This window comes from Rhinatrema bivittatum, chromosome 2, assembly GCF_901001135.1.
Source record: "Rhinatrema bivittatum chromosome 2, aRhiBiv1.1, whole genome shotgun sequence".
NCBI classification, from domain to species: Eukaryota; Metazoa; Chordata; class Amphibia; order Gymnophiona; family Rhinatrematidae; genus Rhinatrema; species Rhinatrema bivittatum.
The window spans coordinates 296,923,191-297,211,548 of record NC_042616.1 but is presented as its reverse complement, the minus strand read 5'-3'; the positions used below and the strand labels follow the sequence as shown (position 1 = coordinate 297,211,548).

At 43.6% G+C, this 288,358-nt stretch overlaps 1 protein-coding gene across 1 annotated transcript; it reads left to right on the top strand.

The window, feature by feature from the left end:
* The first annotated feature begins 156,634 nt into the window (after positions 1-156,634).
* LOC115086117 (protein pxr1-like) lies at positions 156,635-288,080 on the top strand. Its single transcript, XM_029592638.1, has 4 exons — positions 156,635-156,731; positions 211,798-211,966; positions 218,187-218,234; positions 287,602-288,080. The coding sequence occupies exons 2-4, from the start codon at positions 211,819-211,821 to the stop codon at positions 287,967-287,969; spliced, it is 564 nt and encodes a 187-aa protein (XP_029448498.1). The 5' UTR covers positions 156,635-156,731; positions 211,798-211,818; the 3' UTR covers positions 287,970-288,080.
* The last annotated feature ends 278 nt before the right edge of the window (positions 288,081-288,358 follow it).

Sequence of the window (288,358 nt, the reverse complement as noted above, 5' to 3'; positions counted from 1 at the left end):
GGATCTGCTCTGGAAACAAAGTATGACAGTTGAAAGAGTTAATGAGAAGGTGGTTGGTGTTTGAAAAAGGCAGAAGCACTGTCCATCAGTTCTGCCAGCGCCAATATAAAGCAAAGAAGAAATACCAACCACCTATGGGGAACATTTATGGGAATTTATAATAACTAATTAGTGTGTGAATGTTGATGATTTAATGATGTATGAGTGATTCTAACCCAAAGTTGTTTCTGACTTCCCTCAACAAAGAAAGAGACAGAATAGATAATAGTAAAAGAATAGAGCAGTAATGCGTGAAGTACCCCTGCTCTTATATAGAGGAAACAGTAGAAAACTGTAAGTAAAAGTACATTTTAAAGAACTGTGTGACACAATGTATTTAAAGTCACAAGAGTGGAACTTCTCTTAAAAGAGCTGGTTTTATCGGAGCTAAATATTGCTGCAATGTCACCTGTTAATCAGTAATGCCCCTGAGAACTAAATCACTAAAGATATGTCTGTCCCTGCTGCCCAGGCTTTCTCAGAAAAGGAGGACTAAAGGATAAGGCTATAATTACCATCTAAAATGGGAGAGGCTTGCAAGGTCTGAAAACAGTTCCAAATAAGGCTAACTGTAAGCCAATTGTTTTTTTATTAACAAAAGAGAAAAAATTAAGAGCAGGTTAGCTCCTAGCTCATAAGAACTTAAGAACATAAGCAGTTGCCTTAGTGGGTCAGACCGAGGGTCCATCAAGCCCAACATCCTGTTTACATCAGTGGTGAATCCAAGTTACAAGTACCTTGCAAGTACCCAAACATTAAATAGATCCCATGCAACTGATAACTGGTAATAAGCAATGGCTATTCCCTCTCCCCTCCCAGTGGTCAGGACCTCTCTGGCTCAAAATCTCCAGACTTGCACCTCATCAGGACCAGTAGTAAAGTTATGCAGGTAACATAGCACAACCTTGCAAAATTTAGGGGTTACGTGTGTAAGTCTTGGCCCCACCCTGGAATGCCAATACCTCGCCCCTTTTCTGCCTCCTTTCTTAACGCGTACACAGGTATGTATGTGCGCACTTCTCGGCTTCTTAAAATTTGCAATGATTCTAGACTGTTGAGTGAAAAATAATTTTCTCTGTTTTGTTTTAAATGTGCTACATGCTAACTTCATGGAGTTCTGAAAGAGTAAATGACTCTCATGATTCTCATTTACCCATTCAAGTCCTTTCATGATTTTATAGACCTCTAAAATATCTCCCCTCGGTCATCTCTTCTCCATTCTGAAGAGCCGTAATCTATTTAGACTTTCTTCATAGGGAAACTGTTCATGCCCTTTATCATTTTGGTCACCCTACTCTCACCTCAGAGACTTTTCACTGAGTGCAAGGAAGTCAACTCTTCTCCACTATCAGGAGATTGATGGTTGCCCATAAAAACAAACATTTTGAGTGTAAGAGAAAGAGAATGTTAAGTTGTGAAAATGTTTCTCTAAAGAACAAGAACATAATGATATCCTAAAGAACAAGAAAATAATTATATCAGACTGAGATTATTGATTATCCTTTTCTTTTTTAATTAGCAATACAGTTCCATAAGCCATTGGACACCTCTCACTAGAGAACACTTAGGATGCGGAAGAGACTGATAGGAAAGACAGTTTTTTTTAATGATTTCTTACAGTTAGTATAGTAGGAAAAAGGACAGAAGAACAGTAACAAGGAAGAAACAATGTATACTACAACTAGGACCATCACTCAGAAGCTTCAGGAAGCACAAGAGATATGTGAACTCATCCACACCAAGAAAACAAAACACTAAGGGGTAAATTTTCAAAATGTTATGTATAAAAATTAGTATACACATGCATAAGTAGCATTTACTCATTATTCTGTATTTTATCAAAGGAAAAAATACATTGGTATTTTCACTTTCACATGCTCATACACATGTTAAAAAGGGGCGGTCTAGGGGCATTCCTAGGCAGGGCCAACACTTGCATGCAAAAGTTTCTGTTTTTAAAAGATACACGCTTACATTTTCCAACTTACTTGGTATTTATACACATGCTATCTGGTGCGAGTGATATTAAACATGTTTATTATGTAGTACTAACTGGGTGGGAGATCTAGGTGAATGAATGTGGAGGAGTTCAGGTTGAAGAACCAGGAAGGTATTAATGACCTGGAGAAGGAATGGATGAACTGATAGGCTAATTGGTAAACTGGCTAATTTCATTACGCAAACATATTTTAAAATTGGCCAACTTACTCACATAAATCGGGACTTATGGGAGTAAGCCCTACTTTATGTTTGCCCATAAATTATATGCATTTCTATTTTAAAAACAAGTAGGAAAAGTATGTGCTTTCAATGCATTGCATGTATTCACGCTTAAACCTATATTTGCATGCATATTGCATAGTAAAGATAACACATTTTATAAAACACACATTTATTATACACTATCAAGTAAATTTTCAAAGGTTCATGTGTGCAAATACTGGGGTTTATGCGTGTGGCTGGGCCTTGCGCATGCCGCATGCATTTTATAACAGGCCCGGCCATGCACGTAAACCCCGGTATGCACACAAGTGGCAGGCCTCGTTAAAGGAGCTGGCTGGGGAGCAGGGTCTGGGTGGGGAGTGGTGGGGCAGAAGGTGGGCCAGGACAGTACCATTCAATGCTGACCCAGGGAAGTGGGCGCCGGTAGCCGGCCGGTGCACACAGATTTTTTTCTGCGCCAGAGGAGCAGTAAGTATTGAAATAAAGAATTTGGGGTTAGTTAGGTTAGGTTTAGGGGGCGGGGAGGAGAGGAGGGAGGAAGGTTAGGTAGGGGGGTAGAGAAGTTCCCTCCCAGTCTGCTCTTTAATTGGAGCGGACTGAGAGGGAACTGGGGGAGGCCCGATTGTGTTGCCGAGCATATTTACTGAATATTTCCCACTTTGTGTGCGCTGCCTGCACATGCTCGCACAGATTTTAAAATCCAGCATGCATGTGCGCGTGGCCATCGGATTCTATAACATGCACCCACATGTAATAAAATCGGTGCGACCATGTGCACGTGCCAGGAACCGTGCACACATGGACAGCCGCATGCTGCTTTTAAAATCGACCCTTATGGTTATAAAAATGCTATGGTAAAACTACCTGCTGCCAAATATGATTATATATGCTGCCTTCCGCAATTGTTTGAAAGTTATCCTCTCCTTAAAAGAGGATAAACTGTAAAAAATAAAATAACACAAAGAATCAATTTTTTTTAATACAAACTTGAAAGAAAAACCCAACAATACTAAAGAGAAATGAAAAACACTATATTTATCTGACTTCTAGTTGGATTCAAAAGAAGTTTCTAAAAGGAAAAGAATATAATTGTTAATATTTTAATACATTTTTCCTGATATATATTCCTAACTTTTAAATATTCTTTAAATATCTGAAGAAAGGCCTCCATGAAAAGTGAATTTAATAATACTCACTGAAAGTTTTAAATTATCTGTTAAATTATTTACTGCCTGCTAATTCTAATTTCATTAGTGCAATAAAAATCATTATATCCATTACCTCAGAATCATTCATTGCAGAGGTTCTCTTAACAATCATCCTCATAAAGAATATTTTTAAACTTTTATCCTTGCCTCTGGAAGACTGACTGGATGGGGTATACCCGTTGACCACACAACAGTCAGCAGGAAGTAGGGCTTTTAGGTGTGACTCCTCTGAGGAAAGCGCCATGGGTCCCTACCTACTTTTACCTTAATGGCCTGTAATACTAATGTGGGAGGGACCCAATTCAGTGAACCTGATGACTAAAAAATTGGAAAAATCAAACAGTTTGCAACTGGTTGAAAATCTACCTAGTTTAATTTTATTGGCAAAGATTTCACTCATCTTTGCTTATTTGTAATCACATTCCAAGAGATTGAAATTCAGTGCCACTTAGAAGAATAAGTTCAGATTTAGCCAGCTAAGTAGAGATGCTGTTTGAATATTATGCCATGTTCAGTTGCTGCCACTTAGATAGCTATGGAGCTAAATAGTTTTCCTGCTAAGTGGTGGGCAGAATGGAGGCATTCTGGGATGTGGTTAATTATCCGGTCAACACAGGTCTAGATGCATTAAACCATGATGTTTTTCATGGCAGGGGGGGTCCCACTATCATGGGGGGATTGCTGTGATAGTGGGGCCACTCCCCCAATAATATATTGCGGCTCTATGGCATTCTTTTGTCTCATGGCCAAATACCGCAGGACAAAAGAAAGTGGCAAGCAGCCCTTTAAGTGCAATGGCAGCCCCAAACTCAAGGGACCACCATTACCTTAAAGGCCAGCCATGCAAAAAATTGCCTATTGAAAGAAAAAGTTGAGTGAATGTTAGCCTTGACTCCCAACTCAACCTGGGGCCACCACTCAAAGTGGCCCCCAACTCCTCAAAGTAAAAAAAAAAAAATTACCACTTCACAATCAGTGATGGCCCCCCTCTCATGGTTAAAATAAAAGTAATTGGGGTTCAGGGTTATTCCTTTCCACCCCAATAGAAAAATAACCTAATTTGGGTATAGTGCCTCCTGAGCAAACCCCTCCCCACAAAGGTATCAGTAAAATAATTGGGGTTCAGTGGAGGTACCCCCTTCTCCCTCCCCTCATTGTGGTTCTGGAAGCCCCTACCAACCTGGACCCTCAGGCACTCCCCCATCCACCTCCCACAACCTCCAAATCTTAAAACTTTGAAGAAGGTCCCACACTGGGGCCGAGGACGCCCACTAGCACCCAGCGTGGTCAATACCATTTTTCAAAATGGCACTGACCTGAACCCCAATTACTTTTATTTTAACCATGAGAGGGGGGCCATCACTGATTGTGAAGTGGTAATTTTTTTTTTTTACTTTGAGGAGTTTTGAAAAATGGCATCGACTGGGCAAGGTGCTAGGGGTTGCCCCCACACCCCAGCAAGGGAACTTCTTCAAATTGTAAAAATTTGGAGCTGCAGGAGGGGGTCAGGGTTGGGTGGTTTCCTGGAGGTGCAGGGAATGGGGTGGGGGGGTGGGGTTCATTGAATCCAATGAGGTGTTTTTTACATTTGGGGGGAGTGAAAGAGGGGGTACGCCTCTGCACCCCCAATGATTTTTACTTATACCTTTGGGAGGAGAAAGGATGCCTGGGGGGGGGGGGGCACTATACCTTAACGAGATTCTTGTACTATTATGGTGGGTAACCCTGAACCCCCAATCACTTATTTTAATCTTTGGGGGGTAGTGGGGAGGGCCATTGCTGCAAATGAATGTTACTCACGTGGACCCTTGGGCTGAGATGCTACCTCCAAAGAAGAACCCCGAAGGTCCTCACCATCAGCAGGTGGCACAAGACGTGAGATGGTCTGAGGTCCGGGCTGGCAGCAGGCAAGAAAGGTCCAGGAACAATCCAAGTCAGGGCAGGCAGCAGGCAAGAGAGATCCAAGAACAATCTGAGTCAGGGCAGGCAGCAGGCAAGAGGCAGAGTCAAGGGGCAAGGCGAACCAGGTCAGACCAGATGCGAAACCAGAAGCATGCATCAGGACAGGGCACAAGGAACCTGTTACTGAGGCAATTAGAGAGAGGCAGAGCTGCCCTTAACTAGAGGCAGCTCTGTGACGACATTCAGAGGTGCCGCCGGATTTTCCATCTGCTGGCCCTTTAAAGGCTCGACTGCCATGTGCGTGTGTGTGCCTAAGGAGGCAGTCTCCTGGTGTCCCCGGTGCAGCACGGCAGCATTCTAGGAGGTCAGCCGCATCTTCAAGGAAACGGTGCAGGTCACGCAACATGGAGAGGGCGGTCATCCACGGCTCACAGTTGGCCAGGCGTAATAGTATCCCCTCCTTTAAGACCCCTTTCCCGAGGTCTCGGTTTCTTGGGATGGGATGCATGAAAGGATCTTAGAAGATTTTTATCTAGGATATTCGAGGCAGGTTCCCACATGTTTTCCTCAGGACCAAAACCTTCCCAAGAAAGCAGGAATTCCCATTTCTTGTTTCTTCGTCGTACATCCAACATTTATTTTACTTGGTAAACTTGATCTTCGGTCGAGAGGTCCAGTGGTTTGGGGGTTTTCTGGGAAGGCCATGTAAGAACTAGTGGCTTGAGAAGAGATACATGAAAAACATTAGGAATACCCATGGAAGCAGGTAGGCGTAGTTGATAAGTTAAGGGTCCAACTTGGTGAAGAACTAGAAAGGGACCTACATATCATGGTAAAAGTCACATCGAAGGTAGGTGGAGCCAGAGATGATGGGTGCTTAACCATACTTTATCCCCAGATTTGAATTGAGGAGCTGGATGACGGTGCACGTCCATGGCTTTCTTTGCCTTCTATGCTGCTCTATTCAGCATGTCCACGGTATGTACTCATATTTCCTGAAGCTCTTGGGCAGTGAGTTCGGCTGCAGGAGATGGTATGGATAATGGTATTGGCAGTGGAGGTAAGGACTGTTTCCCATGTACAATCTGAAAAGGTGAGGCCCTGGTTGCTGTGCTAAAATGAGAATTATGTGAGAAGTAAGCCCATGGTAGAAGAGCGGCCCAGTCATTTTTACGTTCATTAGTATAAATCTAGAAAGGTTTTCAGAGTTCTATTGATCCTCTCCACCTCACCATTGGCCTGAGGATGATAAGCTGTGGTATAATCCAGAGCAATATTAAATTTCTTGCAAAGAGAGTGCCAATACTTGGCCGTGAACTGTGTGTCTCTATCAGGAAATTATGTGTTTGGGTAGTCCATATAACTGGAATATATGAGAGACGAACAGGCGGGCTAGCTCAGGTGCAGAGAGAAGACCAGGGAGTGGAACAAAATGTGCCATCCTTGAAAATCTTTCGATGACGACCCAAATTATGGAGTTGCCCTTGGATAGGGGAAGGTCCACCACAAAATCTGTGGATATGTGCTTCCAAGGTTCTTTTGGAGGGGCAAGTGGTTGCAAAAGTCCCCAAGGTTTTCCTGCTAAGGGTTTCTGTTCAGCACAAGTAGGACAAGATTCTACATAGGCTTTCACATCCTTCTGCATATGGGGCCAACAATAATACAGTTGGAGAAGAACAAGGGTTCTCACTTGCCCTGGATGTCCTGCTATGCGAGAGTCATGAGCCCATTTTAGTACCTTAAGCTGAAGATGGCGTAGAACAACCATTTTCTTGGAAGGAACAGTCAACAAGGAGGCCAGGAGATTACGCGCTGGATCGATTAAATGGCATGGTTCCACTGGTACTTCTTTAGTTTCAAAGGATCAAGCTAGGGCATCTGTTCGAATGTTCTTGAAGGCAGGACGATAGCGTATCTCAAAGTTAAAATAAGTGAAAAACAGGGACTACTAAATATCCTGGCTAAGTTATTTGGATATATTCATATAACTAAGCTTCCCAACCAGATAGTGGCTTACCTCTAAATGCATACATTCTGTGGCACAGCTGTGTTCTGCAGCTGGCAAAAGGGATGAGCAAAAAAAAAAAAAAGAAAAAAGGCAAAGAACAGCTTCTGAGCAAAAATGTGATTTTCTTTTTATAGTCCAGTTATTTCCTCCTGTTCCTTTGAGCTTCTAGTTCAGTTGCAGCTAGACTCTGGTTTCATAAGCCTTCATTTGAAACTATCTACTCTCGTGAATTTTCCCTTATTTTAATGCCTCCTCCCCAACTTGATCTAGCAGAAGGCCTGATCTGTGAATCAAATCCATGTTCTCTGTCAGGCAGTGTACCGCACTGCCACTGAGCCACCAGGTTGGCTGCACAGATCGGAATTTTAATAAAATGCAAATTTGGTTTATGGATACCATCTCACTTACTAAGCTCTTTTGTCTCCATAGTCACAGAATAGGAGAAAAGGTTCAGTGAATCAGGCTCTTAGGGAGAAAGAAAAACAGATGTGTTGATACTTTTTATAGAAGTAAGCTCAGAAAACAAATTACTGCCATGGCCCTAACTGGCACTTGAAACCCTCCCTCTGCTCAACAAATTCACCTGAATAGAACTCACTCTGAATTTAATCCTTGCCAGAGTTGCCCTGCATCCAGACAATCACTGAGCCTCCTCCATAGGATCCCGGTGTAGCACCAGGATAGTATCTTCCAGCCTGAAGAATGATGTGTGCCTGACCACTCTTTGATCTCATGCTCGGCCTTACAGCTGCTTTCCCAAGAGGATGCAGCACAACCCTTGCAAGGCACATCTTTATTGTTTTTCCCCCAAGCTTGCTGAGTATGATTTATGAAGAGATTGAAAATGCGGTGATGGCATGGGGAAAGAGGAGGGGGGGGGGGTGAAATCTGTGCTGAATGCTCCACTCGTCAGGAACTGGGAAACAATAAGAGAAATAGAGATGCTCTGTGCTTCAATTATCAAATTCCGTCTGTATTGTGCAGCAGTGCTGCTGCTTTTGTTGATGCTGCTGTAGCTGTTGATGGGCAGTTGTCTGGTGGTGTTCAGCTTTGAGGCATTTTCTCTCAATGCATGTCCGCAGGTAAACAGCTCCTGTCCTTTACAGGCCAGATCCTCCGTGAATATCTGTGGGGGTCATGCCACTACTGAGGGCTCTTCTTCCTCTCTTTTCCTTCAGCCATGACTACTCAAGCACCCTTCCTAGCCCAAATTAGCAAAGAGATGGAGCAGTGGTCTGTGATTTCAGGGGGGGGGGAGGGGGTGAAGGTTGGATGGAGGAGCAGAAAAGGATTGGTAGGAGCAGCTACGTTTACTCTGCTTATGTTTACCCATATAAAATGGGCTTTTGAACATTGCTCAGCCTTACTGTGAATAAAGGTATATTTCACAACGCAAGAGTTTTTACCCACACAAGAAAAATGTGTTTGTGGGGGAGTGGAGGGAGATAAGGGGAGATAAAGTGCAAACATGCAAAGATGTGGGCTTGTCAAATCTCTAAGTATCATTTCCCCCCCCTCAGACCCAACCTGCATAAAATAGCAGGTGGAATATTAGTGAGTACTTTTTTATCCATGGACTTTGTAGATCTGATTTTCAAAGGGTCACTCCACAAGAAGTGTCCCTTTGAAAATGAGCTTGCAGGTCCACAGGTACAAAATTCCTAGGGCCTGCAAGTTTCGTGGGTATTTTGATAATTACCCGCAAGGAAACTTGTACCAGCTCTGAATACGTTTGCTGCTGCATGATGCACCATAATTGTAAACAAGTGTCAGTGACTTTGAAATTCTTATTTTACCAACCCCATGAGTGCACATTCAAATAACTATATCTCACTGGGGAAAATAAAAATTGGGTACATTTCATTATTTTTTATTTATTATTTTTTCACTGCTACTAATTTAATAAACATACATTATATAAATTATTAAAATTATGTTTTGACAAATTTGATGGACAAAGTCATACTGTATCAATTATGTTGATTCATATGATGTAGAAAACCCATGCATCCTTCTCCTTTAAGAAAGAGGAGAACAAAAATGAGCCAAAGAGCTAGAACAAATATGTGTATTTGTGTAATCAAACCTGTGCCAAAGAGTGAATACTCAGATTTTGCTGATGTTTAGGTTTCTCATCTAGAATCACAACTTTCTTATATATATTGTCTTCATCGCTTGGTTTTAGTTGGGTCTGCAGCAGAATTAAATCTATACTCCAGTTCCATAATTTGCATACTTGTCATACCTGGGGGTCCCTATGCAAGATAAAAATCTTCCCATTCATTGACTGGAGACTGAAAGAGATTAAGGCAGCAGATTCCAGTGTTCCTTGGCCATGAGCTAGGAGTCTTCTGTCTCTGTTTGATTCTATCTCTGCTAGGGCATGCATAACTCATCATCTTGGCTATTGGTAAAGCTATATCTGAGAAGATAAACATCTTTTTAAAACAAGGAAGATAGAAAACATAGAACTTTAAATTTGGAAGGCTTTCAGTCCTTCTGAGCTCTTCTATGCTCTTTCCCCTATCTCCCCCTTATTTCCAATAGATGGAAGATTAATTTCAAAATAAAGTATCTAGAAAGGTTTTTTGTTTTTTTTTTTTTATAATTCTGCTAGTTTAATTTAAATCATCTTACTATCACCTTATATTTTATTAGTGTACAAATTTGAAATCCCCTCTTAAGGAACACAGCAGTTGTGCCATTACTTCAGAGCTCATCTATTGTTGAAAAACAAGCAGCAAATGCATGCTTTTACAGGACAATTTTCAGAGTGATTTACTTAGGCAAATACTGTATATATTTACAAGGTAGATTGAACACGTCCCCCCTCAGAATCGCTAAAAGCACACATGGGCTTTCAGAACATGCATTCTTTTAGCTGGATCGAAAAGAGGTGTTCTGTTTAAGTCAGGGGGACTAAACAGCACACATACATCTGTATTTTCAAAAGAGTGCACGCTGTTAAATCCCCAGTTGTTCAACTATATAGGAAGTTTTCACAGGGTATTTGCCCTTTGAAAATTTGTTACAAGGTATAAATGAGCAATAGTACCATACTTGGAAGACTCAATGTGCTGCAGTACAATGGAATTTCTTCTGTCCTTTAGTTTACGCGGTCTTTTCAAGGATTATTTGTTCAAAATCCTCCTGCCCTCCAGGTGATGCCTTATTCTCTCACTCTGAGGATGTATCTCTAGAAGCATATGCTGAAAAAGGAATGATTAGGATGGGTTATTGTAATTGGTGATTTAAGCATTAGGAACGTAGATAGCTGGGTGACAGATAGACATGAAGTTTGCTTGGTAACCTGCCTGCCTGGTACGAAGGCAGTGGACCGCACATTTCACCTAGATAGGATTTGAGAGAGTGCTGAGGAGGAGCCGGCTGTCTTGGTATATGCGGGCATCAACGACACTGGAAGGTGCTGAAGGGAGGTTCTAGATGCAAAATTTGAGCTTTTAAGTAGGACATTAAATTCCAGAACCTCCAGGGTTGCATTCTCAGAAATTCTTCCCATTCTACAGGAAGGAACCCAGAGGCAGGCTGACCTCAACAGTCTCGAAATATGGATAAGACTCTGGAGCAGGGAAGAAGGATTTAGATTTATTAGGAACTGGGAAATATTCTGGGGAAGAGGGAGCCTTTTCCAATGGAACAGACTCCACCTTAAGCAAGGCGGAACCTGGCTGCTGGCACTAACATTTAAAAAGATAGAGCACCTTATAAACTAGATCATAAGAGAAAGGTAAACGTTGCTTAGAAGCACATGGTTTGGAGAGCAAAGGATAATGACAAAACAGTGAAGTTTGTTAAGTATGGCATAGATTCAAGCTGGATAAAAGTCCTGCAGAAAACAAAACTGCAGTCTGGGGTCCTTATAGATACAAATTCCAAGGGCGAATGGGAAGAAGAGAAGTAGTGGGAGCGTTCTATTGCATGCCTGGTCAGGAAGAGGAAACAGATGGTAACATGCTAACAGAGATTAAACAGGCTAATAACACTGGCAACACAATAATAATGGGAGACTTCAATTACCGAAATATTGATTGGATAAATATCATTTTAAGTCATGCTGGGGAGGTAAGAATCCTAGATGCCATAATGACTGCATCATGCAGCAGCTAGGCAAGGGATTGATATGAGAGGGAACCAAGTTAAATGTTGTTCTCAGCGGAACACAGGACATGATGCAAGGAGTAAAGGTGGTAGATCCACCTGGTAATAGTGATCAAAATGCAATTAAATTTGAATAAACACTGCATGGTGATCCATAACGAAACTATTACATTAGCGTTTAACTTTAGAAAGGAAGACGATGATAATATGAAGATATTACTTAGAAAAAAACTAAAATGAGAAGTTACTAAAGCTAAACGTTTGTATGAGGCATGGTCATTGTTTAAAAATGCAATCAATAAAGAAATCCCCACACATAGTAAAAGATGATATTAAATATACAACAACAATACTTCAAAGAGTAATGACCATTCATAAAAAGCAGTGCACTACCAGCTGTCAAAAAGCCTTCATTGCCTTGTTCTTAATCATCAGTCAAGCATGAATTCAATTATGTTTTAGATATTTTTTCGTAAATAAAATGACTTAGTTTAGCACTTGCATCATTATCATCCAGCTAGAATTGCCCCGACACAGTCTAGGCGTCATTTTGAATACTGGCAGCCGATGGCCCGAGTGCAGGAGGTCGCTCCCGGACCCCCGATGGACCACCAGGGGCTTTTGGCAAGTCTTGGGGGACCCTCCTGACCCCCACAAGACTTGCCAAAAGTCCAGCGGGGGTCCGAGAGCAACCTCCTGCACTCGGACCGTCGGCTGCCAGTATTCAAAATGGTGCCGATAGCCTTTGCCCTTACTATGTCACAGGGGCTACTGGTGCCATTGGTCAGCCCCTGTCACATGGTAGGAGCACAAGATGGCGCCGGCTATCCAGTGCTTCTACCATGTGACAGGATCCGGCCAATGGCACAGATACCCTGTCACATGGTAAGGGCAAAGGGCCATCGGCGCCATTTTGATTAGTGGCAGCCGACGGCCCGGGAGCAGGAGGATGGCCCGGAGTGGGAGATCGTTCCCAGGACCCCCACTGGACCACCAGGTACCTGTAAAAAGTTTTTGGGGGGTTGGGAGGGTGGGGGAAGCTAAGGGGTTACTTTTAAAGGGTCGAGGTGGGTTTTTTGTTTATCGGCTGGGGCGCAGCCAATAAACAAAACGCGATCGGGCCCGATGGAAAAAACCCCACAGGTGAATCGGAACTGGAATCCGAACCGATTCCGGTTCCGATTCACATCTCTAATGCAGAATATTATCAGCCTTATACACCCATACATCTAAATAATAATAAAGACCTTTAAATACCTGCAAGGCATTATGCACAGGGCTTCTTTCAATGGAAACGAGGATCTGGAATGATGAGGGTGAACAAGGATAGACTCAGCAGTAAACTAAGAAAATATTTCATTACAGAAAGGGCGGTGGATGCATTGGAAAGCAATTCATTTTTTAGTTCTTTCAGAAACCTGGTTATATACTATATTGTCCAGGTGATTTACTACTCTTCAGTTTGTCATTCTGGCCTACTACATCTTCCATGTTCACCATCATTTGGTTCAGTTCATCTGAATCATCACCCTTGAAAACCATCTCCAGATCCTTTAAACCCTTGATCATCCAATGGTCTAACCAACTCCCTTGCAGGCTTTCTGCTTTGGATATATTTTTAAAAGATTTTATTGTGAGTTTTTGCCTCTATTGCCAACTTCTTTTCAAATTCTCTCTTAGCCTGTCTTATTAATGTCTTACATTTACCTTGCCAATGCTTACGCTTTATCCTATTTTCTTCTGATGGATCCTTCTTCCAATTTTTGAATGAAGATCTTTTGGCTATAATAGCCTCTTTTACCTCAACTTTTAACCATGCCAGTAATCGTTTTGCCTTCTTTCCACCTCTCAAACTGGCCGATACCGAACAGTAAGGGGCGGAAAATGCGCGTCCAACCCGTGGCACCTAATAGCACTCTCAACATGCAAATTAATGTTAATGGCCCTATTAGGTATGCCCGCGCAATACAGAAAGTAAAATCTGCAGCCAAGCTGCAAATTTTACTTTAAGAAATTAGCGCCTACCCAAAGGAAGGCGCTAGTTTCTGCCGGCACCAGGAAAGTGCACAGAAAAGCAGTAAAAACTGCTTTTCTGTGCACCCTCCGACTTAATATCATGACGATATTAAGTCGGAGGTCCCAAAGAGTAAAAAAAGTTAAAAAAAAAGAAAAAAAAATTTAAATGGGCCGGAGGCTGTCGGGCGGAAAACGGGATGCTCAATTTTGCCGGCATCCAGTTTCCGAGCCCATGGCTGCCAGCGGGCTCGAGAACCAATGCCGGCAAAATTGAGCATCGGCTGTCAAACCCACTGACAGACGCTGCTCTGGGTCAAAAGGAGGCGCTAGGGATGCGCTAGTGTCCTTAGCGCCTCCTTTTGCCCGTTTCTACCGCACCACCTAATTGAAATACAGAATTGCGCGCACTGGCGAGTGGCCGGTGCGCACGCCGGGAGAGAGGGCGTTCGCCCGCTCTCCCACGGACTTTACTGTATCGGCCTGTTAATGCATGGAATACATCTGGACTGTGCTTCTAGGATGGTATTTTTTAACAATAGCTATGCCTATGGCACACGTTTTACCTTTGTAGTTGCACCTTTCAGTTTTTTTCTAACTATTTTTCTAATTTTATTAAAGTTTCCCTTTTGAAAGTTTAGCTCTAGAACCGTGGATTTATTTACTGTTCCCCTTCTAGTCATTAATTCAAATTTGATCATAATTTGATCAATATTCCAAGTGGCCCCACCACTGTTACCTCTCTCACCAAATCCCGCACTCCACTGAGAATTATATCTAAAATGTATCCCTCTCTTGTTTATTTCCTCAATCAATTGCTTCATAAAACTATCATTTATTAGGGATGTGAAGAGGGACGCCATACGTTGCATTCGGGATTCGTATTCGTCAGGGGGCAGATACGTTGCATTCGGCAAGAGGGGCCCCCAATACATGTATACATTAATTCTTATTTGTTTCCCAGCTAAAATGAAATTAACTACAACCCCCCCCCCACCCTCCTGACCCCCCAAGACTTACCAAAACTCCCTGGTGGTCCAGCGGGGGGGGGGGGGGTCTGGGATCCATCTCTTGCACTCACACCCTCGGTTGCCGGTATTCAAAATGGCGCCGAAGGCCTTTGAACTACTATGTCACAGGGGCTACCGGTGCCATTGGTCAACCCGTGTCACATGGTAGGAGCAATGGATGACCGGCGCCATCTTGTGACATAGTGAGGGCAAAGGCTATCGGCGCCATTTTGAATACTGGCAGCTGATGGCCCGAGTTCAGGAGGTTGCTCCCTGACCCCCGCTTGACTTTTGACAAATCTTGTGGGGGTCAGGAGGGTCCCCCAATACTTGCCAAAAGTCCCTGGTGGGCCAGTGGGGTTCCAGGAGCGATCTCCTGCACTCAGGCCGTTGGCTGCCAGTAATCAAAATGGCACCGGCCATCCATTGCTCCTACCATGTGACAGGGGCTGACCAATGGCACAGGTAGCCCCTGTGACATAGTAGGTCAAAGGCCTTCGGCGCCATTTTGAATAGTCCTTGAGGAGAGGGTGCTGTTGCGATTCTTCCCATGGCTAGGGCCATGGGCAGCCTCTCACCTTCTGCTAGCCAGTTCTGATGCCGCTGTCCTGCTTCCCTGTGGCCAGGAGGCCGCTGTTGCTGAGTCCCCATGCGGCAGGATGCCATTTCTTCTCCTCCTGCTACTGCGGCCTGGATTCATCGCTGAGCTCCGCAGTGGGCCCGCAGCCGTCGCCTGTCCATCTTGCAGCCAGGAGGCTGCAAACACCAGTTCTATGTGGTCTGGTGGCCACTCTGAAGCCCCTGCCTCCGTGGCATGGAGCTGCCGATGTTCGCTGCTCCTACGCTGTCCAGAGACCATCCGGGGCGTTGCTCTTCGCAGCTGGAGCCGCTGACATCCTCCTCCTCTTCGCGGCCCGGAAGCCACAGACGCTGGTGTTATCTGCTGCGTGGAGCTGCCCTCATTTCGCCTTGTGTGGCAGGGAAGCTGCCTCCCACGTCAGGGCCTAACCTGTGGCCCATTCCTCCTGCTCATTGTCTGCAGCATGGCCGCTGTCCAAGGTCCTGCTCCTTCTTCCTAAGGGGTGAGGCTCCCTCTCTTAAAGGGCCAGTGAGGGAGTGATGTTCCTGATGACATCACCAAGGGAGTTCTCCTTTAGCCCTATAAAAGGGCCCTGTCTTCACTCTACCTTTGCCTTGGTAAGGGGCTAGTCCTCCTTAGGACTCCTCGCTTCCTGCTCCTGCTTGGCATTCCCTTGTCTTCGTGGGATCCCTCGTAGTTTATGTTCCTGGTCTCTGCTGATGTTTCTTTTGTTCCTGATGTGTCCAGTTGTTCCTGTCATCCGCCATGTCTCCAGATATCTCCGAAGTCAGTCGTGTGTCCAGATTTCCTGATCCAATCTTGAGGCTGAATCCTGAGTCTGAATCCTGTTCCGATCTCCTGATGTCCGCCATGCCTCCGAGATCCTGCTGTTCTTCTGAGATGTCCTGATGTCCACCCGTTGCTGTCCTGTCTGTTCCATCGTCCTGTGTTTGCCAAAGCTCTGTGTTGTCCTGTCCTTGTATGGTCCGTGACCAGCCTGGCGGGGTTGTGTAAGGCGCTTGGTGGGATAACTCCTTCCGTCGAGGCCAAGGATCCTCCACATCCTTTGTCTGGCCATGACCATGGTCCGGAGTCCTCTTGATGTCCTTGCCTCACTCTTCCTCGCTGCCCTTCAGTTAGTGTCCTGGGAGTCCGATGTGATGTCCTGAGCTTCGCCGTGGAGGCCTGACATTTTAGCCTACCTCTAGATGTCTGGTCTTGAGATCTCCGATGTGTTAGACTCCGGCTTTGCCTAGGCTCCAGCGGATTGTGCTGTCAGTGGATAGCCTGAGGGCCATTCCGGCCACTGAAGCCTCCTTTCTGGCTGAGTGAGTTAGCGTGCTATCCGGATTCAACTCCATCCTGAGCTTTACTTGCCTGATTTTAGCTTGTCTTGCCAGGCCGTGCCTTCCCTCGCCTAACCTCTAGAACCTTGAATCTTCATTTTCTCCAGAAACCTGAGCCTTCGTCTTCTCCAGAAACCTGAGTCTTTGTATCTTCCAGCATTGCTGTCTTCAGTGTCTACTCTTGCCAGATGGCCTTCGTCCAACTCTGTCTCCTGACCGGCCTGCCGCCTCTGCCGTCACCCAGCGGCAGGTCTGAAAGAGCTTGGAGTGGTTGGAGGACTATTAAGAGACCAACCTTGCATGGTTGTCTCCTCGGAGGCAGTGCAGGTCGGCAGGGGCCTGGGCTTCCGGTCTCCACCCAGACGAGGCTCCGTCTCACCTCCCTCGGTGCTTCCTCGGAGCTCTTCTCTCGGTTCGCCGAGGTCCAAGGGCACACTCCACTCGTCCTAGCGCAACACTGACCACATGGCTGGCAGTCATGTTGTGCCCTTTTTGCCACAGGTCAGGGCATCCTTGGGGTCTAAATACTCCCAAGTGATGAGGATAAAAAAGGACTGTCACCAAAAGACTCAAGCTTAGTATACCTGAAATATTTCACAAAACCACTAAGTAATTTTCCTGTTTTGAGAATAAAACTGAAACATTGTGATGCAGCAGCCGAAGGAATTTTAAGTCTCAATGTTTTTAAAAAAACAATGGATGTCATTGAACCACAGATATGCCTTGGAAAAACCATTTACAAAAATGAATGGGATAAATGACTGAATGGATGCCTCACTTCTTTTCCAATTTACTGACAATCCATCTGTTTGTGCTTTTCACCAGATAATCAGTTTTCCTGAGGGCCAGAGAATGACTATGCTTCCTGTGAAGACTGCTGTGGCCAGTAACTCAGATCTACAAGCTCAACGGCTGGACCAACCAAGCAGGGCCGGTGCTTCCATTAGGCAAACTAGGTGGTTGCCTAGAGCTCCAAAATTTTAGGGGCTGAAAAATCCGGCCAGCGGGAGGCCCCAAAGGGATGTTGTGCCAGAGCCAATTCTGCCACAGAAGAAAGCTCTATGCTGGAGCCACTGCCACTGGTAGGAAGGAGGGCTGTGCTGGAGCAGCCACCAATATTTAAGTTGGGGGAGGGGGCGTGCACGACCAAAGGTTCGCCGAAGGCACCAAATACTCTTGCATAGGCCCTGCAACCAAGATTAGAATAACTACGACCAAGCTAGCCATTAGGAAACCAGACTGTTTGCCATCCACAGCATTCATCTTTGTGTGCTTGTATTGGTTAAACTCAGGAATGTCTGAGTAAGCCTAGCATTAATTTAAGTGATGCTATGGTTGATTCAGCTTTTCACTCATCCTAGGAACTGTTACATACCATGCTGACACTTGAGCAGACATGAGCTGTAATGCCTTGATTTATGTTGACCTGCTAAAGCTAAAAAAAATGTTTTATTATGTAAACTGTTGGAATTGTTAATGTTCTTTTCTCAGGTGATGCATCTTAAAACATTCTTTAGCTTAATAAATAATTCATCCTCTCCCAAATTACTTTTTTTTGCTTTCTCTTAACAATTTTCTTTTTCTGGCCTAAAATAGCACTTTATTTTTCATAGGATTTATTAATCTTCTTTGGTAAAATCTGTTAAAGCATATCACATTAGTTTTGCTAAAGCTAAATATTTAGTGGTGGATTTGCTATTCTATTATGTGCTTAACATGCTAATATACAGGTGAATTAAAAAAGCCCAGGGAGCGCATCAATTAGGGGATCCATGCACCAATCGGGGTCAAGAACACCAACCATATTTTAAAAAGTGCCCAGAAGTGCACATAAAACCCACTGCGTGTACATTTGAAAAGTTTCCAAAAACGGGTGGGGAGTGGCCTGAGCAGGGTATGGGCATTTCAAGAGATGTGCGCATAACTACTTTCATGCCCGGGCGCATGCTGAGGCCCCCTGCTGTATAACTTTACTTCTGTTGTTTGTTACGATTTTGTGGATCCAAGGAAGGAAGTAACAGCCTTACCTTAAGCTGGAGACCGAACAGAGACTGTAGAGTAGGTCTCAACCAGGGTCAGGCAGGAGACCAAGAACAGCAGAAGTCAATCAAAATGAGCGCCAGGGCCCGGCGCACAATCCAGTCCACGGTTCAGCAAGGGGTAGAGGCAGGCGGCAGACAAACCAAATCCAGAGTCCATCAAGGGTTCAAGGCAGGCGGCAGACAAACCAAATCCAGAGTCCAGCAAGGGTTCGAGGCAGGCGGCAGACAAACCAAATCCAGAGCCCAGCAAGGGTTCGTGGCAAGCGGCAGACAAACCAAATCCAGAGTCCAGCAAGGGTTCGAGGCAGGTGGCAGACAAACCAAATCCAGAGTCCAGCAAGGGTTCGAGGCAGGCGGCAGACAAACCAAATCCAGAGTCCAGCAAGGGTTTGATCCACGAAGAAGCTCAAAGACAGCAAAACACACAGAAAAACTCACTAGGCAGGACCAAGGCACAGGAGAAATATAGGGAATAGAATAATCAAGCACAACCAGCAGAACAGCAAGCACATACACAAGCCTGTTGCCGAGGCGAAGAACTGCAGCAGAGATGCCGTTTAAACCAGCTCTCCTCCACGGGAACTTCTGGCAGGGATGCTCAGCGTGGCGGGAAGGAGGAGCCAAGATGGAACAAGCTTCCCGTCGCGCTCCTTTCTGAGGAAGCTGCTACCGCCGATGGTGGCCATTGCTGCACTGCGGGATCACCGAGGGCAGGCAAAGACTGGATCGTTTCTTAACACTGTTGATGACGTGTAAGTTATAAAATAAAATGTTTGAGTCATTTCTGAGGGATGCAAAGGCTCTGGAGTAACGAGGGGGAGTGTAGGCTATCAAACCAGGATGATTGGAGGACCTATCTGTTAAGTGGGCGAACCAGTGGACAAACTGGTTAACTGGCAATGGCCTGGATGCACGGCCCTTTTAAAATCCCCCGATTTACTTGGTAGAAGTGGGATTTACGCGCTCAGGCGCATGCCTACTTAAAATTGGGCACACATATGCGCGCGGTCAGGCTATTTTATAACATGCGTGCAAGTTATTAAATGGCCACATCTCTGGGTGCGGGCTAATGCATACGTGCCAATATGCACATCTGTACAGGTTTAAAAGTTACCGTCATAGGCAAGCACTTTGTTTCTTAGCCTGGAACTGGAATCTCACATAAGTTTTAATTTTCAGGATATTTACGAGAACCATACAAAGAGATACATTTGACCATGCCCCTTTTTAAGGTCTTTTCTTGGGAAAAGTAGATCAAATTCAGACACTGTGTCTAGGCCTAAAAGGATTAGTCTCACTTTCATTCAAATAATTCTCTGCCCACACAGTTGTTGTTCTAATCAATAAGTAAAGCTTACTGAAGCAAAAAAAAATGTGAACTGTAAGAAATAACAAAATTCCTCTTACAGAATTACAGTCTCTCAAAAATACATAGTCCAGCAAAAATATAGAATACGAAACAACAGTGCAAATTTGGCCTCCTTTGCCAGAATCAATCCTGGGGTCCACTCTTCTATTGCAGATACTCCCTTGTACCTGCAAATGCTGGAGCCCCTCAGGAATGGCTCAGCTCTCATCTCCTCGAGATGGACACAGAAGAAACTCTCCAAAGAGCAGACCATCACCTCACTACCTCGCCAAAATTTTCTCCCAAGAATCCCTGCTTTTCTCTTTATAGCTCCTCATATAGACTTAAAAAAACAAAACCCTCCCACGGGGTTGGGACTATGTAAATGACCTTTATACACTCAATACACACTTTAGACATACCATCACTCTTGGTAAGGACCTGGAGGTCCTGACACAAGTACTCATGCATAATTCATTGTGAATATCCTGAATATTAGATTTGCTAGATGAGATTCCGGGACCAAGTTGGATCTGTGAGCCAAATTGTTCAGTAAAATTACCACATATGTCAGTTTATCTTGATAATCTACTTAGGGTCTTCTTCACCAAGCTTTTTGTCCCATAGATATACAGTAGGAGAAAAGACTTAGAGAATTATGCCCTTAGATGCTTCCACTTTCAGGAAACTTGAAAGCTTGTCTTATACAAAAGAGGTTCTTACATTTTTCAGTTTAGGACCCATTCATTGCAATAAAACAAACTTGGGCCTAGATTCATCTAATCGCAATGTTTTTTTTGCAGGAGAGGTCCCACTATCACAGGGGGGTGTTGCTACGATTGTGAGGCCCCTCCCCGAAAATGGATTGTGACTATATGGTGCATTCTTTTGAGTCGTGGTCAAACGCCGCAACACAAAAGAATGCTGCAAGCAGCCTTTAATGCAACGGTGGCCCCAACCTCATGGGACAGCAATCATCTTAAAGGGCCTCTGCCTCCCCCCCCCCAAAAAAACATGGCCAAACAAAAAGGTTGAGTGGGGGGTCAGTGCTGACCCCCGTTTCAACCCAGGGCTGCCAGTCGAGGCATCCCTGATTCCCCAAAAATGAAAAATAAGTGCAAATATGCGTGCGGCACCCCCCCAAAAAATCTCAATCCATCCACTCCCCCAGGCCCCCCAATATCCCTGCCACAGAAGTCCTGCCGGCCACCAGAATCTGTGGTCCCAACTCAAGGTGGAGGTAGCTGGACAGGCAGAAGACCTTTGAGTCCTATACCACTCCTGCTTGGAGATAACCTTGCACCAACCTGCCCAGACCTGATAGGTTGCTAGACTGGAGTTGGAACCACTCTACTATAACTCTGATGGTCTCCTCTGTCTGCCTCAGCTCCTCTGTCTGCCTCAGATCCTTCAGGTCTGCCGTTCTGGCCTCCATAGATCAGACTCATTCTCTGAAAGCCTGGAGCTCTTTGCAGTGGGTGCTCCATACAACCTCTCACCAACAGGTGACACTGGTGCAAAAGACTAGATAGCCCCCATCTCACTGCTGGGCTTCTGTCTGCATTTTATTTTGTTGTGTTGATAAAGTCTTAAAGGCTGATTAAGGAAAAGGTATGTCTCAGTTTAAGATTTGTTAAATGTGTTAAGGTTTTTAAATGTATTTATTAGATGTCTTTTACGATTTATGGTTTTTTAAATTTGATAACTGGGTGATTAATGTTAGTGAATCACAAGCAGCAGGACAAAAAATAGTCAGTCATTAAAATCAGGGTTAATTGAATGTTATTTTAAGTGACTGACTAATTTTGAAGACTTTCCTCCTAATGGAGATGATAATCTCTATATATTATAAAATGAGGCAGGGGTAGGTGGGAGGGTAGGACTCAAACTAGTAACTAATTTCACAGGATCCAGAAATCTTGCCATCTCAAATCAAATAAGGGATCTTTGAAAACTCACAAACCCTGAAAAAGAAATACTGGGCCCAATTTTAAAAAGTTGCTCGCACTAAAAGGCCCATGTACGCGAGTATGTACACTATGCATGAGCCACATGGATTTTTAACAGCTGCTAATTATGAGCGTATATACACATGCACAAGCTTTAGAAAGGGGGCAGAAAAGGGGTGGAGTATGGGCGGGACATGGGTGTTCCAGGGGTAGATAACAATTACATGCATACATTTGTATTTTAAAACCAGAGGCCACAGAATGCAGTGGCTTCCTAGCCAAATATATGCTGCTTCTGATGAAGTGTAAGTTTGTAGAAATCGTGTTTTAAGCCTTACCTGCCAGGGTGAGGTGACTGGGTCAACTGGGGGTGGGGAGAGTGAAGGCTGAAGAACCAGAGGGATCTGAATGACCTCTAGATTGACTGGGTAAACTGGTAGGATAATTGTAAAAACTGGGAACGTCTGTGCGAGCATGTTTTAAAATCTACTTACCTATGCGCATTAAACTGACAAATTCCTTTGGAAGATAAACGAAATATGTTTGTTCCAGCAACCGCTTAAAGTTAGGCACATACATATGTATGGTAGGCATATTTTAAATCATTTGTGCACAAGTGCCCGCAGGATTTTAAATTCCAGTGTATTTCCGCCGGTGTGCCCAGTTGCACATGTATGAGCTCCCACGCTCATTTTAAAATAAGTCTGATTATCTTTTACTAGCTAAGAAAAACCAAAGTTTATTTTCTTATGACAAAATCAATTCTAACACTGGCAAATAAATACTAACCTTAAAACTATCAGACAGTAATAGTTAATCCTACAATAATTTTTTTTTATTTTGTCTCAAGATTTAAATACTTATTCCCAGCAATTCCAAACGATTTAGCAGATGAAGCTTCCACTGTCAGCACTCCCTCTGAACTCTGTGTCTCTCTGTGCTATAACTGTGTTCTGTGCTTGCATGGACAAGCATATACTACTGTTTTATATTGAAGTATATAGGGAGAGGAATGGGGAAGAAAATGGAGAGGTTAAATTGTCCCGTGTAGGGCCCTGTTGAGATTTCCTTTGGAATTAGGGATGTGCGTTCGTTGGGCCACCGGGAAAAGAAGAGCACTCTCTCAAAACAGAAACAACATAAATTTTATTTATTTTATTTATTTAGTGCTTTTTTATACCGACATTCATGATACAGATCATATCATATCAGTTTACAAGGAACAAGGGGTAATAACATTAATATATATATAAAGGAAGGCAAAAAGTTACAATATAACAGGGGTACTAGAACTGGGGAGATGAAGAGCCAGTGGCAAAAGGTAACTCAAAACTAAAACAATAACAAATCATTTATAATATCGGTAATGGAATGCATTGAATAGATGGCATTGGAGTGTGACTATGGCTGAGATGGGCCTGGATTAAGGGAAGGCTTGTTGAAACAGCCAAGTCTTGAGTCTTTTCCTGAACGTCAATAGACAGGGTTCTTGTCTGAGGTCAGGAGGCATGGCATTCCAGATGGTTGGCCCCGCTGTCAAGAAGGCTCGTTCTCTGGTGGCTGAATGAAGAGTGGATTTGGCTGGGGGGGAGTGTAGAGATCCCCTGTAGGCTTCTCTGATAGGTCTTGAAGAGGTGTGGAGTGTGAGTGGGCATATGAGATCGATAGGGATTCGGTTGTGGATAGATTTGTGAATGATGGTGAGTGACTTGTGTAAGATTCTAAAGTTTACAGGAAAACAGTGCAGATTTTTGAGGATGGGTGTGATGTGGTCTCTTCTGTTGGAATTTGTTAAGATTCTGGCAGCTGAGTTTTGAAGCATCTGAAGTGGTTTGGTGGAGGAGGTGGGGAGACCTAGTAGAATAGAATTGCAATAGTCTAACTTGGAAAATATAATGGCCTGGAGTACAGTTCTGAAGTCATGGAAGTGCAGAAGGGGTTTGAGTCTTTTTAGTACCTGTAGTTTGTAGAAGCAATCCTTGGTTGTGTTATTGATTAACTTCTTTAGATTTAGCTGGTTATCAATTATAACTCCGAGATCTCTTGCTTGGCTGACCAGGGTGTTGGTGTAGGTCAATTGAAGGTTATTGCTGTGGTTGGGAGATATAAGGAGTAGTTCCATCTTAGACAAATTCAGAACAAGGTTTAAGCTAGTGAGGAGGAGGTTAATATCTTGGATGCAGTTGTCCCAAAACTTTAGTGTTTTTGTGATGGATTCAGTTATAGAAATCAGGATTTGTACGTCATCGGCGTAGAGATAGTGTTTAAGTTTTAGTTTTGTAAGCAACTGGCAGAGGGGAAGAAGGTAGATATTGAAGAGGATGGGGGACAGGGAGGAGCATTGAGGTACTCCTCGTGTGGAGTTGATGCGTGGGGATTCTTTGTTATTGATTTTGACTTTGTAGCCTCTGTTTCTGAGAAAGGAATCGAACCATCTGAAGGCCGTTCCTGTTATCCCAATGTCTGAAAGTCATTTTAGAAGAATAGAGTGGTTCACCATGTCAAATGCAGCTGAGATGTCAAGAAGTACTAATAGGAAGGAGTGTCCTGTGTCCAGGCCCTTGATGAGGTGGTCTGTGAGGGAAATGAGGAGGGTTTCTGTGCTTAGCGATTTGCGGAATCCATATTGCATTGGGTGGAGTATGTTGTGGTCTTCCAGGTAGTCTGATAGTTGGGTATTGACTAGTTTCTCCATAATCTTAGCAACAAAAGGCAGATTGGAAATGGGACGGAAATTGTTAAGTTCCGTAGGGTCTAGGTTTGGTTTCTTGAGAAGGGGTTTGAGAGTGGTGAGTTTTAGAACATCGGGGAAGATTCCTTGTGTATTCTATGTCTCCCATGGGACCACCAGCCTTGTGAACCTTGGAGCCTTGCACACCCTTCCCCTCCCCACACAATAATTATGCATTTATAATAGATTTTATATGAAAAATAACATTAAAAGTACAGTCTGAGGTTAAAAAAATATCACTTACAACATGTATACTATATTTACATCTCAAAAAAGATAACTATCTCCCCTGATTAATACCAAAAAATCATCAAAAAATGACTCTTAGAAAAATATTATTTATATATAATGACCTTCATATATGGCATCATCGTAAAATGTGCTGTATAGAAAACACAGTGTTTTAACTCTGCCGTGTTGTATAATCATGGGTCATTATGGTTTTTGTAATAATCATGTGCAACCAATGTGCTGAAGGAAAATTAGTTGTGAAACTGAATTCCCAATAAATTATAATTTTTAAATCTCTACAAATGTGTTATTCTTCTAAATTCTGTATTGTTAATTTTTTCTGGATACTTGTTAAATTGTAACACTGAAACATTTGATGGAAAAGCAAATTAACAAAACACTTAGCTGGCAGAACGCTGAGGATTGTATCGGTATTTACGATTTTTGATAGACGAAAGCAATGATGACATCCATATACTCCTAGTGCCCGACATGGTCTGTGTTTCGGAAATTCAGTGTTACGTTTACATATTATGACTTAATGTCTCCAAGCATTCTATCTTGTCCTTTTTATGTAACTTCCATTTCACAAAACATTGCTTATGATTTTAATAAAAATTAATTTAAAAAAAATCTCCACCACCACCCAGAGAGCAATACTGAAAAAAATTTAAAAAAACACAGTACACTAGTGTTAATAAGATCCTGCTGGACTTGTGGGAACATTTTAAGAAATGGGCACAGACCACACTGATAGAACCAAGGGAAAACACTGTACTGACTAATTCTTGTTTTCAGAAAACTGTTTAGTCCTCTGCCACCTCTCTCCATATAACAATTATTAAATCATACACAGAACATACAACTTAACACTGAAAATTACCAATATATTCACAAGATTCTTAACAGATTCTGCAGCATACAACTTATCTAAAAATAATGTTCATCAAGAAACCACAGTAGTCCCTTCTTCAGAAATCATATCAGAGACAATATTCACAACTGAAGAATGGATTTATGTAGTCTCCAAAGCTCATGTATACAATTTTTGGATAATACATTGATCCAATAAAAGCCATCACAGCATACAGAGAATCTAATTTGTCCTAGGAGCCGTACGGCTATTAGATCACTGCATGATATTTTCCAATCATTAGACTAAAAATAATGTGCCTTTTTTATCTTTTTTATATAGTAAAGTTTCTTTAGCATTAGTTTATATCTTTATTTCCTGATGTCCTATCTGTCTTCTCCAAACTTGTTTTCCAGGCTCTCCTTTCCATTTAACCATATTTTTTCTCTCTCATCTGTTTTAATCATTTCCTCTCTTCTTCTATATTTATTTATTTAAAATCATTTATATCCAACTACCCCCAAAGTTTGGGGTGGGTAATCATTCAGAATAAAATAAATTCATAGTAAAACAAATATAATACAAATCAAAGACTATTGGACTAGGTGGTTCAGGTGCCTAGAAATTATGAAGGACTAGATAGAGGATGTTAGGTGCCTGTATTCTGCATTATGTTGTCCTCGAATGCCTTATTAAAAACAAATGAAGGTTGACCAAATGGAGGATGTCAGATGCTTGTATTTGGTATTAGAATGTCCTCAAATGCCTTATTGAAAATAAATATTTTGAGGGCTTTCCTGAATGCTTTGGGATCATCAATATTGCATAACTGTAAAGGTAATGAATTTCAAAGGGTGGGGCCTGCAAGGGAAAAGGCTTGCTCTCTAGTGGATTAAGAGTTGAGGGAATTTCAAAGAGCTGTTTATTAGATGAATGGCAAGATCTACTTCGAGTCTATAGTTTGAGAGTAGTGTTGACCCAGGATGAAGAAACATTACACATAAGATTATGAATAATAGACAGACATGAGTTTATATTGAATTGGCCAAAATACTGGAAGCAGTGCATTTAGAAAAGTACAAGTGTCATACATATTAACGGATATTTGTATCAGTAAGGAGTCTTGCATCAGCATTTTGTGTTATCTGGAGAGCATGAATTGAGTTTTGAGGAACGCGGTGTGTAGAGAATTACAATAGTTAAGGGAAGAGATGATAAAGGATTGGAGAACAGTTCTGAAGTGTGGTTAAGAAAAGGTTTCAGATGTCACAGAAGCTTCAGTTTAGCAAATGAACGCTGTACAGTAGAAGAGATGTAGACATAGATGAAGTGATTCTAGCCTGTTGTGATCTTTCAAACAGGTAAGAGGTGAACCAAGAGAGGACCAAACATGTGTTGCCAGCTTTGGAAAGATGTGAAAGTAAAATGTTATGGTTTATGGTGTCGAGCTAATGTCTAAAAGAGTGAGCATGTAACCAATTCCAGAGTCAAAACCTCTTAAAATTAGTTCGCAGGATTTTAACTATCAAGTTGTGTTTTAATAATGGTCTGACAATGACTTTTTTTAGGTGTGATGGGAGCACACCTGAAGAGAGATTAGTTAATAACAGTGGTAGAGTCTAGAATTTCATCTTGTTGATGACTGAAGATACCTCGAGAAAGGAAATCTCCTCAAACCCTGACCAGAGATTGAGTTTCACACAGACTGGACGAGGCATACATGGGGAAAAGGAATAGGAGATGGTAGAAATTTTATTTTTGAGAAATGTGGCATATATCTTGCAAGCATGTGAAGTGGAATCAAAAAATTGTGATAAAGACGACTATGAGGGAGGCTGGGTCAATTTACGAACAATGTAAAACAATTCTCTGGGCTTTTCAATAGCTGTATTGACACAAGTAGAACAATATGTTTTCTTTGCTGTGTTTGTGGCTGTCCTATATTTGAGAGTGTAATTCATGGTGTGCCATATGATTGGATGGGGTAGAATCATGCTTCCATCTGGCTTCATCTCTATGGAGTGTTTGTTTCTGACTTAGGAGTGATTGAGTGAACCATTTGGCTCTTCTAGATCACCTAGAGGTAAATAGCTTTAGGGGAGTAAGATTGTCAGTAAGTTCTTGAATTGTGTTATGCCAATTAGAAATCATCCGGTTCAAAGATCCATGAGAGATTTTGGTCATTACTAATTGGAGATGGTCTTTAAATATTGTAGATTTAATGTGGGGATGCTTGAGGTAGGGGAATTCTTTTGTCGTGAGTCATGGAGTTGGGTTGGATAGGAAATTCTTGCCTTGATCCAAAAATGGTCTGACCAGGGCACTTTATTGGTGGATAAGTCTGCAGAGTTTAAGATGAATATGATAGGAGCAAATCCAGGGTGTTTCCAGCTCTGTGAGTGGGAGAATTAATTACTTGGTGTCACCCCCATGCTTAGAGTAGCTCAATAAAGGTAGTATAAGCAGAGGATTTTTGATTAGAATTCACATGCAAATTGAAGTCACCTAACAATAGGGTTTTTGCTGGGTCAATAGGTGCATTGGCCATACATTCAAAATACAAAGAGCTAATGTGTTGAAGTGGTGGGCAATATGGTAAACAGATGTTCACATGTTTTGTTGACATAATATTTCAATCAACAGAGGAACAGAGGAGAATACAAGCTAAATTAAGCTCTTTCATAAAGAAGAGAAGGTGTCTACCACCTTTTCTCTGGTGATATGGGGAAAGCACTGATTTAAAAAAGGAATGTCACTATAGGTACACCATGATTCAAGTGATACAGAAACTATCTATATTGGAGTTGTTCAATAAGTCATGCATGATGGGGGGCTTTTTTTTATAATAGTGATTGAGCATTAATTAGTAGGATAGTGAGAGCCATTGTAACAGGAATGAACTTTTGAGTAGAAATTGGAATCTGGATTAGTGCTGATCTCATTTGATGAGCAGGTTGATGTCTAGTAGGGGTGTGCATTCGTTTTGAACTTAAATGTAAAACGCAACTTTTTTTTTTTTTTAACTTAAAAAAGTGATGAGGCGTAAACGATCGGATTTCCAACTTATTCAAAATAGCTATGTTGAATACGTTGGAAATCGCGATTGTTGATCTAAATAAAAATTTAAACCCCTCACCCTCCTTAATCCCCCCCCCCAAGACTTACCAAAACTCCCCAAGCTGGCCAAAAGTTCCGTGAGGGTCCGGGAGCGGACGCGCGGGGAATCACGTGACGTCCGCGTCACTCCGACGTGACGCCGACGTCACGTGGTCCATCGCGGTTCCGCTCCCGGACCCCTCGTTGGGCCCAAACGGTCAGGAGGCCCCCCCAAGCTGGCCAAAAGTGCCGTTTGGGCCCAACGAGGGGTCCGGGAGCGTACCCGCGGGGAATCACGTGACGCCGCGTCACTCCGACGTGACGCCGACCTCACGTGCTCCTTGCAAAGGAGTTCAGAAATGGCGTCCTGACCCCGCTGGACCACCAGAGAGTTTTGGTAAGTCTTGGAGGGGGGGGATTAAGGGGGGTGAGGGGTTTAAATTTTTATTTGCACATATGGACATAGACTCAACTTATGGAATTCTCCATATGTCCATATTGACCGCAAATGACCCCCCCTTTCGACTTATGGACTTAAACTTTTGGTCTGCACATCCCTAATGTCTAGCAGAGAGAGTTCCATAGCGGCTGCAGCAGATCGAACTATATCAATAGCAGCAGGCCCCAAACTCTGGATCACATTACCAGTCCAGATAAGACTACAAGCAGACACCAAGAAATTTAAGACTGAGCTTAAGACATGGCTTTTCGGATGTAATATGCAGATATTAACTAACAAATGATTTCATGCTTACTGTTTTAGGTTTAAGAAACTTTTATTTTCTCAGCTTACTTTTCTTTTAATGTTTGTAATTTATATTGTAGCTGTCCCTTTTTATGATTTTATGATTTTTAGTATTTATACTGGCTCTTAATTATTTATTATTTTATAGTTATCTATTTACCTGAATTTTGATTCTATTAATGATTTATTGTATTTTTCTTACTTTCATTTTATTGTAAACTTTTGTGAAGATTTTACTGATGCAACGGTATATAAAAAACTAATAAACTAGAAACTAGGTGATGACTGATATCTACATAATTGCCGAGAGTGGGATGATGATGATCCTAATATAAAAGAAAATGAATTCCTCAAAGGGTCAAAAGAAGAAAGAATTTCAAATGGCAAGGGCACAGGTGCGCACCAAGGGGTGCACAAAGGGGCAGGCTCCTCTGCTGTGTGAAAATGGCACATGCTCCTCCAGTGCAGGGCACCAATGGTCTGCCATGGCAGTTGTCAAAGTCAGCGGGGCCTTTTGATGATGATGAAGATGCACAGGGGGCTGGATTCCAGCAGCTGAGCGTGAAGCTGAGTCGGGAACCAGAGGGATTGGAGCAGGCAGGCAAGGCATAGAGTCCAGGGGTCCAAACTGGAAAGCGGGCAGTCCAGGTAATACAACAGATTGTGAGATGCTGTCCTCCTCCGGCGTCCTGTGGCCGTTCTTAAAGGCAGTGGCACCCCTGGATGAAGATGCGCAGGGGGGCAGGACTCCAGCAGCTGAGCACGAAGCTGAGCCAGGAACCAGAAGGGTTGGAGCAGGCAGGCAAGATACTGAATCCGGGGGCCTGAGCTAGAAAATGGGCAGTCTTTCCTTTTCATTTAATGGTCCATTTCTCTGTTATCTGCCTCTAAGTCTCTCCATTACATCAGTGTCATTTCATTCTCTCAATCCTCTCACACCTGATTCTCATTCCTCCTTCTTCCTTACGCCTATCCTGAACTTCATGTCTGGTTAGGGCAGACTATAAATAATTTTAAATAAATAAATACCTCACCCTCAAATTCTCCCTGTTGTAACTCTTCATGTCTTCAAATTTCCCTCTCCATTTCTCCTCTTACTCTCAATCTGATACTCACTGGTTTGCTTCCCCATCAACCTCCTGCTATCTGGTTCCCTTCTACCCCAATAGCCACCCCCTTTCATACCACCCCCTACATCTCCATATTGAATTTCTCACCCTCTCTCAACCATTTCATTTTATTCATCTCCTCTCCTTTCTCCCATCCCTCCAGTTTGTCTCCCTCATCTAATCAACCTGATTTCAAGGGAGAATGCTATATTTACCTCCCCTTCTCTTGCGCCCCCCCCCCCCCAGCATATAGCCCATTCCTCATTTCCAACATATATCCTCTCCCTTCACCCCATCTCACACCACCAGCATTCATCACCTCTTCTCCTCGTTCCTTTTCAGCATTTACATTCTCTCCTTATAAATCACAGCTCACTGATCATACTCTAGGGTGCCTCCTTCCTTCCTTCCCACTCTGCCCTCTGCTAAATTCTGAGTCCTGGGATCACAGGCTGTAGCTGTGTTTATTTCTGTTCCAGCCCCTCCCCTCCTCTTGAAACAAAAGGACAGAATGGGAGGGAATAAGACTAGACCATATGAAGCAATGAAATAAAAGCAAGCCGCTCTGCTCTTTTCCACAGTCCTTGCCTGCAGTGACTGCTCAGTTTCACCCCAACCTCTCTATGGGGATGGGGAGTAGTGGAGGAGGTGAGTTTGAACATTGTTACTGTTACAGAGACATGGTTCATGGATTCTCATGATTGGGATTTGCCATACCGGGCTATAAATTATTAAGGAAGGACAGAGAGGACAGAAAAGTTGGAGAAGTAGCTCTTTATGTCAAAAACAATATCCAAGCAACTGAATTGCAAGAAAGGTGGGGTAGAGAAGAAGCATTATGGGCTGTCCTAAATAAAGATGATGGTGAATCCATTTTTACTGTAGTGGTTTACAGGCCTCTGACTCAAACAGAAGAACTAGTCAGAGATCTGGTTGAAGACATCCAAAAGGTGGGAAAAAAGGGAGAAGTGTTGATTGTTGAAGATTTTAATCTGCTGAACATAGACTGGGGAATCCCTTCTGTGGAATCTAACAGAAGTAGAGAGATAGTGGATACCCTGCAAGGGGCTCTGTTCAAACAAATGGTAATGGAACCCATGAGGGAGTTATACTCAACTTAATGCTCACCAATGGAGATAATGTCTCTAATGTCCGGGTGGGTGCCCACCTCAGCACCAGTGATTATCAAACGGTATAGTTTGATATTGCAATTAGGATATGGAGAAGTCACACAAAGACCAGATTCTTGAATTTCAAAAATTCAGACTTTGTTGAAATGGGGAAGTACCTGGAGAGAGGACTAGAAGAAGAAGAGAAAATGAGAGAGGTGGAACAACAGTGAGCCAAACTAAAAAGAGTAATTACAAAGGCAACTAATCTATATGTTATAAAAGTAAACAAAAGCAAGAGAAATAAGAAACCTATCTGGTTCTCAAAGGAGGTGGCTGATAAAATAAAAGCAAAAAGAACAGCGTTCAAGAAATATAAAGGATCCCAAAAAGAGGAACACAAGGAAGAATATCTGGTGAAATTGAGGAAGATGAAGAAAGCAATCAAGAAAACAAAATGTCAGGTGGAAGAAAGGATTGCCAAAGAGGTAAAATGAGGTGACAAAATATTTTTCAGATACATCAGAGAAAGGAGAAAGGTCCGTAGTGGTGCAGTGAAACTGAAAGATGAAAAGAATCAAGTGTAGATAGAGACGAAGAAATAGCGGAAACATTAAACAAATACTTCAGTTCAGTGTTCACTAAAGAAGACCCTGGAGAAGGACAGTCACTAGTTAACAAGATATCGGAGGGGGGTGGAGTAGACAAAACACCATTTACAAAAGAGAATGTATAGGAAGAGCTAGGAAAATTGAAAGTAGACAAAGCCATGGGGCCTGATGAGGTTCATCTCAGGATACTGAAGGAGCTCAGAGATGTGCTGGTGGGTCCACTGCATGACCTGTTCAATAGATCCCTGGAAACGGGAGTGGTGCCGAGTGATTGCAGAAGAGTGGTAGTGGTCCCACTTCACAAGAACAGGAGCAGAGAGGAGGCTGGAAACTATAGGACGGTTAGCCTCACCTCAGTGATGGGAAAAGTAATGGAAACTCTGCTGAAGGAAAAGATAGTGAACTATCTACACTTAGGAGGAGTGCTGTACCCAAGGCAGCATGGATTTACCAGGGGAAGGTCCTGTCAAACAAATATGATTGATTTTTTTGATTGGGTGACTAAAAAATTTGATTGAGGAAGAGCGCTCAATGTGATCTACTTGGATTTCAGCAAAGCTTTTAATACAGTCTTGCATAGGAGGCTTGTGAATAAAATGAGAAGCTTGGGAGCGAGTGCCAAGGTGGTGGCATATATTACAAATTGGTTGATGGATAGAAGACAGCGTGTGATGGTAAATGGAACCTACTCTGAAGAGAGAGCAGTTTTAAGTGGATTGTCACAGGGATCGGTGTTGGGACCGGTCCTGTTCAACATCTTTGTGAGTGACATTGTTGAAGGGATAGAAGCTAAAGTTTGTCTATTTGTGGATGATACTAAGATCTGCAAAAGAGTGGACATGCCAGAAGGAGTAGAGAGAATGAAACGTGATTTAAGGAAGCTTGAATGGTGGTTGAAGATATGGCAGTTGGGATTCAATGCCAAGAAGTGCAGAGTCATGCATCTGGGGTGTGGTAATCCAAAAGAGCTGTATGTGTCTAGCAAGAGCAAGAGAGGGACCTTGAGGTAATAGTGTCTAGCAATTTGAAGATGTTGAAGCAATGTGACAAGGCGATAACTAAAGCCAGAAGAATGCTGGGCTGCATAGAGAGAGAAATAACCAGTAAGAAAAAAGAGATGATAATGCCCTTGTACATGTCCTTGGTGAGGCCTTACCTGGAGTATTGTGTTCACTTCTGGAGACCATATCTCATAAGGGACAGAGACAGGATTGAAGCGGTCCAGAGAATGGCGACAAAAATAGTGGTAGGTCGCTATCAAATGAATTAGGAGGAGAGATTGAAGAAACTAAATATGTATACCATGAAGGAGAGGAGGTGCAGGGGAGATATAATACAGACCTTCAGATACCTGAAAGGCTTTAATGATGCACATTCGACAAACCTTCTCCATTGGAAAGAAATCAGTAGAACTAGGGGTAATGAAATGAAACTCCAGGGATGATGACAGAACCAACATCAGAAAATATTTCTTCATAGAGAGGGTGTTAGATGCCTGGAATGCTCCTCCGGAGGAGGTGATGAAAACAAAAATGATGAAAGATTTCAAAGGGGCATGGGATAAACACTGTGGATTCCTAAAGGCTAGAGGATGGAAATGAGGAAAAGAGCGCATGGGGGTAATTTGCTGGTGTGGCGATTTACTACCCTTAACTCTTAAGCCTTCACACTGTTGATGCAACTCATTATTGCTCTCTGCTTTAATGGCAGGGAGAAAAGAGGAAAAGGGGAGTTCGTTTTGGACAGCACCCAACAAGGACATTGAAGTTTATGGTCTGGGAAAACAAATAAGCAAGGGGGTAACTTGCTGATGCTGCTGTTACTACCCTTAACCAATAAGCCTTAAACTTGTGATGCAACTCCAACATTGCTCTCTGCTTCAACGGCAAGAGATAAGAGATAACAGGGAATTGGACACAGTCAGTAACCAACAAGGGCCCTGACTTTAACGGTTTGAGAAACTAAGTGTGGGAGAACTTGTATGCCACGGCAGAAGCCACCCTCTGATGCATTGCTGCCATTATAGGGGAAACGTGTATGGTGCGGCTGATGCTTCCATAAGCTTTCTAGGCAGACTGGATGGACCGTTTGGTCCTTTGCTGCTGTCATTTCTATGTTTCTATGGAGAAGGCACTGCAGAAAAGGAAACAATTGCTCCTCTCCCTTCCTTGCTCCCTCCCTTCCTGTTCCCTGCAGAAAAGAAAACAGAACAGCCGTTTGAGATTCGGGGCACGAGCTCTGTGTGTCCATGGCTATGAATGCCCCTGAGTGTCAGCATATTTCTTTTGGACAAAAAAGGAATACAAAGCAACGTTTTGTGGGGGTTTTTTCCAAATTCAGTTAGAGATCTTCTCATTTTATATCTGAGGTTAAATCACCCGGAAGCAATATATAATATGAAGTGCCAGATAGTTGTCTTTGTAGCTACTGGGAAGAAGCAATTATGACATCAAGACTCTTGCTCCCACCCTTACCCTGCCTTGTCAGCCAGCTTATTGATACAGTGATAATCCTTCTCTAAGGGGTATGCTGAGTTTAGAAGCTTATAGTAACTTGAAGAAGCAATGGTTGCCATGGGGTATGTGTGTGGATGGTGGGGGGTAAACTAAGCCTGGAGCTGCAGCTGCAGGCAAGAGAAGGAGAAACTCAGATTAGTGGCAGCAGCTGCTAGTATGAGGTAGGGGGAGAGATCTGAAGAGGCTAGAATTTATTTATTTATTTTAAAATTTTTATATATCGCTGTCTACAGTAGCAGATGAAGCGATCCACAAAGTGCACACATAATAAAATAAAACAATAAAATTATCAAATAATATACTAAAACATTAACATACAATGACCACTATCGGTGGGTAGTAGAATCGTAACTGTCGACACCTGAGTAATACAGCTAAACTTGCTAGAGTATTATTTATCTATACTTATTAGAGGAATTTAAGTAGCTATTAGGTGAAGCAGCATTTGATTTAGTTCTCACTTTACCTGTAGGTTACTAAAAGCCTGTTTAAATAAATAAGTCTTAAGGTCCCTCTTAAATGCCTATACACATCAGTGATCATATGTAGTGAATCCAGTAGCGCATTCCATAATTTTGGGCCAGCTATTGAAAATGGACGGTTCCTCGTTACATCCAGTCTGGCCATCTTTGGAGTCAGAATCTGAAGTTTGGGGTGCAAAGGAGGTTGGAGTGGAAGTGGGAGTGAGGAGCTGGGGAGCGTGCAGAGGACCCAGAGAGGAGAGGGTGCAAATGGAGTAGGCAGAAGCGGTAACCACCAAGGATATCAGTTTGGCTGGGGCAGCAAAGCATGATCCTCTGCACCATCATTTTTGCTGCCCTGTATGATCAATTACTGTGCTGTTTCCTCACCCCATTCATTCAGTCTCTGTCCTGGGCCCACCAAAAAAAGTGTGGCTCCCTCCAGATCTTTACTACCTCCCCCAGAGTCCATGGAAAAACTTACAGCCTTGCACTCCCCTGTCCCTTCCCTCCATGCACACAGTTAAGAATAATGTGTGTGTTAGGCTGTACCTCACCCCAGGCAATACTATGGAGGGGCAGGTAATAACTACTTTTAAATAAATAAGATAAAAATAATGCATTTGTAATAGATTTTATATGAAAAAGAACATTTAAAGTACAGTTTTATGAGGTAAAAATATCACTTACACCATATTATATTTATTTGCACTGCTGTGGTGTCAATGATAAAAACCTGCAAAAAACACACTTTAACCCATATGGTATTAGGACTATAATGCATGTTGGGTTTGGGCTTGACCCTAGAAAAGCCATGAATAAACTGAAATAGAATTGCAATATAATAAACCTCTCATTCTATAACAGAACTAATTGTCAGCACTCAAACAGTAACAACCTTACCTATGAAAAGGCAATACCGCACATATTAAACCATATCCTAAAACACCAATACATTTCCTATTAGGAAACTAGAAGACACCAGGCTGCTATAGATCCCTACACAGAAATACCTCACTTCAGTCACACATGCAGACCACAGACAGACCCACACCAAATACATAATAGAGTAGCTATAAAGTATAAGTAGAGACATACAGGCAAAAACTGAACTGGATACTGCAACAAGCCAGACTTTCTAAGCAGTGCAACAATGGAAAAACAGAACCATCAACATTCCTCAAACATCAAACAATAACATCAAGAAATATAATAAATACATTAATCACAATAGTAAAAACATACTAATGAAAAGAATATTTCAAAACACCTAACAAATAGAAGATCCAATAATTATACAATTGTTTTTAATTTTGCAAATACCAATAAAATATTTCAAAACAGCAGACACATCAAAAAACACCCAAATATAAAAACTAAGAATACAAAAAAAATCACACTTTTTTTTAATTTCCAGTCATCCTGAGATTGTTGTGGATTAGTGGGATTGGGGTGCACAAACTTTATCCTTCTTTCTCTCTTATATACACACACACATGCATGTGCTTCTTCTTCTCTCTCTCTCCCTCTCTCTCTCTCTCACACACATACACATATTTACACACACATTCCCTAACACTCCCATGTGCAGCCTATGGCCTCATCCTAGTCCTTGCTGACAGTGGGATGAGTTATGCCGTGCAGCCTGCAGTCTTATCCTCATCCTGGCCACAAGCAAGATAGGGTTGGCCAGGAGGCCTGCAGCCTTGTCTATATCCAGCCAACAGCTGGATTGAGTCTACTGGGCAGCCTCAATCTTGTCCTGTCTGCAGGCAGGATAGGTTCTGTCAGACAGCCCAGTCTGCCAGGCTGGACGCAGTGGGATGGGGGCCACAAGAAGGCCTCATGACCTCCTTTTAAGTAAAGGATCAATGCAAAGAGAAAGGACACCAAAGTTCAGCAATGCCCATAGAATTCAAATACAAGATTTTTATTTAATTTTGTACAAGCAAGCAGAGTTCAATTGTCAGCATCAAGCCACAAATGTTATGTCAATAGATTCACCTGATTTCCCTGCTAAGCCCATCACAAAAGCTTCTTTGAACTGACTTTATCTGCTTCCCTTTAGAACTGCACTTTCTTCTATAAACACTTCTCTTAAAGCATTGTTATGAAATTTCCTTACATCTCTGCCTTGGGGACTCAGCTCACTCAACCTGTTACTCTCTTAGTTTAGATGATTTTTCTACTACTTGTGGGTTCCCTCCCGACGCAGTCTCTTCGAAACACGGTCCGTGTCAGGTGACCATGAATCTATTGACTTAACCTTTTTGGCTTGATGCTGACAACTGAACTCTCTGCTTGCTTGTACACAATTTAATAAAAATCTTGTATTTGAACTCTATGGACATTGCTGAACTTCCGTGTCCTTTCTCTTTGACGGCTGGACTTTTGCCTATTTTGCTCTTTGTTTATTTCCTTTTAACTAAGACCACCGGAAAGTTGGGAACCCCTAGGCAGGCCAGGGCTTTCTCTGCACCAGCCTCCAGTGGGTTGGGTCCACTGAGCAACCCAACAGCCTCCTCTTAACTTTGGCTGCCAGTGGCACCTAAGCTGCAGCTCCCTTCATGAGTGTGCATGATACAATTGGTTATGCCAGCCTTCAGTTTGCTTCTATTAAGAACAAAGGAACATAAGAATCACAATACTGGTTGAGACCAAGGGTCCATCAAGCTCAATATTCTATTTCCAACAGTGGTCAATCCAGGTCACAAGTACCTGGCAGGATCCCAAATAGATTCCATTCTGATTACATCCAGAGATAAACAATGGCTTTCCCCCAAGCCTAACTGGTTAATCACAGTTTATGGACTTTTCCTCCAGGAACTTGTTTAAACCGTTTTTAAAATCAAATACACTAACTGCCTTTACCACATCCTCTGGCAATAAATTCCATAACTTAATTATGCATTAAGGGGTCAATTTTAAAAGCGGTGCACGCGCATCCATGTGCATGCAGTTGCCAGCGTGCACATGGACGTGCTGATTTTATAACATGCACGCATGGCACGCACATGTTATAAAATCTGCTACCCATGCGTACATGCGCACCTGATTTTATAGTGGCGCATGCATGTGCACGCGGGTGCCGACTCACGCGTGCAAGGGAGGAGGATTTTTTAATAAACATGCGCCAACGCAACTCAGCCTTTCCTCAGTTCCCTCTCAGTCCATTCCAATAAAGGAGCAGACTGGGAAGGAACTTCCAAACCCCCTAGCTACCCTTCCTCCCTTTTCTCCTCTCTGTCCCAACCCCTAATTTTTTTTTTTTTAACTTACCTGCTCTCCTGAGCAGAATTAATTTCTGCGCGCCGGCCGGCTGCCAGCATGTGCTTCACTGGGATAGCTCCTAATGGCGCTGTCCAGGCCAGAGACCCCACCCCTCCCCCAGCCAGTCCCTTTTTAGAGACCCGGCTCTTCCGTGCATACTGGGAGATACGCGCGTGGCTGGGCCACTTTGAAAATGTGCTTGGCACTCGCACATCTCAGTCATTCGTGTATCTCCTGGTATTTGTGCGTGCTGGGGTTTAAAAATTGACCCGTAACTGAAAACATATTTTCTACAATTTGTTTTAAATGTGCTACTTAGTAACTTCATGGAGTGTCCCCTAGTCTTTTTATTATTTGAAAGAGTAAGAAAGCAATTCGCATTTACTTGTTTCACTCCACTCATGATTTTAAAGACCTCTATTTTAGCTCCTCTCAGTCGTCTCTTTTCCAAGCTAAATAGCCCTGACTCTATTTTTTCTTCATAGAGGAATTATTTCATCACCTTTATCATTCTGGTTGCCCTTCCAGGTACCTTTTCTAGTTCCGCTATATCTTTTTTGAGATGTGGTGACTAGAACTGCACACTGTACTCTAGGTGCAGTTGCACACTGGTTCAATACAGAGGTACTGCGATATTCTCCATTTTATTCTCCATTCTTTTCCTAATAATTCCTAGCATTCTGCTTGCTTTTTTGACTGCTGCTGCACACTGATGAAATATTTCAATGTGTTATCCACTATGATGCTTAGACACCCCCCCCCTTTGGAAACTAACATTGTGTAACTGCAATTTGGATTATTTTACCTTATGTGCATCACTTCAAACTTGTCCAAATTAAATATCATCTGCTATTTGGATGCCAAGTCTTGCAAGGTCTTCCTGCAATTTCTCAAATCCACTTGTTATTTAACAACTTGGAATAATTTAGCAAATCTGATCACCGCACTCAATGTTCCCTTTTCCAGATCATTTATAAATATGATAAAGAGCACCGGTCCTAGTACAGAGCTCTCTTCTATTTGCCTTCCCCCATTGAGAAAATTGACCATTTAGTCCTACTCTCTGTTCCTATCTTTTAACCAGTTCACAATCCACAGTAGGACATTGCCTCCTATCCCTTGACTGCTGGTCCAACAAAAACATTCCCTGGATATACAGTAAGGGGCGGATTTTCAGAGCCCTGCTCGCGTAAATCCGCCCAAAACCGCGCGGATTTACGCGAGCAGGGCCCTGCGCGCCGGGAAGCCTATTTTACATAGGCCTCCCGGTGCGTGCAGAGCCCCGGGACTCGCGTAAGCCCCGGGGTTCTCCGAGGGGGGCGTGTCGGGGGCGGGCACGGTCGTCGCGGCGTTTCGGGGGCGTGTTGGCAGCGTTTTGGGGGCGGGCACGGGGGCGTGGCTACGGCCTGGGGGCGTGGCCGCGCCCTCCGTACCCGCCCCCAGGTCGCGGCCCGGCGCGCAGGAGGCCCGCTGGCGCGCGGGGATTTACGCCTCCCTCCTGGAGGCGTAAATCCCCCGACAAAGGTAAGGGGGGGGTTAGGTAGGGGAAGGGAGGGGAAGCTGAGGGGAGGGCAAAGGAAAGTTCCCTCCGAGGCCGCTCTGATTTCGGAGCGGCCTTGGAGGGAACGGGGGTAGGCTGCGCGGCTCGGCGCGCGCCGGCTATACAAAATCCATAGCCTTGCGCGCGCCGATCCAGGTTTTTAGCAGATACGCGCGGCTCCGTGCGTATCTACTAAAATCCAGCGTACTTTTGTTTGCGCCTGGAGCGCAAACAAAAGTAGGCTATTTGCGCGCCTTTTAAAATCCGCCCCTAATAGAGTTTGCCATCCTAGGTGATCTGCTGATGTAGGTGGATGTATAACCTTCCTTTACAGTTTTGCTGGCCCTGGTAAGGAGAGACAGATTTGAGGAATAGGCTGCATTGGAAACAAAGATTTGAAAAAAGGCTAGGATGACAGCGATGAAAATACTTTTGGGGAGGAGGAAAAAAGACATGCTGGGCTTGAAATTGGAAAAGAGAGACTGAGAAATGGACAGGAGAGAGGCATTGTGTTGTTCTACTCATTTTCACAAATTCTCACATACTGTAAAGATGGATTCTCAAGTACTGAAACAGCAGAAACAGTAGCAAAATGCAAGAGCATTGGAAGATATATGACAGGGAAGGAGAGACAGATAGAGTAAAAAAGGAGGAGGAGTGGAAGTTAAATGGACATAAAAAGAAAAAAAAAAAAGAAAATGAAGTGCATTGGAGGAAGTAAACCAATAAGAAAGAAAGCAGAGCAAAACAGGAAATGATATAAATGCATGAAACAAACGTTGGAAGACAAATTATTATTGTATGTTTGAAGATGCATTATTAGCTTTGGAGTAAATTGTTCTGTCATGCTCCATTACACAAGCCTGTTCGGTAATTACCATGACCCCTCTTTATAACAAGCTACAGACTTAACAAACGTAAGACTTATGTAGTAAATCCTGTAGAGTCCAATTATGTTTTAACAAACTGTCTTTAGAACAAATTCAATTCAATTGATCCTAGTTCATAGTATACTGCTGGATGCTGTATATTTTTGGATATGTTTGCATGCTGGAAGTGTTTGCTGGGCCAAATTATAAAATCTAGAAAAGCAGGGGTATTTGAATGAAAGTAGAATTGAAACAAAAATATCAGCTGCTTTGTGCACACACACTACTATCAATCTGAAATGCTAGACACTTTTTTTGAGTGAGGATGCAAATAAAAAGCACTGTAAGGATTTGATCTCAAATCTCTCTACCTCTCTCTCCTTCGCCCTCTCTATAAATAGTATCTAGGGTTCAGTTCACCCAGTTTGAAGATGAACAGGAGATTGTAATGAATATGTGAATAGGGGGAAAATAATAATTACCTGGATCCCTGGGGTCCTTTGGTGTTGGGACAGTGGCAGAAAGAGAGGCTAGTAATGGGATGAGTCTTGCGGGAATGGGGCTTGAAGTGGCTGTGAGCCATGATATCGTTGTATGCCATGGGAGCAGTACATAAGCTCTCTGTGGCTTGAGACTGTGGCGGTGCTGCTGAGTGCCACAGGAACATGGGGAGTTCTGCATTTCTGAGGCTGGCATTGTGATCTTGGGGAGGGAAGGGCCAGAGCAATAGTGCAACTACAGTTCCCACTGATAGCAAGGCCGCAATGGTGAGAAATTAAAAAAAATATATATTGTACTGCCACAGGGTTAAAATAGAGGGCCCTGGGAAAGCCCTGGCGTGAAGACAGCATATAGGCAATGATCTCGCTGATGTCACTGATGGCTGGTCCTGATCGATGGACAAAGGTACTTTGGCAGGAGGCCAATGCAATTCACAAATCATGTAGGAAGAGGATGTACATTGAAGCGGCAAAACCAGCACTTCAGTAGGGGTGGATGCAAGGATGAAATGATACAATGTTCACAGCAGGATGGACTCTCTTGGTCAATTTGTAAGGAATTCCATTCAATAGATGATTGATAAAGACTCAGCCAAGTACAAGAGGGCTGAATGCTTTAGATAGAACATAGAACTGAATGTTTTCTTGATGAGACCTAATTTCCATCATGATGGGTAAGGAAGCTGTAGTCACATGACCAGGTAAGGGCTCTCCATAGATGAACAAAATGACACAGGGGGTGGTTAAGCTGGTAGTAGGGTGACCACATTGATGTAGCAGTGATTTTCTTTTAATAAAGTTGTCCCTGACTCCGAAATCTACTAAAGCTTCGCTCTGAACTGAGTGTTTTCTGTAGGTAAGAGACATCAGAACTGTTAGTAATAGAGATGAAGCAGGATGGTGCAAGGCTGTTTTCCTGATGAAACTTCTCTTTATAGAGTTTTCCAGTCTCAGAGGGAACTGATGAACAAAATGATCTTGTGCAGCACAGTAGAGGCAATGATTTTGCAATCTTCACCTTTGTTTCTCTTCAAACAAAAGTCGGGTATTTCCCAGTTGCATGGGTTCTTCAAAGGCAGCCATCTTGGGTGGTTCCAGGATGGATTGCAAGAGATTCAGAGGTCTGGGAACCATGAGCGAGGTCCGCTGAGAGTTCTTCTTTTTACAGGCCTATTCCTGGAATCTCAGGTCAATATGAATAGCCACAGCAAGGAGTGCTTCAAGGGATGGAGGAAGGTCCCAGGCTGTAAGTTCATCTTTTATTCTCTCAGATAATCTCTGCCAAAAAATGACGGTTTTGCTATCTTAACCTCAACTGGGTTTGGAAGCTAAGGTATGGAATTCTACCACATATTCGTCAAAAGAACAATTGCCCTGACGAATACAAAGGAGCTCTCTGGCAGCGGGCATGATACACCCAGGTTGATCAAAGATTGCTGAATGAAATTATCCAAATTCCTGAGAAGCAAATCATCTTGTTCCCACAAGAGAGAGGCCCAAATGAGAGCTAGACTATCTAGCAAGGAGAGTATATGTGTGATCTTGACCTGATCGGAGAAATAACAAGCCGGCTGAATCAAATTGCATCTTGCACATGTTAAGTAATCCTCTGCATGCTTTAGGATCACCCCCATACCTTGGAGGCGGCAGTAGTTGAATCAATGACTCACCAGTCTGGATAGGTGCTGGTGCAGGGTTCACCAGAACTGGAACTGAGACTGAAACAGGACGTTGGACTTGTATTATGACTAAATGCTGTGACAAAGTCCATAGTGAGTCTTTACTTGATCAAGTTGCTGCTGGGCTTGTTGCATGAACTGGTGCAGGAGACAAATCAATTCTGTTTTTTGCTCCTGCATCTGGGTGATCAAGGCAGTGATAGCCCATCACAGGGACACGTTCACTAAGCCCATGGCCTCAGCAAATTACAAGGAACTGTGGATGCATGAGTCCCTCTTGCCATTGCAAAGCCTCGTAGGTAGAGTCCTGAGACTCCCCCAGTGAGTAAGTGAGTTTTGGCATGGGCAAAACTATGACTGAGTGCAAAAGTTTATATAAAGATCAGGCTGCAGCTGAAGCCAGGCAAGGATAAGACTGATGGCATGAGACAAAGCTGATGGCTTGAGGCAAGGCTTATGGCTTGAAATGATGCTGAGGCTGAAGCAGAGCTGAAGACTGCAGCAGAGCCATAGTCAGACTAAAGCAAAGAAGGCTGAGAAGACAGAAGCAGACTGGAGGGCTTGAGCAAGACAGAAGATTAGAACCAGAAGGAGCAGAAACCAGGAAACATTCTTGCTGAGGCAACAAATCCAAGGCCAGGCAGGCTAAGTACTCTTGAGTATGTGACATCATCAATGGGGCAGGTACCCAACTTTCAAGCCAATGTGCACTGAATTGTGTGAACAGATGCACATGCATGCCATAAACATCTCTTCGCTGGGTCCTAGTTTCACAGTTTCAGAGCATCCAATGGCAGCTCCCTGCTGCATGCTGAATATCTGCTGCCAAGGGGTCTCGGATGGCAGCTGGATTCTAACAAGAAGGTGTGGGAGGAAGGTTCTTAAAGCCAAATGTAGGCTTTTAGGTGAAAACTAAAATCCAGAACTTCCAGGGTAAAATTTTCTGAAATGCCCCCTGTTCAATGCACAGGTCCCCAGAGCCAGGCAGAGCTACGGAGTCTCAATGCATGGATGAGGCGATGATGCAGGGAAGAGGGTTTCAGTTTTGTAAGGAACTGGCCAACCTTTTGCGGAAGGGGGAGTCTTTTCTGAAAGAATGGGCTGCACCTTAACTGGGGTGGAACATGGCTGCTGGCACTAACCTTTAAAAAGGAGATAGAGCAGCTTTTAAACTAGAACAAGGGGAAAAGCCAGCAGTCACTCAGCAGTGCATAGTTTGGAGGAAGGTATCTTCAAAAGATACTAATGAAACAGGAGAGTTAGGGCATTGTTCCAATAAATGTAAAAGTAGTTCATGTGCCTATAAGTAAAGAACCATCTGAGGTAAAAGATTCAAAATTATCCCTATCAACTGATAAGCAAGTTGATAATATCAATAAAAAACATACTTTGAAATGTGTATGCCAATGCCAGAAGTCTAAGAGATAAGATGGGAGAGTTAGAGTATATAGTAGTGAATGATGAGGTAGATATAATTGGCATCTCAGAGACCTGGTGGAAGGAGGATAACCAATGGGACAGAGCTGTACCAGCATAAAATTATACCGCAATGATAGGGTGGATCAATTTGGGGGTGTGATGGCGTTTTATGTTTGGGATGGCATAAAGTCCAACAGGATAAAGTTCTTGCAAGAGACTAAATGCACTGTAGAATCTTTATGAATAGAAATGCCATATGTGTTGGGGATGATTATATTGAATGCAGTATACTACTGTCCACCTGGCAACAATGATAAAATGGATGATAAAATGCTAAGAGAAATATGGGAAGTTTACCAAATTGGCATTGCAGTAATAATGGGAGATTTCAATTATCCTAATATTGACTGGATAAATGTAACATCAGGACATGCTAGAGAGGTAAAGTTCCTGGATTGAATAAATAACTGCTTTATGGAGGAATTGGTTCAGGAAATGACGAGAGAGGGAGCTATCTTAGATCTAATTCTTAGTGGAGCACAGGATTTGGTGAGAGAGGTAACGGTGGTGGGGGCCACTTGACAATAGTGCTCATACCATGATCAAATTTGAATTAATGACTAGAAGGGGGACAATAAGTAAATCTACAGCTCTAACACTAAACATTCAAAAGGGAGACTTTGACAAAATGAGGAACTTATTTAGAAAAAACTGAAAGGTGCAGCTACAAAGGTTAAGAGTGCATATCAGGCATGGACACTGTTTAAAATTACCATCATAGAAGCATAGTCCAGATGTATTCTACGCATTAAGAAAGGTGGAAGGAAGGCCAAATGCCTGCCGGCTTGGTTAAAAGATGAAGTGAAAGACACTGTAAGGGAGGTAGACCCTTAATGCTGTGGTGTGGTTGGCGCAGCCTAGGGAAGTGAGCCCCCTAGGCCCACACAACAGCTGACGAATGATGGGACTGGGTCAGGAGCGTCATCTTTATCAACTCCTTTCCACGAAAGCTGAGGTCTTGGTTTCCGGGGACCAACAGGACTTAGGTGAGTGCCCCACAGGGTAAGGAAAGAGAGTCCAGGGCTAAACTGGATCTGGGCAGGCAGAGATCAGAGAGACAGACACCAGAGACAGGCTGAGGGTCAGAGTGGGCGACGGGCAAAGTGATCTAGGTCCAGGCAATGATCAATGGCAGGTGACTGCGAAGAGAAGTCAAAGTCCAGGCAGTGCTCAGAGGCAAGTTGCAAATGAAGAGTAGGTCAAGGTCCAAGCAAGGTTCAGATCCAGGAAGTCAGTCCGAGGAAGGACCAGGAACAAGACAGGGAGGAGTGAACATGGCAAGGCAGGCTTGACGAGATGAGGCAGGGCAGGCTTGATGAGATGAGGCAGGGCAGACTGGAGAGAAAAGGCAAGGCAAGATGAGCAGGAACACAAACAACACACACTGCACAAAGCAGGGAGCCCTGTTGCTGAGGTGTCTGCTTGCTGTGGCATTGTAGCTTCAGTAGTGGTTTTGGTGGTATTCATTGAGTGCCTGTTGAGGAGATTCCCGTTGTGGGGCTTTTAAGAGGTGCCGCACCCACAGTGCGGCACCTCTTAAAAGGTGCCGCACCGCACCCATTGCCTAAGGAGACAGCCTGAAAGCAGCAGCCTGGGAGCAATGGTGGTGTCAGGCAATGGCCGGAGGTATCTAGGGGTGAATGCAGCCAGTCATGGGAGCTCCCACAACCGGCCAAACATAACAAAACTATTTTAGCCAAAAAACTTCCTCCAAAAATTTAAAGAAGGATCTATCTGATGAAAATAGGAAAAAGCATAAGCATTGACAGATTAAATGTAAAACACTGATAAGACAGGCTAAGTGAGAATTTGAAAAGAAATTGGATGCAGAGGCAAAACCTCATAAATATATCCAAAGCATGAAGTCTGCGAGGGAGTCAGCTGGACTGTTAGATGATTGAGGGACTTAAGGGTCACTTAGGAAAGATAAGGTCATCACATAAAGATTAAATTAATTCTTTGCTTCGGTATTTATAATGAAGATGTTGGGGAGATACTTGTTCCGCAGACAGTTTTCAAGGGTGATGATTCAGATGAACTGAACCAAATCATGGTGAACCTGGAAGATGTAGTAGGCCAGACTAACAAACTGAAGAGTAGTAAATCACCCAGATCAGAAGGAATACACCCCAGGGTTCTTAAAGAACACAAAAATGAAATCTCAGATCTTCATGCACCCCGCCCAGTTGACCCAGACGATCTAGGCTTAATAGAGATTTATGAAGACTTACACCTCATTGGGAGCAGAAGTAAACAAAGACAGCTAACAGTGTGCCGTGAGTTACGTTGGCCAGTTTCAAAATACGGAGTTACCTGCGTAACTGTTGGCCCCCTCCCTGGAACACACATTCCCTGCCCCAACTCCACCCCTTTTCTGCCCCTTTCTTATTTTTCCTCGAGCACACGCGTGTATGCGCGTAATTTGTGGCTTTTAAATCACGCTTTGCTCACACGTGGCCCCAAATACTCGCAGATATGGGCCTTTTAGCATGAGCAACGCTTTTAAACTTTGCCCCATTATGTTCTATGCTACAGGGTTTCCCAGCCCTCTCCTGAAGGCACACCTAGCCAGTTGGGTTTTCAGGATATGGATAATGAATATGCATGAGAGAGATTTGCATACATTGGAGGTCCAGTATAGTGGAATGTATTACCTGGAACTGTTAGGGGTGAACAATCTCTCCTATATTCAGAAAGATGGTTAAATCCTACCTGTTCCAAAAGGCATTTGATGCACGAAGGTTGAAGTGCAGTTCTTTTTAGCAGGTGAGAGCATTTGATAATATGCAGGGTGCTAAAGTCTCATGTCCTGTGCTTTCTGTTAATGCTTCTTGGACCTATATTATTGAGTTTTACGTTGTTACGAGTTAGTTCTGTCTAAATGTAAATAATGTCATTTTTATTTCAATGGGTGTGACTGTGCTTTTATGTCATGTTGAGTAAGACTTTTATCTATATGTATACATTGTTTTTATTCAATGAGTTTATGAATGTGCTTACTAAACCGCCTATTAATGTCGATAGGCAGTTTAGCAACTTCTTAAATAAATGTATATTCATTGTGGCAATCCTGAAAACCTAACTGGATAGGTGTGCCTCCAGCAGAGGGTTGGGAATCACTGGTATACTATCCTAAATGTACTGCTATCCATTTTAGCTATATTCAGTGCATTTTTTATAGAAAGAAAGTCACCGGCACTGTGATGCAGGACCATCCTTGAGGAGGAGGTGGGGGGAAATTGGGACAAATGCCCCAGGCTCCGTGCTTTGGAGGGGCTCCATGACATGGTGGTATCCCTGCTCTCCCCTTCCCCAACCCTTCTCCACTGGTGCTTTTCTCTCTTTCTCCCCTAACTCGCTGGTATCTTCCTCCGGGGTAATTTTTTGGAAAAAGGTATCGGGTTGGGAGGTGATGGAGTAGTGAGGGGGAGGGGGGGGGAGGAGAGTGCCTATGCCAAATTTCTCTTCTCCCCCAGCTAAGACTTTGTTTCTCTTCTCACCACTCAACCGCCAAAGCTCCAGCCCATCCAGTCAGGCTTTCTTTTTCTTTCCCATTAGCCCGTCTTCACTTGTCTTCACTTACCCACAAACTCGTTCCAACCACCATCTTCCTCCATTCTAGCTCGCCTTATTGCTGCTGCAACTGCATATTCTCCTCTGCTTTTCTCATCGTCTCCTGGGCAGTGGGGGAGGGGGCAGCTTCCTGGGGCCGCAATTGGGACCACCCGCCCTTCTTTTCCCGTGCTTGCAGCAGGGGTACAAGCTCCAGGGACCATGACAGCCCCATCTTCTTTTCCCCCACATGCAATGGGGATGCAAGCTCCTGAGGTTGCAACCTGCCCAGTTTTCTCTTTGGAGCCTGGGCAGCAGCCACGATCAGCAGCCGGTTCATTCTGTCACCATGTGCTCCGTAGATGGTGTCTGGCAGGCAGCTACCGGGTCTGGTGACATGGCATGTTCCTACACAAAATCACCATTGCCTGCCCACCCCCCTCTCTTCCCCTAACACAAACAAGCATTGACACTTTCCTCTCCACTCCCATGCTTTTTCTCTCTCTTTTTTCTCTTTCATTTCACCCCTATCCTCAACAGTCTCTCTCTCTCTCAAACCCCTCCCCCATCCCTAGCAGTTGCTCTCTCTCTCACTCAAAGTCTCTTCCTACCCTTCAGTCTTTTCTCTCTTTCGTTCTCCATCCTGTCCCCAACCAGCAGACTTGCTCTTACTGTGACTGTTTCTCTCCAGTTGGCAATGTAACTCTCCTCCCTTCCCTTGTTGCCCTAGCAGCTTGATATGGGCTGTTCACTCGGGTGCGCTGCTTCCGTCAACCATTTCAGTCCACATGGCCGTTGCTTACCCTACCAATTGCCTCTTCTTCCTTTACCAATTTTCCTGCATGAGTCAATGCCTCCTCCGCTGCCATCAATGCCATCATAGTTCATGGAGAAAAAGGTGTCCTGACTGTATTGTATCTTGACATTTTAAATAAGGAATTGGGGGGAAAAAGGTCTCTCAAAATACACTCACTTTCCCTGAAACTTTAGGGGAAAATCCAGAAACCTAATACCAGTAGTATGCATCTGTAACCTGTTTGAGCAGTACCTATAGTCTAGTGTCGATATGTGTTGAGTTTAAATTGGCTTTGGTGAGATTATGCATTGCTGAATTTTGCTATCCATGAATTTGAGTCCCAGTAATTAAAATGTGACTTGTCAGTTCTTGCATTCTACAATAAAGTTGCTTACGTTAAGAGCAACACCTGCTTTCTGTCTTCCAGTGTATGTATTTGAACAATGCTCTGAAGCTCATTTCTATGGCTTTGCTATCTTATGATCTCAGTCAGAATGCAGGCAGCTGTTGGCTAGTGCCATGGAAACGGAGGCCTGCAGATGGAACTCAATTTACTAAAGGATTGTCATAAATTTGATGGGGATAAGACTGTGTGCATAATGTGACCTTCTCTCTAGGATTCTGATTATCTGCAATTGTTTAGAATTCTAAAGCACTGGACAATATTTTATTTTTTCCTTTGTGCCTCAGCTATTCAGTAAAGGTAATCTCCAGCTCATTTGCCTATATAGATTCTAGTTCTAGCTTTAAAAAAAAAAATGCAAAAACTAGAATATATGTGTGCCAGTAAAAATAACAACATGAAAGCAGCAGTATCACAAATTAAACAGAGGTACTATCTATCTAATCTACCTGTAATATTGAAAGAGAGAGAAAGGTGATGCATTTTGCATTTCCCTCTTTATAGCAAATATCTTCATAATGAACAGTACTCAAGTAAGGGTTTCACCTTTCGAAGGAAAACATTACCACCAGCAGGAGAAACCTTCCAGAGTCACTGGTGAGGCCTACGTTCGGTCGTGGAGGTCACACCTCTTTATGGGCCCTGAGAGGTCAGAAATGGCTCCGAAGAAAAGCGACCAAAATGGCGCAGGCCCAGCAACACCAGCTCCACGCAGAAAGGCTTAAGGAATTCAACACAGATGCTCTGCAAGAGAGGAAGGAAAGGGGGGATGTGATAACAACATCACAATATCTACCAAGCTGCAATAAAAAAAAACAAGAAAGGTAGCAGTTTGAACATTAAGGATTCTCAAGGACTGGGAGTAAAATAGAGTCGGAAGCAGGCAGGCTCAAGAGAAATGTGAGAAAATACTGCTTTACATGTCTGCAAGCACCTGCTACCAAGCAAGGTGGGAGTGCCCAAAGAGGAATTAAAAAACAAAAAACAAAACAAAAGGGTCACAGATTCGGCCACCAGGGAAATTATTGTGCAAAAATGTAAAATCCCTATGATTCAATCTAAAAAATCCAAAAAAAGTAAATAGCACTCAAACAATCCATAAATATAAATAGCAAAATATGAACCAATTAACAGAGATCAGTTCTGAATGGGGATTGGTTTATTCACTGACAGGCAGATTTTAAAAGCGTTGCTTGTGCAAATACAGCCCCATACACACGTGATCAATGCATTTGAAAGAAGCCACGAAGTACACATGTACATACCCATGCACGCGTCCAGAAGAAAGGAAAGGAAAACAGGTAGGGCATGTGTGTTCCCAAGAATTACACGCATAACTTCGAATTTTAGAAAAGCTGACCATGGCAAGTGTTGGTATGTTATCTGTGTAACTTTGCTATTAGTCCTGATGAGTCTGGAAATCTCAAGTTTTAGGGATTTTCAAGACTGCTGAACTCCCATATATACTCAGTGAGGAAGGGAGACAGAGAGAGAGCAAGCACTGTAGGAGAGACAATATGACACTATATATAATCTACCACTGAAAGAGGGGCACTTTCAGCTCAGGGTGGACTTGAATCATAAGAACATTGTGTAAACCTTTTTTAAACCCAGTTACACTAACTGCCATAATCACATCCTCTGGCAATGAATTCCAGCGTTGAGTGAAAAATAATTTTCTCTAATTTGTTTTAAATGAGCTACTTGATAACTTCATTGAGTACCCTCTAGTCTTTCTGTTCTCTGAGCAAGTAAATATCCAGTTTACATTTACCTGTTCAAGTCCTTCATTCCCTCCCCCATGGCCTGGGGGCAAGGGTTTGTAGCACATCAATGTAACACTGTACCCCCCCCCCCCCCAAACCTACCCTGAGTTGAAAGTGCCCTGCTTACAGTGATAGATACATAAAGTTCTTATGTTCTTAAGTGTCACACTGTCTCTCCTACAGTGCTCTCACGCTCTCCCTCCCTCTCCTCCCCCACCCATAAGGAGATGAAAACACTGGTTTTCCCCTTGTGTGAGTATGCATGTTAAAATCTTAAAGCTCTGGTGACAATATGCATGGGATGGTGGCAGACTGGCTTTTTGGGGATTTGCCCTGGTGATGGTGGGCAGGCATAACTGATCATGTGGTCTCCTGCCTGGCCTAATTTTACAACCGCTGGACTCCAGGTACTATGGAGTTGCCGGCAGAACGTGTCCCCAGCTCCTGCAGCCTGTAATTAAGCAATAGAAGAAGAGGTCTAGATAAGCCATTAGCAGTCGCCTCCAACCCTCCTACCTGTGGCCGAGAAAAATGCCCAGTGAGGCCACCGACACTTTCTCTACTGCAAGAGACCAAAAAAAAAAACAAAACACAACAGGGCCGCCGGCATAAACCTTTCCTACCTGCGGCAGAAGAAAAAAAACAGTGGTTCTGAAGAGGAGTCTTAGTAAGACAGAACCGGAATGCTAACTACAAAGGATCTGCGTGGCCGCCAACACTGTCGCTCCTGCCTGCTGTTAAAGAAGATGCCCACCAGAGCTGGCACACACCTCCCAGCAGTTGCTTAATACAAAGGCCCTGCATGTCTTTGGTGCTTGCAGCAGAAGAGGAGCCCTGGTTTGCAAGAGAGCAAGTGAATGCATATGTGTATGAGGGGGAGAGAGCAAGTGAGATAGTGTGTGATTATATAGGAGAGGAAGAAAGCCAGTGAGGGTGTATGTGTGTGTGCATGTGTGTGTGTGTGTGTGTGTATGAGAGAAAGAAAGCCAGTGAGTATGTGTGTGTGTGTATGAGTGTGTGCATGTATGAGAGGAAGAAAGCCAGTGAGTGTGTGTGTGTATGAGGAAGAAAGCCAGTGTGTGTGTATGTGTGTGTGTATGAGAGGAAGAAAGCCAGTGGGTGTGTATGTGTGTGTGTGTGCGTGTGTGTGCGTGCGTGCGTGTGTATGAGAGGAAGAGAGCCAGTGAGTGTGTTTGTGTGTATGAGAGTAAGAGAGCCAGTGAGTGTGTATGTGTGTGTGTGTATGAGGGGAAGAGAGCCAGTGAGTGTGTAGGTGTGTGTGTGTGTGTGTGTGTATGTGTATGAGAGGAAGAGAGCCAGTGAGTGTGTTTGTGTGTGTGTATGTGTGTATGAGTGGGAGAAAGACAGTGAGTGTTGTTTGTCTATGTTTGAGGGGGAGAAAGCCAGTGAATGTTAGTGTGTCTGAGTATGAGGGAGAGAGAACCTGTGTGAGTGTGTGTGTGTGTGTGTTTGTGTGTGTGCATGAAGGGAAGAATCTTGTGTGTGTGTTTATATGAAAGAGATTGAGTGCGAACATGTACAGTATGATTGGCTTGAGAGAATGAACGTGTTCGCCCTTCTCCTCCACCTACTAATCCATGACAATTTCAGGGTGACAAGAAACCAAAACATTCTCAGGTATGGATGGCAGAGGATTTTTTCATCCCTATTAGTTTTAATTATTCGGTGGTATTTGAGGTCTGCTGACACTGTTTTGAAATATTTTGTTATTTTTGGAAAATGTTTAAACATTTTAATGAGCTTTTTATATTATTGGATGTTCTAAATATCACCTATTTTGATTAGTGGCAGCCGATGGCCCGAGAGGGGGGATATCACTCCTGGGACCCCCACTGGACCACCAGGTATTTTCGGCAACTTTTGGGGAGGTCAGGAGGATGGGGGGATTGTAGGTAATTGAATTTAAAGGGTCGGGGTGGGTTTGGGTTTTTTTTGGCCCAAACCGCAGGAAAATGAAATTTCCCGCGATGGGCCAATAATGAAGGCCGAACCAAAAGTTCGGCTGAAGCACATCTCTAGAATTAACTCCCTTTGGCTTGCTTATTATCTCAGATACACACAAAATTTAAAGAATATATCCCACTATTAAACCTCTCTCCATACTTTTTGAAGTCCTAAGAATTTCCAAAGCTATACTTTCAATCCTTTTCAACCACCATTAAGTTGATCTTCATGCAATGGATTGAGAGGTTTGAGATTCACATGCCTAACAGTGCATGCTTCCAGTCCTCTTCTACTGCAAAACATGCGGGGCCTCTGGAAGCTGGAACTGTGGAGCTTGAAGATCACTCGCCGTGACCTCTGGAGCCCTCTCCTGGGGCATGCTGGGACCAGTATGCAGATGAGCCTTCCGGTCCTATTCTATTGCAAAGGCTGCACTGCATACAGAATCTGGCAGTTTCTAATTCATTTTTTTGCACATTTCCATGTTTAGTTTATGGTAACTTTATTCTGTATTTGATGAGGATCTATTTGTATTCTGCATGTGTGACCAAGGTGAGGTATTCTGCTAATGAAATTTCTGTGTATGGATCTATAGCAGCCTGGCTTGTTCTATTTTCCTAATAGGAGGTGTATTGGTGTTTTAGGGTCTGATGTCATATTTCCAGTTTTGCCTTTTTATAGGTAGGGCTGTTACTGTTTGAGTCTGGCAGTTAGTATGTTATCGTATGGCAGGAGTACTTTTTGCAGAATTTTGTATTATACAATATTCCTGGTAGTGGAAGGAATTGTTGTTAAACTATGACATTGTTAGATACACAACAATGGAACCCAAAATAATATAATTACAAAAATGAGCATGAAAATATGTTGAAAGATCAACACAGTCAAATATGTATGATATATACTAAATTAACAGTTACTCAATACATATGACTTCACAAACACTTGCTGTGCGTGTACATAGATTCACTGCATGTCAGTACAACAGATGTTGCATTCTTAAAAGACAAAATACGTAACCACAAATACATGTACACACATATTAACATTCATGCACACAAAACTGACAACCTGTGATTTGTAATGTCCTGGGATGAAAGGTAAAAAGCCCCTATGTTGGGTTCTATTGCGTATCTAATAGTGACATAGTTTAATAATATACTATTATACTAGACTATTTCATATTGTTTAGGTTTGATTATAGTAGGCATTGCATGCTCATTCATTTTAACATGTATAATTCTTGAATAAAATATTTTTAATATTATCTTCACATTTGTGCTTTTTTCCTTTCAGGAATTTTTTCTATAGATATATATATATATTACTGTATTACTGTATAAATGTTGTGTCTGTGTGTGTGCAATTGTATACCTATGGGCCAGTATGGATAAAAATCCCCCAGGCCAATATTTTCCCATAATCCACCCCTGGCTTGGGAAGTTTACTTGAGCCACGTTTTAAGATCAAGCATGGAAGGGGTATTTTAAATGATGTCAATGCATGATATAAAATCGCAGTGTGCCAATAGGCGCGTTCTTTTTAAATTAGCCAGTGAAAGTGCACTGAATAAATGAGTATTAAGTGGTGGTAGCTGTCAGTTGGTGCCAGGAGGAGATAAAACTGTCCTCCTCATAGCTTGGCTTCAGGAAGTTGGGAGTTTTAATGGGGTGCTGTAGGGAGAACTGGTAATTTGATTGCCACATGCTTGTTACAAAATCTCACAATTTACACGCAGAAAACCCGATTTTGGGAGGGTAAATGCATATAAATGACACAGGTAGAATCTCCACATGTATATTTTTAAAGCTGGATGCAAAAATATGCGAGTATAGCAGTTGAGCACTACTTACATGGATAAAAATCCAATTTATCCAGCTAAATCTTGAATGTGCTACTTATCTGGGCAAGTTCCAATTTATCTAGATAATTGGCAGCAAAGGCAATACTTAGCGAGATGCGTCCTTTAATGCTACTTGTCCAGCTAGTGGCACAAAACAGCCACACTGTTCCTAATGCACCCAATAACTGCACCTCTGAGTGAGAGTGAGAGTGAGAGAGTGAGAGAGAGAGAGAGAGAGAGAGAGAATTGCTATAATGCCACCACCCTAGACAGGTATTTGTATCCCTATGGGAGGCTCACCTAGTAACTCGAGGTGAGGGTTAAGTATTAGTGTAGGGGGTTAGGGGCCACTTTGACATTCTATGTGACACCTACGAACAGAACAGTGGTCTCTTGTGAAGATTTGCTAGCCTTTGGAGTGAGGAAACTCACTCCAAGATGAGATTTGTGCAATGTTCTCTCCACCTAGCTTGTTGTTACCCAGGTAGAGAGTCCATCAAGCTAGGTGGAGAGAACATTGCACAAATCTCATCTTGGAGTGAGTTTCCTCACGCCGAAGGCCAGCAAATCTTCACAAGAGACCACTGTTCTGTTCGTAGGTGTCACATAGAATGTCAAAGTGGCCCCTAACCCCCTACACTAATACTTAACCCTCACCTCGAGTTACTAGGTGGGCCTCCCATAGGGATACAAATACCTGTCTAGGGTGGTGGCATTATAGCAAGTCTCTCTCTCTCTCCCCCTCCCCCTCCCCCTCCAGCTCCAGTATACTAAAACAGTCCTGTCCAGAACCATAATGTAGCCCAAAAATGCAATAACAGCTTTTTGCATAGCTGATATCGCAATATGTGATATTGGAAAATGAGGCCCTTAGCCAGATAAATCTTAAAAAGTGTTAATTAGCCAGGTAAGTAGCGCTTTTTTGAGACTTAGCCCAATAAGCTGAAACTTATCCAACTATATTGAAAATACATTCTGCGTTATCTTTTAGATAAGTGAGAATGCTTTAGGGTAGATTTACACATATTTTATATCACGCACATGATATAAAATACATGAGCATCCCTATACGGTGTAGTTATTCGGTGAGAAAGCAGGCAGCCAGCGCACCGCAGTGGTGCGATGGCTGCCGGCTTTCGCAGACCCCCCCCCCCCCCCCCCCCCCTGTTACCATCAGATTCTCTAAGGTCTGCAACCTTAGAAAATCCAGGCCAGAGTTATCTGCTCTGTTTATACCTAAGAAAATGGAGAGTAAAGTGACTTCCCCCGGATCATAGGAAACAGCAGTGGAATTTGAACCCTCATCTCTATGGCTCTCAGTCCTTTGGTCTAACCAATAGCCTACACCTAAATTTCAGAATATAATACTATAGAAGGCTAAAATTAAAGTTAGATACCCATTTTCATCCCAATATTAAGGTTCTTAAATTCAGATGAAAATAGACTTCCAAAGTCCTTTTTAAACAAGGACGTGTGACTTTTTTTTAAAGTAAGCTAGTTCCTTGGCTTGCTTGTATGCCTCATTGCATCAGTTTACCACTCATCTGTATATTTTATTGCTTAGACCAAAGTTCATAATCCCCCAGTCATGCTTCACAGTCATGGCACACCTAAGATAAGAGGTCAAAGCAAATTTACAAAGACTCCATTCTTTCTCTGCAATGCTCATAACAGTCTGCCCTTGTGTTTTCTCTAACTGCATTTCATTTGTCTCTAAGAGCAGGAAAAAAAAAACCCAGCAAACCAACCCATGGGAATAACTCAGTGAATGAGAAACAAGGGACAGATAAATTAAAATCAAGCCTAAAGTTGGAACCATCTCTGAAAGGGACTATTTTTGGCACATCTGCTTTGTCTTTTTTTCTGTTATATTTTCTTTCATTTCAACTTCAGATTTTTCAGGTTTGCTTCTCAGTTCCCTCACCACTGTTGCAGATCTGCTGTCAAAATGATTTACTATCGATGCAACATTTCGTGATTAGCTCAAAATATTATACAACTGAATGTAATTTTAAAGTGTTTTCTTCTTTCATTCTTATTAAAGGGGTATTTTAAAATTAAAATTTTTTTTTTGTCAAAAATACTGCAGTTTGACAATGTTTCATAAGTTATTACTGAGCAGTCATGTACTACCCGGTTATATCTTACTATTTAGACAAAAATAAGATATTTTAAAATAATTGCATAGCAGCTATATTTTCTGAATGGACTCGCTGGCTGTTTTTAACAGCTGTGCCTGCCCTGGTTTCCAAAGACTCATGGTGAGCTTCCTTTTTCCATCCAGTTCTATCCTATCAACAATGGAGGAAAGATGATAAGTGATGATGGGAAATGGGTTTGAGGAAAAATAAAATGACATGGCATATAGGGCCTGATTCATCAAGGTCTTCTTTCCTATATTTACAGAATGAGGGAAAAACACTTAGTGACTCATACCCATTACAGTTAAATGTTTAATGAAAACAGTGAAAGTACAAACTGAAACTTGTTTTGTCTTTTTCATTAAAAATGTAACCAATATATGCTGATATGTCTATTTTTTCTTGATCTTGTGAAGGTCACACAGTAGCCATAGTGATGGCAGTCCTGGCAAGCAACCTGGGGCAGCTGCATGAGGGTTAGAACACTCTAGAACAGAGCCAGAAGAGTGACATCAGGGGCACCACAGTTTACTCTGGTAAGTTTTCTCACTGTTTCATGAAGAACTGATTGAACCCCACGGTAGGGCAGCTCCAACTATCTCTTCCTCCTAAGCTTGCAAAAGCTTGAGTGGGGCAGCTATGGGTTACCCTCCCAAGGCTTTAATGCAGTGGGGGTGTCTGTGTCCATGTGTCATCCCATTCCCTACCCCACATCAAACGTCCTGTCAATGAGTTCCAGAACCTCAAACCAAAACCAGCTCTTTAGGTGGGTTGTCCCACGTCTGAGGACTACAAATTTACAACCTCAGCTAGGATTTTATCTGGCCTATTCTAGGAAGCTAGGCATGGTCAGGACTGGTTAGTACTTGGATTGGAAACCTCTTGCAAATACCAAGTGCTATAGGTTTCTAGGGGATATTACAGACAGGACAGCTAAATGTTGATTTATAGATTTATAGATCCTACAGGTTCATAGATCCCACAGGGGTCAGAGATTCACCACCTCATTGCCACCCACTAACCCAATGGATGAAGCTTTCATCTCTAGGTCCTTTATATCCCTAAGTTACACAATCATGGAGAGCAGTGTGTTTCATTGTCACACAGGTGATACACCAATGGAGTGGCATACAGCAGCAGATGGTATGTCCGATGCCACCTTGGCACATTGGCGACAAGCCCTGCAGTAACAACTGATGGACCCTGTTGTGCCACTTAGCAAGAGCTGACATCTTCTCCCAGGGTCTCACTTCAGCTGCTCTGACTCAAGGACAGTTCTATCATTAGGCAGGGTGAAGTGGTTGCCTCAGATGGTAACAATTTGGGGAGGCAACCCTCCAAAACCCACCTGTGGAAGCCAGTTCACTTTCTGTCCAGAAAGTGGCCCAGCAGGGCTGCCTATGGAGTCCATCCCACTGGTAGGTGAAGAGAAGAAAATGGCCCAGGGCTGCTGATGGAGCCCATACTGACGAAAGGCTGAAAAGAAGAAACAGGCCCGGTGGGTCCACTCGTGGAGCCCATCCAACCAGCAGCTGAAGAGGAGAAAGAATCCTTGCAGGAAGAAGAAGATCCAAAGGGGAGGAGATAAGTGAGAGGGGAGGGGACAGGCAGAGGAGAGACCGAAAGTAGAAGGGAAAGGTGGGGGTTGAGTGAGAGGGAGTTGAAGGAAAGTGGAAGGGCAAAGTGGGGGATGGAAGTAAAGGGGAAGGGAAGGGAAGGGGGTGTGAATAAAGTGGAAGAGGGGAGTGAGGAAAAGAAGAGAGAGCGAGGGCAGGGAAAGCAGAGGGAAGTAGAAAGGAAGCACAAATGTATGGGGAATGTATGGGGAGTGTGTGGGTAGGAGAGAATGTGCCACACACATGCACCCTCCACCATTCACCCTTCTCCCACTTCCCCAGGGGGCAGATGCTAGGGAAGGATAAAGAGTAGATCATAGGGTTCCTGGGGCTGTGACAAGGTTGCCAGCTTCCAGGAAATATTATCACTGACACTCTATATGCTACATCGCTGGGAATCGTGAGCCCTTCCTCTCTCCTTCCCCAGCATTTCAAATCACTGAAAGAGTTAGACTCTAAGGGATTCTCGCTCAGCAAACTCCCAGGGGTAAAACCCCACCCCCACCCCGCCCTGCCCTGACTGGCCCCCACTTTGACCTGCACCATGCCTTTTGTGGGGGAGGAGCCCCATTTGACCCATCGCCTTAGGCAGCAGATTGCCTTGAGTCACCCAGGCTCTGACTGTGGCACAAGACAGAGCATGCATGGTGCTGATGGTGGGCATGATGGTGGCTGTAGATTCAGGGTTTATACCTCTGGGGAGTCCATACTTTACTGCAACAGGGCAAAGCATATTGCTGTATAAACAGGGCAGTACAACTTGTTGGTATGTGCTAACATATTCATGAACACACTGTTCTCTGGGGCCTTTTAAAGACAGGAAATCTTTATCTTAGAGAATTTATCATGAATTGGGATGTTATTTCTGACCTGCTTTAAAGCTCACATAATGTGATTGCCTTCCTACCCCAGGGGCAATTTGTTGGATTAGTAGCACTAAGGCTCACAGTTCCAGTCCACCTAAATCAGTTTAATTTCCTCCTCCTGGTTCCAAAGGCAGCAGTATGTTTCTGGAAAAAATGATGCCGGTATTCACATGCAGGATGCATGTATGTTTTTGAGGGAGCATGGGGTAAATCAAGCAGGTGGAGGAAAAGGTGCCAGTACTCAGTACCAGCAAGTATTCCCTGGAAAAAAGCTCTGGATGTATGTACTAGCTTCACACTAAAATCTAGTACCAATGGACTGTGATAATGCATCAGTAATGCTCATCTGTGATGTTATCTAAGAGGAATACTCCCATATAGGAGCTCCAGAGATGGATTTCTGTTTGTGCTGAAGCAAATGGGAATAATAAGTCACCGTGAAACTGTATATTGGTTCACACTGAACTACAACAAATTATAACTACAAAATATTGATAAACTAGGCCCCCCCAAAATTATTTTTATCATGATTCTGGGGGATATCCTCCCAAATGCAAAGCAGATTGCCCAGTAATCACTTACTGGGTCTATTAGACAGTTGCTGCAGGAATATTTCATAGATGCTTAGGTTCAGCTAAGAAGTGAATAAATGTTTAAGCATTGCTAAGGATATATCCCAGCTGCCAGCTGAGGGATATTACTTGTATTGGTTATAAATACATTTGAGTAAGACATGTTGGTTCTGTTAAACTCTGCTTCTTCAATTGAGCATTCTTTCATCCTATGCAGTGTTCTGTATAAAACGTAATGGTGCCAGCCACAAGGTTGACCAGTGGCCATTTTGAAAATTTGGCACTGCAGGCAGAAGTAACTGGGATTGTTCCTGCTCTGGAAGAACCGCAATAGGGTAAGGATTGAATTGGAGAGGTGATGAGAGACTGGAGGGGCCCTGTAGGCTGAAAGGAGCCTTTCACTGAAGCAGCTTGGTGAGTGGGAAGAGGGGTCCAGACACAGACCGAGTGGATTTTGTTTTAATGGTGGCAGCTGCTGCTTCTTCAAAATGAAACAAAAGAAAAACAAACAATATTTTATTTATTGTTCTTTTGTTTTGTTTTGAGAATGGCATATCCCTATAAGGAAGAATACCAGACTTTCCTTTCTGTGACTTTCTGTTTGTGGAAAAAGGAATCAGTATACACTGACTATAATGTGTGTGTGTGTGTGGGTAAGACTGATTTTCTAAAACCTGTAACATTTCCTAGTGGAAGTCTGCATAGTCATGGTCAGCAAGCAGTTAGTGTGTGGCACGCTTTGTAACATAAGAGGCTCTGAGAACTATCCGTTCTGCAGTCTGTTTGCTGGTGCTGCTGTACAGTACTACAGCTTAATGCATTTATTGTAACAACTCTCTAGCCATGCCTAGTAACTGAGTAGCTTGCTGCCTCAGCCTCATTTCTGCTTTGGGGGTGTTCATGACATTGTTTCTACTGCTTTAAATCTCTATCAGCTGCTTTGCCCCCTCACACAATACCTTGGGGTCTTCATGCCACTGTTTGTGCTGCTTTCCTCATCTCTTGGTGTCTTGGGGTGTCTATGCCACTGTTTGTGCTGCTTTCCTCATCTCTTGGTATCTTGGGGTGTCTATGCCACTGTTTGTGCTGCTTTCCTCATCTCTTGGTGTCTTGGGGTGTCTATGCCACTGTTTGTGCTGCTTTCCTCATCTCTTGGTATCTTGGGGTGTCTATGCCACTGTTTGTGCTGCTTTCCTCATCTCTTGGTGTCTTGGGGTGTCTATGCCACTGTTTGTGCTGCTTTCCTCATCTTTTGGTGCCTTGGGCTGTTCATTCCACTATTAATGGTGCACTTGGCTCCTCCTTGAGTGCCTTGGGGTACTCTTTCCACTGTAGTTGGTGACCTTCCCTTTCACTGGAGGCTACTGAACCAAAATAATGAACCAAACCAAAATAAATTTTCCACACACATCCTTAATTTATACTCAGGGTCTCAGCCAGCATCTCAGTGCCTAACAACATCAATCATTGCCTATTCAACTTTCACAAGCCAGAGGATCCTTGTAAGAGCAAACACCTCTCACTCTTTCCCATTCCATGGGGTTTTTTTTTTTCAGGTAATGGGCACTCTGTCTTTCATCCTGAACAATAAAATTTACAAAAAAAAAAAAAAAAATAGAATTAGATAGTTTTTGCTTCAACAAAAATTGTAGAAAATCCTTAGTGCATGAATCCAAAACTTTATTACTGAAAAGTTGATTTACCAGACCGACTGCCATATCAGGAATTTGCTTAGATTGCATGTTAGACCATCTAAAACCCATGGAGTTTGTAGGGCCTCAGCTAGCCAAGAATTCTGAATCCAAACTTGAGAAGTCATTTATCAATTTTCTTAGTCAGAGAGACCCTGATTGATTGATATATGTAGTCTCAGAGTACAGGCAAACCTCCATTTAATTTAAAACCTATCAATCCTTTCATTCATTTAAATTGGCAAACATGATTTTTGTCTATACTTTCCTTTTCTGTAATTTATTACAAGGTGATTTATTCAGTGCTCATTTTTGACACATGATATTCATAATACCACTGGCACAAGCAAAAGTCAACCTATGTGTGAATGGTATCATAAATCTGAAATGATAGCGTTTTCCTATTCCCCATTTTCTTTACAAACCAACAGGCCGATTCAGTAAAGTCCGCGGGAGAGCGGACAAACGCCCGCTCTCCCGGCACGTGCACTGGCCACTCACCAGTGCGCGTGATTCAGTATTCAAATTAGGTGGTGCGGTAGAAACAGGCAAAAGGAGGTGCTAGGGACACTAGCGCGTCCCTAGCGCCTCCTTTTAGCCCGGAGCGGCGGCTGTCAGCAGGTTTGACAGCTGACGCTCAATTTTGCCGGTGTCGGTTCTCGAGCCCGCTGACAGCCACGGGCTCGGAAACCAGACTCCGGCAAAATTGAGCGTCCGGTTTTCGGCCCGACAGCCGCCGGCCCATTTTAAATTTTTTCTTTTTTTTAAATTTTTTTTACCCTTCAGGACCTCTGACTTAATATCGCCATGATATTAAGTCGGAGGGTGCACAGAAAAGCAGTTTTTACTGCATTTCTGTGCCCTTTCCCGGTGCCGGCAGAAATTAGCGCCTACCTTTGGGTAGGCGCTAATTTCTGAAAGTAAAATGTGTGGCTTGGCTGCACATTTTACTTACTGAATCGCGCGGGCATACCTAATAGGGCCATCAACATGCATTTGCATGTTGAGGGTGCTATTAGGTGCCGCGGGTTGGACGCGCGTTTTCCGCCCCTTACTGAATAAGGGGTAAGGGAAAACGCGCGTCCAAGAGCTCCGTCGGAGCGCACTGTACTGTATCGGCCTGTAAGTAAAAACAAAATATACTTTCAAGTGGGAAGTGGATAGAGAAAGATCTAAACATAAATGAACCTATATATTTGTTCCATTGGCCAATATACTCTTACTTTTCGGAAGACTGCAGTGGTTCAGACCTTAATATGTGGATGAGGAGGAGAGGATGGCCTGGTCCTGTGGTATTAAAGATAACTTTGGCAGTATAGTCTTGAGTCCATTATTAAAAATGGATTATTTAAATTTATGTATTTATTTATTTAAAAGAATGTATTACCCGCTCCCTCCAATGTTTGGTACAGGTTACAAATACAAATAGTCATATTAAAGTCAAGGTAAAATAATAACAACATAATAAGAACATATAAAACATGAAGACATAAACATAAAACTAAGCAGGGAAGGGGCGGGGGGAGGCCTAAGGGTAAAAACACGACTTAGGGCAGAGGCATGGATTTAGGTAGATTATGCATCTGTGCCAGCCCATCTAGGTTCACCTCTTCAAATTTAGGAGTCAATGTACTAAAAAGCATTGACATCAGCCACTAACACATGTTAATGTGGTGTTTAACATGCACATTAATAGACGACGATAATGAGATTCAAATAAAATAAGCATTTACACAGGCATTAATGTATACATAGTAACATAGTAATGATGGCAGATAAAGAACAAATGGTCCATCCAGTCTGCCAACCGATTTGCTTTTGGAGGTAACTGCCACTCCATGCATTGATGTGAGTATTAACACAAAAAACTACACCTTTGCACATTTGAGCACATTGTTTTTTTCCTACATTAACAGGTAATGAGCTATCTATCTTTCAAAAGGCCCAGCGACGTGCGTAAAGCCCCGGGATGTGTGTAAGTCCCGGGGCTTTACTAAAGGGGTGGGAAGGGGGCGGGTTGTGGGTGGGGCGGGGTCAGAGGCTCCAGGCACAGTGGGCATTTGCCGCTGTGCTTGGAATCACGCGCCGGCTGTTGGCCAGTGCATGATCCCAAGCACAAAAGGCAGGCACAAAAGGTAAATTAAAAATTTGTTGGGGGTTAGAGTAGGGCTAGGGGGAAGAAAGGTTAGGGGAAGGGGTGGGAAGGTCAGGTTAAGGGGAACGGGGGAAGGCAGCGTGACTTGGCGTGCGCAAGGTGCATAATTGTGCACCCACTTGTGCGCGCCGACTCCGAATTTTATAACATGCACGCGCCTACGTGCACATGTTATAAAATCGGGCACACATGTGTGAGCGCCAGGTAGTGCACGCACATGTAGGCCGCGCGTGCTTCTTTTTAAAATCTACCTCATAGATTTTAAGCCTGATATCCTTTAGAAGCAAAAGGGCTCTCACAAGGGGACCAAAGACCTATGAGCCTACTATAAAATCTAGGTAGCCAAGCACCAGTGTTGGATCCTACTGCGAGAGACAGTGAAGGCAGAAGATGTATCCAGTTTAATCTTTAAAGTATGTTTTGAACTTGAGCACACTGGGGAAAGTTTTGAATCCCCCTTCCCCAGTGAGATTTTAGAGCTGAGAACTTGCCTGATCCCACTGACTTTTCTCCCAGAAAAGTCTTCCAGAAATAGCTGTGAATAATGAATGAAAAATCACTAAGGAAGGAAGGAAGAATAAGAGCAGGAGACCCCAAACGGATCTCCATGCACAAACACCAAGGGACCAGGATGGGCTGGGTGTCTGAGGAAGAAGATGAACTAAGAAGAGATTTTTGCAGTAAAGTAGGGGTCCCCTCCACTAGGATTCCCTCTCAGCTGCTGTGTACACTGCACACATTAAAATCTCCATGGAGCTACCCAGATGCCTGAAAAACGGACACCTATCTACCTAGAACCACACATGTACCAACATTTAGATAAAACCTCAATATTACTGATCGATGGACTTTAATTTGTGATTACCTATCAGTAAACTATTATTTTAACACCCAGACTTGGTCCTGTTTGAATTCTTACAGCCTCTCACCTCATGGGAAGCACCCATACAGTATAAACACATTGGCAACCTTTTAACATCATCTGAGCCACAAGCGAGAGCTTACCCCTATAAAAAGAATCCCCCCCCTCCCCCAGGGATTGAGAGTCAAGCATGGGATGAAATTGCTAGCCGGGGAAGCCTCTGAAGAAATAAATTAGTTATGTGCCCTAAGGAGCAACAATCCTCCATAATAGGGGTTACACTGAAAAGACCGAATGTAATAACACTCAACTACTTTTGGGAGTTAATGGCCAAGCTTAGTCAAATTCTTTCTGTTTCTGCTATGAAAATGGATTTTCATGTTTTGAAATTGGAGCCGCAGTTTTCTCAGCACGAGACATTATTACAGGATCATGCTAAGCAGTTGATGGTCCTTAACGATGATTTAGGGAAAATTCAGGGAGTTCAGTCAACTATGATTCAAGAACATGGAGCTTTTTTCTTGAAAGATTGAGAGCTTAAGAGAATTCTACTTGGAGACTGAGGAGAATGCCTGACTAGCAAACCAACAAAGGAGAAGGAAAATACCCAGACGCCTCTGCTGTTCTGTGGCCTGTCAGAGCTGAATGAACTCTGAGTGACTTGAGCATGACTTGCAAAATGTCTCTGAGCAGGTAGACATACTGGCACCAACAAGGAAGGCCTATTCAATGGGTCACACAGAAGAAACCAACGGCGGGAGCTTCAGGCACTATCCTGTTGAAACCTCACTGGACAAGATCATTAACAGGACAAAAGGATTATCTGGAGAGTGGGGGCAAATGAGCTACATCTGGGAAAACTTGTCAGGGCAGTTCAGGGATAGGTTGTCATGACAACAGCATGATGTGTCTCTGTAAATGAGTCTTTGGGCAGTCACGTAATTCTAGAAACTTCGACAATACTATATGTTTAACTATAAAAGAAGGGTCACTTCCTGTATTCAAGGAGATGCTGGTCGTTTTGAAAGACAAAGGGCACCCAGTATCCAGCATCTCCCAAGAACACTTATAATGCCAAATAAAATTTACTTTATACCTTTTACTGAGTCTAAGTGTTCTTGTGTCCCTGGCCCTAAGTACAGAAAATTATGTACAAGACTTAATCTTCTCATATTGAATTTCACCAAGATTATGGGAGAACTTCTTCAGTGACTTTCAAAAAATATCTTATGGAGGTTTTACAAGTTCCCTCTGAGACCATTCCTTCTATAAATAAGGCAATATTTTTATCATCTTCACCTTGTGCTTTTTTGGGTCTTAGGAAAGATACTTCTGCTTTGGGTGCGTCATTTAACCTGCATTACCATATCATAAAGATTCTTTTCTCTTCTTCTCTCCTGAACAACTTTAATCTTTTTAGATGCTAGAAGGGTATTAACATTTTCTCCCACTCCCTTACTAGATTTAAAAAATGCTACATGCTCCAAAGCTGGGAGATAAGCACGTGACTCGGCCCAGCACGCACTGCACAGATTTTAAAACCGCATGAGTACGTGCATATTTCCTGGTATGTGTACAAAATAAAAAGTTCTAAAAAGGGACGGGGAATGGGGGGGGGGGGGGGTCTGTGTGGGCCAAGTCTGAACCATGAAGTCTGCATGTAAGTATTTAAGCACACAAGTGCATGCAAAGGTTCCCTATCATGAATCTTTAGTTCTGCTATTTGTTATAATACCCAGTCTCAAGAAGCCCATTCCTACCTCTCAGCACTGGGCCTGGGCTACGGCCCTTCTCACTCCAGCCATGCCTGCTGGCCATCACCACAGTCCTGACGCTTCCCAGCTCAACCCTGGACTGCTCCTCGCCTCCCCATCCGTGGCGGAGGGGTGCTGCCATCCTGACCCTCACAGGCTGACTCCCAGCCGCAACGAAGGAATAATGCCATGCTACCTTGCTTGGTCCCTGCTCCTAGGCGTGCGCATGTGCGCATGCCACTGGTTAAAATGTAAAGGGGCCATGGCGGGAAAAGTTCCCATGGCCCCTAGTGATGATGTTAACAGCCCTGGATATATAAGGCAAGCTCTGACAGTCAGAGCTTGTCTTGGTAACAGGTCTTCACGCTCTCATTTACGCAAGTTCCTGAGTTGCTGTTCCAGTTCCTGCACGCCTGTTTCTACTAGAGATGTGAATCGTCTCCTCGATCGTCTTAACGATCGATTTCGGCTGGGAGGGGGAGGGAATCGTATTGTTGCCGTTTGGGGGGGTAAAATATCGTGAAAAATCGTGAAAAATCGAAAAAAACGTAAAATCGCAAAAACCGGCACATTAAAACCCCCTAAAACCCACCCCCGACCCTTTAAATTAAATCCCCCACCCTCCCGAACCCCCCCCCAAATGACTTAAATAACCTGCGGGTCCAGCGGCGGTCCGGAATGGCAGCGGTCCGGAACGGGCTCCTGCTACTGAATCTTGTTGTCTTCAGCCGGCGCCATTTTCCAAAATGGCGCCGAAAAATGGCGGCGGCCATAGACGAACACGATTGGACGGCAGGAGGTCCTTCCGGACCCCCGCTGGACTTTTGGCAAGTGTTGTGCGGGTCAGGAGGCCCCTCCCAAGCTGGCCAAAAGTTCCTGGAGGTCCAGCGGGGGTCAGGGAGCGATTTCCCGCCGCGAATCGTTTTCGTATGGAAAATGGCGCCGGCAGGAGATCGACTGCAGGAGGTCGTTCAGTGAGGGTTCCGGCGCCTCGCTGAACGACCTCCTGCAGTCGATCTCCTGCCGGCGCCATTTTCCGTACGAAAACGATTTGCGGCGGGAAATCGCTCCCTGACCCCCGCTGGACCTCCAGGAACTTTTGGCCAGCTTGGGAGGGGCCTCCTGACCCCCACAAGACTTGCCAAAAGTCCAGCGGGGGTCCGGAAGGACCTCCTGCCGTCCAATCGTGTTCGTCTATGGCCGCCGCCATTTTTCGGCGCCATTTTGGAAAATGGCGCCGGCTGAAAACAACAAGATTCAGTAGCAGGAGCCCGTTCCGGACCGCTGCCATTCCGGACCGCCGCTGGACCCGCAGGTTATTTAAGTCATTTGGGGGGGGGGGGTTCGGGAGGGTGGGGGATTTAATTTAAAGGGTCGGGGGTGGGTTTTAGGGGGTTTTAGTGTGCCGGCTCACGATTCTAACGATTTATAACGATAAATCGTTAGAATCTCTATTGTATTGTGTTCCATAACGGTTTAAGACGATATTAAAATTATCGGACGATAATTTTAATCGTCCTAAAACGATTCACATCCCTAGTTTCTACTGCCTGCCTTCTGACCTCTGGACCGGACCTGGCCATGTATCCTGCTGCCTGCCTCTGACCTCTGGACCGGACTTGACTACACTTTCTGCTGCCTGCCTCTATCCTTCTGGACCAGGTCTGGCCACGCTCTCCCTGCCTCTCACCTGGTCCACTGGACTTGATCTGATCTCGCTCAGCCTCCAGCCTCGGACCTCTCTCTCCTGGTTGCCACCGTGCTCCCTTGTCTGCTCCCTGGGATCATCCACACAATAGCCCACCTAAGACCAGCCGGCCCCGGTACCCAAGGGTTCAACCTGTGGAGAACATGGGCTAGTAGTGGTGAAGCTCCAGCTGGCCTCTGCTTTCCATCTGGCCTTGCCACCTGATGGTGGGAACCTCTGGGGGTTTCCCCCACAGGTGGCGCCAACACCATCTGGGGCCAAGGGTCCACGAATGCAGCAGGTTGCCAAGGCCATGGACCTGGCTGAGGTATCCGCCTTACAGTCCATCCCAGGCCGGGCACTCAAGATCCAGCAATAGGGATGTGCATTCATTTGCGACGAAATAGGAAATATAGATGATATTTCCTATTTCGTCACAGTTCGGGAGTCCCTGAAAATGAAAGGAAAACCCCACAAAATGTCATGTGGTTTTCTTAACATTTTCGGGGGGGGGGGGGGGGGGGGAGAAAGGGCATATAAAAAAAAACCAAACACAAACCCCGCCCCAACCCTACAGATGTAATTCATTACAATCTCCTACACTCTTGACCCCCCCAAAACTTGCCTAAAATCCCTGGTGGTCCAGCGGGGTCCCGGGAGCGGCCGAAGCACATCTCTATCCAGCAGTACCTTGAGGCTTTGGCAGCTTCCATTGAGCGGCTCGATGCCCATCTTGATGCCGGTCACTTCCCTGCTGCGCCACTGTCTGCTCCAAGCCCCCTGGTGCAGCCATCTCCTCCAAGGTCCCACCTTTCGCTCCAAGCTCCGCCTCGCTTCAATGGTGACCCTGCGCAGCGCAGAGATTTCATTAACCAATACTACATGTACATCATGCTTCAAGCCGCCGCCTTCCCAGATGCCATGACAAAGACTACCTTTACCCTCTCAGAACACAAGGGCAGGGCCCTGTCTTGGGCTTCCCTGCTCTGGGAGCACTCTGACACCCTCCTCCAGGACCTGCCTCATTTCATTGCCGAATTCCAGAAAACCTTCAACGACTGGGGAAGGACCATGAATGCCAGCTACTATCTTCTGCACCTCCGTCAGGGCCGATGGTCCCTCAGTGACTATGTAATAGAGTTCCGTACCTTGGCCTCCAAGCTGGCTTGGCAAGAGGACTGCCTCCGTCCCATTTTTCTGGATCGGATATCTGCCCCACTAAAGGATGAACTCACTGACTGCGAGTTGCCCGACTCTCTGGAGGGGCTGATCAACCTAGCTGGTTGTATTGATCATCGAGCTTCAAGAGCGTAGCCAGGAGCTGCGGCCCAACGGTCGCTCTCCTTCTGAAGCATCCCAGCCAGGGCTCATTAGAGAGCCCCCAAACCCCGAACATCCGAAGAGCCCATGCAGTTGGGCTGTGGCAAATTATCCCCCGAGGAACACCTTCGCAGGAGACAGCCGGGGCTCTGTCTATATTGCGGAGCCGAGGGACATCATCTGACCAAATGTCCAGTCTGTCCGGGAAACTCCCTGGCCTAGGACCAGCAGGTGCCCTGACCCTAGGCATGACCAATCTGGCCCTTCAGCTGTCACTTCCGGCCAAACTCTCTTGTGATACCCGCTCCTCTCCCACGCTAGCCCTGTTCGACTCTGGAGCTGGCGGGAACTTCCTGTTGGAGGACCTAACGCATCACCTACAAATTCCCATCAAGATGCTTGAAGTACCCCTGTCCATTGCCTCCATACATGGGGATCCTCTGCTAGGGAGGATATCCTGGGTCACTATACCCATCCAATTTCAGGTCGGTGTCCTCCACCAAGAGGAGATTGAATTCTACATTCTGGAGAAGTCCATCCATCCGGTGGTCCTGGGCCTGCCGTGGTTCCAATGCCACCTCCCAGTTCGACTGGGCTGCCTTGCAGCTTTCCAAGTGGGGCCCTCGCTGACAGGAATCCTGTCTTCAGCCTATTGCACCAGTGGAGGCCTCCCAGTCTCTCTCCATGGCCACTGCGACCCCTGGGATACCTGCACCTTACTCCGACTATGCCGACTTCTTCTCCAAGCAGAAGATCAACATTCTACCACCTCTATGAAAATTTGACTATGCCATCAAACTCCTGCCTAGGATCTCTCCCCCTAGGAGTCGGTTCTATCCACTTTCCATTCCCGAGACTCAGGCAATGGCCAATTACATCAAGGAAAACCTGGCGAAAGGCTTTATCAGGCCCCCTTCTTCACCAATAGGGGTGGGCTTCTTTTTTGTAACTAAGAAGGAGGGGTCCCTGCGTCTGACAGTCAGGGCTTGCCTTGGCAATGGGTCTCCTCGCTCTTATTTGCTCAAGTTCCTGAGTTGCTGTTCCAGTTGCTGTGCTCCTGTTTCTGCTGCCTGCCTTCTGACCTCTAGACCAGACCTGACACATATCCTGCTGCCTGCCTCTGACCTCTGGACCGGACCTGACCATGTATCCTGCTGCCTGCCTCTGACCTCTGGACCGGACCAGCCAATGCCTCGTGCCTCTATCCTTCTGGAGCAGGTCTAGCCGCTCTCTGCCTCTCGCCTGGCCCACTGGACTGGATCTGATACCACTCCAGACTCCAGCCTTGGACCTCCCTCTCCCTCTTGCCACCATGTTCCCTCGTCAGCTCCCTGGGATCATCCACGCAGAGTCCTACCTAAGACCAGCCAGCCCCGGTACACAAGGGTTCAACCTGCAGGGAATGTGGGCTGGTAGTGGCAAAGCTCCAACTGGTCTCTGCTTCCCATCCGGCCTCGCCACCCGACGGTGGAGACCTGTAGGGGTTCCCACAGGTGGCGCCAACACCACCTCGGGCCAAGGGTCTACGAATGCAACATTATGGATGGCGTGTAAGTAATAGAATAACAAAAACTAGGCTAGTAGTCAGTGGCTTTTAAGGGTTGGAACTAATGGGCAAGTTAACTAAGGGGTTTAGGAATCCTCTCCTTTACTGGGGCGTATTAGGAATGAACTGGGGAAACAGATAATTGTGTGCGTATCTACTAAAATTCCCTCCACTTATGCGCTTGAATTGGAATTTACTTGCACATGCAATGAATGTAAAGTCGTGTTCACATGCATGCATGCATAGCCGATTTTATAGCACAAGCACATATATGTGATTGTATGTGTGTATGTTATAAAATTGCTGTGTCCATGTGCACAAGCCATCAAATGCGTACACATGTGCACCCGCGCATAGGTCTTACATTTTACCTCTATATCAGTGGTTCTCAACCCTGTCCTGGGGACCCCTCCAGCCAGTCGGGTTTTCAGGATACCCACAATGAATATGCATGAGAGAAAATTTGCATACACTGCCTCTCTAACATGCAAATTTTCTCTCATGCATATTCATTGTGGATATCCTGAAAACCCGACTGGCTTGGAGGGTCCCCAGGACAGGGTTGAGAACCACTGCTCTATATGAATCAGTAATCTTGATTTTGTTAATAATATGTATCTCTTCTCGCTACTGACCTTCTATGTTAATTTTCTTTTATTCTCCTTGTATTCTCTCCTCTCTCTTTTTTGTTTTCTTGGAAGGATGGATTTGATATATTTGTTTGTATAAGATTTCTTCGTCATTCTCTTGTTTCTGTACATTTTTAGTGCTTTTGTTAATTTGAAATTCAATAAAGATAAAGTTAAAAAATAAATGTTATGTGTATTCCGATTCAAGACATCAACTGAACCAAAATAAGCATTAAACAAAACAAATCCCCCCTAAAAATTCTGAAATGAAAAAAAAAAAACCCCAAAATGAAAATTCTCCTCATGCACATACCTAACTGATAACAAACCTTTTGTTTCCCTAGTTTGGAAATCCTTCAGATTGAGACATCCACTCAGATAAGCAAAGGTAAATATAGCCCTTCATTTCCTTGTTGGAGATTCAAGAAAAATCTCAATAAATGTATGCCATGCTTTGTAGTCTGCTTCTGCTTCTCCTTTTTGTTTCCTTGCATTCATTTATGCTAGCAAGCTTCTTTTCAGTCCAATAATTTCAATTTAGAGTCTCGTTGTGCAAGGTCTGGTACTCTTCCCAAGAAGAGGGGAAAGCATTTCTTGTGATTTCAGAAGCCTTCATAGAAGAAGATACCTCCAATTCTTAAGAATTGCCCAGCTGAGTTACATTCCAGAACTTTTCTTTTAGCTACAGATCTTTGCTACCTCCATCATTAAGAAACCAAAAAAGCATTGCTTTTTCACCTGTTTCAGCCAAGTATTCAAAGAAAGCTTTAATTACATTGTGACACAGATTAGAGAATTTATTGCTATTGTCTCCATTACATCCTCCAGTAAGTTCTGTCTCCAGTTGTATTTTAAGACTCATTCCATCTTTGTGTATGAGGCTGGATGGGAGTTTGTATGTGGTATGGACAGAATACACACATGCGGCATTTAACTCCTGAAAACTCATTAGACTCCTGATAGACCAGTGTCTGTATCTGATCTGTAAATTATTGGTCTCCTCATCCCTATTAATTTATTGTATCCCCAATAAGATAAAAAAGCAGTGTCTCTTGATGTATAATAAAATTTGACCAACTAGAACGCAGTTAAGATGGGAACACTATAAATTAGATGAAAATGTTGTGAGATAATCAGCATTGGCCTAACAACTGATAATGACTTGAATTAAACTCAGAGCACCAAATTTGCTAGCAAAAACCCTGCATATCAGTATGCTTGAGCAATTTTGAAATGGCATATCTTTTACCCAAGGATTTAATTTCCTGTAACTTCTATAAGAGATATAATTTCCAAAAAGAAAACCATGCAAGAAAAAACCCAATGCAGCATAAATATATTTTTTGCAGCATGAAGAAAAATATAACATGGCTGATTTGTTCATTTTCACAGCTCTGGAATTTTTGTACAATTGTGGGAATATCAAACTTTCCCAATTTACTACAAATAATCCAGAATATTAGTGATATTAACTTTCCTTTCAATGTTAACATTTTTGACAGCGATAGCAAAGTTTGTTATTTATATTGGTAAATAATTAAACCCAGGGGAAAAGCTTTTTAATGTGTAACTGAATCTTAGCAATGGATTTATATTTGATATACAGTGGAAATAACATTTGATCTGAAGACTGGAACTGAATCGATGAATTCAGCAATTCCACTACTGAATGAAAACTGCACCCTCATATTGAAAATGCAGGATGTGACCAGAATATCTATTGGCTGAAGCATACAGCTGCTTTCTTTATAACATTGCTCTTTGAAATTAGAAGCCCTTTAGCTTAAATATTAAATCATTTGGGAGGGTCATTTTCAGAAGCTATTGACCCATTAAAGGGGAAAATTGTTGAAAGGACTTCTGGGGGTAAAACAGTTTTTTGAGCCTTTTACAAAATTACCCACCACATGTATGTTTTATTTGCATGTAAGTTTACTCAGTCTGAGTGGAGGTGATCTGGGGCTTGCGGTTGGAGATGTGTTTGCACTTATGTGCATACTTTTGTATTTTCAAAAGCCATGTAAATAGGGACGGTGATTTTTAAACCGGCGCACATGTATACACGTTTGTTGGCCTGCACCCAGGAACGCAGCTGTCTTATAACATATGCATGTATATGCACGCATGTTATTAAATAGCCTGGCCATGCCCATGTGTCCTGAATTTTAAGTGGGCACATGCCTGTATTCACAAATCCTGCTTCTACTGCGTATATGGGATTTTCAAAGGGACAAGTGCCAACGTATTTGCCAGTTTTACCAGTTCATTCCCATTCACCCAGTTAACAGATAGGTCCTCCTTCCCCCCCCCCTGTTTTGATAGCCTATATACCCCCCCCAGTTACCCCAGACCTTTTAAACCCCTCCAAAATATAGTAACATAGTGATGACGGCAGAAAAAGACCAAATGGTCCATCCAGTCTGCCCAGCAAGCTTCCCACGGCAGTAACTGCCGCTCCGTGCATGTCACCCCCATGATTCTGTTAAGGGCAGTAACTGCCGCTCCGTGCAGGTCACCCCCATGATTCTGTTAAGGGCAGTAACTGCCGCTCCGTGCAGGTCACCCCCATGATTCTGTTAAGGGCAGTAACTGCCGCTCCGTGCAGGTTACTCTCAGGCTCACTACCCCCATGTTTTTTTTCATTCTTTCCCATCCTCTAGCCTTTAGTGTTTAGATGTTATTTATTTTTTTTACTTACACGCCATCCATAGCAGAATTAAAGTTACGAGACAGGGAGCTTCAGTGCACGCTCAATTGCATAAGCATTTATGCTCAAATTTCTGGTTCAAATTTGAAATGCCCATATACTGCCCATGCCCCGCCCAGACCATGCCCACACCCCGCCCCTTTTGAGAAGTTCTGAAATGTGCGCACAGCGACATTTATGCGCATATCAGGGCGGCTTTTAAAATCCACTCAGCACTCGCGAGCCCAACAATTTCGCACATCGCCTAATTTCGGCAAAACTTTGGGCTTTTAAAATTCACCTTTACATTTCCAAAACAAAATCTGCACAGTTTAGAAGATGCAAATGTGTGTGGATAGTTTCAATGGGATAATTTTCAAAAGGGAAAGTGTTGTCTAATATATGCAGGTTATTACAGAATCAATTCCTGAATGGTTATTTACCCAGGTAAAAGGGTCTGTCGGAAATTTGCTTATCCTGTATACAGTTAAAAATACATGCAGGGATCAGCAATCATTGGTGCAAAGTCCGAGGGTACCGCATCTTCCCACGTAGTTTTGAAAATTGTCCTCTAAATGAGGAAGTTGATTTTGTTTGGAAAGGTAAGGAAACGACATGACTTTCTACCTCAAACACCCAATTTTACAGGCATACAAGTGGCAATAGCATTACTGTGCGGTGTTACCAGCAGTGCCATTAAATTACCAAGTCTACTGTCTTGGTTGGATACATACAGGCCGATTGAATAAAGCATCGTGGAAAATGGGCGTTCAGTGTCGAGCACCTGCTTTCCTAACTCGTGCCCAGCCGAGGGCACGCGATAGAATATTTAAATGAAGAGTCGCACTTCCAAGGAGGCGCTAGAGACAAATGCGTGCTCCTAGGGCATCCCCGGCAACGGGCACCCAGGAGAGGGCGGCTGTCTGCGGGTTAGGAAAACGGACGCTCAATTTTACGAGTGTCTGTTTCCCTAACCTGTGCGCAGCCACGGGTTAAGAAAACGGACGCTCGTTAATTGAGCGTCCCTTTTCCTAACCCGACTGTGGCACACTTTTTTTTTTTTTTGAACTTTCTGTTCCTCCAACTTAATATCGCCATGATATTAAGTCGGAGTAAGCACAGAAAGGCAGTATTTTCTGCTTTTTTGGGCTGCTCAGAAATTAACATCTACTCTGGACAGTCGTTAATTTCTGAGGGTAAAATTGTGCGGGTCGGGTGCACAATTTTTTTATTTGGATTGAGGGGGAATAGCTAATAGACTCATCAGCATGCATTTGCACGTGATGAGTGCTATTACGTTTGCGGAAGTTGGACACGCGTTTTGGACGCGCTAATCCCCTTCTGGGATAAGGGGTTGTGGAAGCGCTTCCAAAACCCGCATCCAACCGCGGGTTAAACAGTGCGCTCAGCTGAGCGCACTGTACTGGATCGGCGTGCTTGCATGGGCTAAGCTCTGGCACTCAGTTGCTCAATCTCTGCCATCCTCCACACCTGAAAATACAGAGGGAGAAGCCAGAATTTCTGTATGATTTTTGAATGGAATAGAGAAATAGGCATACTTGATTTGTTTCCCTTTTTAAACCAAAAAAAAAATCTCTTTCTTTCTGTATGAATATGACTCCTAAACGTTTGTTGAAGAGAGACATTTTTCTCAGTTCTCAGAAAAATAAAGTGGCCTGCCAGTGTTAGGCTGACAGTTTTTTGACCAAGTACACTTTTTCTGTTGCCAAAGTGTTCTGCTTGCCATTTCGGTGACATACCTCCCTGATTAATCTGTTTCTCTCTGTCTCACTTGCTCAAGTTTTATCTTTTTCTCTATCTTCTTTTAGCCTGCTTTTCAAAGAAAAGAAGGCTTATGAGATTCATTAGAGAATAGTAATGAAGGCACTGGGCAGACTTCACTGAGCAATAGTTGCAGCCCCAGGCAGCAGTGATAGAGCTGCACGGTGCTTCCTGGATGACATGAGGAAGCCTGCACAGAGCAGCAGCTGCAACAGATTTGGGGGTTGGGTTCCATGTGAGAATTTGATCTAATTTGGGTAAAAGCACATAAAATCACTGCTGGGCAGACCAGAAAGGCCCTTTGGTCTTTATCTGCTGTCATTTACTATGAGATTGCTATGTCTATGTGTCAGTGGCGTAGCCACGGGTGGGCCTGGGTGGGCAGCTGCCCACCCAATTTAAACCCAGGCCCACCCAACTGGCACCGGAACTGCAAGGCTGTTGCAGGATCCTATCCCCACGACAGCGAACAGGCGGACCCATGCTTGGCGCACCATCACGGCACACATGGGGATGCAGTGCTGCGGCCATATGGCCAACCGATCTTCCTGTTTGGGGCGGGGAGCAGAAGCGCCGTGCACAGCTTCTGCTTCCTCCCCCCAAAGCAGGAAGATCAGCTGGCCTCTCCTGCTGCCACCGGCCTCCTGCTATCTTCGGGCCATACGGCCCACCAATCTTCCTGTTTGGAATGGGGGGAGCTGAAGCGCAACGCACAATTTGCACTTCCTCCCCCTCGACCCCCCCAAGCAGGAAGATCGGTGGGCCGTACCGCCCGAAGATAGCAGGAGGCCGGTGGCAGCAGGAGAGGCCAGCCGATCTTCTTGCTTTGGGGGGAGGAAGAGGAAGCTGTGCACGTGCTTGAATGTGCATGTGTGGGTGAGAATGGGAGCTTGAGTGTGTGTGGGTGTGGGTGAAAATTGGAGCCAGGGTGTGTGTGGGATTGAAATTGGAATCTTGAATGTGTGTGTGTGTGGGTGAGAATGGAAACTTGAATATGTGGGTGAGAATGGGAGCTTGAATGTGTGTGTATATATGGGTGAGAATGGGAGCCTGGGTTTGTGTGAGGGTGAGAATGGAAACTTGAATATGTGGGTGAGAATGGGAGCCTGGGTTTGTGTGTGGGTGAGAATGGGAGCTTGAATGTGTATGTATATATGGGTGAGAATGGGAGCCTGGGATTGTGTGAGGGTGAGAATGGGAGCTTGAATATGTGGGTGAGAATGGGAGCTTGAATGTGTGTATATATGGGTGAGAATGGGAGTCTGGGTTTGCGTGTGGGTGAGAATGGAAGCTTAAATATGTGGGTAAGAATGGGTGCTTGAATATGTGTATGTGTGGGTGAGAATGGGACCTTAAATGTGTGTATGTATGGGTGAGAATGGGAACTTGAATATGTGTATGTGTGGGTGAGACTGGGAGCATGGGTATGTGTATGTGTGGGTGAGACTGGGAGCATGGGTTTGTGGGTGAGAATGAGAGTCTGGGTTTATGTGTGTGGGTGAGAATGGGTGCCTGCATGTGCGTCTATGTGCGCATAAGCATATAAGCCTGGGGAGAGGTGAGAAAGTGAGGGCTTTTATGTGTGTCTGCAGAGAATGTGAGCTCGTGTGTGTGGAGGGGGGGGGAGAGCATATGAGAGTGAGAGCGTGAGTGTGTGAGGGGGAGTCTGTGAGAGAAAGCATGTATGTATGTGTGTGTGTGTGTGTGTGTGTGGAAGGGAAGAAGACAGTAATAGAAGAAAGACACTGAAAAGGAATTAGGAAATGAGCAACAAGGGAAAAAATGGGAAAAAGAGACCAGGACCAACTGATTAGAAAAATACAAAGATCAGACAACAAAGGTAAAAAAAAAAAAATATTTTGAGATGTTAGCAATCAACCTAATAAACGAAGGTTGACCGACGTGCCGCAAATGCGCAGTAGAGAGCAGCTCTACCGCGCATGCGAGGACGTCGGTCACAGTGTGCCTCTTAAAAATAAAAATGGTGCTGTAGGAGCAGCGGCAGCGGCGGCCCAAAGACCCGGAGCGGCGGGAGCGGCGGCGGCGGCACCGGCCCAAAGACCCGGAGCGGCAGGAGCGGCGGCCCGAAGACCCAGAGCGGTGGCCCGAAGACCCGGAGTGGCGGCGGCGGCCCGAAGATCCGGAGCGGCGGCAGCGGCGGCCCGAAGAGCGGCGGCGGCGGCACCGGCCCGAAGACTCGGGCAGGAGCAGCGGCAGCGGCGGCCCGGAGTGGCAGGAGCGGCGGCCCGAAGACGCGGAGCGGTGGCGGCATGCGCGCGAGGGAGGGACAGACGGACGGAAGGAAGTCTGTCCCTCCCTCGCGCGCATGCCGCCGCCGCTCCGCGTCTTCGGGCCGCCGCTCTGGGTCTTCGGCGGAGATCGACTGAGGGGAGGAGGGAGGAGGGAGAGAGGAGTGACTGAGGGGAGGAGTGACTGAGGGGAGGAGGGAGGGGGGAGAGAGGAGTGACTGAGGGGAGGAGAGAGGAGTGACTGAGGGGAGGGGGGAGAGAGGAGTGACTCAAGGGAGGAGGGAGGGAGGGAGGAGGGGGGAGTGACTGAGGGGAGGGGGGAGTGACTGAGGGGAGGGGGGGAGAGAGGAGTGACTGACTGAGGGGAGGGGGGAGGGAGGAGTGACTGAGGGGAGGGGGGAGAGAGGAGTGACTCAGGGGAGGAGGGAGTGACTGAGGGGAGTGACTGGGGGAGGGGGAGATAGGAGTGACTGAGGGAGGGAGGAGGGGGGAGTGACTGAGGGGGGGAGGGAGAGGAGTGACTGAGGGGAGAGAGTGGGAGAGGTGGGAGGGAGAATGAGGGGGAAGGAAATGATCCAAAAAAAATGTTAATGTAGCCCGTTTTAACGGGCTTAACGGCTTGTTTAAATATAAGCAACACAACCGCTCTCTCAAAATTTATGGACAGGTAGTAGTGTATAAAATCGTAATAATAAGAAGGCTAAAGTACCACAAATCACCGTGAATTACGTTTTTTTGTATCATTAAGTAGATCTCATACATAGGCGTAGATGTGAATGCTATTCTGCATAACGTTCTACACCAGTAGTATAATCATGGGTCAGAAATGAATTTTATATGCTTAGCGAGTCCAAAGTGAAAAGAATTCAAAGTTGATGTAGCATGACATTTCCCATTGTATTAATTGTTGCAGAATTTCTTAACGCATCATAGTATTGACAACATTCAGTTTCTTAAGATAATGTAGCTGCTTGGCTTTTTTTGCATGTGAAGAAATGCCTGAGAGTTAAAGATGTTACAAGGCTCGAGGTGTACTAGCCCAACATTGACCGTGTTTCGGCATCTGCCTTCATCAAGGAGCCGAATGTATGTGAGATGATTTTCATGGCATTTTCACCAACATGGAAGTAATGCATTTCCTCACATTCCTACATTATATTAAGAAATTGAATGTTGTCAATACTATGATGCGTTAAGAAATTCTGCAACAATGAATACAATGAGAAATGTCATGCTGTATCAACTTTGAATTCTTTTCACTTTGGATTCATTAAGCACATAAAATTCATTTCTGATCCATGATTATACTACTGGTGTAAAAAGTTATGCTAAATAGCATTCACATCTATGCCTATGTATGAGATCTACTTAATGATACAAAAAAACGTAATTCACGGTGATTTGTTTTGTTGATAATCTGTGGTACTTTAGGCTTAATATTATGAGCAATTTAAATATGTCATCTTTGGGAATGTGCATTTCTTATATTTTTGTATTTTGCTCTTTCTTAAGAATTCCACTGTTCAGAAATGTTAGTTTCTCAGGCTTTCTATTTTGGTTTTATCTGCATGTTTCTGTTTCTAATTTATAGTCTCTTATTTCTATATTAGGTAAGGGTCGGTCTCAGTTTTGCCTGTTTGTGCCAGAAATGCAGTATTTCTAGCATATAGTTTCTCTGTAGTAGTAGTCCAGCTTGTTCTGTTATTCCCGTAGGTGATGTATTAATGTTCTAGGGCCTGGTGTAGTATTTGCATTGCTGCTTTTTCATAAGGTTGCTGTTATTTGAATCCTGAGAGTCAGTGCTGTGACTGTATAGCAATGTTTTAGATGCCTCTTTCTTTGCAAGAGTTTGTGTTAATTCACAAAATAGCAGTGAAGGGTTATTTTTTGCTGAGGTGACACCAGAATTTGAAATTTTCTTTTCATATTAGTTGTAATGTGAATTGCCCTAGCTCTGTGCTGCACCTGTTCTGATGATTAATTATATTTTATTGTATTTATGAAGATTTCTGGTTTTCTGCAAAGATGGTTCATGAAAGAATACATTAATTTTTGTTTTATTACATGATTGGATCTGATTGTTTTCTATACTTGTGCATTTATAAACTGCAATAAATATAAAATAAATTCTGATTAATAAGAAATTTTTAATGCTTGAAATAATTGAAGTAAATTACTTTAAAGTTTCATACATGATGCATAATGGCTGTTGCAAATTACTTAGAAAGCCATTCTAGGGTGCAGTATATGGCATTATTTATCAGTAAGAAAACAATTAGTAGTCCTGCATGCCTACAGCCCACCCATGTTAACCTTGGGCCCACCCAAAAAATCAATTCTGGCTACGCCATTGCTATGTGTGTTGGTCCCTAATCACTTTTGTGTTTGATGTCCTAGTCACCCCGCAATTTTCAGGCTAGGTCAGGGGTTAAAAGAGGACTCTGACAGGACTGGTTCCCCCCCCCCAAGATCGATGCATATTTGCAGACTACGGATGTGCACGTGTCTCAGAGCGTAGAATCCTTCAGATCTGGAAATAACTTCATTTTTTTTTCTCATAAACTAATCCAAATTTTCTAGTCCCACTCATCTCCTCCAGACAACCAATGAAAATACCCTGCCATTCAGTATAGTGATGTTAAGAACTGCCAAGTGAGGACATTCTAGTGCAACTATGAGATATACAGTTCATCTTTAATAGTCTTTATTTAATTTAAAAACTATATTGCTTTCAAAAAATGGTGATAATGTGTACACCTAGGAAAAGTAGAAGAGACAATGCTTGACAGTTTTTTTTAATTTTGAGTTTATTTTGTACTTCCTGAAATCATTGTTATTTTAATGATCCCTACTTGTAAAAGAACTATTTTCTATTTGCACCTTGCAAACGGGGAGGAAAATGTGCTGGAAAATGGCCAACCTAGAGGAAACATGGAAATTATACTTCTACCAAGAATCTATGTTATTAGCAAATTATTATTATTAATAAATGTTTATTTGCTCCACAAACGAGGTACTCAAAGTGAAGAACAGCAAGAAACTCCATATACAGATCTCGCATAAGGTAGGTTGGAGAACATAGTGCAGCATAAGATAACGTTTAGCACAGTGATTGCATAGACCAATCACAAAAGTGCTCGGGCACACAGATTCAAAGCTCAAATAAAACAAACTGATTCAAATAAACAATAGGCAGGAGCCTCACCAAGCTCAGTTAACATATACCAAGTGCCCCCAGGGAAATTAGCCACAAGGCTTAGCAATCACAGGCAAAAGGCTGCTGAAAGAGACAATTCTTTTCCAGGCAACAAAAGACCAGGAGGTTAGAAAATATCTTGTCCCAGAGGCTGTGAGTGAAAGAAGAGAAGGCACACTTGTAAATTTTGGCAAAGCCTAGATCCTCCAGGAGCAAGCACATCTCCTATTCAAACCTCAGAGAGCAAATAGGCTTACACAAACAAAGGCAAGCTAACAGATATTGATAGCCAAGGTTATGCAGTGGCTTGAAGGCAATTCAAAGAGTTTTAAATTGAGCTTGCACTGCCTGGAAGGCGATGCAGATTGCATAGAATTAAGTTCATATGGTCATGATGACCAGACCCAAAGAGCAACTGGGCAACAGTATTCTGCACCACTTGGAGACACTTAATAAAAGGACCACGTTCAGAGCACTGCAATAGTCAGTACATGACAATAAGGGTAGTCAAATGGGAAGCATCAGTTAAAAGGCTTTATCTGTCTCAAGTGTTAAATTTGAAAAAAGCAAACTTTTCCACTGCCGCTCTGGCAGCCCATATTAAATTTGGTTTCCAATGAATATCCATATTGTGCACCTCAGATTTACATGATAGTGGGAATCCATTTAATTTTATAGTACCCTCCTCAACAGAAACCTGAGAATCACCCATTTCTTGCAAAAATTGTTAAAAACATAGACTTGAAACAAGATGATAAATTCATGGAAGAACATGCTGTCCTTCACCAATTTCAGTTTGGTTTCTGTTAGTCCCTAAGCACTGAGATTCTGTTGCTTTCTAGCTTTGATACTTTTAGGCTCTGTTTTATTTATTTATTTATTTATTTTAAAATCTTTTCTATACTGTCGTTAAGTGGGTGCCATTACAACGGTTCACAATAGGGCACAAAAACTATGTTGTATAAAGTGTCTAGAATTCTAACTCTTAAACAGGTGCCATCAAAAATACTGTAACATAATATCATAATAAATACTATTTGATGAGTGTTATAAGTCATGTCTGTTTTTTCTAACTCTGTTATAAGATTGGTGTTGCTTAACTCTAGTTCTTTGTTGTTTAAAATAAAAGAAGGATTTAGAATATAGAAGAGAAGACACACTTTAAGAAGAAAGGTGTGTGTGTGTGTGTGTGTGTGTGTGTGGGAGTTTGCCTGACCACAACTAACATTTCCCTGGGTTCTACTCTCAATTCTCTTTGTGGTATGCTTGCTTAAATAGCCATGTTTTTAGATTTTTTCTGAATGTTTTGATGTCTCTTTCCAATCTGATTTCTACCGGCATGGTGTTCCATATTATAGGTCCTGCTAGGGAAAGGGCCCTGTCCCTTACTTGTGTTAATCTGGCCATCTTGACTGACGGAATAGTTAGCAGTGCTTTGTTTGCTGATCTTAGATTTCTGTGGGGGGTATGTACGCGGAGGGCTGTGTTCAGCCACTCTGCTTTTTCATCGTGTATTAATTTATGAATGGTGCATAAAGTTTTGTATTGTATTCTTTGTTCAATGGGTAACCAGTGTAATTCTATTAAGGTTTCAGTGATATGGTCTCTTTTACTTTTCCCAGTAAAAATTCTTGACACTGTGTTTGGTAGAATCTGTAATGGTCTTATTGTGGTGTATGGCAGGCCCAGTAGGAGAGCATTACAATAGTCAGTACTGGAAAAGATTAAGGCTTGTAAGACTGATCAGAAGTTGGTGGGCGTTAGTAGTGATTTTAATCTTCTGTGAGTCATAAGTTTGGCGTATCCTTCTCTTACTTTTTGAGATATATGTTGTTTCATACTTAGTTCTGAGTCGATTATCACTCCCAGGTTTCTTACTTTCTCAGCTAGATGTATTTTTTGGTTGTTGTTGAGTATGATTGGGTTCTGAATGATCGTTATGTTTTTTCGTTCTAGGTGTAAGAATTCAGTTTTCTCTATATTGATCACTAGTTCCATTTGGTTTAGAAGTTGTTTTATTATATCTAGGTACATGTTGGCTAAGTTTACTGTTTTCTCAATTGTGTCGTCAATTGGGAGTATTAACTGAATATCGTCGGCGTAGATATAGTGCGAAATTCCTAAACCTGCTAGTAGGTGACATAAAGGTAGCATGTATATGTTGAACAGTGTGGCGGATAGGGCAGATCCCTGTGGAACTCCTGTTTGAAGGTCTATTTTCTCTGACATTACTTCTTTGATTTGCACTTGGAAGTATCTGTTATTTAGGTATGATTTAAACCACTTGATTGTCAAGTTGCTTAATCCTATTTCTTCTAATCTATTTATCAATATGTCATGGTTAACTGTGACGAATGCCGCTGAAAGGTCAAGCATTACTAAAATGTACTGTATACTGCTGACTGTGGTCAGAGATATGTGCTAGTTTTGTTAGATATTTACACAGCTTTCAAAGCCAGTCATCAAATACTAATTTATTGCTTATACGAGTGCGGTATCTTCGTTGTCGCTTTAAAATGGCTGACCTCTTATTTGGCAGATCAACACCAAATATACATAAAGGTGAATTGTAGAAGCTCAGTGATCACATCAATTAGAAGATATGCGAATATGCCAGGCTGGAGCATGTCGAGTGTATTTTAAAAGCCTCCCGGATATGAGTGTATCTCCCACTGTGCGGACAAAAATGGGCATTGGCGTGGTCTGGGCGAGGATTGGGTTGAATGTCAGAAACAGACTGCGGATGACATGCTGTTTTTCATTCCTATTAAAGGAACATGGAACAATACTTTCAAGATGGTGGCTATCTGTCTTTCAGTTATAAATCAATGGCTCTTTCATAGTAAATTGTTATTAAATATAGAAAAAAAAACAAGGTGATGATCTTTAAAAGATTTCCATCAAGAGACAGACCTACTGAGTTCAGCTTTGAAGGACACCAATAGTTGGTCAAATTAAAAGTATTGATGTGATGTTAGACCCTGGATTAACAATATGTAATCAAATTAGAATGTGACCAAAACAGGTTTTTTTTAAATTATAGGTCTAGCATTGCTTGAAACCTTAATTGGAAGGTTCTGAGTTTCACACAGTATTGCAAACTTATGGCCTTGATTATTCTAACTCGTTGTATTTTGGTTCTCCTATTAGTATTTTAGGATTGCTGGAAGTGGTGCAGAATAGAGATGTGAATCGTGTCCTCGATCGTCTTAACGATCAATTTCGGCTGGGAGGGGGAGGGAATCGTATTGTTGCCGTTTGGGTGTTTAAAGTATCGTGAAAATCGTGAAAATCGTGAGCCGGCACACTAAAACCCCCTAAAACCCACCCCCGACCCTTTAAATTAAATCCCCCACCCTCCCGAACCCCCCCTCCCAAATGCCTTAAATTACCTGGGGGTCCAGCGGAGGTCGTTCAGCGGGGGTCCAACCCCCGCTGAACGACCTCCTGCAGTCGATCTCCTGCCGGCGCCATTTTCCGTACGGAAAACGATTCGCGGCAGGAGATCATTTTCCGGATCCCCGCTGGACCCCCAGGGACTTTTGGCCAGCTTGGGGGGGCCTCCTGACCCCCACAAGACTTGCCAAAAGTCCATCAGGGATCCAGAACGACCTCCTGCAGTCGAATCGTGTTGATCTATGGCCGCCGCCATTTTGCGCCGCCATTTTGCAAAATGGCGCCGGCTGAAGACAACACGATTCAATTGCAGGAGGCCGTTCCGGACCGCTGCCGTTCTGGACCGCCGCTGGACCCCCAGGTAATTTAAGGCATTTGGGGGGGGGTTCGGGAGGGTGGGAGATTTAATTTAAAGGGTCGGGGGTGGGTTTTAGGGGGTTTTAGTGTGCCGGTTTTCCTGCCCTCCCCCTTCCCCCGATTTACGATTTTTTGATGATAAATCGGGGGAATTGGTATTGTATCGTGGCCCTAACGATTTTTGACGATTTAAAATATATCGGACAATATTTTAAATCGTAAAAAAACGATTCACATCCCTAGTGCAGAATGCAACTGCAAGGGTTGTGTTGGGCATTGGCCTCCATGATCATATTACATCTGTCTTGTACAATCTACCTTGCTTGCCAGTAGAATCACATCTTTAGTACAAAGTAGCAATGATTATCCATAAATTGTTGAATCTGAATCTCTCTTCTTGGGTCAGCTCAATGTTCTGCATTTATATTCCATTGTAGACATTTAGATCATCGCAGTCCAGCCTTTTGGATATTCCTTTTATCCAAGTAGCAGATCTCGCTGAAACAAGGGAGAGGGACTATTCAGTCCCTGGTCCTAGATTTTGGAAAGGCTTACTTGACTAGTTACAAGTAGTATCACGTGTTAAATCATTTAGGAAACAGCTACATACGTATCTGTTCCAGTAGGCTTTTTCATCAAGCATATGAGTTAGCAGATTATTCATGTCATGAATAGTTCCATCTGAGAGGAGGCAGTCTAGTTTGTATTGTTTTTTCAGTCATGTATGATGTTTGTATCCTGCCTCGAAACTTTGGTGTAGTAGGGGTTATACTTTTTTTTCAAAAAATATGACCTCAGTCTTTGTGGGATTGAGTTTGAATTTATTGATAGAAATCCACATCCAGATTTTCAGCAAACAAGCATTACACTGATCAAAGGTAATCCCTATATCCACTCCCATAGATACAAAAACCTGGACTTCATCATCATACATGCAAAACTACAAGCCACAAATGCTGATGAAATCAGTGAGTGACCTAAAGTAAATTTTGAATAGTACTAATGAGGGGGTTGAAATCTGTGGAACCCCACATGACAAAGGCTTAACAAACGAGGAAAAATTCAGGACTATTTGTTGGGATCGCCCTTTTAGGATGAATCTGAACCAATTTAAAATACCACCCTTCTCACCAATGTCAGAATGTATATTTAATAGAATATAGTGGTCGACGGTGTTGAAGGCTTTGGAGAAATCTAGAAGCATCAATAATGAGGACCTTTCTTTCTCAAAGATCTTCAAAATGTTATTTACCAATGGTACAAGAACCTTCTCAGTGTGGTGACCCTTATGAAACCCTGATTGGCAACTGTACAGGATTCTAATATATTCCAGCCAAGACTGGAGCTGAAGCAGGACTGCTTTTCAATTATTTTAGCCAGCAGTGGGAAATTAGAGATAGGACTGAAATTATCAGGCACCTTAAGATCTAATGATGATTGGCTCAGTAGTGGACAAATTGTGCATTTTTAAGGATGTTGGCATCACGTTTTCCTTCAAGGAAGCACTTACAAGTCATGAGAGTCACCCAGACAAACTCTTTCTGGCAAACTTGACCAATTTAATAGGATAAGATTTAAAGAGGCTGGAAGATGAATTCAAGCCTAACAGAATATCTTCAATCTGAGCACTAAAGACCTTTTCAATTGAACAAAATAATTGTCTGGGGGAAACCGAGACAGAGACAGAAAGGGCCCTCGACAATCAAATTATCCAACTCAGAACCAATATTTGAGATCCAGGAAATGACATGCACATTTTTCACATTCCTCATTAGAAAAATTTAGTTAGGCCTGATGGAAGGCATGGTAGAACAGATCTGTCTGAATTTTAAACAATTCTGTAGTGATATTATGGGCACTGGCATTTAGATTAAAAATAATGTCTTTATTTGTAGAAACAATGGCTCTGTTACAGTCAGATTTGTGTAGATTACAAAATAATTTCTCCTGCTAATAATGAGTCTAAAACCAGAGTCTTTCTAGATGACTCCTTTGCTGTCTTGAGGTGTGTAATTTGATGGTGAACCAGGGTGAGGAATTATGGTGTTTAGAAACCAAGGGGCTGATGTAATAAGTTGCGATAGACGTGCCAAGGGTCTTTGTGCATGGTATTACACATGTTTTTCTGCACTAATCTTATACATATAGGGGCGGATTTTAAAACGAGCGCGAATAGCCTACTTTTGTTTGCGCTCCAGGCGCAAACAAAAGTACGCTGGATTTTAGTAGATACGCGCGGAGCCGCGCGTATCCGCTAAAATCCTGGATCGGCGCGCGCAAGGCTATCGATTTCGTATAGCCGGCGCGCGCCGAGCCGCGCAGCCTACCCCCGTTCCCTCCAAGGCCGCTCCGAAATCGGAGCGGCCTCGGAGGGAACTTTCCTTTGCCCTCCCCTCACCTTCCCCTCCCTTCCCCTACCTAACCCACCCGCCCGGCCCTGTCTAAACCCCCCCCTTACCTTTGTCGGGGATTTACGCCTCCCAGAGGGAGGCGTAAATCCCCGCGCGTCAGCGGGCCTCCTGCGCGCCGGGAGGCGACCTGGGGGTGGGTCCGGAGGGCGTGGCCACGCCCCCGGGCCGCCCCGGGCCGTAGCCACGCCCCCGGAACGCTCCCGACACGCCCCGAAAACGCCGCGCGGTTCGGGCCCGCCCCCCCGACACGCCCCCTCCGAAAACCCCGGGACTTACGCGAGTCCCGGGGCTCTGCGCGCGCCGGTAGGCCTATGTAAAATAGGCTTCCCGGCGCGCAGGGCCCTGCTCGCGTAAATCCGCCCGGTTTTGGGCGGATTTACGCGAGCAGGGCTCTGAAAATCCGCCCCATATGTAATAACGTGGTTAGCGCAGAAAAACACGCATACAAACCTTGTCAAAAAGCCATAGCTGGTTTAGCATGAGTCCAATGTTAATTCCATGCAAAGGAGGCAATTAACTATTCATGGGCAATGCAGAGATCCACACAGGTGTTAATGTGGGTTTTTTTATGCACCTGGGTCAGGGCAGGAGTTAAGTGTAAGCACGTGTCTGGAGGTCAAAAAATTAAGCAGCAGAAGCCAGAAGAAGGTTGGAGAGGGAACAAGCACATTAGAATTGCTGAATCCTTTTGGAGTCCTTTCCAAATCTCTGCTGCATTTCCCCCGCTCACCAGCATCCACCTTTATAATTCCCACAAGGTCAATGTCAGATCTTGAAGGGGTTAGACATTGCTCTAACCACCTTCAGTCCCACTCCGGGACACTAATTTAGTACTGTCTTACAGGCTTTCAACCGAGAATCAATCACGGGTCACCACATTAATGTGGTTTTATGCATGGTTTATTTCCTAGGGCCTTCAGTGCGCATTTTAGCATGCATATCTGTGCAGATATTTGTGTTGCATGGATTTTCTGTGTGTATCACATTTACATGCCATCCCCTTATTACATCTCGCAAAGGTGTTTGCTTTTGCCGAACTAAAACAAAATCTTTCCAAATACGATCCTCACCAAATAGATACAATATATTTAACACAAACAATCCCACCCGGTGTTTTTTATTTTTTATTTTTGTATGGATAATTTTCTGTATGCCCACTCAATATTTCCTCTTATTAACATCTATCGTTATCTTTTATTTATTGAAAATTTGTTAGGAGAGCAGGGGATGGTTTCATATATTAATAGGCTACCATCCAGGTGCCAAAATTGTTTTGTTTGTAATCATTAACGCACCCTCCCGCCTCCAATTTTTTATTCAAACTACTAATATTAAAAATCTATTGAGCTGGATTACAAAAAATAACCCCCTTTTTTTATATTTTTATTTTTCACATATCTTATTCAATAAAATCCTCTTTTTTGTGACTAGCACTTTTCTATTTTTTATTTTTAAAGCCGTCAAAGGACAAGTTGCTTGTACTTAAATTAAAGAATGTCTCTAATGATCCCGACTTGTGCAAGTTTCGACAGTTGCTGTCTTCTTCAGGGTCTGTTAATTCTTTAGTTGATCCTTTGTTGTTGTAATGTTATTTAAATTCTCCGGTGCTCCATCGAACCTCTGAATCAGTTCAATTCCTGACGCCGTCAGGAATTGAACTGATACGGAGGTTCGATGGAGCCGTCAGGAATTGAACTGATACGGAGTTGCTGTCTTCCTCAGGGTCTGTTCATTCTTTAGTTGATCCTTTGTTGTTGTAATTTTATTTAAATTGTTGTAATGTTATTTAAATTCTCTGGTGCTCCATCGAACCTCCGAATCAGGACTCCGTATCAGTTCAATTCCTGACGGCGTCAGGAACTGAACTGATACGGAGGTTCGATGGAGCCGTCAGGAATTGAACTGATACGGAGGTTCAATGGAGCACCGGAGAATTTAAATAACATTACAACAACAAAGGATCAACTAAAGAATGAACAGACCCTGAGGAAGACAGCAACTGTCGAAACTTGCACAAGTCGGGATCATTAGAGACATTCTTTAAAGTTAAGTACAAGCAACTTGTCCTTTGACGGCTTTAAAAATAAAAAATAGAAAAGTGCTAGTCACAAAAAAGAGGATTTTATTGAATAAGATATGTGAAAAATAAAAATATAAAAAAAGGGGGTTATTTTTTGTAATCCAGCTCAATAGATTTTTAATATTAGTAGTTTGAATAAAAAATTGGAGGCGGGAGGGTGCGTTAATGATTACAAACAAAACAATTTTGGCACCTGGATGGTAGCCTATTAATATATGAAACCATCTCCTGCTCTCCTAACAAATTTTCAATAAATAAAAGATAACGATAGATGTTAATAAGAGGAAATATTGAGCGGGCATACAGAAAATTATCCATACAAAAATAAAAAATAAAAAACACCGGGTGGGATTGTTTGCACTAAAAAAAATACATACAGACAACTAGCGCCAGTTACACCGGGGTAAGCTTATCCAAAATGTGCAGCATTCCTGAGTTCCAGCTCTCTACCATATCAACAGAGAATGACATGAGGTGCTTGCAAGAAACTCCAAATTATCTTAATGCACCTCAGGAGTGAGCTTATTAAATTTGACTGTAAAATTTCTACCTCACACTTGAGTGTAAGATTGATTTAAAAAATGGTCAATTCAAGGCAAAGGAGTAATATTCAGATTCCATGCAATAAAACCCCTATCAAGGAATGCAAAATACAATGTAAATCCAGAGAATGCTCTACCTCTTGCAGAGGACCCTGGACACCCTGACTAACCCCAGAGAAGTCATCCAAGCTTTAAAAACTCCAGTGGACTTGGAAGACAAATCCTTTACGTAAAAGTTAAAATTCCCTTAAATAATGAAGCATTTGTAGTCCAGTGAGGCACTAGAAATAAGCTCCAGATGGTCTGATATACCAAAAGAAAAGTGCACATTTTTCTCCCTGCCAACAACCAGCAGACATTCACAATCATCTACCTGATGGATGGAAGTCATAATTAAATGATAAATACCCTGGAACAAAATGTCCCCCCCCCCTCCCCCTCCGCTGAATCCCAGCCCTACTTTGGAATAAGAAGAAAAAAGCCAGGGGTGACAAAGTGAACCCAAAATGGCTTCTCCATCTCCAGGAAGCCAAGTTTCAGTTAACAATAGAAAATCAGCTACATTGTCTGAAAGCAAATCAATGAGTGAGGAATGAGTGGGAATTTTATTACTGACAGACTTTACATTCACAAAGAACAACTTAAAATCAAAATCAGGACTAGAGGAGGCATAAAAGAGTTCTCTAAGGGATCCAGATACTGTTCCCTATATTGGTGTTTGACATCTTTCCTAGAACTTTATTTATTTATTTAATTTGTTTTTTTGTTAAGATTTTAAAGATTTATTAATCTTATTATTATTTTACATTTATGTCCACAGGGGCAGGGGAATGCCTTTTTTTTTTATTGGAAGGAGGGGACAACCAAGCTCTTCCTCGAGCTCTGATCACATTCCCACTCCCAGTATTTAGTGTTAATGTCTTTCCATCTTACATACATTTTTTGCATAAATCATAGAGTAAAACTATTAATTCCCAGACCAATTAAATGCTTGATGCTCGAAAATTTGAAATAGTGGTGTAACCCCCATCATTGGGTATGGATTGCTACCTGATGAGGCCATAAAATTATTTGCATAACTCTTCGGGGCTGGTACCTTCCCAGGTTACTTGAATAATGACTTATTTCCAGGGCCTAGATCCTTGGTCCAGTGGGGAGGGGGCGGGGGGAGAGAGGGGAATTACTCCCAAGGCCCCAAGTGCTAAGGGTGATCTCTCATGTCCTTTGTTATTGTCCTTGGGCGAGCGGGTGTATATCCCAGTGGATGCTGGAGGTGCAATAAATGTCAATGGAGTCACAGTGCTAGTGTCCCAATAAATCTTTACTGTTACAAATGAGTGAAAATGGCACAACACTGATCCACAGCACCATAGAATCTTTCCTTTTACAGTATCTTCCTCAATCTGTGCAGGAATATTGGCTGTCAGAGCCCCTCCAGGGCTTAGGGAAAATAAAGTCCCCAGGTGGGTAGGTGGTCCTTTAGATGGGCAGATCACGCCTTCAACCGGCAAGGATTCACAGTTACAGTCTCTGCACAGAGAGAAAATACTCTCTCTCTCCCCAGGGGTTGAAAGCACCAATGGGTGTCTTCAAAGATGTTGGGCTTTGCCTTTACTCATAGTTAAATGATTTCTTTCTTTGTTTCTGATGCAATCTTTTTTTCCTTCTGATGTGATCCCTGATGGGAGGGATCCCCCGAAGCAGGACTCTCTGTGCTCCAGTCAAGAAGGAAGGGCAATCTGAACTTCTTCCTGGATCTTAAAGACCCAAATCTTCAAAAAAAGTGAAGATAACACTGGCTTGTATCTTTACAGCAGGTCACTGGCACCTCCTTCCTCGTGGAGGGTATGGAGGGCACAGGGCAGGTCTTCTCTAACCTGCAAAGCCCCAGACTCAGGGTTCCCCATTCTCTGGGCCCAGGAGATGCACAGGCTCCAGTAAGGCTCCTACCACTCAAAAGGTTAAATCCAAACCAGCCAGTGAGTAGACTGGAAAGGAAAAAACCTCTCCCGATCCTGGTCAGGACCACCAAGCAGGGTTTGCCTGGCTCCTATGACTGGGCCTGCAAATCAACAAAAGGTAAGCTCCTGTCTGCCTCTGAACTATTGGTCAACCTAAAAGGACTGCTTCCTGAGATGTAGCAAGGGAGTGGTGATATATCCTACCCAGGGGGGCGGCCATTCCAGACTCTGTAGGAGGAGGAGCTGCATTGAGTGGAGCCTCCCCACCTAACCAAAGATTCAGTCATTTGGAGATTCAGGAACCAAAAAAAGGTCTGTAGGAGTCAGGGAGCCCAGCATGCATCCAAAGGATCCTTAGACTCAAGGAAAAGGAGAGAGAGGATTCCAGCAGGATGTATCAGCAAGAGCTAGAACCCCTTGTAAAATCTCAGTATCAGTTGGAGGAATTTTCCTGCTAAAAGACTTATATAAATTGCTACTTGCTCATTTGAACTGTTTTATAGTAAAGACGTTTTATTTTGGAACACCAAACAATGAAGCCGATGCAATAAGGCCATGTGGAAAAAAACGTGCATCCAAACTGGGTGCCCGTTTATTTTAATGCACGCACAGCCAGGACGCCTGGGTGCCCGATGCAGTAATGGTAATGAGGGGCCTCACTAAAAAGGACGTGCTAGGGATCCATTGTGCGTCCCTAGCATGTCCTTCGCATCGGGCGCCCAGGAAATGTGGCTGTGTGCACAGCCAAGGGTTAGGAAAACCGATGCTGGCAAACTGAGCATCCGCTTTTCTAAGCTGGCTGCCGTCAAAATTTTTTTTTTTTCAGGTAGCTTTCTGTGGTTCTTCCTGCTTAGTAATGCAACAATACTAAAAGTAGGAGGAATCACAGAAAACAGGATTTGTTTTGTTTTTTTAGTGAGCCTTTGATGCGTGGCAAGACTTAACACCAGTTCTGGGGCTGGTGTTGTTTTCCATGTTAAAAAGTGCATGTCAGGCGCACGGCAATTTTCTGCATCGGGGTAACAGCTAATAGCCTCATCTACATGGCATTTATATATGATGAGCGCTGTTGGCTATGCACGGGTTTGGAGGAGCATTTTGGAGGTGCTAATCCCCTTATTGCATCCAGTGTTAGCCTAGCACGTGCAAAACATGCATCCAATCGCTGGTTAAGCGAGTGCACAATACTGCATCGGCCCCAATGTCTCCTTGATGCTAGACCATCTATACACCTTGACACCTGAAGGTAATTCTTCCCTCCCCCACCCCTCCCCCCCCCCATTGGAGAATCCATGCCAAGGTTTGTAGGACTGAGTCAGGACTAAGACCTGACATTGAGTGTGCCCTCCATGCTTAGAAATGTACTAGGAAGGGGGGCTATATACATAATTGCGCTGGCATTTCAGAAGAAGTATATTAAGAACCACCAATATGTAAATATGAGGGGTACCTTAATAATATCTGTTGATATTTGTCTGACTATTGAAAGAATAATATTGGTGTTTGTGAATGAGTTCCTGTCAGGGATTCGTTTATACTTTTTTTTTTTTTTTAACATGCTATGTGTTATGCTAGAGTATTTTATTGTAATGTTTTATTATGCATTTGTAAATTGAAATAAATGTATTGCTGAGCTTGCTTGGAATTGCAAGGCAGGTTTTTTTTTTTCTTTTGTGTGCAGGCGAGTGGGTTTGTAAACAATCTCTGCTATCCTCCTTGATCATGGGTCTCCTTGGAGAGACGAGCTCTAAATGATTTAAATTTAAATTAAATTGAATGAAATGACAACCTGTAGTTGTGAGGTTCCCTCAGCCCTATATCTTAATGAATAAGTTGAAAATTGCCCTTTTTATTAGCCTGTTTTCCAAAAGGAAAGAAGGCTTCTGAGATGGCTATGCCTCTGTGTGTGTGTGAGCGGGTGTCCCTAATAACATTTATATTCGGTGTCCTAATCACCAGATTTTCAGGACTCTGTCAGATGATTTTTTTTTTTCAGATCAGCACATGTTCACCGACTGTGGATGTGTGCAGGTACGCTTCCTGGAAAGTAGGCTCCTTTCCTAGTTTTAGAGGGAACTTTAAAAAAAAAGTTTTTCTTTACTGCATCTTAGGTTTTTGCCGGATTTCATGCGCTGTTTATCTCAGTTTGTTGAATACGCCCCCATTGTGCTCTGAGTGATGACAGGGGTATTGATTTCTCCGAAGGTGAACTTGTAGGTGGACTTATTTGTGACAAAGCTGGCTCTCTCGTCCTCCAGTTTGTGGGCCCTAAAATCTCTGGCAGTCCTCTGTCTCCGTCACTAGACCTGATGACGATTTAAAAAAAAAAAAAATGCTCACATACACATGCGATTGCTGTCATTTTGTAACTGGTATTTGAATAATTGCTTCTGCTTTCATGTGCCCTGAAATAAAGGATTTTCACTTACGTTTTTCATGCAGTTATGCCATATATCGAGGCCAGTATTCAGCAGCGTGGCAAGTGAATAATTTATCCGGCTAAAGTTTGCTGGATAAATTGTCACGAATATCCAGCGGAGAAGTGCGGATTAGGCAGGCTGCTGAATATTGCCGGATAAAGACTCAGTTAACTGGATAAAGGTATCCGGCTAACTTTATGACTTTTCTCCAGCACGACCTCACTGGAACACTCCTGGAATGCCTCCAACTTATCCCTCCAGCCCTTTTCCCCAGCTAAACAGTTGGCCAGCTAAGTTGGAGGAGTTTAGAGAGGCAGGCTATTTGAAGCCCACGGTTCCTCCGGCTAAGATCTGAATGTAGCTAGACAAAGCATCTGAATAGTGACCCCCATTGCATTTGGCTTGCAGGCACCCTGTAGATAATATAGTCGCTGGTTACAGACTTCCATTGCCAATGGTGTAAGTTCCATGTTTTTTCTTTATTTGAGTAAAATAGTAACAATAAGTCATTTTACAATTGTTTTTAGAACATTTTTCTCATAAAGTACTTCTTGAACAGCATCTTTTAGATCAGTAGAGACATCTTGTAATAACAAAACCTCTTTTACATCAGATACTGATAGCTTCACTGCCTCCCCCCCACCCCCCCCCCCCCAGCCTGTGTGAGCACTCTAACCAAAAATAAGCTGTCAGGCTGCATGCCAGAAAAATAATTAAAGATGAGTATCCAATATTGGAATTCCAGATTTTATACTTCAATTTATCTGCGAGCTTCCCCACAGATGAGTAGTGCTAAAATGTAGCACGCTGAAGACACAGCTGATCAATCATCCAATTTCTTAAAGAAGGCTTTTGGCATCCAGCACCACCCACCAATGGATATGTTAGGGGTACATGTTTCCAGACCATCAGGGACAGGCTGAGTCAGTTTGCTAGGCACTTCTAATTCCAGAATGGCTCAACCTGACCCTGGTGATGACGCAATGCCATTTGGTAATCCTATTTCTAGGCTTCTTTAGCTACGTAGTTTGTTTTTTTTTCAGGATGAGACAGATTTTATGTATTACCAAAGACGGAACAGGAGTGAGATAGGAAACTTGGTTGCTTTCCAACTGGAATGAGTTCTCAGGTTACTGATCTTATCTCTCTTGCTGCAGAGTCCAGAGATGGCGCTGATGTGCTGCACAAGCTGATCTTGGAGGTACTGGAAAGCAGCATGCTTTGGAAGCTGTTCATGTAAGAAGGGACTCAGAAGCTGAGGGTAATAGCGCTGCAGCTATGTTAAACTGATTGATGGGATTTGGGTGTGAAATGTGGCATGATATGGAAAATAAGCATTATGAGGGAAGATTTTTGAAAAAGGTACCAAGAAGAGGCTAGGTGCCCAAGGAAGCAATGGGATTTTCTGGTCAAAACCTGCTTTAGACTTTTTCTTATGTTTATAGTATTTATTGCAGTAATTTTCAGAAGGTTATCTGAAAATCGTGCTCCCCAATATGTAGGGAAAAATGCATTCTCAGGCCGCAGCTCAAGTAATTTTCGCCACAGGGAAAAGGGACAGCACCAGGGGTGAGGATAAGGTAGGCCTCCTAAAGAACATGCAGGGATTTCATTTTGAATTTTCCACAGGTACTTTACTGGCACGCTTTGTGTCCTATGAGCCCCCTCTGAATTTTCAGAAGGAAACCACATGGGGAGTTTCCCTTTGAAAATTGTTTGGAAGTCTATGAGGACTGAAAGTGCCCCTCCTCAAGTACCAGCCGTAAATATTGGAACCTCTGAGTATAGGAGTACTCCATGGAGCATTTTCTCTCTAAAAGAAGTGCCTTCATGTGCAAAAGAAACGGAAGTGTGGAAACCTACTTACTTTACTTAGGGAATAGCCACTGCTATTAATTGCATCAGTAGCATGGGTTCTTCTTAGTGTTTGGGTAATTGCCAGGTTCTTGTGGCCTGGTTTTGCCTCTGTTGGAAACAGGATGCTGGGCTTGATGGACCCTTGGTCTGACCCAGCATGGCAATTTCTTATGTTCTTATGTTCTTAACCTAGAAAATAATAATTTGGGAGGCACTTTTCCTTTAGTTGTTTTTTTTGTTCGCTTTATTTTCCACTAAAAGTTTTGGTGCAGGTTTTTGGCAGCCCTGCCGATTAAACCAGTGCACAATATTTTTAAAATGTCTGCCTTAGGCTTCTCCTCCAACCCTCCCAGCCCTCGATCCCTCCCTCCTTAACCTTACCCCGTCCCTGGGATCTAAATGGGGCAGAAGCGATCCCCAGTTGCTTCTGCCATGCTGGTGCTGCTCTTCAATATGGCTGTGGTTAATGCACATGTTTAATCAGCCTGGGGAAGGAGGATGGGGGGAGGGGGGAGGGGAGGGGCAGCACAGAGCAAACAGTAAATGAACTGAAAGAAAAATGAATGACGTGACATTTTTTTTAACAATTTTTAAGTATTATGCAGAACCAGACAAAAATACAAGAAATAGAGAACGTATAAAATAATCTCTGCATCGATAACACCCCACATTAATACTGTAGAAAATACCCTCCAAACCCCCACCCCTTATTTGAACCCCCTGCGATTCAACGGATCCACCCCTGTGGTCCAGGCGGTCCATTTCTATGTCCAGCACTCTGCACAATAAAGCAAACAATGCAATAATCTCCAGTTCAGATTAAGGCCATTCATTTAGTATCAAGCTGCGGGATCGATGTACAAGAGATTGCAGGTACAGATCCCAGACACTCAGGAACATTTTCTTAAGCCACGGAGATTGTCGCATCATCGCCGCATCCATTTGCATCATCTTGTGCAGACAATTGCGCCATGACCAATATGAATTGGAGCTAGTTCTCTCCAGTATAGTAAGATGACCTTCTTGGCTACGAAACAAGCCTTATGAATTAGTAAATGAGATCCCAAACCTCTCACTTTTAAGGGAGAAATACACCCATAAAGCAACCAATAGGGAGAAAGTGGTATAGGAATCCCCAAAAGAGTAACCAGGTATCGCACCATCCTGCCCCAGTAACTCTTGATAGGTGGACACTCCCAAAAGGCATGGGACAGAGTGCCACATGCATGTCGATACCGCCCACACTCAGTAGTGGGCGATAATTTTAAATGAAAGGTGCTTTGGGCAGAAATATAACCTCGGAGAAGAAACTTATATTGCATTTCCCTATAGTTCATATTCGCGGAGATTTGGAATACTCGCCTAAAACATGCTCGTATCATAACCCCAGTAATCATGAAAACCCCATCACTGTTCCATCGTTCTACAAGAATGGAGCAGGTGTCAATGGCAGTTAGAGTTTTCAAGCGCTTATAGTAAAATGAGAGAGAAGGCACTATATTTTGCTCAAACAAAAATATATTATCCAGTGAATGGAAGGCCGAAGCTTGACATGAACCTATGGACAATGACCCCACATAATGCTGAATTTGTAAATACAAGAACACCCCCTGAGCCGGTAGACCATACAGCTCCCGGAGTTCCAGCCAGGGTAAAATTGATCCCGCCAGGGTGAGCACATTACTCAAGTGTGAGATTTTCTTGTCTACCCAGTCATGACAGGCAAGCCTCTGGGAGCCTGGGGTAAAATCAGGGTTCCTGTGGACCGGTGAAAAATACGTACAGATGCGATCAGCCTTGAACACTCTCAACAGATGGAGCCAGGCAGATTGAATAATGGGCTTAACGAGAACATTTTGTACAGGAAGGTTGAAAGCTTATTAGCCCGTGATTGAAGAACAAATTTTAACTCCAGGGGGCTGGCCAAGGCTTTGTCCACTAGAACGTTAATGAATGTGACATTCTTTTTTACTTTTATTTCATTTACAGAATGAAACAAAACAAACTAGGGAAATAACATTGGCATTTCCTACTTTGTTTTAAACAAGCATGCATCCCTAATAACTTATCTTTGAAAATTCACTTAGCACGGAATTGGGTACAAAAGTAAGATTAGCTCCCCCTGTAGAATGTCTCTGGGATTTCTGCCTTTATCCATAAGATGAACAGGAATGAACTACACTGAGCTTGCTCCATCCTGACTTTGGTGACTGAGATTTTGTTCTTCTAGCAGATGTTTAGGATTTATTGTGGGTCATGCATGCGGGAGCTCTTGATAGAGCGCCCATGTCTCGCTGTCAAAGAGGAGAGCAGTAACAACACAGGTACTGTAGATGCTGATTTCGGTGTGATCCTTTCTGATTAGGCTGAGTCCTGGCCATGCCTCACACTATATATAGTGTGGTCCTTGTCACTATCAGCACCTTGGTAACGGTGAGTAAGGAAAGTACAATAAAGGGTTCACTAAGACAGAGTTTAAAGCCTGCCTGTGTAGAGAGTAATACCCAGTTTATTAAAGGCAAGTGTCCAGCCGTATTCTAAAATCATGAATTCAGGATACTTTCTGCTGGAATCTCCAAGGAACACAGAGAGCTTTTGTGGATTAGAAGCAAAGAACTGCTGTAGATTTGTATAGATCTAGTCTTAATGAATGCATTACTCTGAGTAACTATTAGTTTTCTGTCAAAAAGGATTTTAATTGTCCACTTGAAGAAAGTCACTTCTGACACTGTACTGTATATATTATTTACATCTACTCGACAAAGTGCTCACAAAAGGAAAAAAAATGAAAATCTTTAAAATTAATGCAAGTGCTTTAGATTGCATCCATCCATATTTTCTGTTAAATGCATGACTTTCTTATTGGTTAATCCTTTCAGTCCATGACCTTTTGTTTTTAGATTACACCAGAGATTAATAGCAGGCATCTATTCTTTTTCCCTTGTGGTTCTCCTGTAATTTCATTTAGAAGATTTTAGTCTTCAGTTCTCAAAAGTTCTTTCCAGTGTATTCAATGAGCCAAGACTAATTCTTCTTTCTATCTCACAGCCTCCAATGATGGAACCCCCATTGACTTGAGTCACCCAAGTGCACAATTAAATATGATTTGCTGATTTTGCAAATAAATAATAATCACATCCTATATTTTTTAAAACTTGCTCAGAGGCCCTTTGTATCTTTGGAAAATTGAGCAAAATAGCCATTATGTGCAGTAGCAGCAGGATGAAAAGAAGAATTCCAACCTCCACTTGCATCAAGTCTGGCAAGGGACAAGTAACCAATCATATTCCCATTAAGGGTGTGCATAGGAATAATAATATTTATTTCATTTTGTTTTTCCTGCATTGTTTTTGTTTGTTTTTGTTCTGCTTTTTAAATTTTGTTTTGTTTCATTTAATTACATGCATAAATACAGTTTTACATGTATCATCAATTTTATGTGTGTAGATACAGTTTTCTGTGAATAAAAAAAATGTACGCCTATAAAGTAACAGAACTAAATAAAATGATTGCAAATCCCTGATTCCCATCATCATTATCACTTTGACTTCAGCTTTAAAGGAAGTAAATGATGGTTTTTGACTCTTTGTTCTCTTGGTTCAGAGAGAGGTATCTTCAAAGGATACTAATGATGCATTAGAATTAGGGTATCCTGACAGTGAGGTTCTAATAATAAGAAAAGGAGTCCAAGTGCCTGTAACTGAAAAATCACCTGAGCTAAAAAATTCTAACTTATCCCTATCAATTTAAAAGCAGAATGAAAATACAAACAAAAAACAAACTTTGAAATGTTTGTATGCTAATGCCAGAAGTCTAAGAAATAAGATGGGAGAATTAGAATGTATAGTAGTAAATGATAATCAAATATATAAATAACCCCCCAGTGAATTTAAATTTTAACAAATTATTAATAACAATTCTCCGCTCGCAGTCAAGTCTCTGCTTGAATAAACGTCAATTTTTTTTGTATAAAAGGGAGGCTGCAAAGTGTGGTGAAACACTTGCAAGCTACCTGATATTGATTAAGCAGCAAATTTTTAGAAAAGTGGAGGAAGGGTTTCATATAAGAGTTTTCAGCCCAACCAAAGGTCTGCTCGGTTTACTTGTATAATCATCAACCAATCCTCCTCCACCTGTATTTTGTTTTTGATACCGTGCAACCCTAGTGTAAACTGCAACACATTTTTATGTAAAACCAATTTTTTAAAAATTTTTCTTTGTGTGTCAATTGAAATTCTTGAATATGAAAATAGTGTTTAAAATCCCGACTTATCTGGTGATGTTAATCCACCCGACGTAGCTACGTTTCTGGTCCGCAACGGAACCTTTCTTCAGGGGATGTATTCGTTCTTCAGAAACAGTCGGTGTACCGCAATGGCTAGAGAATAAAGACAAAGTGAATTTTCAGACGCCATAACGCGCTCTTTTTTACTCTCTGCAAACCTCTTACTAACGATCCAAGCTTTTTAAGCTAGAGGCACAGATGGTTTCACAACCAATCACAACACACATTGCTGTGACGTCATCGCGTACTCATTCAAACTAAAGAGCCCCAATCAAGAGCTTCATTCATTCCCTGAGGGGCTTGCGTGTTCAAAGTAAAAATCCAAAACGCTTCACGTTTGTTCAGCAGACCTTCTCGATCCCCTCCTCTGAGCATTATAGGTATATGATCTATGACTGTCCATTTCAAAGTACTATACGAATGTCCATGCTGTACACAATGTGCAACAATTGGAGCAGTTAATGTAGATGTATTTAATTTTGATTTGTGTTCATTTAACCTCACTCTAATCTTGCGGGTTGTCCTGCCAATATATAACCCAGGGCACGGGCAGATAATTGCATAAACAACGTAATCAGAGTTGCATGTCGTATTGTGTTTACGGTGTACAAGATACCCTGTCACCGGTTCTTGCCAACTCAAACCTTCTATGCAATTCATACAATGAGAACATTGACCACACTTATGATGTCCTGTAATTGGGATCTGTGCATTTGTAAAAACTTGAGCATGTACCAGTTTGTCTTTAATGTTCGCACCACGCGTGGTGACGATGAGTGGTATTTCTTTAAAGATCTCGTGTAATGCTAATACATGCCAATGACGTCGTATCGATGATGCAATTATGTTTGTAGCCACTGATTGTTTTAAAACACAAACTAGTTGTGAACTTTCTTTTGAGGGTTTATACTGTAATAAGCTTTGTCTGTCCGAGTATTTCGCCCTTTTATAGGCTTTCCTTATTGCTGATTTCGGATACCCCCGTTCCAAAAATCGATCACGCAAAATCGCTGCTTGGATTTCAAAATCACTCATGGTGGAACAAATGTGCTTAGCGCGAAAGAACTGGCTAGCAGGCAGCCCGCATTTAAAAGGGTGAGGATGATGACTGTGGAATTTTAATAAGTTGTTTTTATCCGTAGGCTTACGGTACATGGTGGTTCTGAATGTATGTTCTTCTAGATAAATTGAAACATCTAAAAAAGGTATCTGTGACGTAGAATGTTGTATGGTAAATTTCAGATAGGGATCCTGACCATTAATCCAATCATAGAAGCTAAGCAATTGTTGTTGAGTGCCACTCCATACTAGCAGAATGTCGTCTATGTAACGAACCCATAAGGTGATATATTGCCACCATTCAGCTTTGTACACAGCATCCTCTTCAAACTTCATAACATAAATATTGGCAGTTGTTGGAGCCAGAGGTGATCCCATAGGGATTCCATGGATTTGCCAAAAAATTTTTGTATTGAACATGAAATAATTATGATACAGAACTGTCTCTAATAGCTGTAAAATTACAACAGTAGATATGCGTTGATGATCCAATCGGTGCGTGAGACATTGATTGATCATTTCGAAATCTTGTATCTGCGGTATGTTGGTATAAAGCGCAACAATATCCAAAGTTACCAAAATGTTATTTTGAGATGTGTCTAATTGGACTGATTGAAGTTTTTGCAACAAATGTATAGTGTCTTTCACATAAGATTTCGCTTGTATAACATAGGGTTGCAATATTTTATCCAGAAATATGGCAGGAGCTTCCAACACAGAATCATTCAACGACACAATGGGATGTATGGGTGGCTTAGTAAGATGTTTGTGGATTTTTGGTAGCGAATATATAACCGGTATGCGCGGATGATCCACTAACAGAAATTTTTTTTCTTTTTCTGTTAATCCCAAAGAGGATTCAACTATACCACGTAAAGAAGATAATAATGTCTGTGTAGGATCTGATGTTAACTTATAATAATATCTTTCATCATTCAAATGTTGCAGCATGGTTTCTTCATATGTACTTCTGTCTTGCAAAACCACTCCTCCACCCTTATCGGCTGGTTTTATAATGAGTTGGTCATTGACTTCTAAGGATTTTAAAGCAACTCTGAGAGGAGAAGTTAGGTTATTTTTCCACTGTCTCTGAATCTGATAGCAATGAAGGTTGTGCCTTCACGTCTGCCACTTGGGCATCGGAGAAACTAAAGATTTGTTTCCACGTATCCATGGTTAAAGGTGCAACTAAGCAATGTAAGATACCAAAACCTCAAAACAGCACCAATGTCTTCTGGGGAAGTAACAATATGATAATCAAATATATAAATAACCCCCCAGTGAATTTAAATTTTAACAAATTATTAATAACAATTCTCCGCTCGCAGTCAAGTCTCTGCTTGAATAAACATCAATTGTTTTTTATAAAAGGGAGGCTGCAAAGTGTGGTGAAACACTTGCAAGCTACCTGATATTGATTAAGCAGCAATTTTTTAGATGCTCACATTAAAACCTTTGAACAATTGGTGTTACAAGATATAAAGGCTTTTGAATCTCAGACTCATCAGTGGAAAAATAACCTAACTTCTCCTCTCAGAGTTGCTTTAAAATCCTTAGAAGTCAATGACCAACTCATTATAAAACCAGCCGATAAGGGTGGAGGAGTGGTTTTGCAAGACAGAAGTACATATGAAGAAACCATGCTGCAACATTTGAATGATGAAAGATATTATCATAAGTTAACATCAGATCCTACACAGACATTATTATCTTCTTTACGTGGTATAGTTGAATCCTCTTTGGGATTAACAGAAAAAGAAAAAAAATTTCTGTTAGTGGATCATCCGCGCATACCGGTTATATATTCGCTACCAAAAATCCACAAACATCTTACTAAGCCACCCATACATCCCATTGTGTCGTTGAATGATTCTGTGTTGGAAGCTCCTGCCATATTTCTGGATAAAATATTGCAACCCTATGTTATACAAGCGAAATCTTATGTGAAAGACACTATACATTTGTTGCAAAAACTTCAATCAGTCCAATTAGACACATCTCAAAATTACATTTTGGTAACTTTGGATATTGTTGCGCTTTATACCAACATACCGCAGATACAAGCTTTCGAAATGATCAATCAATGTCTCACGCACCGATTGGATCATCAACGCATATCTACTGGTGTAATTTTACAGCTATTAGAGACAGTTCTGTATCATAATTATTTCATGTTCAATACAAAAATTTTTTGGCAAATCCATGGAATCCCTATGGGATCACCTCTGGCTCCAACAACTGCCAATATTTATGTTATGAAGTTTGAAGAGGATGTTGTGTACAAAGCTGAATGGTGGCAATATATCACCTTATGGGTTCGTTACATAGACGATATTCTGCTAGTATGGAGTGGCACTCAACAACAATTGCTTAGCTTCTATGATTGGATTAATGGTCAGGATCCCTATCTGAAATTTACCATACAACATTCTACGTCACAGATACCTTTTTTAGATGTTTCAATTTATCTAGAAGAACATACATTCAGAACCACCATGTACCGTAAGCCTACGGATAAAAACAACTTATTAAAATTCCACAGTCATCATCCTCACCCTTTTAAATGTGGGCTGCCTGCTAGCCAGTTCTTTCGCGCTAAGCGCATTTGTTCCACCATGAGTGATTTTGAAATCCAAGCAGCGATTTTGCGTGATCGATTTTTGGAACGGGGGTATCCGAAATCAGCAATAAGGAAAGCCTATAAAAGGGCGAAATACTCGGACAGACAAAGCTTATTACAGTATAAACCCTCAAAAGAAAGTTCACAACTAGTTTGTGTTTTAAAACAATCAGTGGCTACAAACATAATTGCATCATCGATACGACATCATTGGCATGTATTAGCATTACACGAGATCTTTAAAGAAATACCACTCATCGTCACCACTCGTGGCGCGAACATTAAAGACAAACTGGTACATGCTCAAGTTTTTACAAATGCACAGATCCCAATTACAGGACATCATAAGTGTGGTCAATGTTCTCATTGTATGAATTGCATAGAAGGTTTGAGTTGGCAAGAACCGGTGACAGGGTATCTTGTACACCGTAAACACAATACGACATGCAACTCTGATTACGTTGTTTATGCAATTATCTGCCCGTGCCCTGGGTTATATATTGGCAGGACAACCCGCAAGATTAGAGTGAGGTTAAATGAACACAAATCAAAATTAAATACATCTACATTAACTGCTCCAATTGTTGCACATTGTGTACAGCATGGACATTCGTATAGTACTTTGAAATGGACAGTCATAGATCATATACCTATAATGCTCAGAGGAGGGGATCGAGAAGGTCTGCTGAACAAACGTGAAGCGTTTTGGATTTTTACTTTGAACACGCAAGCCCCTCAGGGAATGAATGAAGCTCTTGATTGGGGCTCTTTAGTTTGAATGAGTACGCGATGACGTCACAGCAATGTGTGTTGTGATTGGTTGTGAAACCATCTGTGCCTCTAGCTTAAAAAGCTTGGATCGTTAGTAAGAGGTTTGCAGAGAGTAAAAAAGAGCGTGTTATGGCGTCTGAAAATTCACTTTGACTTTATTCTCTAGCCATTGCGGTACACCGACTGTTTCTGAAGAACGAATACATCCCCTGAAGAAAGGTTCCGTTGCGGACCAGAAACGTAGCTACGTCGGGTGGATTAACATCACCAGATAAGTCGGGATTTTAAACACTATTTTCATATTCAAGAATTTCAATTGACACACAAAGAAAAATTTTTAAAAAATTGGTTTTACATAAAAATGTGTTGCAGTTTACACTAGGGTTGCACGGTATCAAAAACAAAATACAGGTGGAGGAGGATTGGTTGATGATTATACAAGTAAACCGAGCAGACCTTTGGTTGGGCTGAAAACTCTTATATGAAACCCTTCCTCCACTTTTCTAAAAATTTGCTGCTTAATCAATATCAGGTAGCTTGCAAGTGTTTCACCACACTTTGCAGCCTCCCTTTTATACAAAAAAAATTGACGTTTATTCAAGCAGAGACTTGACTGCGAGCGGAGAATTGTTATTAATAATTTGTTAAAATTTAAATTCACTGGGGGGTTATTTATATATTTGATTATCATATTGTTACTTCCCCAGAAGACATTGGTGCTGTTTTGAGGTTTTAGCAGTAAATGATGACATAGACTTAATTGGCATCTCAGAGATATGGTGGAAAGAGGATAACCAATGGTACAGTGCTATACCGGGGTACAAATTATATCGCAATGACAGAGAGGAGCACCCGGGAGGAGGTGTGGTGGTTTATGTCCGGGATGGCATAGAGTCCAACAGGATAAACATCCTGCATGAGACTAAATACAAAATTGAATCTTTATGGGTAGAAATCCCTTGTGTGTTGGGGAAGACAATAGTGATAGGAGTATACTACCGTCCACCTGGTCAAGAAGGTGAGACGGACAGTGAAATGCTAAGGGAAATTAGGGAAGCTAACCAAATTGATAGTGCGGTAATAATGGGAGACTTTAATTAATGGGAGACTTCAATGGGAGACAACACTGGCATCTAACTGAAGAACAATACTAAAGACCTCGGTATCTGGATCGACAACAAACTAAACCACAAAAGAACATCACAACAAAAACTAAAGAAGGATTTTACAAATTACACATACTGAAACACCTAAAACCGCTACTACACCAACAAGAATTCAGAACAGTCCTACAATCCCTTATTTTCAACAGTGTCGATTACTGTAACTCACTCCTGATTGGTCTTCCCAAATCGGCCTTAAAACCTCTTCAACTCTTGCAGAATGCTGCAGCCAGGGTCCTAACCGGCAAGAAAAAAATGGACCACATCTCCCCGGTTCTGAGAAGTCTACACTGGCTTCCAGTCGAATAAAGAATCAAGTTCAAGACATTAACTATCCTACACAATGCCATCTACAGAACAGAGAACAACGCTCTTGATAACATGATCCAGATACACAAACCTTAACGAACAACAAGAACAACCAGCAAGCTACACCTAGCAATACCCCCTCTCCCTTCAGCTAAGCTCTCCAACACTAGGAACAGAGCCTTCTCCATTGCGGGACCGACTACCAGACTACCTAAACACAATCAGTGACTCCAAATCATTCAAAAAGGAGCTCAAGACCTGGCTTTTCAGGCAATCATTCACAGCTGCTGTTGGCTAAGCTGTCCGCCCACACTCCGAGACCTGAAGTCGCATTCAAGTTTATATGCAACTCGTGCTCCCGTACTCGCTGATTCCATGTCTGTATACCGTATCATCCAATTAGTCCCTGATGGTATAATTCCTGTTATCAGTTGATGTTTTTTTAATATAATATATTCCCTTTTCACTTTGACTGTACATAGAAGAATGTTGTGCGTTAATGTTCTCAGCTATAATTTTCTCCTGTAATAAGTTGTTTAAAATGTAACCTGGAGTGAAGGCAGCTTGCTCTACCTCGGTATATAAACTCTTCTAAATAAATAAAATAAGTAAATAAAAATTACCCCAATATTGACTGGGTAAATGAATCATCGGGACACGCTAGAGAGATAACGTTCCTGGATGGAATAAATGATAGCTTTATGGAGCAATTGGTTCAGGAACCAACAAGAGAGGGAACACATTTAGATCTAATTCTCAGTGGAGCAAAGGACTTGGTGAGAGAGGTAATGGTGGTGGGGCCGCGTGGCAATAGTGATCATAATATGATCAAATTTGATTTAATGACTGGAAGAGGAACAGTGTGCAAATCCACGGCTCTCATGCTAAACTTTCAAAAGGGAAACTTTGATAAAATGAGAAAAATTGTTAGAAAAAACTGAAAGGAGCAGCTACAAAAGTAAAAAATGTCCAAGAGGCGTGGTCATTGTTCAAAAAAATACCATTCTAGAAGCACAGTCCAGATGTATTCCACACATTAAGAAAGGTGGAAAGAAGACAAAACGATTACCGGCATGGTTAAAAGGGGAGGTGAAAGAAGCTATTTTAGCCAAAAGATCTTCATTCAAAAATTGGAAGAAAGATCCAACAGAAGAAAATAGGATAAAGCATAAACGTTGGCAAGTTAAATGTAAGACATTGATAAGACAGGCTAAGAGAGAATTTGAAAAGAAGTTGGCCAGAGGCAAAAACTCACAGTAAAAACTTTTAAAATATATCCGAAGCAGAAAGCCTGTGAGGGAGTCAGTTGGACTGTTAGATGATCGAGGGGTTAAAGGGGCACTTAGAGAAGATAAGGCCATTGTGGAAAAATTAAATGATTGCTTCGGTGTTTACTGAAGAGGATGTTGGGGAGGTACCCGTAATGGAGAAGGTTTTCATGGGTAATGATTCAGATGGACTGAATCAAATCACGGTGAACCTAGAAGATGTGGTAGACCTGATTGACAAACTGAAGAGTAGTAAATCACCTGGATCGGATTGTATACATCCCAGAGTTCTGAAGGAACTAAAAAAATGAAATTTCAGACCTATTAGTAAAAATTTGTAACCTATCATTAAAATCATCCATTGTACCTGAAGACTGGAGGATAGCAAATGTAACCCCAATATTTAAAAAGGGCTCCAGGGGCGATCCGGGAAACTACAGACTGGTTAGCCTGACTTCAGTGCCAGGAAAAATAATGGAAAGTGTTCTAAATATCAAAATCACAGAACATATAGAAAGACATGGTTTAATGGAACAAAGTCAGCAAGGCTTTACCCAAGGAAAGTCTTGCCTCACAAATCTTCTTCACTTTTTTGAAGGAGTTAATAAACATGTGGATAAAGGTGAACTGGTAGATGTAGTATACTTGGATTTTCAGAAGGCATTTGACAAAGTTCCTCATGAGAGGCTTCTAGGAAAAGTAAAAAGTCATGGGATAAGTGGCGATGTCCTTTCGTGGATTGCAAACTGGCTAAAAGACAGGAAACAGAGAGTAGGATTAAATGGACAATTTTCTCAGTGGAAGGGAGTGGTCAGTGGAGTGCCTCAGGGATCTGTATTGGGACCCTTACTTTTTAATATATTTATAAATGATCTGGAAAGAAATACGACAAGTGAGATAATCAAATTTGCAGATGACACAAAATTGTTCAGAGTAGTTTAAATCACAAGCAGATTGTGATAAATTGCAGGAAGACCTTGTGAGACTGGAAAATTGGGCATCCAAATGGCAGATGAAATTTAATGTGGATAAGTGCAAGGTGATTTATATAGGGAAAAATAACCCATGCTATAATTACACAATGTTGGGTTCCATATTAGGTGCTACAACCCAAGAAAGAGGTCTAGGCATCATAGTGGATAACACATTGAAATCGTCGGTTCAGTGTGCTGCGGCAGTCAAAAAAGCAAACAGAATGTTGGGATTTATTAGAAAGGGAATGGTGAACAAACCGAAAATGTCATAATGCCTCTGTATCGCTCCATGGTGAGACCGCAACTTGAATACTGTGTACAATTCTGGTCGCCACATCTCAAAAAAGATATAATTGTGATGGAGAAGGTACAGAGAAGGGCTACCAAAATGATAAGGGGAATGGAACAGCTCCCCTATGAGGAAAGACTAAAGAGGTTAGGACTTTTCAGCTTGGAGAAGAGACGGCTGAGGGGGGATATGATAGAGGTGTTTAAAATCAAGAGAGGTCTAGAACAGGTTAATGTGCATCAGTTATTTACTCTTTCAGATAATAGAAAGACTAGGGGGCACTCGATGAAGTTAGCATGTAGCACATTTAAAACTAATTGGAGAAAGTTCTTTTTCACTCAACGCACAAGTAAACTCTGGAATTTGTTGCCAGAGGATGTGGTTAGTGCAGTTAGTGTAGCTGTGTTTAAAAAAGGATTGGATAAGCTCATGGAGGAGAAGTCCATTACCAGCTATTAATTAAGTTGACTTAAAAATTAGCCACTGCTATTACTAGCAACAGTAACATGGAATAGACTTAGTTTTTGGGTACTTGCCAGGTTCTTCTAACGCCTGGATTGGCCACTGTTGGAAATAGGATGCTGCGCTTGTTGGACCCTTGGTCTGACCCAGTATGGCACGTTCTTATGCTCTTATGTTCTTATGATGATCTTAAGGTGGATAAAGTGATGGTAAAAGCCAGAAAGATGCTTGGCTGCATAGGGAGAGGAATGGTCACCTGAAAAAGGGAGGTGATATTGTCCCTGTATAGGTCCCCTGTGAGTCCTCATTTGAAATGCTGTGTACAATTCTGGAGACTGCACCTTCAAAAGGATATATACAGGATGGAGTCAATCCAGAGGGTGGCTACTAAAATGGTCAGTGGTCTTCACTCTAAAGCATATGGGGATAGACTAAAGACCTAAACATGTATATGCTAGAGGAAAGGCAAGACAGGGGAGATGTGATAGAGACATTAAAATATCTCAAAGGTTTCCATGCATAGGAGGTGAGCTATTTTCAATGGAAAGGAGGCGCAATAATGAAGGGGTCATGAGATGATGGTGAAAGAGGATTAGACTCAGGAGTAATCTTAGGACATATTTCTTTACAGGTTATGGCACTCATAGGCAGATGATTATTGAGGGGGGGGGGGGCGGATTTCCCTCTTGGACATCAAAGAGCAGCATGGGGCTCTTCAGTTTTTGGGTGCCTGCAGAATTGGCACCCTAGGCAAATACTGAAGACACCCAATGTTGCCTGTGCCTAAATTCAGTCATGCCTTTGAGCCATGGTATATATAAAACTGTGTGTGATCTTGATAGTAGATTATGTGTGCAAAAGCTGGCATGAAGTTGTCCAGTATGTGGCTGTGTGTTTTCAGTTTTATGTATGAATGAAGATGTAAAATGATGTAAGTCAGGAAGGGAGCAGATGATGGAGTAGGTGATAGTGATTATATAGACTGAGTAGGATGAAGAATCTTGTTAAGTCATTTTTAAAAGGCAAATGCCATGGATTTCCTGTGGAAAAAGCAGAATTGTTTCTTTAAAAGCACTTTTGACAATAAGAAAAGTACAGCCAGTGTTGATTTTTTTTTTCTTAACAAAGCAGAAGGTTTTGCATTTTTTTTCTCTCATGGCACATTCCAGTGTAAAATGTCACAGCTTGTTGTTGATAAGTTTTCTATTTATGCCAGGAAAAGTAAAATGAATGTCAAAATCTCTTTCAAGGACTATAAAGGGAGCTACACAGCTGCAGCAAGAGAGCTTCCAGAGATATTCCAGCCCTAGGCAGGTGTAAATATATTTAGGTTTGAAGGCTCTAGGGGATGAATAAATAAATGGTGCATACTGCATATATTTGAATGTGGGCTGGCTCATAGGCAGAGTGGAGGGATGTGCATGGGAACAATTTTATTGGTATCATTTTTCTTGGGGGGGGGGGGGGTTATTGCTTACAATGGTTGCGCAACAAAATGGTGCCAGCCTCAGGGATAGCTGGCACTATTTTCTAACCAAAACCCAGCTGGGCAGGAACAACTGGGGATTGGGAATAGGTGGATTCATTTTCATTCATTGGTGGCTCTTGAGATTTTTTTTTTTTGTCCACTTTCCAAAATGAAAGTCAATAGAAAAAAAATTCCTGGATTTTTTTTTGGGGGGGGGGGGGTGATTACTTTGTTTTTAAACCAAAGAAAATGAAACGTGTTTTGTTAAATCTTTCATTTTGTTTAAAACAAATGAACATCCCTGAGTGTTCCAGACCTCCCCATACTGGGATTACATTTATAAATGACATTAGAATACAAATGTTTGGATAGATGCTAAATAAAGTAAGAATCCTTGCTTTAGAACAGTAGATTAGAGAAATCGGGCATACCAGTATGTTCCAGTTTTCGATTTAATGTCCCACCCTTTCATTTGTAAATCATGGGGCACCCTGATAATGTATCTTGCCTCTTCTGAGACCCAGGAAAAAATAGCAGCAGGAAACAGTCATTGCTTTACAAGTGGTGATCTATATCTCTTATGACAGAGATCAGCAATACTGAACGTCCTCATGACTTCCTTACATTGAACCTGATTAATCATTATTAAGTTGAACTGATGAGCTGCATAGCTAATGGGATCACAGTTCCATTGCCGCATTGATTCTCAAAAGCTGCAGACCGACAAGGAAGTTGACTCTTCTTTGGCAATGTTAGGTTGAGATCTGTAGTGATGAGGGAAAGGTTGATGGTACAGTTGAATTTGCCATATTCATACAGACTTTGATTTTCAGTGTTTATTTAGTTTTCCTGGGAATTTCAACATTATAATAAACAAAAATCAGCGGAATAAATTACTTTATTACTACAAACAGGAGGAAAATCAGTGGAAAAAGTATTTTTGTTAGAATTGAAATATTCAGAAAAACAAATAAAAACTGAAAACGAAGGTCCCTACATAAGCAACATTAATACAGAATTTTCAAACTGAATAGGTAGCTGGATAAGCAGACAAAAGCATATAATGGAGTAAAGTGAATTGTGATTTTTTATCTTTGTTTGCCGCCTCAGGCAGGCTTGTTTAGCTGGGAAGGTGGCATAAAAAAAATAAAAATAAACAAAAGGAAAGCAAAATGCTCCTGGCTCAAGTCTACATTTAATTTTAGCAACATAGAAAACGTAGAGAAAAGTGACCTTTCAGGGACTTCACAAGGGAATCTTTATTCCAGCTGAATTCATACTGTAGTGTAGCGCGCTCCTTAAGCAAAGCTTAAGGCTTACAGCAGAAAGCCTTTATTTGAAGCGGTTTAGCTAGCTATAATGAGCATTGGGTATTCAGTTGTGGCCTATAAAATCCAAACATAAAGCAGGCTTTTAATAAGCAGCCCTCAGGAGTCATAAAATCCTGTCTCCATTTGTTTGAAAATGCGGGTTGGTCGGTGCACCGTATTAAAAGGAGGGAGGGATAGATACTGGGAGCAAGAAAAGGCGCCTTCCGTCTGACTTTTTACAGTAGTTAAATGGGATGCGGTGAGGTTTCGGCTGAACTGGATTACGTTTACAGTATCTACAGTGTTTAATGCCTGAGATTAGAAGGGCTCCAAAGTGAACAGAAGCGTTTGCTTGCCCAAGACTTGCTAGCAAAACTCGAATGTGACTTCACAATTCCTAAGTATCCTAATTACCCTAATTATGAACACGGCATCAAGTACTAATTTTAGAATCTGCTACTGGACAATTACCGTTAAGCTCAAAAATTTACTATATTTTATATATATATTTGGCATTGCTTATATTTATATTTATTGATACGTTAAACAGTTAAACTGTCTTTATAAAATATTATATTGCTTTATTTATTTCCAGTTAAACTATTATTACTTTATTTAGCACTATGTTAAATTGTCAATCAGTTATACTGTTCCTCGGTTCCATGTAAAGCTCCGCTCTCTGTTGAGCAGTTCTTAGTTTTATGTAAACCGGATTGATTTGTAGTCCCTACAAGAACTTCGGTATATAAAAATTAAAAATAAATAAATAAATAAATAAATAAATCTACAGTGTTTAATGCCTGAGATTAGAAGGGCTCCAAAGTGAACAGAAGCGTTTGCTTGCCCAAGACTTGCTAGCAAAACTCGAATGTGCAGTGCATTTTATTAAACTGGAAGCAGGTGGCTTCAAGAAGTGTCCTGCAGCAAATCACCACAATTGGTCTGTTTTTTTGAGTAATGTTGAGATAAACTTCAGCCATCCTATTCTCTATGGAATCGATTTCCAAAACTGCGGAGGCAGGTGAACATCTCTGCGGCTACAGGTACCCAAAGGATTTTGCACCAGTTCTCAAAGGGAACGTATAAGTGTGCTTTCCCTATGAATGTTGCCCAAGGAAAAAAGCCCCTGCAGAGACCTGCACTAGCTTTTATTTTCCTGCAGGTACTCTTTCTGGCGAAAACTATGCATGTGTTGCCGCCCTCGGCCTAACCCACCACCTCCTCAAAATGGTGGGTAAAAACAGGGGGGCTGTTCCAAAATGTGACTCCTTCTAACTGTATGCAGAGTGGGCAATGCTCACACAGCCTTTTTACCTGGGTGAGGCATTGGGAATTAGAAGCTGAATGTCATCAGCGTAGAGGAAATGTGAGAATGCATGCATTCACAATACTCACCTTTTTGCATGAGCTGACAATCTCTTCTGAAGCTGAAAAAAATACAATTTAGAAAGATGAGAGCAGGGGAAAAGAGGAGGAGCTAGGTAATCGTCGTAAAATGTCAACAATGCAAGTGATGCATCTTGCTATGCTCAGGAAATACAATATTTGGCTTCTTAGGATATCCCAAAGAGAGCAATTTTTCAAAACCATTTAGCTGCATAAATACAGTGATTGAAAATTCCCCTCAGTTGGGCTAAAAGCGCATGCAGGTTTCCAAGACGCACATGTTTTTAATCAGCTTGAAGGGGGGCATCCTCCAGGGGCATATTTTGGGCAGACTAGGGGATCGCTGCACGTAGATTATGCCGTCGATCTGTCTACATTACTTTCCAGAGAATATTTTGCCACACAAAAAGCAGGTACAGAAGTCTGTGGCTACCTTTGTACCCATGGGGAATTTTCAAAGGGAAAGCAGGCGCACACTTCCCTCTTGAAAATTAGGTAGAAGGTATAGGGGGGAAAAAACCTTTTCAAAGTCCCCTAACAGAGGTGCACAGGCAGAAAGTAAGTACCTCCAGTTTTTCAAACCAGGTGGGGAGATTGAACCTTACCCCTCTCTCAAGCCGTCCATGGTAACAAAAGCAGAGTTCTTAAGATGTGGTCCAAAAAGAAACTTGATCAGTGGTCACTCACTACTACCCTTACTTTCAGAGCATGAAGGAGGTGGAAATATACAACAAATGGCTAGCATGATTCCCTTCTTATTGCTGGCCCTGGATCACTGACAAAATACTGTGAGAATGAATATTCCCATTTCATACTGCTTCCCAATTGTTTGCATCTGCTCTTCCCAGTCCCCAGTGCCATTTCAGAGCAGTTCTCTGTGGGTAATGTCGGGGCAGCCCAGGGACAGGTAACTCGGGTCTTTGAGAGCTAACAACAGGTCTCGTTTTCATGAAAACTGTTATGGTGGCACTTTTCTAATTGACTTCCTTGGTGCATTTTATCTGTAGACTTAGTACCAAATTTCAAAGGGCAAAACGATCCCCTTTGAAATTGTCCATGCCTTCTTTGTACCCATGGGACCTTTGCATCTGTTTTCCTTGGGAGCAACTTTTGCATGATAGTAATGCACACTAATTTGAAAATTCAGTCTACATGTGCTATTTTCAGAGCCAACTCAAAATAAACCTGAACAGATATTTAGCCAGATTGAAGACGGGCAATTTTCAGAAGGTCAATTTACCCAGGAAAATGGGAGAAATTTTCAAATAGCCCACATAGAGGTCGAAGTGATAACCTGTGCATCCAAACTGTGTGCAGAAATTCAGTGTCCTGTTTCTTAATGCATAGGTTAACATTTTTTCTAACTCCCGATGCAGCAAGCTAATGGTGTGCTAATGCATCGAGAGTTTAAAAAAAAAGTGCACTGACTGGATAATGTGCGCTCAGCACAGACAGAACACACCGTTCAAATATTTAAATTTATCTATTCAAACAAATGCACATGAACACAGTCGGAATTCAGTCAAGTCTTGGAACCTAACACCAAAGCTACAGATTGAAATAAAACTGATGACTAACCACCGCTACTCCCCCATGGCTCCAGCAATGCAAGCAAGGTCTCAGGCCAAAAAACCCCCAATAGATCAATTTCCAAATGTTTCTTTTTTTCTCCCGTCACCCCATTCACCACCCCATTGTTATAAAACTTTATAATATTACCATAATTAGCAGTATTACCTTTGGCTGCCTTCCTTTTACTCCAAACCACCTCATTCCCAGTCCTTTTCTATCTCCAATATTGTCCACAAAATTTAATGAATTAATGACTAGTATAGAAATAGCTGAATCTAGGTCATATCTTCCCAACTAGTAAACCAAATCTGGGGATTCCACCAAATGTGTGGCAGCCCCTCACAACCAAGCTAAGGCTACTTGTTCAGCAGACAAGTGTAGCATCAGAGCTGCTACACTTGTCTTAGCAGAAAAACATCAACCTCAATGTGCAAGTCCCTGGTCTCAATGTGCAGGTCCCTGGTTACTCTGCAGTATATCCTCCAAAGATACAAATTTCTCAGCCCTGACACAGAGAATATGCTAAGTCCCAAAATGCAGAAGCCGCTGCATCTGGTTTACCCATGTGATGGGCAAGACAACCTATGCCTGACATCTTGGCTGACCCATCACTAACAGCTTACACCTGATCTGTGAGTACCAGCAGTGTGTACTCTTAAAGGTTGTCATTAACCAGTGAGATTTCAACTTCTCCAAATAGGAGGAATGGAAATGGCCACTGTTTAAAGTAAACTCGTAGAAAGTGTGTAGTGCCTGCTCGCACACCAAGCTTTATGGCATATGCATTGTTTGACCTCACAAGCAGGCCAATACAGAATGGTGCGCTTGGCCGAGCACACCGTTTAGCCCCCGGTTGGCCGCGCATTTTACACACACTATTATTACCCCTTATACTGTAAGGGATAATAGTGCATGGAAAACGCACGGCTAACCCCCCCCTGAAACTAATAGCGCTCATCACTTGCAAATTTTGCCGGCATCCGTTTTCCGAACCCGTGGCTGTCAGCGTGTTCGATAACCGACGCTGGTAAAATGAAGCATCAGTTGTCAGACCCGCTGACAGCCGCCGCTTCTGCTAATAAGGAGGCGCAAGGGACCTAGCACCTTTTTATTAGCGTCAGCCCTAATTTAAATACAGAATCATTTATTTAATTTATTTAAGTTTTTTTATATACCAACATTCAAGACGATAGTCCCATCATGCTGGTTCACAAGAAACAGGAGTGCAAAATAAACTTAAACTTGAACAATAGTGCAAAAAGCAGTTACATGTAACAAGGAAAGATAGAACTTGGAGTAAGAAGGAAAAGGAAGATCAGATAAATACATATAATTACATTGTAAGAGGTAGCTAATAATGATATTGCTGGTGATGTGTGTTAATTGTTAGGAGTTAAATAATATTGTGCCCAGGAGAGGTGCCTGGGCATGCGTTGGGAGAGCGGACACTCAAAATGGAGCACCGGCTCTCCCATAGGTTTATTTTAATCGGCCTGAAGATTAGCAGGCCTCTGGAGCAAGGGGCGAGAAAGCCAGGCCCTGGTGCAATGGCATGCAGACCTAACTATACAAACCATTTGTCATGTCAGCTATGCTGATTCATCCCCCACAGCTTCCACCCCCATGTCTGTACCATTTGCTGCAAACACATAGCCAGAGGTGGAATAAAGAAAGAAGCATCGCTTTTACCTATAAGCCAACCATCATCATAGAGGCTGTCCCTAAAATTTTCATACAGGCCCGACTGGCTAAGTATAAAGGAATCGTGCATGGTTCCCAGATACCTGTCCACCATATCAAGGATGCGCATTCCAGCGTCATAGACCACTTGCACATTGAGGGAGTGGAAGAGCTTTCTGTTGTGGAAGATCTCCTCCTTGTCACAGGGTGGGTTGATGGCTAAGTGAGTGCAGCTGATAGCTCCCAGAACTTTGGGAAAGTTGGTGGTGGCATAAAAGCCTCTCTTCAATTCAATCAAGTCTTGCCTGCCCCAAGGAAATGCTATGTAATGATACATGTGGTCATATACAGGAGGGCCTGATATGTATGTCTGATAGAAGACCTCATTTTATCACATGCGATAATAGCACAATAAAAACATTTTTTCCCTTGTACTGCAAAAATAAAAATGTAGATATTTCTGATGTTAAATCCCACATTAGTGTGCATTAAGCTATCACGAAATGTGGTAGGACACCTTAATTTGCATTAACGCCTTCCAGATGCATACTAAATATAAGCTTTGCTAGCTTGCGTTGCGCTATTTATTGTGCACACAATGCACGTTGGACCCCCATTTAACATTCATTCAGGCCCTAACACACTTTGTTGAATGATCCTATTAATTTGCAAAATATTTCTCTTTTGGAAATTGACAGCATTTTACATTGTCAGTTACTGTTTGCTATTACTGCTGTGAAGTAGTTGTGTGCAGTGCTTTGTACGAATGTAAAAATGGTTTGTGTGAAGAAGAAATGGGTGTGGAAGTTGGTCTGAATGCATGAGGGATAGCACGTATAGGATAAGTAGATTGGTGTAAATGGTGAGCTGTAGGGTAGGGATTTTATTGCAGTTGGGGGTGGATACCGAATGCATTGTGTGTTTATGTATGGAGTAGGCTCAGTGTGTGTGATCTTAGCTCTGACATGGAGTCAGAAATGGGAGGAGAATTGGGGGGAGGGGGGTAAGGGAGGGTGCGATGGGGAGGGAGGAAGGGAAGGACAAGGAAGGTAAATCTTGTTTTATGGTAAGCTCTTTCTATTATTATGGTTGTTGGATACCCAAATGGAGATATAAGGTTTGGCATTTAGGCTGGGGAATGCTGGACCTGTTTTATTATGCTGGTTGGTTTCTTTCTATTTCATTATTGATAATGGCTAAGCATGTTATTTCTTGAAATATAGCAGGTTTAGGATCTATAATAAAAATTCAGAAAATTCTAGATGATCTGAAATGTCAAGGGGCACTGATAGCTTTGGTGCAGGCAACATATCTTTGCCAGTCAGAACACGCCAAGCTTAATGTTGAGGCACCCATTGCTACAGGAGCATGTTGGACATCACCTCTGGAGTGGTGCAGGATGGCATGACGAGATTAAGGCTAGACTTGGGTGGGCCAGTGAGGCAGAAGCAAGGCAGGCTGTGCAGACTAGCCTGGAGCTCAAGAAAGGAGTGCAGGCTGGACTGCATGAAGGGAAGGGTCAACTAGAACATAGGGACAGACTGGAGTTGCATGGAGGTGAGAGTGAACTGGAATAAAGGCTAGGGAATAGACAGACTAAAACAAGACAAATGCAATAGTACCCTCCTTAAGACCTCTTCCTCCTGGGTCCCACTTTACTTAGGAGTTCACACTGCAAGGGTGAGGCAAAGCATCCTGTTGGGGCACTGTTGCTGCAGGAGTGTGGTGGACATCACCTCTGGAGTGGTGCAGGATGGCATGACGAGACTAAGGCTAGACTTGGGTTGTCTGGTGAGGCTAAAGCAAGGCAGGCTGTGCAGACTAGACTGGAGCTCCGGAATGCAGTGCAGGCTAGACTAGAACTCAGGAATGGAGTATAGTCTGGGCTGGAATTCAGGAATGGACTGGAACTCAGGAACGGAGTGCAGGCTGGACTGAAGCTCAGGAATGAAGTGAAGACTGGGCGGGAACTCAGGAACAAGGTGCAGACTGGACAGCGTGGAAGTAAGGGTAAACTGGAACTCAAAAACAGACTGGAGCTGCATGGAGGGAAGAGTGAACTGGAACACAGGAACAGACTAGAGCTGCGAGGAGGTAAGCGTGAACTGGAACAAAGGCTAAGGCATGTACAGACTAAAACAAAACAAGTTAGAACAAAACAAGACAGAACATGGAACATAAAGCCTGAAGGCTTTATGTTCCATGTTCTGTCTTGTTTTGTTCTGTCTTTAGGGTAGGGAAATAGGCTTTTAAGGCTCATGCTAAGCTAGAGGTTAGCTTCTACTGTCTTATTGCATGCTGTGATTTGGCAGCTAGATCTCAAAGTGACTGTGGTTTGGATGATGTCCCCATTCTGTCTTTATTACAGGAGATTAGGGATACGGTTGCAGGACTTAGCTTCTCACTCCCATTGCTATTCTCAACACATCAGTGGAGGCGAGGTACAATGAGGCTACATATTCTAGCCACTGTGTTATAGAATCCACTTTTGAAGTTCTTAAAACAAGATTTTGCTATTTGGACAAAACAGGTGGGGCTTTAATGTATGTCCCACCAAAAGTAAGAGATATAGTGCTGCTCTGCTGTGTATTCCAAAGTCTCTCTCTACGCCATGGCATAAGAATGGAGATACTTCCGGATCTAACTCTGGATCCCCCATTTGTACTCATACAAGCTGAGGCTACCACACTGAGTGGCGACCAGCTTCGGCAAAGCCTCATAGAATGCTACTTTGCCGGTTAGGCCTCAACTACCCTTTCCCCTTCCATAGTAGAGACGCCAGTAGAGTGTTAGCAGCTGCTCTCCTCTCTATCATCTTTCTTTCACTCACTGCTCCTCTGTCTAGCTCATTGTGTAATAGAAACCACGTATGCCTACTTAGACTTCATCATGACAAGGGAGCAGTAGAATTGAGGTTTGGACTCGGGACAAGGGCCCCGTGTGCCTGATGATAAAAACGCCTTCTGTGGGACAATTCCCGCCTTATCACTGGTCTTCCCTGAATGGGTTTTTGGTGGAAGGGGTCTATGTGCATCCATGTGTTTCCTACAGCGTTCTGCAAAAGAGGCCCCGTTAATTGGAGATATTTTTTTCTCCAGAATTGGGAAGGTGGTGACAACCATTTTCCTGTGGTTCTCCCCAATGAACAGTTATTATAGTCAATGGTTTTGAGGTAATAAGGTGATTGTTCAGGTTATTCTTCCTCCAGAGGAGCAAGCTTGTAATAATAATGTCTTTGACTTATATATACTGTATTCATCCATGTATGTGAATAAAATGCTTAGAGTTTAAAAAAAATATATACTGGTCATAGTCACATTTGAGCATGAGCTCTCTCAAGTGATTAACTTCTAATATTACAACTGCATTTTCTCAAATGTCAAATGTGCTATGTATTGTTGTCATTATGCTATCAGAGGGTAGTCTTTAAATGCATGAATCAACTGGCCACAAAATCTTTCCCAAATTGGATCCTCCTAGAAAGGCCCATTTATCCTTCCCTTCACAGGCTTCAGCTAGATTAATATGCTGCTCTGTCACTCTAATGCAACAACTGGAAACTTGTTACCTCTTATTCTAGAAAAAAAAGTCAACGTTTGGCTGTTTAGTCAGGCCTACCCTTAGATTCTATAGCAGAGATTTATTCCTCTATCTTTATTCCTCTACCTTTAAACTCTAGATTCTATAGCAGAGATTTATTCCTCTACCTTTAAACTCTTTCTCATCACAAGTCCCTTAAGCTTCACCCACTTCTGGGGTCATTTCTACCCAGCTATTTCTTAATATCTTTCATATCTCCAATAATTAACTTACTTATTAACTACATATATGTAGTTTGTATTCCCTATTCATCTGCATCTTTATTACTTCCCGGTGTGTTCCACTTGTACCTATATTTATGCCTCATTTATAACTAAGGGCCTTCGTTTTCAGTTTTTATTTTATTTTTCCTTGGAATTTCAATGCTATAACAAAAAAAAAAAAAGACTTTGTTATAACAAACATGCAAAAAATCAGTGGATAAGTCATTTTTCCACTGATTGTTATAACACTGAAATTCTCAGGTAAAATAAAAGAATAAAAGCTGACAGCTAATTGTACCAAATGTACCTTACTTGCAATCTACCCCATATCTGTATATTATACCTGTATATACCCTCTTATAAGCTCAATGTTCCTTCATTTTTTTGTAATCCGTCTTGTGCCTACCTTTAGGGATAGGCTGAATATCAAATACCTATAAATAAATGAAGGCACTTCTATGGGTAAAAATGTGTTTCACATGCAGAAATGGCCTTTTACAAAGCCACCCACCTGATATGCTGGCAAATGTATGTGTGTATGTCATGTATGCTCGCAATTTTACCTGGACTGGATGGAGGCATTCCCAGCGGTGGGGGCTAGGGAGGGAGTTAGACCCTCAAAAGTACTTTGGAATTTTAAAAAAATTGTGAGGACATTTTAGCAGGCGTAACTTGTGTGGATAGATTTTTGTGAGATAATTTTCAAAGCTGATTTATGCCCACAAGTCTGCTATGAAAATTGATGTTACTTATGCATGTATTTGTTGACTTTCTAATATGTTGTGTTGTAAAATTACCAAGAGGCAAAGGGTTTTGCCAACTATTTTAAAGGCTGTCCTTCCAAAATCTAAAAATGTAGGTATTAATGAACTACATCAACATTTTAAATGCAAATTTCAAAACATCAATCATTGGTCTCCCTGACACAGACCCGTGTTTCGCCTTGTCAAGGCTGCATCAAGAGGGACAAAATCATCCAAAAATAAAAATAAAAAATATAATATAATATAATAGAGCAGATCCTATAAAGACTGCACAATGCTAACCAGAGCATAATAGACAACAATACATACCAAAAGGCACATCATTTCAAGCTGTAATAATGTTATGCTTTCAAGAGTTTTTGCATGTAAAGTGAACAAGACTCCTAGAGATAAGCTAAATATCCTAAAAGTGTGACAAATTAATCATGTTATAGGAGTGATCAATCAAAACTAAGGAGGAAAAAGCAGAAGATAAACATGAATGAAAAAAAGAACACATGACAGGAGAAAGCCAATCAGAGACCAGCATCGGGTTTTAAACACATCCCTACTGAGCTGTACAGTCGAGAGTGTGAAAGAATCAATGTTTGGGATAACTAGAAGGTGACAGAGAGAAAACCTTGACAGCAATGTGAACAAATTATCGGTAAAATTAGAAATAAACAGACTACTCAGTTTCTTGATTGAGTCCAAATGAGGCCAAAGAATAAATATGCATAAATAATCATCGATGTTAAAATTATTCAGACCATTCAGTTTTCTGGATTAATCCATCTGAGACCAGAGAATGAAGGGTGCATATCCACCATTGTTCATAACAAACCAGTAAAGTAGGAAAATCCCCACCGTGTGCGCCGCATGGCAGAGCCCCAACCACAAAAAATCTCGTCAGATTTGCAAGCTCAGATTCCAGCCAGTGTGCAACCAGGGAAGCATTGACTCTAGACTGGGGAATGCAGCTACAATGCTTGAAAATGCAAGTCTTCAGCATATGTGTAGTTTTCCCCACAGATAGGAAGGGACAGGGACACATGAGGTAATAACACCGCTCCCATGGAAGCACAATAAGCGGTACCAACTAAAATATAGGTTTCGCCACTGGTGGGGGGTGTATGAATGTGGAAAAGGCACATGACAGTTGACAAGCAATGCAATTACACCCTTAGGTCTCAAAAATGTACTCACGTAGTGGGCATGCTGCTAAGGGATGCCATCGTGCAACATCTCTTACAGGTACGCTCATACTTTTATCCACATAAGACGTCCATCTTCAAACACAATATACACTGGTCCCTTATGTTTGAAAATTGACCGAGTTTGTGCAGGCTGAAAAAATACACACTGTACCTTTTCTGTTAGGCACCCTATTGAAAATGTATCATTGTATGTATTCAGTTGGAAGGCTGTTATGGTTTTGCTGTCTTTCCAAGCAGTAGCTTGAATATCAAATTATTTCCTTTAAAGTTCCTATGCATATTTTATGAAGTCTTAAAAACTGGTGTACAGAATGTATTAAATATTCATTGATAGGTAATTTGATCAATAGAACATTAAAGTGATACTACATAACTTATTACTGTACCTAATTAAATCTTACTCATTCATTTGAATTTCACCTGCAGCCCTCACACGTGGCTTCCTGCAGAAGGCCATGTACTGATAGTCACATTCTCCTGACCTATTGATTCACACTCCAGTCTGCACATGTAAACTGTGTCCCGTTTTGCAAGATCTTCTGTAATAAGACAAAAGCAGATGAAGGTTAGCAGAATTCAAGGGGTCATTATTCAAAAGGATCTATCCAGCTATCTTTGGCATTTAACTGGACAAGCCCAGGGTTTTTGATTTCCTGCACCGCTTAATGGCTAATTTTTAGCTGGCTAGCACGGATATTTAGTGCTAGCCAGGTGAATTTATCCAGCTAACATTGGTTGCAACAATTTCAGGCCTAAAGTTAATTAGATAATAAATGAAAAAAAGTAGTAGCCCAGCTTTGTCAATCTTTCTCCCTTTCAAGCATACCTAAGCTAAAATGAAAATTGTGCAGGGCTGAGCAGGTGACTCCTTACCCGTGTTAAAAAAAAAATCTCTACAGCCAAGTGGGCCTAAGGTTAGCCAGATAATAAATGAAAAACCAAGCAGCCCAGCTTGGTTGATTTCTTTTCCTCCAACCTGCTACCCCAGGTAAAAAATAAAATAGCTGGACCGAGCAGCTATTTATGTCCCCAAAGTGACAAATAGTGGGATCCGAATACCCCCTCCTACCAGCCCTAAATCAACCCTGCTCTAACCCCTAAAAGTGCCAGGAAAGTCTGTTGGAGGCGGAGAAGCTTTCACCTCCTTCTACTGGGCTGCTGTTTAAATGCCAATACCGCTCTTACTCATTTATTCTCTACACTCAGATTGTTTGTATGTTTTTAACCTGACATGTTTGTAGTAGTTTCTGTCTCATTCTGATGTTTTGTTCTTGATTCTTGTTTTTATCTCTCTGTGTGCAGCTCAGTGGTTTGTTTTTGGCTGTAATTCACCAAGAACAAAGGAAGGCGACACGGGCTGGTCCTGGGTCGCCGCCGGTAACCCAGGATCGAGCTCGGGAGGCGGAGCAGGGGGTGGGGTAGGTAGGAAAGGGGGAGGCGAATTTAGAGTGGGCTCCAATGGGGAGGCAGCAAATTCAAATGCTGCCTTCCCATTGGCTAGGCAATAGGGAGACTACGGGGGTTGAGTAGCGGAGGGGGCAGTTGGGAACAAGGCAGCGAAGCTAGCAGGGGTTCTTGCTTGCAGCTCGCCTTGTTCTCAACTGCGCGGCTCATTTCGCCTGGGGTGCGCGGCCCTTATTTCCCTCCCTGCCTTTCTCTGGCAGTCAGCTCGGCGGGCGGATTTAAAAAAAAAAAAAAAAAAAAAAAATTTTTCCTGTATCTTTACCTTTTCGGCGGGTTTACTGCAGCGCCATGCGGCGCTCCCGGAGTCAGCAGTTGGCGAAGCCACGCACCAGGCCGGTGCGGGCGGCGAGAGGAGTCAGTCGACAGCCGGTGAGCGTGCCTGAGGGGCAGGGCCTTGTTCCGGGGGTGAGTCTTGGCGTCCCGCCTGTGTTATTGCCTCCGCTGCCTCGGCCTCCGGCGGTTACTGCTCCTTTCGTGTGTCCTTCAGCCCCTGCTGCGGCGGATTCGGGCGAGAGCGGCCCCGAGCCGGAGGGCCCCCACCCTCCCGGCAGCCCCTGGCTCTCATTTCGGGATTTCCTTGGCCCGCGGGTCCCAGCGGGCCCCGGCGATTGACTCGCTGCAGGAGGTTTTGGCACCCTCCTTGGGGCCGCGGCCAGGCGGGGTGGTGATGGCTGCTCATGGCCTCTCCCCCCTCCGCGGGGTATTTGGGCTGGAGGTGTGTGACGGCGCCGCGATGGGTAATGTTTCGCCGCCCTCGTTAGGGCCGCAGGCTGGCGGGGGGGAGTTGGCTTCACATGGCCTTCCCTCTTCCCACGGGGCAGCGGGGTTAATGCTGCCGGCGCCGGCTAGTTCGGATCCCCGTCCGACCGTTGGGGTGGGGGTGCGTTCTCGTTCCTGGGTTGGTGCAGGCCAGATGGTGGAGCCCCTTCCGGTGGCCTTCCCTGCAGGCGTCCAGCGCAGTTCCGCCCGGTCCAGGGCACGTTCAGGCCCGGCTTGCCGGCGGCGTAGTGCAGCGCGAGGGGGCCCGGCTGTAGCACCGAGGGTATCCCAGGCGAGGGGTGTAGCTACTGCCTCTTTGGGTCGCCGAGCTGTTGGGACTGCGGGTGCCTCCCCTTCTTTCCTTTTCCCTTCATCTCAGACACCCCTACCTCCGGCCTCGTTGGGCAGCATTTCTCAGCATGATATGGCGGCGGTCGTTGCCGATGTCATTGGTCATTTGGCCAGAGCGGGTTATAGCCTCAGCCAGGTGCCCAGTGGTTCCAGTGCGCAAACGGGTCATGGCTCATTGCCAGGGGTGCAGTGGGGTACCAGTGCTATCACTGGGGGAATTGGCTCTGTGGTGGAGGGTACTTTGAGCGGGATGCACAGCGGTGTGTTCCCGTTGCCTGGTACCCTCGGTGCACAGGGTTCAGTGGCCGGTGGAAGGTCCGAGGGTGTGGGGATTTTTTCCACAGCGATGGCAGAGGATGACATGCCGGGCCCGTCGAGCCGTGAGGCATGGAGGGCCCACGAGGGATTAGCTTCGGGAGCAGCGATGAGCGAGTGCAGGATGACCGGTGGTGACAGGCGGCAGGAACCAGTGATGGCGGTCCCGGGATCCGACGCAGCCGGTGCTCGGTGCGAGCCTGTGGATGCTGGTAAGGATGGTTCGCTGCGGGGGGGCAGGGACCGAGAGGGCAGGAGACGTAGGTCTCGGGGGGAGTCCAGTACGAGTTCGTCTGTGGGATCGAGTTCTAGTGGGTCACGGCTGAGTAGGAGGGCAGTCTTGGGTGAGGGTCCAAAATTTGACGTAGGTCACCCAGCGGCGGCTGCTCTGTCGGAGCTGTGGGAGGAGGTGCCGACCCGATTGGTAAAACGGATTCGTAGGAGAAAGTTTGTCAATATATTTAAGTTACTGGAGGGCCGCCGGGGGGGAAAAAAGTTATCCAAGAAGGCGAAGAAGCGCCTTAGGAGGAGTGGGTCGGTTCCGCGCGTTGCTAAGAACGTAGTCAACTGGATGAGGGGTTTCCTAAGGCTAGCGAGTGTAGTTAGCCATTTTGACCCGTCCCAGTATGGGGCGTTGCTGTCCTACGCGGACAGCATATTGGGGGCGTTCCGGGATTATGAAGGTTGGGCATGGCTCAATTATGATGAAAAATTCCGGGATAAGATGGCGGGGAACCAGTTTATGTCTTGGGGCTCGCAGGACATTCATCTGTGGCTGACTCAGATGACAAATAAGAGTGCGGGGTTGGTTAAGAAGAGCCACATAGGGGGAGGGGCGATCGCGGCAGGGGGGGCTTCGTCGGGGGTGGGTGGTAAGGGTGCAGTCCTTTCGTGCAGGGGGGGCGTGCAGCGGTGAGCCAGGCTCAAAAGGGGTGGCGGGGGCGGCCGACATCTGCTGGCGCTACAACAAACTCACGTGTTTGTTCCCAGAATGCAAGTTTCGGCATGCTTGTGCCACCTGTGGAGGGGCGCACTCTGCCGTTAAGTGTCCGCAAGGGGCGGGGGGAGGGGTTAGCAAGGGAGCCAAATAGGTCCGTATTAGGGTGCAAGGCAGACTCCCCTATTCTGGTGGCCGAGTTGGTTGCGGGTCTGCGCGGGTATCCGGATAGGGTAGCTGCTGTGCTATTACGGGCAGGGTTTTCCGAAGGTTTTCGCATCCCATATCAGGGTCCGGGGCAAGGGGGACGGGTGGGGAATTCGCGGTCGGCTTCTCAGCTGGGGCAGGTAGTCAGGAAAAAGCTACAGGAGGAACTGGAGCGGGGTAGGGTGGTTGGGCCGTTTCCGGGGAAGCCTTTTGGGCAGATGCACTTATCGCCCCTGGCGGTCATACCGAAGAAGGCAGCAGGCAAGTACAGGCTGATATTGAATTTGTCTTGTCCGAAAGGGGGGTCAGTGAATGATTTCATCCCGCGGGAAGCGTGCGTAGTGAAGTACGCATCCTTTGATCAGGCCGTGGAGTTGGTGCGCAGCGCGGGGCAGGGAGCCTTGTTAGCAAAAGCGGGCATCGAGTCGGCGTTTAGGTTGCTTCCGATACACCCGTCTTGTTTCCCTTTGTTTGGTTTCTCCTTTGAGGGCAGTTACTACATAGATCGTTGCCTTCCTATGGGTTGTGCGATTTCGTGCGCCTTTTTTGAAGCATTCAGCACGTTTATCCATTGGGCTACAAAGGTTCATACCGAGTGTGAGGAGTCCCTGCATTACCTGGATGATTTTTTATTTGTCGGGCCGGGTGGCTCGGATACGTGTCAGCGGCAGTTGCGGGGTTTTCTGTACACGGCGGAGCGTTTTGGTGTGCCCATTGCAGCTGACAAAACGGAGGGTCCGGTTACTAAGTTGACCTTCTTGGGCATTGAGCTCGACTCCGTTGCAATGGTTTGCCGTCTGCCGGTAGACAAGGTGGAAAAATTGCGGGCGTTGGTGGGTGAGATGAAAACAGCGGTTAAGGTGACCCTCCGGCAGCTTCAATCACTTATCGGGTCCTTGACTTTTGCGTGTCGAGTAATCCCGATGGGGCGGGCGTTCATTCGGCGCTTATCAGCGCGGACAGCCGGTATTAGGGCTGGACATCACTTCATTAGGGTGTCAAGTCCGATAAGGGAGGAACTCGCGGTATGGGAGGAATTTTTGCAATCGTTCAACGGGATATGCCTGATGATGGAGCCGGAAGTGTCCACCGCGGAGTTGGAGTTGTATTCGGACGCGGCGGGAGCGTCGGGTTTGGGACTGTACTTTCGGGGCAAATGGTGCGCGGAGCCATGGCCGGATGCTTGGGTAGCTGAGGGGCTGGTGAAGAATATTACCTTCCTTGAACTGTTCCCGATTGTGGTGGCCCTGACCGTTTGGGGGCGCGACCTTGCGAACAAACGTGTGGTCTGGTGGTGCGATAACCTCGGGGTGGTCCAGGTGGTTAACCGACAGTCAGCGAAGTGCAGCCTGGTATCAGTTCTCTTGCGGGTCATGGTTCTGTTATGCCTGCAGTTGAATGTTAATTTGAGGGCGCGGCATGTCCCTGGGTCTGCGAATCTCATTGCCGATGCTCTCTCTCGTTTTAAGTGGGACACCTTCCGAGTGGCGGCTCCCCAGGCGGATCAGCAGGGAACGAGAGTCCCCGACCATCTGTGGACCTTGGGCTTGCGGCGGCGTGGGACCTGATTCGACGATCTGTGGCCCCGGCGACTTGGAGAGCTTACGTGGCAGGGAATGCAGCAGTGACGCGTTTCCTGGGGGCGTTGGGGTGGGAGGGGGGCCGGGCGTCTGAGTCTGGGGTGGTTCAGTTCATACTGTGGGCAAAAGGGGCGGGCTTTTCTTTGGCGTCGGTGAGGAGCCAACTGGCTGGCTTTGCGTTCTTCGGCAAGTTGGTGGGTCGAGAGAACCCCCTGCGCAGTTTCTTAGTTAAGAAAGTGTTGGAGGGCTGGAGTAGGGGGGAGGGCATACGGGAGGATAGGCGGCTGCCGATTCGGTACGAGAATTTGATTGAGTTGGCCACGGGACTGGGGGGGGTGTGCTGTTCTGAGTTTGAGGTAGCTTTGTTTCGTTTAGCGTTTTCTTGGGCGTTCTTTGGTGCGCTTCGGATTGGTGAGCTGGTAGCTCGGTCCAAGGGGGGCAAGGGGTGTCATGAAGGGTTGCAGGTCGGGGATGTGCGGGTGTTCACTGAACAGGTGACTCTGCGGATTCGCCAATCGAAAACAGACCAGAAGGGAAGGGGTGCGTGGATTTCCCTGATCCGGGCGGAGTGCGACATGGTTTGTCCGGTGCGCTTAGCGCTGGCTTACGTATTGGTGCGCCCGCCGGTGGGGGGTCCTTTCTTAGTGCATGCTGACGGCTCCCCACTCACCCGGTTTCAGTTTGGAGCGGTGTTGCGTAGGGTGGTGGAGGGACTAGGGTGGGAGGCAAACCGATTCTCGTCACATTCCTTTCGTATTGGGGCGGCTACATCAGCAGCCGAACTGGGTTGGTCAGCGGCCAGGATTAAGGCGTTGGGGCGGTGGAAATCGGAGGTGTTTAGGGCCTACGTACGACAGTAGCATCTGGCCCGGGGAGGGAATGCGTGTGGTTGCCTCTTGGTAATGTGCTTGTTTGTCTTGCAGATCGGGCTGGGGTGGAGCTGCGCAGGAACTGTGCCTGGATCGTGGGTCATTCCTTTATTCATCGTGCCTACCGTCGGGCCAAGAAGAGGCCTGATGGCGAAAATTTGAATTTGACTCCTGAAGGCGTTCGGGTGCGATGGATTGGAAAAGGGGGTTTGCGATGGGGGGAGCTATGTGCTATGTTGCAAGGCAATATTGACAGGTGGGGTGCCCCGGAATGGCTTATCATCCATTTAGGCGGAAACGATGTGGGCAGGGTGACATGTCGGGAGCTCATCAAAATGATGAGGAAGGATATGGCTTCCATCATGAACCGCTTGCCTCACACGAAGTTGGGATGGTCCGATGTGATTATTCGCCTCAAGCACCAGGGCGAGCCCTTATGGCGCAATGGGGTTAAGAAATTGAACCGTCAAGTGGGCAAATGGCTCGTGCGGGAGGGAGGTTTCTGGATTCGGCATCAGTGGTCCTGGGAGCTTCTGAGTGGGTATTTTCTGGGGGATGGGGTACACCTGTCAGATGTGGGCATCGATCTGTTCAATAATGCCTTGGAGGATGGGTTTAGGCAGCAGGTTATAGTTAGAGGGCCGCAGTGGGGGTACAAAGACCGATAAAGTTAGGTCTTTGTTTGTGGCGGTAAACCCGAGCCATATGTTGTATTGTTTATGGTGCAATTGTTATTGACTGTTCGGAGGGGGGGGAGGAATGCCCGTGTAGCTTGGGGCTGCTACACGGGAAGGCCAAAGAGCAAGGGGGGGGCCGATGCTCAGGCCGCAAGCTTACCCTCGCTGGTGACGCGGCGGGGTAAGTGGGGAAAAGGGGGGCAAGACCTAGCTTATCACCGGGCCGCGGTGTAAGCGAAGAGGGGAACCGGCGGAGGAAGTCAAAGGGGGGGGATTTGGATTGTTGTTAAAATTCTGGCTCGGGTTCAGTTTAATAAACTGCGGCCTTTTTTGTTTATCACCATACAGATGTGTGTTGTATTATTTGTGGAAGGGGGGTGGGGAAAAGTGAGGAGTCGGACGAAAGTCTCGAGTCCTGGGTTAAGGAAGGCGACACGGGCTGGTCCTGGGTCGCCGCCGGTAACCCAGGATCGAGCTCGGGAGGCGGAGCAGGGGGTGGGGTAGGTAGGAAAGGGGGAGGCGAATTTAGAGTGGGCTCCAATGGGGAGGCAGCAAATTCAAATGCTGCCTTCCCATTGGCTAGGCAATAGGGAGACTACGGGGGTTGAGTAGCGGAGGGGGCAGTTGGGAACAAGGCAGCGAAGCTAGCAGGGGTTCTTGCTTCCCACCCTCCCTTCCCTGGATGCAATGTTGGCATGTTCGGACTTTGTTTCTTGTCGCAGTGGTGGCGGTAAACCCGAGCCATATGTTGTATTGTTTATGGTGCAATTGTTATTGACTGTTCGGAGGGGGGGGAGGAATGCCCGTGTAGCTTGGGGCTGCTACACGGGAAGGCCAAAGAGCAAGGGGGGGGCCGATGCTCAGGCCGCAAGCTTACCCTCGCTGGTGACGCGGCGGGGTAAGTGGGGAAAAGGGGGGCAAGACCTAGCTTATCACCGGGCCGCGGTGTAAGCGAAGAGGGGAACCGGCGGAGGAAGTCAAAGGGGGGGGATTTGGATTGTTGTTAAAATTCTGGCTCGGGTTCAGTTTAATAAACTGCGGCCTTTTTGTTTATCACCATACAGATGTGTGTTGTATTATTTGTGGAAGGGGGGTGGGGAAAAGTGAGGAGTCGGACGAAAGTCTCGAGTCCTGGGTTACTTTGTTTGCATTTGGCAGCTTTGCACAGTTGTAAACTAAATAAATAAATGCTAGGAGGTCCATATTGAAAAGTATCTAGCCGGCTAACTCAGAAGTTAGCCTGCTAAATGAATATTTGGGCACATATCCAGCTAAATTCTAGCCGGCTAATAAGTTAGGCAAATATAATTTATCTGGATAAGTTAGGGACATTCTGGGGGCATAACTGGGAGGAGTTGAGTTACCTTGCTAAGATAACTAATGCCAATATTCAGAGTTAGACGGATGACTTAGCAGGCTAACTGGGTTATTTATCAAATTGCTTTAGGGCCTTGTGGTGCAATAATAGGCTCTAACTTGCATTATATCATGTATATCACACAATATACATGATATTTTCCATGTCCCCACCCAAATACCTTCCCCATTATAATGATCTTCTTTGCAATCAATTTGCATGCATGTATAATGGAAATGTATGCAAAGAAGGTCATTACCAGTTAGTTCTATGCTAATTCTTTATCACAGCCAACTGAGAAGGTGGTCAGATGCGATAAAATAATAACACCTCCCTGCCATGCGTTAGATGTGCGGTAGGAAACCTAAGACCCTAACATGGGTCCTGAGGCTCCCGCCGCACATTTTTCATAGCAGGAAAACAAAAGGAAAAAATGTGGCCAAACAGGGAGGTTGAGCGGGAATAATTGCTGACCCCTCTTTTAACCTGGGGCCACTGGTCAAGGTGGCCCTGACACCCCAAAAAGATAAAGTTGACAGTAAGTGCGTGGTGGCGGTGCCCCCCCCCCCCGATAGCCATATACAAAGCCCCCCTCCCCCTGACCTCTTAATAGCCTCAGCCCCCTTCTCCTGATAGCCATAGACCCCTCTCCTCTACTCCCCTGATCCCACCTTACTTTATCCTTGATTCTGCGGCAGGGAAGGTGCCATTTTCCAATCCCAGGACTGGAGGAAGGTCCAGGGATCGGACTTAGGCCACCTGGCCTTAGTCTGACCCCTGGACCTTATCCCACTCACATGGCTGGGGCAAAGTGAGGTCCGAGCCATTTTGGAAAATGGCACCGACTGGGAATGGTGCGAGGGTGCACCTTTCCACTCTGTGGTATCAAGGATAAGGTAAGGGGGTCTCTGGAAGAGGTTAGGTTGGTGACAGAAAGAGTCTATCGCTATTGAGGTTGTCAGGGGAAGGAAGGATTTGGATATGTTAATCAGGGTCAGGGAGGAGGGGGCTTTGGATATGTCATTCGTGGGGGGCAGGGGGGAGGGGGAGGGGATATGTCAATCATAGGGTTCATGGAGGAGGAGGGCTTTGGATATATCAGTTGGGGGGTCAGGGGGGAGTGGGGCCACTGCCACCAAGCACTTACTGTCAATTTCGTTTTTCTTTTCAGGGAATCGGGGCTGCCTCGACCAACCAACTTGGGTTGAAATGGGGGTAAGCAATGACCCATGCTCAACCTCCCCATTTGGCTGTGGGGGTTTTTTCAGCAGCCAGTAGCCCTTTAAGATGATGGTGGTCCCATGAGGTTGGACCGCCATCGTTATTAAAGGGACATTCGCCACAGTCTTTTATGTCACGATGTTTGGTCACAACACAAAAGATCGTGCCATGAGCCATGATGTGTTTTGGGGGGAGGGGCATTGTGACCCCCCCCCCCCCACAATAGTGGGCCCCTCCTGTGAGAACACATCGCATTTTGATGAAATTAGGCCTAAGTCTGGTCGGCCAAAGAGCTGTCCTAAAGTTAGTCAGCTATAGTTAGCTGGCTGAATTTAAGATAGCTAATATATACCATAGTGTGGCTGCACTATGGAATATACTCTAAAGTTAGCCAGATAACTTTATCGGGCTAACTTTGTTATCTGGACTGTGTCTGAACATGGACCTCTAGACAATTTGACTAGGTTTTTGCTCCATACCCAGGGCCAGCAACTATTTTGCATGTCACAATCACTACGGATCTACTCCAGAGTTTCCTCTGGCTCTCCACCCTGCTCAATGATATTACATTCACCGTCTTTCCGCTACTAGATGGTTCGGTTAGTCTTTTGTGCTTTACCCAGAATCAACAACAGATTTCTATGTTGGGATAGCTAAGGAGTTTCTCCAGAGTTTCCTGTGGCTTCCAGTCACCATTTCTGATGCATTGCCCCTCTCACGGTGCTTTGGGGGTTTCCTGCCACTATGGTTGGTGCCCTTTGCTCCTCTCAGAGTGCCTTGGGCTGTTCATGCCTCTCTTGTTGCCAGCATTTGATTCTCTTTTAGTAATAGTAAATAGAATATCGTCAGCATATAGAGACAACGTGGTCGAAAACGGACCCAAATCAATCCCTTTGATAGTATTGGCACCCCGTATCTTAATAGCCAACGGTTCAAGAAAAATGGCAAATAATAAAGGGGACAACGGACATCCCTGTCTCGTCCCTCTCCTTACCAGGAACGAGTCCGTATATCCACCATTAATTTTTATGCAGGCACTAGGCTGTGAATATAATTGCTCTATCCACCGTAGAAACGGCTCCCCAAAATTCATTTTCCGCAATACAGAAAGGAGATAGGGCCAATGGACCCTATCGAAAGCCTTCTCTGCGTCTACAGATAGCGCTAATGCTGCAGAACCCTTCTTTTTCACCCACCATAGAACATCCATGATCTTTTGAATATTATCACTGGGTTGCCTTCCTGGGATAAATCCCGCCTGATCGGGATGAATCAAATCAGCAATAAACCCATTCAGTCGAATGGCCAGGATTTTGGCCAAAATTTTGAGGTCCAAATTAATTAAAGAAATTGGGCGATAGGAGCTACACAGTGTGGGATCCCGCCCAGGCTTAAGTAACACCGTAATCCCTGCAGTGTTAGCTGCTGAGGAAAGAACCCCCTCGTGCCTCAACCCCTTGTAATACTTGGCCAAGATTGGCGCCAGCTGTCGCGCAAAAACCTTATAGAAACGCCCTGTATATCCGTCCAGTCCCGGTGATTTCCCTAATTTTAGGGCTTTAATGGCGGCTAGGATTTCGAGCTCGGAGACCTCTTTATCTAATATAAATTGTTGGGCCGCCGTTAATTCCGGTAAAGGAACCGAGGCCAAATACCCTAGCATACCCTCTGAATTGACAGTATCATCCTGTGCATATAAGTCAGCATAGAATTGTAAAAACCTTTGTCTAATTGCTTTGTTATCCCCTACCAGGGATCCATTCGCCAACTTGACCTTAGTTATGATTGATTGGGCCTGCCTCTTCTTGAGAGCATGAGCTAACAGCCTCCCCGCTTTATTGCCCCCTTCAAAGTATTTTTGTTGCAGGAGTTCCAATTGATGCGCCAAATTCGCGTTATCGATGGCTGCTATTTGACTCTTAAGGGTGGCAAGCTGCGAATAAGGCACCCGTCTGGGACCCGATCCTTTATGAAGTTTTTCCATCGCTTTTAGTTGGCGGAGGAGTGTAGCACGAGTTTGTTCCCTTTTTTTCTTGAGGAAAGCTGACCTTGCTATAAAACGCCCCCTCAGGTCCACCTTCAAACATTCCCATACAGTAATCTCACTCACCTCCTCAGTATCATTCAGGGTTAAATACTCCTCTATCTCATCTTGTATTTGGGAGATAAATTGCTCATCATGAAGTATGGAATCATTCAACCTCCAGAATCTGTGACCCTTATCCTCGTCGGAGAGGCGTAGGGATACCCAGATGGGGGCATGGTCCGACCATACTATAGGTTCTATGTCTGCCCCCTCCACCCTATTATAGGTGGCTCTAGAACTCAGGATCATATCTAATCTAGAGTAGCTCTCATGTGGTGCTGAATAAAAGGTATAATTTCGATCAGTTGGATTTCTATGCCTCCATATATCAACCAGCCCCTGGTCCTTTATGAAGGTTTTCAGCGCCAACCTGGCCGCTTTGGGGTCTGCACTCTGTCCTTTAGACGTGTCCAACCTGGGGTTTACTGTGATATTAAAATCCCCTCCTATTACCGTCTGACCTTCCAAGACAACAGATAGGGTTTCATTCAGGTCGGTATAAAATGTGTCTTTATGGGCTGTGGGTCCATAAACTGATACTAAGGAAAATATCTCCCCTCCCAACCGTATCTTAACCACAACGTATCGCCCCTCCGGGTCTGCCCGAGATAGGAGCAATTCGAAAGGTACGTCCTTATGGATCAGGATTCCCACCCCTGTGTATTTTAGGGTGGGGGTAGCCGCCGCCCAATATTGATGAGGATATTTGTTAGACTGTAATAAGCGCTGATGGTGTTTTCTCAGATGTGTCTCTTGTAGGAAAATCACATCTGTGTGAAGGCGCCCTAATTCCTTAAATAGAAGCTGTCGCTTGCGATGTGTGTTAAGTCCCTTGACATTCAGGGATGTAAACTTAAGCGCCGCCATCGATATAGCCAACTCTCCGTCCCAACCCCAAACTGCACAGACCAAGGTGATCTAATTGCCTGCTCCTACCTCCCGGCCCTGCAGTGAAAGTAGTGTGCCCCATTGGAAACCCAAAAATCCAGCCTCTTATGATGCGCACCCTGCGCCAGTATGCTGAGGTTGCCAACACAAGCTTCTGTACGCCCCCCAGTCCCCCACAGCAGAGAAACAGTGTGTGCCAAAGCAATTCCCCCCCTCCCCCCTCCCCCCCTCCATCTCCAGTTTCCAGGGATAAAACCCTCATCCCAAGAATTAAATCAGGAGGAAGCATAGTCACCCCCATCTCCACCCCCGCGATCGATTATCCAAATGTCACAGTAAACTGTCAGCCAGCAATTTAAACCTTAACTTGAAACCTGAACCGGGAACCTGTCTAGCAGGAAAATTTCACTGCCTAGATTCGATGAAAGTTCATAACGAAACCAATCTTGAAGTGTCCAACTGCGATCTTTCAGCTCTCCATCGAAGCATCAGGTTGGCTCTGTCCGCTCTCGTCCCACGGAGCTGCGCTGCAACCGCCTCTTCCCGTTTTGGACCCTCTGCCACCGGCTAGGCAGATAGGTAGCTGTTTTCACAGGACGCGCTGCACTGGCCTCCGGAGCAGGCACTTCCACCTGAATGCCGTTATCTCGCAGGATCCCTGCCGCTTCAGAGACCGAAAGAGCTCTATGGGTCACTCCCTGGATTTGAAAGGAGATGCCCCCCGGAAAAAGCCAGCGGTATCTCACATGCGCTGCTATAAGCTTAGTAGTGACGCAGCGGAACTCCTGCCTCTTCTTCAGCGTCAGTGCCGCCAAATCCGCAAAGACCCCGATCTCGTGACCCTCCCATTGCCACGAGCGCTGTTTCCTGGCGTTCATGAGGATTTGATCCTTCTGCGCAAAATGGTGATAACAGACCACTATATCACGAGGTCTGTTAGCCAGCTTAGGCCCCAGGGACCTATGTGCTCTGTCTATCAGTACCTTGGATCAGTCTTCCTCGCTGGTTGTGGCACCCTGATCCAGAAAGAAATTAGAAATCCGCTCCACGACCGCTATGCAATCACTGTAATCCTCCGTCTCCGGCACGCCCCGTATGCGGAGGTTCGAGCGCCAACTTCGATTTTCTATGTCCTCCATTTTATCCACCAGGGCTTGGGATTGCAACTGCAAAGTTTCCTGGTCCTTCTTGAGTTGCAGCCTGCTCTCCCCCTGTGTGTCTAAACGCACATCCAGCTCCTCCAGGCGCCTCCCCTGTTCTGCAGTCTCCTCCCTAAGATCTGCAATCATCTCAGTGACCTCCATTTTATAATTCTTTAAATCCTGCCGCAGTTCCACGAACCACCCGCGCATCTCAGCCCTAGAAGGGCAGTCACAGTCCCGCTCCCGCGCCATGTGAGCCGCCCCCTCCGTGTCCTCTACCTCCTCTGCGGGCGCCATTTTGGTGCCGTCCTCCTCCGTCTCCTGCAGATAGGAAAATCGCCGCAGGTCCGGAATTTTTTTCTTCGCTGTCATTATGGCCAGCGGCAGCACAGCGTCCGATTGCCGGATTAAGGGGTGGTTCGCTATTTTTCAGGCTCCCGCCGTTTTTCGCCGGCTTTGCAGGGACCGCGGGGCACGGAGCCTAAGGTTTAGGCTGCGTGCATGAGGCGTGATGTCACTTCCTCCGCATTTGATTCTCTTTTGGTGCCTTGGGCTTTTCATGACTCGGTTCGTTCTGCTTTGCCCCTTACACAGTGCCTTGGATTGTCCTGCCACTTTTTTTTTATTTATTGCATTTAGCAAATGTTGCTATTATCAAACTATAAATGATTTACAGAGATTTAAAAACAATCCACTCAAAATGCCATACCATAAAAATATTTTTAAAAATTAGTTACAATCCCATCCTCACCTAATACAAATAGCATACAAACATGATTAGACATAATTCATAGGACATAGCTGATATCAAACATAGAAATAAAATGTCATATATTGGGTGATCCCTTGGAGGGTTCAGGCCACTATTGTTGGTGCCTTTTGCCTCTCTTTTGGTGATGATGTTCCTCTTTATTCTGTATTGTCCCTCTCTCAGTACCTTGGGATGTTCATATTACTGTTGATGCTGCTTTGCCCCCCTCCAAAATAAGTATTTATTTATTTGTCCAACTTTTCTATACCGTTATACAGAAACGAGTTTCTATCACTACGGTGTACATATTAATGCTAAAAAAAATAAAAAAAATAAAAAATATAATAATTAGAATAAAATTACATAAACCATCTAATAAAAATAAATAACACTAAAAGATATCTACGTTCATTACTTAAAAGAAACAGTAAAAATTAAACAGTAAAATAACACTCATATAAAATAGAACTCATATAACTCTCGACCAGTAATTGTCAAGTTCAACCTCTATTGGAGTGCCACAAAACTATCTGTTGTGTCCTCCAAACACCACTTCTACAATAGCTCAGAAGCAAGATTGCCTTTTTGTGAAAAATGTGTTTACTGACAGTCTACCAGAATGTTACTGGCAATTCATCTTTCATGATTTTGTGCACAACTGGACTTACTTTGCCATGATTCACCTCTTTATGTGTTGTGGGGTTGCCACTGAAAAGACCAGGCATCTTTGAGACTGTTTCAGTCAGGTGACTACAGCAACAGATTTATTCTGCCTATGCATAAACTCCTGTAATTTTGGGTAGGCCTCCTTCTCTTTACCACATGTCAACTTTAGTCTCTGGCCCGGTCGATGACCAGCTCAGCCAGCAATTACGAATTCAATTGCAGAGGCACAATGGATTTATACAATTCTTCAGTACCCTTACACTCAGAGAGTGTTGCTGTAGGAGGCACTCTTGCTTCCCACGGTGCTACAGCTGCTGGCAATTAAGCACAGGCTTTGCAGAAAACCTGGGAGGTTCAGATAAGTGGATACAAGCATAGTGCCAGAATCATGCATGCAGCACTCAATATGAAGCCCCCAATTTTGAGTGCTATGGGCTCAAAGAGTCTGAGCCCATAGCACTGAAGACACAGGCCCAAGCTCAGCTTTTGTCCCCTGTTGTTCATAGTTATTAATACTGATATGTAATTATTTTTACAGACTTTATGGACATGTAATTTTATGTGTGTTTTTTCTCGACTCTCAATCAATTTACTGACAGTTGACAACCCTGCTTGGAAGCTATTGTTTGTGACTAAATATATCCTACAGGAACATTTATGATACCATTATGGAGAGCTTTTGCAGTATTTTGCTTGTTTTCTTGTAAGAGAAATGGAGAGCACATAGGATAGGTTCACAAAGTAAAATCAGCTTTCTTCTTCTTTTTCTAGGATTTTAAATGTCCTTCATGCTGACACTTTAAGATGCCATCTGTCGTTGAGCGAGTTGTCTCATGAACACTAGCAGCTGTTTCTATCTACCATATAATTTCCAGGCATTGTTTTGTTCTAGTAATAGATTACAAACAGAATGAGGATGATGCACGAATTTCTAAAAGAAAAACTTTGGGTTTACGTTCCAGTCATCTCGGAATAGGATACAATGGTTGTCGTTAATGAATCCATTTCATGGAAAATATGGGCAGCCAAGCATAATGGCTCCATGATGAGAGTTATTTGGGAAGACAGAGGAAGAAAGCTGATGCTAAAACAACTTTGCAATATGAAAACTCAACCATCATGGGGCTGCCATGTTTGGCCTCCACCTTCACACAGAGGACAGCTTTCAAATACTGGGTAAATAGCTATTTACTTGGCGAAATGGCTTGACTGCTCTCCTTAAATAAGTCTAGGACAGCGGATAGTAGGGATGTGAATCGTTTTTCAACGATTAAAATTATCGTCCGATAATGTTTATATCGTCTTAAATCATTATAGAACACGATACAATAGAAATTCTAACGATTTATCGTTAAAAATCGTTAAATCGTGTTAGTGCGCACTAACTCGAGTTAGTGCGCACTAACTCCCCGTTAGTGCGCACTAACTCGATTTAGTGCGCACTAACTGAAAATGATACAAATAAACACTTTCCAGGTCACTGAAGGTCAGTTAGGAATGAATATGTGTTCCTATTGGCTGGCTGCCCACTTATCTATTGATGTTACCAAGGTTACCACTGAGGTGATGGTTGGGGGGATGGGAAATGGAACTGGAAACTAACGAACACCAACAGAAAATGAAACAAAGTGTTCACACTTCCCAGGTCAGTAAAGGTCACTTAGGAATGAATATGTATGTATGTATTCCTATTGGCTGGCTGTGCTCTTATCTATTGATGTTACCAAGGTTACCACTGAGGTAATGGTTGGGGGGATGTGAAATGGAAACAGTTGGAAGCTTGACAAAAAAAGTAATGTAATGATCAGCACTCACGTGACTAGAACTTGTTTGTTTATTATTTTTGTTAGCAGGCACCTGAAATGCTAGTGCATGTTGAATTTGCCAATCACTGTGCATTTTAGAAAGGTGGTCCTGGCTGGAACTGTACACAGTTCAAATATATGTAATTGATTGTTGGTAAGTGTATTTTTTAAGTAGCCACACTGGCACAAGTATGTTTACTTTTCCTCCTACTTAACTCACTAGCTCAGCTTTGTAAGAAGGGCTTCTCTGCTTGTGTGTTGTTTTTGTTTGGTGTGAGGAGAGCAGAAACATCAGATCTTTATTCAATCTACTACAGTCATCTCTTACAGTGCCCTATCCCTATTAATACCAGGAGTGTTGTGATCTTCCTGCACACAGTGCCCTAACCCTGATACCAGTCTGAGACAGCTCCCTCCCTGCATTACTAGTGAGAGGCTGGCTTCACAGACAGGGGGGAGCTGCCTGACCCTCACTCCTGACTTCCCCCATGTCCCAGCTAGTGAATGGTGTGTGGGTGAGGGGGGGGGGGGAGGATGGTGAAGTCTGAGACAGCTCCCTCCCTGCATTACTAGTGAGAGGCTGGCTTCACAGACAGGGGGGAGCTGCCTGACCCTCACTCCTGACTTCCCCCATGTCCCAGCTAGTGAATGGTGTGTGGGTGAGGGGGGGGGGGAGGATGGTGAAGTCTGAGACAGCTCCCTCCCTGCATTACTAGTGAGAGGCTGGCTTCACAGACAGGGGGGAGCTGCCTGACCCTCACTCCTGACTTCCCCCATGTCCCAGCTAGTGAATGGTGTGTGGGTGAGGGGGGGGGGAGGATGGTGAAGTCTGAGACAGCTCCCTCCCTGCATTACTAGTGAGAGGCTGGCTTCACAGACAGGGGGGAGCTGCCTGACCCTCACTCCTGACTTCCCCCATGTCCCAGCTAGTGAATGGTGTGTGGGTGAGGGGGGGGGGGAGGATGGTGAAGTCTGAGACAGCTCCCTCCCTGCATTACTAGTGAGAGGCTGGCTTCACAGACAGGGGGGAGCTGCCTGACCCTCACTCCTGACTTCCCCCATGTCCCAGCTAGTGAATGGTGTGTGGGTGAGGGGGGGGGGGAGGATGGTGAAGTCTGAGACAGCTCCCTCCCTGCATTACTAGTGAGAGGCTGGCTTCACAGACAGGGGGGAGCTGCCTGACCCTCACTCCTGACTTCCCCCATGTCCCAGCTAGTGAATGGTGTGTGGGTGAGGGGGGGGGGAGGATGGTGAAGTCTGAGACAGCTCCCTCCCTGCATTACTAGTGAGAGGCTGGCTTCACAGACAGGGGGGAGCTGCCTGACCCTCACTCCTGACTTCCCCCATGTCCCAGCTAGTGAATGGTGTGTGGGTGAGGGGGGGGGGAGGATGGTGAAGTCTGAGACAGCTCCCTCCCTGCATTACTAGTGAGAGGCTGGCTTCACAGACAGGGGGGAGCTGCCTGACCCTCACTCCTGACTTCCCCCATGTCCCAGCTAGTGAATGGTGTGTGGGTGAGGGGGGGGGGGGGAGGATGGTGAAGTCTGAGACAGCTCCCTCCCTGCATTACTAGTGAGAGGCTGGCTTCACAGACAGGGGGGAGCTGCCTGACCCTCACTCCTGACTTCCCCCATGTCCCAGCTAGTGAATGGTGTGTGGGTGAGGGGGGGGGGAGGATGGTGAAGTCTGAGACAGCTCCCTCCCTGCATTACTAGTGAGAGGCTGGCTTCACAGACAGGGGGGAGCTGCCTGACCCTCACTCCTGACTTCCCCCATGTCCCAGCTAGTGAATGGTGTGTGGGTGAGGGGGGGGGAGGATGGTGAAGTCTGAGACAGCTCCCTCCCTGCATTACTAGTGAGAGGCTGGCTTCACAGACAGGGGGGAGCTGCCTGACCCTCACTCCTCCGGGGTATTGTGATCTTCCTGCACACAGTGCCCTATCCCTGATACCAGGGGTGTTGTGATCTTCCTGCATGCAGTGCCCTATCCCTATTAATACCAGGAGTGTTGTGATCTTCCTGCATGCAGTGCCCTATCCCTGATACCGGGATATGTGCAAGAAGATCACAACACCCCCGGTATCAGGAATAGGGCACTGTGTGCAGGAAGATCACAACACCCCCAGTATCAGGAATAGGGCACTGTGTGCAGGAAGATCACAACACCCCTGGTATTAGGGATAGGGCACTGTGTGCAGGAAGATCACAACACTCCTGGTATTAATAGGGATAGGGCACTGTGTGCAGGAAGATCACAATACCCCTGGTATCAGGGTTAGGGCACAAGTTCTAGTCACATTGACTGATCACATTACTTGTTTTGTCAAGCTACCAACTGTTTCCATTTCCCATCCCCCATATACTGTCAGTAGGAAACTTGGTAACATGAATAAATAAGAGGGCAGCCAATAGGAATACATATTCATTCCTAAACTGACCTTAACTGACCTGAAAAGTGTCAAATTGTATCATTTTCAGTTAGTGCGCACTAACTCCCAGTTAGTGCGCACTAACTCCCGTTAGTGCGCACTAACTCGAGTTAGTGCGCACTAATCGGAAAAAACGATTTTTAACGATTTTTTAACTAAAAAATCGTGCCTAAGACGATTTTCTTGTCCTGCCACACGATTTCTATCGTTAAGACGATATGGAAAACGATTCACATCCCTAGCGGATAGTGTGAGTTATCAATCTTATAAATAAAAATATACAAGCCAGCGTGTGCAGATTCCTTAGAGGGCAACTGATCATGCCAGTAGCTGTGTTACAAAGAGACACTCCTGAGGCCATGATTAGGACAAGGAGACAAAGAGCAGGCATGCTCAATTTTCAAATGCCTGAAACCCTGTAACCCTGTTATGCCATTTTGTCTCTTCTCCCCCACCCCCACCCTCACCTACACCCATCCCAATAACAGGGTGTGAACTACACTCACACCGTTAATACGCCTACTTTCATATGCTAATTTTCATACAGCAATGTGGGTGGTTTCCCTTGGAGGAATTGCAGAAAGTGTGTACAATAAAAGCACTTGCATCGTTTGCGCCTGCACAGGCTGTTTTTGAGAGTTACCACCAGAGAGACTGATCCCCTCGTTTTGTCAGAAGCGGGTTTATTTGGGGGATGCCTGCAGCAGATGGATGCCCATTGGTCATGATTTGTTAACAAAAAAGGAATTTGGGATGTGCAGGAAACAGAGTTACTATAGACACTCCAGCTCAGACCAGGATTGATTTTCTGGAATTCCCTTTTTACCACATAGTTCCAAATTAATTTATTTTCCTCCGGTGAAACGCGTGCCATAGCACGTTCTTTCCTTTTACTGTGTTGTATTCCATTCACACTGATAATGAAAATAGAAGCAGGGCAGAGAGTTGAAAGAGTCCCATTACCGTAGCTTTTCTTGCTGCTTTAAAGAGATGGTACCACAGTCTCTGCCACAATGTATGACAATTGTGCTTTTATAAACATGTTTGCCTGTGTATGACCTACACAGGCATCTGTTCACTGACTACATATACTCCTCCCTATTAATCATACATCATCCTCATATTTTTTTTTCATATACATATGCTAATGGTATTTACGCTATAAGCATGTGCTCATATTTTGCTGTCTCACCTATAATTACTGCTCAGACATACCTGTATGTATCAAAAAGACACAGAACATCAACGTTAAGTCAAATATACAATTTTTTACTGAAACGTAAAATAAAAAAATAATTTACTTTTCAGTTTTGAACCTCTTCTTGGGGGCTGCTGCCTCCTTACTTCTGGTGGATCCCTGATGGCATTTGCTGGAGGGAAAGGTTCTCTTTCTGCAGTCCTGGTTTAAATTTGGAGATTGAATGTATGCTTTTAATTGCGAGACATATACCAAAGAGACCTGAGAGGGTGAAAGGGTAAAAATGAAAAGATCTGTTAAAAACTCACAGATTGCTTATGGTGAACATTTAAAGGCCCAATAAATGATTCCACTCTGGCCCAGTCCAGCCTATGCTATATGTGGTAGAGCAGGGTCCAGTCCTGTTTCCCTTGGGATATAAAGGATCTCCTGAAGTTCCATCAGGAGAGCCTAGCTTACTGAGTTACTATCCCATGCATATACTGCAGTCTGAAGGGGGGAGTGCAGCCACCAGTGGTTCCCACTTACCTGCAGGGTCAGTGCAAGAGTATCTAGCACTCTAGGCGAATCTTCAGACATGCACTCCTTACCCCCAACTTATCTATTAATGGTGCCTCTAGCACAGTGCTCCCTTCTTTGGCAGTATTGGTTCTCCCGCTCTGGGCCTCGTGGTGATGGGATTTTGCCGCCCCCAAAACTTTGGCACTCTAAGCAACCACCTAGTTTGCCTAATTGAAGCTCCGGCCCTGCTTACCTGTGAGAATTCTTCTTGATTTTTCTACTGGGAAGAGTAAAGGAGGGTTGAGTGCAAGTAGACCCTATGAAGAGGATTCTTACAGTGGGGATGACCACTGTGATGAAGGAGGGTGATCGTGAACTATAAGATCTATTCTGCAAAGAATCTATTTAGTGACATTTAGGACAAATTCCCCTGGATCAGCCAGGTCAGCTTCTAAGGGACAAACATCACCAAGATTAGCAAGGCTGAGAAAACTGTGCAAAGCAGTCAGGAATTTGTAGGAAGAATAGTACCCATATGTGCCTGCATGGCTCATGGAAATTGTGGTGTAGGATTGTGATGACTTGGTGAAAGAAGAAGTCTTAAAATGTTAAGAGAGGATTCCTGGTACTACAGGATGGCCCCAGAAGATTCTTTACTGCATAGTCCCATTCAGGATATGTTAAACAAGTGGATCTTAACTGAGAAACTCTGAATACACTATATTAAATATAATCACCCATATAGAAGAAAGACAATCTACTCTGTAAACAGTCATCATCCAGCATCTGGAAAACTTGGTCAAAAGCCAAACCAGAGCATTAACTTTGAGGAACCACAAATGTATTTTTGGTGCTGAACTTAGTATTTGCAGCCTGTGTTTGCTACTGTCTTTTGAAAGTCTAAGTGGTCTAATATTTTTCTCAATAGAAACCCTGAGGACTATGTGCTTCAAAAGACCTGATGGATTAAATCTTGAGAGTTGCCAGACACCCCAGCTGGGCTCATACTTTAAAAAGCTATGGCATGTGTTTCCCTTTCAGGATGGTGTTCCCAATTTTGAGAGAGTATTCTTGGCAGAGGTATCTTCAGAACTGGATCAGTAAGGTCCTGGGATGTGAACAGTGAGCCAAGGTCTAGTTCCAGTTAAAATATTTGCCTATTATTGGAGTGGATCCAGAGACAATGCATCATCAGTTTCCTTACTTTCTATTCTAGATGAAGGACTTTATGTAACCTTCCTAATGTGGAAGTGTATTTGTTACATTTTGAGCTGGATTTTCTAAATTCGCAGAACTTAGAAAATCCGATGGTCACAGGGGGCGGGGGGCTAAACGGGGGCGCGGTGCTGTGCTAGCCGGCAGTGATCGCACCGCCGCGGTGCGATCGCTGCCGGCGTCGTGTCGAATAACTACACCATAATGGGCGCGAAATAGGCAGCGAAAAGGCTCCTTACCTTTTCTCTGTCTGCGCCATCCTCGCAGAGTCAGCCCTGGTGATGCCCCGACTCCTCTGTTAGCGCAAGCCTGCGATAGCCTTAGAAAATAAGGCCCTTTGTGTGTTTTATATGCCATATATATATGTAATAAATACTAAGAGATGTTTCCAACTGGTTTAAGTTTTGCACCACAGTACATTGCGTTTCAGATAGAGCACTATGTTGTGATTTGTTGCAGCCACCAGAAAGAAGCCAAGGACTGGCAGCCTGGTTCCTTTAAACATTTTGCTGTGTTTCTGAGTCTCCTCAGCAGGAGAATGGGGATCATATGTAATGGGCTAAATTGTCATTCTACCTAGGAATGAACTAGTGGGGAATTAAGTCTGGAAAATTACTAACTTCGGTCATTTATTTTGTAGCTCCAGCCAGGAATGCACTTGTGAGGAGAGTGAAGATATTTAATGTTGTCTATGACCTTAAATGTGGAGCATGTTTTCATTTAACAAAGATTAATTCATTTATACATATTTTCTAAGAAGATACTTAGGAGAGAAATAAAAGATGCTATGTGCTTTTGTATTTTTTTTTTCAGGTGCATAGCCATGGATCATTAACTTGGAATTGGTAAATTGGCTGATGTGAATATTATTATTGATAATCTTATGTACTAATATGGAACGGGAATGAATACACAGCAAGTTGAATTATAACGAATGTTATACTAACTAGAGAGTTGGAGAAGTATTGAATGATTTTCTAAAGTAATGATGTGATTATATTGGAGTTGGGGAATAGATATAATGTGGTAGGGAGAGGTTTATGTTTAATGTTAAATTTTGTTGATGTTTGGAAGAGATGTTATGAAGATCATTTTATGTTAATTTGAAATGACTGGGTTGTTTCTGTGTTAACGACCTTGAATTATTTTTTTAAGACAAGGTAATAAATGCAAAAAATGCTAAATCTACAGCTGGATACTTTCTTGCGTAAGAAGAAGTATGTTGCCATAGTAAAGTGACATACGTATTTTATTAATTTACCTTGTGGAGTCTAATAAAAAATGGATACCCTCTTACCAAAGGATTAAGTGCATCATCTGTTCTTGATGCTCTAATATTAGTCCACTACTTGGTGGCTAATATATGTGGCAGGGTCTCCCAACCACACATATTAGCCACATGAGCCTATGTATGGCTGGGACTGCAGAAATAAAGCCAAGACAATTCCTTATGATTGACTAATGTAATTGTGCCCCAGACCAACTACAATGCTCTGTCTGTTAGCAAGATACAAGGAAAATAATAATAATGAAGCCAAAAGGACCTGGTTGTGTGTTCTATATGTCATCAACAGCAGCTCCTGCAAAACCAGCAGCTCCTGCAAAACCAGCACTTACAGAGTTAATTGCTTGAGGAATACAAGGAAGAGAAGCCCCCTGGGTCAGGCTGACTGGGGAGGTTGCCTGACCTGCTAAGCCAATGGGAGTTCTTAAAAATCAAGAGGGAGCCATCAGTATGTGTCTTAGCCTATCAAAGAAGAGACAATCACAGTAAACTACTCCAAGGCTGCTTTCCCAGGCTCGAAGAGGATTTTAGATAACGGATCTTCAGAAGAATGGGACTGGAGAGCTAGTGTTTAGTAGCTGCTGAAGGGAAAAAGAGAGAGAACCAGAAGAATCTGTGGCTGGAAAAGGATCTAGCTGCAACATGGAACTTACATATACAAACAGCAGGAAGGTAACTATTGGCCCAGCTAAATTACAAGGGATATTCAACAGCATGTCTATGCCATTGAATATTCATACAGAAATCACTAATTAGCTGGCTACATTATATCCGGCTCTATGGTTGATCTAACCTTATCCTATTAACTTAACTGGATAAGTAGTGGCGTCCTAATCTGCCCACCGCCTGCCCACTTTATATGTGGTAAAAGATAGTCAGATAAGTGACTTATCCGGCTATCTAGCAGCCTCTGAATATACCCTGATATTCAGCAGCCTGCTAGATAGCTGGATAAGTCCTAATTACATAATAACATAATACCTGCCATACTGGGTCAGACCAATGGTCCATCAAGCCTAGCATCCTGTTTCCAACAGTGGCTAACCCAAGTCACAAGTATTCTCAAGCTACTATTCTTTCTTGATTAATAGCAGTTTATGGACCTCTCCTCTAGAAAAGTATCCAAACCTTTTTTAAACCCAGTTATACTAACTACCATAACCACATCCTCTGGCAATTAATTCAGAGCTTAATTATGCATTGAGTGAAAAAGAATGTTGTCTGATTTATTTTAAATTAGCTACTTGCTAACTTCAAGGAATGCCCCCTTGTCCTTTTTTTTATCTGAGAGAGTAAATAACAAATGTATATTAACCTGCTCAAGTCATCTCATAATTTTGTAGAACTCTATCATATCCCCCTTCCGCCATATCTTCTCCAAGCTGAACAGACCTAACCTCTTTAGCCTTTCCTCATAGGGGAGCCATTCCATCCCCTTTATCATTTTGGTCACCCTTCTTTGTACTTTCTACGGTGCAACCATGTTTTTTGAGATGCGGCAACCAGAATTGTACACAGTATTTAAGGTACAGTCTTCACCATGGATTGATACAGAGGCATTATGACATCCACCATTTAATTAACCATTCCCTTCCTAATAATTCCTAACATTTTGTTTGCTTTCTTTACCCACCACAGCACACTGAGCCAATGATTTCAATATATTGTTCTCTATGACGCCTACATCTCTTTCCGGGGTGGTAACTCATAAAATGGAGCCTAACATCATGTAACTATAGCAAGGGTCATTTTTCCCTACATGCATCACCTTGCCTTATCCACATTAAATTTCATCAGCCATTTGGACAAGGGATATGCAATCGTTTTTTCCCGAATTAGGCAATCTCAACGAAATTGCCTAATTCAGAATGGTTCGAGAGAACTGTAAAATGATTGAATTTTTTCCAAAATTTTGGAAAAAATTCATTTTCGGGTTAGTGCATGCTAACTCCCTAATAATGCACACTAACATGGCAGAGTTAGTGCGCACTATCGGGGAGTTAGCATACACTAAACCGAAAATCGGCCCCCCCCCCAAACCCCCCCCCCCCCCAAATCTCAAGAAAACGAAATTCCCACGGCAAACCCTGAAACGAAGACCGACACAAAATTTGAATCCGAAGCAAATCTCTAATTTGGATACCCAATCTTCCAGCTTCATAAGGTCCTCCTGTAGTTTACCATAATCTGTTCGAGATTTAACTACTCTGCATATTTTTGTGTCATTTTCAAATTTAATCTCCTCACTCGTCAAACCCCTTTCCAGATCATTTATAAATATATTAAAAAGCACCAGTCCAAATACAGATCCCTGAGGTACTCCACTGTTTACCTTTTTCCACTGGGAAAACAGACCATTTAATCCTACTGTTTGTTTCCTGTCTTTTAACTAGTTTGCAATTCATAAAAGGACATCGCCTCCTATCCCATGACATTTCAGTTTTCTTAGAGAAAATCCAAATACACCACATCTACTAGTTCACCTTTATCCACATGTTTATTCACCCCTTCAAAAAAATGTAGGAGATTGCTGAGGAAAGAACTCCCTTAGGTAAATCCATGATTTTTCCCAACACTGAAGTCAGGCTCACTGGTCTATAGTTTCCCAGATCACCCCGGAGCCCTTTTTAAATTTTGTGGCTACATTGCCCACCTTCCAGTCTTCAGGTACAATGGATGATTTTAATGAAAGCTTACAAATTAATTGTAATAGGTCTGAAATTTCATTTTTTAATTGTTTCAGAACCCTGGGTTGTATACCATCTGGTCCAGTTGATTTACTACTCTGCAGTTTGTCAATCTGGCCTACCACATCTCCAGGTTCACCGTTATTTGGTTTAGTTCATCTGAATCATCACCCTTGAAAACTATTGTATTCATGGACCCTTGAGCTGGCTAGAATGAGAGATGTAGCTACTTCAGGAGGGCCTGCAGTGATACTCATAGCTTGGAGGTGGATCAAGACCAAGAAACCTGACAGGTCTTCACCTATACCAGCCCTCGTTCCCCATGGGTTGAGCCCTTGGGTATTGAGAGAGCCGGCAAGTCTTAGGAGGTTTCCTGGAGATGAGAGAAGTAATGAGCAGTCCAAGTCATGGCAGGTGGAAGGCAAGAAGAGTCGAAGACGGTCCAGGGGTTCAAGGCAGGCAGAAGATGAGAAGAGTCAGGAGACGAAGCCGAGGTCAAACCGAGGAATCAAGCCAAGGATTGGATACAGTTTCGGGAGCAGGAACAAGGCACAAAGCAGGAATAAGGCACGAAGGAGGAAAAAGGCACAGAGCAGGAATAACAAGACTCAGGAGAGGCAACCTGTTGCTAAGGCAACTCTCCACAGCAGCTACCAGGTTTAAATACTCCCTCCTTTATGAGATCATCCTCTGCATTACTGCCCCTTTAAGGGACAGAGTTTCCCACGCACATGCGCATCATAGAGGAGCCCTTGCTGAGGGAATCAGGACGGCGTTGGTGGCCATGCGGCAGGCTCTGGGAGGCCTTCCACAGTGTGGAGTGTGCCGTGCCGAGCTGCCAAGCTACGGAGCGTCGGAGCTGGTAGGGAAGTCCCGTCGGGGTCTGCCGCCGCAGGCACAGCTCGTGGGTGTGGCGCCCGTGAACCATAACAAAAACTGTCTCTGGAACATGTATCTCCCTAACATCCTCTTCAGTAAACACAGAAGCAAAGATTTGATTTAATCTTTCCACAATGGCCTCATCTTCCTTAAGTGCCCCTTTAACCCCTCTAATATCTAATGGTTCAACAGACTCCCTTGCAGACTTTCTGCTTTGGATATATTTTAAAAAGTTATTAGTATGAGTTTTTGCGTCCTTGGCCAACTTCTTTTCAAATTCTCTCTTTGACTGTCTTATCAATGTCTTACATTTAACTTGCCAAGTCTTATGCTTTGCCTTATTTTCTTATGAGGGATCCTTCTTCCAATTTTTGAATGAAGATCTTTAGGCTAAAATAGCATCTTTCATCTCACTTTTTAACCATGCCAGCAGTCATTTAGCCTTCTTTTCATCTTTCTTAATGTGTGGAATACATCTGGACTGCACTTCTAAGATGGTATCTTTTAACAATGTCCATGCCTGTTGCACAATTTTTACCTTTGTAGCTGCACCTTTCAGTTTTTTAAAACTATTTTTTTCATGTTATCAAAATTTCCCTTTGAAAGGTTAGTGTTAGAGCCGTGGATTTACATAATGTCCCCCTTCCAGTCATTAATTCAAATGTAATCATATTATGATCACTATTGCCAAGCGGACCTACCACAATTACCTCTCTCACCAAATCCTGCGCTCCACTGAGAATTAGATCTAAAATTGTTCCCTCTATCATTGGCTCCTGAACCAATTATTCCATGAAACAATCATTTATTCCATCCAAGAACTTTATCTCTCTAGCATTTCCTCATGTTATATTTACACAGTCAATATTGGGGGGCATTGAAATCTCCCATTATTACTGCACTACCAATTAATTAGCTTCCCTTTCTCTTACCATTTCACTGTCAATCTCATCATTTTGTCCAAGTGGACGTTAGTATACACTTATTGCTATACTCATCCCCAACACAAATGGGATTTATTTTCTACCCCTAAAGATTCAATTGTACATTTTGGGGTAGATTTTCAAAGGGTTACGCACGTAATATATGCGCTAAACCATTTAAAACCTACCCCTGCGTGTGCCGAACCTATTTTGCATAGGCTTGGCGGCGCACGCAAGCCCCAGGACACGCGTATGTCCCGGGGCTTTGAAAAAGGGATGGGCCGCGGCAGGTCCAAGGACGGGGCAGCGGTCTGGGGGTGGTCTGGGCGTGGGGCCGGGGGCAGGGTGGAGGTCCAGGGGCGGGGCCGGGGGTGGGGTGGCGGATCGGGGGTGGTCTAGGGGCAGTCCCGAGTCCTCCAGCACAGCAGCTGTGCTGAGGGATAGTGTGCCGGCAGCCAGACAGCGTGCGCAAATTACGCCTGCCTTGAGCAGGCGTAACTTTGACAACAAAGGTAGGGGGGATTTAGGTAGGGCTGGGGAGTGAGTTAGAAAGGAGACGGGAGGGGAAGGTGGGGGAAGGTGGGGGGAACGAAAGGAAAGTTCCCTCCGAGGCCACTCTGATTTCGGAGAGGCCTTGGAGGGAACGGGGAAAGCCATCGGGCCTCTCCTAGGTCTCGGTGCACGCAAGGTGCACAAGTATGCACCCCCTTGCGTGCTCTGACCCCAGAATTTATAACATGAGCACGGCAGCGCATGCATGTTATAAAATCGGGTGTACATTTGTGCACACCGGGTAGTGCACACAAATGTACCCTGCACACGTAAAATTAAAAATCTGTCCCTTAGTCTCTTGCAGGATTTTTATAAAGCACCACCCTGCCACCAAGTTGCTCCTCTCTATCATTGTGATATAATTTGTACCCAGGAATAGCACTGTGCCATATGTTATCCTCCTTTCACCATTTCTCTGAGATGCCAATTAAGTCTATATCATCATTCACTACTATACACCCTAACTCTACTATCTTACTTCTTAGACTTCTGGCCTTAGCATACAGACATTTCAAAGTATGTTTTTGTTTGTATTAACATTCTGCTTTTCAGTTAAAAGGGATAATTTGTAATCTTTTAGCTCAGGTGATTCTTTACTTATAGACACGTACTATATTTCTTATTATTGGAACCTCACTGTCGGGATGCCCTACCCCTAATTTTTCATTAGTATCCTTTAAAGATACCTTTCTCCAAACCATGCACTGCTGAGTGACTGCTGGCTTTTCCCTTTGTTCTAGTTTAAAAGCTGCTCTATCTCCTTTTTAAATGTTAGTGCCAGCAGTCTGGTTCTACCCTGGATAATGTAAAGCTCATTCCTTCAGAAAAACTCCCTCTTCTCCAAAAGGTTCCCCAGTTCCTTACAAAACTGAATCCCTCTTCCCTGCACCATCGTCTCATCCATTCATTGAGACTCCAGAGCTCTGCCTGCCTCTGGGGACCTGAGTGTGGAACAGGGAGCATTTCAGAGAATGCTACCCTGGAGGGTCTGGATTTCAGCTTTCTACCTAAAAGCCTAAATTTGGCTTCTAAAACCTCCTTTCCACATTTTCCTATGTCATTGGTGCCCACATGTACCATGACAGCCGGCTCCTCCCCAGCACTGTCCAATATCCTATCTAGGTGCTGCATGAGGTCCACCACGTTCGCACCAGGTAGGCATGTTACCAGGCGATCCTCACATCCTCCAGCCACCCACCTATCTACATTCCTAATAATTGAATCACCAACTATGACAGCTGTCCTAACCCTTCCCTCCTGGGCAGAAGCCCTGGGAGGCACAGCATCAGTGCAAGATGACAATGCATCACCTGGAGAACAGGTCCTTGCTACAGGATCATTTCCTGTGGTACCGGGTTGATGCTGTCTGACCAGGAGACATTCCCCCTCCAAGGCAGCACCAGGGCTGCCAGATTGGAGTTGGGACTTGGCTACTATGTCCCTGAAAGTTTCATCTATATACCTCTCTGTCTGCCTTAGCTTTTCCAGGTCTGCCACTCTAGCTGCCAGAGATAAGCTCTTTGCACTGGGTATACACATTACCCTCTCACCAGCAGGTAAAAAAAATCATACATGTGACACTGGATGAAAAATACTTGAAAATACTGGAAGGCCCCCCCTTTTGCTACTGGACTGCTGCCTTCATCTTAATTTTGTTCAGTCCCTAGTTAAGTTTAGGTTGTTATGGGAGTTGGAATGTGTACAATTAGAGTACTTTACATGTATTAGTGTATTCACTATTTATCTGGTAGTGACCTAAAATTGGATGATTAAACTCTTGTTAAGGCCTGGGGCGATCCTGAGCTTAAGTTAAAAGGCTGATTTTTTTTTTATTGAAAGTGTCTCCTGCCTATAAATCAAAGGATGAGCTAGGAGTGGGTGTGCGAGATGTGGGAGAGAGAGAAAACAAACACACAAAACTCCTGGCTTTGCCTGCTTCTGGCTAGCTATTTAAAACACACAAAACTCCTGGCTTTGTTTGCTTCTGACTAGCTATTTAATACAGACACAAAAACACAATAAAAATATACCCCAATAGTCAATTCTCCCCAAAATGTTTAAGTTCTAAACGTTTCCCAAAGCAGTACTTACCGATTCTCTTCAGCCACCAGCAAGGTGATTCTCTCCTCTCAGAGTTCCCACTATCAAGCACTGAACCCGCTTTGAATATACCACCCTATATGTTCAAGGAGCAAGAGAGCTTTGGAAGATATCCAATACCAGGAGCTGAATGGTCAAATCCCCCATTCTTTTAGATTAAGCTAAGTAAACCCACTCTTACCCAGACTAATTCATGAGAAGAGGATAGCAGAAGTTTCCTGGCTATATGTTTCTGCAAGTAGCAATTCATTTGAAACCAAGCTAAGACTCTTTCTGTCAGGCCTATCCTGTAAAGTGCGGCCGCGTTTACCCTGCTCCTAAGCCGCTTTTTACTCACGTTCCGGCCGCGTTAGCCCTTCCTGCATCCCAAATCCCCTTTAACCTACTCCTACCGCGTCCTAAATTCCCCGGGCAACCCCTTACGCCCGCGGCATGTATATTGCATGCAAACGAGCGAATTAGCTATTCCCTAGCATCCCGTAACCCGCGCCCCGACTATCGCTAGTTTTCCCTGCCGTTTTGTCGCGCGTTTAACCTGCAAACTTACCGCCTACCCTGACCCCTGCGGTAGAGGCAGGGGTAAGGGTAGATGGCAAGCTTTCCCCCAGCCCCCGATCACCTGCCCCGGCCGCGATCATGGGTGCCGGTCTCCATGGCAGCCCCAGTCCTCTCCCCTGCTCCCGAAGCCAAAAAAAAAAAAAGCGAAAAAAACGTTGCAGCCCCCCTCCGATGTCCGGACTGGGGCTGCCACGGAGACTGCAACGGCAAAGCGACTTTTCATTTTTTTTTTGTTTCGCCGCTGTCAGTGTCCCCCCTCCTCTCGGAGCAGGGCGCGAAAAGCAGCCTTGCTCCGGGAGGAGGGGGGGGGGGGCACTGACAGTGGGGAAGCAACGGCGAAGACAGCGGCGAAGCAACGGCGAGCGACTTTTCGTTTTTTTTTTTTTGCTTCACCGCTGTCAGTGTCCCCCCTCCTCTCGGAGCAGGGCGCGAAAAGCAGCCTTGCTCCGGGAGGAGGGGGGGCACTGACAGCGGCGAAGCAACGGCGAAGACAGCGGCGAAGCAACGGCGAGCGACTTTTTGGTTTTTTTTTGCTTCGCCGCTGTCAGTGTCCCCCCTCCTCTCGGAGCAGGGCGCGAAAAGCAGCCTTGCAACGGCGAGCGACTTTTCGGTTTTTTTTTGCTTCGCCGCTGTCAGTGTCCCCCCTCCTCTCGGAGCAGGGCGCGAAAAGCAGCCTTGCTCCGGGAGGAGGGGGGGCACTGACAGCGGCGAAGACAGTGGTGAAGCAAAAAAAAACCAAAAGCAATTTTGGTTTTTTTTTTTCAAAAGCGACAATTTTTTTTTTTTTTCCAAAAGCGACTTACTTTTGGGATCCGTCAAGATCCCAAAAGTAAGTCGCTTTTGGACGCCTGCCAACTTACTTTTCTGAAGCCATCATCAGGAACCCATGCGATCGTAGTTCCTCCCGATGAAGATGGCCGCCTGCACGGGGAAAGCGTGCAATTGGCCGCTGAAGACGTGACGTCTTTTGGAAAAAAAAAAAAATTGTCGCTTTTGAAAAAAAAAAACCAAAATTGCTTTTGGTTTTTTTTTTGCTTCGCCGCTGTCTTCGCCGCTGTCAGTGCCCCCCCTCCTCCCGGAGCAAGGCTGCTTTTCTCGCCCTGCTCCGAGAGGAGGGGGGACACTGACAGCGGCGAAGCAAAAAAACCAAAAGCAAGAAGTAAGTCGCTTCGCCGCTTCACTCTTCCCTCCTCCCGGAGCAGGGCGCGAAAAGCAGCCTTGCTCCGGGAGGAGGGAAGAGTGAAGCGGCGAAGCGACTTACTTTTTGCTTTTGGTTTTTTCGCTTCCTGGTATCTGTCATTTCAAATGACATTTGAAATGACAGATACCAGCGTGGCGTGAAGCCTTAGGCCCGCGCACCCAGGATACGGTATAGGCGCTCTATCCAGTAAAATGGGTTGCGCGGGACTATGGCATTATGGACGCGGTTTACATTTACATATAATTAGTGTTCAGGATCGAGCGGTAGGTGAGCTGCACTGTGCGGGCGGTAACCGCGGGTGCCGTAGGCACTAACGCAGCTCTTCCTACCGCTCGGTACTGGATAGACCTGTGTGTGAGCAGCCTGGTAAATATTAGTGCCTGTTTCAAGCAAGTCAGAAACTAGCCCTGGTGCTTAGGGATTCTCTACAGGAGCCAGCACCTCTCCCTGCCTGTTCCTGTCAAAAAGATATTATAATGTTGGAGTTTACCCATCTGAAAGGACTAACTTGCCCTCCTCTGCACACAGCTGTGTTGGTCTACCTTTGCATAAAAAATAAACAAAGGCACCACCATTATGGATTTGTGTGTACACATACTGGACTGGGTGCTGGGGGAGTTGACGGAAAATGTTTCTTCTTTTTTCTTTCAGTCAATGATAAATGTGACTCTGAAGGTTATGCGGCTGCCTTTGTATTTCTTATTTTTATTACCCATTGTAGATTTCTAGTTTCTGTGCCAATTGTTATTCATCGCTGTTTTTTTTTTCTCTGAGCAAGTCAATAGTTAACTATTCTTCTACTGCATTGTGTTGTACTTTTTGCCTATTATATGCTAATTAGCATTGTTGGTCATTCATCTTTTCATGGTTTCTTTTGCTTGCATCCCAAGTTACTTGTAAAAGTTATCCAGTACATTTCCTGACTGTGTGTAGAGGTTTTGTTTGCTGTATCCTGGGTCACAGGAGTAAAGGGGGATCTTGGATTTGGGGCAAGAGACTTATCGTTGCCATCTACTACACTGAAACCCACAACCCTCACCTTGCTCTCCTCTACCCATACAGGTAGGTAGTGCTCTTCTGGTGCAACCATCCTTCCCTTGGTGGCAGGTTCTCTGTAATTCTAGAGGGGGGTGCTACATATGAAATGTGGGTTACCCACAAGAAGGTATCACATTGGTGAATCGATATTCATTTATTACTTCACCTAGAGTGTCTAATATATAATGTTTATGTAATGCCTATGGTTAGTACCATCTTGAAGAAAGAAGTGTATCTAATTGTAGCTTTGTGAATCCTCACCAGCTTTATGAATCCTGCAGTATTTTTCTTTGTGGGAAAACACTGCAGCCCGCAGTATATTCCTACAGGAAAAAAAAAAATCACGGTAGCAAAGCCCTCTCCCAATCACACACAATGGTGGTCCCGGGACTGTGGCGCTACAGTGGTTAAAGGGGCCACCTGGCCCCAAGAAGGCCACCCCCCCCCCCCCGTGAGTTGTAAAAACTCCTTGGAATCTGCATAGAACCCTGTCCCACCACACCTGCCACCCTTGTGTGTAAAACAATGCCCCCCCCCCCAAAAAAAAAGTCCTCATCTTCCATTGTTATATTTTTCCCACTCTCTGTAACAAAGAAATCTGCCTTTCTGGTCTAGCTGCCAACCCTTCAGCATCTTACTTATAGTTCATAGAATATTGCACAAGGTATGAGGGTTATATATAACCTGGGTATGCAGCACAGCCCACCTGCACCCTGATATTTAGCTCCTGCTAGAGCTCTTGCCTCAGCCAGCTTCCACCAGTGTGCCATCAGGGAGATGTAAGCATGCATAGCATTCATACTGATCCAGATATCACAGTTGAAATGCACGCTACTCCTCTCTGCCTTAGCCAGCTGCACCTGTATGTGACTATGTCACTGCTGTGTAGGGCAGGAATAACCTGCTACTAAATGTACAGCACTTTGTAATTAGGGGCTCACACATGCAATAGACACTTAAAACTGATGTTCTCTACTACTTTCAGGGGCTGTGTTCCACAGAAATCATTTCCTCAATGCTCCTCGTTATTACTTTCAATGCTGTCTGCCTCTTGCCCAAGGACAGTGATGTGGAATACCACCCCATTTCCTGTATGGTAGGTTGTTGATGCAGATGCATGGCAGGGGGCTGCTGGCTGGCCACCTGGTGGAAGTGGCCAATGATCAGCTTAGGGAAAATTCTTCTCTTTTTCAAACACTTTTCTCTGGCTTTACGTTCAGTGGCAGAGGGGGTCCCCAGGCTAATACTGCCACCCTCTCCTGATGCCAATACTAATGAATGCTGCTTCTGGAGGTGATGCTACATACCAGTATTTGTAAGATACCCAAGTATCTTCCCTCAATTAATTGCCTTACTGCAATGGGTCCTCTCTTAATTTAAAGTGATTCCAGAGAAGGAGTGTCTTGCACAATCTCTTCTTTGCATCATTGGGGGCTGATGTTGACACTGGAGTTTCAATTAAGGGTGAACCATGAGGAAAAAGGCCAGAGCATTGTTCACACTCTCTGTCTGTACTGCTTGCTCTTCTTGGGGGTTGCTCTCAATGCCATCAGTATCATTTATTTCCCTCTTCACTTCACTGAAGGCTAAGCTGCTACTGACTAAACCTCCCAAATTTCCTTCAACGTTTAGCTCTTTAATTTCTGATTCAAAGATTCCCAGAAAAGATTCTTCCTCAGAATCAGTTGATGATATTAGTACCTCCTTTGCCTCAGAAGCAATAACCATAGAGAATCATGCTGTTGATTTTGGGGGTTGCACTTCCACTTCTTCTGTCCTTGCCCCTCCCGCCTTTTGCTTCTGCTTCAAAACAAGAGGAAGAGGAACAGGTAGTGATGGTACATTCTCTCTCAATTTCAATTTCTTATGGATTGAGCTGACTTCCACCCCTGGCTTTCTGCAGCTAAAAAAGTCTCTTTTAAGTTTAAGGGCAGAACTCCCTTTTTTTCTCATTGCTACTACTATCTGGGCTGGCTCTGTAACAGCAAATAATCCTTTATCTCAGCCATTCTCTTGTCTACCCTTTATTCACAGTGGCATGATGGAATTTGAAGTGCCTACTTTGATACTGTACCAACACTCACAGTATTTATATTATTTATTTATTTATTTGATTTATAGTATCACAATAGTATTGAATGAATGTGTATGTCACACACACTGAGTTCATGTCATTGCTAAGCAAACACTGCCAAATTGACAAACAGACTGGGAGCCACAGTAGGGCTCTAATACATATAAACTGCATATATCATGTGATTTAGCCCTATTGTGGTGATATAGCATGATATACATGATATTTTGCAAAGCCCTGCCCAGATTCCCTCCCCTATTCAATGAACTGCTTTGCATGAAGTTTGCATTAATGGATTTTGCAAATCCATGCAAAGTAGTTCAATAATAGGCAATCTAATGTTAATGTTAATGTTTTATGCTGTTAGAGATTTTATAGAATTTTATTTGGTTTTTATTTTTGAGCAATTATTTGATGTATTTAGTAATTAATTATTAATATGTACTATGTTATTATGTGACAGTGTTTAAAATGTAAACTGTTGTGATGATCTTACTTAATGACAGAATATAAAAGCTGTTAAATAAATAAATAAATAAATACCTAATGTGGCTGATTTAAAAAGTTGTCATTCATGTTACGTTAACAACACCTCTTGAGAAATTATAATCTAATGCAAGAGTCTTAGGACAATAATATGGGTCCTGAGGTTCCCATGTTAGATTTAAAGAGCCTGTGGCATCCCCTAGCCCCAGGCCTCGTAGGCACCACTTTTAAAAATGAGGCCACCCTGAGCCCTAACTCTGGATCTAATTTGCAATTTGGAGGTTCTGGGATTAGGAGTTGGTTTCCCTCTAGAAACCAATGAGGTTATCTAAGACTTGGGGGATCGGGAAGGGAGAGATTTTGGGGGAAATCTATATTTCAAGGATGGGGACAGTGGGAGGAGAACCAAAGTTGGGGAATCTGCTGGCATATATTAGTCTTGAAATGGGATGGGGAAAGACACTTTATTGAATTTTGACAGGGTCAGGGTACTGCAGGGGGGCATCATCATGTGAACAAGTCATTTCTATTTTTTATACTTGGCATATTGAAGGCACTTGAGTGGCAGCCCTGAGGTGAGCAGGGAGTCAGTTTTGACTCCCGCAAACTTTTTTCTTTTTTGAGTGGAGTTTTATTTTTCCTGGCCCTTTAAGTTGATGGCGGCTCTATGAAGTTGAGGCCACCATCATGCCTAAATGTATGATGCTGTGTTATTTTGCCCCAATCACTGTCTTTCTAAGGCTATCTCTTACAGTGTGTGCAAAAATGTCTGTTTCACACACACAAATACACAGACACATAGACAGTATTTTTGTGTACAGAGTTGAAAGACTCATTTTGCACACACAAAAAACTGTTAGAAATAGAACCAACAAAGCCAGTCAAGGCTCTTCTTCTCTTCACTTGTCTGTCTTCAGATAAACTAAGTGTGCTGGATCAACAGATAGTGAGACACAAAAATCAGTCTTGAGTGGCACTGCTTCAATTTCCACTTCACTTCTACCCTTCCCCCAGTGAACACAGAAAGCAGTGCCATCACTTCTGGTTTTCTGTCACAGTAGTAAATACCACTGACTGCAGCAGAGAAGATCAGAAAAAGACTTTTTTGCCAATGCCATTGCCTATTTTTTTATAACAATTTTCTTTAATTCTCAGAGAGCTTTTGAACTGCTTTGCAAAATCCAAATGAATAAATGGAATTTATTTGCACATGCTCAGACCTTCCAGTGGGATGATATCAGCATCACTTAATCCAGATAGCAGTTATAAGCTAGTTAAGAAAATGCTTCACTGTGATGTGTCCTTCATCCAGTCTCCTTGGCAACTTTTCCTGCCTCATTTCTGACAAGATTATTATGTCATACAGGCCAGGGTTAATTGCTATAGTACAGCCATAGACTAGAATGAGCTATAGACTTGAATAGGAAACAAATACATGAAACAAAACTTTTTGCTAAATTTGTAGGCATTTTCCATTTGTTTCTCAGGTTCACAAATTAAATAAAAATGGTCTAATTCATTGTATTTTACCAATTTGTTTCAAATGAATGCACAGCCCTACTCACTAATGGCTTATTTTCCATTATTCAGCATCCTGAGAATGTTTTCTCCTATACAGGTTAACTGTTCTTGCCCCATCCTGCACTGCTATCAGAGCGTATAAAAAAACAGACAGTCAGGCACTTGCAATAAAACAATGCATTTTATTTTCTACCATAACCTGTTCTTTCACAGATAACAACACAGTTCTTTCATTGAGAAAGTAGCATTCCATACATGAACAGCAGATATTTATACACAGGCTGGCTAAAACTCCACACAACTCCACACAACAATCTAAAACTCCCTGTACAGTTGTATCTTGCTAAGACAGACTTCTCCAGGGTTTCTACAGGCCTTTGCCAACCTGCAGTGATAGCACCAAGCTTACCATGGTCCTCTTCTGACCAGTTCTTGCTTCTCTGTTCCTCCTCGCTGGGAAACATGTCCCCCTTATCTCTAACTTTCAGCTCCTTGTGTTGCAAGTTCCATCCGCGGTCGGCCCATGGGTAGCCCTGCTTACCTCGCGCACGCCTCAGCAGACCCCAGTGCAGCTTCTCCTGCTGAAGCAGCTAGCCGGTGCTGACCCCCGCATTCCATGTTGGCGTCTTCAGGGCCTTCCACCTCCCTGGCCAGCCTGCCGGCCTCATGCAGACGCTCAGCGTCCTCCCTGGTCGGGCCCACGCCCCCAGGTGTGCACATGCAGGACCCGTGACCTCTTAAAGGGCCCATGGCGGGAAATTGCTCTGTGGTGCTGGGAGATGACATCACATGAGTCCAGTATTTAAGGAAGTGCCCAGACACAACTTTGTTGCCTTGGCATACAGGTTGTCATACATTGTGTGAGCTAGTTGCCATCCTCGTTCCTGCTGCTGCGTTCCTCTTCTTGTTCCAGTGTTCCTGTGCCTGTTTCAGTGTTGCTATGTCTGTTTCTGTGTTCCTGTGCTTGTTCCAGTGTTCCTGCATTTGTTCCTGTGTTCCCGTGCTTGTTTCAGTGTTCCTGAGTTTGATCCAGCGCCGATCCTGTGTTCCTTCATTCCCGAGTTCTTCTCTATGTTCTGCAACCTAGGTTGTACCCTCTTGTACTGATACCCGGTACTGACCTCGGCTCGCCTTTGACTACTCTCGGACTGATACCTGGAACTCACCTCTGCTTGCTACTGACCATGATTGGCTGATACCTGGAACTGACCTCTGCTTGCCCCTTACCATGCTTTGACTGATATCTGGAACTGACCCTTGCTTTGGCTTACCATTCTCAGATGGATACCCTGGCTTTGACCCTTGCGCTCCATTCGGACACTCTCTTTGCTCCTCCTGTGACTACCTAGTCCACCTGCCTTGATGCTGACGGTGGTCTCCATCGAGCTAGACCACTAGGTGCTGCCTATCCTGCCCAGAGGACCTTCAGCTCCTGCTTCATACTCATGGCCCCTGGTACTCTCTGTTCCGGTCTAGCTCGCCTGTTCACCGCCACCCGAGCACCACTGTTACTCATGGGCACACCTCGCCGCCATCTCTCCAGGAGACCCTCAGAGGCCCACCTAAGTCCAGGTGACCCAGGAATCCAAGGGCTCAACCCACAGAACCCCCGGGTTGTTATTGGTGAAGCTCCAGCTATCCTCTGTCTCCTCGTGTGCTCCACCTCCTGGAGGCAGGCATCCTTTGGGTTCCCTCAGAGGGTCGTAACAATCCTGCGCAAGGCCAAGGGTCCACCTCCAGCACAACACCCTGTCCCTCTTTTCTTCAGATGCCCATTTTCAGCTTTTCCAGGGGACTTTTCTAACTTATCAAACCACATCCTTATTGGCCAAACCCATCCTCATGACTTCTACCCCCCCTTGGAACTACATTACCCAACAGCCTCCTGGCTATAAAGACATTTCTTCTTCTCTCCCTTTTACTTTCCACTTTGAGCCATAGTGAGCTAATCATACCTCATCCTTAGTCTACTCCCAACTGGGTGAAGTGCACTTCTGTGATAACCTACAGCTCCCAACAGGCTCTTCTTTAAAGCCAAATTCTGCTTATAATTTTGTTTATGTTGTTGACAGCCTATCCATTATGTATTAATAGGCTGCCCCCAAATGTGCGGACCCTTGGTTCTGTGACTATAGCAATTAAATTATTTATTGAGCCTCCTGAATAGCTATTTGCCACATCCTACAATTCGGTGAATTGACCCCTGTCATTTATAAGTCATTTGATAACAAACCAACAAATTGTATATTGAACGTACCCTAAGTTATATTCTCCTTGTCAGGTACCATTAATGCAATGTTTAGATTGATGGGCACTATTATTGCAAAACATATTTTTCACAGGCAAAGCAGGATACAAAAAAAATTCTTAATGAAAAATGTACTCAGTGAATTGTTGGCTTCAAATATCACATAATTAACTGGCATACCCTATGTTGTACTTTCTCGCTAATAAGCGGTAATGGAAGATGACAGCCTGCAGCAGATTTTGTTGCTATGACTTACCAGTCTACAGGATCATGCAGTATCCATCACTGAGAAGACTCCAGAGTAAACAGAGCTACTGTAACCCTAGGATTACTTAGCTAAATCCTATGTGAACCAGAAACAGAGAAAGGCAACATAATACCTCATTTATATTGAAACATCTATCATTGTGCTAGTATTCTGTTGCACTTTCCCTGTAACAAGGATCTTTTTATTTAAAGACTGTTAGTGTGAAGATATCTATACCACAGTTTTGTTGTTGCGGTACGTTACTGTCAGAATAGTCAATAAAGGCAAATAAAATTAAATATCCTTTAAGGGGGCAATTTTCAAAAGTATTCTCATAGATGCAATTTGTGGTTACTTTGATCTGTGAACTTTGCATCAGATTTCACAAAGAAAATACAAGCATACTTTCACTTTGAAAATTACCATGGTATAACGTGCCTGTGGAGATTTTCACTAGCTCTTTCTGTGGGAATGTTCTTCCTCGAAAGGAACTTGCATAGATGTGAAAATGTAATCTGCACATGTTATTTCTCTCCTCTGACCTAAACGTTCCTAGGCCCTCCTACTTTTTTCCTAGCTAAAAGTAAGTGTGTCCTTGATCCCTACATGTGCTTTTAAGCAGGGTAAATACTAGATATTTTTCACACAGTCAATTTATGTGGGTAAATTGCTTCTGAAAATTGCCCTCCCCATGATTTTTGAGTACATTTTATATCCATTTACTCAAATACTTTCAAAAGTCAAACAATGCCTTTCAAACTCAATTCAGAAAAAGGGTGTAAGCACTGTAATGATCAAAAATTATCTCAGTCCTAGCTCTATTTTTCAAAAATGTATTATTTATAAGGGTTCAGCAAATGAAAATATTTGATTTCTGTGTAAAAAAAAATTAAGTACAGATGGATATCATGCAACTGATTTTTTTTAACTAATGAAATGACTGGGCAAAATACAACAAATGAGATCATTTTTTGTTTCATTCTTGGACCCCCCGAAATGAATGGAGGGTGCCAATGATTTTAAACAAAAAATTTAGTTTTATTTATTTGTTTCCTTTTCAGATTTATAGTTCATTGAAAAGTGCTGTAGTGAACAAGCTGCAGTGACACTGGTAACTATAATAAGCTGGACCAAAGCCAAAGCAGGAGAAGTAGGTAAAGAGACAGGACAGTGGACCAATCAATGTGAAACATTTTTGTTAACTAGTCTATAGCTGCCATCTGGGTCAAGTGATGCTGCAGTCCTCCCACTGAAAAGTCTGAGCATGTGCAAAGAATCTCTATTTTCTCTGTGGATTTTATAAAGAAAGTTTGAGTTTCAGAAGTTCTCTTAGAGTCAAAGAAATGCTTTAAAAAAGGAAAGATAACAATTTTGGCATTAGTAAAGGGCTTTTTCATAATTTCACTGTTGCAGTCACTGTACTCTTACTCAGTTTGGGATGTCTCATAAGTATCTGATTCAAGATATTGGCATCCACTGGGATTATACCTATCTGATCCTGTAGAGTTTAGTGGAGCTGACCTGTCTCTGGAAATGGAGAGATATGCTGGTTGCCCCCTCAGACATCATAATTGGGTAGTGCAGAAGCAGCAGATATAAATCCTGAAGCCCTTCAAGAATGCAATGGAGCATCTGAGTTATAGTAACACCACCCTGGGCAAGATCATCTCCATAGTAAATATTCTGCAGGAAAAGTTAGAGGGTTTCTGTGGGCAAGAGGAACTAAATCAGAGTTATTCCAGTTTGTGGACTCCTTGCAGCAACAGGTGAAAGAAAGACTGAATTCTGTGACAAAAAACAATAATACATGTATGCCAAGGTTCGTGACCCACTGGTGAAAGGGAGTCTCACACTCTAGTGCCAGCTTCTAACTTACATAAAGGAAATACTGATGACTAGGGAACATTAACAGAAGTACCAGAGATAGAAGTGCAGTGGGGATATAGTGTAGAAAAGATTGCCCATCCCAAAGAATAGTGCAAGCACAAGCAGTACCCTGTCAAATAGCACTTCCTCCCCCCCCCCCCCCCACCTGAATATGCTAACAGCCACATTTCCTCCACACAACCATTTCTCCTGATGCAGGCCATAGCTAAATCAGCTGGAAAAAGAGTCCCTCACCCCTTTCCAGGAAATGACATCCTAGCAGAAATTTCTGTGACATGCTATCTGACAGACCCCATTGAGGACCTGGCCACAGACCTGCTAGCATATTGGGCACCCAAGTCCATGGTCTGGCCGGACCTGGTCAAGGTAGCTCAGCATTATCTTTGCTACCCACTAACCACTGGTTGGCTATCCACTAACCAGTGGGTGGCTAGCAAATGTGTCCTCTCAATGTCTTGGGGCATTGTAGGCGTCATAGTTTACAACTGGTGTCAGAGTTAATGGAAAAATTGGTCTTATTGAAAATCAATTGGCTTTGCTGAGTTTTCCAGCATTTCCATGTGAATATTAAGATGACTGAAAACACCTTATGGGTCTTCTGCCATTCTGCATAGCTGCCATGCCCTGATGCTATACCTTGGGGGGGTCTAGCTGCCATGTCCCTCATGCTACACCTTATGGGTCTTGCTGCCCTCTGACTAGCTAATATGTCTCTGATGCTATACCAGGGGTGTTCAAAGTGGTCTTTGGTTGGGCTACCCAGCTAGTTGGGCTTTCAGGATAATCTTAATGAATATGAATGAGAAATATTTGAATACACACATTGGAAGCAGTACATGCAAATAAAGTTCATACATATTCATTAGAGATATCCTGAAAACCTGACTGACTGAGGGAGACCTGTGGACCAGTTTGAGCACCCCTGTGCTATATCTTGGGGGTCTTGCTGCCACTCTGCCTAGTTGTCATGATCCTGACATTGCACCTTGTGGGTCTTGCTGCCACTCTGCCTTGCTGCAATGCCTCTAATGCTGCACCTTGGGGATCTTTCTGCCACTTTGCCTTGCTCTCCTGCTCTTGGATGCTACACCTTGGAGATTTAGCTGCCATTCTGCCTAGCTGTCATGCCTCTGAAGCTACACTTTGGGGGTTTTGATGCCTCTGTGTTTTTATGCTACTTGAATCCCAGCCTAATTCTCTTTGATAGAGTTCTCTGAAAATAAATGCTTAGCACCAAAAGCTGTATTTTTATAACTTTAAATGGAATGTCAGTTGGCCTTGTCCTTGTTCAAGTTATGTTTCTATGACCCTTTGGTCCAGTTCTTTCTGCATTTTTATCTAGCTTATAATATCTTACTGTCTAGGAAAACAAGTACACGGTTGTAGCATAAATGTCATGTTACAATGTTATACTTCTTAAAGGCTACCTAAAATCAAAAATGAAATATTTAGGAAAAAAGGAATAATGACTTTGTAACACTGTCGAAGGAAGTGGACCCTTGTGCATGCATGTGGTTGGCGCCACCTAGTGAGCAAGCTCATTAGACTCACACCGGCAGCTGGTGGAGAAGCCCGTAGGTGGGATTGTCATGAGCTTCATCTATATCAGTCTCCTCCCCTGCAGGTTCAACCCTTGGGTTATGGTGGCCAGCAGGACTTAGGTGGGTCCCTAGGGCTATGCTGAGTGAGATTCTGATCTGAGCAAGGATCGTGACAGGCAGCAGACAGCAGAACAGATAACAGGCCAAAGGTCAAGATAGGCAGCAGAAAGCAGAACAGGTAAAAGGTCAGAGGTTGAGGCAAGCAGCAGACAGCAGATTGGGTAACAGGCCAGAGCTTGAGGCTTGCAGCAGACAGTGGAAGGTCAGGGCCAGGCTGGGATCAGGATCCAGGTAGTTCGTCCAAGACAAGATAGACAAGGCCAACAAGACAAACAAGGAAGGAAACAAGCAGGACCAAGAACAAGTACAGAGAGGCAAGGAACAGAGCACGGAGGAGGTAGGAGAACACAAGGAAACAAGACAAGGAACACAGAGCAAGGCACAAGGCAAGAACAAGGAAAGGAAGCAACATGCACCGGACCGCAAGGGCACCAGGAAACACGTTGCTGAGGTGCTGGCTGGTTGAAAGACAATTTCTAATATACACCTGGAGGATGTGACAACATCAGCCAGTGCCACAGGAGGTTCTGGCTAGGGAACTATAAAGGCAGTCCAGATTTATAGGAAGTTCCATCCTGAGCCCTTGGAACAGCATGCTGCCGGATGTGCTTTGGATCAGAGGTGAGGGGCCTAACAGACTTCTTGTGTGATATGTCAAACAGCATTTCATTGCATCTAAGAGGTAGATTTTAAAAGCATTGCTCAAAAACAGGCCACATACACACACATTTTATTTATTTATTTATTTAGAGATTTTTATATACCGCGGCACGTTACAAACATCACCTCGGTTTACAATGAACCATAATTCAGCAACAAGCTTTACAATCATATGTGGACTGCACAAATTTTAAGAAGCTGGGAACGATGTGCGACCAGAATAAGAAGGTGGAAAAGAGGCAAGGCAAAGACTGATGCACAGAACCACACATATTTTATATAGGCGAGAGAGCGAGAGAGAGCACCTCTGTAAAGGGTCAATCTGACACTCTACATATAGGTACCACTGTAGAAGGGCACTTTGAATCAGGGTGGGTTTTTGGGAAGTGGGTCGAGGTTAGGTGGGTGAGTGAGTGGTGCTACAGAGGTATGCATTGTAAAATTGACATCCCTAAATAATTTTAGTCCTTATAACCAATGAAAAGGAGTTGATTTGTACAATGTAGCTAACAGACAGGCCGATACAGTACACTGCGCTTCGACGGAGCACACTGTTAGCCTGCTCTTGGACGCGCGTTTTCCCTTACCCCTTATTCAGTAAGGGGAGGAAAACGTGCGTCCAACCCGCGGCACCTAATAGCGCCCTCAACATGCAAATGCATGTTGATGGCCCTATTAGGTATGCGCGCGGGATACAGAAAGTAAAATGTGCAGCCAAGCCGCACATTTTACTTTCAGAAATTAGCGCCGACCCAAAGGTCGGCGCTAATTTCTTCCAGCGCCGGGAAAGTGCACAGAAAAGCAGTAAAAACTGCTTTTCTGTGCACCCTCCGACTTAATATCATAGCGATATTAAGTCGGAGGTCCCGAAAAGTAAAAAAAGTAAAAAAAAAAAAATAAATAAAATTTGAATTCGGCCCGTGGCTGACAGGCCAAAAACCGGACACTAAATTTTGCCGGCATCCTGTTTCCTAGCCCGTGGCTGTCAGCGGGCTCGAGAACCGACCCCGGCAAAATTGAGCATTGGCTGTCAAACCCGCTGACAGCCACCGCTCCTGTCAAAAAGGAGGCGCTAGGGACGCGCTAGTGTCCCTAGCGCCTCCTTTTCCCCGTTTTTACCACGTCACCTAATTTAAATACAGAATCACACGCACCGGCGAAGGGCCCATGCCCCACCCCTTTTTTTCCAAAAAAATGTTGTGCGCAAACTAGGAGATACGTGTGTATTTGTTCACCTTTTAAAATCCATGTGGTACACATCAGCCCAACTTCTGCATATATCTCCCATCTTTGGTGCAAATAGGGCTTTTAAAATTCACCTTTATGTCTGTCTCTGTTGCTGTTCTGCCTCCTCCTGGTTCTCTCATGGTGCCTTGGCAATCACCTGCAATTTCGGGTATTGTTTTGTTACTTTGTGGTACTTTGGGGAATTTGTGTCACTGTTAGTGCTGCCTTTGCTGCTTTTCTGATGACCTTCATTACCTGGGCTCTTCATACAACTATGTTTGGTTCCTTTTGTCCCTTTCATAATGCTTTAGGGGTTTTGATGCCTCACTGCTGTTTGCGATACTCCTCAGTCTAAACTTCTGGTATTTTGATGTCTTTGTGCTGTTTGCAATATCCTGCCTGCATTCTATGCCTTGGAGATTTTGATGCCTTTGTGCTGTTTGTGACATCACACATTCTACACTTTGGGGTTTTTGATGCCTGCGTATTGTGTGGGATTCCGCACACTGCATGCCTTGGGGGGTTTGATGTAACTCTGTCTTTCTATCTCAATCTGTATCCTGTTATCTTGCATTCTAACTGAACCTACTATTAACACCATAGACAGATTACAGTGAACACCAGCCTAAGCCTTGTCTGATTCTTCTCTTTCTCAGAATTTGTGTGTGTGTATTCAAGGAGTAAGCTCACATATACATTGTGTAAGAGCCATTTTTGCACATACTATGAGAGTTGCTGGGTGTAGTATTGTACTATACAACTGTAGTATACTACATAGACATAGCCAGCCAGTAGGTAATATGTGCCACTGCCAAACATTCTAACACTGTTTGCTATGCAGTGCCACTTTTCTTGCTGCATTGGTGCCACAACCGGGCTTGCTCACCTCATGCTCCCCTCCACCAGCTCCGGCTCCTCATCTCTGGCATCCACGGCCAGCTCCCGCCGTCTGCGGAGCTCCCAGGCATCCCCACGCCCTTTGGGGTTTGGCATCCTCCACAGCATCAGCCCCGCCCCTAGACAAGTTGGCATGGACCGCACTTCCTTTTAAAGGACCCAGTGCAGGAACCCGATCCATAGCGCCCGGTGATGACATCACTTAGTTCCTGCATAAAAGGTGAGGTCCCATCCCCAGAACCTCACCTTGGCAATCAGGTCGACACATCAGTAGGTAGTTTGTTGTTCCTTGTTACTGTGCCTGATCCAGTCTCATTCCAGTGTTCCAGTGTTCCTGTGTTCCTTATTCCTGTGTTCCTGTTCATTCCAATGCTCCTGCGTTCCTGTGTTCCTGTGGTCCTCCTTGTGTTCCATTGTCTCTCCTGATTCCTGCTCTTCATTCCTGCTCTTGTTGTACCTCCTCGGACTGATTCATGGTACTGACCTCTGCCTGCCTGACTACATTGACCACTGCCTGGAACTGACCACTGCCTGCCTTCTGACCATGTTTGACTACTACCTGGAACCAACCATTGCCTGCCTACTGACCATGTTTGACCGCTGCCTGGAACCAATCACTGCCTGCCTTCTGACCATGTACGGACTGATCGCGGAACTGACCCTTGCTTTGGCTGACCATTCTTGGACTGATACCCTGGCTTTGACCCTTGCGCTATACTCGGATACTCTATTTGCTCCTGTGACAACCAGACCAGCCTGCTTGGACGATTCCAGCAGCCTACCTCCAACTAGACCCATAGGTGCTGCCTATCTCACCCGGAGGACCTTCACCTCCCGTCTCCTTTCGGAGGTCTCCAGTGATCCAGGTCTAGTTCATCCATTCCTCATCAGCCGCACACCTTTGCTAGTGGTGAACACACCTCTCCGCTATCTCTCCAGGAGACCCTCTGAGGCCCACCTAAGTACAGGTGGTCCAAGTACCCAAGGGCTCAACCTGTGGAAACCCAGGATTGCTATTGGTGAAGCTCCAGCTAGCCTCTGCTCTGCCTCCTGGTGGCAGGCACTCTCTAGGTCCGACCAGATGGCCTTACCAATCCTGCACCAGGCTAAGGGTCCACCTCCAGCACAACAGTCTGTGAAGTATATAATTGAATATTATAAATATGTTGCAGTATTCAAGAAACATTTGAGAACTGTTGCTGTAAATGTTTTCAAGAAACAATTGATTCTTAACATCTTTATTCAATTCATTCTCTTGCCAATTTTGTAATTTAAGAAAATACATTTTGCATTTTATTTACATTTTTTCTTCATTAAAAAATTCCATTCATTGTAAATTTACCTGGGTTCAAATTTAACATCAGATTAACTCTTCCAATTTAAAACTAATTAAGTGGAAACCCAACAGATGAAACCTTCAAACAACAACATGACCATGTGAAGGAGAAATTCCCATCCCAGTTGTTTACACTAATGAAGCCATATAAGGAACGACATCAGGCCTCCTCCATGGACTTCTTCTGGCTTCTCCTTGACTAGGGCTTTCTCCCAATTTGGCTGGTGTCCATTGCTTTTGGAGCCTTGGGATATTCTTACCACTGTGGGCGGCTGCATTGCACCTCTCATGATGTTATATGATCTTCATGCCACCATTTCTTCCGGCATTACCCTCTATCATTGCATTTGGATATTTCCTGTCTCTTTGGGTGCTTTGTTCCCCATTCATGATGTCTTGAGGTGTTTATACCACACTTGGTGCCACTGTGCTCTTCTTGTGCAGCCTTGGGGTTTCATACTATTATTGTTGGTGCCCTTTGCTAAACTTTTAGAGCATTGGAGTGTTCTGGGCACTCTTGCTGCTGCTTTACTCCTCTGATAGTGTCATGGAGAACTGCTGCTATTGCTGGTAGCATTTTGTCCTATTCCATGTCCTTGGGCTATTCATAACACTTTTGATGCCACATAAACACTTGCTGAGATAGAGCACCTTCACTATTCTGATGATGTCTATTCACAAGTTTCATTAGAAATTATTAGAAAACTCTAATTTTGGATCCCCAAATAGGCTGCGTTGCTTCCTCCATTGACTTTAATGGGGAAACAACTGAATGAATAAAATGAATAAATGAAAAAATATATTTTCATTTGAAATGAGCCAAATGAATGATTGTGACCCACAAAACAAATAAATGACCTGAAATGAAATGTTTCTCTCTGCACAAACTTAGAAACTTGCAAGCCTTGCCCCCCTCTCTCAAATGCAGAATGCATTAAAAATAACGAGGCTCATGTTCAGCTGCTGTGCAGCTTGGCAAGTTAGTCACATAAACTTATCTGGCTAACTTAACCTACTTTATATATTCAGTGGTGCGCCCATGCCGTTGAAAATATCTGACTATCATAAAGTTAGCCGGATAAACAGGTCTATGTGTCGATCAGAGTTAACTGAATAAGTTATCCATCTAACTGAATATCAGAGCCAGATAACCTATCCAGCTAAATCAGCTTCTCCCTCTTAAGCCCATTTTTCTCCTACAACTTAACTGGATAAATACTTAGGTGTCGATTTTAAAACAAGGGCACGGGTGTCCATGCGCATGTGGTTCCCGGCACGCGCTCATGGATGCGGCTATTTTATAACATGTGCATGTCAGCACATGCATATTATAAAATATGATTCCTGCGCACACATGCGCACCACTTTTTAATATCTGCACACATGTGCAGGCAGGTGGCCTCTCGTGCACGCAGGGGGAGGAGTTTTGTAAAGTACGTGCAGCGACACGATCGGGCCTTTGCCCAGTTCGCTCCCAGTCCACTCCAATTAAGGAGAGGACTGGGAGGGAACTTTCCTATACCCCTACCTACCCTCCTCCCTTTTCCCCTCTCCTCCCCAACCCCTAAACCCTACCTAGCTACTCAAATTTGTTTTGTTTTTTACCTTAGTGCTCCTTAGGAGCAGAAGTAACTTCAGTGTGCCAGCTCACTGCTGGCGCGCACTTCCCCGAGACAGGGCCTAAAGGCTGCTGTCTCGATCGGCCCCCTCCCCACCCCTCCCAGCCCAGAAACCACCCCCCAGCCCGCCCCTCTTTGTTGGCCCGGCACTTCTGCATGTACCAGGCATTACACGCGTGGCTGGGTTGATTCTAAAATGCGCTCGGTGTGCACACGGCTCAGCCACGAGCATAAACCCTGGATGTTATGTACACAATGCTTTGAAAATTTGGGCATTACTGTTTATCCGGTTAAGTGGCAACAACTGACCGTGGTCAAATATTTAAAAAGCACCACTTAGCTGGATAAGTTGAAACTTATCCAGCTAAGTAGTGCTGAATATTGGCCCCAATAATTATAACATTTATTTCTTACATGCCTTCACTGACAAAAGGCATCCAAAATGTGATACAACATAAAATAGCATAGAATCAATGCAAGAAAAGAAACCTTCCCAAACCCAAAACATGAAAAACATAAAATCAAGCAACAAAACCAATCCTCCCCTTCCCAAAGCCACTAACCTCAAACCCAACATAATATCCAAAGAAACTAACCTCTAAACCACCATTAGCTTACAACTCCCTTTACCTAACCCCATAAAAATTCCAACATAAACTCTATCCTCTCAAATATCCCATGTAAGTGCATCCAGATGCCACAACGCAGCCCATAAACCAACAATTAACTATACAGGAAAGTTTGAACCTTGTTAAATTTCATTCCCTTGCCCCCATCATTATTCTTTCTTGGCTATTCACTCCCCATTGATATCATGATATTTGGAAAAGGAACAGCTGCAGACCATGTAGCATATTCCTATGGCTGAAGTCACTACAGATATTTGTCCAAGTGACATATTCTAGAGGAATGAAAGGCATGTATGGAAATTCAGTCTAATAACCAAGCCTTCAAGGAGTTTATAAACTACAGTCCCAGTAGAAAAGAAATAATTTCTCATAACACTCCCAGGTCTATCCTAATCTAGTCTTCTTCCATTTCTCTGAAAAATGTTTGCTTTTGTATATTACTTATATATTTTAATCATCTTAAAATGTCTATAATATGCCCTTTATGCCTTCTGGCCTCTGGGATACACAGGCTCAACTCCTTAACTCTCATCTTATAAAGAGATGACTAACTTGGCTCTCAAAAGTTACAGTTTGTCACAATATTCACAATGACTATGCATGAAATATGTCTGCCTGCACTTTCATTGTGTAACCTCATTGCTGCCTATTCCTGAATTTGTTAGGGCCACCCCTGATGAGCCGGGTGAACCACCAGCATCAAGGACCCCCAAACCCCTGACTGAGCTAATGAGTGGGGAGGATGGGTTTGGGGCAGTGCGAAAACACATGGACATGCAGAACCCATTGGAGCACCCCAGGTAGCACTTGGCACCCCTGCTATTGCAATGATATAGATGATAGGGATGTGAATCGTTTTTTGACAATTTAAAATATCGTCCGATATTTTTTAAATCGTCAAAAATCGTTAAAGAGTGCAAACCAATAGAAATTTCCCCAATTTATTGTGAAAAATCGTTAATCGGGATAGTGTCCACTAAAGGGAGTTATTTGGGGGGAAGGTGGGAAAACCGGCACACCAAAACAACCCCTAAACCCACCCCGACCCTTTAAAACTAATCCCTTACCTTCCCCCACCCTCCCAACCCCCCCCAAAACTTTTTACATGTACCTGGTGGTCCAGTGGAAGCCCCGGGACCGATCGCCTGCTCTCGGGCCGTCGGCTGCCACTCATAAAAATGGCGCCGATGGCCTGATAAAAAAAAAATTCACCCGACCCTTTAAAAGTGCCCCCTTAGCTTCACCCACCCTCCCGATCCCCCAAAAACATTAAAAAATTACCTGGTGGTCCAGTGGTGGTCCTGGGAGCGATCTCCCGTTCTCGGGCCGTCGGCTGCCACTAATAAAAATGGCACCGATAGCCCTTTGCCCTTACCGTGTGACAGGGTATCCGTGCCATGGTATCCGTGTCACATGGTAGGGGCACTGGATGGCCGGTGCCATTTTTAAAGATGGTGCCGGCCATCCAGTGCTCCTACCATGTGACAGGGGCCGGCCAATGGCACGGATACCCTGTCACATGGTAAGGGCAAAGGGCCATCGGCGTCATTTTTATTAGCGCAGCCGATGGCCCGAGAACGGGAGGTCACTCCCGGGACTTCCGCTAGATCACCAGGTATTTGTAAAATGTTTTGGGGGGGTTTGGGAGGGTGGGGGAAGCTAAGGGGTCAATTTTAAAGGGTCGGGGTGGGTTGTTTTTTTTTATCGGCTTGGGCCTCACTAAAAAAAATTAGCAATGTGAATTGGAATTGGAACCGATTCCGATTCACATCTCTACCGATCAGATTTTTTTCTCCCTCCAGCCGAACCCGATCGTTAAAACGATCGGGCACACGATTCACATCCCTAATAGAGGATGATGCCCAGTTGAAAAATGGTGGGGGAGGGAAAGCATCATTAGGAAAAAGGGTGATTAAGCCAGTACAGAAGCCTCATTTATGATGTGTGGTGGGGTAACATCAGTAATTCCTGAGCCAACAGCCTCCCGGGGGGAGAGGGGGGGAATAGTGGCTAGTATAAAAAGACACTAGTTTTTGAATTGATTTGATAAAGTAAAAGTTGTTAATGTTTCTGTTTCATTAGTTAGTGATTGAATTGTATTAGATAGAGATCATTGTAGCACATTTCCAAGCTACTATAAACCAGGTTCTTGCCCCGACAAGCTCATCATGTGTTGGAGCTTTAATATGTGGACCGAGCTGCTTCTGGATCTGAATGATGTGTTTTGGACCTGCCAAAAAGAGTTTTTCAATCCCACAGAGACTGCAAGCCGCCACAGCCAAGGTGAAAAGATATAAAAATACATCAAAACCCATACATGCTCTCCTCTGAATGACTAATGTTCTGTAAGAACCAGCATCTAGCACTCTCAGAGTTAACAAATTGGGAAAAGAGCTGTACTGTTTAGCCTGCCCAGAGAACAACACTACATAGCCAGTAGAGAAGAAAGCCAAAGGAATAATAGGAGTCCATTTAAGGAAGAAAAGGCACAATTTGGCTGGCTCTGTCAGTGTGTGAGCAGTGGGGATGGCCAGAGTTTATTTATTTATTTTATTTATTTATTTAAAATTTTTATATACCGACATTCATCCAGGATATCATATCGGTTCACATTGTAACGCAAAAACAAACGCACGGCATGGCGCTTTACATTGAACAGTAAAAAACATGATAACAAGGCATTAACGAGAGGGGGGAACAATAATATGGGAAGTTTTGCAATAAAATTATATACAAGAATTGCAATTATATACATATGTACAAAAGAAAGAAAACTTTGAGGTTAATTTTAATCAGGCTAGGAGATAAGATGGGGAAGAGAAGGGAGGAGAGCAAGGAAAGAGGGGGGCAGAGAGAAAGAAAAGAAGGTGGCGGAGAAAAGGGAGGGGAGAGTGGGGCGGTAGAATGGGAAACAGGGGAGGAGTGTGGAGAGTGGGAACAGTGGTGAGGTATAGTGAAAAATTAAGTGTATGCTTTTGCAAAGAGCCAGGTCTTGAGCTTCCGCTTGAAAGATTTGAGGCATTCTTCTTGCCGTAGTTCAACAGGCATTTTGTTCCAGAGGGTCGGCCCGGCTATCGATAGTGCACGGGCTCTTGTGGAAGTGAGTTTATAGAGTTTAGGAGAGGGGATAGGCATGGTTGCTAGATGTGCTAGTCTGGTGGGCTTATTAGACTGGTGTAAACGGAAGGATTCATTGAACCAGTTCATTTCGGGATTGTATAGGGCTTTGTGGATGAGAGAGAGAGCCTTATATTGTATGCGGGAGGCTATTGGAAGCCAATGTAGGTCTTTTAGAACAGGTGTAATATGGTCATGTCTACGTAAATTGGTCAAGATCCGGGCTGTGGTGTTTTGTAAGATTTGAATGGGATGGATGGCATTATTAGGTAGGCCGAGGAGTAGGGAATTGCAGTAGTCGGTTTTGGTGAAGATTGTGGTTTGGAGAACTGTACGGAAATCGGGGGGATGTAATAAGGGTTTGAGTTTTTTTAGTGTGTGGAGTTTAAAGAAGCCGTCTTTTAGAATGTTATTTATGAATTTCTTTAGTGTGACGTGACCATCAAGAATGATACCCAGATCACGGACTTGTTGAGTAAATTGGAACTGAGGAAAAGGGGGGAGGATCGGTTGGCTTTGGGGTGAGATGAGCATAATTTCAGTTTTATTGGTATTAAGAGCAAGGTGGATGGAGGAAAGGAGATTGTTAATGGAATGGAGGGTTTCATTCCAGAAGTCCATGGTTTTTGCTAGGGAGTCAGTGATGGGTATAAGCAGCTGAACATCATCAGCATATATGTAATGAGGGAGGTTTAGACTGGAGAGGAGGTGACAGAGGGGCAGAATGTAAATATTGAATAGGGTTGAGGATAGGGAGGATCCCTGAGGGACACCTCGGTTGAGGGGGATGGCCTTGGATACGTGATTTCCTAGCTGGATTTTGTAATCTCTATTACTAAGGTAGGAGTTGAACCAATTGTGGGCAACACCTGTAATACCGATTTCAGTTAGCCGCTGTAGGAGAATGGGATGGCTAACGGTGTCGAATGCGGAGGAGATGTCAAGGAAGGCAAGAATGTATGATTGCCCTTTCTCAAATCCTTTGATAATGTGGTCTGTCAGGGAAAGTAAAAGAGTTTCAGTGCTATGAGATTTTCGAAAACCGTATTGTGCGGAGGCCAGGATATGATTTTCTTCTAGGTATTCTGTGAGTTGCTTGTTGACAGTTTTTTCAAGTAGTTTAGAGATGAATGGAAGATTGGATATGGGGCGATAATTAGCTGGATCAGAAGGGTCAAGTTTGGGCTTCTTTAGAATAGGTTAGACTATTGCCTGCTTCAGGGGGAGCGGCACCTGTCCAGAGCTAATGGATAGGTTGATGATTTTTGTTAAAGGTTTGGCAATGATGTTGGGTATTGTAAGAAGATGTTTAGTGGGTATGGTATCAGATGGGTGGGTGGAAGGTTTGGCTTTCTTGATAAAGGTTTCTATTTCTAATGTTGAAGTGCAGTCTAGGGAGGAGAGGGCATTGGTGTAATTGCTGGTTTTTCTTTGATTGATGTCAGATTCGAAGTGGTTGGTAGGATTGGCAGAGGAGGAGAACTTGGATAGCAAATTGTCGACTTTGGTTTGGAAGAATGTGGCAAGTTCTTCACATTTGGATTTGGCTACTACATCAGGGATGTGAGGGGTAGCTGTTTTAGTGAGAGAATTCACGTAATCGTATAATACTTTAGGTTGTATTGGAATTGATGAATTTTGTTGGCATAGAAGTCTCGCTTTGTCTTGTTAAGTTTGTCACTATAGAGATTTAGGGAGGATTTAAATTGTGCCAGGTGCGTTTGTGAGGGATCCTTGCGCCAGATCTTTTCAGATTTCCGAAGGAGTTGTTTGAGATTTTTTAACTCTTGGGAATACCATGGTTTCTTACTCTTGTTGTTTTGTGGGCAGACACTTTTGGATTGTAGGGGACAGGTGGTGTTGGCTATACTATTGGTGATGTCAAACCATGAGGTAAGCGCTGTGTCTGCATTGGTGAGCTCTAGGTGGTCAAGTTTGTTGGCGAGAGCCGATGTAAGGTCGTCTCTTGTGCAATTTTTTCTGTAGTGAATGGTTATGTTTGTGTTGTCATGGCAGGTGGGTGTCTTAATGGAAAGAGAGGTTTCAATGAGGTGATGATCTGACCAGGGGATGGGTGGGTGGGAATGGTGATCAGTTTGTATGAGGGCATTGGTGAATAGAAGGTCAAGGGTATGGCCCGCCTTGTGGGTAGGAAAATGGATAGATTGCTTATATCCTAAAGCATTTAGTGAATCAAGAAAAGCGTCACAAGAAGGGGTGCGAGGGGAGCTATCAACATGCAAGTTGAAATCTCCAAGTATGATGGCTGGAATGTCAATGGAGATATTCGTTGCAATGTATTCTATAAGGGTTGAGGGGTTGTTATGTAGGGTGCCTGGGGGGGCGTATATGAGACATAATTGTAAAGAGGGGGATTTGAAAAGGCCTATTTCAATTTTCGGAGGGGGCGGACTAGAGTGGAGAATCATGTTGAACTTTTTCTTTATGATTAAGAGTAAACCTCCTCCTTTCTTTTTTGGCCTGGGGATGGAGAATGTATCATATGTTTCGGAAGGAAGCTGATTAAGGAGGACAGAGTCGGTATCCTGTAGCCAGGTCTCTGTTAAGGCACAAATATCTGGGTCTTGGTCGGAGAGTAGGTTGCAGAGAAGGGGTATCTTTTTGTTTAGAGATTGGACATTGAGGAGGACAAGAGATAGTGCAGTAAGACCAATAATTTGGGTAAGAGGGGGGGCGATCATGGAAGGGAGAATAGTTTTTATATGAGAGTGGTGTCGTGGGTATAGGGGGATGATGGGTCTGCGTTTGTTATAGTTGAGGATGGAGATCTGGTGCTGATGCATTTTGTAGGATGGGGTGTTGGGAGGAGGTGTGAGAAAGGAAAGAAGGAAACAAGAAAAGAAAGGATAATGAGGGATAATTGGGTGATTGGTGCAGCTGAGTTGTGGTGATGGAGAGAGTCACAATAATAGGTAAAAACTTCAATTTTGAGTACAGTGAGAGGAGCACAATGATAGGCAAAACACTTCACTTTTTGAGCACAGTGAGAGGAGCACAATGATAGGATTGGATCCAGGAGCCAGGAAATCAAGAGTATATCTGGCAGCTCTGCAATCAGTTATGCTCCAAGAGAGAGAGAGACAGAAGTCTGCGTTCTGAGGAAATAGATTGCCAGACAGCTGTTTTTGCTTCAAGCTACATGTAAAATCCTAACAAGGGACAGAGGAGTCAAGAGCTGAGAGACTTCCTTTCCAGAGATATCCAAGCACAGGAGCACATGGCTGGTTCACCCTCCTAAGAGATTGAGTTAAGTAATCTAAACTTGCACATAGAGTATCTGTTATGGACTTGATAGTGGAACCAAAGTAGAGGACCGCCTTACCTTATTCTGTAAGATGATCAGGGTTGAGGTCACACTCCGGATCGGGGCAGGTAGCAAGCAACAAGTCCGAGAGACAGTCCAGGTCAAGGCAGGCAGCAGACAAGGGTTCCAGGGCCAACAATCAGAAAGGCAGGCAGCAAGGCAAAAAAGGTCCGAGAGGCAGTCCCGGTCGGGGTGGGCAGCAGACAAGGGTTCCAAGGCAAACTAATCTGAAAGGCAGGTAGCAAGGCAAAACAGTTCTGAAAGGCAATCTGGGTCAGGACAAGCAGCAGACAAGAATCCAGGCAGGAAATCCACCGAAGCTCCAGCACAAGCAAGCCTTTAGCCAAGGCAATGCTGTGCTGGAGAGCTCCCTTTAAATACCAGTTTTTCCCACGCTACTGCGGGAACTTCCGGCCGGGCTGCTGACAACAAAAGGGGTGAAGTCAAGCCACGAGTCGCGCGGTGCCACACAGAGCCGAGCTGAGCGATGCAGTAGAGCTACATACCATGGGAGCCTGCTGGAGCCTTGCTGAGCGGTAAAAGTATCTAAGCAAAGGAGGAAGAAGGTTTATTTCCTTGTCTTTTGACACAAATTCAGTATCTCAACTTAACTGCTTCAGTCTTTCAGCCGAAGTCAAGGATAATCCTTTGCCACAACCACATGAGATAGGGCAGGGAAAGAGAAGCTGATAAACTGTGGTCTTTCTGTATCTGTTTAGTACCAAGTAAACTATTTGGGGAAGCTCCCCACGCTCATCTATTTTCTTGATTGTTTTTTTTACACACAATTTTGTGTTTGGGACAGGGTACACTCATTACAAATTGGTGACATTGCGGTGGATCTGTTCTCTCCCCTCTCTCCCCTCCCCCTCCCCCCCCACCCTTTGTGAGTACTCAGAGGTAAAGATAACTTCTGAAAGTTGTGTACTTCATTAATTTCCCCAAACTTTTCTGCATAATATTCCTTATTTTAATTTTACTATCCATATGAGTATGTTGGTTGCCCTGGCTAACAGGCCATACCCAGTGTTATTTTTGCATTGCTTGATTTAAAATAAGAAAACTGCAAGTTTATATTATACTTCACTACTGTACTGCTCCCATTTAATGTTCTGGTTGGATTTACCGTCTACCTTACAAAATATTAGAAAAAGGGTTAAATACTGTTTTATTCTGGTCTGATGATTTTATCTAGTCTGTGGTATCACTAGTATCACTAGCCATTGTCAAAGCTTGCTACATTCGTTCCTTTTGTTAGAACTTTGTTATGTTAAACTTTGTTATGTTTAAACTTTATGTTAATCTCTGTTATGTTAAACTTATTCCTTTTGCTCTCAACTCTCACACTCTGTAAATCCATGTTCATTGTAACTTTATCTTTCTAGTTAATTGGTTACCCCTTGTTTCGCTGTAAACCGGTACGATAAGACCCTAGTCTTGAGTATCGGTATATCAAAAGAATCTAAATAAAATAAATAAATAAATAGTAAAAGGTTGTTTGGGAAGAGCATAGAATTGTGGTATTGGGGTGATCAGAACCCTATCTCATTTCCCATTCAGGATACAAACCTTAAGAAAATTCATATTAGTAAATATAATTTGTCATGTGTTATTCCCCATCCCAAACATAGGAGTACTTCTTGGGCCAGACCAAGGGGAGGCCACAATTGTATACAAGCTTCTCTCACACATATACATTTTGGATATCCTGTCAAATGGGCCTGTTTGTGGCTCTTGAGGAACAACATTGGCCACTCCTTCCTTATAGGACTTGTATGAAGCGTTGTTCCATCTCGTACGCCTACTCTGGATTATTTCTACTCTGTCTATATGCTTCAGGAGAATTAGTCTCCATAACAATATTACTTACCAATAATTTCTATAGATACATTATAATTTTGTTTTTTTTCTGCTATTTATATCTCGCCTTAAGTACCCTAGTATTTCACTGGTTATCATCTCTGCCTTGATCCACTGTTTAGTAGGGATGTGAAGACAAAAGGTTTTCGTTGATAAGTTGATAAGTTGAAGTTGAGGGTCGATTTCGTTCAATATGGACATATGGAGAATTCCATAAGTTGAGGGTCTGTCCATACGTTCACCGGTTCCCTAAATAAAAATTTAAACCCCTCACCCTCCTTAATCCCCCCCCCCCAAGACTTACCAAAACTCCCTGGTGGTCCAGCGGGGAGTTAGGAAGCCATCCCTGCACTCGTCTGCGATTTCCTCATGGCGCCGATAGCCTGTGTCACAGGGGCTGCCATGCCATTGGTCAGCCCCTGTCACATGGTCACCGGCGCCATCTTGTACTCCTACCACGTGACAGGTAGGTCATGTGGCAGGAGGTCGCTCCGGGACCCCCGTTGGACCCAACCGGAACTTTTGGCCAGCTTGGGGGGGGCCTCCTGACCCCCCCAAGCTGGCCAAAAGTTCCAGTTGGGTCCAACGGGGTCCGGGAGCGGAGGCGCAGAGGAGCACGTGACATCCGCGTCACTCCGACGTGACGCCGACGTCACATGCTCCTCCGCGCCTCCGCTCCCGGACCCCCACTGGACCCAACCTGAACTTTTGGCCAGCTTGGGGGGGCCTCCTGACCCCCCAAGCTGGCCAAAAGTTCCGGTTGGGTCCAACGGGGGTCCGGGAGCGGAGGCGCAGAGGAGCACGTGTCGTCTGCGTCACTCCGACGTGACGCCGACGTCACGTGCTCCTCGCAAAGGAATACAGGGATGGCTTCCTGACTCCCCGCTGGACCACCAGGGAGTTTTGGTAAGTCTTGGGGGGGTCAGGAGGGTGGGGGGTTTAAGTGTTTATTTAGGTTCAACATATTCAACATAGCTATGTTGAATACGTTGGAACTCGTGATGTGTTTCTGCTCAAACTTTTTTTTTCTCTTTTAAAAATATAAGTTGCGTTTTACATATGCATTCAAAACGAATGCACACCCCTACTGTTTAGTTATCTTTAGGTCATTATATATGATGATTCCAAATTCTTCTCCTCTTGGGTTCCCATTAACACCACAACCCCCCCCCCCCTCCCTCACCACCATCACCACCACCTCAAATTATATTCTGGTCCCCTTAATCTTCTTACATATTAAATGCATAACTGCAGGTGTAGCACTTAATTGCCAAACGTTTGATTATTCCTTCACCTTTATTATATTAGCCATTATCCACTCCTTTTCATAACCCTGTTGCAGATCTTATTGTCTTCAAATTTTATATATTTTCCATGCTAGCCCCTCTGAAATATAGTTCCTGAAAATATTGAACAGAACTTATCCCTGAACTGACTCCTGTACACCCTGCTAATGGCTCACCTTTCCTCAAAGCACTTCAGTAACCTCGCTTGCCTATTAGCCAACCAGTTACTGTAAACCCCTATTATTTCCTAGTGGTTTATTAAATAATGTTAATGTCCCATTAACAAAATAAATGCAGCTCTGCAGCAGTGTTTGGTCACTGATATAGGCTAGTTCATTAGACCAGCAGGAGCCCACTATGTTTGGCAGCTATATATAGTAGCTTCATCTTTAGCTCCTTTCATAAAGCAGATCTGCCTGGGCCTGCTCCAATACACTTCTTCCCAACTTCATTCCAACTCCTGGTAATCTGTCTGTTCCCAACTATTCTTACCCACATTTGTTCCTTGTTGGGGACATGTCTTGTGGGAAGTCCCGTGAGCCGCGATGCCACCCATCACTGTTCAGGATGCTGTCTGAGCCATCCTGCGGCACGGATGCTGTCATCTCTTCTGCGCTATCAAATGCGGTTCCACACGCTGCCAGTCTTCTCCTGCCCAAGATGTCCTAAGGCACGCATGTGCACACAATTCCTCCTCTTAAAGGGCCCATGGTGGTACTCCTATATGATGTCATATTTCCCTCTCTCCAGTGCCTCAGCAAAGGGTCTCCTGAATCCTAGTATGTAGTGTGTGTTGCTGCTTCCTGGCTCCTGATCCTGCTCCTTGCCTCATCTTTCCGACCCAGCCTTGCCTTGTCTCTCCAGCCCAGCCTGCCTTGTTATTCCAGCCCATCTTTGCCTTGCCTCTCAAGCCTTTTGCTTTCTGCCTGCCCTGCTGTGGCAGTCCTTTTCCTTGTCTCCCAAACCCTCCCTTGGACTGACTTCTAGATCTGACCCTTGCCTGCACATTGACCATTCTTGCTTGTTACTGTCACTGACCTTTGCCTGGTTGCTGCTTGTCGCCGACCTTTGCCTAGAATTTGACCACTTTTGCTTATTGCCTGCATCTGACCTTAGCCTGGCCCTGGACCTATGCATATGCCACTCCCATAGAGACCCTTGCCTAAGACCTGCTGGCTCCTGGAAGCCGAGGGCTCAGTCCAAAGAAAAAGGGATTAGTATATGTGAAGCTGCTGTCCATTCTCAATTCTGCACAACTCTGCTAGCTGTCGATGAGGACCTATGAGGCCTACCCACAGGTTCAATCAACTTCACCATAGCAGCAAGGGTCCATGAATATTGCATTCCTGTTGCATTCCTTGCCAGCCCTCACCTGCTTCCACTGATGAATTCCTTGTTTCAAACTCTGCCTGGACCTGATGATATAGTCACTTGCCATATATTTTCCCTATGTCTTCTGGAACGGTCTTTGGATTAGCCGCTTATTTTCTGACCTCTGCCTCTGTATCTGCCACCTTCACCTTGGCTGCACTATAACAAAGAGCTCCTTACCAATGTTTTGAATAAAAGTGTAAGTGGCTCCATCATTATTGTGCTGTGTAATCCATAGAAAGGCAACCAAAATGGTGTGGGTCTGCATCAAAAGTCATATCAGTTGAGACTAAAGGACCTGAATATGTATATCCTGGAGGAGAGGAGGTGTAGGAGAGATATGATACAAACCATCAAATACCTGAAAGGTATTAATGATGCCGAACATCAAACCTTTTCCGCTGCAAAAGAAACTGTAGAACTAGGGATCATGACATGAAACTCAAGAGGGGATGACTCAGAACAAACATTAGGAAACATTTCTTCACATAGAGATTGGTGGATGCATGGAATGTACTTCCAGACGACGTGGTGAAGACCAGAATGGTGATGGAATTCAAAAGGGCATGGGATAAACACTGCGGATCCCTACAGTCTAGAGGATGGAGATGAAAAAATGGGGCTAGTAGCTACCTATGTTAACTTTAGGTGTAACAATTCTGTATGGGAGTAACTGCGCGGAGCTGCAGTCACTACCACCTTTAAAATAAGACATGGAGGTAAGCTGCATGGATTGGCCAACTTTCTGGGCAGACTGGATGGACTGTTTGGTCTTTATCTTCCATCATTTACTATGGTTTCTAAATTTAAATTCTATTTATGGCTATAATGGTAAATGTGAATATACTTTGAAGATAATCCTGGTGCCTAAAATACACTTTTTCCTTGTACTGTTTAGTCTATGAGATTAGTCTAAGTGAGAAATTATAAATGTGAAAATAATAAGGCATTTATATATTATCTTAAACCAGGGTACTTTACACCAAATGGCATCCAGGTACAATGAGCCCCAAGCCAGAGATCTTACAATCTAATTAAAGTTGCTGAAGCAATGGAAAATAAAGTGACTTTGCCAAAGGTCATAAGAAGCATTTTTGATACTGAGAGAACAGTATTTGAACACAGCTCTCCTAAGTCCTAGTACTCCTGGGATAATTCTGAACAAAAATAACATTAAAACTCTGCAAACGTCTGCACATTTTATTTTCACAACACAATATAATCATTGCCTTTGAGTAATAGAAAACAGGAAAAATGTTATTACATAAAGACACTTAAAGGAACATCACCTGCCTTTCCTGTCCACAGTTCCTAAGGTCCTGAGAAGGAGGCGGAGGAGGATTCTAGCTGCTGTGAGTGCCAACACCATCAGGCACCTGGGATCCCATAAAGGAGGTGGCTAGTGGCATGCCACTTCCCTGTACTAAAGGGGCGTGTCCCTCCTTGCCGATTTCGCCCGAACTTATGGGGAAGAAAAGAAAGGGGAAAATTGTTGCACCCCAATGGTGTCTATACTGGTAAGGTGCTCCATTGACTCACCATATTCCTTTAAATGTATCTGCTCAAACCGCTACTCTCTTCTGAGTTGTTGGAAGCCTCTTTAAGTTTGGATATTTGCCGCCCAATTCCATTGTCCCACTATCCGCCCATTATGACCAGTGGGTGACTCTCATTGGAAACTACAGGTCCTTCCAAAGAGGTTTTTGGGCTCTTAGGCCACAGAGTAAAAGAGCCGACTCCTCTAGTTGTCCCTCCCCCAGACTAGCCTGTGAATGGGGGAACAAACTTGGATATTTTTGGTAATACAGAGACTCGGGCTGTAAACCAAGTCTCTATGCCTAGTCCAGTTTCATCCTTTAAGGCTGTCTCCTCTATGGAAGGGGTTGACTCTTCCTCTGAACCCTCTGATATATCCTTGGGAGTGCTGTCAGTTGTGACAGGACATCAAAGATTTTGAGAATGCCAAGGACCTCTGTTCTGGGGTCAGGCAGCTTTTTTGGCTCAATTATTCATAGGGAGCCCACCTTCTCAATAAATTTCGAGTACATTGAGTTCTCTGGAAGTGAGGAGGGGTCCAGTGGTTCCACTGGGGGGGAGGGAGGGTTTGATAGAATCCCCGCGGATCGCTTGGAGATGGTGTCTGGAATGTTTTTGGTTCTGAGACAGTTGGACTCAGGCCCTGGCAGCCACTCTCTTCTACCCCTGCTTCGTCAGGGATAGAGGACGGGAGGGACCATGACGAAACGTCTTCTGAATCACTACAGGACAGTCTAACATGGTGGGTAGCTGGCATAGAGACAAAAAAGGTTTGTAGAATGCTTGAAATTTGGGACATGGCCTGTGAAGCTGCACAACCCAATTTGGGATTGGAAGGAGGGCGGTCTTTCCTTTGTAGGGTTGAAACCACCAGTTCCTTGTTTCCAGAATGGGCTGTTTGTATGGTCTTAGTAGATGGCAGCACTGCCAACAGAATGGAGGAATCTGGTTCCCTGTCGTTATGTGGCTGGGGTTTTCAGGATGGGATTTACGCCTCTTAACCAGGGGTTCCTGGAGCTGAGGTTGATCTTGCTTCTGCTTATAGACCTCAGATAGGCCTGAAAATATACTACCTCTGGAAGAGGAAGATGACGACCCATCAGAGAACTTCATGACAGCTGTCAGAGTCCTCGTGCCCCAGGAGCTCCTCTGCAGTGAAAACCACTTGTGGGTCTGGACACCATGATGTCTTAGAGCCCCCTTTCAAATGTTCCTTTGTTTTAAGCTGCCTGTGCATCGAAAGCGTCAACGAATGGCAGTGCTGCAACCAGCTATCTTTCTTTTTTGATGCATGTGTTGATAAAGCTTGCATTGGTGCAGTCATGCGCTGCCCTACGCCATGTATAACTGACATGGGGTGCTTCTGTACATCACACGCCAACTTGCGTTGTGATTCACCTTCTTCGGAGCTACCGGCTCCTGCGGGGCGGCTTTTGGTTTGGACGTCGCCATCAGGCCTTTCGGGGGTTTGTCTCCTGAACCCTTACTGTTAGGCTCTCTGGGTGGTTTTCCCAACTGACCTTGGCCCTTGGAAACAGGTTCCAGTGATGCGACTTGTTTACCTGTGGTGGGCCTCTTCAGCTTTTGGCACCAAGAACGACTGAGTGGAGTGGTGTGTTGGGGCATACAAGCCCAATGACCCATTCTCCCTTAGTCTTGCGATCTTTTCAGCCCACTGGCAATGAGCCCTCTGAGACAGGACATCTGGTCATGGTCCGGCCCCACGCATAAATAGCAATAGTTATGTCCATCAGTGACTGACATAACTTTGACACATTGGCAATATTTGAATCCCAGGGCTTTAGGAGCTGTTAGCACTTAAAAGTGCTGTTTGGAGTACACTAAGGTGTAAAATAAAGAAAAGTAGAAAAAAAGGCATGAGAGAAGAGACCATGATCTGCATGAAAAGAAAGAAAACAGGTTATCACGCGGGAAAGTCTGTGCAGAGCACAGCTCTCTGTGGAGAATTCCGCTTTGGGCCACCAAGGGGTGCTCCCAAAAAGCATGGCTAATTCAGCCTGCTTATTGACGGGAAAAAAATACACTTCTGAACAATCTTCATATAGATAAAATGGAGTGCTGGAATATAGTAAATATTCTATTTAGTAAATTTATGTGTAACAACAGTTAGAAATATTGTATTAGCACTGAAATACTGACATTATTCTATAAAGGTCACAAGTTCCTTAATGAGTTTCATGTTATGTCTGTTTAATTTTCTCAGTAAGGCTTTTATGAAAAGAACAACAAAAATTAAACCTTTTGGTAAAGGATGATCACACAACTTTATTAAAAAGTCTTAACCCGGACATTCCATAAATTTCATGGCAGCTTGCATGTTAACATACATAAAACTTCAAATGTACAAAGAAGGAAGAAAAATATATTTACGAGGGAGACCTTGCGGACTGCTTAATCTTATTATGCAAAAAGTATGTTTTTAATGCTTTTTTTTTTTTAAAAGACGTTTGTGTTATAGCAATTTGAATGGACTCTGGCACTGAATTCCACAGACATGTTTGTTAAAATGTATTAATCGCCTATGCACTAGGCCCTAAGCGATGTACAAAATAAAACATACACAATTCAATAAAACAGTAGAACAATAAAATGACATAAAAGACAAAGCAAAGATAAAAATATGCCATTAACTTGTCACTAAAGCAGCACTAACTGCTGAAACGTATAATACAACTAGCATAAAAACACCTGCTTAAAATGCACAGTCTTCAAAATAGAGTTGTTTTTAAACAGTCCAACCTCCTAATTTCTCACAGCGAATTCCAAAATGTGGACGCTGCAATATAAAAGGCGTATTCACTAGTGATGGCCAAACAAGCCTGCTGTTGTTGTGACCTCAAGGCACAATTTGGACAATATGGGGGTCATTTTCAAAGGAGTTACGCATGTAAATGTGACATACTATCGTAGCAATTTTCAAAAGCTATTTACTCGAGTAAAGTGCACTTACTTGAGTAAATCCTATGGACAATTCAATGTCATATATTGTAGCAATTTTGAAAAGCCCACTTACTTGAGTAAAGTGTATTTACTCGAGCAAAAACCAGTTTTGCTCGAGTAAATGCTTTTTAAAATCTACCCCTATAGGTGTACCAGGAAGCTTGTCAGAGCTAATTAGTCTGAAAACAATCATATCCACTTTACATTGGGTCACACCAATAACTTCTGATGCCGTTATTTTTTTTACTCTAAAAATTTTTTTTTATTGAAGATTAAATAATTTTCCTTGTTCCCTTTTTTCTATATATTTATTAGACTGAAGGGATATCTGCTTTTTTTTTCTCTTCACTTTTTATTGTACACACTGAACTTCAGGGAGCCAGTGTAAATCCATTAGAACAGGTGTAATATGGTCTCATTGCTTTTTTCCTGTTACGAGATGAGCAGCAGAAGCCTAAATATTTATTTTAAATTATTTTTATACCGCCTATACATTGGGCGTTAGATTTAAGCAGTTTACGTGTTAAAACATACATAATAAATTACAAATAAAAGGGAATACAATAACAGACAAACACAAAGTTCTTACTAACATTTAGAACGGTTAGTAGAAGTATAAAAAATAACTTAAAAAAGGGGATTTAATGTGGAGGGAATTAAATGAGAAAACAACTTAAAGTAGACATGAAAATCAAAGAATTAAGATGGTTTGAAAGCACCATTATGTAGGTGAGTTTTAAGAGCTTTTTTGAAATCTTTAAAGGAAGAGAGAAAATGAATATGGTGAGGAAGTGAATTCCATAAGGTTGGGCCTGCCACTGAAAAAGCTCGGTTGCAAGTAATATCCAATCTGGCTGCTTTAATAGTGGGCACTTCAAGGAGACATCTGTTAGAGGGCAAGTGCACGCTGGTTGATAGATTCTTAGGAACGAACATAGCCAAATGGAGGAAGGGTTATAAATATATATGTATGTAGTATGGAAAGTACTTTATATTGTATGTGGTATTGAACTGGAAGAGATTGTAGGAATGGTGTAATATGATTTGTACGAGGAATCTTAGTAAGTATGCGAGCTGCAAAGTTTTGTACTAATTGAAGCGGTCGGATAGAGTGTGGAAGGCCAAGATATAAAGTTACAGTAATCTAATGTTAGAATCAATGATTGTAATAAGTGGAAGTCTGAGGGATATAGTAAAGGCTTCAGTTTTCCGAGTAAATAAATTTTATAGAAAAAATGTTGAGGTGTTCAATTTGAGGCGGTTATGAGCCAGGTTTTTATAGTTTTTAGGTAAAGATGAATTAAAGAGTATTTTGCCAGGAATTGGAAAAGGAACAATAAACTGAATGTCGTCTGTTTAAATTTTGAAATTAATGTTTAAATTCTTAAGGAGATGACAGAGGAAGTAGTTATATGTTAAAAAGAATAGGTGTTAGAGCAGTCTTGAGGAATACTTGAGTTAGTGTGATACCAAGTTTTTGGGTACTTGCCAGGTTCTTGTAGCCTGGATTGGCCACTGTTGGTAACAGGATGCTGGGCTTGATGGACCCTTGGTCTGACCCAGTATGGCATATTCTTATGTTCTTATGTTCTTATTTGGAAACAACTTTGGTTCAGCCTATCTCACAGCTATGTGTTTTTAATTGAGATGCTTCTGCTAAATTAGAGGATTTAGAGCATAGAATTGGTTATCTAGACTAGAGTCCAAATCATTAACACAGTCTTCTGCTACAAATACACTAAAATCTACTGCAACTGCTGCAATTAAAGACTATCTGTCTTTTGATTACAGGCATGAAATTTTGGAAAACAAATTGTGGTCTAAAAATTTCTGATGCTTAATTTTTTTTCTAAAGCCAGATTAATCTTTGGCAAGGAATTTTTTAAGAGATACACGACATACATTTTTCAGATCTATTATTTGAAGTTTGTAACCTATCATTAAAATCATCCATTGTACCTGAAGACTGGAGGGTGGCTAATATAACCCCAATATTTAAAAAGGGCTCCAGGAGCGATCCGGGAAACTACAGACCAGTTAGCCTGACTTCAGTGCCAGGAAAAATAGTGGAAAGTGTTCTAAACATCAAAATCACAGAACATATAGAAAGACATGGTTTAATGGAAGAAAGTCAGCATGGCTTTACCCAAGGCAAGTCTTGCCTCACAAATCTGCTTCACTTTTTTGAAGGTGTTAATAAACATGTGGATAAAGGTGAACTGGTAGATGTAGTGTATTTGGATTTTCAGAAGGTATTTGGAAACCCAAGCAAAGGCATGTTTATTTTCAAAAGCACTAGCATTTCCATCAACTCTGGTGCCAGCCTTGAGCGGTGAGGGCTCATGATATCCCCTGCCATTGAAAATACATGTTCACTGGGCATACTGGTTGGTGGACATGACAGATATCGCAGAGCCACGTTGGCTAGGTGTGGCCAGACAGTGGACTTGTGTGCCCAATACACCAGCGGATCTGTCTGCATCACTTCTGAGGGCTCTGTGAGATACTGTGTCATTGATATTTGTGTTGGTATCTCCTTTGCTTGGGTGGGCTGAGAGTCAGGCAGAGGCAGGCGTAATTCGCATGGTCCGGTTGGCCGGTTGGCCGGTTGGCCAGCTGGCACGCGATTCCCCGTCCCAGGAGCTGTTTCGGAGGCCTCGGCCATGCCCCCGAAATGCCCCCGGGCTGGAACCATTCCCGTGGCCCCGCCCCCCGAATGACGCGCCACCGCGACATGCCCCCCGGCACGCCACCAACACGTCCCCCCCCAGGAAAGCCCCGGGACTTATGTACGTCCCAGGGCTTGCATGCACCGCCAAGCCTATTCAACATAGGCTTGGCACACACAGGGGGAACTTGGGGCAGGTTTCGGGGGGTACGCGCGAATGTTAGGAGCGTACCCCTTTGAAAATCTTCCCCTGAATGTGCAAACACCAAACTTGTAACTACAAAAGATGCCTGCTGGGGATTTGGTTTCAAAGAGCACTGCTGTCCCAATATATGTGATTCTGTAAAACTGCACACAGAAGCACGGTGCAGTGCCTTGATGTACACTACAACTGAGACCGTTGTATGTACAAACACCAAACTTGTAACTACAAAAGATGCCTACTGGGGATTTGGCTTCAAAGAGCACCGCTGTCCCAATATATGTGAGTCTGCAAAACTGCCCACAGACACACGATGCAGTGCCTTGATATACACTACAACTGAGACTGCTCTGTGTGCACAAAACAATGAAACAGCAGAGAAAAGACTGACTGGAAGCCTGAGCCAGCATGATTCCTAGTGATGCTGCTTCTTGTTTGAAAATACCAACTCACACTATCTCCCACCCATACCCTGCCTGTGCCTGCAACTACCTACCCCAGGGGGTAAGATAAGCAGCAAAATGCCACTGCTAGCAGCTTGTCTCAGTGGGAGAGACAGAGAGACTGTCTGAGTTCAATAAAAAAAAGTGTGGTCAAAAAAAGCCTGGCTGGCTGGCAGTGCAGCAAAAACGAACAAATATCTTTTTCAATGGAAAATTCTATCAAAGTAGCTAGCAATTGAATACATATTTGAGATACTCAGACTAGCTCTGACTAAAGCCACCATCCCTGGACCACCTCCCTGGACCACCCCCACAAAGAAAGAGCATGGCCCGCCACATGCTTAAGGTATAAGTAGTACAGCATCATCAGGAACAGTGTCACAGAGCACTGAGTGAGAGCAGTGATTGGCTGCATTAGAAAAATGCTTATCTCTGACAGATTGCATTCTCGTCTCCTTGCCAACCTGTCTGATCCATTCTATGACAAGGCTGTGAGGTCACTTATGCCTCACAGGAAAGGACTGGTTTGTCTTATGGATACTCCCACATGGCCTTCTCCTATTTCAAACGGCTGCTAAGAAATCACTGCGAACCAAAAGAATTAAACTAATATGATATGTTTTATTCGTGGAGGATCGCCATACGTTTTGCGAACCCACGAATCAAACGAACAGGGACTTATGCATTGCGGATTGCACATTCATTGAAAACAAATGCACATCCCTAATATTCTCCAAACCCCCCCTGATTTGATAGTCTCTACTTCCCCAGTTACTCCAAACCCCTTAAACCCCTGAGAAATGGCTCTTTTCTTTTTCTTTATAAACTTACACCTCTTCCCTAGCAGAAATAAACTTACGTGGCAAGGGATCTGGGCGAGTGCCCAGGCATGTTAGTATTTATGCACGCATCTCTTGCACACACCCTGCAACATCCATGTACTGCCCAGAACTATGCCCAGCCCCTGCTCCTTTTTGAAACCTTTTGAGATGCGCGCATCTGGTTGGCTTTTAAAATTCGGTGGGCACACGCAAGCCCAACTTATGCGCATATCTACCGATTTTGGTGCATGCCAGGGTTTTAAAATCTACCACTTAGCTCTTCACCATGCCCTTAAATGCCCCTTGACCATCCTTTTTTATTTCCGCCAGTGAGTGTGCATGCAAAACGAAAAAAATATGGGCTTGATTTTAAAAAGCATTTACACCCTTAAAATTGGATTTTACGTGTGTAAATGCTTTCGAAAATTGCCACAGTGATATGTTACATTTACACACATTACTTTGAAAATTTGCCTGCATGCGTACACTTCTGATGTTTATAAAGCAGCATATACCGAATACAGGCTCCCTATGCATACATATGTCATTTTCCTCACCTAACCCCTTTGAAAAGTTATTCATGAATCTTTACGGTTGTGAGCAGAATATTCCCACTGTAAAGCTTGGGCCTCGCTCCCTCGGATCTCTCTCTCTCCTTCCCCTAGGCTTGACCCCTTCTAGCTCTTGCACTCCTTGTTGACTCGTATCCCTTCCCAGGCTAGATCTCTTTCTGCCCTCCAGTTAACGCCCTCCCCCCCCCCCAAGTTTTGTCCCCCCTTCTTTGTCCTCCAACTCTTTCTCCCCTCCCCCAGCTTTCTTTCTCTCTGCCCTCCCCCCAGATCCAACCCCTTATTTGTCTCTTCCCCCCACCAAGACACTCAGCTTTCTCATTCTGCCTCGAGGCTTAATCCCTTCTCCAATTCTATCTTTTTCTCTCTGTCCCCCCCCCCCCCGCAGACTGAAAAACCCACCCTCTCAGTTATCTCGCCCGCAGCCAGATTTCTCTCTGACTCACCCTCTCCACCCCTTCCCCAGCTGTCTCTCGCTCTCTGCCCCAGCAGGCTCAACTCTCACCCACAGCGAGACTTTGCGTCAAATCACTCGCCCCCATCTCCTAGCAAATCCCTGCTTTCTCTCTTTCTCCCCTCCCAAATTTGACCTCCCCAGCAGTTTCTTTTTCTGCCCCCAGGCTCACATCACATCCCCTCCCCTACTTATTTCATTCCTCATCCCCCCCCCCCCCAGAAAGACTTTCATTTTTCTCTCTGCCTCCCCCCACCCAGGCTTGACTCCCTCCGCAGCTTTCTTTTCTCTCTGCCCCACCAGACTCAAACCCTCCCTCCCAGCTTTCTCATTCTGTGCCTCCATGCCAGCAAGACCTCCTGATTTCTCTGCTCCTCCTTCCCCTAGCTTGCCCCCCATCTTCCCACTTCTCCCTTTCTCTACTCCACAGCTCTTTCTCTTTCTTTATCCTACGCCCCAAGTTCCTCTCTAGCAGTCTCAAGCTCTACCCCTTACTGCTCCCTTCTCTGTTGCCCCCCTGCAGATTCTTCTCATCAGCCTGTTTTGGATGGCGTGTGCTGCCAGAGCTTGCTTTACCTCCTGGCCTGTATGGGCTGCTGCCGCCGCCAACGCTTCCTCCTTCCTGCCATATGGGCCAGGGCTGACGCCGACACCAGTGTTTCCTCCTTCTGGCCTGCCCTGCTGGATCCCGGTCCCCATGCTGAAGTCTGCAAGGCAAATGTAGAATTCTAGGTGAGAAAGGATTTTTGCACAAATCCAGCTCTGCACATTTGTGCAGACTTCCCTTAAGAGTAGGTCCTTATCCATTTTTCCGGGCCACCCACAAAATGACACAGTTACAGTGTGTTACAGGTTTGAACTGCAATGTAATATAAAGATCACAGAATGTGCTAGCCTGTGGCTAGGGTTCAGGCAGAAAGCAGAGCAGTAAGAGACTCAAAAGCAGGCCAGTTCTGCGACATGTTCCAAGTCAGAGGGATCCTTCATAATTATTTTTGTTTCTATGATAATGATGCAGCACCAGCCTGAGGTGGCGGAAAGGCAGGCTGTGGTGGACAGCACTGACCTGTCCTCCTACAGAGACCCCAGTTCTGCAGAGAAGCAGCTGCTCCTGGTAAACCTCATGGAGGATAGTAGGAAATGGCCTTTCCAGAGACTGCTGATCAATTTCCACACTCAGTGCTTAATTAATGACTCATTAAAGAGAAAATTGAGCCATGCTATCTTGCAAAATATATGCTGAAAGAGTGTTTTGTTCTAGCTTTTACCTTTTTTCACTTCTATTGATTTAAGCATATTTCAGCACATTTAGATATATTGAAGGTTTTCTATCCAGCCTGTTGATATGTTATCAGTCTGCTCAGTGTATGCGTTAGGGATGTGAATCGTTTTTTGACGATTTAAAATATCGTCCGATATATTTTAAATCGTCAAAAAATCGTTAGGGCCACGATACAATACCAATTCCCCCGATTTATCGTTAAAAAATCGTAAATCGGGGGAAGGGGGAGGGCAGGAAAACTGGCACACTAAAACCCCCTAAAACCCACCCCCGACCCTTTAAATTAAATCCCCCACCCTCCCGAACCCCCCCCCCCCCCCAATGCTTTAAATTACCTGGGGATCCGGCGGTGGTCCAGAACGGCGGCGGTCCGGATTCTATTGAGGGGGCCGTTCCGGACCGCCGCCATTCTGGACCACCGCCGGATCCCCAGGTAATTTAAAGCATTGGGGGTGGGGGATTTAATTTAAAGGGTCGGGGTGGGTTTTAGGGGGGTTTAGTGTGCCGGCTTACGATTTTAACGATTTTTCACGATAGTTTACACACCCAAATGGCAACAATACGATTCCCTCCCCCTCCCAGCCGAAATCGATCGTTAAGACGATCGAGGACACGATTCACATCTCTAGTATGCGTGTGTGTGTGTGCGCGCGTGTATACACACCCTATTTATAGTATCATAGTCACTACTTCTCCAAACCACAATTACTCAGAATTTGTATGTTGGCTCTCCTGTCTATAAGTGCAGGAAATGCAGCCAAAATGATATCTTGAGAAGTCTGCTGAAATTCTTCAGCCTCTCCATTTGTGGTAAAATCTGGCTGCAGAGAAAAAGAATTGCATATTCAGACTCGGGGTAACCTTCTGAAAACAGTATTTGTGTTAAATTGGGCTCTGGCACCCAATTCCTCATAGAGGAGCTGTTCCACCCCCTTTATCATTTTGGTTGCCCTTCTCTGTACCTTCTCCATTGCAACTATATCTTTTTTGAGATGCGGTGACCAGAATTGTACACAGTGTTCAAGATGCAGTCTCACCATGGAGCGATACAGAGGCATTATGACATCCTCCGTTTTATTCATCATTCTCTTCCTAATAATTCCTAACATTCTGTTTGCTTTTTTGACTATCACTGCACACTGAGGTGATGATTTCAATGTGTTATCCACTATGATGCCTAGATCTCTTTCTTGGGTGATAGCTCCTAATATGGAACCTAACATCGTGTAACTATAGCATGGGTTATTTTTCCCTATATTCATTCCCCTAGTTTAATAGCTGTCACTCCCCCCAGTTAGCCCTAATCCTTAAAACCCCATAGATCTACCGATTTTTCTTTATTTTTTTAACTTACATGTCCTCCATAGCAGAAATAAAATTACATGGCAGGAGACCTCGGCATGCATTGTGTTGCATAAGTATTTAAGCATAAATCTCTGGTTCACGCCCTGAAAGAAACTGGGGGGAGTAAAGCCTATCAAACAGGCTTGGAGGATTTATCTCTTAGCTGGGTGAACTGGGGATGAACTGTTAAAACTGGAAACGGCATCGGTGTGTGCCCCTTTTAAAATCCCCCGATTTACACGGTAGAAATGGTATTTGCACGCACATGCACTTTCCCACTTAAAAGTTTGCGCACCTGCGCACACAAATGTTATAAAATAGCTGCGTACCTAATTACGGGCTGACATATGGCTGCAAATGTGTGCATGTGTGCTGGTTTGAAAGTTACCATCCAAATGTACTACCACTAGAACTCGTTCTCTTCTGCTTCAGTTCTCTTTTCACCCAGGCACAGAAATCAATTATGTTGCTTGACTTAAGTTCCCCCTTGTGAAACAAACCAAGTTTTCTCAGCTCATGCAATCTGCTGGATTCAGGATATTCCAATAGTCTATCCTTCACTTGTGATTCCATTACTTTTAATACAATCAAGGTCAAAACTATTTACATAGTTACTAAGGTGGTGTGATTGAAAGACCAAAGGTGCACTAAGTTCAGCCTTCTGATCACCTATTAGTGGTCTATGAAATAATCTAGAAGGTGCAAAAACAATGCATCTATAACCTGCTCTGCAACAATTAAAAAAGTATCTTCCCAACTCCAAATATGGCTACTATCTCCGAATTGCTGGATTAGTACTTTTCCCCAACATGTGGTTATATCCTCACACCCACCTATATGGATGATGCAATAAAGTGCGCTGAGGCTGCCATGGGTGCCTCTATGTATATTTGTATCTGAGTTTTCCTGTGCAAAGCCCTATCTGGGTATGTAATAAGGGTTTTGTGTGCAGGGAAAAAGTGCATACAAATGTGTTTACTGACCTGCGGTTTTTCCTGCGCAAATGCATGCTAATGGCATGAAAACAGGGCCGGTGGGATGTATAAGGCAGACTAGGCGGTCACCTAAGGTGCCAGAATGGGACGGGCCGCTGTAGGTTGATGTCAGGGCACCATGTTTTAAAAGAGAAGGAATCACGTGGTGTGATGTGGAGATAGGTAAGATCGCTGATAGTGTGATTCGGGGGGGGGGGGGGGGGGGGGGGGGGGAGGGTTGGAGAGAGTGAGAGAGCTCACCGTCTTGGGCGGCTGCCAGCTGGACATCTTTGCACCGGCACTGCATGCAAAGGAGTCGATTAAGTATTCATGGGCAATGCAGGGAGCTATTTTAGCAGGGAAATCGGGTTAGTGTGGTTTTTTTAATGCAGGTTTTTAGTGCCTGAGTCAAGGCAGTAGTTAAGTGAAAGCACCAGTGTGGAGACCATATTTTTGATGCTTTTGCGGGTCAGCCAAGTGGTGGACAGAACTGGTAGAGAGAAGGCAGCTTCTCAATGAGGCAGTCGCCTAACTGCATTTCACACTCTTGCCAGCGGTCGGTTTTTTGATCATGAAGGGGTTAGATATTACTCTACCCACCTTCACATCAACTTCAGGACCACTAATTTATTCATTTTTTTTGAAAAAGAAAGGCTTTCACCTTGAGAATCAATCGTGGGTGATCACACCTTGATAGGTATCTGTGCAGAATTCACTACAGAGTGCCAAGAGCACACATTTCTGCATGGGTGCAGATTTTATGCAAATATTTAATTCGTATATATGGTCGTTAACACATCCAACACTGCTACTGGCTTTTGCCACATGCGCCAAAAAAATATGTGCAGAAAAATCAACATGGATTTCAGGTGGTCTTATTACATCTGCCTGAATAAATTTTCCCTCTAAAATCTTGCCCAGTTTAACTTTTGATTAATGTAGTCTTTACTCTTTAATAATTTAATGTTTATTTTTTTACATGCTGCTAAATTTCTCTCAGAGTATGGTAATTAAAATAGAAATAAAATAAATAGATAACTTAAAAGGTGAATTTTAAAAGTGATACGCGCACCAAAACTGGGAGATGCAGGTGAATGTGTCATGTATTTGCATCAGGCCGATTTTATAAACCTGCCACATACGGCACATTTACTTCTACTACTGATGAGGTGTAAGTCTGAAGTAAAGTATTTATAGCCACATATGAAATGCTTAAGAGGTCTGAGTAAACTGCGGTGAGTGTAGGCTAAGGAACCAGGGAGGGCCTCGATGACCTAAGGATTGACTGGGCAAACTGACGGCCAAACTGGTTAAACTGGTCATTTCCTTCACACACGCCTGTTATAGAATGTACTCACTTGGGCATGGAAATGCCAGCAATTCCCTGCTGTGTGTATAAATGCCTAAAATTAGGAGCAAACGTACATGCACAAGGCCTATTTTTAGAACATGTGCTCGTACCTGCATGCAGGATATAAGATTTCAGCGTATGTGGCCACACACCCATATACACTTATATATATGGGTGCCCGCACACTCATTTTAAAGTTACCATCCTAATGCATAATCATATTCACAATAAAATTAAAAATTAAAATATGATACAAATTATCAACAATCAATATTACATAAATAAATAAAATAGATTGTAATATATAATTAATATATAACTAGGGCTTCTGATTTTAGTTTTTGACTGATAAATTCTGATATAACACCCCTAATACAAAAAGAAATAAATTAGGACTTTATTAGATAAATATAAGAAAAACACCACTTTGCCTAGTCTCTCACCTCTCCTTTGCCTATCCTGGATCCTCCGCTTTGTTTTTCTGCTTTTTCCATGCTAACAGCAACTTAGCTATAAAAATGTATGTACTTGATTCAACTGCAAAAGATACCCAACAATAGTACCTGCACCACAAAAACGCTGACATTTGGTACCCCCAAAGAACATATAATTAACTAGAAAATAAACTATATTTACAATTTATATACACCTAAAATCAGAAATCCTAAATATAATTTATACGTAATACAGTATGAGCAAGTCCAAGTTCAGAGCACCATTATAATCTAAATTCCCAATTAAAACTGGATTTCATTTTAATATAGTCACAATGACAAATTAAATCACCAGCTGAATTCCGATATCAGTAGCTATAGTAAAACAAAATACTACAACTAAACCCCAAACACCTGTGTAGTCAAGATTTAATCACCTTTTTAAACTGAACTGTGATAGACTTTTTAGTGGAAGTAATTTGTTTTGTATATTGCAACGTTGTTTCTTGACAAGTTAATTTAGCCACAGGGAAATTAGACTTCCTTTCTAATCATTGTTTTTCAATTTTTCAATTATATAAATCCATGGCTATTTTTATATTTATTCCTTCAAAGGGGCAATCTGATCAGATTCTGTCAAGATCTCTTTATTCCAACCCTTCACTATTTCTTCATTTAAAAGTTTCTCAAATGGGGGTAGTATTAATTCATTTAAAAAATGATCAGAAATTAATTTATTCTTTGGACATGTAAACTAGTTACATGCCCCAGGGTTTCTTGGGGGACAGCTAATAGAGTTAATTTTTATTCAGAAAATGATCTATCCAGGGAAGTGGCATAATATGTTGAATGGCAATATCCAAAGTTGAATTCGTAGAGGATGAACAAAACTGAAATCCAGCATATGCTTGTATTATGGGTAGGACCTTAAATTAGCTAAAGGTATCCTACAATGAATAATTGCTGAACCAGTTCTAAACATTTAGATAAAGCCATATGATCCACATGTAGGTTATAATTCCCTAATCTCAACAGTTTAGAATGGTAAAGAGAGAATTTGGCCAATAAATCCAGCATCAAATATGGAACTTCATCTGGGGCATTTGGTGGATGATATATACTGTACAAGACATTAAATGCTGACGCCCTCAGCAACTGAAGTTTGTACTACAGGACAGTCACAACCCGCTAATTGTGGAATGAGGCATTTAGAAAAGGATAAAGCAAAATCTCTAAACTTAATATCCACACCACCCCATTTAGACCCTTCCTTTCATTGACAAATTAAAGAAAAACCTGACACAATTGCCACTTTGCTTTTTAAAAACCAGATTTCAGTTAAACAAAAAATTTCAGTTAAACAAAAAATCTGAAATTGAAACTAAAATCAAAGGAATCTTACTCTTAGTTGACATCATATTTGACAATGCTGTATTCAAAGAAAAAACACAAACCCTCTGTGGCGTGTCACTGATATCTCTAATGACAGGAAACAGGTAATGATAGTAAGGAACAAGATTGTTCTCTAAGCCCTTCCTGGTTGTTATGTCATATAAGATCTGATCTCTCTTTCTCCAAATTAGTAGAATAGCAAATGGAATAGTGAAGAGTCTATTAATGGCAAGTTTCAGCTTTTGACTGAATATACTTTTAGGGTTATACCTTCTAAACCTAAAATAAAATGTAATAGGCACCCTTTCCCCTCCCATGTATAGCTGTAGTCAACCCCACATCCCTATTAAAATATCTCAATCAATCAACACCAAGGAAATGAATATTACACAATTACTGGAACTATCACATGAAATGAATATTCAGGAATGCGCTACTCTCTTGGTATCATTTGCCTTTCTGACTGAGTGGAATTCTGTACTGAAAATCTTTTTTCACAATCGTCAACATCTTTATTATGGCCAGAAAGTATGGGACTTTCCGGACGTCACTAGAATAACCCAGGACCATTGGAGGAAATTCTTGCAAATGAAAGATGAAGTTATAAATAGATCTGCAAAATTGGATTTAAGATACCCTTGCAAGTGTCTGATCAGGTATCAGGACTCCAACTATGTATTCTTTGAACCATCTCAATTGAGGACATTCCTGGACTCTCATTCCTAAAATCCTCTCGATTTGGGTATGGATTAATTTAGTATGTAAGGGTTTGTTCAGGCTTTACATTGGACTTTAAAAATTTCCTATTATTATTTCGCTCATATACAAAATGTATCCCCTTAGTATTGTACTCATAAAGGATGACAAAAGATTGGAAACATTTCTTTAGGTTATTTGATATTTCATGACTGTAATATTAATCATTGCCATATTTCTGTAACAAGTGTACATGTGTTATATATGAAAAATTCAATAAAAAAAACCTCAAAATGCTAACTTTCAGTAGAAAGTCATATTCAACTAAACATAAAGGAGCAACATACCCCTCCTTACATCACAGTTGAATGGGCCCACTACAGAGCTCCAAGTCCTATACCACTCTAATACAGAATAGGAATCAAAATCAATCAGGACCCTCTTTCCTGCAGCAAAGTTATCCATATAAGCTTAGCAGTTACTCAGAGAAGTACACAGCAGTCCGAATGACCACAAAATTATCTGCAAAGGAGTGACCTCCTTTAGCGCACCCCTTCGGTGACACGCCAGTTGCAGCACCGAAGGGGAGCACCTTTGGTGTTGTAACCATAACTACTACTGCCAAAATGTTCTATAAGTTTTGCACTTTTTGACTAAAGAACGATTTCCGTTGAAGTTGGTGAGATCGGATACCTCACTTTTTAGTTAGTAGTTGCTTTGAGAAAAAAGATTGCTTGCAAGATCCCTGTGTGGTCCATGGATAGATTTGTTTAGTATAATTATATCTCCTAAACAGGGCTTGGTTTGTGGGGAAACGGCCTGGAACGCAGTTCCAGCACTTCTTTTCAGTCTGAAGAGGCAAAGCAGCAGGGGTGTTCTGCTTTGGCCTCTCCCCTCCAGGTAATCTGCAGGGAAGAAGAGGAGAGGTGGTGAACCTGGAGCAGACAAAGCGGAGAACAGTCGCTCAGGCCCATCCTCCTGCTATGTAGGGAGGGGGGTGGGGTGGGGGAGGATGTGTGATCCTGAAGCAGACACTGCTGTGCAAAGAAAAGACGCAAAAAGGAGTTGAGTGAGCTGAAGTTTGAAACTTGCAAGCAGCAGTGCCAATCATTAAGGCTTCAACGCTGGCATTGATGGCTGGCGCTACTGCTCACAAGTTTCGAAAGTGTGTTAATTCAATACTTTTTTGTGTCTGTTACTCAGGTCTTAATTTCTGGCAGAATGATTTCAGTTCTGTCACCTTTTTTTCCAGGATCTGATGAAGCAGAGCAGAGATGGCAGTATAAATCAGTTGTGGCTGCCCTGCAGACATGGAGTGTGACGAGGGTGTTTGCATGTATGTGTGTGTGTGTGAGAGAGAGAGAGTGTATGTGTGTGTGTGTGTGTGTGTGCGTGTGTGTGTATTTTGGGTAGAGAGAGGATTCACACTTAGCCTTGACCCTTCTCCTTCCCTTCCCGCCCCCCCCCCAGCCATCTCTATTTTATTTATTTATTTATTTATTTATTTATTTATTTAAGGCTTTTATATACCGACTTTCTTGATACAAATCAAATCAACTCGGTTTACATCGAACAAAGCGGTTAACCGTAACCAATTAACAAGAGACATAGATTGAAGAAGCAAAAGTTACATTATAACAGGGGCGCAAAAAAAACGGGATAGGAAATAAAGGGGGGAGAGCAAGATGAGATAATTAACTTTTTACAGAAGATGGTGTGGGGGGAGGCACAAGGAGCCCACCACATTATAACGTATATGGGTACTTAGTGTTTGTTGAATCACAGTAGAGATAGGAACAATTCTAAGTCCAGCTGTTGGCTTAGGAACAGGGAAAGGCTCGACAGAAAAGCCATGTCTTGAGTTTCTTTTTAAAAGTTATAAGACAGGTTTCCTGCCTGAGGTCCGGTGGCATGGTGTTGCAGATGGAGGGACCTATTGTAGAGAATGCCCGGTCTCTGATGTTTGATTGGTGCACCGCTTTGATTGGAGGGACGTGTAAGGATCCTATGTAAGCTTCCCTTAAGGGTCTGGTCGTGGAGTGAAGTTTGAGAGGGTGTAGCAGGTCAAGAGGGGTCTGATGGTGTATGCTTTTGTGAATAATTGTAAGTGATTTGTGGAGAATCCTAAAGTTTACTGGGAGCCAATGGAGATCTTTTAGTATAGGAGAGATGTGTTCTCTCCGATTGGTATTCATCAGGATTCTCGCAGCCGCGTTTTGAAGCAGCTGGAGGGGTTTTATTGTAGAAGCAGGAAGACCTTGCAAGATCTCCATCTTTGGATGGAGATCTTGCAATTTCCGTAATTGGATGATAGCTGGAGTGGCAGGAAGACTGCTGGAGAGGTTGAGCATGTGCTGGAATGGTTGGTCGAATGCTGGAGTGGCTGGGTGATTGCTGTATAGGCTAGAAGAACGTTAGAGATGGGATGATTTGGGAAAGCTTGGGGTCGGTGTAGAAGATTCCAGATAGTGTAAAACCTGTAGAAAGCGAGGTTGCAGCTTCTATATTCTGGTGCGCACGAAGGGGCACACAAAGGGGCTGGCCCCTTTGTTGCGCTCTTTTGGCGCGCAACGCCCGGCGCGCGGCGCCTGGAGGGAGTGCTGGGAATCTACTTCTTTTTTGTCTACAAATTAAGCCCTGCTCCTAAATATCGTTTGTAGAAGGAAAATTGTCTCAATCCGAACAATATTTTGGTATAAATAAGTCCCTGTATACCTTTATTAATATAATGCCCCTTATTTGTACCTTTTCTAATATTTGATTATCTTTTTAGAGATTGGGTACCTAAAATTGAACTTTATATTCCAAATGAGGTTTGACCAAATGCCTTATACAGTGATAGGAGGAGATACTCATTTTTTGTTTCTACCCTCGATTTAATGCACACCAACCTACATCCAGCTTTTGCAGCAGCTTCTAAGCTTCAAATGCTCTTTGATAATGTATTGATTAAAATTAAAACAGATCTATTTTTTTTAGTTTCTCACTAGCACGTAATTCCCTACTTAAAGGTGAATTTTAAAAGTCCTGCGCTCGCCAAAACCAGGGGATACCTGCACAAGGTGGGCCGGCACACGCTGAGCATATTTTAAAATGTGCCTGCATATGTATGCGCGTACTTGTCGCTACATGCACAAATATATTCTCCCATAAACATGTGTGCACTGTATAAAATACAAGTAAATCTACTCACCAACATTCTTGAGTATGTAAAAGATATGTGGTCGTGGAATATACTTTCAATAAAGCTGAATAAATCTTAACAGGTGCTCATTATCCAGCTAAGCACTTTTAAGACATATCTGGCTAAGGCCTGGATTTATCAAAATGTGATAAGTATTGCATGCAATAGCAAAAGGGTGTGTTTTATGCTAATATACAGTTTATTGCAATTTGCACTAATTACCTATGTGAAGAGCTAAGTTAGCACAAATTGCAATAAGTGCCAGACCTGTTGTATTTCTGCATTCAACCATATGAGAGAGAGAGAGAGAGAGAGAGAGAACTAGCCATAGTATCCTCTCCCTAGATAGGTATTTGTATCCCTATGATATGCCCACCTAGTAGGGATATGCAGAGCAAAGGTTTATGTTCATAAGTGCATAAGTCGAAAGGGGGTCCCATTTGCGGTCAATATGGACATATGGAGAATTCCATAAGTTGAGTCTATGTCCATACGTGCAAATAAAAATTTAAACCCCTCACCCTCCTTAATTCCCCCCCCCCCCCCCCCGCAAGACTTACCAAAACTCCCTGGTGGTACAGCAGGGAGTCAGGACGCCATTTCTGAACTCCTTTGCGAGGAGCACGTGACGTCGGTGTCACATCGGAGTGACGCGGCGTCACGTGATTCCCCGCGCGATCGCTCCGGGGGACCCTCGTTGCACCCAAAAGGAACTTTTGGCCAGCTTGGGGGGGTCAGGAGGCCCCCCCAAGCTGGCCAAAAGTTCCTTTTGGGTGCAACGAGGATCCCGGAGCGATCGCACAGGGAATCACATGACGCCGCGTCACTCCGACGTGACGCCGACGTCACGTGCTCCTCGCAAAGGAGCAGAAATGGCGTCCTGACTCCCTGCTGTACCACCAGGGAGTTTTGGTAAGTCTTGGGGGGGGATTAAGGAGGGTGAGGGGTTTACATTTTTATTTAGGATCAACAATCACGATTTCCAACTTATTCAACCTAGCTATGTTGAATAAGTTGGAAATCCGATCGTTTTCGCCTCATCACTTTTTTAAGTTAAAAAAAAAATAAGTTGTGATTTACATTTAAGTTCAAAATGAATGCACACCCCTACCACCTAGTAACTCGAGGTGAGGTTTAGGTATTAGTGTAGGCGTTAGGGGCCACTTTGACATTCAATGTGAGATGTACAAACAGAACAGATTTGATGGCCTTCGGAGTGAGGAAACGCACTCCAAGTTCCTTTTCGCGTGCGATAGATAAATTGGGGCAGAGTCGGGGCAGCGTCAGCACCGGAAGAGGAGGAGTCGTGGCGGCACCGGGGAGGACATGGCAGAAACATCGTTGGCGGCGAAAAGGTAAGAACCCTTATCGCTGCCAGTAGCGTGCCCAATAGCACCACCTTTTACAATGGAGCTATTGGGTGCGAAAGCCAGCAGTGATAACACCGCAGTGGTGCGATCGCTGCTGGCTTTCACAGGCCCGCCCCGCCCCCTGTTACTGCACGATTCAAGGAGCTCTGCACCGTAGTAAAATCCAGGCCTAAGTCAGATTGCCAGATAAGTACTGCCTTTGCTGCCACTTAAACAGATGTCAGAACTTCTCTGGATAAATGGCACATTCAAGATTTAGCCAGATAATTATCTGGAAGTCGTGTGCAACTGGTATACTCGTGTGTTTTTGCATCCAACTATAAATATGTACATGTGGATATTTCTACCTGCATGATTTGCATGATTTACATGCATTTACCCTCTCCCCCACTACAGAAAAGTCGGGTTTTGTGCATTTAAATTGGGAGATTTTGTAACAAGCCCCAGGCAATGAAATTATCAGTTTTACTAATTAGTCTACAATCTGCAGGTAATTGAAACCATCCTGGATTTTCAACCTGAATGCTCTCCAGTTTACCCACACCCCCCATCCAGTCTGTATTTGGCAATATGGGAGTTTTATTCTCACTTACACCAGATAATTAGCGGGTGGAAATATACGCAAGTATCAGACTTGCACGTGTCGCTTCAGGAGGTTCTAAAACAGCAATTTATTCTAGGTAAATGGTAGCCCCATGCAGACTGGCCCTTTTTTTATATGCACAATTTTGCTCGCAAATGCCTTCGTACATGCCATGTGCTCGAGTACATGCCTTTATGTGCTCATAAGTGCTAATTTTACTGATGTTTTGAAAATTCACCTTTAAGTCTGAGCTAGTACTCACTATAAGGTGAATTTACGAAAAGTTACGTGTAAAATTATCACTTACATGTGTAAAATGGCAATGTGTTTGTATATAGCAAACATCAAGTGGAGATGTAGAACGGTATTCTAGGTGCTGTTAACCAACAAATTCCAAATGGTACAGCGCTAAACTTTCACGGATCCTTGTGGCAAGAAAATTAATAAATGAAACAAGGAGGTAAGATGTCTAAGCGTTTCAGCCTTTTATTGACGACTTGTTAAGGTAGGTTTCGGTCCCCTGACAAGGACCGTGTTTCACCACATGGCCTGCGTCAGGAAGGACAGAGGCCCAAGGAATTAACTGTCAATAAAATAAAACAAGACAGTGATAATAAGGTAACCAAGGATCCACAAATAACAAGAAGACACTGATCAGCAAGCAACTTGAGTACAAACAGCAATCAAGCAGAAATACATTTTGTAAATATAAGAGACGTGTGTATAAACGAATTACATGTATATAAATGTAAATATGCACTTAGTTCAAGTCTGCAAAAAAGAGGCATTCTGCGGGTAGAGTTAGAGTGAATTTCATATTTACACAATACTTTGGATTTTCAAAAGTATGCGTATACAGCCACTTGCACGAGTTGCAATGATTTAATGGCAAGTGTAATTTAATGACGACGAGTTGCCTGTTAATGGCAAGTGTCATTTTCTGTGAATGAGTTCCTGTGCGTAGTGATGGCTAATTTTCAAGAGGAAATTACGCAATAGTTTCACATTGGAAATTAGTGGAAAGTCTATGGGTACAAAATTCTCTCAGACTTTCCATTCTTTGAAAATTGCCCTGGCTGAATGTAAACCTTTTTGTACTTATCTTTTCAGCCACTTCTTTTGAAAATGTATGCTTGTCCTCTTTTCCTCTTTCTTTTTTTTAATCTGACTATATTTAATTTTACCCAATAATATTCCTCTACTCCGTCCAGCTTCTTTCTTCTTACTTATGCTCTCTTGAGATATTCCTTCATCTTAAAGCTGGCATTCCTGAAGACCAGAGCCCTCACCTTTGTATCAACTGCTTACATCATTAGTTCTATATTGAACCACTCTATCTAGTGATCAAATGGTTCTAAAATGCCCATCCTTTGTTATATCCCAGAGAGCTAAGAGCAGGAAGACTAACAACCCTCCTGTCCAACAGCAATAATGTAATGTTTATTTGCTTTATTTATGTGTTCTTAGTTGATCTTAGTTTGTATTCTACTTTATAATAGATTAATTGTTCGATATGTTCCATGTAAACCGCCATCCCGGCGATAGTTATCTCTGTTACCTGTGAACCGGAGTGATTTGTATATTATACAGGAACTTCCGGTATATAAAAACCAAAAATAAATAAATAAATAAATACATATCAGAAACATTGCCCCATATTTAACAGGCCCAGTGCTCACTTCTGACATGTAGGTTCTGTTACTAGGTAACTGAGGAGTGCCTGCAGAAGTAAATCAAGGATCTCCCTGCTCTTTCCTGTAGCTGTAACTGAAATGTCGCAAACCACATCCAGTAAATGGTAGTTTCTCATTAGTAGCACTTCTCCAGCAGGGCAAGAAAAGGGACTCCCCTGCCCGTTTACAATGCCTACATTGCCACTTTGGGGGCGGATGCAATAAAAGTGCACCAAAAGCGGATGTTTAGTGTTCAGTGCCTGCTTTCCTTATGCACGCCCAGGCACCGCTACTAGGGGGTGCCATGCAATATTTAAACTGGGGGTTGCACTGCCAAGGAGGCAGCGCTAGGGTCGATTGTGCACCCCTAGTGCCTCCTTGGCAGCAGGCGCTCAGGAGAGATTGGCTGTCAGCGGGTTGAGAAAACGGGCACTGAATTTATCAACATCCGTTTTCCTAACCAGTGAACAGCCACGGGTTCGGAAAACAGAGGCTCATTAACTAAGCGTCCATTTCCCTAGCCTGACTGCCGGCACTCTTTTTATTTTATTTATTTATTTATTTTTTTATCTTTTAAACTTTTTGTTCCTCCGACTTAATATCGCCACATTAAGTTCGAGGATGTACAGAAAAGCAGAAAATACTGCTTTTTGGGCTGTTCAAAAATTAACGCCTGCTCTGGGCAATTAACGGTGAGAAGAAAAATAAGCCGCTGAAAGTAGTCAGCATTCAAAAATTCTGGATTGCTGAGATAATAGCCAACACACTATGTTATAGAGCATCTTGCAACATTGATATAGTTTGTTGCAATTGGTCACAACAATATACATGACGCCAATTGTTTTGTGAATTGCAAAATTGCTCACTCAAAAAGAGCCAGATATGTTTTTATAAAAAAAGAAAAAGAGAGACATATTATAGACCTATGATTGAACTTACTGGTCATAAAATCTATGGTCAATAGACCTTTTTTGCCAGTTCTGAGGTCTTTGTCTCTTTTATAAAAATTATTACACGGGACTTATTTCTAATTAAGTTTAATAAAGTTTGTTCTTAACAGAATTTTCAAACACAGGATAACTTATGTACAGTTAGCTTTTGAGTAGAATCGAATTAGATGCTAGCTGGTTCCCTTCCTTTTGTCCATTTGATATATTTGAAGGCGGGACTATTTTATAACATGCGCGTGTCGGCGTGTGTGTGTTATAATAGGATATCCGTGTGTACATGTGTGGTTGAATTTTATCATCCGTGCACGCATGTGCGGGCGGATGACCTCCTCCATGCACAGGGGGGAGAATTTTTAAAAGCCCACGGGCAATGACAGTAGTAGCGGTCCGGAACCCCCGCTGAATGACCTCCTGCAGTCGAACTCCTGCCGGCGCCATTTTCCGTACGAAAACGATTCGGGGCAAGAAATCGCTCCCGGAACCCCGCTGGACTCCCAGGAAAATTTTGGCCAGCTTGGGGGGGCCTCCTGACCCCCACAAGACTTGCCAAAAGTCCAGCGGGGGTCCGGAACGACCTCCTGCGTTGAATCGTTTTTGTCTATGGCCGCCGCCATTTTGCGGCGGCCATTTTGAAAAATGGCGCCGGCTGAAGACAACACGATTCTATTGAGGGGGCCGTTCCAGACCGTCGCCGTTCTAGACCACCGCCGGATCCCCAGGTAATTTAAAGCATTTGGGGGGGGGGGGGGTTCGGGAGGGGGGGGGATTTAATTTAAAGGGTCGGGTGGGTTTTAGGGGGGTTTAGTGTGCCGGCTCACGATTTTAACGATTTTTCACGATAGTTTACACACCCAAACGGCAACAATACGATTCCCTCCCCCTCCCAGCCGAAATCGATCGTTAAGACGATCAAGGACACGATTCACATCTCTACCCCTAACCCCTTCCTAGCTACTCACTTATTTTTTGTTTGATTGATTGCTGCTCATCTGGAGCCAAAGTAATCTCCACCCACCAGCCGGCTATCGGCACATGCTACCCCGGGACAGTCCCAGCCCACCCCCAGCCCCCCTCATTCCTGCCCAGATCACGCCCCCCCCCAGCACCCCCCCCCCCTTTGTTTGAGCATCATGGGGTTACGCGCGTGGCAGGGCTCTTCTGAAAATATTCACAGCACGCACAAGGCTGAGCCATGTGCAGAACCCCTGTTACTTACACGCGTGACCCTTTGAAAATTAACTTGAGAATTTGGTATATTTTAAAACATGCGTGTGGGATTGAAATGACCAGTTTACCAATCACTCCACTGGTTAAGCGCAGTCCTTTTCCAGGTCATCAAGAGCCTCTTCATTCTTCAGCCTGAACTTCCTTCAGATTGGCAGGACCTCCTGCCTAGCCAATACTACACAATAAACAAGTCTGATATCATGTAAGCAAGCTAATTAGCAGGTATATAATTACACAAGTAAGTTGTGCATGAGTGTCTTTTAAAATAGCAACTTCATTGCTTAGCTGTTGGCCCTACCCGGGATTGCTACTAGACTGCCTTTTTTATGCAGATATATGTGCGTGTGAAGTGTAAAATATGCACACCCTTCTGACTTTTCTAAAATAGTGGTTATGCGAGTACAGCCTACTTACATGCATATAATACTAATTTTTACTCACATAACTTTGAAAATTATCGCTACCAAGTTTATCATAGCCTGAATTTCTAATTAAAAGAATTGTGTGCAATAAATGATCTGCAGCAATAAAAAAGTAAATATTAAATGTGATTTTTATCTGTAAGAAATAGAGGAAAACATGTTTACAATTGCATGGTAGAAAGCTACAGTTTCTCTCATTTTGTTAGCACTGAGTTCTTCCTAATGTTCCAAGTCCTATGCTTGCCCAAAAAGCCATCTGCTCTCAGAGCTGTGACATGTGTTATTAACATCCCTGTGGCCAATTTAACACAAAACATCATGACTGTTTTCATGTATTAGCAAGGAAGCACAGCATCAATGGCATCATAGGTTTTTAAATTCCCATGGTCAAAAATGAATGTTGACACTCAATTATGTATTCTAGAGGGCTGGTGTGAATAATGGTTAGGCATGCTTGCATTCTGGACTCGAAAAATTAAAGAAATGTCTTGTAAACATGATACTTCAGGCTGGGCAAAATGCCTGTACTCAGATGAGTCAATTATACACACACTGATCCTGACTAATGGTGTCCCACTCACTCTGGCACAGCAAATATCAGGGAGAACCAGATCTGGTGCCTCACTCGTCTGTATTGTTTGTTGTGAATTGGAGCCATATGTTTTATGGTTTTTAAGATCATCACATGCTCGGATTTGTCTGGGTCTCTGCCATCTATTTATTTCTGGTGGGTAGATGGTACATTAGCCTGGTTTTTTTTTTTTTTTAAATATTTGGGAGCTTTTACATGTTTCATTTTCAAAAATGGCATGTATAGCACACTAAAGGAGCAGTTAAGGTAAAAGCTTTGCCTCGTGGTGAAGGTAGCACTGAAATAAATTAGTTCATTCAAAAGAAGCAGTTTTGGACACGGTTTTTGCATTTCATAAAATCGGATGTGAGCTTGTAAGTGACTGGTTGCTGAGTGTTATTTTATCAATTCTATTTGGCCTTAACTTTCAAGCAATTTGATTGCAGGAATTCACTAGTTGTAAATCTGACTTATCTCTCTTTTTTTTTTTTTGCTGGCTCTCTGATATGCAACTCTTTGCCTGCCTCTTTAGTGGATTTTTGGTTTATATCCCATGAGATCCCACAGAATGATGAATCAGCCCTTTAAGAAGGTCGGTGTACCTGAACCCTATCATTCCCAGGGCTTGGCAAAACAGAAAGAAATCCTTTCTTTATCCATTACAAGATTACCAATGGTCTGGCAGCTGGGAAAACTTTCAGGTAATACACATGTATGTACTTTTGCTATAGTGGTGTTCTTGATGCTTGATATTGGTACTAAAAGAGTAAGATTGGTGCAAACTGCATGGGTACTATTACCCATGGGGTTTGCAATAATAATCAAAAGAAAACTATGGCTTAGAGCCACGAAGCCATGATGTATTTTCGCAGGGGGCCTCTCCCCCCAAAAATATCTCGACTCTATGGTGTATTCATTTGTCTCGCAGGACAAAAGAACACAATGAGTGGTCCTTTAACGTGATGACTGTCCCAACTTCAAGGTACCGCCATCACCTTAAAGGGCCAGCAAAAAAAAAACCAACAAAACAAAACCCTGCGCTCAAGAAAAGTTTGAGTGGGAGTCAGTTCTGACACTTGGCTCAATGCAGGGCTGCCACCAGAGGTGGCCCTGACTGCCCAAAAGTAAAACAAATAGATTAACGTACCACTGCAACAATGCCCCCCCCCCCCCACATGTGCTCAAAAATATAAAATAAGTGGTTTCAGACCCTCCTACCCCCTCAGGACCCAAGGTTCTTAAATTAAAAATAAGTGGTTCCAGGGCCCCCTTTTCCATCCTCCCACCCCTCTGCACTCCAGGAACCCCTCCCCTGCTGCACCCCCATGAACCTTTAAAGAACAGGTCCCTCAATGAGCCTGGGATGTCCCCTCGCACCCGAGCTGGCTGCTGTCTGCTCCAGGCTCGCCCCTTCCCTAATTCTTCTCTGTAGGCTGCCTGGGGGTTTGGTGGGGCTGGAGTAGCACACCTCTCCCGCTCTGCCTCTTAACGCCGAAAGAAAAGGTGCAACTGCGTTCCAGGCAGTTCCCACACAAATGAAGTCCTGCCCCTCACCCTCCTGTTTACTTCAGGACAGTTGGAAGTGGGATGGGGTGGCAACAGAAGGAGAGGTTTCCCAGCAGGCTGTTTATAAGGAGAGCAGAAGCAGAGGCTGAAGGCAGGCACCTTGCAGCTTTCTTCAAAAGATTGAATTAAGGGGTGTGAAAGCTTTCAGAAATGTGATTCCATGGCAGGTTGTGAAATATGCAGCAACAAGCTACTGATGTGATTTTTCCCATGGCAGGGTTATCATGGGAGGTTAGGGACACTGAAAATAATCAAGGATGCTATTTCCAAAGTCATTACAGTACCTGTTATTATTGCCCTCCCCATGTATTATGTCAAATGCAATTATCTATGATTGGATCAAAAAGTGTTAGGCATTATACTGGGGATGCAAATGTATCCTTTACTGCCCCCCTCTCCCCTCTCAAATCCTGGAAGATGTAGCTATATATATATATATATCAAATGGGTTTTTTAAATCTCTGCTCAGAACCATAAAATGCCTGGAGACACTGGCACAATTTTTAGGGGCCTCCGGCAACAAAAAAACCATTGACTTGTATCATGAAGATTGCTTAGAATGACAACATAATATGTGAGACCTGTAGTGGGAACTGATTTCAAAGTAAAAAGCTGGTGTTTGAGTTAACTAGAAATACCCCTAATAACTGTCAGACAGGAAACCCAAAACTGAGAAAGACCTGTCTCCTGCTCAGGGAGCCAGTGAAGGTTAGAAGCACCAAAGAGAGAAAAGCAAACAGCCCTGAGAACCATTCCATGTGTCACTCATGACTCATGAGGGAGATTTAACTGCATGGCTTAACTTGTTTTCCTTGGATTTAAAAGAAAACAGAAGTCACTGTAAAGGCCGGGGATTGCTTCTGTAACATCCGAGTAGAGAAGGAAATGAAAAGATGGCAGGGTGAAATATCAGCCTGCTGATAAAGAAAAATCCTTGGAGCTTTCCGGTCCATCTGCTATCAGCTGGGCTGGATGCTTAGTTGCCAGTGAAGGCTTTTTGTGGTGACCACTTGGTAGCACCACTAGATGGCCCTAAGCTTAAGACACGGGGTAGGATATAGGAGAGGAACATACCATTTCATAACAGCATCCCCTGCGAGATTGCTGGAATGGTGAGCTCCTGTTTGCATAAAAGCAGTCAAAGCCAGAGGCTGGTGTGCCATTTTGAGCTGCGTTTGACAGAGTAGGAGCTATTTTGCTGCTGTGATTTTTCCTCTGTTTCTGGGAGCTAGGCTTCTCTGTCCTGGTAGCACAGAATACTAGGAAGGAGGCAGTTAGCTTTCCAGTATACAATCTGTCTCATAGGGTTTTCTGCAGTTTTGAGTAAAAGGATTTATGGGATTAATTTCTGGAGTTTTTCATTTGTGAATCCCTGGTTCTGGCTCTGGAAGATCTGCTGCTCCCATTTCATACTCATACCCAGTAGATGGACAAGGGTGACTCATCACTAGAAAGCCCTTTTTTTTGGTATTTTGGGAGATTTTGCCTTTTTGGTTGGGAGGAGGGTTATGCTGCCAACTTTCCTGCCCAGTATTTGGGGAAAGGAGAAGCACTGAGCTTTTCCTTGCTGTGCGAATATTTCAGCCTGAAAAATCTGAATGTACTATATGGAAAGAAGAACTGTGAGTAAGAGTGGTTTGTTCAACTTGAGACACCCCCCCCCCCCCCCCTGAGTATCTACCCTGGGAGAAAAGAAAGTGGCTGGGATTTTGAAGTGCATTTCAATTTCAGGTATTATTGGGGAAGGGATACCCCCACTCACCCGAAGGATTTATAGTTCCAGGAGAGTAAGAATATCTCAGGGCCCAGAACTGTGGGATACATGCGCCGATAGCAGCAGTTTAAGAATGATTTTTGAACATGGATGTAACTACAATCAAATGTGTCTGGTGCCAATGAATGACTTTGGAAGATCTGCAGTAAAGTTTAAGTTTGGAACATCCGGCCAGTGTCCAGCCTTTTTATTTTAGGTACCTACAACTATCCACCCTACACCCACTGATAAAGCACCCACAGGAAGCGTCAAACCCCCCCCCCCCCCCCCAACCACCACCACCACCACCTTGTGTCTGGGCCCTGCGTTTATTCTCCATCCCCTCTTCCCCTTTTGAAGAATCCTCGCCCTGAGGCTGCATAGATTTTGTGAATATGTACAGGGGCTGAGTAAGTATGACCCCAGTTTTCCAAGATAACACCAGAAGAGAGTCTATAGAAGAATGTATAAAACAAATATTGTGGGAAGTGAAAATGGTATAACAAACAATGATTATAACATGACCATGTGGCCCTTCTTGTCTGCTCATTCACAAAATTGCTCAGCTCTATAATCTTTCCCACTCCCTCAGAGATTCTCTGTATTTGTTCTATGCTTTCTTGAATTCAGATACTGTCCTTAACTCCTCCACTTCCACTGGAGGACTATTCTATGCATCCACCACCCTCTCTGTACAGAAATATTTAGATTACTCCTGAGTCTACACCTTTTCACTCTCATTGTAAACTCCCTCATTTAGAACCTCCTGTGCATTGAGACCTTGGAGGTATTTACATTTCTCTTTCATATCGTGCCTTTTCTCTAGGATATACATGTTTAGATCTTTAAGTCTGAACCTATATGCTTTATAATGAAGACCACTGACCATTTTAGTAGCCACTCTTTGGACCGCTATGTGGTTTATATCCTTCTGAAGGTGCGGTCTCCAGAATTCTACACAGTATTCCAAATAAGATCTCACCAGGGACTTATACAGGGGCAACATCACCTCTGTTTTTCTGCTGACTTTTCCTCTCCCTATGCACCCAAGCATCTTTCTGGCTTTTACCATTGCCTTCTACACTTGACTCCTTTGAGATCATCAGATATGATCATCTCCAGATCCCGCTCTTGTTTTGTCTGTAGAAGAATGTCAACCCCTGTACTGTACTGCTCTTTTGAGTTTTTGCAAGTCCAAATGCACGACTCTGCATTTTTTAATGTTAAATCTTAGCTTCCACACTCTTGTTCATGCCTCAAGCTTCACTAGATCCCTCCTCGTGTTTTCCATAACTTCCTGGGTGTCTACTCTGTTGGAAATTTTAGACAAACATTTTCAGATAGTCCTTCTACAATATCGCATACAAACATTTTGAAAAGAACTGGTCCAAGGATTGATCCCTGTGGCACAACAATACTAACAGAGTGATGTCCATTTACCATTACCCTTTGGCACTTCCCACTCAACCAGATTCTAGGTCACTTTATGGGCCATAGCATGTGAAGTCAGTCTATTTACAAATCAAAATCATCTATGCGGAACTATGTCAAAGGCCTTTCTGAAATCCAAGTACACTGCATCTAGTGCTTTCCCCTTATCCAGGTCTCTGGTCTCCCAAGGAAATTGCTAAGATTTGTCTGACACGATCTACCTTTGGTATAAACCATGCTTCTTTGGATCTTGTAATCCTCTGGATTCCAGAAACTGCTCTATCCTCTGTTTTATCAGCACTTCCATTAATTGACTCACCACTGAGGTCAGACTAAGCATCCTGAAGTTCCCAGCATCCTCCTTACTTCAACTTTTGTGAAGAGGACCTACATTTGTCTGTCTGGATGCCCCCAGAAGTACTCCTGACTCTAAAGAAGAACTGAAAAGGTCAGCTAGCAGAGCTGCCAGAACTTCTCTAAGTTTGCTCAAAATACTGAGGTGCATCTCATCCAGCCCCCATCTCTTTATCTACTTTTGGCTTAGCAGCTCCTTATGAACACAGTCTTCTGAAAATCATTTGAGGTTTATCTCTCTCACAATCCTATTTGGATCAATTTTCTGTGGTCCTATTCATGGTTGTTCCTCAGTGAACACTGAACAGAAATATTTGTTAAGCAAAATTTGCTTTTTTTTTTTTTGTCAGCTTCTACAAATTCCTTCCTTTCACCTCTGAGTTTCACAATGCCACTTTTGCTCCCCTTCTATCACTATAACATATATATTAAAAAATGTCTTGTCCCCTCATTCTACTGTATTTGCTATTTTTTCTCCCATTGGCATGTGTTATCCTGACTACTTTCCCAGCTTCTCATAACTTTTTCAGATATTCTTTCCTGCCTTCTTGTTTCTGTGATCTCTTGAATGCTAACCTTTTCTCCCTTATCTTTTCAGTTACTTATTTAGAAAACTATAGTGGCCCCTTTTTTCTCTTTCCTGTATTTACTTTTCTAACAAAATATCTTCTTTTAGTTTGGCCCATTTCTCTTCTGCTTCCCCTAGATTTCCCCAACCATCTAACGGCTCCTTGAAGTACTCCCCCGTTTTAACAAAATTAGTTTTCCTGAAGTTTAGGACCCTCGCCGTTGAATGAAACTTCACTGCCTGCATTCTAATCTTGAACCACGCCATTCAGCGATCACTGGATCCCAGGTGATCAGTCACTATGGCATTAGAAATACTCTTCTCATTGGTAAGCACCAGATCTGTATATTACGTCAGTATAAATATATAGTCCCATTCCTCCTCCTTTTCTTCCTGCCCTAACCTTCCTGGATAGATTGTAGCTCACTCTAACAATGAGATTACACTGTTGATGCTTATCAAAGCTAATTGTATCTGCCTGTTACCTGAGCCTTATTGCATCCACTGAATGGGCTTTCCTTCATATTTAAATGATATGCAGTGTAACACAATGCCCACAGGTGCTTTCCACACAGGGAAAGAAGGGAGTAGAGCAGATTGTCCTTTTCCTAGTATAGATTCGCTGTTTCCTCCCTCTCAGACTCAGCCTGGAAGTTCCAACGTATTTCTGCAGATAACAAAAGTAAGGGGGAGAAGCTCCATTCCTTTGAAGTTATATTTTCCTGTTGGTACCTGAAGGAGGTGTTTTGGACATAATAACAGATTCTGTTTTACTTGGGAAAGAAGGCAAGAAAATCAATTATGGGGAAAAAGAGTAAAAGTCCATTGGAAATCATCATGGAGGACGGTTAGTATGAAAGCATTTTTTCTTCATGGCACTGTTATATAAATTTGAGCCAATCTGACTGTTGCTGTCTTATTCAAAAAGGTGTAAAAATTTAGAGTGAATGCATATTATGTATTTCATTGAAAAAAAGTGATTGAAAGTAACAAAAATATATGGACTGCATAACTCGGTGCGTAAAAGAGCTGAAAGTGAGTTTTTGTTGAACTGAAAATAAGGTACAGTCTATGTTCGGTGTAAACATCATTGCAGAGTCTAAGCCTGGATTGCTCAAAATTTAAAGCGAGTTAAAAAAAAAAAAAAGGAGAGCTGAAAGGTTGTTTTTGCAACATATATCAAAACTGAATTAGTGAGAAGTCTGAGAAAGCAGGTGCATTTGTTCTATCGTGCTTTGTTTCCTTGCAGTTGGCATTGAAGTTGACGGAGAATTGGAAAGCGATTCGACAAGTGATGGTAAGTGAAGGTCAATCACATCTTCCACATCCCTTGTATATATTACAGTACAATGCCAGTTTTCTTTTTTCTCTGTCTTTATTATTGCCTTGCAGTTTTAGTAATCTATCCAAAGATTTCGAGCTGTACTACACTGATCATTATTATATTAAATATATTTGGTTTCATGCACATGGATCAGCGATATCCAACATCCTGTATATAATACAATACACAGTCGGTGACAGGGTGAGGAGAGTAGGAAGGGACACATCCTTAATATCCAGTCTTCCAAGTGCATACTTTAATCTGTGGATTATGCTGGTCATATGTCCTTCTGTTCAGTATCTTGTAGCCATCCAAAAGGGCTTCATCTTTTAGTTATTACTATTACTGTAGAAAGTAATTACTATTACTGTAGAAAGGTTCTGTGATTATTCCTGTCTGTTTTTAATTTTCTTTATAGTCTGTGTTTCATCTCTTTATAGTAAGTTATTAATCTAGTAAGTTGATTTGCTGTTTGAATAAAGCTAGAAGGAAAAAAAAAAAAAAAAAAAACCAAAAAAAGAAACCTCCAAGTAGACAGCTCTCCAGCTTTTAAAACACCTTTTAAACTCTCCCTTGGAGTTAGTTGGCACAAAACATCGGTTCAAACTAAAAAATTGGGGCATAAAGACTGTCTTTTAAAACAATTGACCAAAAGCAAAGGCAACAGTCCAGAAGTGCCCTACTTTACCCAGCTTGTCCCAGGCTAAACTGTTTGACTTCCTCCCTCCCTACCCCTCTACCCACCCACCCCTGGGGCTTGTTTTCTAATAAAGACTGCCTAACTTCCCATTGGCAGCGAGATAAATTAGTACATTGGTAACAGTCAAGGAAATACAAATCACAAACTACCAAGATGAGGACTATCCAATGTAACTGCTGTAGAGCCTTTATTCTGAGGGAAAGCATCTGGAAACTTGGAGCTTGCCCAATTTGTGCACAACTCTCTTCCTTGAAAATGGAGTTGACTGAGATAAAAGCTCAATTAGCTTCAATTAAAAGTATTACACCCACATTGCATTACACAGATAATAATTCCCCAATATCACAGAAAAACCAGGAGTCAAGAAAAGGAGATCCATTAGGCTCAGGTAGGACCCACAGTCACCCATTCTTGACAGATGGGCAGCCAACAGGTACACCCTCCCACTCAAACAGGTCATTAAGAAATTCTTTACAATCCAGGATTACAGTGGGCTCTGGTAGAATTAGACCTGTGATAAGGAGACACACAATGTACCAAATGCAAAAAGAACAAGCCCTCTCTATATTAAAAACTGAGGAAGTTCTTGAGAAAAACATTGCAGTATTACCAGAAAAGAGAGAAAAAACACAATGCATGCAGTATTTCAAGATCCATAACCAAAAGAAAAATCTAATTGAGATGGATAACTCTGTCAACAGTGGCACAACTACAAACAGAAAGAGTAAAGTGAATAACAAATCTCAACTAATATCTCATCAGGAGTCCAGGAAAAGCAATAACCTTAAAGAGAGTACCTGGAAGGCTATGACCACAAATGCTCATAGTTTGGGAAATAAAATCCCAGATCTGCAGGCCCTAATGGCTGAGGCAGAATTGGACATTGTTGCTATCACAGAAACATGGTTCACAGAATCTCATGAATGGGATACAACAATACCAGGCTACAACTTGTTAAGGAAGGACAGAGAGGATAGAAAAGGGGGAGGTGTGGCTCTTTATGTCAGAAACAACATCCAAACATCTGAGCTACAAGGAAGTTGGGGTAAAGAAGAAGCTCTATGGGTCGACCTAAAAAAAGATGACGGAGTGTCCATTTATATTGGAGTGGTTTACAGGCCTCCAAACCAAAAGGAAGAGCTGGACAGAGATCTGATTGAAGACATCCATAAAATAGGTAAGAAGGGAGAAGTGGTGATCGTGGGTGACTTTAATATGCCAGATGTAGACTGGAAAATCCCATCTGCAGAAACTAAAAATAGTAGAGCAATAATGGATGCCATGCAAGTATCTTTGTTCAAACAAATGGTGTTGGAACCCACGAGAGAAGGTGCTATACTCGACTTATTGCTCAATAATGCAGATAATGTCTCAGATGTCCAGGTGGGCGCCCACCTCAGCAGCAGTGATCATCGAACGGTATGGTTTAATATCACTAATAGAATAGGGAAAAGAACCACAAAGACCCGAGTTTTACAGTTCAAAAACACAGACTTTGAGGAAATGGGAAAGTACCTGGAGGAAGAACTAAAAGGATGGGAGAACGAGAGAGATGTGGATCAGCAGTGGACCAATCTAAAAGGAGCAATCACCAAGGCAACTGCTCTATATGTTAGAAACATAAAGAAAAGCAAAAGAAAATTGAAACCTATCTGGTTCTCAAAGGAGGTGGCTGACAAAATTAAAGCTAAAAGAACAGCATTCAAGAAATATAAAGGATCCCAAAGGGAGGAGCACAAAGAAGAATATTTGTATCAACTGAGGGAGACGAAGAAAACAATCAAGTTGGCAAAAAATCAAGCAGAAGAGAGGATTGCCAAGGAGATAAAAAATGGTGACAAAACATTTTTCAGATACATCAGCGAAAAGAGAAAGGTCCAAAGTGGTATAGTGAAATTGAAAGGTGGTAATGATCAATGTGTGGAGACAGACGAAGAAATGGCAGAAATATTAAACGAATACTTCAGCTCTGTGTTCACTAAAGAAGACCCTGGAGAAGGACCATCTCTACACAACAAGAAACTGGAGGGAAGTGGAATAGATGAAAATCCTTTTACAGTAGAAAATGTGTGGGAAGAGCTAAAGAACCTGAAAGTGGACAAAGCCATGGGGCCTGATGGGATTCATCCAAGGATATTGAGGGAGCTCAGAGATGTTCTGGCGGGTCCGCTGTGTGACCTGTTCAATAGATCCCTAGAAACGGGAGTGGTGCCGAGAGACTGGAGAAGAGCGGTGGTGGTCCCGCTTCACAAGAGTGGGAACAGGGAGGAGGCTGGCAACTACAGGCCGGTTAGCCTCACTTCGGTGGTGGGAAAAGTAATGGAGTCTCTGCTGAAAGAGAGAATAGTGAACTATCTACAGTCCGGAGAATTGATGGACCAGAGGCAACATGGATTCACCAGGGGAAGATCCTGTCAGACAAATCTGATTGACTTTTTTGACTGGGTAACCAAGGAATTGGACCAAGGAAGAGCGCTCGATGTCATATACTTGGATTTCAGCAAAGCTTTTGATACGGTTCCGCACAGGAGACTGGTGAATAAAACGAGAAGCTTGGGAGTGAGTGACAAGGTGGTGACCTGGATTGCAAATTGGTTGACGGACAGAAGACAATGTGTGACGGTAAACGGAACCTTCTCTGAAGAGAGAGCGGTTTTAAGTGGTGTACCGCAAGGATCGGTGTTGGGACCGGTCCTGTTCAATATCTTTGTGAGCGACATTGCGGACGGGATAGAAGGTAAGGTTTGTCTTTTTGCGGATGACACTAAGATCTGCAACAGAGTGGACACGCCGGAAGGAGTGGAGAGAATGAGACGGGATCTAAGGAAACTGGAAGAGTGGTCGAAGATATGGCAGCTGAGATTCAATGCCAAGAAGTGCAAAGTCATGCATATGGGGAGCGGAAATCCAAATGAACTGTATTCGATGGGGGGGAAAGGCTGACGTGCACGGAGCAGGAGAGGGACCTTGGGGTGATAGTGTCTAATGATATGAAGTCTGCGAAACAGTGCGACAAGGCGATAGCAAAAGCCAGAAGAATGCTGGGCTGCATAGAGAGAGGAATATCGAGTAAGAAAAGGGAAGTGATTATTCCCTTGTACAGGTCCTTGGTGAGGCCTCACCTGGAGTACTGTGTTCAGTTCTGGAGACCGTATCTACAAAAAGACAAAGACAAGATGGAAGCGGTACAGAGAAGGGCGACCAGGAAGGTGGAGGATCTTCATCGCATGACGTACGAGGAGAGATTGAAGAATCTAAATATGTACACCCTGGAGGAAAGGAGGAGCAGAGGTGATATGATACAGACTTTCAGATACTTGAAAGGTTTTAATGATCCAAAGGCAACGACAAACCTTTACCATAAGAAAAAAATCAGCAGAACCAGGGGTCACGATTTGAAGCTCCAGGGAGGAAGATTCAGAACCAATGTCAGGAAGTATTTCTTCACGGAGAGGGTGGTGGATGCCTGGAATGCCCTTCCGGAGGAAGTGGTGAAGACCAGAACTGTGAAGGACTTCAAAGGGGCGTGGGATAAACACTGTGGATCCATAAAGTCAAGAGGCCGCCAATGAAGAGTGGGTGACTCGCCAGAATGATGGCTACTGCCTGGCGACAATACCCTTATTCAATAAACATACACATGGTTACTGTGACTCCAACATCACTCTAAGCTTCAACAGCAAGAGGAAATGTGGAAAAAAGGATTTGCACTCACAAAGACAGGAGTAGCTGGCTTGTTACGGCGGTTACTACCCCAAACCAAATATCCAAATTACTAGGGATGTGAATCGTTTTAGGACGATTAAAATTATCGTCCGATAATTTTAATATCGTCTTAAACCGTTACGGAACACAATACAATACAGATTCTAACGATTTATCGTTATAAATCGTTAGAATCGTGAGCCGGCACACTAAAACCCCCTAAAACCCACCCCCGACCCTTTAAATTAAATCCCCCACCCTCCCGAACCCCCCCCAAATAACTTAAATAACCTGCGGGTCCAGCGGCGGTCCGGAACGGCAGCGGTCCGGAACGGGCTCCTGCTCCTGCATCTTGTCGTCTTCGGCCGGCGCCATTTTCCAAAATGGCGCCGAAAAATGGCGGCGGCCATAGACGAAAAAGATTGGACGGCAGGAGGTCCTTCCGGACCCCCGCTGGACTTTTGGCAAGTCTCGTGGGGGTCAGGAGGCCCCCCACAAGCTGGCCAAAAGTTCCTGGAGGTCCAGCGGGGGTCAGGGAGCGATTTCCCGCCGCGAATCGTTTTCGTACGGAAAATGGCGCCGGCAGGAGATCGACTGCAGGAGGTCGTTCAGCGAGGGTTCCGGCGCCTCGCTGAACGACCTCCTGCAGTCGATCTCCTGCCGGCGCCATTTTCCGTACGAAAACGATTCGCGGCGGGAAATCGCTCCCTGACCCCCGCTGGACCTCCAGGAACTTTTGGCCAGCTTGTGGGGGGCCTCCTGACCCCCACGAGACTTGCCAAAAGTCCAGCGGGGGTCCGGAAGGACCTCCTGCCGTCCAATCTTTTTCGTCTATGGCCGCCGCCATTTTTCGGCGCCATTTTGGAAAATGGCGCCGGCCGAAGACGACAAGATGCAGGAGCAGGAGCCCGTTCCGGACCGCTGCCGTTCCGGACCGCCGCTGGACCCGCAGGTTATTTAAGTTATTTGGGGGGGGTTCGGGAGGGTGGGGGATTTAATTTAAAGGGTCGGGGGTGGGTTTTAGGGGGTTTTAATGTGCCGGTTTTTCGATTTTTCGATTTTTTAACGATTTTTCACGATTTTTCACGATATTTTACCCCCCCAAACGGCAACAATACGATTCCCTCCCCCTCCCAGCCGAAATCGATCGTTAAGACGATCGAGGACACGATTCACATCCCTACAAATTACTACCTCCACCTTCCTCTATTCCTGATGCCTTTCAAATAGCTTGATCACTCCATTCTTATACTTCACTTCAATGCATATCCAGCATAGTTCTCTGCTTCAACAGCAGGGGAAAAGAAAAACTGTTACTTCACACATCCAGCAGAGCTCTCTGCTTAAACGGCAGGGGAGAAGAAAAAAGGATTCACACTCACAAAGCGGGGAGTAGCTGGCTTGTTACGGCGGTTACTACCCCAAACCAAATGTGCCTGATACTTCACTTTCAATGCATATCCAGCATAGCTCTCTGCTTCAACGGCAGGGGAGAAGAAAAAAACTGATACCTCACGCATATCCAGCATAGCTCCCTGCTTCAACGGCAGGGGAGAAGATAAACAACCAATAAGGGCTGTATAACATAATCTGGGTAAAAACAAATAAGCATGGGTGTAGCTTGCTTATTGCGGCGGTTACTACCCCTACTACCTCTAACTACTCAAGCTAGATATTTCACTTGGATGCAGCTCCATCACCGCTCTCTACATTAATGGTGGGGGTGGAAGGGAATTAGAACCAAGAGCTAAGAGAAACAGATAAGTATGAGAGAAGAAATGAGGGAAGCTTGCTGGGCAGACTGGATGGGCCATTTGGTCTTCTTCTGCCGTCATTTCTATGTTCTATGTTTCTATGTTTCTATCTTAGCCTGAAAGACCTTCACTGAAGATATTTCAGCTCCATTTTCAGGCAAGCTAATCTGGAACATTATCTTACTGTGAAAAAAACCAACCCTTGATTTTAAATTGAATTTATCCTTAACGAGCTTCAGTTTGTGCCCCCTGGTTGGCACTATTAAGTGCTTTCTTGAACTTTTTTTTTTTAACTAAATCCCTATAGGGTCCTTTCAAATGTGTGTATGTTGTCATTATATTTTATCCCCTTGGCTGCCACATTTCCAGAGTAAACATTCCTACTCTCTCCAATTGCTCAGAATGCGGTGCATGTTCCAACTCTTTAATAAGCTTGTGCTGTTTTATTTCTGCTGCCATTTACTTGTGTAATATAAATTACAGTTTGAAGCAAGTGCCTAGTGGTATGTACGGTAACAGATTAATGTGGGCTGCGTCAAAGTCTGCTATTCCTCCTTTTTTGCAGATTGTCATACTGTAACCCAGCAAATTATATATAGCGTGTGCATTGTTCTCTCTTGCTCAGGATTGTAGCAATGAATCAGAAAGTGATGTTAGAATTACAGAGCACATTGGTCTGAGCACAAACTGAAATACTTTTGTATATAATTGCAGATAGTAGCCCCCTTACATTGGGGCCATATGGTAGAAAGACATTGGTGCAGTCAACAGCAGCAGTGGTTCTGGTGGGATGGGCAATTCCCGAGAAGCAAGTTTTTTTTTTTTTTCCTTTCCCCAAAGGCCCTGGGTGGAGCGCTGGTGCCTTCCTCCCCAGCCAGGCCTGGACAGGATCTCACTTCCTGCTCTCCCAGCTGGGCACAGGCAGGACAGATCTGTGAAACGCTTCTCCCATGTGAGGGCTAGGTTGTGAATATAAGATTAAGTACATTCTAGAAGCAAATTATTCCAACAATAACCCCTTTTATATTCAGGACAATATGGTATAGGATACATTTTCAAGGCTTAGCAGCATGTTTACCGCAGGCAAAAACGTCATAGATTTTACTAAACTGCAGTGCCAGAGTACCGCAGTTTAATAAACGTCCCGGAGGTTTTACTAAAATTAGCACGGTGTGTTCCCGGCCGTGGCAGCACGAGATGGTGGCTCCCCATCTTGAGCTGCCAATTTTTAAAGGGCTGCAAAGCCCTGAAAAAGCCCCCATCCCCATATTTCTATTAGTCCATGGGGCAAGTCCCCTATGTCTCCCGACCCCTGAGCTGCTCATAAATGTATAAACAAATTAGCTGGGTTGAAGCCACACCCCCTGCCTCTAAACCTTGCCCCTTTTAAAAAAAAATGTAATGCCTTCACTGAATGGGCCCATCTGTCACCACCCCACGGACACCTCCCAAGATTACCCCATAAGTATTGGGAGTCTTCAGGGAACAGGAACAATCCCACTTGTTCCTCTCCTACTGGAGTCATTTTGTAAAATGATGCTGGCTGTCTCCAAGTGCCCCTTTGCCCTCTGAGCTACCTGGGATTTATCAAACAGGGGTGGGAAGCCTTTTACAGGGCTTAGCATCCCTGGGAGAACAGCCAGCCACCTTAGCCTGCCATCTTAGCCTGGCCATGCTCCCGGGGGCAAATTCCCTACACCCTTTGTGGTGTGTTTAATTTTCCACAAATACTGCAGCTCGTGAAGATTTTTTTGCAAGCTGCGTTACTCACTACCATGCCAATGAGCTGATGTGCATGCATTTGCATGTGACCCAGCTTATTAGGGTAGCCACGTTGTGCCTGATTTAAGGCCAAGGAAATAATGTGTGGAATTATTTCCGTTTGGTTCACAATAGCGCAGCTCATTAAACAGGTCCCTTAGTCGCCTTAGCTTGGATTAAACTAGAATTAAATCTTCTAAATCAGCTGTATGTGGGTAAGGGGATTTTCAGTTGCTTAAAACTACTGCATAGTTTCAGAACATGTCATGCACACATTTGATTTCATAGAAAGGAGATATGTCCAGCTCGTGTATGAGAGGAATGCATGCATAGGGGAGAGCCCAAGATAGAGGTGCAGTAGCAAGCCGCTGAGGGTGCCCTGAAATCCTACTCCAGGCATTTCCCTTTACTGGCTCAATATTTCCTTTTTATTAAATTCTAACTTAGTCTTTTTGATGGGCAAGAGAAAGGGGAAGATCAGATCTTATCCCTCTACATCTGAGGTTAGAGTTGTGTCTGGGTCAATGGATCAGTTTGTGGCCTGTTAACTATCTAGTTCCAAGCCTCAACTCTTGGGGCCTCTGCCGGATTGTAACATTGGTTGGTGGCAATCCTAGAAAGGATTTTTCTAAGTCCTGGGGAGCCAAAGCTATTAATGAGATCTGCCCCAGCTATTCCTGCCAGTTTGACTGTTACTAAATTTTTCTCAAGGGGATCAGATATAAGGGGAACTCGATCGATAAGCATAGCTCTTTAGGGGCTGTTGTGCTCAAAAGCTAAATCCAGTAGTCGTTGCAGATCTCAGGGTCTTACTCATGAGTAACTGAGCTGGTGAGTATTTCAATCCTGTAATGGGAATAATCCACAGACTCAATAGTGCTAAATGGGGGTCAGTTCTGGTCTATTGCATCTTTTGTAACTTGTATTTCACACTCTGAATCATCTGCTCAGCTTGTCCGTTAGACTGAGCATAACCAGCGCTAGTGCATGAGCTTGATCTCCCATTTTGTTGCAAAACTGCCTACTTTCTGGCTGGAAAAAAGCATTTGATCACTCATCATTTCTCTAAGTATGTTATACTGGGCAAGCACTGCTTTCAGCCTAGCAATGCTTAGGGATGTGCATTCTTTTGAAACAAAATGGGAAATTTTAACAATAAAAGCAACGAAAAATGAAGCAAATTTCATTAGTTTTCCTTCGTTTCATTTTTAGGAATTAAACTCCCACTCACAATCCCAGCCCCAACCCCCAAACTCTCTTAGCCCTCTTACCAAGCTAATATTCTTAAAGGGCCTCAAGCAATCTCTGGCCACTCCTGCCTTACTGATACTCAAATTAAAAATGGCACCAGTGGACAGAGGCCGGCACCATTTTACCTTTCTTCCAGGCAAAATGGCATCAGCCTAGGCCTGGGCCTGTTTGGTGCCATTTTGTACAGTAAAATTAACAATGGCACTGGCCCTGGTCTGCCAGGGGTGTAGGAATTGGGAGCAAAAACCTGGAGTGGTTTTTTTTGGGGAGGGGTGGGAACGGTACAGACTGCCTTTTATCTGCTTTCTTTTTTTTATTTGTTTTGTTTATGTGTGCACAGCCCTTGCAAAGCTTGCTAAAGCAATTTTGTTTCCTAAGAACAATGGGGAATCAAGCTTGCTCCCTCTGGTATGATGATCCTTTGAACTGCCATTAGTAGGCCAGTCTCAAGACTACTGCCTTATAGGCTAGGTTGTCTTCATCCCAGCATCTTTAGTCATTCACTAAGACGTAGGGCTCTGAGGTCAGATCGCTTCCTATTATAGTAGGTTGCTTCTTGGAGAAGTTGAAGTAAGTCCTCACTCAGAGATTCTGACATAGCATAAATCACTTTTTCTTGAATGGGATTCCCACTATCGTCTTTAGAACCATCCAGTGCAGCTCTAGACAGTGTACAGCATCTGCCACAAGCAAGTCTTTTCCAGGAGTATAGCAGATCTGGATAGCATAATTTTGAAGCTGAAGGAGCATTCATTGTAGCAGTGCTGGTGCCTTTCCAATTGTCTTTTCTAATATGGTTTCTAGCGGCTTGTGATCTGATTGAACTTTGACATTGAACCCAAAACATCTTGGTGAAACTAAGTCATGGGAAAGACCATTGCTAGAAATTCATTTTCCCATCTGTGCACAGTTTTTCTCAGTACATGAAAGTGCTATGGGTTTTTTTGTTTAGGTCTCCCAGGGTCCAAACACATCCACAGACTTTTTTTCTGTTTTTACTAGGCATTGATCAATGCTGTGGGCACTTTCACTTTGCTGATGACTCTGGATATCTTTAGGTGGCCAATTTTTCCATGGTAGCATAAGGCAGTTTTCTACATCCATGATTCACTGGTGGTACATCAGTTAGCATGAATATATTGTCTCCATGAAAACAGCCTAATCCTTCAAATGCCTGAGAGTCCTTCTCAACTCCTTTTTACTTGTTGGCACTTTGAGCTGTAACATGTGTACTCTATGTATGAGATTCTTGGCAGTGCAAGCATACCTGCCATGCAATGGTGACTCATTGTTACTGGTTATGAAGAACTTTTAAGTTCTCTGTGCAGAAGGGAGTCTGAAATTGTGTTATGACTCCTAAGAACATAAGACTTGCCATACTGGGTCAGACCAAAGGTCCATCAAGCCCAGCATCCTGTTTCCAACAGTGGCCAAGCATGGTCACAAGTACCTAGCAGGATCCCAAAGAGTAGATAGATTCTAAACTATTTATCCCAAGAATAAGCAGTGGATTTTTTGCATCTCTACCTTAATCATGATTAATGAACATTTCCTCCAGTATCTTGTCCAAACCTTTTCTAAATGCAGCTACTCAAATAGCTTTCACCACACCCTCTGGCAACAAATTCCGGATCTTAATTATATGTTGAGTAAAAAAAATATTTTCTTTTATTAGTTTTAAATGTATTCCCTAATAACTTCATTGTGTGTCCCCTGGTCTTTGTACGTTTTGAAAGAGTAAACAACTGATTAACGTTTACTCATTCCATTCCACTCATTATTTTAAAGACTTCTATCATATCTCCCCTCAGTCCTCCTGTTGACTTTACAGGTGTCCCAGCAAAAGCAACAAGCCATGTATTAGTGTCCTGTCTTTAGATACAGTGACTCAGCACTGCTATCCAATTTGATTGACACTACTTTATCTCAAATTATGTCTTCCTACCATGCGTTATAGTTTTGTCCTTTAGAGAGTGCATGTTGTCTTTTGCAATTGCATCTGTGAATAATGTATTTATTGTTTTTGTGGCTTGCCTGGTGCAAGCTGACAACTTTGTTCTGCACAGTTTTGCAAAGTGGCCATACCCACTGCATGTGGCACCATATGCTGGACATATCTTCCCACATTGTCTACAGTTATGGGCTGCTGGCTCTTTTTTCATCTATCTTAGCTTTGGCCCTTGCTTGAGTCTTCACTTTCTCTAACACATGTATGAGAATATCAAAGAGCTCTCCAGACTTAGCATGTTTTATGTTATTTCCTTGGCTCTGTACATATTTACAGCCTGGATGTTAATTGGAGATTTTCCAGAATCCTCTTCTTTAATCTGCTGTCAGAGAAAACTGAACACAATTTTATCTCCCAGCACTGTCTTATCTATTTCCAAATTCACAATTCTGTGCCTTCTGCCTTAAATATTATATGTTACAAACTTCTTAGTACTTACTGTCTCATTCAACTTGTGGGTCCAGAACTGGTGTCTTTCAAACACTGGGTTCTTTTTTAGTTAATAATTGTTTCTAAATGCCTGCAAGGCCTCTAGCAAGATTTTTTTGCCTGGATCTGCATACAAATTCTGCATACGCTTATATTTCTAAGTCTCCATCTCCTTATGTTATGAGGCATTAACTCTTTTTTCATGTCTTCTGGCTCTGCATTTGCTTTCATCAAAGTCAGATACAACTGCAATTTCGGCTCTCATCTGTGCCAGTTTTCTCCCAAGTTCCCCGTGAATATTGGTTCTGTTCCATCTCCTTTCAGGACTAGATTTTCCCTTTCTCGTGTACAAGAAAGCTGACCTGCTTGCAGTTCTTTCAGTCTGTTTCTGTAAACTTCTGAATGCTGGTTTCTCAAGTTGCTGGTAGCGATACATGCTATCAATAAGTCACATCCCTAACACCATGTTGTGATATCTAACAAACCTGCAGTCTAAGGAAACAATGGGACAGAATATAGGGTTGCCAGCTGTCCGTATTTTCTCTGGACAGTATCCGGAAGCCAAATGGAAGGCTAAAATGTCTGGAAATTGTCCAGATTTTAACCCTCCAGTCCAGTGCAGCAGCTACATTGCTGACACCCGCATCGCCTATCCAGCCTGTAGGAGCTGTGGTTTCAATCCATAGCCTAAGGTGGTGCTAAACTGCAAGGGAGATATTATCTGCACACTTCCCCTTTCCCTGCTGCAGCAAACAGCCAGTGCCCCGAGTCTCCTTCTTCAGCTGCCAGCACCTCCCTTCCTCCCACAGTGTACAATTAAAGGCCGAGTGACTACTGGCACCTCTCTTCTCACCCACAGCGCACAAGTAGAAGCCAAGCGTGGCCGTCAACACCTCCCTACCCATCCATGGAATGCAAGAAAAATTCCAACAGGGCCATTGGGTATCTCCCCTCCTGCCTACCCTGCAGCAAATAAAAGACAAAGGGCCCGTCAACACCTCCTCTCCTGCTGACCACGGTGCACAAAGAAAGGCCCAGGAGAACCATCAACACCTCCCCTCCTGCTGACCACAGTGCACAAAGAAAGGCCCAGGAGAACCATCAACACCTCTTCTCCTGCTGACCACAGTGCACAAAGAAAGGCCCAGGAGAACCATCAACACCTCTTCTCCTGCTGACCACAGTGCACAAAGAAAGGCCCAGGAGAACCATCAACACCTCTTCTCCTGCTGACCACAGTGCACAAAGAAAGGCCCAGGAGAACCATCAAAACTTCCTCTCCTGCTGACCACAGTGCACAAAGAAAGGCCCAGGAGAACCATCAAAACTTCCTCTCCTGCTGACCACAGTGCACAAAGAAAAGCCCAGGAGAACCATCAACACCTCCTCTCCTGCTGACCACAGTGCACAAAGAAAGGCCCAGGAGAACTATCAACACCTCCTCTCCTGCTGCCTGCAGTGAATAAGATAAGGACCAGGCAGGGCATTAGCACACTGAAGCAGAGGCCCGGAGTGGGAGAGTACCAGTGAGTGAGAAAGATTGTGTGTGTGTGTGTATGTGTGTGTGAGAGTGTGTGTGTGTGTGTGTGAGAGTGTGTATGTACGGGATTTACTATAAATTTCCACAGTCTCCTGACACGGACCGTGTTTCATACAACTGCATCGGGAGGGACCAATAATCTAAAAATAGAGTGAAACAAACAATAGTTACATATTATTTTTATACAAGGACCGACATTTACAGTAAATCCCATAATTCTTCGTGACACACCTGTGCAATTACAAATAAATATTTTTCAAAGATAAAGACTTTGGACAATTTGAGATTTCATTGCCCCATCATTTATTGTTTTTGATTATTATATGGTTGGGGCAATCACCTTTTTCTTTGTGCTCAGCCCTAAATAGGAACCAAACTGTACGACTGGCATGTAAAAATGAATAACTGCTGATTGTGGGAAGTATACAGAAGGAGAAGCGAACCCGTGGCTGCTTGGCTAACAACATGCCAAGCTGCCTTGCTAAAAGGCAGGAAGTGACTCCCAGCGGCATGACACTTAAAGGGGCGATAGTTTGCATCCCAATGATTGCTTGGGGGGGGGGGGGGAGGGGCAGAATTGAAACTTGAGGAGAGGAGATGTAAGCAACTGGCTTCAGGGAAATTCTGCTGGAATTACAGAGACTGAAGTATTAATTGGTGGGTCCAGGTGAGCCCATTTGAGGCCCTATTTAAAAAAAATACATTTTCTTCTCCTTGTCTGCTTCCTAGGCGAAAGAGCAACAGTGAAGCTGCTCCTGCAAAGGGCGGGGAGAGGGCAAATCAAGAGTTGTCACGAGATTGGGTTATACCCATAGGAAAAGGGACCTTCTGTGTGAAGGGAGTTAGGATCCCTGTGGGAGGAGAGACAGACTGAAGTTAAGAGGACTGGATAATGGTCTGGCTGCTGGAACAGTAGTTGCTGGCAAAAAAAAAAAAAAATGATGATATTATGATCTTCTCTTTTTGTTTTGGAAACCGCCAGGTGTGATATATGCAGATTGCAATGCTCCCTCCAAGGTGTGTGCAAATTGTTTTGTGTGTGAACAACAATTTTTTTAAACCAACAATTGTTTAGCGACGGTATCGGCATTGCATTTCTGTATATGGCGCAAAGAAAAGTATACGTGAGCTACCATGTAAAACCTGTGAGCGATACTCCGAAATGTACGAGCAATCTCTCACGTGCTCAGCTTAGAGGGAACTAGGATCCGGACTGTGTCATGCATGCGCCCTTTACTGGTGCCTTGGAAGGGGTTAAAATGTGTTGTGTTTGTTTTCAAATGCCCTCCCTCCCCTTTTTGCTGGGCTGCATACTCTGCCTGTGATCCTGACTCAGTCACTAGGTAGACTTGCTATACTGATAGAATAATAATAATGATGCCTAGCTTCTGTCCTCTGACTACTGCTGATCATCTTTGCACAGAGCCAAATAAATGACAGAAGCCACACACCTTTGCTTCTGTTATCTCCTCCTCCTCCTCCTCCTCCCTCCCAGCTCTCTCCTTGGCACCTTTATATCACACTATCTAATGCAGGCGCATCTACATAAAAGAATCTCTTACTGGGGACAGAATTGCCTGTGGGTCATCAGACCCTAAGGTGAGACGGAGATTGCAGAGAGAAGCTGCTCTAACTCTCTAGAGAAGCATCTCCAAATAGCAAGAGCTGCTGAACCGACTGAAGGAAAGAATCAAAACAATGGCTTCTGCTGCGGAGGAGCAGGCACCCAGAGGGTAAATAAAAGGATTCCAGGAAACAGAGCAGAGAGGAGCACAGCCCCCAGATGTGGAAAGCAACATGAAAGATGGAAAGAAAAATGCTTCACTTAGCAGCAAAGACGCCAGGCTGTAGCAAGCAGAAGCACTTTCTTTCCCAATGTCACAGCTACCCCAGGAGAAAATACAGTGCAAGAAGACAGGGAAAGCTCAGTTCAGGAGGAAGAGGTCATCTCAATGACGTTTTAGCGCCTTCAAACACCCTGAAAGTGCATGCACTGTGTAGGATAGCTGCTCTACATTCAACTGCCACATTTGCAACTATATGATGTTAATTTTCAAACAGCTGCTAAGCAGATATGATTGATTACTAGGTAGGTTTTCAGCTGAAAATGTGGCTAAATCTAGGTTAGATTTAACTAACTGGGTGAAGCATCAAGCCATGTTAGTGCTCTAACACATGTTAAACAGCATATATCACGTGATATATGCTATATATTAGGGGTGGGAATTCATTTGCAACAAAATAGGAAATAAAGATGATTTTTCCTATTTCATTGAATTTCTAGAATACCAAAAATGATAGGAAAAAGAACACTGTTTTTCCTATCATTTTTGGTATTCTAGAAATTCAATGAAATAGGAAAAATCATCTTTATTTCCTATTTTGTTGCAAATGAATTCCCACCCCTAATATATAGCATATATCGCGTGATATATGCTGTTTAACATGTGTTAGAGCACTAACATGGCTTGATGCTTCACCCAGTTAGTTAAATCTAACCTAGATTAAAATGTGTCCAATCCTTCCCATTTATTAAAATATGGAGCCCCCTGCCCACCCTAGCCCACACTCCCGACTCCCTCAGGACTCACCAAATTTCCCTGGTGATCTAGTGGTGGGCTCAAGACTAACAATCAGTACTGAATAGCTAAGCCCACTAAACCATCTCCTACAAACCACCTCCCCCTCCCTATCTACTGTAATTAAAAAAAAAAGTTCCCCCCCACAGAATCTCCATCCCTCGTGCCAGGCAATTGTTAAAAAAATTCTTTGATGCCCCCCTCTCCTTTGTAAAAATTGTCATTGCAAAAAAAATGCAGTCTTCCCAGCTGTTCTGTCTTCTACCTAATTGTTATTTGTTGATGTAACTCCTGTGCTGGTTGTACCCTGGATAGTAGTACCAGAAGCCATATCTCAAATACAGTTTCAGGTAGAAAACCTTTTATACTGTTAAAGTGTCTTGAACCTCTGAATTCCCTAAGGCCCTTCGTATTGCATCACTTAATTCCCCATTCACAGTTCCTGTATGCAGCACTGATAAGCACTGAAGTCACTTTGCAGCATAAAGCACACTGGAAGATGACTTTGATTTCTAAGAATACTTTTATTGATGTTATAAAATGATGGAAATATTCTTTACAGCAGATTAGTTCACTTCTGGAAGGTACAAAAGCTTTAATAAATAAATTTGTGACATCTCACAGTCTTGCTTAAGTTTAAGAAGTTAAAGCTAATTGATTCAGTCTTTAATCTGATGATTCTCTCACCCCATTGGCATAGGGAAAGCTTTATACTTTCCTCCCAATGTTGGTGATATACTAAAGGTTAAATCCGTTTTTCGCAGTCATTTATATCCTACCTCTCCATGTAGTTTTCTTCTCTGAGCGCCTTAGTTTTCTCATAGCACCTGAATGGCAGCACATATATTCCTCTTCTCCCTTCCAGCATCTGAATGAGAATCCTGTTATTCCCTTTCTCCCAAATCTCCAGTAGATATTCTTGGACCCTCCTTGAGGTCTATCCCAACTCCTTTCTCCCTTCTCTCCTTCCTTTTCTCTGGATGGCCATTTATTTATTTATTTATTTAAAATTTTTATATACCGACATTCATCCAGGATATCATATCGGTTCACATTGTAACATAAACTGGCGCTAGGCATGGCGCTTTACATTGAACGATTAAAACATGCGAACAAGGTATTAAAAGGGGGTGGGAGATAACATGGGAAAGTTTGCATTAAATTATATTATAGCAACGTTTGCAAATATATACATATGTACAATGGAAAATAAAGACTAAGAAGTGCAGGCAGGCTAGTGAGGGAGAAAGGGGAGGAGGAGAGAGGAGAGCTGAGAAGGAGGGAGGAGCGGGGAAAGAGGTAGGAGGGGGAAAGAGGGAAAGAGGGAGGGGAGAGAGGGAGAGAGGGACAGTGAAGGGGAAAGTAGAGGGGAGAGTGGAAGGTGGATATAATGGATAGGAAGAGTGAAAAATTAGGTGTATGCTTTAGCAAAGAGCCAGGTCTTAAGCTTCCGCTTGAAAGATTTGAGGCATTCCTCTTGCCGTAAGTCAACTGGCATTGTATTCCAGAGGGTCGGCCCGGCTATAGATAATGCACGGGCTCTCGTGGAAGTAAGTTTGTAGAGTTTAGGAGAAGGGATAGGCATGGTTGCAAGGTGTGCATGTCTGGTAGGCTTAATAGACTGGTGTAAATGGAAGGAATCGTTAAACCAATTCATTTCAGGGTTGTATAAGGCCTTATGGATTAGAGAGAGCGCCATAAGCCACCCCGCCTCTGGATATTTATGATCTGCAAGTTCCTTCTCACGGAAGCAACTTCTCTCTTTTATGTTAGAGTGGCAAAGAAAAAAGCTAAATATTAAGATCTTCAAGTCAAACTCTCCTCAATGTTCCTGCCCCAAAAAAGCCCATTTATTTATTTATTTATTTAACAATTTTTATATACCGGCATTCGTAGGACACATCATGTCGGTTCACAATTAACTGAGAAAGGAAATTACAATGAACGAGGATAGAGAGAGTCAACGATATTACAATGAACTAGGAACCAGGATAGAGAGAGTCAACGAGCAGGGATACAACTTTGAAAAACGAACTGGATGATGATTATCCATGTTAAGAGTAGGTATGCATCAGGATGTTAAGGATGCATTTACACTTAAGAAATTAACATATGAACTTATTTACAAAATTAAAATTAAATGCAGGGGCAGGGAGAAGGGGAGAGGGGGAGCGAGGGGGGGAAAGGAGAGGAGGGGGTAGGGGTATAGGAGAACGTTAAGGCAGTGGCACTTTCAAGGAAAGGCTGTTTGTAGGAAAAGAGGGGAGGGGTAGGGGAGAGGCAGCAAGGTGCTGGGGAAGGGTGGGGGGAGGGAGCAGGGGGGGAGGGAGCTGGGGAGGGTGAGGGAGCTAGAATGGTGAGGGAGAAGGGGGGAGCTGGGAAGGTAAGGGAGTGGGGGGGAGTTGAGATGGCGAAAGGGAGGTTGAGGAGGGGGTGTGTAGGCTGAGCGTGAGCTGAGTAAGATCGAGACATGACAATGCCTAGGATTGGGAGGAGTTGGGGTATGCCTGTTTAAAGAGCCATGTCTTGATTCCTTTTTTGAAATGGCTCAGGGACGGTTCTAGGCGGAGTTTAGCAGGAAGGGAGTTCCAGAGGGTGGGACCCGCAATGGAGAAGGCTCTGTCCCGGGTAGTGGTAAGGTGCCCAATTTTGAGTGAAGGGGTTTGAAGTGTGCCAGCGAGGGTGTTTCTGGTGGGGCGATTAGTTTGACGGAAATGTGGCATGTCCTCAAGCCAGGGGGAGTTGTTTTTGTATAATGTGTTATGGAGGATAGTAAGTGTTTTGTATTGGGAACGGTAGGAAATAGGGAGCCAGTGGAGATCCTGTAGTATGGGAGTGATGTGGTCAGTTTTCCTGGTGTTTGTTAAGATTCTAGCCATAGCATTTTGAAGGATTTGGAGGGGTTTAATAGTGGAGGCAGGGAGACCTATGAGAAGGGAGTTGCAATAGTCGATTTTAGATAGTATGGTGGTTTGCATAACAGTACGGAAGTCGTGGGCGTGGAGGAGGGGCTTCAGTTTTTTGAGGGTTTGGAGTTTAAAGAAGCCCCCTTTTAGCAGTGATTTAATGTGGGATTTGAAGCTTAGCTGATTGTCTAGGGAAACTCCTAAATCTCTGACACAGGGCGGTAGTGTGTGAGCTTGTGAGGTGTTTTGATTCATTTGGTGGATCGAGTCGATTGATTGATTTGTTAGGATAAGGATTTCTGTTTTAGAGGCATTGAGTGCAAGGTGGATATTGGAGAGGAGAGAGTTGATGGATGTCAGGCAAGTTTCCCAATATTGCAGGGTTTCAGTGAGGGATTTCCAAATGGGAATGAGTATTTGTACGTCGTCTGCATATAAGAAAAATTTTAGTCCTAGTTTAGAGAGTAGGTGGCAGAGTGGGAGTAGATATATATTGAAGAGGGTGGACGATAAAGAGGAGCCTTGTGGTACGCCTTGTGTGAGGGGAATGTGAGCGGATTCAAAGTTATCAAGTTTGACTAGGTACTTTCTGTGGTCAAGGTATGAGGAGAACCAGGATAGGGCTGTATTTGAAATGCCTATCTCCGCTAACCGTGATAATAGGATTTGATGGTTCACGGTATCGAAAGCGGCAGAGATATCAAGGAGGGCAAGTATATATGAGTGACCGTGGTCCATGCCTTTGAGGACGGTGTCAGTTATTGCAAGCAGGAGTTTTTCGGTGCTTCGGTCTTGACGAAAGCCATATTGAGCGGGATGTAAGATATTGTTTTCTTCTAGGAAATCAGTGAGTTGCATGTTAACCACCTTCTCCATGATTTTGGATATAAAAGGCAGATTGGAGATGGGCCTGTAGTTTGCTGGGTCATTGTGGTCGAGGGTGGGTTTTTTCAGTAGAGGCTTCACGATGGCAAGTTTCAGTGGTTCGGGGACTTTCCCGGTGGTGATGGAGCAGTTTATAATATCTGCTATTGGCTTTGCAATGGCGGAAGGAATGGTGAGGAGAATTTTTGATGGGATGGCATCTGCGATATGTGTGGCCGGTCGCATCTTCTTTAGTATGGATTCAACTTCCTTCGAGGAGGTGAGGTCAAGGGAGCTGAGATTAATTTTATTGTCAATAGGTAGTGGGTCTGTGGGGGCAGGATTGGAGGGGAGCCGAGTAAGAATTTGGGAGATTTTATTTTTAAAGTAATCTGCTAGTTTCTCACATTTCTCTATACTATTTTCTTCTTGGGAGGATGGACAGGGCGATTTTGTGAGATCTGCAACGAAGGAGAATAAAGCGTTAGGATTGAATTTGTAACTGTGGATCTTTGCTGCGTAGAAGTCACGTTTGGCGTGCAGAGTTGCTTGTCGGTATGTATGTAATGTATGTTTGTAGGCCATTTTGTGTGTGGGTGTAGGTTGTTTGCGCCAGGTACGTTCCTTGGCTCTGAGGTCTTGCTTCAGTTTTCTTAATTCATTGGTGTACCATGGCTTTCTCTCGGTACGTGTAGGGGTTATTGTTTTGTGGATGGTGGGGCAAAGGTCATTGCCTATGTTGGAGATGGACTTGTCCCAAGATAGTAGAGCGGTATCTGGGTTAGTTAGGTCGAGGTTTTCGGTTACTTTGTTGAAGGCTAGGGAGAGTTGCTCTGAAGGACATGGTTTACGGAATGATATCTTTTTATCATTCCGTAAACCCATCTTGACAAATAAGAGAATATGCATTTTTTTCAGCAGGCCCACTTCTCTGGAATACCTTACCAAAGGAACTGAGTAACCTCCATAAAAGACATTTATTTTAAAAAGCCCTAAAAACATATCTGTCAAAAAAGCATTCTCGAATAAGGCTAGCAACATATAGGGCCTCATTTTCTAAAGTATCGCATGCCTGAGATACTTTAGAAAACCGCGCTAATGGGGGGGCGGGGGGTCGACATGGGGGGACAGTCCTGTGCTAGCCGGCAGCGATCACACTGCTGCGGTGCGATCGCTGCCGGTTTCGCACCCAATAGCGCCACTGTGAAAGGTAGCACTATTTGGCGCGAAATAGGACGTGAAAAGGCCCTCACCTTTTTGCTATCCGCGGCATCATCGCAGAGTCGGCCCCGGTGATGCCCCGACTCCTCCTCTTCCGGGGCTGACTCTGCCCCGATGTAGGTAGCACAGGCGTGCGCTACCTTCGCAAGCCGTGGAAAATAAGGCCCATAGTCTCCCTGGCCTCTTTCACCCTTAGTGTCATTCAGTGTATGAAATTGTCAGCAAAGTGATACTAATTTGTATTGTATTCCTAACACATTTTAAGTTTTATTGTAATGTTTCTTTTTAACTGTTACCCAACATGTGTGTGTTTTATTGTACCATACACTGAAAGTAGGAAGGGTGAGTAACAAATGTTTTAAAATAAAAAAAATAATTAATAAAACTGAGTTCCTAGTTAATGGGTTCTTGGAACTCAAATAATCAATTGAAAAAAATAGGAAAAGAGGATAGGGGAGGTGGACAGAAACCCCCATTCAAAAATGATAAGTTCTATGGAGGCATTAAAATTTAAACAGAAAAATCAGGGGACAACTAAATAAAACATGCTGCCCTAAGAAGGAAACAGAAAAATCCATACCCTAAGATGGTGGTCAGAGCTTATAAAGCAGAGGAATACACCATTTACTCTCATCCATATGGTGCTATACATCCGTACTATTGTTATCTTGTTTCCTCCCAGAACAAAAAATGGTTTACTCCTACATTTGTTCCTCATAGGGATACAAGGGTTCTCAGCATTAAAAAAAAAAAAAAAAAAAACTCCTTGCGGTTGATATCTGTTGCGGTACCGGTCGCGTACCCCGCGACCGGCCCCTTACCTGGCCTCGAGGGAGACGCCGTCGAACGCTGCCGGCCCTGCCCCTAGGGCTCGCGCGTGCGCGCAGAGGGAACCCTTTTAAAGGGCCTCTGGCGCAAAAAGTTGGATCCACCTCCTGAGTGACGTCAGACGCCGGGGGAGATTTAACCTGGCATCTGAGCCTCACTCACTGCCTTGCAACGTGGTCGTCTCCTAGGAGAAGAAGAGTTGCTGAACCTGCCTGCCTGATCCCGTTTGCCTGATCCTGCCTGCCTGATCCGCCTGCCTTGATTCTGGTCCGTCTCATCGTCTACGTCTTCAGCCGCTTGCCTTGATCCTGGTCCGTCTCATCGTCTACGTCTTCAGCCGCCTGCTTTGATCCTGGTCCGTCTCATCGTCTACGTCTTCTGCTGCTCTCCTAAGTCCCAGCGGCCCGGGTCCCTACGGGTCCTCCCGGGGGGGCCGTGGGCTTCCAGGGCGAAGCCACCTAAGTCCCAGCAGTCCGGGCCTCCATAGGATTCTCCTGGAGGGGTCGCGGGCTTCCAGGGTGAAGACCGTCGACCGTTCACAGCAGCCTGCCTTCCGACCAGCTCCATCTGCGGGGAACTGCTTCTCCGTCGGTCAGACCAAGGATCCACCCCCGGACTCTCAACAGATATCTGCTTCCTCCCTGCTTCTCTGCTGTGAAGAGTAAATAAATAAATAAAAGCCCTTCTAGGGATCCCCCTCTCCCTGCCAGCTATCAAGAAAGGATAGAATAAGAGTTGGGAATTCCCCCCTCCTGCCTCCCTCCTGTCTAAAAAAGGAAAAATTGCTAGGGTCCCTTGTCTAATATCTTCACAGAAAATAAAGATGTCTTTCAAGGAGATTGAGGTCTGGAAGAAGGTAAATTGAAGCTGTAGTTAGACCACACGGTACAGCCTATTGGATTGCCCAAATGAGGAGTCGCATTAATCCTTGTTATGCTATTGAAGGAGGAACTAATAAACTTAACACACTGAATAGTTCAGACCACTGAATAGTTCAGCATTCTGGTTGTGGCAAGCTACATAATGAGGCATTGAAAGGACATTACTATCCATTGCCAATTATAGAGGATATTCTCCCTGATTTCTCCATTTGTGATATGAAAAGTGGCTTCTGGCATATTAAGTTGGAGAAAACCTTGAGTCATCTAATCACATTTTTGCTGTCCTTTGCCTAACCGCTTGGTTAAAATGCTCATGGGAATTAGTACAGTTCCTGAGTATAATACAAACCAAATCAGTCACGAGGGAGATTTCCAGGGATACAAATTGTAGTAAATGACTTCCTTTTTATAAGAGAAGGTGACAGTACAGAAGAACCTGGATAATGATGCCAGACTATGAAATACCTAGAAAGGTACAAGGAAACAAAATCAAGATAAATTCAGATAAACTAAAACTGAGGTGGATTGAGGTTTCCTAAGTAGGACACTTTATCACTTCTGAAAGACTCCAACCAGATCCTGAGAAATCTAAGGCAATTAAAGAAATCCCCAGACCAAAAGTTGTGAAAAATGTGTCCAGTGATTTTAGAAATGGCAACTATTCCAGGTTCTTTGCACACCTATCCAAAGCCTGTGAACCCATAAGACAGCTGAAACATGATACAGAGTGGGACTGGTCAGAAGCCCAAGAACAGGCATGGGGCAGAGTGAGGAAGCTCATAAGGCAAGCACAAGTTTTAAATTACTGCAATGACGTAGAGCAAGTAGTGTGACACCTTAGGAGGGAGGGCTAGGAGCTGTGCTAAAGCAAACTTAGCAACCCATATAACCTTTACTTATAGAGCTAAGCCAGGTACAGAGTGGGGTAGATATTCAAAGATGAACGGCTAAGAAACCCGTATATTCATCACATTACTATAAATATAGTGGAAATAGTGCTCGCGATAAAAAAGAAAAATGTCGTGCTTAGGATAATTTCCCATCTACCGCATTGCATAGGCATGGAATACAAAGCACATTGTGTTATCATGTCGTGCGTTGTTTCAGCACATGCCGAGTTGCATCAGCATGTACCGTGGTGCGCCATCGCATCATGCGCCATTTTATGCGGCTAGCGTTGATTAGTGCGTGGCACGTTATTTTTACAGTTTATTTATCCAGGCTTCCTGCAGCTGCCTCTCTGAAGGTGTGTCAAGCATGAGAGAGAGAGGAGAGAAGGTGAGTTCTTGAATAGTGGTTGGAGTAGGAGTTTAACTAACGATTTCTGAGTGCTGTGTTCTTTGTTTTGTGTTTCTCATCTGTTTCCCTATTCCTTTGTCTTTTGTCTTTTTCTGTGTTTGAAAGATTTTGTTAGTTTAAGTTTGTCAGTCTTTTTCTGTGGAAGAGTGAGGAGGAGTGCTGGTGGTGGAGGAGTGTGGAGGAGTAGTTGGTGGTGGAGAAGTTAGGAGGCGTGGAGGATTGAGGAGGTATGGTGATTGTGGTGAGGAGGAGTGAGGAGGATGGAGCATGAGAGGCGTGGGGAGAGAGGAGAGGTACGAGGAGAGGAGGTGTGGAGGGAGGAGAGGAGGTGGGAGGATGAGAGTATGAGTGCTAGGTGGAGGAGGAGTAGGGACATGGGTAGAGTTAGGCAGGAGGGAAGGGATAGGGGGAGGTGGGAGGGGGAAGGGGATAGGCAGGAGAGGATGGAGGGAGGAGGATGGCAGGTTAGGGACAGAGAGAGAGGGCAGGGTCAGGAGGGAGGAAGGGAGTAGAAAAGGGAGTGGGAGGGAGAGTGAGGAAAGGGAGGCACCTCTCCAGAAGTGGAAGTGGCACCCCCTTCTGGCAGCCAGGCAGAAAGACACCCTCATCTCAAGGCTTTCAAGTACAGTGTACAAGACAATGAGATGGTGATTGCAGGGGTCCTGAGCATTATGCCATGCTATTTGGAACTGTGCAGCCAAGAACTCAAAGGGGGCCAAGGGCTAGATCTGGCGCACCATTGCCCTCCAAATGACCTTGCATGCTAGAGTGTCCTTGCACATTCCAACTAGCCACTTATCTAGCAGGCAAGATCATATGGGCTAGGCCATACAACTGGACACAGTGTATGCTTCTAAGGAAGACAGCAAGAGCTAAACAAGAAGCTTCTTACTGGGGAGCTTCAGTATTGGCTTCTGTTGCCTTATGCACACTGCATACTGTTAGCTAACTCTTGGTTACATGGACCTGAATGTGAGATGGACAGTAGCTAGCTAGTGTTCAGCTCCATGTGCTGTCTGGTACAATAGGTGTGGAAATGTTTGGCTCTAGGTGCAGTAGCTATATCTTCACACTGAGGGGGCCCAATGAGTTGTACAGCTATGTGCCAGTCATAGTGGAGCAATAACAATCTATTAGTCTCTTCCATAGTGAAGATATATCACTTCTGATCATACAATTGCCCTTCTCTCTGCCTATGGCACCAAATGCTCTCATTACATCACTCTTTTGTCAGATGGCTACTTGAAAAGTGACTCCTGGAAAAGTTGTGGTTCATCTGTAGGGAGCTGAAATGTGCAGCTGCAGGTGCCTAGCCCACAGAGTACATTGTGTACATGTAGAACTTGTATGGTGTTAAGGGTACATTACAGTCATCATCACACAAGACTTTACCTTAGGCCCCCTACTTGGTCATGACTCCACTTCAAAGGCTTTCTGTACCCAACCCTTTTTAGGTTTCACACTAAACAAATATGGTCATATACTTGCAGGCTGCAGGAACAGGGTGTCAGCTGCTGTTTGACAACTGAGGAGGAGGAGTGAGGGAGTATTGTTGTGTAGAGAATGCCCACAGGCCAAGAGCAGAGGGCCTAGAGGGCTTCTGGTGCTGCTTGGGACAGGCAGACTTCCAAAGACTGGCTGGCACACCTATAGTGGCCTAGCTTGGGGATCTGTATAACCCATATAAGGTAAGGATGACCTTACAGGTAGTATCCATATCCCCAAGGTAGGCCACTACAGGGATGACTATTAGGTGGAAAAGTGTCAGGAGCAGGGGGTGGAAGGTGCACATTATAGGCAGATGTCAACTTATCCCAAAATATTAGACTGCATATTTGAGGTCTAACGCTGGCAAGTTTCACCTCCCCCCCCAATGCAAGGTATAAACAGTGAGCAGCCTAGAGGGAATGTAAGAATACTAAGCATGAGTCCATTCATACAGCAGCCCATACTATCATCTCTCTGAGGCACCAGTTTTCAAGAGTGGAAGCACTGGATCACTAGTGTCCAAAGCCAGTGTGTGCAAAATGAATGCACACACACTGCCTGCTCTGGGGTATGCGTTGATGTGGTAAGGAAGGGACTTACGAGTACAACAGCACCTCCCAGACACTAAGATTGACATAGGCTAACAGCATGTCACTCACCGAGACACACACTGACATACATATCTATTGGGTACTGACTGCCTGCAGCACTTTGTGCACCTACACATGGCCAGTGCGTATGTTCCTGGACTGTTTGTCATCAAACATCATTGATGTGCATGGCAGCCTGTCCCTAACTGCTAATGAGTTAGTCTGAGTCCTTACTCGGCACAAAAGATTATCTATACCTGTCCGCATAAAAGACATTTGTCAGATGCATATATGAAACATACTTTATCTGAGGTACTGAGATGGGCCCTTCAAGGCCTCAGGTGGCACTAAATGCGTGTCTTGCAAGAGACCAACACAGAAAGGGCATAAGCCATCATGCCAAACACATGAAACCTCTGGGAGTAGTAGGCCTATACATTCGGCACTATGGCCAGTTTACTATGGAGTCAGCTTGTAGGCTCCTGAGGTCATCAACTGACAACACCTTTTCTAGCATTTATGAGACACAAAGCTGATGATTGAGAGTATATCAGCACCCCTGACCTGCTCTCCACTAACTATAACAGTCACAAACCCCACATAAGACACAGCCTATAGGACAGCAGTTCTTCTAGCTTGCTCACAAGTCCTGCCAGCCATGTGGATCAGCAAGGGCCTACAACCATACAACCATAGAAAGTTAGGGAGTGACTTCGAAATGGACCATTCTGCAAGCTGTCCACCCCAGGAGTGCTCAGCCTATGTGCTTTAAGAGTGTCAACAGATAACATTAGGACTATAACTGATACTAGCTATCATTACAAGCAAACTATTCTGCAAATTTTCTGGGTACATATATACATACATACATACAGCAGCACCACATAATTATCCATGAGCTACAACAGCCAAGGACCTTGCAGCACCCTGACATCTCTATATCTGACTAAGGCAACCTGTGATGGGTCAGTCGACGCAAAGAGCTTCTAACACACCTTAGTGTTGGATTCTATTACATGAACCTTTTCTTAGGAGAGATGTGGGTAGAACCTATGGCACTATCTCATCCACATACGAAGGCCAGGATGAAGTCCGATGGGAAGGCCTGCCAAGCCAGATGCCACTAGCTAGGCCAAGCTATGTACAATGTGTTGGCAATTGTATACAAACTCTCTTGTGACACTTGCCTCTTTCAGTGTCACAATCACGAAAACATAATGGCAGCCACATGTATTTGATGTTATCTTTACTTTGACTACTGTTTTCCAAGTATAGTCTACTGCTAAATTGTCAAGAGGAATCCTAAGTAGGCAGAGATGTTTTCTGTTACACACTGACCCAGAAAGAGGAGCAGTGAGTGAAAAAAAGATGATAGAGAGGGGAGTAGCTGCAAACACTCTACTGGCTGCCCTTCCATGGAAGGGGAAGGGGTAGTTGAGGCCTATCATGCAAAGTTCTATGAGGCTTTGCCAAAGCTGGCTGCCACTCAATGTGGTACCCAAGGCTTGTGCAGGTACACATGGGGGATCCGGGGATAGATCTGGAAATATTCTATTGGCAGTCCATGGCGTAGAGCGAGATTATGGAAGACCCAGCAGAGCAGCATTATATATTCTACTTTGGGTGAGGCATACATTAAAGCTCCACCCATTTTGTCCAAACAGCTAAATCTACTTTTCAGAACTCCAAAGGTATGTTCGATGACATAGCGGGTAGAACATAAGGCCTTGTTGTAAGTGATCTCCGCCAGTGTGTTGGGAATGGTAAAGGGGGTGAGAAGCTAGGTCCTACAACTGTACCCAGAATCTCTTGCGGCAGAGGCATCACTCACAGCAAAGTCACTTGCAGATTAGCTAGCAAAACATAGCATGCATAAGACAGTAGAAGCTAGTCTGTAGCTTAGCTGAGCCTTAAAAGCTAAGTGCATGTCACATTGTTCTGAGACAGTATATGTCCAGGATAGCAGTAGCCAAATCTAACTCATATCTTCCGGACTACTAAATTGCATCTGGGGATTCCAACAAATGCGTGCCAGACCCTCACAACCAAGATAAGGCTTCTCATTCATAGCAGTCAGCCTATCTTGAAACAATACATAAGAGCTGCCACACCTGTCCTAGCAGAAAAACCACTACCTCATGGTCTGATTGGGCAAGTCCCTGCCTTTTTTGCAGTGTTTGTCCTCCAGAGATATCAATCTGTGAGCCTTGACACAGGGAATATGCCTGGCCCCCAAAATGCACAGGCCACTGCTTCTGGTTTAGCTGTGTGATAGTGAAGACAAACTGTGCCCGACATCCTGGCTGACCCATCACAAACAGGCCACACATGATCTGGCAATACCAGCAGTGTGGACACAACAGTCTTGTGATTAACCAGTTAGATTTCAACTGCTACAAATGGGAGGACAGGAACAGGCCACTTTTGAAAGTGAACATATAGAAATAGTTTAGTGCCTGCTTACATATCAAGCTTTATGGCAAGTGCCTTGTTTGGCCTCACATGATTAGCAGGCCTCTACAGCATGAGGAGAAAAAGGCATGCCTTGGGGTAATGGTCTGCAGACATAAGTGTACAAGCCACTTGTTATGTTAGCAATGCTGTTACATCCTCTCCTGCCCCCCCCCCCCCCCCATGTCCTTGGCTTTTGCCACAAACACATAGCCAGATATTGAATAGAGAAAGAAATATCTCTCTTACCTATGAGTCAACTGTCACCATAGAGGCCGTCCTCAAAATTTTCACACAGGCCCAATTGACTAAGTATAAAGGAATCATGTGTGGCTCCTGGGTACCTGTTCACCACGTCAAGGATGCGCATTCGAGCATCACAGACCACTTGCACGTTGATGGAGTGGAAGAGCTTTCTGTTGTGTAAGATCTCTTCCCTGTCATGGGGTGGGATGATGGCCAAGGGAGTGCTGTTGATAGCTCCCAGAACATTAGGCAAGTTTGCGAAGGGATAAAAAGCCTTTCTTCAAGTCCATCAAGTCCTCCCTATCCCAAGGAAATGCTCTGTAGCAATTAATGCAGTCAGAGACAGTTGCTATGACGTGGTCCAGACAGTGGGAAAAAGTGGTTTGGGCCATTCCCCCCGTGACCCCTACTGTCATTTGGAAGGAGCCAGTTGCACGACACACAGGATGGCCAATAATTTGGTGAGGCCTGGCACAGCGTGGGACCTTTCCGGGAATGGATCCAGATCCCCTAGGATTTCTTCATATAATTACAGGATAGCCAGAGATCTGAGGCGATAACTCCTAACCACATAATCATCTGGCATGCCCAGCAATGAGGCTCGGGGAGAAAAGATATGATCCCTGTATCTCTTCCGCTGTGTCCACCTGTATGCCAGACACTGCCGTGAGTCTTGATCCTCACCCTGCAGAACCTGTGCCTTGGCTTCCAGTGCAGGGTCTTCCCTAGGAAGGATTGGAACTACCCTTACCTGTGCTTTGGCTGAATATCCCCAAATAAATCACTAGTTAACCAGATTAGTTATTGAGCATGTCTAACTTATCTGGTTAACATAACTGGGTAAATTTGAATATCATTATTTATCCAGCTAACCAGGTCATTCATGAAAATGCATTAATGCCAGGGAGAATGTTTTTATCTCATGGAGGAGAGAGAGAGTCTCTCTCTCTCTTGCGCAGTCGTGCTACTGAATATACCCAGTTACCCAGCTAATTCAACTCCACTTGAATGTGCCCTTTATAAGTCTAACTTATCCAGCTAAGTCCATTTTTTAATATCGGGTTCTGAAGTCCTGGCTGCACTTTTTGGAATGGAGTGATTCCTTGGACAAAGGATGGAGATGCAATCAGAGCACAAGCCGTTAGAAAACATCATGAGGAAGCCACCTTTGAGAAATCAAAAGAGACTAAAATGGATTCTTCTGAGATATTAGTGCTATAAGATGTATATAAGGTATTGGCCAGGAAACTCCATGCTCATAAGCATGGCATACCATCCAAAGTAAACACCTGTGGCTGTGTAGAACAAGAGAAAGAGTCTGTCAATTTGTTGCCATACTTTCAGACCTTCCAAGGGAATTTCCAAGCAATACAGGACAACACACAGCAAGATGACAGGCTTCTGGCAATGAAGCACACCATATTTCAGGGATGGCCTACTCAGGAATTCATTTCTTACAGGTGAGTTAGGGATGGAATAAACAATGATTAAAAATACAATTTTAGAAGTGCAGTCCAGATATATTCCATGCATTAAAAAAGGTTGGAGGAAGGCAAAACGATTACTGGCATGGTTAAAAGATGAATTGAAAGAGAATATTTTAGCCAAAAGTTGGAAGAAGGATCCATCTTAAGAAAATAGGAAAAAGCATAAGCATTGTCAAGTTAAGTGTAAAACATTGATAAGGCAGGCTAAGAGAGAATTTGAAATGAAGTTCGCCATAGAGGCAAAAAATCATAATAGTAACCTTTTCAAATATATCGGAAGCAAGAAACATGTGAGGGAGTCGGTTGGACTGTTAGATGACCGAGGGGTTAAAGGAGCTCTTAGGGAAGATAAGACCATTGCAGAAAGACTAAATTAATTCTTTGCTTCTGTGTTTACTTACGAGGCTGTTGGGGAAATATCGGTTCCAGAGATGGTTTTCAAGGGTGATGATTCAGATGATCTGAACCAAATCACTGTGAACTTGGAAGATGTAGTAGGCCAGATTAACAAGCTAAAGAGTAGCAAATCAACTAGACCAGATGGTATACACCCCAGGGTTCTGAAGGAACTAAAAAATGAAATTTAAAATCAGTTAGTTAAAATGTGTAACCTATCATTAAAATCATCCATTGTACCTGAAAACTAGAGGGTGACGAATGTTACCCCAATATTTAAAAAAGGCTCCAGGGGCGATCCAGGAAAATATAGACCAGTGAGCCTGACTTCAGTGCTGGGAAAAACAGTGCAAACTATTGTAAATATCTAAACCACAGAGCATATAGAAAGTTCTTTTTTACTCAACGCACAATTAAACTCTGGAATTTGTTACCAGAGAATGTGGTCAGTGCAGTTAGTATAGCTTTGTTTAAAAAAGGATTGGATAAGTTCTTGGAGGAGAAGTCCATTACCTGCTATTAAGTTCACTTAGAGAATAGCTTCTGCCATTAGCAATGGTAACATGGAATAGACTTAGTTTTTGGGTACTTGCCAGGTTCTTATGGCCTGGACTGGCCACTGTTGGAAACAGGATGCTGGGCTTAATGGACCCTTGGTCTGACCCAGTATGGCATTTCTTATGTTCTTACGTGGTTTATTGGAACACAGTGAATGCAGGTTTACCCAAGGGAAGTCTTGCCTCACAAATCTGCGTCATTTTTTTGAAGGGTTAATAAACATGTGGATAAAGATGAGCCAGTAGATGTAGTGTATTTGGATTTTCAGAAGGTGTCTGACAAAGTCCCTCTTGAGAGGCTTTTAAGGAAACTAAAAAGTCATGGAATAGGAGGTAGTGTCCTTTTGTGGATTACAAACTGGTTGAAAGACAGGAAATAAAGAGTAGGATTAAATGGTCAGTTTTCTCAGTGGAAAATGGTAAACAGTGGAGTGCCTCAAGGATCTGTACTTGGACTGGTGCTTTTCAATATATTTATAAATGATCTGGAAAGGAATACGATTAGTGACGTGATCAAATTTGCAGACAATACAAAATTATTCAGAATAGTTAAATCATAAGCGGATTGTGATAAATTGCAGGAGGACCTTGCGAGACTGGAAGATTGGGCATCCAAATGTCAGATGAAATTTAATGTGGATAAGTGCAAGGTGTTGCATATATGGAAAAATAATTGTTACGCCCATCGGTCGCAGACGACTGCGACCACTGTTGCTCACCTCTTGCCTCACTGCACTGACTCCATTGGGTAAACTTGCGGCCTCTGCCAACTATCGCCGGCCTGCCTGCCCCTGTTCCCGGGCCACCCTGATGGCGTGGACACTGCCGACCGCCATCTTGCCCTTGGAGTTCCTTAGGCGCGCGCGCGCTCTCGGATCAGTCTTAAGCACATCATGGCGGGAACCTGGGGAGCGTCCCCCCCAGATGACGTCATTCATATTGGACTATTAAGCCAGCTGGCCCTGTCTGCCTACAACTTGGCAACGAGTTCCCTCATTGCTAAATCCGCTTCTCTCACTACGGACTTCCAGTTCCAGCTCCTGCTTCCTCGGTGAGAGACGTCTCGGGTACCCACTCTTCGGGGCACTTTCCTTGTCTCTGGCTATCCACTCCTTGGAGGGCCTTGCGCCTAGGACTACTGCCTTCCCATTCCCTGGGGCTTCCTCTGGAACCATTGATACATCTACAGTGAGTTCTCCGCTTGTGGACTATTATCGTATCATCTCTACTGAGGAACCCTCATTGCTGTATCCCAGTCTGCTGATGACTGCCATATCATCTCTACTGGGGAATCCTCATTGGTGTATCCCGCTTTGTGGACCATTGCCATATCATCACTACAGAAGAATCCTCTTTGGGAATACCCCACTTCACAGACCCTGTGTCCTCTGTGTCTGTGTTACTTTGCTGATACACTCCCCTCTCCACGGGCAGTGTCGCTCCACTTCTTTCTGCTCTCTCTCTCTCTCTCCAGTACCTGCTGTTCTACACACCCAGCAACTGAGACCTCGCCTCCCGATGGTGAGGCTCACGGGGCTCCTCCCCTTGGGCGGTACCATCTCTCACCTCGGCCCAGGGCCACATACTCACAAAACCCAACACTAATCCATGCTGTAGTTACACGATGTTATGTTCCATATTAGGAGCTACCACCCAGGAAAAAGATCTAGGCGTCATAGTGGATAACATATTGAAATCATCAGGTCAGTGTACTACAGCAGTCAAAAAAGCAAACAGAATGTTAGGAATTATTAGAAGGGAATGGTGAATAAAACAGAAAATGTCATAATGCCTCTGTATCGCTCCATGTAGAGACCACACCTTGAGTACTGTGTTCAAGTCTGGTGGCCACATATCAAAAAAAGATATAGTTGCGATGGAGAAGGTACAGAGAAGGGCAACCAAAATGATAAAGAGGATGGAACAGCTCCCCTATGAGGAAAGGCTAAAGAGGTTAGGGCTGTTCAGCTTGGAGAAGAGATGGCTAAGGGGGGATATGATAGAGGTCTTTAAGATCATGAGCAGTCTAGAATGGGTAAATGTGAATCGGTTATTTACTCTTTCAGATAATAGAAGGACTAGGGGGCACTCCATGAAGTTAGCAAGTAGCACATTTAAAATTAATCAGAGAAAATTATTTTTCTCTCAATGCACAGTTAAGCTCTGGAAATTGTTGCCAGAGGATCTGGTTAGTGCAGTTAGTGTAGATGGGTTTAAAAAAAGGTTTGGATAAGTTCATGGAGTTGTCTTAGCGAATAGCCACTGCTATTACTGGCATCAGAAACATGGGATCTACTTAGTGTTTGGGTACTTGCCAGGGACCTGTAGCCTGGATTGGTTACTGTTGGAAACAGGATGCTGGGTTTCATGAGCCCTGATCTGATCCAGTATGGCAATTTCTTATGTTCTTATGAATTCTGTATGAAAATAGGAATTATATTTAATGGGAATAAAGCAATTATCTCAATGGATTTAAGCATGATATCATGAAATAAATTCATTCTTTATACTTGGGAATAGAGGCCTATCTGGGACAAGCTCAAGAATACATCTATTGACCCCGACTTGAACATGCAGAGGAGAATATAAATGAAACAAGATGTAAAGATCATGGACACAGATAACATGGAGACTTTCATCCACTTAATATTCCATCAAGGCCATGGGAAAAGGTTGGAACTGATCTATTCACATTTAGTCAGTGAAACTAAATGGTGACAATGGATTACTATTTCATCTTCTGGGAAATGGATTACCTCAAGGACACATGTGCACAAACTATCATCAGGAGAGGAATTTGTATTTTGCAAGTTATGGCATACCAAACACTGTATATTCAGTAATGGGCCACAGTTCATGGCCAGAAAAACTTTTAACAGTTTAATGATGAATAGAAATTTAAGTGCAAGACATCCTGCCCCAAGTTCTCAGAGAGCAATGAAAGGACAAAATCAGCAGTCAAAACAGTAAAAACAACTGTCAACAAAGGCAAAAGAGATAGGACAACATCATGATCTGTCTCTGTCAGACCATTGATGGGTTATAAATACAAGTAAATGAATAAATATACCCCCCAAGGGACTTGATAGCAGTCTAGTACAGGGGATTATGCACTAAAAAACAAGGTCTCCTTCTTATGAGGAACAACCTGATACTGCCAGCTGGGGCTAGGTGGGAGGTAGAAGTAATACCCAAAGGCAACTACAAGAATGTCGACAGTGGCAGAGTAGCTAAACACCTGAGACATGTCCAAATATGGCAGAAGTTTTAAGTTCAACCATACAATAGTTTACATGAAAAATATGGCAAAGTGCCACTCTACAAGCTGTTGTTGAGTAAAGTTTCTCTCAGATACAGGACAGCAGTTCAGACATAACATCCTCAAAACTGCCGCAGTAAGACTGTGTTCAATTCATAGGATGCAGGGCTAAGTACCACAATAAAATCTATCAAGCAGTTGGATGGATACAGACGATCCCAAACCAGTGGAGAATACAGCCTGCAGAAGCAGACTCCAGAAATCAAATCCAAAAAAAGTCAGAGAGCAACACCACAGAAACCATTCCCACTGCAGAAGCCATGAATAAAAAACAAGAAATAGGAGATTGGTATGACAACCAACACACTTAAAAATTATGAAACCTAGGGAGCCCCAGAGGGCAGACAGTAAAGGTTCTACCTCCATAGTGGATTGTGTGCTTGTGAATTCTAGTGCCATGGCTGAGTGATTCTTGCAGTTTAGTGTTGATTGATTATGTAGAGTTGAAAATACTGCGGTCTTATATTGCATAAGTTTTGCTTCTTTGTTGATATCTTGTTCTTTTCTGTATTGCAATGAACCATAGTGCGAATTTTTAAAGCTCTATGTGCGGCAAATTGGGGAGATAAGCACGTGACTGGGACATGCGTGGGCCGTGAGGATTTAAGAGGCCCACAGCCACATGTGTATCTCCTGGTGCTCACATTGGAAAGGTTTTTGCAAAAAGGGGCGGGTCGAGGGCGGGGTCTGGGCAGGGTGTGGGTGGGGCATGGGTGGGTTGGGGAAAGCGCATTAAATCAGAGTTGTGCACAAGTGCGCGCCAGGATTCGACAACCGTGTAACTTGCTGCTGCTATGGACTGTGGGTAAGTAGTAAAATTAAAAAATTTAGGCTAGTCAGCAGTGTTTTAGGGGTCGGGGCTAGAATGGTAAAAGGGAGGCAAGTTAGGTAGGAGGTTTAGGAAGTCTGCTCCTTTACTGGGGTGAACTGGGAGGGAACAGAGATATAGGTCCTAAGCGCACGAGATGGTATTCATGCGCACATGTGCACGTGATATAAAATTGTGAGCACATGTGTCCGCGGGAAGTGAATTTTATAACATGCACGCATATCTTAAAATTGGTATGTCCATGTGCATGTGCCGGCAAACACATGCACATGTGCGCCCGCATATGACTCTTAAAATCTACCTTTAAATTTTGTGCATTGTTCTCTATATTGAAATAGCTTTTGTGCTACTGTGCTATGCGGATACAGATTAAAAATCATTTCCAAAAAACAGAATTCTAATCCCAGTCAAAAAACAAAGGATTCCATTCCAGAAATGACAGAAGGAATTTTGTTTTGGTTATTTTTGTTAAAGGGAAAGATGTAGTGGCCTGCAATGTGTGACACTACAGGTAGAGGAAAACCATGTTAAGAACACAAAGCAGAAAGAAGCAATGTGTAAGCTCCAGGCTGTAGCTGCATGCACAACGTTTTTTGTTTTTTTTTATTTATTAGAATTTTTGCAATATATCAAAGTATTTATACAAAAGAAATGTTAAGTTCTAAATGAAATAACTTTTACAAATTAAGAAAAAAAAAAGAATTCAAACATCTGAAACACAGAAAATCTTACAACAGTAACCTCATATCCACAGTGGACGGAAGATCGAAATCAAGAGCATCTATACAATACTTTGAATTAAACCTCAGTACTCTAGCCAGAAAGGAAAGAAGCAGAATTAAGATAGAGATTTATTATCTAGAAATCTTTTTAACTGCTTGGGGTCATAAAAAATAAATTTGTTTCTCTGATACACAACTACTCACTTGCAAGGACATTTAAGAAAAAATGTTGCACCTAAAGCCAATACACGTGGATTAGGTACAAGAAAATTAATTCTCTACAGTTGTGTTTGCCTGTAGAAATCAGGAAAAATATTTACTTTAGCACCCATATGGGGCTAATGCAATACAGTGCACTCAGCCGAGCACACTGTTTAACCTGCAGTTGGACGCGGTTGTATAGGCACTATCTAATCCCCTTATGCAATAAGGGGATTAGTGCCTCCATGCATGTTGATGAGGCTATTAGGGAATCAACCGCGATGGAAAAAAAATGTGTGTCTAAAATACATATTTTTATGCTCAAAACGTAATGCCTGCATAGAGCAGGCATTAATTGCTGAGCACTCCCAAAAGTTGAACAGAAAAGCAGAAAATACTGCTTTTCTGTACATCCTCCTACTTAATATTGTCGTGATATTAAGTAGGAGGAACAAAAACTTTGAAAAAGTTAAAAAGAAAAAGTTAAAAAAAAGTGCCAGCGTTCAGGTTCGGGGAAACAGACGCTCAGTTAACAAGAGTCTGTTTCCTGAACCCCTGGCTGTCTGCTGATTAGGAAAATGGGCGCCGATAAATTCGGCATCCGTTTTCTAAACCAGCAAACAGCCGACAGCTCGCGGGCTCCCACTGTCAAGTAGGCGCTAGGGGTGCGCAATCGACCCTAGTGCCTCCTTGACAACGTGACCCCTAATTTAAATATTGCATGGTGCCCCCAGGAGAGACGCCAGGGGGTGCGTTAGGAAAGCAGGTGCCGAACACTCAGCGCCCGCTTTCAGCGCATCTTTATTGCATCAGCCCCAATAAGGGGAGAGATCTGTCCTTGAATAACAGCTACAGAACTAAATCCCTATCTATCCATATCAAGGGCAAAGGTAACAACCAAGGCCTCTCTGGCTACAATATCTATCCAAGAAGTTTCTAATGAGGCTGATACATCCAGATTTGATGGGGAAGTCAGCAAATCAGCTGTCCCATCGTTAGAATTAGGTAAATGCTTTAAAAAATGGAATATAATATACCTTACACATTGCTGGAATACTTTGAGAGGAAATTTTAAATTCTCAGTGAGGAATTTCTTAACCATTTTGTAAGGGGATAAACACATCTACTCCTAGGAAAGTTTAGAAAGCGCTGATTTTTATCTCTATTGACATTTTCAAGCAATTCAGTTTTAGAATGCAATAATGAAATATTATCTTTAACTAGGATTCCATTGGAAACACGAAGATCAACTACTTGCGTAGAGAGATTATCTATCTAACTGGGAAGTGTGTGCAGATAAACAAGTGGCACAAGCCTCTATCAAAGGCATCGGCATAAAATTTGCAGAATTGCATCACAGAACCCTGTAAGATAGCCTCCATCTGGCACAGAGAGCTTCCTAAATCTTCCAGTAACACTTTTTTCCTAACTGGAATTGCATCACTTTGAATACTGGGAAAAATAACTGGGGGGAAATGAGAAATTACACGTGAAGTATTCAAACAATTCTCTTCAACTGGTGGTACATTCATTTTAACAAATTATTGTTTAAAGGTGAAGAGATCAATAATATTCCCTGAAATTTGAGTGTCATTATTAAGGTCAACCACATTAAAAACAGAAGAAAAAGATTTATCAGGCAAAGGCACTTGAGATGAAACAATGGGATCTATAATTGAAGATGGTTGTACCGGAGGAATTCAATTCTCGGGGCTCAACAGTCGTTGCTCGGAGGTGACGGCGAGGAGCTTACATCCATAGTCCCTCCTAGAGCTTGCCCAGATGATGAAACAATAGGGGAAATGACCCAAGTGTCTAAGGGGCCAGAAGCAGCTTCAGCTTCACTTGCCAGGGAGATGGTCTTCCCTTTCCTTTTTTTGCCCATAATAACTGTTGAGATTTTAAATTGCTCACAAAACTGGTAGGATTGCTCACAGGTTATTAGCGGTCCAGTCAATGCGTGGTTCCTTCAGGGTTCCCCAAGGGGCCTCCAAGGGGCCTGCCCTGTAGGCCTGCTGTATTTGTGCAGGTGTCACAGCACTGATGTCAGGCCAAAGGGTGTGGTCTTTCTCCTCCTACACAGCCAGCCTGGGACAGCTCTAACTGCACCTCTCACCAGGTTCCTCCACATGCACACAGTTTTAATAAAGAAACAGCTCTAATAAAAAAGAAGTTCCTCTCTTATTAAGCAATGCACTGTGCAGGAAACACCGCATTTGATATGATGGTTGCCAGTTAGGGGGAGCCAGTTCACTCTATTCTCAACTTTCCTCTTTGTTTCACCTTTATTTCTAGATCCTGACCATTTTTTTATGTCACTTTCCAAGACTGCTCTCGGTTTTCCTCTATCTCTTTTGCCCTATATCATTCCTCCACTGCTAGAGCAGATAATTTAGCATTAGAAGCTCCAAGTACATGACCTTTAAATCTTATTTTCTTTTTAGCCAGGCGTTCTACCAGGGTTCTTCCCCCTGCCATCATCTCAAATTTAGTTAAATATGGCCAGACTCGGGCTTTAAAAATGCTGCATTTTAAAGCAAGTTACTAAAATGAAATATAAAAAAAATAAATTGCTACAGTTCATCGTGCCTTTTCATGTGTTAACGCACTTGTCCTGCTAAAAGTTTTTATCACCCTCTTAAAAGAGCGTGTGAGATTTCACAAATATTGCAGGAGGCAGAAAACATCCCCTTCAGAAATGTGTAAAAAGCAATCCTTTCCTGAGGATAATTTGTAAGGTACTGAAAGGAAGGCAAGGAGAGCCACTAAATGTGAGTGTGAGGAGGGATTAATCACTTCAGAACGAGAAATCTGAGGTATCTTGTTCTTTAGGTCCGTTTTGGCTTTCCCTGTGTCCTCTCTGCGTACAGTGCTGTGAGAGTGCGGTTGATTTTGTGTTAGCTAGTCCTAGTTTAAGTTTCCTGTTTACTGGATGTGAAGTGATTATGGTGAAAGAATGGCACATGAGAGATGGGCATGAAAAAGTGTGCATGTGGAAGAAGAGAGGAGGGCAATTTGAAAAGGAGACATCAGGCAGGAAGGGATCCTCGACATACTGTAGAGGCAGTCTCTGAGGCATGTTTTGTTGCATGCAAGCTAAGAGTTTTCCAGCATGCATGCTAAAATTCCTCTTGGCAGCCTAGTGATATGTACAGCATGCACATGCTAAATGGAATATGGGCCTTGTAGTGTTCACACGCTGAGATCCGTATTGAGTAAGCCAAGGAGTAGGAAAGTTAACTGAATAACCTTAATAGGATATTCGGTAGAAATACCGAGCTAAGTACTCCACTGATAAATTTAGGGAAGACATTTTTCCAACCAGACTTACCTGGCTAATTTTGTCCGGGCAGTGTTGACTATCAACATTGTTGGTCAAGGTAAAACTATACCTTGGGAGCATTCCCAGCACCACCATTTTGTAGCAGTGTAAATTTTATGCAGGTAAATAGTTTCCCAAACACAATTTAGCCGAGAAGCGGAGGGAAATATTAATATCTTGGGTTTTGTAAACCGTTGTGATGGCATTGCCAATGTGACGGTATAGAAAAAACAATAAACTAAACTAAACTAGACTTTTGTCTGGGTAACTTTTAGAGTTGCAGAGACAAAACCCTTTGAATAATGGCCTCGTTGTGTATAGCGAAATCTCCCGATCTAAGTATTCTAAAATTCAAGGGGCAGTTAACCTTGCAAATGCAAAAAAAAAAAACCTTCGGAAGCCAGAGACCACCACCTCCCCCGAGTAAAGAGAAAGGTTCCTCCAACTCCCAATTCCCTTGACTGGTAACAGTTGGACTCCTGCCCTGATGCCCCCTCCCTTCCACTCCTCTGATTGTAACAATGGGGTTCCAACCTCCATGTACCCTACTGACTTCAAACATTACCTCTGGAGAAGCCCCACCCCACCCCTGCTACCCTACTAACCCCTCCATCTCTTCACCAGCAGGAAGAAATGCTGAGACTTCCATCCAGCATTTCCATTCATTGCAAAATGGCACTGCCTGGCGGCATTTCCCAGTGCGTCACACCACTGTCAAGTGGCACCTTTTTGTAACCAGGAGAGTTACAGGCAAGAAGATTCAGCCTTGAAGCACTTTACAAGAATTAGCCAATGTAAATAATTTAATACCAGGGGATTTTAGCACAAAAGAAGAAATTACTTTCCTGACTTGTAGCACTCTTCAAGTGTATTACTGGACTGATCTCAGTCTTATAAGATATGTCGCAATGATTATAGGCAGTGAAGTCCTACTGTTATTTTGCCCTGTTATAAGGGTGGTATAACCCTTCTTTCACTTTTTTTTAAATGTAGCAGTATGTGGTGTATTGGAGGTTTTACCTAACCATTACCACATGAGCACAAATTCCAAAAAGTAGTTTCCTGAGCTGGAATGGTAATCAACATGCTGTTGAAACTGCTGATAAAACAAACTAGTAATGACACTCCTACCACTGTTCACAATCTATATGTATGAGGACAAGTCAGTTTCATGTGCCATTCTGCACCCTGTGCAAATCACCTCATTATAGAGCAATACCTGGAGTGTAAGTCAACAGAGATGGAAGTAAGATCAGAAACATAAAAGGAGGGATTATGTCTTAAAAATGAAAGCCAGTGTTATGATCCTGCCATGGACACCATCCTGAGGACAGGCCCCTTACTTTCTTCACACAGCCAGTGTGCTGCGGCCTCCTCTATGCGGACCGGAATGCTGCTCCGCTGAGCCACACTGCTCTTCTTCTTTGCAGCTGTGGAAGCCGCTGGCCGCCTCTCTTCTCCTACGTGGCTGGAGCCATGCAGTCGATGCTCCCTTTGGGGAAATTCCCTCACCAGGATTCCTCCCTCCTCCAGGGCCGAATACTGCCATCGGAGCCTCTCTTTGCGGCAGGGATGCGCCTCTGACGTTTCCTCTTCTTTGGGGCCGGACCCTGCCCTAGTGCATCTCCTCTTCAGTGGCAGGAGCTGCCTCTGGCCTTCTCCTTTCTCCAGGATGCCATTGCAGGCCTTGGCTCCATCCACCTACCTTCAGGGCTCCCTCTCAGGGCTGGCCACGCAGCTTTCTTCCATTTTTAAAGGCCAGAGACAAGAAGCAGTCCTCTGCCCTCCAGATGACATCTTCAGGGCTCTTCCTGGTCCTGCCCTATAAAAGGCTCTGCTTCAGTTCCTCAGAGCCTTCAGATGGAGTTACACCTCCATGGAGCTTCTCCTTCGTCCATGGAGTTTCATCACTTCCATCATGGTCCATCTTGCTGCTCCTGTCCAGAAGACTTCATGTTCCATGTTTTCTTGCTCCTGACGTCTCCATCCGGCGCACCAGGTTTCATCCCTCGTCGGATCATCCTCATGGTATGTTCCAGCCCTTGGCTTCCCTTCCGTAAGCCTCAGGGTTCCTCATCTGTATCTTGATGTCTCAGACATTCCTGGTGCCCAGATGTCCAGATGTCCTCTGGTTCAGTTATCCAGATGTCCAAGTGTCCAGATGTCCTTCGTCCAGATGTCCGTCTTCTTCTCTATGACCTTCTGATTTCTACTTTTCCAGTAGTCCACTCTTCCTGTGTCCATCATCCCAGATGTCCAGAGACCCTGATGTCCAGTTGTCTTTTCATTCTGAGATCCAGATGTCCAGGTGTCCAGATGTCCAGGTGACCTGCGCTTGACGCTTCCTCTCTTGCGTAACTTCTTCTATCTCTCCTTCTCTTGATCCAGAAGTATCTGCCAGCAGCCTTGCCATCCCCCGGACTTCTCCAGTTGTCCTTCTCAGATGCATCCAGCATCCCCGGTGTCAGTCTTCAGGTGACAGGAATCTTCTCCGGTTGGACTTCTCTCAAGTGCTACTCAGGCCTCTCTTCTCCTCTCTGTGCACATCCTGCTCTCTGCGTGGTCCGCGACGAGCCTTCCAGGTTGTGTAGGGCACGCAGCAAGACAGGGTGGTCTATGACCAGTCCACTTCGGGCTGTGAAGAGCGCCCTGAGGGACAGCACTCTGCCAAGTCTCCAAGTGTCTCATCTTGTCCTAGTCTTCAAGAATTCCATCTTATCCAAGTCTTCAAGAGTCTCGTCTTCATCTTCAAGAGTCTCGTCTCGTCCAAGTCTCCGAGTGTCTCGTCTCATCCAAGTCTCCAAGAGTCTCATCTCTTCTCCTCCAGTCCAGGAGTCCTCTTCTCATCCAAGTTCCAGGAGTCCTCGTTCCCCTATGTACTCTGACTCTTTTACTTCCTCGGGTCAGGAATCTCTTACTCCGGTACCTTGCCTTAGAGTTTCCAGCCCTCTGCGTGTGTCCTCACCAGTATGTGTTGGTTCAACAGGTCCATCCTCCTCCTGTATTCTCGCTCCGCCCATGCTTGTACTTTCTCACCTCTCTCAGAGTGTGTCTTGGGGCTCCTCCCTGAGCCACCTCAGGGCCCAAGGGCTCACTCTCTCTCAGGAGCAAGTGATCATGCCTTTATGCCCTTCCCAGGGCTCCCCGGGTGCGTTTGTAACAGCCAGAGGCGTTTTTCTTCCATTCTATTGTTTTACTTTTGTTAGAATGCTAACCTTTGCAAAGGCATTAAAACACATTAGGCTATTCTGGATCTATTCTATCATGCTTTTCTCAGGACACTGATGGAAAGAATGGGTAGTGAGGGGCTCAGATGACCACCACATAACTCCATAGCAAATGGGGGAAGCCAGGCCAGCTCTGCTTTCACTCTCTTTTGCCTCTGGGGAGTGCTAGTTTCATTTTTCATAAGCTGCAATGGAGCTACAGTAAAAGCACAGCTGACTCAGCTTTTGACATGTCATCCTAGGAGGGAAAGTTGGGAGTGGTTTTATGTTTAGGCAGCCAGACATCTGAAAGACCATTGGGGCTAGTGGTTGATACCTCGGCTGATGCCCTTACTGGTAGGAGTGTCAGGTCATTTAATCAGTATTAATATCTAGAGCCCTACCTTGTGTTTTGCCTACTGTTGCTTAGCTGACTTTTCCTCTCGCAGCAAAATCATGTCCACAGTCATTCCCACTAAATAAAAGCTACAGCAGAGGCAAGGTTTTTTTTCCATATTGTGGGGATTTTTTATACCACAAATAAAAAAAAAAATAATAATAATAATAATAAATGCAGCAGCATGTCTTGAATTTTAAAGGAGCTGAGAATAGAGTAAGCGAAGACTTCATCTGATAATTTCAATTACTTGCTTTTCTTAACAAGAAAACACATTTTACTGCAAGGTCCAAGCCAGATATTCAAAGAACTGTCAGTATTTCCAGTTGCTGAGCAGTGATTAAAAAAAAAAAAACAACTTGACTTAGAGTATTTAATTTCCCTGTTGCTTATCTATACTCCACTGTGTTTTAATATCTAGTCATGCAGCTATAGCTTTCTTTTCTGGGGTGCTTAAACTGATTGGGCTTTCCCAGGTGTAGAAATAATATAGCTTAAAAGAAAATGGGTTTTGCCCTGCTTCAGTAATATTGTGGCATTAAGAGGTGGAGAAAGAGTTCTGTGTTTTAAAGAAGAAGAGATGGGAGGTGAGAGGCTAATATTCCTAGTTATGTTTCTTTCATGGTAAGTTTGCTGCTGCACAGTGCAGAGTGTACACATTACAAAACTGCACTATATAACATAAAGCAGCAGCTGCAGCAGATGTTTCGTTGCTTTAATGGGCAAAGATAAACAAAACAAAAAACTTTATTGATACATGAATTAGCTGCGTAATACTCTAAATTAGGCGGTATCAAAAAATTGTTTCAGTTCGTTCATTTGCTTCAAAGATCACAATAATTCATCAGGTTCATCTCAAACAAAAAAAAATAGTTTGTTTCATTTATTGTTTGTTTTACTTTGAAACCAATGAGTGAAGCAATCAATAGGATCCCATTAACTTCACTATAAAAGAAAAAATGGACTGAGGCTTGGTCCCATTGCCAAGGCCCAGGTCTAGGCCTAGACTACATTTTAGAGCCAGCCTGAGGCCAGGAACTGTTGCCAAGACCTGGGCCTGGGCCTAGGCCCAAATATGGGGTTTGGCTCAAGGTTGGGTTCTGTTGCTAAGAGCAAGGCCTAGGCCCAAGCCTGATGCTGGGTCCCAGCCTGATGCCAGGTCCCATTAACAAAGCCTTAGCCTAGGTGCAATCGTGATGCCAGGGCCTAGCTTAAAGCCCTATCCCATCACACAGGACTAAGTCTAGGCCCAAGGCTGGGCCAAAGGCCCAGAAACAGGCCTTCTGTGGTCTTCTTTCTTCTTCTTTCAACAAAGAATGACACCATCTGCCCAAACAATGTGCCACCGTGATGCTGCTGTGGCGCCTTCCCGCCAAGTGGATGGTACCATTTTGATGTACCACAGTAAATTTCATCAAAATGGTGCTGTCCACTTGAGAAATAGACACTGCAGTGGCATCACTGCAGTGCATCCTTCAAGCAGATGGCATCACTATTAGTTGATGAAAGAAGAAAGAAGTTGCAGAAGGCCTGATCCTGGGACTCTAGGCCTGGGCCTAGGCCTGTGCTTTGGCAATAATTTCTGGCTAGACAACTAGCTAAACCTAAAAAAATTCATAAATAACAACACTAAGGAATGCTTTTACAAATTGCAAGTCCTCAGAAAGCTTAAACCACTCCTTCACTTCAACGATTTCCGTCTTGTGCTACAATCTATCATCCTATCCAAGATTGATTATTGTAACTCCCTCTTGCTCGGCATCCCTACCAACTCCATCAAACCACTACAGATGGTACAGAACGCCACCGCCAGAATCCTCACTAATACCAATAAAAGAGATCACATCACCCTCATCTTACGTACTCTTCACTGGCTGCCTGTCAAATACAGGATTCTATTCAAAGTGCTCACAATCATACATAAAGCAACGCACAACCTCTTGCCACTCATTTTAAGCACCGAACTTAGACCTCACACGTCAGCCAGACCCATCAGAAGTGCATACAAAGGCACACTTTATGCCCCGCCAGCAAAAACTTCAAGAAAAAAGCGGGCTCTATCTACAGCTGGCCCTCACCATTGGAATGCTCTCCCCCCTGACCTACGACTGGAACCTTGCCACTCGACCTTCAAAAAAAATCTTAAGACTTGGCTCTTCCTCCAAGCTTTCCCTGACACTTAATCTTTGCCCTGGTTTTTAACAACAGTCTCGCCCTTCCCATCTCTTCCATCCCTCTCCCTTTTGTTCTCGATGCTAATCCCTTCCGATTCCATGAAGCATATTTATTTTCCCCGCATTTGTCTCCTTTTTCTTTTTGATTGTACATCAATCATACGAGGTGGTCGTCCAGACCAGTTTCACTGTTTCTCCCTGTACATTACCTCCAACTCCTCTGCCTACTCCCATCTCCTTTTCCACAAGTTTTATATACCCATTGTATTAGCAATAATTTTCTATGTACCAGTTGTACCTGTTGTACCAGTTGCACCAGCTGTACCAGTTTAATATTCTACTGTTTTATGTACTGCCTTTGAGTGAAGTTTTCTGTTTATTGTAAACCGAGGTGATCTGTATCTCATATAGGAACCGCAGTATATAAAAAATAAAAAATAAATAAATAAATAAGCTGAGCCCCAGCATCAGGCCTTGGCCTAGGCCCAAGTCTCAGCAACAGGACCTGGCCTCAGGCCAGGCCCCAGCATCCAGTCTGGTTCTGGGCCTGGGTCTTGGTGACAGGACTTGATTTTGGGCTAGGTCCCGGTGTTGAGCCCGGACCTAGGCCTGGGTTTCAGTGATGGACACCAACCTAGGCATCAGCAATGGGACCAGACTGAGGCTTGGGTATTTTTGTTGGAGGTTATTTGTAGTTTATTTCATTTGTAACAAACTGAAAATGACATAATTAATCATGTTTTGTATATTAATTTGAAAAAAATGCACATCTCTTCTCTACATATTCTGCTATAGATTTTCTAGTTTTGCTGGTGGGGAATGTGGAGTTGATAGTGGCTCTTCAACTTCTTTGAACTATGTTCACAATTTATGCAATTTGCAAACCTTACAATGCTGATTAATAAAGTAGCATAGCTGCCATGTTAGTCTCCTTGGATTAGGAGAAATAATAATAGTCAACAAATAAGTTGTAGATAGTATCTTTTTATTGGACTAATGTAATATATTTGCAACTAGCTTTTGAGACCTATGCTCCTTTCATTGGTTCAATAAAAAGGTATCACCTACATTTTTTTGTTGACTTTTATTTTTAAGTACTGTGAAGTGGAGGGGTAGCCTAGTGGTTAAAGCAACAGGCTGAGAACCAAGGAAACCAGTGTGACTTGGGGAAGTCACTTTAACCTTTGATGTCTCGAGTGCCAACTTAGACTAAACTCCCTGGGGACAGAAGCATACCTACTGTACCTGAGTATAATTCACTTTGAGCTACCTATGAAAAGGTATGAGCTAAATCTAAATAAATACATGTAATGACTCCAATAAGCACTTCTGGATACATGGGATATTTGTATTTAGGATTTTAAGGCTATACATTCAAAGTCAAATAATATTTACCCCATATTTGGGCATGGAGGAGAGGTTGTTTGTTAATTTGTGGGTGTGAAATGTTATACACAAGAAAATCCTAGAATACCTTAAGGGTCCAGATGCAGAGATCTAGCCCGGTCCACCTTACAGCCAGACAACAAGGAATCGTAGTCTGGAAGGAGGCCTCTGGGAAGATGTATTTCCAGCCAGGCCCAGAAGGGAAGAGGAGGCCCCTGGGAAACAGAAGGAACCTTTGGGAAAGCCCAGACCAAGAGACTGTAAGCTGGGATACTGCTTCTTTTGTTTATAAGCTGTGAAGATATGCAGAGTGTTTTTCTGTTGTGAGTTAACAAAGTCCCTAAATATTCAGCCAGAGCCTAGCCTGTGTCTATTCTCTGGCCATTCTGACTGCACATGGTGCCACAGTGGGCTATTCACAGCAGTACAACAATGGCAGTGGTGATTGTGTCACCATCTCCCGGGCTGAAAAAATTCTACACAGAGAAGGTAAAGCCTAAAAATAAAATTCCATTCTAAATCTCACAGGTCTTTTGACCTTTTCATTTTCTGATGCATTGTTTGCCCATACTTGAAATTCAAAGAGCAATAAAAAGAAGAGAAAAGGTTGCCCATCTCCATTTATAGAGCTTCAAACTCCCATAATGATATTATAGTACAAACAGCTAGAGAAGGCATAGATGAATGCCATGGACAGGGTGTCTGTCCTGTCCTGAGGCCAGTTCTGTTCAAAATCTTTGTGAGTGCTACTGCGGATGGGTTAGTAGGGAAAGTTTGCCTTTTTCTTTGCAAGCGACACTGATATCTGCAACAGAGTGGACACCTCTGAGAGAGCAGGTAGAATGAGATGTGATCTAGAAAGCCTTTTCATTGCCATTGACCTCACGCATGAAAGAAAAAGTCCTTCCTGGGTGGGCTAGACCCCACAGCAGGAGGGCAAAGGGTAGCAGGCCTGAGAAATGTGCTCTGTGGGCTGGGAACCCCTAATCTAAATATTGTGTCTGATTCAGGAGACCATGCCTCTAACAGGGTATTGGTAGTCTAGAGAGGCTACCAAAATGGTATAAGGTCTGCACCAAAATCCTTATGAGATGATACCTAAGGACTTAAATGTGCACCCCCTAGAGGAGAGGAGAAACAGGGAGGAAGTGATGGTAGTTTAGGGTTAAATTTTGTAACCTGGTCATATGCACGTAAGTGGACTTTTGAAAATTGTCCTGGAGATTGTTCATATTAAAGCATGCACAGGAGGGATTCTGCAAGTACTTTTACCCGCACTCGAAAGAGGCACTCCAGAGGGTGGAGTTGGGATGGAGAAACCATTTAAGCGCATCCTTTTGATTTTTAAATGTTTGCTTATAAATGTGTGCTCCTTAGCAGGTGTAAATGTGTGTGAGTATCGCACGCTGGCATCTGCAGGCAGCTAGTAATTTTCAAAAAGGGTTTATGTGTGCAAATCCACTTTGGAAATTCAGGCTAAAGTCTGCATTTTTTACATGTAAACTTTAGCCCTAAGTGGGCTGTTATAAAATGATCGTCCCTGATTCCTGGAAGCTAGGAATAATGCAAAAGAGGCAAATCTTTATCAGAGGAAAGAATCTGTCAGGTCTGTCAGAACAACAGTGTGATGCTCCGAGGGGATACACTTAGGAGCAATAAGATTAACACGCAGGCATTTGGTTTGGATCCATCCTTTGATTCTTTTATACGGTTAAGGAAAAAGAGACAATACAGTAGAGGCATGATAAAGATGTACTTTTCGAGTTAATCTTCTAATTTTCAGTCTTGTTTTTGATGAAAACCCATGCAAAAATATTTTACAATATTACATTCGCATACTGGCTGATTTCAGAGTTTATGGCTTCAATTAGTGCATCAAAACAATTAAAAAAGAAAGACAGGAACATAGAATGAGGCATTGGTTAAGGCCCATAAGGCATATCCAGTCTGCCCAAGTTCACTTCTGGTGTAGTTCCACAGAATAGGCCCCAAATAAACTCTGGCTTCCCCCTCACTTCTTTAAAACTAGGGATCCTCTGTGCATATCCCACACTTTCTTGAATTCTGTTACTGCTGGGACTCCATTCCATGCATTCGCCACACTTTTTGTGAAGGAATATGTTCTGTTAGGTGAAGGAATGGGGTGAGCCACAGGGGCCAAGGCGCCACCAAAATTTGGGCCGATAAGCACAATGCATCAGTGTCAGTGACTCCTCCCTGCTCCCACAACCTCCCTCACTACAGTTTGCTCATGGTGGAAGTTAGATCTTAAATATGCAATCTCCGCCTTGAGCAAGCAAATCTAGGCCCTCTTTACAGTCAGCCTGGACCCATCTCTTTAATTTGATAATGCCAGATCTGTTTTCTCTTCCTGCCTCATGGATTTGCCTTGCTTTGGGCTGACAGGCCTGCCCTTCTTTGCAGCCTACAGACCTGCCCTCCCTTGCATTAATTCTCATCTCTGCAGACCTGCCCTGTCTTGAAGCCACTGCAGCTGCCTGACCTGCCTTTACTGCTGCTGCTGCTGCTGCTACTTGGGCCTGCGTTGCCTCCGCTGCAGTGGCTTTAGTGCTTCTAAGAGACCCGGGGGGAGGGGAGGGTCGCAAGGTTAATTTATGGGGAGGACTGGGAGAACTGGATACCTGGAGAGTAGGGGTGGAGGGGCTGAGGCTAGAGTAAAAGACAAGAGAGAGAGAGAAGTGGGAGTCAGGGTAAAGAGAAAAAGAGGAATGGATAGATGTAGGGGAAAAGAGAAGGGAAGCTAAAGGGATAGGAGTAGAGGTTGAGGACAGGGGGAAAGCAAGATCGAAAAGGGGGCTGAGGGGAAAGGATGGGACAGGGAGTGAAAGCAAGGGGGAGAGAGGGACTGAAGGGAAAAGAGAGAATGGGGAGCGAGGTGGTGTGCTGCAGGGAGGATAGGAGAGAGCTGGGAGTAGGGTTGCCAACTGGCTCCAAATTTTCAGGGCAGTTTAATACAGTTCTGGTTTTACCCCATTGCATGCTGGGACTTATTCTGATTTCCCTATTGCATTCCCTCAGAAAATCAAAACTATAAGTACCTGCATGCTAGGGAGTAAAACCAGGACTGGATCAACCTGCCCTGAAAATCTGGAGCCAGTTGGCAACCCTAGTTGGGAGCAGTGGAAAAAGGACCAGTGAGAGGGGGAAGAGAGGAAAGGACTGGGGGCAGAAAGAGAAGGAGGCTAAGGGGAGAGAAAAGATACTTGGTTGTTTTTTTTTTTTTTTGGGGGGGGGGAGTTCGCTGTGGGTGTTATGTTGGGTGCACCAAGCCGTTGTCATTTTTCTTGTGTGTGCAGATGAGGAGGGGGAAGTATTATGCCTGGGTCACCAAGTCTTTATTTTATTTTTTTGTAGGAGAGGGGTAATTATTTTCAAGCTGCCCAGGTTTTCTTAGTCTTCCTACAGCCCTCTCCTCTCTTTCTGCCCCCAGCCCCTTTCTCCTGTTCCCAGCTCTTACCTCTCACAATCACACTAGGGGAATAGTTGAGGTCAGAGTTCATGATGATTTGAAAGGCCCCCCCCCCCCCCTCCAAAGTAAAAAAGCTTTCTCCTACTGCTGATTCTACCTAAACCACAACCAAAAATATCACAGAAATAGAACGTAAGAATAGAGCACCTCTCATGTTACTCAGTAAACCAATGTTTTATTTAACGTTCCGTTTATTAGAAATCCTTTTAGGACAAAAACAAGAAATTACATTTTGTACACAACTGAATTAAGAAAGAAAGTACAAATTAACATTGATATTTTCAAAAGAAAGAAAAAAAATCCTCTATTCTACCAGTCGACCAATTATAAGAACATAAGAACATAAGAAATTGCCATGCTGGCTCAGACCAAGGGTCCATCAAGCCCAGCATCCTGTTTCCAACAGAGGCCAAAACCAGGCCACAAGAACCTGGCAATTACCCAAACTCAAGAAGATCCCATGCTACTGATGCAATTAATAGCAGTGGCTATTCCCTAAGTATAATTGATTAATAGCCATTAATGGACTTCTCCAAGAACTTATCCAAACCTTTTTTGAACCCAGCTACACTAACTGCACTAACCACCTCCTCTGGCAACAAATTCCAGAGCTTTATTGTGCGTTGAGTGAAAAAGAATTTTCTCCGATTAGTCTTAAATGTGTTACTTGCTAACTTCATGGAATGCCCCCTAGTCCTTCTATTATTCAAAAGTGTAAATAACTGAGTCACATCTACTCGTTCAAGACCTCTCATGATCTTAAAGCCCTCTATCATATCCCCCCTCAGCTGTCTCTTCTCTAAGCTGAACAGCCCTAACCTCTTCAGCCTTTCCTCATAGGGGAGCTGTTCCATCCCCTTTATCATTTTGGTTGTCTTCTCTGTACCTTCTCCATCGCAACTATATATTTTTTGAGCTGCAGCTACCAGAATTGTACCCAGTATTCAAGGTGCGGTCTCACCATGGAGCGATACAGAGGCATTATGATATTTTCCGTTCTATTAACCATTCCCTTCCTAATAATTCCTAACATTCAATTTGCTTTTTTGACTGCTGCAGCACATTGAGCCGACGATTTTAAAGTATTATCCACTAGGATGCCTAGATCTTTTTCCTGGGTGGTAGCTCCTAATATGGAACCTAACATCGTGTAACTACAGCAAGGGTTATTTTTCCCTAAATGCAACACCTTGCACTTGTCCACATTAAATTTCATCTGCCATTTGGATGCCCAATCTTCCAGTCTTGCAAGGTCCTCCTATAATGTATCACAGTCTGCTTGTGATTTAACTAATCTGAATAATTTTGTAACATCCGCAAATTTGATAACCTCACTCGTCGTATTCCTTTCCAGATCATTTATATATATATTGAAAAGCACCGGTCCAAGTACAGATCCCTGAGGCACTCCACTGTTTACCCTTTTCCACTGAGAAAATTGACCATTTAATCCTACTCTCTGTTTCCTGTCTTTTAACCAGTTTGTAATCCACGAAAGGACATCGCCTCCTATCCCATGACTTTTTAGTTTTCGTAGAAGCCTCTCATGAGGGACTTTGTCAAACGCCTTCTGAAAATCCAAATACACTACATCTACCGGTTCACCTTTATCCACATGTTTATTAACCCCTTCAAAAAAATGAAGCAGATTTGTTAGGCAAGACTTCCCTTGGGTAAATCCATGTTGACTGTGTCCCATTAAATCATGTCTTTCTATATGCTCTACGATTTTGATCTTGAGAATAGTTTCCACTATTTTCCCCAGCACTGAAGTCAGGCTCACTGGTCTATAGTTACCCGGATCGCCCCTGGAGCCTTTTTTAAATATTGGGGTTATATTGGCCACCCTCCAGTCTTCAGGTACAATGGATGATTTTAATGATAGGTTACAAATTTTAACTAATAGATCAGAAATTTCATTTTTTAGTTCCTTTAGTACCCTAGGATGCCTACCATCCAGTCCAGGTGATTTGCTACTCTTTAGTTTGTCAATCTGGCCTACTACATCTTCCAGGTTCACAGTGATTTCGTTCAGTTTGTCTGACTCATCACCCCTGAAAATCATCTCCAGAACTGGTATCTCCCCAACATCCTCACTAGTAAACACGGAAGCAAAGAATTCATTTAGTCTTTCTGCAATGGCCTTATCTTCCCTAAGAGCCCCTTTAACCCCTCTATCATCTAATGGTCCAACCGACTCCCTCAAAGGTTTCTTGCTTTGGATATATTTAAAAAAAATTTTATTATGAGTTTTTGCCTCTAAGGCCAACTTCATTTCAAATTCTCTCTTCGCCTGACTTATCAATGTTTTACACTTACCTTGACAATGCTTATGTTTTATCCTATTTTCTTCAGATGGATCCTTCCAATTTTTGAAGGATGTTTTTTTGGCTAAAATAGCCTCTTTCACCTCACCTTTTAACCATGACGGTAATCATTTTGCCTTCCTTCCACCTTTTTTAATGCACGGAATACATATGGACTGCGCCTTTAGGATTGTATTTTTAAACAATGTCCAAGCCTGTTGAACACTTTTAACCTTTGCAGCTGCACCTTTCAGTTTTTTTCTATTTTCCTCATTTTATCAGTTTCCCTTTTTAAAATTTAGTGTTAGAGCTGCAGATTTACTTATTGTCCCCCTTCCAGTTATTAGTTTAAATTTAATCATGTTATGATCACTGTTGCCAAGTGGCCCCACCCCCGTTACTTCTTTCACCAAATCTTGCGTTCCACTAAGAATTAAATCTAAAATAGCTCCCTCTCTTGTTGCTTCCTGAACCAATTGCTCCATGAAGCAATCATTTATTACATCCAGGAACTTTATGTCTCTAGCAAGTCCTGATGTTACATTTACCCAGTCAATATTGGGGTAATTGAAATCTCGCAAGTAAAACTTTGACGGGAATTAAACCTTGCATTTTCTAAGTTCAGGCACAATAACCTTTTGATGTGGATACAGTCCCTGAAGCAGCGCAAAGCGAAACGTACGTCGGACTGCGCAAGCATCTTTAACATCAAAAGTTCATCCTTTCAAAGCCATTCCTGAACAACCTTCACCTGCAAAGCGCGGTAGCGCGGCAGACGAAATCGGAAGCGCGGAGGCGCTCAGCACAAGTAAGGAAACATCATCTTTCGGAAGCGCGGTGGCGCTCAACACAAGTAAGACAAATACCGTCCTTTATTACTGTTAACACCGTCACATTTAAAATTATTTTAATAATAAAAAGAAGAAAATACAACAAGAAAAATATTAAAAAGAAGAAAAAATTGATTTAATAATAAAGCGGCATTTTGAGGAATTAAAAACTGTAAGGGACCGATGATTAAATATGACCCGCTGTGGTTGACAGCTTGGCTTACTGCCTAATCAACCCTGGGTGGTATGATGGTCCATCACCTTCAATAAGTTCATTGCACAGAAAATTTAAAAAAAACCATAGCTAGCGACGTCTTTTGTGTATAGATAAGTGGAGCTCGTTGCACTCTAACAAATAACTGTTCCTTTTTTGTGGTAATTGAAATCTCCCATTATTATTGCACTGCCAAATTGGTTTGCTTCCCTGATTTCTCTTAGCATTTCATCATCTGTCTGACCATTTTGTCCAGGTGGACGGTAGTATACTCCTATCACTATACTCTTACCCAACACACATGGAATTTCTACCCATATAGATTCTACTGAGCATTTACTCTCTTGTATGATCTTTATCCTGTTGGACTCTATACCCTCCCGGACATAAAGTGCCACACCCCCACCAAGTTGATCCTCCCTATCATTGCGATATCATTTGTACCCTGATATAGCACTGTCCCATTGGTTATCCTCCTTCCATCAAGTCTCTGTGATGCCAATTATGTCAATCTCATCATTTGCTGCTATACACTCTAACTCTCTCATCTTACTTCTTAGACTTCTGGCATTGGCATACAGACATTTCAAAGTGTGGTTTTTGCTTGTTTTAACAACCTGCTTTTCAGTTGTTTGGGATAATTTGGAAATCATTAGCTTTGGTGATTTTGTACATATAGGCATATGAACTATGTTTGCTTTTGATGGAACCTTTCTGTTGGGATGCCCTAACTCTCCTGTTTCATTAGTATCCTTCAAGGATACATTTCTCCGAACCATGCACTGCTGAGTGACTGTCGGCTTTCCCCCTTGTTCTAGTTTAAAAGCTGCTCTATCTCCTTTTTGAAAGTTAGTGCCAGCAGCTTGGTTCCACTCTGGTTAAGGTGAAGCCCATCCTTTCGGAAAAGTCTCCCCTTTCCCCAAAAGTTTCCCCAGTTCCTTACAAAGCTGAATCCCTCTTCCCTGCACCATCGTTTCATCCACGCATTGAAACTCTGGAGCTCTGCCTGCCTCTGGGGACCTGCACGTGGAACAGGAAGCATTTCAGAGAATGCCATCCTGGAGGTTCTGGATTTCAGCTTCCTACCGTTGGTGCCCAAATGTACCACGACAGCTGGCTCCTCCCCAGCACTGTCTATAATCCTATCTAGGTAACGCTTGAGGTCTGCCACCTTCGCACCAGGCAGGCAAGTTACCGGGCGGTCCTCACGTCCACCAGCCACCCTGCTATCTACATTTCTAATAATTGAATCACCAACTATGATGTCCGGCCTAACCCTTCCCTCCTGGGCAGTAGCCCTGGGAGATTTGTCCTCAGTGCGAGAGGACAATACATCACCTGGAGAGCAGGTCCTTACTACAGGATCACTTTCTGCTACACCAGGGTGATGTTCTCCTACTGGGAGACCTTTCTGATCCAAGGCAGCACTGGGGCTGCCAGAATGGATTTGGGACTTGGCTACTATGTCCCTGAAGGTCTCGTCAATGTACCTCTCTGTCTCCCTCAGCTCCTCCAAGTCTGCTACTCTAGCCTCCAGAGATCGGACTTGTTCCCTGAGAGCCAGGAGCTCTTTGCACCGAGTGCACACATACAATCTCTCACCGGCGGGTAAAAAATCATACATGTGACACTCAATGCAAAAGACTGGAAAGTCCCCCTCTTGCTGCTGGACTGCTGCCTTCATCTTAGTATTATTGAGTTCCTAGTTAAGTTTAGGATACTAAGGGAGTTGGAATGAGAGTACTTTAAATTTACAGGTGAATTTAGTAATTAATCAGCTAGTGTCCTACAAGGGGATAATTAAACTTTCAATAAGGGCTGGTACAATATTATGTTTTAGATAAGACCCTGATTGATTTTTAATGAGAAAGTGTCTTGTGCTTAAAAATTAGGGGTTGAGTGGGTGGGAAAGACAGACACTAGAATTAACTATCTCTGGCTTGTTTATTACTTCAGTCACACACAAACTCTAAAGAATATATCCCTTAATTTCACCGTTCACCAAACTTTTATAAGCCCAAAGATTTCTGAAAACTATACTTACCAATCCTCTTAAACCACGGTTAAATTAATCTTCACTCAGTCAAAGGAGGGATTTGAGATTCGCTTGCGGTGACCTCTGGACTCCTCTCCCGGGGGATGCTGGGAGCAGTATGCAGATGAGCCTTCCGGTCCTCCTCTACTGCAAACCTTGCGGGGCCTCTGGAAGCTGGCGCGTGGAAGTCAATCCCTGGATCGCTTGCGGTGACCTCTGGACTCCTCTCCCGGGGGATGCTGGGAGCAGTATGCAGATGAGCCTTCCGGTCAAATATACAATTCCAGGAAATCAGACCAAAACTTGCCTGAAAAATAGAAGCAAACCTAAACAGCCAATAACTCATTTGAGAACCAAGGAGTTTAAATAGGAGCAAAAAAGATAGGAGAGCATAAGAACATAAGAAATTGCCATACTGGGTCAGACCAAGGGTCTATCAAGCCCAGCATCCTGTTTCCAACAGTGGCCAATCTAGGCTATAAGTACCTGGCAAGCACCCAAACACTAAGCAGATCCCTTGCTACTGATGCCAGTAATAGCAGTGGCTATTCCCTATGCAAATAGCAGTTAATGGACTTCTTCTCCAAGAACTTATCCATACCTTTTTTAAACCCAGCTACACTAACTGCACTAAACACATCCTCTGGCAACAAATTCCAGAGCTTAATTGTGCATTGAGTGAAAAAGAATTTTCTCTCACTTGTTTTAAATGTGCTACTTGCTAACTTCAAAGGAGTGCCCTCTAGTCCTTCTTTTATCCAAAAGAATAAATAATCGATTCACATCTACCCATTCTAGACCTTTCATGATTTTAAAGACCTCTAACATATCCCCCCTCAGCCATCTCTTCCTCAAGCTGAACAGCCCTAACCTCTTTAGCCTTTCCTCATAGGGGAGCTGTTCCATCCCCTTTATCCCCATGCTGTCTTTGCTCCATTAAACCTTGTCTTTCTATATGTTATGTGATTCTGATATTTAGAACACTTCCCACAATTTTCCTGGCACTGAAGTCAGGCTAACTGGTCTGTAGTTTCCCAGATCGCCCCTGGAGCCCTTTTTAATAAGCTCTAATCATGAAGGAAGGGACTGTTCTAGTATCTTTAAAATCTCAGACATATACCTCCTAAGTAATTCTAATGGAATAGCTGTAGTCAACTTGGGAATATGTATGAACCTTGACATACAGCGTCTAATTACATTTTCTAATTTCATCATGCAGATAATTAGGGGTGTGCATAGAACATTTTAATTGTTTTGGTTTTTCATATTGCTTTTTTTTTTTGCTTTGTACACAACCCTAATTTATTCAAAACAAACTAAGCAGCAATAAAAAATAAACAAAACATTAAAACAAAAAAATGGTGGACTTGGACAAAGTTAAAAAAAAGACCGGGACCCCCCTAAGAACCTTCTCTCCTGGAATCCTCAAACCACAGTGTACCCTATTTGCAGTTCTTCAACGAGCAGGAATGGTACCCATTTTTTCCCGCCATGCCTGTCTTGTTTTTTAGAAAGGCTACCGGTCAACCCACATAACTTTACTGAGATATTCAGTGGAATATGCCAGTTATATATTCTACAATATATATCCAGAAAAAGTCTAAGTTATCTGGGCCAGGACCTAGTTTGCGGGAAGGAGGAGGGTCAGAGGGGCCCATGGTCCCCAGCTAGGCCCAGCCTAAGCCCCAGGGCTTCGCTTACGGGTGGGAGGAGGGTTCAGAGAGTCTCTAGGATGCCTTTTTTATTCTTTTTGATGAATGATGAATGTAAAAGGATATCCATATAGGTAGAGATGGTAATGACAACGTCCCCAAGCTAAAGCCAATGTTTATCTTTTGGTTTGAAAGTGCCTTTGTTTAGTTGCAGATAGGGACTTGCTGGCACAAGCAATGAGTCTTGCTGACTTTCAAGCAGTTGTACAGACACTGATATTGTCTACAGTTGATTATTGCAATGCTTTATACATTGGTCTCCCAGTTAATGCACTGCATGTGCTGCAACTGTGGCAAAACTCAGAAGCACGATTCATTTCTGGATGTTCTATAAAAGAACATATCTCCCCCGTGCTTTGCTAGCCGCACTGGCTTCTGATCCAGTCAAGGATATTAGACACAATTGCAATTGTAATGATCTTGGCTGCCGTGTGGCCCTCCTGCCTGCAGGGACTTTCATTGGGCTGCGGTCTGAGCTGCACAGGCTTGCCTCAAAAGCACATAAGGCAGCCCTGTCATGTCTTAAAAGCCTGCCTCACTCACAGCCCCCTGCCTCATCATCGAGTCTCCATTACTCCCTGTTGTGGCAGTCCTAGCATTTTATCTTGCCTTGACTAGATTTCTGTTTTTCTTGTGCCTGTTTAACCTTGTCCCTGTCTGTTTCCTGTCTCATGTGGAGCCTTTTAGTGGCCCTCCTGTCTGTTTGTTCCCCTATCTCCTGCATGACCTCCCAGTTGCTCGCCTATCCATTGGTTCCCTTTTCTCCTGTGGGGCCTTCCATGATACTTTTGCCTGGTCCTTGTTCTTTCTTCCTGTGTAGTCTTGCAGTGCCCTTTTGCTTGTTTTCTGACTTGTCTGTTCTAGTTTCTTCCTTACCCTTCATTCTGTTTCTTTTTTGCTCTGCCCTGTTCCTGCTCTGTGCCTGTCAGCCCTGCCCCTGTCCTGGCCTTGATGTCTTGCTTATCCTGCCCTTGTTTTGCCTTGTTCTTGGCTTTGCCTCTCTGGTGTTTTATCTGTCTGGTCCCTGCCTTGCATTGCCCCCTTATCCAATTTTGCCCTGCCTTTGCTCTGTGCTTATTTTCCCTGTTTCTGTCTCCTTGTCTACCCTGGTTCCTGTCTGCCTGCCCTGCTTTTCCTTCACCTTGGATTGACTTCTCGTTACTGGTCTGGCCTGGCCTGACCTTTGACGTTGCTTCATTTGCTACCTGCCCTGAACTCAGCCTGCCTCATCTCTGCTTGAACTCTTGCCCCATGGGCATCTTCAGCTAAGTCTTACTGGTCACCAGAATCTGCGGGCTCAACCCAAGGGGGAGGCAGAAGACCCGCACTGCCCTGCTCTCGAGTCTTGTACTGTTCCTGCTTGGGGATAACCTTTAACCAGGGCCCGTGCTTCCATTAGGAAAACTAGGCAGTCACCTGGAGTGCCAACATTTTGAGGGTGGCAACATCCCACCAGCATGAGGCCCAAAGGGGAAGAGTCAAAACTGCCAAATAAGGGAGCACTGTGCTGGAACTGCCACCAAAAGGTAAGTTGGGAATGGGGTGTAAATGACCAAAGGTAACCAAATACTCATGCACCAGCCTTATCTTTGACCCACCTTCATGTCCGTGACAGTAACATTGATGTTCAAGTTAATGGCAGCAGTTTCTTGCCCTTGGATAAATGCCCTCTTGCAAATTTATAATTCTACATGGGCATTATGCTCTTCACAGAGAAGGCTGTTGTAAATTCCAACAATTCATCATGCTCAGTTAATTGAGATGAGAGAACGTGTATTCTCCATAGCCACCCCGGTCTTCTGGATCACTCTTCCTTATGAACTGCGAGTAATGAGCTGTGTGAAGACATTTAAAGCAAAGTTAACTCATCTGTTTAGATTGGCATATTCTTTACGAGCTGAGTTTCTTAAGTTCTTCAGCCTCAAAATTTCCCCTAGATTCATCACTCTGCTATATAATAGTGCAGCTGCACTATTGAATATAGCCAGCTATCTTAAAGTTAGTAGCCTAACTATAGCCAGCTAACTTTAGGGCAACTCTTTGGCCTGACCGGCTAAGTCATACGGATAACTCTGAATATTTGAGTTAGTCAGTTAGCTAAGCTGGTTAACTCAACTCCTCTCAGGCATGCCCCTGGAATGCCCCTAACTTATGTGGCTAAATTCTAACCACCTAACTTATTAGTCGGCTAGAATTTAGCCAGATAAGTGACCAAATATTAACTTTGCTGGCTAACTTCTGAATTAGCCAACAAACAAGTTCATTCCTCAAAATGCTTTATGGTGTTAACACATGTGATAATACAATTATCGCATGGCGCAAATGCAAATTTTTTGAAGGGGCGGGATTAATTAAATTGAGAGGCAATATCACACCATGTAATAGCATGCTTTACACTATCACACGGTTTGTAATGCTGGAAAGAGAGAGAAGAAGAGGAAGAGAGAGGGGGAGAGACTATTTATAAGGCCTACCTAGGATTCAACTATTTATATGTCTATAGGAAAGCCAGCTAATATCTTGAGGTAAGGTGGTGGTAGATTAGGTTTTGGGGCCAGTTTTATATGCAGAGTGAGACATATGAACTGTACAGTACACCTCGGTGAAGATTTGACATCATTTGGAGTGAGGAAAGTCTCACAAAGATGAGATTACTACTATGTTCTCTTGCCCTAGCTTGATAGTACCCTGTTATTGAGTCCATCAAACTAGAGCAAGCAGGGATGAGCAGGCCAAAGATTTTCATTTTGGTTTGTTCTGGTCTGTGGGATTTTTTATTTGGGTTTTTTTTTCATATTTTTTTGTTTCAGTTTTGTTTTATTCATGTTCATAATTTGTGCCCATAGTTCCATACTTGCATGCACATCAGTTGTATGCACAATTTTACAATTTGTTCACATAAATTCTAAAGTGTGTGCATAAAGGTGAATTTTAAAAGAGATGCACATGCACAAAATAGCAGATGCTTGTGCAAGTAGTGCATATTCATGCTAGTGTTATTTTATAAACTTTGCACATACATGCACAAGTACTGATGTGCAAATACATTTTTTCATGTAAAAAAGGAGTGGGTCAGAGGCGTTATGGGATAGGGCCAACATTTATGCACAGAAGTTGCGATTTTATAACCTGTGAACGCAGCGCACGTGTGGCTATTACCTGTGCATATTTACTTCTGCTGTTTATCAGGTATAAATCAGAATATAGCCACATAGTAACTGGGTGAGGGGGTCTGGGTAAACTGGAGGAAGTGCAGGCTGAATAACCAGAGGGTTCTTGATGACCTAGATATAGCTTGGAAAATTGGTGAACTAATCGGTAAAACTGGTCATTTCCTTAACTCACACATATTATAAAATGTGATGACTTGGTGGGTAAAAGCCAACAAGTGCTAAGGAAAATATGCGAATAACATTTCCTTGAGCAAATGCTTAAAATGAGGAATATACACATGCACGAATATGTGTAGTTTATTTAATGTGCGCATAATTGCGCAAATGATATAAAATTCATGCACATATGTGCTTGTGCCCAGACATGCACGTATATGGACTGATGCCTGCTTGTTTTAAAGTTACTGTCATAAATGTGCATCACTATGAACTGTGCACATAAAGCTCAAAAATGAATGCAAACAAAAATGTTTGTTCTTATCAAAGAGGCAGTGCTGATTCGTTTTCATTCCATTTGGAATGAACTAAAATTCAGCTTTTTCTTTCCATAAAAACCACATTTGTTTTCAAACCAATGCTCTTCCCTATTGTTCAGTCACCTGTGCAAGGACCACTTCAAAACTAACAAGATTTTCATTCTGCAAAAGTTCAGTCTTCTTGCCAGGATCAAGTAAACCATGGCAACATGACTAGTAAGAGATGTTTTTATTACTTCAGTGAAAGCATATTGATATTCATCTATTTGTTCTTACGCCTGCTTCTTTTTTTGTGAAATTTAGAAAAAGGCTATTTAATTGTAATGAGCTGTGGCAATGAGTCTGCCACAGTAGTTAGCAAACCATAGTAGACTTTGAATTTCTCTTGGATTTGTAGCTATGGAAAAATTGTAGATACCCAACATGGTCTTAGGGTCATGGAGACCCCCATTCTTGGAAAATATGAGGTCAATGTTCAAAAAGATTTGTCCAACTAAAATTGGGACTTAGGAAAACAAACCTGGGTTTTAAATATGTCCCCCACTGACCAGCTTAGCTGGGCAAGCCGTTAACTGGCAAAAATTTAGCCAGTTAAAAAAAAAAGGCAGTGCAGGAGTGTCCTGGAGGCAGGGCTTTAACCTCACCGTGTAATGCTGCTAAGCTAAATTTAACAATAAATCTGATTATGGTAGACAGAAGTTCTAAGTTATCCAGGTAGGTGGTCCATAATGAACATTACCCCGCCACCACCACCATCACTTCAAAAAATTTGTAATTCTGCTTGCTAATGTTATAGTGTGTAATGTTTGTACCTTTTTTACGCCTCAATAAAGAAAATGGAAAAAAAAAATTGTGATGCAAGTGGAACTGATCTCACCCTCTCCCCTAACTTAAACAAAACTCTTAGAAAAAATTCCAACTTCCCACCTGGAACCCCCAAAAGTTTATGCAATGTAGCATGGGAGGAGTCTAATCTTTTACTTCCTCCTGCTCGCTTAATACTTAAGGTGCATTGAGCTCTGACAGCACTTGCATATTAATGTATGCACCTCACATCTTCCCTGATTGGCTTTTCACTGACAACCAAAGGGCCAAACCACGTACAGAACTCAATTCCTCCCAGTTTTACATTGATTTCTAAAGGCTAAGAGAAGCCAAGTACAGGCCCCAATGACCCCTGGACATCTCCCTGAAGAATGCTTCCCAGAGAAGAAGCACTGCTCCTGGACTACCCTCTGTCCTCCCGTCTCCCTGAGAAGGAAACTTCCCCCCAGAGAAGAAAGCTCCACCCTTGAAATCCCAACAACCCCAAAGGAGAAAGGAATCATATTTACATGTGGGGACAAAATGTAATCCTTTATTTAATACTCATTCTTCAATTTCTGATAGGGGACATCTTGATATGTTGATAACTGCAGATTTAGAAGTATTGACCTGAGTATGTGTTAAGTGGGTGGATGATTTGACTGGTATTGGGACCGTGTTCTTGCTCTGTCCCAATCTGTCGACGGGTAGCTGCTCATATTCCAGCGTTGGCCTCTATAATTGTGGCCTCTGCATAATGTTTGTCGGGGTTGATCCCCTGGGGGTAGATCTTCATCGCTCCCCGAAGAGCTATTTGACAAACTGACAGTGTCATGCCTCACTTCCTTATTTGCTCAATCTTTGTTTAACCAAAAATAAATTGGTTCCTTTTTGTAGTCAGCCTCATCTTTGCGAAATTTATTGATCTTACTTAACTTGAGTTCAGATCGAAACTTATCCATTCTTTTGTTAAATTTTTGGAGACTAGAGTCAAAATCAAGCATAGATTGAATCTTTGTTTTTAATTCTACAGATATTTTTTGAGCTCGTTCTAAAATTAATAGCATTAAATTCATGGAGCATTTGTTTATATATGCGACCATTTCTCTAAGAAATCCGGATGATCCGTATATACTTTAGGCTCTTTAATCAAGCATAGACCTCTCGTAATACATTTGTGTTTTAATTTTAAATACTCAGAGTAGCACTATGCAGGTCCATATGGACTAACCATTTCTGTAATGCTGTCAATTCAATCCAACTAGGAGAAAATGAGGATTTTTCTTCTTCTGACAAAAGAGAAATGTTCTTAAGAACCTCATTTAAATGGTCCTGTGATTGGATTTTGTTTGCTGTATTTGTTTGAACTGGGGTATAATGTTTCCTTTCATGCCAGGGAACCAAGGACACACTGTCACAGTGGCTTTTCATTGTCCCTTCTGACATTAATATATTCAGGTCAGCTTTTGAGCACACCTACCCTCCCCCCTCCAAATCTTGCCACAGCTAACGAGACTTTAATGCTAACAGGTGTAGGCCTGACTCCATTTTGCCCTGAGCTACTTTCCCTGGAGTTTTCCTAGTGCCATAAGGACATTGGTTTTGTCTTCTGAAGCTCCTTGCAAGGCTGTGCTGCTCCGACAGCCTTGGCAATGGGGCTACACACAGCCAAAGTGTGCCCATATGAGTAGGTGCATCTTAATATGTAAAACCTTTTCCCAGGCTTCTATGCAAACCTATATGTAGGCTGCCAGAACCTGCACCACCAGGTTCATGTGGTTTTGCACATCCACTCTGGTTGGCCATTTCTTTTTACATGCCCTCCTTCCCTATTTCTCTCCAGGCATTTACATCCTGGGGGTAAGAGGCTCCACAAATGAATTCTCTTCAGAGGTCCTTCCAGGCCTGTCTTAAGGTCCGAGAGCTCTGTGCACTCCCAGCATGGGGAACAGCATGTCTTCATTTTTTACTTTTAGGCAAGCCAGCCTGTCCACATCCCGGGCACTGAAGTTGAGCTGTCTTGCCGATGGGAGGAAAGGTGGCTGATTTGTAATGAGCCCGCCAATGCAAAACTGTAAATGTATGCACTTGAGCATGAAAAATTACACGCATACTAAAATTCTCTTTGCAGGTTCTAAAATACTAGAGCAAATCTGTGCAAACCTCTATATGTGCATATAGGGAGCCGTGCAGTATGTTTGAAAGGTAGGCACCATATTAGTCTCTGACAATCTACTCCTGCACTTCTCAAGAAATCCCTTGTGCAAACTACATTTTGTGAACTGCCTTTCAAACTTCAATCTTTAACACCCTTCTGTTTGCTAAAAAGCTAGCTTTTATTTTCTTTTGGTCAAGGACTATGAACCATGGTCTTTAAGTATGAACCTGTGCAGTTTTAATAGGTTACCACTACTGAGCAAACTGCACACCAATTTGGTGCATCAGTTTCATGAATTTAAATAAACAATGATGTCTTCAGTAGGCATCAAATTGCTCCCTTTTGAAGAACTCAGTTTTAGTGTTGACATTTATAATCTCACTTACAAAATGAAAATATAGGTTTGCAACGATAAAAGCAAGTAAGAAATTATAAATATCTTAAGAGATGAAAGCACGAGAGTCCTTGTTTAGTTGAGCTCCATAAGCCATTTTCACTAAGCAGTAAATCAGCGTAAAAAAAAATTACATTTAATGAGTCAACTGAGCACTTACAACCTGCAAATCAAAGATCAGGCATGCATATGCAGCCCAGTTTCAGCATAACAGAATGGCATATAGGTAGGTATGTAGGAACTATTTTAATGCCAAAATTAAATTCAGCTGATGCATTTCCATTTAATATAATAGAAATAAACTGAGTGTAGGATAGCCAGATGCAAAGGGCATCTTTACGATTAATTATCCTCTTGTTGGAAGTACATATTCTAACGGATCTCTTAGGTACAATCAGCGGGAATATTTTCTGAATTTTAATGTATTTTTGCCACGTACTTAATATACTCATTGTATGAACAGAATTTTAAAAAGGGGGTAGTTTTGGGAACATCTAGGGACGGAACTATTTACATAAAAAAAAGGCTCCAGGACCCTCAGGATGAAAAGGGGTGGGGGCTGATGTAGTCATTTCATGTCCATCAGCTCAAAAGTGGGCATGAGATGCTCCACCTCAAGTGTCTTAAAGTCAGCACGCATCTCATGGACATCTTCCCCCATCATTTGGACAGTGGCTCCCCCCTATCAAACTGCCTTTCTAGATGGTCAAGTCAGTGGTGACCCAGTTCTGTCCCCCAGGTCCTCACTGAGGTCCATGTTTAGTCACTGTCCAGATAGCAAAGATAAACTTACCCCACTAACTTTGGAGGTATATTCAATAGTGCAACCACATTATTGAATGTAGCTGGTTATTTTAAAATTAGCTGGCTAACTTTAGGACAGCTCTTTGGCCCAACCAGACCTAGCCAAATAACTTATCCAGCTAACTGAATTCACAGCCTGCTAAATTCTACCCAGCTAACTTATTATTTGGCTAGAATGTAGCTGGATAATGGCCCAGTTCTCCATTTTTCTGGCTAAAGGGGTTATTTTCTAACCCTATCACACGCGATACCTAGATCGGGGTGGCGTCAGCACCGGAAGAGGAGGAGTTGGGGCGGTGGCGGGGCGGACACTGCGGAAACTTCGCTGACGGCGAAAAGGTAAGGCCCCTTATCGCCGCCAGTAGCGCACCCAATGGCACCACCTTTTACGATGCCGCTATTGGGTGCGAAAGCCGGCAGTGATAACAGCGCAGTGGTGTGATCGCTGCCAGCTTTTGCAGGCCTGCCCCCCGCTTTGCCCCCCATTACCACGCGATTCAGGAAGGCGTGCGAAGAAAGAAAATCCAGCCCTAAATGTTTTTGAATATGGACCTCATAGTTTATTAGTAAGGGAGGGAGCAAAACATAGCTAAATAATAGGAGAGGGAGCAAAACTTAAATCAAAGCAAGTTTTCTAGAAATGATGAGATTACAGGGATGAAAGATTAGATTTCTATCTTAAATCAAAAAATGTCACCTCCCAAGTTATTCAGGAGCTTGTTTTAATTAGACCCATTTATCCATAGCTAACAGGGATGTGCAGGGGAAAAAAAATCATTTTTGTTATTTGGTTCATTTTCGGGAGGTTTTTCCCATGAATTTCACTTCATGGATTACTTGATTCATTTATTTGTGTGAAAAAAAATAAATCAAGCAAACAAAAAAAAGACAAAAATGGCCAACAACTGAAACTGAAGCTTCCTTTCCACCCTCCTGGAAAAATGCCGGAGCCAGGATGCCCCAGCCCCCATTTACCTGGTCTGGTGGGGATCCACTGGCAAGGACTATGCCGTGCCAGGCCCGACACCGTGATCCAACCCAGAGGCCAGGTCCTGGTCCCAGGGCCTCAGCTTGGACCCAGGCCCAATGCCGCAACCTGGCCCAGAGGCCAGGTCCTGATACCTGGGCCTCAGACTAGGCCAGAGCCTAAGCCCAGGCCAATACCTTGACCCAACCCAGAGGCCAGGTCCTGTTGCCGGGGCCTCAACCCTGACCCAGGCCAACCTGACCTGAGGCCAGGTTTCCGATGCCAGGGCCTCATCCCAGACTCAGGTCCAAATCCACAACCTGACCCAGAGACTGGGTCCTGACACCGGGGCCTAGGCCTAGGAACTCCTTTTCAGATCTTCTTCTTTCTTCAGCTTTTCAACATCAAATGACAGTGTCTGCTGGAGTTGCACCAGAGTTAATTAACTCTGGCATATTTATCCCATCAGACAGTGGGATTGCTATACATAAAAATGGCGCTGTCCACTGGGGTAAATGCACCAGATTTAATTAACTCCATTATGACCCCAGCGGACACCGTCATTTGCTTTGAAGAACCAAAGAAAGAAGATGATCTGAAGAGGAGCTCCCAGGCCTTGGCTCTGAGGCCTGGGCCTGATCCTCTGGGTCAGGTCATGGTGTTGGGCCTGGGTCCAGGCCTAGGTCCAGGCACTGGGATCTGGCCTCTGGATCAGGTCATGGCATTGGGTCTGGACTTGGGCTCCGACCTAGACAGAGGCCTTGGCATTGAGATCCGGCCTCTGGGTCACGTCACGTCATCGGGCCTAGGTATTGACCCTGGCCAAGGCGTCTGGACTTGGTCTTCATTGGATACTCTATGGATCAGATAAGGTTGGGTTTTTTTTACTTTTGGAAGTCTCGCTCATGGTCCCGGCATTGTCTTGTGCCTCCACCGAGACCCCGGCATCATGCTCGGGCATAGCCAGTAGCTCCTGCTTTGGGCCTCAGCCTATGCCCTAGTTCTAGGCCCAATGCATTAATTTAAAATGATTTTTTTAATCATTTTTGCTGACCTTCTCTTCACTTTTTCTAGTTTTGTTATATCTTTCTGTAAGGTAAATGTAAAGCTGTCAAATATAATGAATAAGGTTCATTTAATTTTGGGGCCCCCCATTCAGTTTGGAGCCTCTTGAATGAAATGAATTAGCATTATTCGTCATGTTTTGCACTTTCATTTCAAACAAATGCACATCCCTAACATCTAATATGTCCTATATAGTTTACAATGATGGGACAGAGAAGCATTATATTTTGACAGCTTTACATTTACCTTACAGAGAGATATAACAAAACTAGAAAAAGGGAAGAGAAGGTCACCAAAAATGATTGTGTAGATGGATCATCTCCCTTTATAAAGAAAGATATGAGAAGATATGGTAGAACTTTATAAAATTATGTGTGGTGTGGAAGATGTTAATAGGAATGGTCATTTACTCAAGGGTTCCGCAAGGCTCAGCCTTGACGGCCTGATTATTTAATAAGTACATGTCATCTATCTGTAAGCTGCTGGTTGGACTTTGTCCGGGATAGAGACTGTATGCTGATGCCATTCAGTTCTATATTCCTGTAGAATCATCCTGGGTCAAGACAACTACTTTAGTCACAATCTGTCTCTCTGCTGTGAAGCAATAGCATACTCATAATAAACTTGCAATGAATTGGTCAGAAACAGAGATTATTGTGCTTCAGAAATCTAGTGTAGATTTTGTGCCCTCAGCAATCTTTCTTGATAACATGGAGTTGCCAGTTGTAGCCCACACAAGAAATTTGGGCATATTAATTGATGCTAATTTAACACTGGGAGCAAATTAAAGTGGTGGTTCAAACAGAATTTTTTCAGCTTCACTTGCTTTGTGGTCTTAAACCGTTATTGAGTGCTTCTGATTTTTGGACAGTGGTATATGCCTTAGTTTTAACAACATTATTGTAATTCTATCTATATAGGCTTGCTAGTCTCAGATTTTATAGAACTCCTCCACTAGGCTGATTTTAGGGCAGAGTACAAGAAACCATATTTCCCCAGTTCTGTGTGATTGGCACTAGTTTAGGGTTCAGTGGTGAATAAAATGTAAAGTTGCAATGATGGTGCATAGGATGGTCATTGACTCTCTTCCATGGATTATTGCAATGCTGAAGATATATATAATCCAACCTGTAATTTGCATCTGGCACAGAGAGGGATACTTGATGTTCCTCCTGTCCGAGAGGCATGAATGGCTGAGATTTGGGAGAGGGCCTTTAATGTGGTGGTACCCGTTTCGTGAAATTCACTTCCAAAGAGCTTACATTTTACGAGACGCACATAGATGTTTAGATCAATGTTAAAAACGTTCTTATTCAAGCAGGCATTTTTATGATTTTGGGTGGTTTTTAAGTAGTTGGACATATTTGTTGTTTGGTTTTAATAACTGTCCCTAATTTTTTTAATCTCTATTTTATTATGAGTGTTTTTGATGTATGCTTCTTAGGGTGTTGGCAGCAGGAGACTTAGAAATGCATTAATACATAAAAAGTACTCTATCAAATAGTGCTAGGACTGGGGACATTCCATAAAATTAACTTGTAGCAGATTTAAAACAAAATAAGGGATTTTTTAGTCAATGCACAATTAAGCTATAGAGTTTGTTGCCAGTGAATGTGGTCAAGGCTAGTAGTATAGCTGAGTTTTAAAAAATTTGGACAAGTTTTTAGATGATAGGTCCATACATAATTATTAGCCAGAAAGACTTGGGTGTCTCCACCACTTCTAGGAGTAAGCAATATGGAAAGAACTTTCCTATTGGATCTGCTAAGTATTTTCAAGTGACCTGGATTGGCCACTGTCAGAGATAGAATGCTGATGTGCTTGATGGCCCACTGACCTGATCAAGAATGGCATTTCACATGTTCTAAATTTAACCATCTAAAGAAGCAATCTAAATTAATGGAAATGCAAAATTGAGGGTTTTATTTTTTCAGTCTTTTTCCCTTTTCTAAGCACTATCATACACTCTTTAAAACCAATGTCTTTTTTTTTATTCCAATCCATTTTATTGTCATGGGATCCTCCAAATCTGAATCCTTCACATCTTTGCTATTAGAGGTTGTATCTTCAGGGGCAATTGTCCACCTTCTCCTCTAGAGCAACACCATCTAACCTCATTGGCACCAACAGAAAGATACAGCCAGGTTGCCTGAAGCACAGTACACAGCACTATCACTAAATGGGACAGATATATTGGGCCATTTTATATTAAGTAGTTTTAGATTAGAGAGGTAAATGAAGATCCTAACCTCTGAAAAAGATATAAAGGTGGTTTGTTTAAATATCATTTTAACATTTTTCATGGAAAGCCACTGCCATCCTCTTTATAATTTGTTGAGGAATGTTAGTTTCATGACCCTAAAAAAATTACAATTTATTATTGGTTCAAAATGTGCTTCTTTTCATCAACTGCAGAGGATGAAGAAGATGAAGATATCAAAAATAAAAAACGGAGAAATGCAAGAAGAAAGCCAGACAGAAATAATGCTCCTGGCAGAAACACCCGAAATAACGACAGTGAAAATGAGAATGAAGAAGCTGAAAATCCATATCAAAAGAGAAATGCTAAAAGATCGAAACCAAAAGCAGACGATGACGATGAAAGTGAAACAGAGGATGCAACGGCGAATAAGAAAGGGAGGCGGAATAACAGAGGCAAAAATATTGCTAATAAGAAGGAAAAGGAGCAAGAAAACAAAGATAAGCAGAAAGGAAAAGGAGGCGGCCAAAAGAAAGATGATCCAAGCAAGAAGAAGAAAGATAGGTACAACTGTATTCTGTAATTAAATTCTGTACAATTCAGCGTAGAGTTCATATGCACAATACACAAATGGCCCAATTTTAACAGGGTCACGTGCGTAAAAAACAGGGGTTTCTCTGTTTACTTTTGCAAACCTTAGGAATGCATTTTATGATTGCGGGTTATTATTATCCTTCTCTGATACCTACTTTTAGCACTAACACCAGTTACCCTAAGAGTGGCCAGGAGCTAGACTCATCTATTATAGGCAGGTAGGCAGAATATTAGCAGCAAGATCACTAAGATGGTACATAAGGGGTGTGGCAGGTTGGCATGAGGCACCAAGGCCTTCAAGATGCTTTTAGTCATCTTGCCACTCTCATGAAAATTCTGGAAACCCAATCAAAGGCAGATTGATTTTAAAAAACACCA

Bases quoted from the DNA above. Each gene is read 5' to 3' on its own strand.
- LOC115086117 (XM_029592638.1), top strand. From the start codon at position 211,819: ATGAGATCCCACAGAATGATGAATCAGCCCTTTAAGAAGGTCGGTGTA. The intron at 211,967-218,186 runs GTAATACACATG...GTTTCCTTGCAG, and splicing joins GCAGCTGGGAAAACTTTCAG to TTGGCATTGAAGTTGACGGA. The intron at 218,235-287,601 runs GTAAGTGAAGGT...CATCAACTGCAG, and splicing joins AAGCGATTCGACAAGTGATG to AGGATGAAGAAGATGAAGAT.